The 248,960-nt window shown below is 50.0% G+C and overlaps 1 protein-coding gene across 5 annotated transcripts; it reads right to left on the bottom strand.

Moving 5' to 3' along the window:
- Positions 1–13,977: 13,977 nt before the first annotated feature.
- On the bottom strand, positions 13,978–142,515 carry LOC119965447 (synaptopodin). Of its 5 annotated transcripts, none has more exons than XM_038796237.1 (4): positions 142,501–142,515; positions 85,389–86,497; positions 34,668–36,601; positions 13,978–14,676 (listed from the first exon to the last, which is right to left on the bottom strand). In XM_038796237.1, exons 2-4 carry the CDS (start codon positions 85,783–85,785, stop codon positions 14,119–14,121), a joined length of 2,889 nt encoding a protein of 962 aa, XP_038652165.1. In that variant the 5' UTR covers positions 85,786–86,497; positions 142,501–142,515; the 3' UTR covers positions 13,978–14,118. The 5 variants fall into 5 exon arrangements, 4 of the variants coding, with proteins under 4 accessions (XP_038652165.1, XP_038652164.1, XP_038652167.1 ...); XM_038796236.1 differs by lacking the exon at positions 142,501–142,515 and adding an exon at positions 135,761–135,924; XM_038796239.1 differs by lacking the exon at positions 142,501–142,515 and adding an exon at positions 135,319–135,333.
- Between the last annotated feature and the right edge of the window lie 106,445 nt (positions 142,516–248,960).

Here is a 248,960-nt window from a genome sequence, read left to right as displayed (position 1 = left end):
CCCTTAGTGTTGGGTGGGGTTATTGGGTTATGGGGATAGGGTGGAGGTGTTGACCTTGGGTAGGGTGCTCTTTCCAAGAGCCGTTGCAGACTCGATGGGCCGAATGGCCTCCTTCTGCACTGTAAATTCTATGGTAAAAAAAAAATTTCAACCAGAGACTTAACTGAAGAGGAAAAGCAGAAAAAACGCAGGGAGATTTCACAATCAGCAGATATCAAAGTCACCACTAGCTTCCATGGAGTGCGTACAAAGTATATTGTAACTCCTTCTTAATTTAAGTCACATTTCCTGAGAGAGGCAATTAAGGACTGACAAAAGCATTTTTTTGAATATAATTTTATTCCTTTCTGAGGGTTACAAAGCCAAGGCGAAGAGGGGACGAGGCAAGCTCCTTAATCCATCTCCTTGCTTACTCCAAAAACCAATTCAATTTGAATCCAATTCATGATCCCCACAAAAGGGACATTCTAGATCCAAGCTGACAAGGACGGGCGTTACACCTCACCTCACACTTGATCCTATGCTTGATCTGAGCCAAAAGGCTGAGAAAGGGCAGCACAGTGGGTTAGCACTGCTGCCTCACAGCGCCAGGGTCCCAGGTTTGATTCCCGGCTTGGGTCACTGTCTGTGTGGAGTCCGCACGTTCTCCCAGTGTCTGCGTGGGTTTCCTCCGGGTGCTCCGGTTTCCTCCCACAGTCCAACGTTGTGCAGGTTAGGTGGATTGGCCATGATAAATTGCCTTCGGGTGGGGTTACGGGGATAGGGTGATGGGTTGGGCCTAGGTAGGGTGCGCTTTCAGACTCGGTGCAGACTCGATGGGCCGAATGGATTGCAGGAATTCTACGGTTCTAACTAACAAACAGATTTGAGAGATTAAAACTGACAGCTACTTCCAGAAACTGCTTGGCTTGTCCATCCTCATCCTTTTGGACCCCTCCCTAGTTACATAAGAACATAAGAACTAGGAGCAGGAGTAGGCCATCTGGCCCCTCGAGCCTGCTCCGCCATTCAATGAGATCATGGCTGATCTTTTGTGGACTCAGCTCCACTTTCCGGCCCGAACACCATAACCCTTAATCCCTTTATTCTTCAAAAAACTATCTATCTTTATCTTAAAAAGATTTCATGAAGGAGCCTCAACTGCTTCACTGGGCAAGGAATTCCATAGGTTCACAACCCTTTGGGTGAAGAATTTCCTCCTAAACTCAGTCCTAAATCTACTTCCCCTTATTTTGAGGCTATGCCCCCTAGTTCTGCTGTCACCCACCAGTGGAAACAACCTGCCCGCATCTATCCTATCTATTCCCTTCATAATTTTATATGTTTCTATAAGATCCCCCCTCATCCTTCTAAATTCTAACGAGTACAGTCCCAGTCTACTCAACCTCTCCTTGTAATCCAACACCACTACCTGGTCAGACTGTTATTCAGCTTGTTTTTCAAGGAATTCGATCCATATAGATTTACACAGCACTTAGAGCATAGAAACAGGCCATTCAGCCCATCAGCTGCATGCCGGTGTTCATGCTCCCCATGAGCCCCCTCTGCTCCACCCCTGAACTAACCCCAATCAGCAGAACTCCCTGACCTTTGCGAAGGAAGAAGATTTACACTTACATCGTACAAACACAGGGATGGCTCCAAAGCGTTTTAAAACCAATGAGCCTGTTTTTGAAGTGCGGTCACTGCCATGATGTAGGAAGCGTAGCAGGTAATTTGTGCACAGCAAGATCCCAAAATGTTAATGACCCAGATAATCTGTTTTAGTGACCTACTTTGTAGGAAATGCATGGCCCCAGGACACAGGGACCCCCCCCCCCCCCCCCCCCCAACCCCTGTTCTTCGAAACAGGGCCTTGGTATCTCTTACCTCCATCCGAGGAGGCAAATGAGGCTTTGCCGGAGAGATGCTTTTCATGCTCCCTCGTGTATCGATCTGGCTTCCTTCAATCAGTGATTTTCTACAGGGTGCAAACTTGGGATGTGAGGATGAGCAGAGAATTTTAGGGGTACAGGTACAGAGATCAGTGAAGGTTTATTACCAGACACAAAAGATACATTTAAAAAGGCTACTGCAATGTTAGGCTCTGTCTCGGATAGGCTAGAATACATTGGGGTGGAGTTGGGGGGGGATGCTACATTATAGCAGCAAAAGAAAACATCCTCTGGAGTAACTACATTCAGTTTGGGGTTTTGAAGGGTGTTGGATACTGGTCGGCACCTTTTAATGAAGTCTCCATAGCCTGAAGTAGATTGACTGTATGTATTTATTCACCACAGGGACTATCTACATTGAAGGGTTGAAGCTAGGAGCAGTCTCCGTGCTTGCTTGCGCACACGGCTCTGTCCAACACTAGACTGACCCTCGAGTTGAGGGTCATGTGTTCCCTTGCATCACAGTGTGGGTGACATAATGCTCAGTTCCACATTAAATAATCTTTAAATTTTGAATAATCTTTATTGTCACAGGTAGGCTTACATTAACATTGCAATGAAGTTACTGTCAAAAGCCCCTAGACGCCACACTCCGGTGCCTGTTCGGGTACACAGAGGGAGAATTCAGAATGTCCAAATTACCCAACAAGCACATCTTTCGGGACTTGTGAGAGGAAACCGGAGCACCCGGAGGAATCCCACGAAGACACGGGGAGAACGTGCAGGACTCCGCACAGACAGTGGCCCAAGCCGGGAATCGAACCTGGGACCCTGGTGCTGTGAAGCGACAGTGCTAACCACTGTGCTACCGTGTTGTGTGCCGGACCCTTCCACTAAACTGGCCGCTGTGTCTCAGGAAGGCTAACTGACCTTGGAGGGGGTGCCGCACGTCTTCACTGGAATGACATTGGAGCTGAAAGGGTTGAATTATGAGGACTGGTTGCATAGACTAAGCTAGTATTCCATTGACCACGGAAGATTCAGAAATGATTCAATTGAGGTGTTTCGGATGATGAAAGAAATTACTCCGGTAGATAGGGAGAAACTATTTTCTATGGTGGGTGAGGCCAAAACAAAGTGGGGAGTAACTTTTGTGATGTGAAATTCAAGCGCATGGGCTGAAACAAGATGATAAAACAAGAATGATGTATCCCGCTGGCATTAGATATTTATAAATATTCATGGAAAAGTTTAACTTTGGCGAATGGGTTGTTTTACAATGGGTATTCATGACCTGTGCTCCAGATCCACCAGGATATCATTGAACTCCTCTAAACAGTGGGGTAGCAGAGTTCAGTAGGTGGAACTCCTATTTAAAAAAAAATTTAGAGTACTCAATTCATTTTTTCCAATTATGGGGCAATTTAGCGTGGCCAATCAACCTCGCCTGCATATCTTTGGGTTGTGGGGGCGAAACCCACGCAGACACGGGGAGAATGTGCAAACTCCACACGGACAGTGACCCAGAGCCGGGATCGAACCTGGGACCTCGGCGCCGTGAGGCAGCACTGCTAACCCACTGCACGGTGGAACTCTTATTAACTACCCTGTGAGCATGTGACCCAGATTACCTTGTCTCCCAGACGTGAAGAGGATCTTCCCCATCTCTTGGCCTCTCAAGTTGAGGAGCACTTTCCAGGGATCTTAGCAGCTGTTTGTCTGCTCCGCTGCTACTTCCAGTGCTCCAGGCACCAGCAGAGGCTTTAACCTGGGCTCTAGGGAGCTGTGACTCATGAGCTTAGGACTTCCAATCCTGCTCCGAGCTTCTGCCTTGCTGTCCCTCTCTCTTTTCCAGGATTCTGGCCCCTGAGCTTCTCAAATCCGCCCCCTAGACTTCAGGTTCCAACCCCCAGCAAACCGAAAACACCCTCAGAGGAGGCCCACAGGGTCAACCGAGTTCCCAGCCTGGCGTCCTCCCAGGCCGATCACCTTTGCTGGCAGTATCTCTGGAGAGAATGCCTCATAGTGGGTGGGGTCTAGAATCCAGCCCCCCCCCCTCAGAATATTGAATTCAGGATGCCAAAGTCCTACTTGTCGTTCCCCCCCCACCCCACTGCGAGAGTTAAAATTCCATCCAGGGGTGAAATCAAGAAGTCCTTCTTCATGTAAAGGGTAGTGAAAATCTGGAACTCTGCCCCCCCCCCAAAAAAAATTGAGCATGTTTTAAGTCAATTAAGTAATTATAAAACTGGGATTAACAGATATTTGTTGGGTGAGGGTAGTAAGCATTTTCGAACCAAAGTGGGTAGATAGAGTTTAGATAGAGATGACATTCAAATTGAAAGTTTCATCGGGTTCAAGGGGCTGAATGGACTCTTCCTGCCCTCTTGGTAACTTGCATTTAGACACACCCTTAGATAGATAAACCTCCTAATGTGCTTCACAGGAGTGTAATCAAAGAAAATGTAAGTGTATTTGTAGCGATGTGAGTTTAAGAGATATCAGCATGACATCACAAGAAGATAAGTTTGTCATGTGATCTGTCTTAGTTTCACATTTACTTTGTGCAGAGCACACACGCACAGCTCTGATGTCTTCAAGCTTTCTACCTATTTTATACCTATGTATAACTGTGCCTCGTCTTAATAAATCAATCCGCAACATGTTTCCCCAATATCTTATGAGTGATTGATGCTGTATATCTCGTTGATTAAATCGAACAATGTTTTCCATATTATAGTAAGAAGTCTTACAACACCAGGTTAAAGTCCAACAGGTTTGTTTCAAACACGAGCTTTCAAAGCTCGTGTTTGAAACAAACCTGTTGGACTTTAACCTGGTGTTGTAAGACTTCTTACTGTGCTCACCCCAGTCCAACGCCGGCATCTCCACATCATGGCTTCCATATTATAATAACACACCAAACAACATGGTGTGAATGGCCTCAACCACTACCCGTGGTAATGAAATTCACATCATAACCACTTTTTGAAATTTTTTCTGAATTCCCGATTGGACTTTAAAAATTATTTGTTCGTGGGATGTGCGCTTCGTTGGCTAGGCCAGAATTTATGGTCCATTGTTAATTGCCCTTCAGATAATGGCGGAGTGCAGCCTTGCTGAATTGCTGCAGTCCATGGGCAGAAATCTGCGGCCTCCCGGCAGGCAGATTTGCAGGCGGGAGATGGTCTTCACACTGGGCCGCTGCCTGGGCTGACCTCTCCGCAATTATCCGCTGGGTCAGCTGGCCCTTGCCCCGTTTGTGGCCAGTTATTGACTACGTAAGGGTCCTTACCTGCCAAGGCCTCAATTTTTCAGGATAGCAGGAGGAGTCCCGGGCCGGAAAATAAACCAGGTTCATGCTAACCTACGAATGGGAGCAGGGGTAGGCCACTCGGCCCCTTGAGCATGCTCCACCATTTGGCGAGATCATGTCTGACCTGTTTGTGAAGGAACTGCGATGTATTTCGAAATCAGGATGGTGGGTGACTTAAAGTTGCCCTTAAAGTTGGGTTACCATAAGACATAGGAGCAGAATTAGGCCACTCGGCCATTCAATCGTGGCTGATATTTTTCTCATCCCCATTCTCCTGCCTTCTCCCCATAGCCCCTGATCCCCTTATTAATCAAGAACCTATCCGTCTCTGTCTTAAAAACACTCAGTGAATTGGCCTCCACAGCCTTCTGTGGCAAAGAGTTCCACAGATTCACCACCCTCTGGCTGAAGAAATTCCTCCTCATCTCTGTTTTAAAGGATTGCCCCTTTAGTCTGAGATTATGCCCTCTGCTTCAAGTTTATCCTACAAGTGGAAACATCCTCACCACGGTCACTCTATCCAGGCCACGCAGTATCCTGTAAGTTTCAATAAGACCCCCCTCATCCTTCGAAACTCCAATGAGTACAGACCCAGGGTTCCCAAGTGTCTGCTGCCCTTGTCCTTCTAGGTGGTCCCTCCTCACAAGTGGAAGCATCTTCTCTACATCTGTCATGTGCGCACGGTAGCATAGTGCTTAGCACAGTTGCTTCACAGCTCCAGGGTCCCAGGTTCGATTCCCGGCTTGGGTCACTGTCTGTGCGGAGTCTGCACATTCTCCCCGTGTGTGCGTGGGTTTCCTCCGGGTGCTCCGGTTTCCTCCCACAGTCCAAAGATGTGCAAGTTAGGTGGACTGGATTTGCTAAATTGCCCTTAGTGTCCAAAAAGTTTAAGTTGGGGTTACGAGAATAGAGTGGGCTTGAGTAGGGTGCTCTTTGTGAGGGCCAGTGCAGACTCAATGGGCTGAATAGCCTCCCTCTGCACTGTAAAGTCTATGATTCTATGTGTGTTGTAGCTGGAGGCAGGTCCTTAATTCATTGTCTACTGATGCTTCATTGTGTTTCCTTGACAGTTCCTTGTCAGTGTTGAGCTGCTATTGCCTCCCACTCTCAGGGAATGGGACAGGAATCAAACCCAGGCTGCTCTGAACCATACACGAACCAAATGAATTAATCGAAAGAATGAAAATAAATAAGAGAAAGGTCAAATAATTTAATTTAAATCCAAACATCTCATGGGTTTTGCCTTGCCTCAATACGAAGCATTGAGAGCATTTTTTTGTTATGTGTTCATGGGGGTGTGGGTGTCGCTGGCTAAGTCAGCATTTATTCCCCATCCCGAATTGCCCTTGACAAGGTGGTGGTGAGCCGCCTTCTTGAACTGCTGCAGTCCATGTAGGTGCAGCCACTGTGCTGTTAGGGAGGGAGTTCCAGGAGTTTGACCCAGCGACAGTGAAGGAACGGCCGATATATTTCCAAGTCAGGGTGGTGAGTGACACGGAATAGAATTTCCAGGTGGTGGTGTTTCCAGGTATCTGCTGCCCTTGTCAGTATGTTCTGCATTCTCAAAGAACGTGAAGTTGTAGCACATGGGGTTGAACGCAAATAACAACGCTGGTTTGTTGAATAGCTGTAAACTCTACAAGGGTTTGAGCTAGACTGAGGCGAATACTGCAATTTCTTTTATCTCCTATCAGCGTTCTGACCTACTAAAACTATTTTCCTCTTCTTATACAATTACTCCCGCACTGCAACCAAGCACTGTTTCGTCGCTGTACCATTCGTCAACGTTCTCTGTTGATTATTCTTGTGTCTACTATGTACGTGCTGTGTACGTTCCTCCGCCGCATAAAAATACTTTTCACTGTACTTCGGTACATGTGAAATGAAATGAAATGAAAATCGCTTATTGTCACGAGTAGGCTTCAAATGAAGTTACTGTGAAAAGCCCCTAGTCGCCACATTCCGCCGCCTGTTCGGAGAGGCTGGTACGGGAATTGAACCGTGCTGCTAGCCTGCCTTGGTCTGCTTTAGCAGGGGCTGGTTTCGCACAGGGGTGACCCCTTGCTCTGTGATTCTGCCCTCTGGTCCGCGACTCTCCCACAAGGGGAAACATCCTCTCAGCATCGACCCTGTCAAACCCCCTGAGAATCGGATATGTCTCAATAAGGGCGCCTCTCATTCTTCTAAACTCCAATGAGTACAGGCCCAATCTACTCAACCTTTCCTCATGGGAAAACCCCTCCACACCCGGGATCATCCTAGTGAACCTTCTCTGGGCTGCCCTCAATGCCAGTGTATCTGTTCCTAGATAAGGGGATCAAAGATGTTCCCAGTTTTACAGGTTTATTAACCCAGTGTCGGGGCTGTGGGGGGTGGAGGAGGAGGGGGGGGGAGGGGGCGGTGGGGGGCGGAGGGGCGGTGGGGGGCGGAGGGGGCGGGGGGGGGGGTGCTCCAAGCACAGAGGGGATTGTGGGTTAGGTGTTGAGGAGGAGGGGAAAGAGGTCGGCGTCAAAGGCAGGTGTTGGTTCTCTATGGGCTCCACCCCCTCTTACTGATGCTGGATCCCACGATCAGGTACTGAGCACCTTTGAATGGAGCCAACAAGTTAATAAGCATGATTTTGTTTGTCATGCAGCCACTCTCCCCCCCCCCCCCCCCCCCCCCCTCCCCGATCCCCCGCCACTGGGCTAATGCCGAGGACGATGGGATGAGGCCCTTAAGTGGGCATTAATTGCCCATTTCAGAGCCTTAGTTGGCAGTGGCGAAGACGTCCACGGGCCTTTGCCCGACAAAATCTAAAAACAAATTCCAATCAAGGGCCAATTTAGCGTGGCCAATCCCCCTACCCTGCATATCTTTGGGTTGTGGGGGTGAGACCCAAACTTGGGCAGACTCGGGGAGAATGTGCAAACTCCACACGGACAGTGATCCGGGGACGGGATCGAACCTGGAACCTCGGTGCTGTGAGGCAGCAGTGCTAACCACTGCGGCACCCTGCCCCCCATCGAACTGAAAAATTAATGGAGGTGGAGGTGGAAAAGTGGTGGAGACCCTACTCACCATCCTTTCACCTAATTAGAAAATGCCCCCATCACCATACCTGCCCCGGAGGGAGGGCACAGGATTCTGCCAATGTACCAAAGGATTCTGGAAGAACCTCTCTGATGTGTTAGGCAGGTTGGTTCGATGTGGACTGCACTTGATGCAGGGAAGTTAGAAACAGACGTCTAACACTAGAGAAGATGCAACACTGTTTCATTCAACTATAGAACTGCTATACATATTCAGCTGTGGGTCGACACTATACTGATGTGACTGGTGACCAGGCTTACTAGCTACCGCATGGTGTTTGCACTTGCTAGCTCGTGGACTCTGACTGTCTCAGTAGCTGGGTCCCTGAAGAGAGCAGGAAACCTGGTGCCCTCTGGCTTTATAGTGGTAGTGTCCTGTCTGGTGATTGGCTGCTGTGTTGCATGCTTACTGGTCATCCTATGTGTCAATCACTGCCTGTCTGCATCTCATTATATACATGAGTGGATATTATGACACTCTCCAGGAGATAAATGAAGGTCACATGGAAATGAAAAAAAAGGAAATGAAGAAATGGAAGCTAAAAGTCAGATCTACAGGTTTGCTGACGATACGACCATAGTGGGCCGGATCTCGAATAACGACGAGTCAGAATACAGGAGGGAGATAGAGAACCTAGTAGAGTGGTGCAGTGACAACAATCTCTCCTCAACACCAGCAAAACTAAAGAGCTGGTCATTGACTTCAGGAAGCAAAGTACTGTACACACCCCTGTCAGCATCAATGGGGCCGAGGTGGAGATGGTTAGCAGCTTCAAATTCCTAGGGGTGCACATCACCAAAAATCTATCCTGGTCCACCCACATTGACGCTACCACCAAGAAAGCACAACAGCGCCTATACTTCCTCAGGAAACTAAGGAAATTTGGCATGTCCACATTAACCCTTACCAACTTTTACAGATGCACCATAGAAAGCATCCTATCGGGCTGCATCACAGCCTGGTATGGCAACTGCTCGGCCCAGAACCGCAAGAAACTTCAGAGAGTCGTGAATACCGCCCAGTCCATCACACAAACCTGCCTCCCATCCATTGACTCCATTTACACCTCCCGCTGCCTGGGGAAAGTGGGCAGTATAATCAAAGATCCCTCCCACCTGGCTTACTCACTCTTCCAACTTCTTCCATCGGGCAGGAGATACAGAAGTCTGAGAACACGCACGAACAGACTCAAAAACAGCTTCTTCCCCACTGTTACCAGACTCCTAAATAACCCCGCTTATGGACTGACCTCATTAACACTACACCCTGTATGCTTCATCCGATACCGGTGCTTATGTAGTTACATTGCGTACCTTGTGTTGCCCTATTATGTATTTTCTTTTATTCCCTTTTCTTCCCCTGTACTTAACGGTCTGTTGAGCTGCTCGCAGAAAAATACTTTTCATTGTACCTCGGCACACGTGACAATGAAGAAATCCAATCCAATCCAAACCGATCAGCTGGGTATGGGATAGGCATCTACAAAGACACGTTGGGCCGAAAGGCCTCTTTTTCTGCTGTAAAACTCTATGACTCTATTTTTATACCACCTTTCACAATCACAGGATGTCCCAACGTTCTTTACAGCCAAGTATGGTCACTGTTGTGATGGAAGTAATTGGAGGGAGGTGCGTGCACGGTTGAGAATTAGGAGTTAGCACTTTGAAAATTGTGAGTCTTGTTGCACAGTGGATAGCATCCTTTCCTCTGAGCCAGCAGCTTTGGGTTTGAGTCCCACCCCAGAACTGGATGGCCGAGGAAAGTGCATTCATAACGCAGACAAACAGGCTGATTATCAACCTGCAAAATCCTTCCAACATGCACCAATGTCAGGCAGGGATTCTCTCCTCCCGCCATGTGTCATTGGGATTTCCCATTGCAACCATCCTGCGCTGCCGGGAAACCCGTGGGCGGGAGTGTGCTGTCGGCGGGAACAGGAAATCCCAACAACCGAAGAGTTCCGGCCTTCGACCTGCATCAGTTGACTTGTCACTGCCTTGCCAACCTTGGGATGGGCAATGACTCGAGCTGAGCAATTAATGCCAGCTGTGGCAATGACCCCCCCCCCCCCCCCACTTTCCAAGAGAAACTATTTATCTCCAGCTGAAGATCTCGAGGTTACTAGTTGGAGCTGGGCGTCTTCTTGAAGGCTTCATCACCTGACTGCCCACCTCCACCTGCTCCCTCCAATGGTTACTCGACACGCCCATCATCCCATTGACCTGCCTTCCCATGGCCATTCGGAAAGCCAACAGACTGTCCGATACCCCAGAGGATAATTTATTGACTGTCAACCAAATAGCTCTTTCTCTCGGCTTCGCTAATATTTAACAAATTGTTATTTCGTTTCATTCTTTCGCAGAATATGATCATCACTGACAAGGCCAACATTTGTCGCTCATTGCGGGCAGTTAGGGATGGGCAACAAATGCTGATCTTGTCAGCGGCCCACACCCCAGAGGGCGAAAAACTCGGGCTCACGCCGCCGGTCGTGGAGTTCCCGGTGAGGCAGAGAATCCAGCGGTAGTGAGGAAAACAGAATCGGCGCTGGGTGCCATTTCCGATGCTCCGTTTCCGTCCAGTCTCCCCACTTTTCAATCACCTCCCTTCACGCTTGAGCGATTTGGAAGTGGTCAGCTGGAAATTGACAGCACTTACCTCTGAAGTGCGCCAAGACCCGTCAATCAAAGCTTGGTGTTTATAAATATTGGGGTTAGAGCACTTCTGAGTTACTCTTCAGAGTTACTCAATCGTGAAGGGAGATGAAAGCTGACAGCTATGTGTGTGTGTGTGTGTGCGGAATCTGTCAATCACAACCGTGTAAAACCAATATCAAAGAGAAATGAATGAAAGGCTTGCAGATCAAAGATCTGAGGGGTTTAAACAGAGCTGACTGGTTTTCTCTCCCCGGGAATTGGCAGCTGCTGCTTCCTCTGTCTAAGCCAGTGTGTGTGTTGCCCAGGTGAGTTTCAAAGCAGTCATTTCTTCACTGCCTCTGTCTAGACTGCTCTGTAGCCTCTCTTCTGGGGGCTTCCTGACAGGGTCACTGATCTGGGTGGTGGGGTAGGTGTGGGTGGTACCTTTATTTAGGGGGTCTCTTTGGAGGAGGTGTGGGTCAGATCACCCCTGTACTTGGGGGGGGGGGGGGGGGGAGGGTGGGAACCCAGAGAATCTGGGGGTGGGGGGCTGAATGATGCTGTCTGTAGTGAGCGGGGAGGTTAATTAGTGATGCGCAGGGGATGGCCAGTTGCAAGACCTCGCTATCGGGCCACCCGCTCAAAATGGCAACCCGACAGCGGGATTCCCTGGGGAATCCCTCGCCATGCAAACATTTGCATGATGAAGGATTGGGAATTGCTTCCTCATTACAGGTGCAATTCAGCTCCGGGTGGAGAACATGGTCTCCCAAACGGGGACGTTTGCCCAAGATATTTATTTCAGAGCCCCTTTGATGTTTGAACCCCGCAGCCCGTTGGAAGAGTGATCCTCGATTGCCGAAGATTTTATACGACCCTGGAGTCACCAACAATCCCCCGATGAAGCTCGGCTGCTCGGAGGCAGCGGAAATGGGGATACGGCCCCAAGGCACAAAGTCTGGGGTGGGAAAGGCAAAACTGCAATGGATATTGGTGTTCTCGGGAGATACAATGAGACTACTCCCTGTATCTTGAAAACTACTTTGAAAGGGATTGAGCTGATAAAACATTCATGGAAGGCGACGGCATGGAAGGAGGCCATTCGGTCTATCGTGTGTGTGCTAGCTCTCTGAGTGGAAGAAACACAACAATGAAGCGTTTCACATCTGTATTGAGATTTTATATATACCATTAACAATTACATTCCATTTACATTCTTATATTTAAAAAAAGGATAGCAATCTTTTGTAATTCCAAAAACTGCTACAGAGCAAGTGTTTTGTGAAGGAATGTTTTTGATACAGGGCATTTGGTTGCTGTTGCTGATTAACTGAGGAAAGCGTTGTTAAGATGTGTCGCAATGAATTAAAGCACCCCCCGTTTCAGAATTGCTAAGGCGAAGGGTCGGGGGGCGCGAGATTGTTTCCTTTCCCCCAACATTGGCTCCTCGTGGATTTTGCCTGGCTCACCCCAGGGTGCAATCTCGTACTGGAAGACAGTGGCACTCGGAGATTGGACTAATGTCAGGAGTGTTTGGGAATGGGGTGTTGGTGGGGGTGGGAGGGGGTGAGAGTTGGGTAGTCATGTGACCAAGGAATAGACCCAACTAGAGTTGGCAAACCTTACTCAGTCCTTCCTTCAATGGAGCCAATAGAAACCCTTAAGGAGAAAGATTTTTCTTTCCCGAATGCTTCTGATGCAGACTCGCTCCGAACCGGAGTCTTCGCTTCTGGGCAGCATCCTGCTGATCTTTAGTCAAACTCACGGGCAGCGAGTGAGTCCATTCTCTCCAGTCCAAAACTCGGTGTTATTCCTCAGAAATGGTTGTCATGGTTTGTAAAGCGTGCAATGTGCAAAGAATAAACTGAACCAGCTGTGTGTTTCTCGGTAGCGCCATACGGCTGGTGGCGGGATTTTCCCTTCCCGCCGCGTGTCAGTGGGATTTCTCATTGAATCCAGCCCACACTGTCGGGAAATCCGCGGGAAGGGTGCGCTGTCAGCGGGAAAAGAGAATCCCAACGGTCGGAGAATTCCGGTCCATGTTTTGCAGAAGCCGTCTCTCCCCTAAACACACTCACTCACACAAATTCACACAGACTCACACTTACTCACATAATCTCACACAATCTCACACTCACTCACACTCTCTCACACAAACTCACACAAACTCACACTCACTCACACAAACTCACACTCACTCACACTCACTCACACTCACTCACACAAACTCACACTCACTCACACTCACTCACACTCACTCACACAAATTCACACGGACTCACACAATCTCACACAATCTCACACTCACTCACACTCTCTCACACAAACTCACACTCACTCACACAAATTCACACGGACTCACACAATCTCACACAACCTCACACTCACTCACACTCTCTCACACAAACTCACACTCACTCACACAAACTCACACTCACTCACACAAACTCACACTCACTCACACAAACTCACACTCACTCACACAAATTCACACTCACTCACACACACACACAAACTCACACACACTCACACTCACTTGGTCACACTTACACACAATCACACACATTCACACTCAGTCACACTCACTCGCACACACTCAGTCAGACTCATTCACACACACAGACTCACGCATTCATTCACTCAGTCACACTGACTCACAAACACAATCACACACTCACACAAACTCACTGACTCACACTTACGCACACTCACTCAGTCAGTCACAAATTGCTCACAGCTCCAGGGTCCCAGGTTCGATTCCCGGTTGGGGTCACTGTCTGTGCGGAGTCTGCACGTTCTCCCCGGGTGTGCGTGGGTTTCCTCCGGGTGCTCCGGTTTCCTCCCACAGTCCAAAGATGTGCGGGTTAGGTGGATTGGCCATGATAAATTGCCCTTAGTGTCCAAAATGGACCTTAGTGTTGGGTGGGGTTACTGGGTTACGGGGATAGGGTGGAGGTGTGAGCTTGGGTAGGGTGCTCTTTCCAAGAACCGGTGCAGACTCGATGGGCCGAATAGCCTCCTTCTACACTGTAAATTCTATATTCTATGATTCATTCACACTCACTCACACACAATCACAAATTCACACTCACACTCATTCACTCACACACACACACACACTCAGACATACCACGTGGACACACTCAGACACATTTACAGTCAAAAACACACATGGACTCATACACACACACACACACGACCCAGATCCCTCCGTGTGTGTTTATAACTGCTCACTCTGTTTCAGTTTGCTCCCAGTCCATCCCCTTGGGCAGAAGTTGTAGTAACTGGGAGACCTGGGCCCAGAATCATCAGATCCCAGTGAGAACTCTGAGTCGGTCAGTGACCTGCGGTAGATTCGGAGTGGTGAGCGGACAGACCTGGTCGGAGTGTCCGGAGCGGCAACGCTCGGCGACAGGGGTGAGAAGCAGCCGGTCTGGGGACTCAGTGCAGGTGGGAGGTCTCCTGGGCTGCAGGGGGAGGCAGTGGGACTCGACAGCTTTTTGCGACGGGCTGCATTGACCACGTTCTTGGCGAGCAGGTCCTTCAGGCGACGGTTGTCCGTGCCGTCCCCTCCAGGCCTGGCGGGTGAGCTGACTTTTGATACCCCCAGCGGAGACCAATTGTTGAAGAGAGCGGTGGCTGGCGGACTGATTGGGTAGAAGGGCGACTTGGGACTGCCGGGGCGATACTCGCTGGCTGCCTGGTTCTGGAAGGTGTCGGTGTAGAGTCGGGGGCTGCTCAACCTTCGGTCGAAACCGGGCCTCCAGGCTGGCATGCCCTGGGGGAAAAGAAAAGATGAATTTAATTCTTTAACACCTGTCACTAACACAGGACAACTTCACAGCCGACAAAGCCCAGTCTCTGACGTAATGCAGCAACGGATTTGTGCACAGCAAGCTCCCACAGGCAGCAGTGTGATAAATGACCTGATAATCTGTTATTGTGATCTGGTTCATAACTATTCCCCAGGACAGAGGGTAAGTCATACACTTTTCTAAAACCTAATAAACCCCTTCTCTGACATACAAACCACTAATAATTCCAAAGTCATTCAAATGTGATACTTTCATTCTCTCTCTCTCTCTCCACAGATGCTTCCAAACCTGCCGAGCTTTATCCAACACCATCAGTTTCTATCTCCTCTGATATTCTTCCCCTCTGACAGTGCAGCACTCCCTCAGTACTGCCCCTCTGACAGTGCAGCACTCCCTCAGTACTGACCCTCTGACAGTGCAGCACTCCCTCAGTACTGACCCTCTGACAGTGCAGCACTCCCTCAGTACTGACCCTCTGACAGTGCAGCACTCCCTCAGTACTGACCTTCTGACAGTGCGGCACTCCCTCAGTACTGACCCTCTGACAGTGCAGCACTGACCCTCTGACAGTGCAGCACTCCCTCAGTACTGGCCCTCTGACTGTGCAGCACTCCCTCAGTACTGACCCTCCGACAGTGCAGCACTCCCTCAGTACTGACCCTCTGACAGTGCAGCACCCCCTCAGTACTGACCCTCTGACAGTGCAGCAATCCCTCAGTACTGACCCTCTGACAGTGCAGCAATCCCTCAGTACTGACCCTCTGACAGTGCAGCACGCCCTCAGTACTGACCCTCTGACAGTGCAGCAATCCCTCATTACTGACCCTCCGACAGTGCAGCACACCCTCAGTACTGACCCTCCAACAGTGCAGCACTGCCTCAGTACTGACCCTCTGACAGTGCAGCAATCCCTCATTACTGACCCTCCGACAGTGCAGCACACCCTCAGTACTGACCCTCCAACAGTGCAGCACTGCCTCAGTACTGACCCTCTGACAGTGCAGCGCTCCCTCAGTACTGACCCTCTGACAGTGCAGCGCTCCCTCAGTACTGACCCTCTGACAGTGCAGCACCTCCTCAATATTGACCCTCTGACAGTGCAGCACTCCCTCAGTACTGACCCTCTGACAGTGCAGCGCTCCCTCAGTACTGACCCTCCGACAGTGCAGCACTCCCTAAATACTGACCCTCCAACAGTGCAGCACTGCCTCAGTACTGACCCTCTGACAGTGCAGCACTCCCTCAGTACTGACCCTCTGACAGGGCAGCATTCCCTCAGTACTGACCCTCTGACAGTGCAGCACTCCCTCAGTACTGACCCTCTGACAGTGCAGCACTCCCTCAGTACTGACCCTCTGACAGTGCAGCACTCCCTCAGTACTGACCCTCTGACAGTGCAGCACTCCCTCAGTACTGACCCTCTGACAGTGCAGCACTCCCTCAGTACTGACCCCCTGACAGTGCAGCACTCCCTCAGTACTGACCCTCTGACAGTGCAGCACTCCCTCAGTACTGACCCTCTGACAGTGCAGCACTCCCTCAGCACTGACCCTCTGACGGTGCAGCACTCCCTCAGTACTGACCCTCCAACAGTGCAGCCCTCCCTCAGTACTGACTCTCTGACAGTGCGGCACTCCCTCAGTACTGACCCTCTGACAGTGCAGCACTCCCTCAGTACTGACCCTCTGACAGTGCGGCACTCCCTCAGTACTGACCCTCTGACAGTGCAGCACTCCCTCAGTACTGACCCTCTGACAGTGCAGCTCTCCCTCAGTACTGACCCTCTGACAGTGCAGCGCTCCCTCAGTACTGATTCTCTGACAGTGCAGCACTCCCTCAGTACTGACCCTCTGACAGTGCGGCACTCCCTCAGTACTGACCCTCTGACAGTGCAGCACTCCCTCAGTACTGACCCTCTGACAGTGCAGCGCTCCCTCAGTACTGACCCTCTGACAGTGTGGCACTCCCCCACGGCAGCGCTGGATTGGATTGGATTGGATTTGTTTATTGTCACGTGTACCGAGGTACAGTGAAAAGTATTTCTCTGCGAGCAGCTCAACAGATCATTCAGTACATGGGAAGAAAAGGGAATTGAACAGAATTCAAGAAAATACATGAGAATACATAATAGGGCAACACAATATATATATACCGGCCTGTAATACCGCCCTGAATTTTGTGACTGTTTCTCTGGAGTGAGCCTGGAGTGGGAATATCTCTGAGCCCAGTGTATTACAGTATAGCAGCAGTGCTGGCGTTATCATGATTCACAATTGCAGTGTTAAACTGTGGAGGTTGTAGGAATGTAACATGGGTCTCTGCCGCCCTCTGCAGGATTCTTACTGTAAACTCTGTGATATTCCCCATGAAGCAGAAAAGTTATTTAGAATTCTATCAAAGAGGCCGTGCGTCCCAATTGATCCTGTACAAGTGGGCCTTATGCAATGGGCTGGATTCTCCTCCGGCGGGATGCCCAGTTTTGCCGGCAGCCCAGGGTTTTCTCGACGGTGTGGGGCCGCCCCACACTGGGAAACCCCATTGACCGGCTGGCGTAACGGAGCATCCCGTCGGCCGAGGTGAAACAGAAATGTGGAGCGGCGGGGCGCAGAATCCAGCCCCATTCTGCTTTGTCTAATGCTGCCAGCGCAATCTTCTAATCCTTCTTCTGTTTATTCGAGTTTACTTTACCCATCTCTCAAGCATTCCACGGGCTGAATTTTATGCTCAGCTGCCGGTGTGTTGTCAGGCTGGGTGGGCCGGTGTCTATTGCCTATCTGCTGCCCTCCTGCCCACTCACTGACCTGTCCATAATTTTACCAGAGGTGGATGGGGTCTAGGCCCATAAGTGGTCAATTCTTGGTCAAGTGGTCAATCCTGAGGCAGGGGGAATGAGTTAGGTGGTGGGGGGCCGGGGTGTGGGGGGGGGGGGGGGGATGTGGGGGGGGGGAAGAGCGGGGAATATTGCATTACTCCCCCCTCCAAGGTGCCCCCTTTCTGTGGTGACATGCATCACTGTAAATACACAAGGGATCAATGTAAATGCACTAAGACTAAGTAACCACTAGAGGGAGCACCGGAGATGTCATGACATGCAGACATACAGCTGACGAACACATAGAATAGGACACGACCAATGGGCAGTCAAGACACCCGGAGGTGACACTACCACAAGGGGGCAACCCATATAAAAGGACTTTCTCTTTCCACAGGTGACACTCAGAGAGACAGGGACAGATCAGAAGCATCACACCCACCGCATGGCTTAGAGCAGACTGGTTAGTTAGACTGAGTTACTATAGTAAGATTAGCAGGAGAGTCAAACTCAAGTAGGAGAATTGTTAACTGTTCAATAAATGTGTTAAACCTATCTCCAAGTCTGAACCTTCCTTTCTCAGAGCATACATCAAGGAAGCAGCTTATGCTACATGAAGAAACATAACACAACACTTTCCACAACAGGTGACCTCACCCCACCCCCATTGACCCCTGAACCTGCTCCCTCCCCACTTCCAGCCTCTCCATCAAGCGACCTGCCACTGTCTCTCCACACCCCACCGGGCCTTCCTTCCACTCCCCACCATGAGACACCCGCCCCAGGCCGCCGGGACACAGAATCTGAGGGTATACTTGTGGTTCCAGCCCTTGGCCACTGTTGCTGCTGGACCTACAGAGCCCCTGGCCAGTCAGATTGCCCGGGAGCTACCTGACGGGGCACCTCCATCCAAGCCAGGGGGACAGGCGAGTTCAACATTTTCCCCATTCTCGTAAGGACATAAGAAATAGAAGCAGGAGTAGACCCTTCAGCCCATCGAGCCTGTTCTCCCAGTCAATACAATCCGGGCTGACCTTGGGTTTCAACTCCACTTTCGATCGAGGTATTCAAAAGGGAATCAGATTGCTCTCCGGGATGAGAGAATGTGTAAGGCTACTGGGATAAGGCAGGGACTGGGTAGAACGCTCTTTCAGAGAGCCAGTACAGACTGGATGGAACAAATGGCCATCTTCTGCACTGCAAATATTCTGCGATTCTGTGGTCATCTGTGTCGGAGCTTTTTTTGCCTCTTCTTTAGTGTCCCTCTGTAATTATTAATCCCTTTCTCATCCACTTGCGGATCCTTGTCAGCACCATCTGAAAACACAGGGTTACTGATGTCACCCAGGTCTACCTCATCGTCACGTCTCTCGCCTTCTTCATTCACTCTTAAACCTCAGCTCAGCCAGAATTCTGCTGCCCATGTCCTCACAGAATCCCTACAGTGCAGAAGGGGGCCATTCAGCCCATCAGGTCCTTACCGACCCTCCTAAAGAGCACTCCACCCAGGCCCAGGCCTCCGCCCCATCCCCGCAACCCCACCCAACCTTTTTTAGACACCAAGGGGCAACCTACCATGGCCAATCCGCTGGAGGGACCCACGCAGCAACGGGGAGAATGCGCAAACCTCCACACAGACAGCCCTGACTCGCATCACAGTCCCTTCACCCGCTCGTGCCCGCTGACCAGCATCAGCTTCACGTCCAGCAATGCCTCGATTTGTAAATTCTCATCATCCCCCAGCCTCACCATTCTCTTCCTTGTTTTCAAACTCCACACCTCCCCCCCCCCCCCCCCCCCAACCTTGACCTTGACCCTCCCAATCTCTGTGATCTCCTCCAGTCCCACAATTCTTGACAATGGTGGTAATAGGAAAGAGGATCAAGGGTTACGGGGACATGGTAGGAGAATGGGGATGAGAAACATATCAGTCATGATTGAATGGCGGATCTGACTCGATGGGCCGAATGGCCTATTTCTGCTCCTATGTCTTATATTCTAATGGTGAAAGGTTATTGGAGGGAGGCGGGAATGTGGAGTAATCCAATCAGCCATGATCTTATTGAATGGTGGAGCAGGCCTGAGGGACCAAGTGGTCTAATCCTGCTCCTCCTACGATTGTACATAACTCTCTGACACTCAACACTATCCTAATTGTGATCTTTGGAGTATCCCCAATTACAGTCGCTCCACCATGGAATCCCCTCCCTAAACCTTATCACCTTCTATCCGCCTGTCTCTTTCAAACCAACCTCTTTGACCACACTTTTCATTATCTGTCCTCATACATCCCCTGTTTCTCAGTGTCCAAATATAAGTGATAGCACTCCTGTGAAACACCTTGGGATGAGTTTGCAGCAATAACGGCATTATAAATGTGCAAGTTTTTGTTGTTCTGTTGCAGATCAAAACTCTAAATGATACTCTGTGTGCGGCCCTCTGCAGATTGATCCTTCTGCTGATGGCAAACGATTTGCATCATTTTCCTGGTATGGATATATGTTACCTATACGTTATTTATATACGTTCTTATTCATTTATGGGATGTGGACGTCGCTGGTTAGGCCAGCATTTATTGCCCGTTCCTAGTTGCCCTTCAGAAGGTGGAGGTGAGCTGCCTTCTTGAGCAGCTGCAGTCCCTGAGGTGTAGGTACACCCACAGTGCTGTTAGGGAGGGAATTCCAGGATTTTGAACCAGTGAAGGAACGGCCGATATATTTCCAACTCAGGGTGGAGCGTGGTTTGGAGGGGAATGTCCAGGTGGCGGTGTTTCCATGTCTCTGCTGCCCTTGTCCTTCTGGATGGGAGTGGTCGTGAGTTTGGAAGGTGCTGCCCCAGGAACCTTAGTGAGTTCCTGCATTGCATCCTGCAGAGGGTACACACGGCTGCCACTGTTCGTCGGTGGTGGGGGGTTTGAATGTTTGTGGAAGGGGGAGCAATCAAGCGGGGCTGCTCTGTCCTGGGTGGTGTTGAGCTTCTTGAGTGTTGTTCCAATGTTAATGTAAGCCTACTTGTGACAATAAAGATTATTATTATAAAGCTGCTCTCATCCAGACAAGTGGAGAGGATTCCATCACACTCCTGACATGTGCCTTGTACGTGGTGACTGGGTTGGGGGGGGGGGGGGGGGGGGGGGGGGGGTCAGGGTGTGAGTTACTCACGGCAGAATTCCAAGTTTTCATAGAATTTACAGTGCAGAAGGAGGCCACCTGGCCCATCCAGGTCTTCACCGGCCCTTACAAAGAGCAGCCTACTCAAGCCCACATACCCACCCTATCCCCGTAACCCAGTAACCCCCACTTAACCCTTTTGGACAGTAAGGGCAATTTAGCGCGGCCAATCCACCTAACCCGCACATCTTTGGACTGTTAGGAGGAAACCGGAGCACCCGGAGGAAACCCACGCCGACACGGGGAGGACTTGCAGACTCCGCACAGACAGTGACCCAGCCGGGAATTGAACCTGGGACCCTGGAGCTGTGAAGCAACTGTGCTAACCACGGTGCTACCGTGCTGCCTGTTCTGGTAGCCACAGTATTAATCTGGCTAGTCCAGTTCAGTTCCTGGCCAATAGTAACCTCCAGGATGTTTATATATTATATATATATCCTTTAGGGGAGGAAATATGCCTATCCTTACCCGGTCTGGCCTACACGTGACTCCAAACCCACAGCAATGAGCTGAGTTTCCCTCTGAAATGGCCCAGCAAGCCACTCTGTTCAAGGGAAATTAAGGATGGGTAACAACTGCAACCTTGCGAGTAGTGACCACACCCCATGCAATAATAAAGAGAAGAAAGATTATATATATATAAAAGATCAAATTTGCTCACTCTTGCTGTCGATCTGGAGCTGTAATCTAGGCTATCACTTCAGTGTCAAAATGTTGGGGGCGCCACCTACTGGGCGAACCATTAAGTTGAGGCCCAAGTTGCTCACTCAAGGTAGGAGTAAATAGTCCCACAGGTCTTCCTCTTCCAAGAAGACGAGGGGGTGTTATACCCCACGTTCTGGCCCGCATCTACCCCTTAACCAACATCATATCACAGGCCTTTCCTTCCCACTTTCTGATGGTGGAACCTTGCAAAGTGGCCGCCTCACTTGTAGAAGTGAAGTACCTCTGAAGTGCGGTTGCACACTTTATTGCAGGTAACACACCAGTCGACATGTGCACAGCAAGATCCCACAGAGATCAGAAATGAACTTTGACAGGTAATTACTGACCCATGGCAGTGGGGAGAACACCCTATGCTCCTCCATGAACTAGTAGTCTTGGGATTTTTTACGTAAACCTGGGGTGAAGACGGGACTGGGTTAGAATCATAGCATTTACAGTGCAGAAGGAGGCCATTTGGTCAGTTGAGTCTACACCGGCCCTTTGGAAAGAGCACCCTACCTAAGCCCACACCTTCACCCCACACCCTCACCTCCACCCTGTCCCTGTAACCCCACCTAATCTTTTTTCGACACTAAGGGGCAATTAATCACGGCCAATCCAGCCAACTTGCACACCTTTGGACTGTGGGGGGAAACCGGAGCACCTGGAGGAAACCCACGCAGACACGGGGAGAAAGTGCAGACTCTGCACAGACAGTGACCCAGCCGGGAATCGAACATCGGACCCTGGCGCTGTGAAGCAACTGTGCTAACCATGTGCTGCCCCCATGGGGGGTACTGAAGGACAGTACCCCCCCCCCCCCCCCCCGGCCCCGACCATGCAGCTCTCCCTCAGTACCGCGGCAGCAATGTCGGCCCTGAATAAAAGCAGAAAATGCTGCAAATAACCCAGCCGATCAGGAGTGTCGGTGGGGAAAGGAGAAGGGGGTCACGTTTCTCCACCGATGAATATTTGCGGCATTTTCTGTTTTACTTCAGACTTCCAGCGTCTGCAGGACTTTGCTTTTGTAAGGCGTGTCGGACGGAATGTTGTGCTCAAATCTCTGTGATGGGACTTGACTGAGCCTGAGTAATGAATAATTTGGTCCAAGGCTAGGAGGGGGCAATTATCGAATGATTTGTGTTTGAAGCAATTAAAATAAATTAGTGGGGAGAGGGCGGTGCAGAGCTCTGGTGACTGGATTAACAATCTAGGCTCCCCGGCTAATGTTCCTGGTAACTGGCGGAATTTAAATTCAATTAATAAAATCTGGACGTTAAAAAAAAAAGGCTCGGTAATGGAAACCATTGGTGGGGGTACCCAGTCTCACCCACCCTGAGACCGGAAATTCCCAACTGGGGGGGGGGGTCAGCAGACCTTTCAACAGTCCGTCAAACTTTCCATCCCGCCTTTTCTCCTTTTCGATATTACTCCCCACTTGGTGCAATCTCTCAGAGGTGCAGAGGTCAGGAATAGGACTGTGAACAATGAATGAATGGCGGAGGCTTTTGGGAGAAGTAGGTTAAATCAGAGAACAGAATAAGGCAGCGTGGAGGCTGCCCCTCCTGCCCACGTGTTCGTGCCCGTTCCTTGAAAGAGCTCCCCAATTAAAGTCCGTGCAGCAAGTGATGAGGGAGGCAAATGGAATGTTGTTATTTATTGTGAGGGAAATGGAATCTAAAAGCAGGGATGTGTTGCTACAGCTGTACAGGGCATTAGTGAGAGCACATTTGGAGCACGTGTATGATTAAGGTCTCCTATTTAAGAAAGGCTATAAATGCATTCGAAGCAGTTGAAGGAAGGTTCTCTTGACTGGTATCTAGGATGAGGGGGTTATTTTAGGAGGAAAGGTTGTTCAGGCTGGGATTGTAGTCAATGACATTTCGAAGAATATCAGCTGATCTTATTGAAACATATAAGGTCCTGGCGACTTGAGAGGATAGATGCTGAAAGGGTGGGGGGAGGCTAGAACTAGGAAACAAAGTTGAAAAATAACTCCAAATCGCTTCCCCCATCTACTGGTACAATTTTATCTGTTTCCATAGCTACTGATTCCCGGAACAGGTGGCTAGTCTGTCGCCAGGGGCTTGACCAGGAGTCTGTCCTGCTCTTACCGCCAGCCATTGATGTGTTGGGAAGGAGTTGTTTGACCGCATTCTGATCGCATCTTCCTTGGTCATCAAGTCTTGGGGTGGGACTCGAACCCGGAACTGGGTCAGAGGCAGGGTTTAAAAATAGGAGGTTTACCATTAAAGACGGAGGTGAGGAGAACTTTTCTTCTCTCAGAGGATCGGGAGTCTTTGGAATTCTCTTCGCTGGAAAGCAGCGGAGGCAGAGTCAAGGAATATTCTTCAGATCGAGGTACATAGGGCGCGATTCTCCACAAATGCGGCGAGTCGTAAAGGCTGCCGTGAAACTGGCCATGTTTCACGGCAGCCTCCGCGCCCCCTCCCAGGACCCGATTCTCCCCCCTGGGCGGGGCTAGCAGCGGGGCCCCATGAAGCACGGCATCGCGGGCTTAGCGACCGTCGCTAAGTCCGCGCGCCAAACGTCACACCAGCTGACGTGAACGATGATGTCAGCCGCGCATGCGCGGGTTGGACGGCTCCAACCCGCGCATGCGCGGATGACGTCATCACGCAGACGCGTCAAACCCGCGCATGCGTGGGCCGTCATGCCCCTCAGCCGCCCCGCGGACTGATCCTGCGGGGCGGCGGAAGAACAAATAGTGCGCGGGTATTGGACCCGCTGCCCGCAATCGGTGCCCACCGATCGCAGGCCCATGCCACCCTTGGCACGGACGTGGTGCGACCGTGCCAATCGGTGCCATGGTTGTCCGGGACGGGCACTTTGCAGCCGTTTTCACGAACGCTGAAAGCAGGTGTGATCGCGGCCGTGAAAACGGTCGTAAACTCCGCGGTATTCGGCCCATCGGCCTGCGGAGAATTGCTGTTCGCCGTACAAAACGGCGAGCAGCGATCCGTGTCGGGGGGCGGCCGGAGGGGGGGGGGGGGGGGGGTGGGGGGGAAGAATAGCGGGAGGCCGTGAAAATTGTCGGGAAGGCCCTCCCGCTATTCTCCGACCCGTCATGGGCAGCGGAGAATCGCGCCCATAGATTCTCGGCTAACAGGGAAATCAAAGAGTGTCGGGGGTAGATGGGAATGTGGAATTGAGGCTATAATCTGATAGTCACAATCTTGTTGAATGGCGGAGCAGGCTCGAGGGGCTGTGGCCTAATCCTGCTCCTAATTCAATGCTTGCATTGTTAAATCTGCTTCCATCACCCTTTCAGGAGGAATATTTCAGATCATATTGATCTCCACCCACGCCCCGCAACCCCCCCCCCCCCCCCCCCCCCTACCCAACCAGCTCATGCCTCTCATGGTTTGCTTTGTACGTGACCTCAGTGTCCTTTGGTTACCAACCCTTCTACCACTCCCGATCCGCCATCAAATCCCCCTTTTGTCTTCACTGTCTGAGGAACATAGACACAGAAGGAGGCCATTCAGCCCTTCGAGGCTGGTCTACCATTCAATGAGAGCACAACTGATCTGCGACCTAACCCCATTCCCCGTATCCCATAACATCTATCGATCTCAAGTTTTAAAATCAACCCTTGACCCAGGATCAAATGCTGCGCACCAAAGGGAATTCCAAACTTCAATCAGCCTTCTTTTGTCGAAATGTTTCCTAACTCCACTCCTGAAAGGAGAGAGTCCGACCATCTCCTCTCGACATCCAACGGCATTACCATCACTGAATCCCCCAATGTCAACGTCGTGGGAGGTTACCACTGGCCAGAAATTGAGTTGGACGAGCCATATAAATACTGTGGCTGCGAGAGCAGGTCAGAGGCTAGGAACCCTGTGCTGAATAACGGAGTTCCTCACTCAACAAGGCTTGCCCACCATCTACAAGGCACAAGTCAGGAGTGTTATGGAATACTCTCCACTTGCCTGGATGAGTGCAGCCCCAACAACACTGGACACCATCCAGGGCAAAGCAGCCCACTTGGTTTGAACCCCATCCACAAACTTTCATTCCCTCCACCACCGATGAACAGTGGCAGCCGTGTGTACCATCCACAAGATGCACTGCAGGAACTCACCAAGACTCCAGAGGAATCACATTCCAAACCCACAACCATTACTGTCCAGAATGACGAGGACAGCAGATACCTGGGAACCCCACCACCTGGAGGTTCCCCTCCAAGTCACTCACCACCCTGACTTGGAAATATATCGGCCGTACCTTCACTGTCGCTGGGGGGGCAAAATCCTGGCACTCCCTCCCTAACAGCACTGCGGGTGTACCTACACCATATGGACTGCAGCGGTTCAAGAAGGCAGCTCACCACCACCTTCTGAAGGACAATTAGGGATGGGCAGCAAATACTGTTCTAGCCAGCGAAGCCCACACCCTGTAAAAGTGACTTTTTTTCTTTTAGACTTTTCCCCCTTAGTTCTCGGCCCCAATGGGCAGGTTTCTCCGTCCCGCCGTGCCAGATTTCTGGTTCAGCACGCAGCTGGGATTCTCCATTTCGCCGGCTGGTCAATGGGGTTTCCCATTGGGGGGTAGCCACACGCTGTCAGGAACCCCCCCCCCGGGCTGCCGGCAAAACGGATCACCCCGTGGTGGAGAATCCAGCCCAACTTCTCTTTATCAAACCTCTAAGGTAATATTCTGAAATCCTCAATCAAATCACCATTTAACTATCTAAATCCCAGTGAATATAATATTAGTCTGTTTAATCTCTCCTCGTAATTTGACCCTTGCTCCAGGTGAATCCTTCCAAGACCAATATATCTTTCCCTGGGTGCGGTGGGGTCCTGAACCGCACACAGTGACGCTCGGTCTAACCAGGGGTTTGTATGATTGGTACCCGAGATATAAAGGCCAACATCCTGAACGGGATTCTCTCAGCCCGGGGCCGGGCCGGAGAATCCCCGCGACCAGCGGGAATCGTGCCACGCCGCCCCAACGCGATTCTCCGCAGAGCGGAGTCATTGGCGGCAGCGTGGTTGGCGCGGCGCCGGTTGGGGGCCTCTCTACGCGGCCCCTACGCCTATTCTCGGCCCGGGATGGGCCGAGCGGCCGTCGTAAAAGACCCGAGTCCCGACGACGCCGTTCATACCTGCTCTGAGCAGGCGGGACCTCGGCGTTGCAGAGTCCAAAGGCGGCCTGTGGGGGAGGGGGGGGGGGGGGGGGGGGTCTGACCCCGGGGGGGGGGGCTCCGATGTGGCCTGGCCCGCGATCGGGGTCCACCGATCGACAGGCCGGCCTCTCTGGCTGGGGGCATCCTTTCTTCTGCGCCGGCTCCTGCGGCCCTGCGACCATGTTGCGTTGGGGCCGGCACGTTGCAGGAAGCCGCTCCACAGGCCCGGATCCCACGGCGCTCAGTTCACAACAGTGGAACCGCTCCAGTGCCGTGCTGGCCCCTGTAAGGGCCAGAATTGCTGATCCTGAGGCCGTGTTGACGCCGTCGGGATACGCAACGGCGTTTCCAACGTCGTCAACACTTAACCTCAGGATCACAGAATCCCGCCCCCTCTTTGCCTTTCTAATTATTTTCTGTACCTATCCAGGACATCTCAATGATCTGTGTACCTGGAATCCCTGCCTCCCTCCCCTGAATCACTTTGGACTGCCAAACTTTTTTCACTGTGTGTGGGGGGGGGGGGTTAAACACTAGACTGACCCACTTGGGTCAAATAAATACAGGGGTGGCACAGAGACGCAGCACAGACCATAAGGCAAAGCTGATATTCCAACTAAGGTTGCTTGGTGTTAAACACTAATGGCTAAGTTTGGAACCCGACCCGATCATGGACAATATGGATCAGGTTGTCCTCTGGAAATGGCTATAGAAGCTGGAGGTGAAGTGGGATACATGCTCCAAATCAGGTTCACATTGTGAAAAATAAAACCATAGCCTGGGAGTGTTTGATGGGGGCAATTGAGAGGGAGATTAACTCTGTATCTAACCCTGTGCTTTACCTGTCCTGGGAGAGTTAGATGGGGACAGTGTAGAGGGAGCTTTACTCTGTATCTGACCCCGTGCTGTACCTGTCCTGGGAGTGTTTGATGGGGACAGTGTAGAGGGAGCTTTACTCTGTATCTAAACCCATGCTGTACTTGTCCTGGGAGTGTTTGATGGAGACAGTGCAGAGGGAGCTTTACTCTGTATCTAACCCCGTGCTGTACCTGTCCTGGGAGTGTTTGATGGGGACAGTGTAGAAGGATCGTTACTCTGTAGTTAAACCCGTGTTGTACCTGTCCTGGGAGTGTTCAATGGGGACAGTGTAGAGGGAGCTTTGCTCTGAATCTAACCCCGTGCTGTACCTGTCCTGGGAGTGTTTGATGGGGACAGTGTAGTGGGAGATTTACTCTGTATCTAACCCCATGCTGTACCTGTCCTGGGAGTGTTTGATGGGGACAGTGTAGTGGGAGCTTTACTCTGTGTCTAACCCTGTGCTGTACCTGTCCTGGGAATGTTTGATGGGGACAGTGTAGAGGGAGCTTTACTCTGTACCTAACCCCGTGCTGTACCTGTCCTGGGAGTGTTTGATGGGGACAGTGTAGAGGGAGCTTTTACTCTGTACCTAATCCCCGTGCTGTACCTGTCCTGGGAGTGTTCAATGGGGACAGTGTAGAGGGAGCTTTAGCTCTGATCTAACCCGTGCTTGTACCTGTCCTGGGAGTGTTTGATGGGGACAGTGTAGCGTGAGATTTACTTGTATAACCCCGTGCTTACCTGTCCTGGGAGTGTTTGATGGGGACAGTGTAGTGGGAGCTTTACTCTGTGTCTAACCCCTGTGCTGTACCTGTCTGGGAGTGGTTTGATGGGGACAGTGTAGAGGGAGCTTTACTCTGTACCTACCCCGTGCTGTACCTGTCCTGGGAGTGTTTGATGGGACAGTGTAGAGGGAGCTTTACTCTGTATCTAAAGCCGTGCAGTACCTATCCTGGAATGTATATGGGGACAGTGTAGAGGGAGCTTTACTCTGTATCTCACCCCGTGCTGTACCTGTCCTGGGAGTGTTTGATGGGGACAGTGTAGAGGGAGCTTTACTCTGTATCTAACCCCGCTGCTGTACCTGTCCTGGGAGTGTTGATGGGGACAGTATAGAGGGAGCTTTACTCTGTATCTAACCCCGTGCTGTACCTGTCCTGGGAGTGTTTGATGGGGACAGTGTAGAGGGAGCTTTACTCTGTATCTAACCCCGTGCTGTACATGTCCTGGGAGTGTTTGATAGGGACAGTGTAGAGGGAGCTTTACTCTGTATCTAACCCCGTGCTGTACCTGTCCTGGGAGTGTTTGTTGGGGATAGTGTAGAGGGAGCTTTACTCTGTATCTAACCCGTGCTGTAAGATACACAGAATCAGGCCATGGGCAATCATGTCTATGCTGATATTTATGCTTCACACAAGCTCCTCCCACCTACGTCATTTAATCATATCAACATCAACTTATGTTCCTCATTGTTTATCCAACTTCCCCTGAAATCTATTTATATATTTACCTCAGCTACCCCGTGGTAGCAAGTTCCACATTCTCAACACTCTCTGAATAAAGAGGTGCCTCCTTGTTGATATCCTGGCGAGTCTCCTGCACTCAGGACCTTCCGTTTTGGAGTCTGGCACAAATGGAAAGGTGTCCATCTCACTACTAAACCCTTCTCTAATCTTCAGCCTGTTTAATCTTCCCTGCTTGGTATAATGGCTGGTATCCTTCCAGCAAGTGCATGTTTCACCTCTCCCGGTGCCTGTCCCATTCTGATTCAAATGGAAACCAGAACTGTTCACAGTATTTGAAAGTGTTGGCTGACCAACATTCTATATAACCTTAACATAACTTCTCTGCTTTTTAATTCAGCCTCTTTCAAAATTATCCCTAAATTTTGGTTTAGCCTTATTAGGGTCGCACTAACTTGCGCAGGTAACAACACCTGTGACCCTCTTTTCCCTGCTTCCCGAAGTCCTTTAAGCCTAATTTTCCCAGGAGCATGTGGCCTTGTTCTTCAGATTGTTCTTGGTTCTTTAGGGTTTTGGCCAAGGTTGGTATCATGACCGGTACAAGCTTGGGAGGCCGAAGGGCCTGTTCCTGCGCTGTGCCGTTCCTTGTTGTTGGGAATTATCGAGCAAATGTTTTGCGAACCAGATTAACAAGGTCTACAACAATCTGCTTCATTCAATCTCAGGATCAAACCTCTGAAACCTTTTTACGACTGAAGCAATATTCTCTGAACCAGCCAAAAGACACTCAGTGGGTGAAAATTGTGGGATTCGCCGAGCGTGTTGAGAGAGATTCAGAGGCTGCTGCGTGCTGCAATGGTTTCGGTTTCCACGTCCTTTTTTCGCTTATTCTGCTCAATATAAGATACACCGGTGACTAAGCATGTATTCAGATTATTCAGTGATGCCAGTGAGAATTCAACAGTGAATCTGATTTCTCACAAATGGCGACAGGGATGTTTTGGTTACTGCACCCACACACCCCGGTGGCCACCCTGGACTGCATCTCTTGTTGCTGCGGCAACGGGGGGCAACCCCGCAGCCCCGCTATTCTGGGGGGCTTCGGCCAGGCCTGTTATGTTAGCTGCACGGCTGAGTTCTGACCTTTCCCCCTCCCCAGTGAAGGTCCGAACGGGAGGCTATGAGCAGGTAGAGCCTCAGACAAACTGGACTATTTGTCCTTGAGCTCTTACAGCTCCTGCTGGCTGGGTCTCCACTGTGTCCGAACTTGACTGAATTCAGGAGCTCACTTCATGGGGCGAAAACTTCAGTCCCACACCTAACTTCTTACAATCACTGCAGTGCAGGAGGAGGCCATTCGGCCCCCTTCGCTTGTGCTGGCTCTTTGAAAGAGCGATGCACTTGGTCCAATTCCCTTGCCCTTTCCCCACTGCCTGTAAAGTTTTCCTTTTCAAGTATTTATCCAATTCACTTTTGTCATAACCCCCATGAGGAAACCACTGTCAATCCCCCCCCCCCCCCCCCCCCCCCCCCCCCCTCCCCCCGGTGGGACTCGTGCAGTATGATCTTCGAAGATAGGGGGCGGAGGCCAGCCAGCTGGAGCTTGTTGGACTTACACATAAAAGCCGGCCCGAGCAGGGCCTGGAGCTGTTGGCTGAACCAATGGGGATTGGATTGCGGAGAGTTACTGCTGTGGGCAGAGTATTGTACATGAGACCATTAGACAAAGGAGCAGATTGAGCCACTCTGCTCATCAAGTCTGCTCCACCATTCAATCATGGCCGATATTATTCTCATCCCCATTTTTCTGCCTTCTCCCCATAACTACTGATCCCCTAATTAATCAAGAACCTATCTATCTCTGTCTTAAAGACACTCAGTGAATTGGCCTCCACAGCCTTCTGCAGCAAAGAGTTCCACAGAGTCACCACCCTCTGGCTGAAGAAATTCCTCCTCATCTCTGTTTCAAAGGATCGTCCCTTTAGTCTGAGATGGTGTCCTCTGGTTCTAAATTTTCTTACAAGTGGAAACATCCTCTCCACGCCCAGGCCTTGCAGTAAATCCCTGTTCCATTAGAACATAGAACATTACAGCGCAGTACGGGCCCTTCGGCCCTCGATGTTGCGCCGACCCGTGAAACCATCTGAAGCCTATCTGACCTACACTATTCCATTTTCATCCATATGTCTATCCAGTGACCACTTAAATGCCCTTAAATTTGGCGAGTCTACTACTGTTACAGGCAGGGCGTTCCATACCCCTACTACTCTTTGAGTAAAGAAACTGCCTCTGACATCTGTCCTATATCTACCACCCCTCAATTTAAAGCTATGTCCCCCCGTGTTGGTCATCACCATCTGAGGAAAAAGACTCTCACTGTCCACCCTATCTAATCCTCTGACTATCTTATATGTCTCTATTAAGTCACCTCTCAGCCTTCTCCTCTCTAACGAAAACAACCTCAAGTCCCTGAGCCTTTCCTCGTAAGACCTTCCCTCCATACCAGGCAACATCCTAGTAAATCTCCTCTGAACCCTTTCCAAAGCTTCCACATCCTTCCTATAATGTGGTGACCAAAAATGCACGCAGTACTCCAGGTGCGGCCGCACCAGAGTTATGTACAGCTGCAGCATGACCTCGTGGCTCCGAAACTCAATCCCCTACTGATAAAGGCTAGCACACCATATGCCTTCTTAACAGGCCTATTAACCTGGGTGGCAACTTTCAGGGATTTATGTACCTGGATGCCGAGATCTCTCTGTTCATCTACACTACCAAGAATCTTGCCATTAGCCCAGTACTCTGCATTCCTGTTACTCCTTCCAAAGTGAACCACCTCACACTTTTCTGCTGGCTTGCTCAGTTCTAAGCCCTTTCAGAGTTAAAATTGAATCCCCTGGCCTTTCAAGTAGAACGTTCCAGATCATGGAAACTCCATTGAGGAAAAAAGGTTTTTCCTCATCTCCTCCTCTGCACCCTGCACCAATGACCTTAAATCCGAAACAGCTTTTCCTTATTCACTCTATCTTTAACCTTCTCTGTTCTCAGGAGGGCCTCTAGTCTCTCCACATGAAATGAATTTCCCCCCCCCCCCCCCCCATCCCCCCCCGCTCCTCCTGGATGCCATTCCGGTGGCTCGAGCAAGGCATGGTCCTAGGATTGCGGCCTGAACTCAGGGCTAGCTCATTAATGAGGGCCTTGGCTGACCCAAGAGCTGACTTAAAATGTGGAACCCCTCCATCGGGTGGCCTGTCAAAGCCAGTAAAAAAAAAACCAAACCATTGCACAAATGACACAGAGAAAGAGAGGGAGAGAAAGAGGGAGAGAGAGAGAGTGTGTGAGAGAGAGAGAGAGTGTTCAGAAAGGGGGAATAAAAGGAGCTTTATTAAAGTGCAGGACACAATCCAAGCGTTAATAAAACAGATCTCAACAGGCCGCAGGAGAAACGAGAGGAGAGTGAAGCATACAAATCTTCATTATCTTTGGCAATAAATTACGGAGGAAGAAAGAGCGAGAGAGAGGAAACACGAAGAACGTTAGTCCAGTCAACTCCCAGATCAATCAGTTGAGGAGAAATGTCCTTGTTCACATCCCAGTTGCAGCCGATTTGGGGACAGATCTACAAGTTCCTGAATCTCTCGAGTGCTTTCCGCTGATCTTCAAATGTGAGGCTGGTGAGGGGAAGATCAGGACGGAGGATCAGGGCTGAGGGGGAAAGTAGAGACTTCCTTTGGAACCTCTCAGCGTGATTCTTGCTTCTGCTGCACTCTGATGGCTGATAAGCGAACTGGGCTGCAGGCTGGTCTGAAATGGACAGCCCACCTCCCCTCCTTCCACCCCGCCCAACCTCCTCTCACTCCCCAATTCCCCCCCCCCCCCCCCCCCCCCCCCACAAGGCAGGGCTTAAAACAGGGTGGACAGCTTAGGGTGAGGGATGGGGGTTGGTAGGGAGATAGAAACTCCCGTGAGGACACTTGCCCCAGGACCAGGCGGCTTAACCAGTTGAACTACAGAAGATGCCTGGTGTTGTTTCTTTAATTGGACCTGTCGGACTCGAGGATCCACACTCACTGTGGTAACATCTGCCTCAACGGATCATCCAGAGTTAGACAGGGAAATATTCGGCAACAAGTGGTGCAGAAAATCCAGTTACATTAACGCATCCCGATTGAAAACTTGCTAAAATAGAATGAGATGTTCCAAAATGAGCATTGAGGAAAATATTAAATAAGAAAGGCAGCAAAATTATTAAGCGACAGGAAGACAGCACCTGGAGTTCAGAGGAGGGGAAAATCGTGTTGTAGATTTATGGAGGAGAGGGAAAGAAAGGGAGAGAGAGAGAGGAGGTGGTGGCCCTTCCCCCAATAGTGCAGCACTCCCTCAGTACTGACCCTCTGACAGTGCGGCACTCCCTCAGTACTAACCCTCTGACATTGCGCCGCTCCTTCGGTACTGCCCCTCTGACAGTGCAGCACTTCCTCAGGACTGACCCTCTGACAGTGCAGCACTCCCTCAGTACTAACCATCTGACATTGCGCCGCTCCTTCGGTACTGGCCCTCTGACAGTGCAGCATTTCCCAAGTACTGACCCTCTGACAGTGCAGCACTTCCTCAGGACTGACCCTCTGACAGTGCAGCACTCCCTCAGTACTGATCCTCTGACAGTGCAGCACTCCCTCAGTACTAACCCTCTGACAGTGCAGCACTCCCTCAGTACTGACCCTCTGACAGTGCAGCACTCCCTCAGTACTGCCCCTCTGACAGTGCAGCATTCCCTCAGTACTGACCCTCTGACAGTGCAGCACTCTCTCAGTACTGACCCTCTGACAGTGCAGCACTCCCTCAGTACTGACCCTCTGACAGTGCAGCACTCCCTCAGTACTGACCCTCTGACAGTGCGGCACTCTCTCGGTACTGACCCTCTGACAGTGCAGCACTCCCTCAGTACTGATCCTCTGACATTGCAGCACTCCCTCAGTACTGACCCTCTGACAGTGCAGCACTCCCTCAGTACTGACCCTCTGACAGTGCAGCACTCCCTCAGTACTGACCCTCTGACAGTGCGGCACTCCCTCAGTACTGACCCTCTGACAGTGCGGCACTCCCTCAGTACTGACCCTCTGACAATGCGGCAGTCCCTCAGTACTGACCCTCTGACAGTGCAGCACTCCCTCAGTACTGCCCCTCTGACAGTGCAGCACTCCCTCAGTACTGACCCTCTGACAGTGCGGCACTCCCTCAGTACTGACCCTCTGACAGTGTGGGTGTCCCTCAGTGCTGTACTAGGTGGGTGGCAGCCTGTGTTTTGTGCTCAGTTGCCTGGAGTGGGATTTGAACCAGAACCTTCTGTCTCAGAGGTGACAGTGCCACCTACTGGGCCAAGGCCTGATCTCAGCCAACTGGAGCTGAGAGGATTTGGTTGGACATTCCAACCGGAAGATGGTGTGATTGAGGGGGAGAGGTGGGATCTTTGTTGTGTCAGGAGAGGATCGTCCTGGAGCTTGGGGTAGAAAGAAGGTGCATTTGGCGAGTTAAATAAAAAAGGGAAAAAAAATAACTGGGAATACAATAAGTAACATCTTATAGCACAGGAACACGCCATTCAGCCCATCAATCCTGTTCTAGCAGTTATATTTGACAGGAAGACTCCTTCCGATTGATAACTGAGCTTCTAAGATATGCGCGGTGAGAGAGTTAATTTTACGAGCAGGAGTTTTTCCCAAAACGCGTTTTTCCAGAATTCCCGTTGTCCCATTTTCTTTTAGAAAAACAGACCAAAAGGCTTCCACACCTGAGCTTCGAGTCCTGCTTTCCGTGCGGAGAAGGAAGGTCTCGGAGCCTGCGTGGCGTCCCTGGATCTGGGCAATGGTGAGCTGCTGGTCGAGGCCGGGGCAGGCTGCAATCTCGGAGCTCCAGGATCCAGGCCGGGGCTGTGGTTAGCAAATCCGTTGAGGCCAGAGGGGGGCGGTGGTACCACTGGCGGCTTGGCGGACGTCGGAGGGCAGAAGGGGGGAGGCGCCGAGGTCTGCCTGACGTAGGGCGGGGTGCCGGGGATAATGAGTCTGGGTGGTGAGGGTGCGCCCCTGGGCAGAGAGGTCAGCGGGCTCTTGTCTGGCGAGATGATGAATAGCGAGGAGCTCAGCTGGTGAGGCTGGTGCCGCGCTGAGTCTGACGGAGCCCGGGGGTGACTGTTCACCTTGTCGACATGGGTGAAGGCTGACGGCGGCGTTCTGGAGCCAAGGTGAAGACCCCTGTGGTTGAATGCCGGTGGGCTACGTCGCTCATCCCCCCACTTCCAAGATGGCGGCAAGGACATGGTAGGGGAGGGGGGTCGGGGTTGGTTCTCTTTGGCTGGCGATGATTCAATGGTGTACCTCTCCATTCGCGACTGACGACGGGCAAACAGCTCCGCCCCTTTCCCTTTGACCTCTGCTAGTGTCTGCGTAGCACCCGACCTGCGGGGCGCCCTCAATTCTGGAGGCTTCAAGCAAGATGCCCACTCTGGAACTGGGGGGTCAGCTTGGCTGGAAACCACGGGCTTGGGGGCAACAGGGGGTGCGGTCTTCTGCTGGATAAAGGTGGCAGCCTCAGCCCCCAGACCCAGGTAGTCCTCCTCAGTTAGCGCCTCCCCTTGGCCACTCTTCTTTTTAACATCTATCCCTTGTACCAGTGAGAGGAGCTCGGGGTTGGGTGCTATCTTTGGCTTCTCATGGAAGGTGAACATCGGCTTCCTCCCAGCTCTGTGCATCCTTGATTCCTCCAGGATGCCAGTCTTATTGGACCACATCACTGGAGGCCTGGCCGCTTGCCCAGCAGCCGATGGATTAGAGGTGGCACACAATGGTGGAGATGTCATTCGGGATACTGGGGGAGGATGGGAGAAAACCAGAGAATTAGGAGAGTTCTCGGGAGATTCAATTAGTAGCTTGTTGGATTTTCGAGAGACACTCTCGGAGAAAAATGGTTTGGGTGTTCTATTCGCCACCAATGCCTGTTTTTCCTCAGGTACATACACCCCCAGACTCCCTCTGATTTTATCTCCATCAGTTTGATTATTGACCTCCCTTGGTAGATCCATGTGGACCTTGTTGTTTGTGTCACATAGAGGTTGAGAACACTTCAGGTGGACTTCCATTGTTGTTCTGGCTGGTTTCACCAGGTCATTGGTTTCCTGCAGATGTTTCTCTGTCGCATTCATCACTCCTTGTAGAACCTTGCGTCCTCCCACTGCTTCTGTCTCACCTCCATGCTCCCCTGCTGCCCCTTCGCTCCATTGCTCCTCCCGCACATCCTCAGACGCACAGTCCTCCGCCTCTTCTGACCCATCTTCCAGGGCTCCCGGGTTCTCATGGTTTCCAATGGTTAATGTCGGCTCCATGTTGTCCCGCTTGATCCTCTGCTCAAAGTACGGGATGCTGGCCTCCTCGGATGAAGACGAAGAGTTTGCCGAGCCTCGTGGCTCTTCGCTTGGTGTCCCAGCTAGACGGTCCCCAGGAGCCCTGCCCTCCCCATCAACAGGCCCACTGACCCTCAATCCAGAGCACGGGCCCTGCTGACCGTAGCTCGTTAAGGTGAACGCATTGACTCTCTTCTTGCGCTTGTTGAAGAGCAGTACCCCCTTGGAGTTGGCGCTTGGCGGAGTGGTCAACTGGGCAGCGATCCTCTGGCTCTGAATTCGTGCGTCCTTTGCTTCCTGCTCACTCACGCTTAGGCTGCGATGGAAACCTGCAGAGTGAAGGCAAAGATTGTTACCTGGAGCCCTACAGAATCATACAGAATAATACAGAATCACACAGAATCACACAGAATAATACAGCACAACATCCCCCCCAGAGCCTGGTAGGTGGCATATCTCATGATGCTTTGCTCTATTTCTGGGTGGAGCTGATTTTATGCCCTTCACCGTCAGTCACTTACACTTGGCTATGTCAGGACGTAGACAATATATAAATGTGTGGCATTGTTATGGCCTGGTGACGGAAGCAGATTAAATGCTAACTTTTAAAAAGAGAATTATCTAAATGCTTGTCGGAGAAAATAATTACATTGTAAAGAGACTGATTAATGGATAAATAGTCAGCACATGTATGATGGGCTGAATGGATTCCTTCTGCTCTCAAAGTTCCAATTCCCATTAAATTGATTTCCGCCATCCTTTCGGGCAGCGTTTAAAGTTACATCTCATGTTTTTTTTCTTCTTTGATGGGATGTGGTGTTACTGGCAAGGTCAGCGTTTGTTGACCATCTCTAATTGCCCTTGAGTGGGGGCTTGTTCAACCGATTTGGAGGGCAATTTACAGTCAAACACACTGTCGTGGGTCTGGAGTCACACGTGGGCCAGACTGGGTTAGGAAGGCAGATTTCCTTTGCTGAAGGACATGAGTGGACCAGACAAGTTTCAATGATTGTTTCACGCTCACCATTATCGAGATGAAGTCTTACAACACCAGGTTAAAGTCCAACAGGTTTGTTTTGAATCACTAGCTTTGGGAGCACTGCTCCTTCCTCAGGTGAATCCAGTGCTCCGAAAGTGAGTGATTCAAAACAAACCTGTTGGACTCTAACCTGGTGTTGTAAGAGTTCTTACTGTGCTCACCCCAGTCCAACGCCGGCATCTCCACATCTTGATTACCGAGATGAGCTTTGCTCCAGTTGCTATTGTGGGATTTGACCCCCTAACCCCCCATAGTATTAGCCTGGGCCGCTGGACTACTAGTTCAATGACATTCCCACTCTGCCATCAACTCCCCCATTTACAACAGAGGTTTTCACAGTGAGAGGCTTTGTGCAGAAAAATCTGCAGCGAGTGGTTCAATATCCAAGGATCATAGATTTAAAATTATCGACAAATGAACAAAGAACAATACAGCACAGGAACAGGCCCTTCGGCCCTCCAAGCCTGTACCGGTCATGATACCAGCCTTGGGCAAAACCCTCAGCACTTCCTATTGCCGTATCCCTCTGCACCCATCCTACCCATGTGTTTGTCAAGGTGGTTATGAGGAGAGGTGAGGAGATGATTTCTTTCCCTCAGAGTCATCGGGTTCAACCGGAAAAAGGTGGCGGGAGCTGATTTCATGAATTCTTTCAAAAGGCAGACAGACATGAATCGGGGAATTTAAGGAATTTGCAGGGCTGTGGGCTAGAAAAAGGAGATGTGTGATTAAACTGGACTGCTCTGCCAGAGGGACAGAACAGATTAGATTGGCCAAATGGCCTCCTTTGGTTCATTGACACAATAGTGCAGTAAAACTGTCCCCCGGCGCTTCAGTGATCATCCAGCAAAACTTGACACTGAAAGACACGAGGACGGCTCACCGGCTGTCAGGGCAACAGGGTGAACTTTACACAGCAACCTCAGGGAAGAGAGAGAAGCGGAGAGGTGTAAGGGGGGGTAATTCTGGGGGGGGGGGGGGGGGGGGCGGGTTCTGAGCGGAATCAGGGGCGTGCAAGACATCAGTATTTGTGGATTCCGGAGAGCTTGGAGGGTTGTGGGCTGGAGAAGGTAGGGAGGGATTTGGAAGATTTCCAATAGTTGGTGAAGTGCCCAAGAGATCTTAGCCTGGCTTCATGCTGCACTTAAATTCATTTAAAATTTAATTTCACTGGGTTTTGGATGTGGGGAAATCTCCAGCTTATTGCCCGAAGTACATCCTGACTCAAGCACATAGTCTGGAACGGGAGTGGCATGCAGATCCAACCAGGAAAGGTTGATAGATACCCCTCCCTGAAGGACACATGCAACCCAGTTACCATTTTATGACAATTCAATTGCTTTAATGATACATTTTTCTCAACTGCCAAACCCAATTACCAAGATAAATTTCACAACGCGGCCTGGCGACCTCATCATCTCGAGGGTAATTGCTACACCCAAATATTGGAAGGTATCTCCCTGACCCGGTTCTGCAGTTTCGTTGTCACTTTAACCCATCCACCATTTACAAGGCCCAAGTCAGGAGTGTAACGGAATACCCGTGGTGAGAGCCACTCCAACAACGCTCAAGAAACTCAACACCGTCCAGGACAAAGCAGCCCCGCTTGATTGGCACCTCTTCCACAAACATTCACACCCTCCACCACCGATGCACAGTAGCAGCCGTATCTGCCATCTACAAGATGCACTGCAGTCACTCACCAAGGCAACTACAACAGCACCTTCCAACCCACGACCACTACCATCTCGTAGGACAAGGGCAGCAGATAAATGGGAACCCCACCAGCTGGAAGTTTCCCCCCAAGTCACTCACCATAAACTGTATCACTGCCGTTGGGTCAAAATCCTGAAACCTCTCCCTAACAGCACTGTGGTTGTACCTACACCACATGGACTGCAGTGGTTCAGGAATGTTCCTCACCACCACCTTCTCAAGGGCAATTAGGGGTGGGTAAAACATGGTTTTGGCGTCAGGAGGTGGTGTGTTGCATTCACTGCTGTGAGTTGCCAACTATGCCTCAGTTAAGAACATTTTTGCCTCTATGTAGAGTTGTGCATTTTGAGTCCCAGTCGGGGGACAGTCTAGCGAGACGCCCCTACAGAGGGAGTGCTGCACTGCCAGGGGTGCCGTCCTTTGGGAACCCCTCTCAGCTGGAAGACAAAGTTCCCACAGCCAGTATATCGAAGAGCGGGGGAGTCTTCCCGAGTCCCGTGGCCAACCCCTCATCCAGCACCACCACAACAGATTTATCTGGTTATCAGGACATTGCTGTTTGCGGGATCATGCTGTGCTGCCTTTCCCACATCACAACAGTGACCAGACCATCAAAACAAAGCAATTAACTTCCACTGGCTGCAAAGCAACCTGGACGCACGGTGGCACAATGGTGCCTCACAGCGCCAGGGTCCCAGGTTCGATTCCCGGCTTGGGTCACTGTCTGTGCGGAGTCTGCATGTTCTCCCCGCGTCTGCGTGGGTTTCCTCCGGGTGCTCCGGTTTCCTCCCACAGTCCAAAAGATGTGCAGGTTGGGTGGATCGGCCGCGTTACATTGCTCCTCAGTGTCCCAAGATGTGCAGGTTGGGTGGGGGGCGTGTTATGGGGATGGACCCAGGTGGGGGGCTCTTTCAGAGGGTCGGTGCAGACTCGATGGGCCGAATGGCCTCCTCCTGCACCGTAGGAATTCTGCAGCAAGGCGCTACATGAAACCAGGGATAGTCACTGCACCTCGAGTCCAAATTGTGCTAACAGGAGGTGGCGCCAGACGATGGGGCAAAGGCAGCTGGACGGCGCCACCTTCTTCACACTGATCGGGACAATGCTTCTTAACCTGTGCAGACCCCCGAGGTTCCCTCTGCAGCATGGATAGCTACACCCAGGGTCCCGAGGAGAAGCACCAACAAACAACAGGATCAACATCCACTTGGCCACCTCCCTGCAGACATGCTCCAATTCCAGCCACAGTCCCCTTCAAGACTCCACAACGTGAATAATATTAAAGTTTAAATTCTGCTTCTCCAACACCTCCACAGGCTGGGAGCCCACACATTGTTTTGACTGGATCCAGCACGCCTAATCACAGTCCATCTATTTTCCCATCTGATGGTTTAAAAATCACTGATAAAATATATTTCACCCTCCAAATATTCACAGAAAGCTCAAATCTCAATTCAACTTGAATCATCTCCAAACTTACTTCTAACTCAAACAAAAAGTTTCAATATTCTCTTTTAGGGGGAGCACGTCTTATCGCTTCTAAATATTAACTTTTAAACACATCCCCAGTATTCGCTGCTTTTCCTTTTTCTAAAACAAAAAGAAACTATTGATTTTTGGGGGGGGAATAGTAAATACAAGATTAATTATTCACCCTCTCAACGCTTTGAATATTTGATCTTACCGTTTTCTCAATAGCTCTGAGACCAGACTGCAAAGTTACCGCCTGCTTTTTTGCAATTTAACTGTAACGTCCGCAACGCCCCTTCCTCTGCCAGTCCCGCTATCGGGTGTCCAGCAGCAAATGCTGACTGCCTGTCAAACTAACTTTAACTTTCTGCAACAGCGCAATGAAATCACCAGAGCGGATTAAATAGCAGCGTATTCTGCAGAGGGTTCAGGTCTGCTGTGACAGATTCCCCCACTGGGTCATAACGTCCACTGCCTCAAACTCACCTTCTTGAAGCAACAGCTGTTCGCACACTCATCGATGGATTTGTAACATTTCTTTCTTTCCCGAGGCATTGAAAAGTGATTTCTGCTCCTGCCCTGGTGTCTAACGCCTTTCCAGAGATATTTTCTTCAACAACACCGACTTGCATTACTGTGTACATTGACAATGTAACTGAGTGTACATTGACAATATGAGTGTACATTGACAATGTAACTGAGTGTACATTCATATTGTAACTGAGTGTACATTGTCATTGTAACTGAGTGTACTTTGACATTATAACTGAATGTACATTGACAATATGAGTGTACATTGACAATGTAACTGAGTGTACATTCATATTGTAACTGAGTGTACATTGACAATATGAGCGTACATTGACAATGTAACTGAGTGTACATTCATATTGTAACTGAGTGTACATTGACAATATGAGTGTACATTGACAATGTAACTGAGTGTACATTGACAATGTAACTGAGTGTACATTGACAATATGAGTGTACGTTGACAATGTAACTGAGTGTACATTGACATTGCAACTGTGTGTACATTGACATTATAACTGAGTGTACATTGACAATGTGAGTGTACATTGACAATGTAACTGAGTGTACATTGACATTGTAACTGAGTGTACATTGACAATATGAGTGTACATTGACAATGTGAGTAAATTGACAATGTGAGTGTACATTGACAATGTAACTGAGTGTACATTGTCATTGTAACTGAGTGTACATTGACATTGTAACTGAGTGTACATTGACAATGTAACTGTGTGTACATTGACATTGTAACTGAGTGTACATTGACAATGTGAGTGTACATTGACAATGTGAGTGTACATTGACAATGTAACTGTGTGTACATTGACAATGTAACTGAGTGTACATTGACAATGTGACTGAGTGTACATTTACATTGTAACTGAGTGTACATTGACACTGTAACTGAGTGTACATTGCCAATGTAACTGAGTGTACATTGACAATGTAACTGAGTGTACATTGACAATGTAACTGAGTGTACAGTCACATTGTAACTGAGTGTACATTGACACTGTAACTGAGTGTACAGTCACATTGTAACTGAGTGTACATTGACATTGTAACTGAGTGTACATTGACAATGTGAGTGTACATTGACAATGTGAGTAAATTGACAATGTGAGTGTACATTGACAATGTAACTGAGTGTACATTGTCATTGTAACTGAGTGTACATTGACATTGTAACTGAGTGTACATTGACAATGTAACTGTGTGTACATTGACATTGTAACTGAGTGTACATTGACAATGTGAGTGTACATTGACAATGTGAGTGTACATTGACAATGTAACTGTGTGTACATTGACAATGTAACTGAGTGTACATTGACAATGTGACTGAGTGTACATTTACATTGTAACTGAGTGTACATTGACACTGTAACTGAGTGTACATTGCCAATGTAACTGAGTGTACATTGACAATGTAACTGAGTGTACATTGACAATGTAACTGAGTGTACAGTCACATTGTAACTGAGTGTACATTGACACTGTAACTGAGTGTACAGTCACATTGTAACTGAGTGTACATTGACACTGTAACTGAGTGTGCAGTCACATTGTAACTGAGTGTACATTGACATTGTAACTGAGTGTACAGTCACATTGTAACTGAGTGTACAGTCACATTGTAACTGAGTGTACAGTCACATTGTAACTGAGTGTACATTGACACTGTAACTGAGTGTACATTGACAATGTAACTGGACTTCCGGTGGCGGCAATGCGGAGCTAAGCCGCACGTTCGGCAGCTCCCACTTTCGTAGGATTTGTTGTCTCTTCTAAGGGCCCCAAATGGCGCTGATTCGACGATTGACATGTGTAAAGGGGTCTGGAGCAATACCCCCCGGGATTTATGGTGCGGACCCGGAGTGGGGCGAGGAACAAAATGGCAGCAGCTCCCCTGGAAAAGCAGGGGAAGGTGGACAAAATGGCGGCCGGTGGAGCCCCCGAGGAGTGGAGGCAGTGGGCGGAGGAGCAGTAGGCGGCCCTTCTGCGCTACTTTACAGAGCTGAAAGTGGAGTTGCTGGACCCTCTGAAGGTTACGACTAGTAAGCTGCTGGAGACCCAGACAATTCAGGGTGCAGCGATCCTTGAGTTGCAGCAGCAGGCCTCTGAGCGCGAGGATGAGGTCTCGGCCCTCGTGGGGAAGGTGGAGATGCACGAAGCGCTCCACAATAAGTGGCAAGATCGTTTTGGGGAGATGGAGTTTCGGTCAAGGAGGAAGAACTTGCGGATCCTGGGCCTCGCGGAGGGGCTGGAGGGGTCGGACCTGCCGGCTTATATGGCCGTGATGCTGAACTCTATGGTGGGGGCAGGATCTTTCCATCTGTCCCTGGAGCTGGAGGGGGCCCACAGAGTACTGGCCAGGCAGCCTAAGGCGAATGAACCCCCGCGGGCGGTGCTGGTGCGGTTCCATCAGTTCAGTGACCGGGAGTGTGTTCTGCAATGGGCCAAGAAGGTGAGGAGCAGCAAGTGGGAGAATTCGGTAGTGCGTATCTACCAGGACTGGAGTGCGGAGGTGGCCAAGCGGAGGGCCGGGTTTAACCGGACGAAGGTGGTGCTCCACGGCAAGCAGGTGAAATTCGGCATGCTGCCGCCTGCGCGCTTGTGGGTCACCTACAAGGACCGGCATTACTATTTTGAGTCCCCCGGAGGAGGCGTGGGCCTTTGTGCAGGCTGAAAAGTTGGACTCGAACTAGGGATTGGGGACTGTGGGGGTTTTTTGTATCACTGCTTATGCAGTTTTTCTGTTTTTTTTCTGTATTCTGTTTTTTTTTTCCTGCTTTCGGATGGTGTTGGTTATGGTTTTGTGTTTTAAGGGGGGTGTTGGGGTCTATGGTTGATCTGTTTTTGTTTGTACGGGGTGGTGGATGGGGTGGGACTGCTGTTTGGGAGCTGCGTTGGGGGGGGTGGGGTGGGGCAGTGTGAAAGCGCGGGCTTTCCTCTGGTTTCCCGCGCTGCGGGATGAGGGGGGTGGAGCTGGAGGCAAGGGGCGTGGATATCAGATCCATTTTCCCGCGCTGGAGCGGTGCCAAGGAGCTGCTGCAGGGGGGGGGGGGTGACCCCCATATCGGGAGGGGTCGGAGTTAGGGCGGGAGCTGCCGGGGTCAGCAGAAGTCAGCTGGCTCATGGGAGTACTATGGAGGGAGCGTCATGGCTAGGAGGGGTCCTAGCCTTGGGAGGGGGGGGGGGGGGGGGGGAGATACCGGTTGCTGCTGGATTGGCCAGGGAGGAGCTGGTGCGGGTCGGGGGGGTCGGGGTGAGGTTCTATCGCCAATGGAAACGTGCCTATTGGGGGGTGCTGGCCAGGGGCGAGCAGTCGATGGGCTATGGCTAGTCGACGGGGGAGGGGGGGCGGGGTGCCCTCTGATCTGGCTGATCACGTGGAACGTGAGGGGTTTGAATGGGCCGGTTAAGCGGGCCCGGGTGTTTTCGCATCTGAAGGGGCTGAAGGCGGACGTGGCCATGCTTCAGGAGACTCACCTGAAGGTGGCGGACCAGTTTCGTCTGAGGAAGGGGTGGGTGGGGCAGGTTTTCCATTCAGGGCTCGACGCGAAGAACCGGGGGGTTACGATCCCGGTGGGGAAGAGGGTGGCGTTTGAGACGTCTGAGGTTGTGGCTGATAGTGGCGGCAGATATGTGATGGTGAGCAGGAAGCTGCAGGGGGAGAGGGTGGTGTTGGTAAATGTATATGCCCCAAATTGGGGTGATGCTGGTTTCATGAGGCGTATGTTGGGCCGCATTCCTGACCTGGAGGCGGGGGGCCTGATCATGGGGGGGTACTTCAATACGGTGCTGGATCCCCTACTGGATCGTTCTAGTTCTAGGACAGGCAGGAGGCCGGCGGCGGCCAAGGTGTTGAGGGGGTTTATGGACCAGATGGGAGGGGTGGATCCCTGGAGGTTCGGGAGGCCGAGGGCTCGGGAGTACTCTTTGTTCTCCCACGTGCACAGGGTTTATTCCCGTATTGATTTCTTTGTTCTGAGCAGGGGACTGGTCCCGAGGGTGGAGGATGCCGAATATTCGGCTATAGCGATTTCGGACCATGCTCCGCATTGGGTGGATCTGGAGATGGGGGAGGTGCTGGACCAGCGCCCGCTTTGGCATCTGGACGTGGGGTTGTTAGCTGATGAGGTGTGCAGGAGGGTCCGGGGATGTATTGAGAGGTACCTCGAGGCCAATGATACTGGTGAGGTCCGAGTGGGGATGGTGTGGGAGGCTCTGAAGGCAGTGATTAGGGGGGAGCTGATTTCCATCCGAGCCCATAGGGAGAGGCGGGTGAGGAGGGAGAGGGAGAGACTGGTGGGGGAGCTGCTGAGTGTAGATAGGAGGTATGCGGAGGCCCCGGAGGAGGGATTGCTGGGGGAGCGGCGTAGCCTGCCGGCCAAGTTTAATTTATTGACCACCAGAAAGGCGGAGACACAGTGGAGGAAGGCGCAGGGAGAGGCCTACGAATATGGAGCGAAGGCGAGCAGGATGCTGGCGCATCAGCTCCGCAAGCGGGACGTGGCTAGGGAGATTGGTGGAGTGAAGGATAGGGGTGGGAATGTGGTGCGGAAGGGGGTAGAGGTCAATGGGGTCTTTAGGGACTTCTACAGGGAACTGTACCGGTCGGAGCCGCTGGTTGGGGGGGGGGGGGGTTGGAGAGCTTTTTGAACTGGCTGCGATTTCCAAGGGTGCAGGGGGAGCAGGTGGAGGGACTGGGGGTGCCGATCGAGTTGGAGGAGCTGGTTAGAGGGATTGGCCACATGCAGTCGGGGAAGGCGCCGGGACCGGACGGGTCCCCGGTTGAATTTTATAAAAAGTATGCGGACCTGTTGGGCCCCCTGTTGGTTCGGACCTTTAACGAGGCATGGGTGGGGGGAGTTTTGCCCCCGACGATGTCACGGGCGCTGATTTCCCTGATCCTGAAGCGAGATAAGGACCCCTTGCAGTGCGGATCATACAGGCCAATTTCACTGTTGAATGTGGACGCCAAGTTGCTGGCGAAGATCTTGGCCACTAGAATAGAGGACTGTGTGCCGGGGGTGATACATGAAGATCAGACGGGTTTTGTGAAGGGGAGGCAGCTGAACACTAACGTGCGAAGGCTGCTAAATGTGATAATGATGCCGGCGGCAGAAAGAGAGGCGGAGATTGTGGTGGCATTGGATGCGGAGAAGGCCTTTGATAGGGTTGAGTGGGGGTACTTGTGGGAGGTGTTGGAGAGGTTCGGGTTTGGGAGGGGTTTATTAAATGGGTGAGGTTGCTGTACGAGGCCCCGATGGCGAGTGTAGCGACAAATGGGAGGAGGTTCGAGTACTTCAGGCTCTACCGTGGGACGAGGCAGGGGTGCACCCTGTTCCCCTTGCTTTTTGTGTTGGCAATTGAGCCCCTGGCCATGGCGCTAAGGGAGTCGAGGAGGTGGAGGGGTCTGGTGCGGGGTGGGAAGGAGCACCGAGTGTCGCTTTATGCAGATGATTGTTGCTGTATGAAGCAGACCCGGTGGGGGGAATGCCGGAGGTGATGGAGATTCTTGCTGAGTTTGGGAGTTTCTCGGGCTACAAGTTGAACCTGGGCAAGAGTGAGCTGTTTGTTGTACACCCGGGAGATCAGGAGGAGGGGATTGGTAGGCTCCCGCTAAAAAGGGCAGTGAGGAGTTTTATGTACCGGGGGTTCAGGTGGCTAGGAGTTGGGGGACTCTGCATAAGCTTAATTATACTAGGTTGGTGGAGCAGATGGAGGAGGAGTTTAAAAGGTGGGACATGCTGCCGCTGTCGTTGGCGGGTAGAGTACAGTCCGTAAAAATTACGGTGCTCTCGAGGTTTTTGTTTTTGTTTCAGTGCCTCCCCATTTTCATTCCAAGGGCCTTTTTTAGGAGGGTGAACAGCAGCATCATGGGATTTGTCTGGGCGCACGGGACTCCGAGGGTGAGGAGGGTCTTTTTGGAGCGGGGCAGGGATAGAGGGGGGCTGGCGCTGCCCAATCTCTCTGGGTACTATTGGGCCGCTAATGTCCCAATGGTACGTAAGTGGGTAATGGATGGGGAAGGGGCAGCATGGAAACGGATGGAGATGGCGTCCTGTAGAGGCACGAGCCTGAAGGCACTGGTAACGGCGCCGTTGCCGCTCCCTCCAACGAGGTACACTACGAGCCCGGTGGTGGCGGCTACTCTCAAGATTTGGGGGCAGTGGAGGCGACACAGGGGGGAAGTGGGGGGCTCGGTGGAGGCCCCGCTGCGGGGGAACCACCGGTTTGTCCCAGGGAACATTGATGGCGGGTTCCTGGGGTGGCACAGGGCGGGCATTAGGAAGTTGGGAGACCTGTTTATTAACGGGAGGTTCGCGAGCCTGGGTGAGCTGGAGGAGAAGTTGAGCTCCCCCCGGGGAATATGTTCAGATACCTTCAGGTCAAGGCGTTTGCTAGGCGGCAGGTGGAGGGGTTCCCTTTGCTGCCCCCGCGGGGGGTAAGGGATAGGGTGCTTTCGGGGGTGTGGGTCGGGGATGGGAAGGTGTCTGACATCTACCAGGTGATGCAGGAGGTGGAGGAGGCGTTGGTAGAGGAGCTGAAGGCTAAGTGGGAAGTGGAGCTGGGGGAGCAGATTGAGGAGGGGACATGGGCGAACGCCCTGGAGAGGATGAACTCCTCCTCTTCATATGCGAGGCTTAGTCTCATCCAGTTTAAGGTGCTACACCGGGCCCATATGTCCGGGACGAGGATGAGCAGGTTTTTTTGGGGTGAGGACAGGTGCATTAGGTGTTCGGGGAGCCCAGCGAACCATGCCCATATGTTCTGGGCATGCCCGGCACTGGGGGAATTCTGGCAGGGGGTGGCGAGGACGGTGTCGAGGGTGGTAGGGTCCAGGGTCAAGCCAGGCTGGGGACTCGCGATATTTGGGGTTGGGGTGGAGCCGCGAGTGCAGGAGGCGAAAGAGGCCGGTGTTTTGGCCTTTGCGTCCCTAGTAGCCCGGCGGAGGATCTTGTTGCAATGGAAAGATGTGAGACCCCCAAGTGTGGAGAGCTGGATCAATGACATGGCGGGATTCATTAAGCTGGAGAGGGTCAAATTCATCCTGAGGGGGTCGGTACAAGGGTTCTTTAGGCGGTGGCAGCCTTTCCTCGACTTTCTGGCTCAACGATAGGGAACGATAGGAAGCAGCAGCAGCAACCCGGGGGGGAGGGGGGAAGGGGGGGGGTTTCAGGGGGGCATTGTTTATTTAATTTAATTTATTTTCAATTTATTTTGTTGTTTATTGGGTTTGAGGGGGGTGGGGGGGGGGGGGTTCGTTATATGCGTTGTTATGGGTTCCGGGGGTGTTTATTATTGTTATTATTATTGTTCTGTTGTTATACATTTTTCAAAAATTGCAATAAAAATTATTTTTTAAAAAATGACAATGTAACTGAGTGTACATTGTCATTGTAACTGAGTCTACATTCATGTTGTGACTGAGTGTACATTGACAATGATGTGGAGATGCCGGCGTTGGACTGGGGTGAGCACAGTAAGAAGTCTTACAACACCAGGTTAAAGCCCAACTTGTTTGTTTCAAACACTAGCTTAAAGAGCACTGCTCCTTCCTCAGGTGAATGAAGAGGCATACCTCTTCATTCACCAGAGGAAGGAGCAGTGCTCCGAAAGCTAGTGTTTGAAACAATCATGTTGGACTTTAACCTGGTGTTGTAAGACTTCTTACTGTACATTGACAATGTAACTGAGTGTACATTGACAATGTAACTGAGTGTACATTCATATTGTAACTGAGTATACATTGACATTGTAACTGAGTATACATTGACATTGTAAATGATTATACATTGACATTGTAACTGAGTGTACACTGACAATGTAACTGAGTGTACATTGACATTGTAACTGAGTATACATTGACATTGTAACTGCGTGTACATTGACAATGTAACTGAGTATACATTGACATTGTAACTGAGTATAAATTGACATTGTAACTGAGTATACATTGACATTGTAAATGAGTATACATTGACATTGTACCTGAGTGTATATTGACGATATAACTGAGTATACATTGACAATGTAACTGAGTGTATATCAAAATTGTAACTGAGTATACTTTGATAATGTAACTGAGTGTATATCAAAATTGTAACTGAGTGTACATTGACATTGTAACTGAGTGTACATTGACATTGTAACTGAGTGTAAATTGACAATGTAACTGAATATACATTGACGTTGTAAATGAGGGTACACTGGTTTTGTAACTGAGTATACTTTGACAATGTAACTGAGTGTATATTGACAATTACTGAGTCTACATTCACATTGAAACTGAGTGTACGTTCACATTGTAACTGAGTGTATATTGACAATGTAACTGAGTGTACATTGACAATGTAACTGAGTGTACATTCATATTGTAATTGAGTGTATATTGACAATGTAACTGAGTATACATTGATGTTGTAAATGAGGGTACATTGAGTTTGTAACTGAGTATACATTGACAATGTAACTGAGTGTACATTGACAATGTAACTGAGTGTATATTGACAATTACTGAGTGTACATTCACATTGAAACTGAGTGTACGTTCACATTATAAATGAGTGTATATTGACAATGTAACTGAGTGTACATTGACAATGTAACTGAGTGTACATTGACAATGTAACTGAGTGTACATTCATATTGTAACTGAGTGTATATTGACAATGTAACTGAGTATACATTGATGTTGTAAATGAGGGTACATTGAGTTTGTAACTGAGTATACATTGACAATGTAACTGAGTGTACATTGACAATGTAACTGAGTGTATATTGACAATTACTGAGTGTACATTCACATTGAAACTGAGTGTATGTTCACATTATAACTGAGTGTACATTGACAATGTAACTGAGTGTACATTCATATTGTAACTGAGTGTATATTGACAATGTAACTGAGTGCACATTGACATTGTAACTGAGTGTACATTGACATTGTAACTGAGTGTACATTGACAATGTAACTGAGTGTACATTGACAATGTAACTGAGTGTACATTCACATTGAAGGTCTAAGAAGGTCGTGCTGTGCTGGTCCGAGGAAACAGAAGAGCTCCTACGTGACTGCTTGGAGACAGTGGACTGGTCCATATTTAAGAACTCAGCGACCAACTTAAATGAGTATGCCACCACCGTCACAGACTTCATCAGCAAATGTGTGGATGACTGCCTGCCAAAGAAAGCTGTACATACGTTCCCCAACCGGAAACCATGGCTCAATCGTGAGATTGATTCCCTACTGAAGGACAGGTCTGTCGCGTTCAAGTCAGGCGACCCTGACATATACACAAAATCCAGTTACGACCTCCGCAAAGCCATCCGAGATGCCAAGAGAGAATATCAAACCAAGCTAGAGTCACAGACTAGCGTTACAGACTCTCGGCGGTTGTGGCAAGGCCTTATCAATATAACGGGCTACAAAGCAGAGCCAATCAGTATCTCCAGCAGCTGCGCACCCCTCCCCGATGAACTCAATGCATTCTATGCTCGGTTCGAGCAGGAAACCAACGATCTGCTGTCAAGTGCCCCAGCAGCCCATAACACACCATACCCACCATCACAGCTTCCGAAGTCAGATCGGCCTTCCTGAAAGTGAACCCTTGGAAGGTGACGGGTCTGGACGAGATCCCTGGTCGTGCACTCAGAGCCTGCACAGACCTGTTGGCCGATGTGTTTGCGGACATATTTAACCTGTCCCTACTCTGCTGCAAGGTCCCCACCTGCTTCAAGAAGATCACCATCATACACCGATGTCAAAGAAAAACCAGGCAACGTGCCTCAACGACTACCGTCCGGTGGCCCTGACTTCAGTCGTAATGAAGTGCTTCGAGAGGTTGGTCATGAAGCGCATCACCTCCATACTCCCAGAACGCCTTGATCCACTGCAATTCACATACCGCCGCAACCGGTCCACAGCAGATGCCATCTCCCTGGCCCTACACTCAGCCCTAGAGCATCTCGACTACAAGGACTCCTACATCAGACTCCGATTTAGTCACTACAGCTCCGCCTTCAACACCATAATCCCAGCCAAGCTCATATCAAAGCTCCAAAACCTTGGATTTGGCTCCTCACTCTGCAACTGGATCCTCGACTTTTAACCCACAGATCACAATCAGTAAGAATAAACAACAAGACCTCCTCCACAATAGTACTCAATACCGGGGCCCTGCAAGGCTGTGTTCTTAGCCTCCTACTCTACTCCCTGTACACACACGACTGTGTGGCAAAATTTGGTTCCAACTCCATCTACATGTTTGCTGACGATACGACCATAGTGGGCCAGATCTCGAATAACAACGAGTCAGAATACAGGAGGGAGATTGAGAACCTAGTGGAGTGGTGCAGCGATAACAATCTCTCCCTCAATGCCAGCAAAACTAAAGAGCTGGTCATTGACTTCAGAAAGCAAAGTACTGTACACACCCCTGTCAGCATGAATGGGGCCAAGGTGCAGTTTCAAATTCCTAGGGGTGCACATCTCCAAAAATCTGTCTTGGTCCACCCACGTCGACGCTACCACCAAGAAAGCACAACAGCGCCTATAATTCCTCAGGAAACTAAGGAAATTCGGCATATCCACATTAACATTTACCTACTTTTACAGATGCACCACACGACCCTCTTATGGACTGACCTCATTAACACTACACCCTGTATACTTAGAACATAGAACATAGAACAGTACAGCACAGAACAGGCCCTTCGGCCCTCAATGTTGTGCCGAGCCATGATCACCCTACTCAAACCCACGTATCCACCCTATACCCGTAACCCAACAACCCCCCCTTAACCTTACTTTTATTAGGACACTACGGGCAATTTAGCATTGCCAATCCACCTAACCCGCACATCTTTGGACTGTGGGAGGAAACCGGAGCACCCGGAGGAAACCCACGCACACAGGGGGAGGACGTGCAGACTCCACACAGACAGTGACCCAGCCGGGAATCGAACCTGGGACCCTGGAGCTGTGAAGCATTTATGCTAACCACCATGCTACCCTGCTGCCCCAATGCCAGTGTTATGTAGTTACAGTGTGCAACCTTGTGTTGCCCTATTACATATTTTCTTTTATTTCCTTTTCTTTTCATGTACTTAATGGTCTGTCGAGCTGCTCGCAGAAAAATGCTTTTCACTGTACCTCGGTACACGTGACAATAAACAATATCCAATCCAACATTGTAACTGAGTGTACATTGCAATTGTAACTGAGTGTACATTGACATTGTAACTGAGTGTACATTGACAATTTAACTGGGTGGACATTGACATTATAACTGAGTGTACATTGGCAAAGTAACTGAGTGTACATTGACAAAGTAACTGAGTGGACATTGACAATGTAACTCAGTGTACATTGACATTGTAACTGAGTGTACATTAATATTGTAACTGAGTGTACATTAATATTGTAACTGAGTGTACAATGACAAGGTTATTGAGTGTACATTGACAATGTAACAATGTAACTGAGTGTACACTGACATTGTAACTGAGTGTACACTGACAAAGTAACTGAGTGTACATTGACAATGTAAGTGAGTGTACATTGACAATGTAACTGAGTGTACATTGGCAATGTAACTGAGTGTACATTGACAATGTAACTGAGTGTACATTGGCAATGTAACTGAGTGTACATTGACAATGTAACTGAGTGTACATTGGCAATGTAACTGAGTGTACATTGACAATGTAACTGAGTGTACATTGGCAATGTAACTGAGTGTACATTGACAATGTAAGTGAGTGTACATTGACAATGTAACTGAGTGTACATTGGCAATGTAACTCAGCGTACATTGACAATGTAACTGAGTGTACATTGACAATGTAAGTGAGTGTACATTGACAATGTAAGTGAGTGTACATTCGAACGGATGCTCAGTATACCTCCTGAAAAGCCCTTCATCAATGCACGCTCTTGCTTTCTAAATGGTATTCCTGAACCAGTTCAGCTGATATCAAAACCTATCAAATTTGCAGGTTATATCTTTTCAGTTGCCAGAGCACATAGTTGCCAATGTCTTGCCAATTTGCCGGGAGGAATTTGAACTCCCGTCCATGTGGCTTATTAAGACCATGGGCACACATGACAGATGACCATCATGCTCACGGGGGGTAACGGAGCAATAGGGACAAACTGGCCCTCAGGATTAAATGTGCAAAGTTTGCTGATCACAGTTGTTGGAGGCAAGTGAAAATTATCCACACAGGGAGCTGTTAAGATCTGGGAAGGATTCCCGAAAGAGTTCAGGAAGCTGGCAGAATCGTTCAAAAGGCAATTGGACATTTGTTTGAAGAGGACTGCTTTGCAGGGTGATGTGGGGGAGAGCTGGAATGTGGAACCTCTTGGACAGTTCTTTGTCTGTCTCAAGTCGCACTAGCTCCCATTCCCCTTTCACCCCTGTGCTCACTGACCTACGCTGGCTCGCGGTCAAGAAATGTGTGGGCTTTAAAATTCTCATCCGTGTTTTCAAGTCCTTCCATTGCCTCTCCCCTCCCGACCTTTGAAATCTCCCCGAGCCCTACAAACCTCTCAGATATCTGGACTTCTCTAGTCCTGACTGTGCCTTCAGTTATCTGGACTCCCAAGTTCAACAATTCCCTCCCGACCCTACCCTCCATCTCACCTTCCTCCTCTCGGACACCCAACTCAACCCTGTCTCAACTTGCCTGCGATCGAAATCCTAATTCAGGCCATCCTTACTTCTAGATTCAATTATTCCAATGTTCCCCTGGCTTGTCTCCCTCCAAAGCTCTGCTGTTTGTATCTGGCTCACTACATCCCACTCCCCTATCACCCCTGTACTTGTTCACCTACATAGTGGTTAGCATTGCTGCCTCTCAGTGCCAAGGACCCGGGTACAATTCTGGCCTCAGGTGACTGGCCATGTGGAGTTCTCCCTTTCTACCCGTGTCTGTGTGGGTTTCCTCCGGGTGCTCCGGTTTCCTCCCACAATCCAAAGATGTGGAGGTTGGGTGGGTGGATTGGCTAGGCTAAACTGCTCCTAGTGTCCAAAGATGTGCAGGTTAGGGGTGGAGTTAGGGGTTTAGGGCGGGGGTGTGGGTCTATGTAGGGTGCCCTTTCAGAGGATCAGTGCAGGCTCGACAGGCCGAATGGCCCCCTTCTGCACTGTCGGGATTCTGTGGATCTAATATATGGATTGGAGCTCAGTCTGGCTACACCTTGATTTCCAAATACTAATTCCTGGTCTGAAACCGCTCTCTGTTCAATGAAGAGCTCAGGAGGGCATGCCAGGAGCAACACCAGCCATACCATGGGCAGCACGGTTGCACAAGTGGATAGCACTGTGGCTTCACAGCGCCAGGGTCCCAGGTTTGATTCCCTGCTGGGTGACTGTGTGGAGTCTGCATGTTCTCCCCGTGTGTGCGTGGGTTTCCTCCGGGTGCTCCGATTTCCTCCCACAGTCCAAAGACGTGCAGGTTAGGAGGATTGGCCGTGATAAATTGCCCTTCGTGCCCAAAAAGGTTAGGAGGGGTTATTGGGTTACGGGGGTAGGGTAGAAGTGAGGGCATAAGTGGGTCGGTGCACACTTGATGGGCCGAATGGCCTCCTTCTGCACTGTATATATACCGAGAAATGAAGTGTTGACCTGGTGAAGCTACAACATAGCTACTTGTGCCAATAAGAAAGATTATTACTATTATACTTGTGTGCCAAAGAGCGTTAGCAGCAAGTGATATACAAAGCTATGCAATTTCACAACCAACGGATTAGGTCTAAGCTCTATCGTCCTGCCACATCCAGCTATGAATCGTGGCGGACGATTAAACAGCTTACAGTAGGAGGTGGGTCCACAAATATCCCTATCTTCAATGATAGACGAGCCCAGCACATCAGTGCAAAAGATAAGGCTGAAGGATTTGCAACAATCTTCAGCCTGAAGTGCCGAGTGGATGATCCAACTCGGTTGCCTCTGGAGGTCTCCAGTGCCACAGATGCCAATCGTCAGCCAATTCTATTCACCCCACATAATATCATGAAACGGCTGAAGGCACTGGATACTTCAAAGGCTCTGGGCCCTGACAATATTCCGGCAACAGTACTGAAGACTTATGTTCCAGAACTGGCCGCACCCCTAGCCAAGCTGTTCCAGTACAACTACAACGCTGCCTTCTACCCGGCCGTGTGGAGAATTGCCCAGGTGTGTCCTGTACATAAGAAACAGGTCAAATCCAACTCAGCAAATTAGCTCCCAATCAGTCTACTCCCGCTCATCAGCAAAGTGATGGAAGGAGTCATCAACAGTGCTATCAAGTGGCACTTACTCAGCAATAACCAGCTCACGGACGCTCAGTTTGGGTTCCGCCAGGGTCACCCAGTCCCTGACCTCATTACAGCCTTGGTTCAAAGATGGACAAAAGAGCTGAATGCCGAAGTGAGGTGAGAATGATTGCCCTTGACATCAAGGCAGCATTTTACAGAGTATGGCATCAAGGAGCCCGAGCTAAACTGGAGTCATTGGGAATCAGAAGGGAAACGCTCCATTGGTTGGAGTCATACCCGGCACAAAGGAAGATGGTTGTGGTTATTGGAGGTCAATCATCTCAGCTCCAAAACATCACTGCAGGAGTTCCTCAGCAGAGTGTCCTAGGCCCAACCACCTTCAGCTGCTTCATCAATGACCTTACTTTCATCATAACATCAGAAGTGGGGCTGTTCACTGATGACTGCACAATATTCAGCACCATTTGCGACTCCTCAGATATTGAAGTAGTCCATGTCCAATTACAGCAAGACCTGGACAATATCCAGGCTTGGGCTGAAGTTACATTTGCGTCACACAATGTCAGACCGCGACCATCTCCTACTAAAGGGAATACAACAATCGCCCCTTGACATTCAATGGCATTATCATCGCTGGATCTCCCACAACCAACATTCTAGGGGTTACCATTGATCAGAAACTAAACTGGACTAGTCATGTAAATACTGTGGATACCAGAGCAAGTTAGACGCTAGGAATCCTACAGCGAGTAACTCACCTCTTGACCCCCCAAAGCCTGTCCACCATCTCCAAGGCAGGAGTCTGGGGTGTGATGGAATACTCTCCACTTGCCTGGATGAGTGCAGCTCCACCTACACTCAAGAAGCTCAACACCATCCAGGACAAAACAGCCTGTTTGATTGCTCCTCCTTCCACAAACATTCACTCCCTCTACCACCAACTCATTGTGTGCAGCCGATAAACGGCAGGAACTCACCAATGTCATGTGAGAGTGCCTTTAAGAATTGGATGTTTAAGAAATGTACCTTTAAGAAATGAAGCTGATCATATTACTGAAGTGATGTCACAAGGGGGGAAGCTGAGCTCACTTCTGCTTTTTGGGAGTTTTAGTTTCAGTTTGAAGAAAGCTTGGGTGTGGCTGTGAGCTGCATTGCTGGTGATCTCTGCCATGAAGGACTATCTCTTAGTCCAGGGGTGGGCAAACTACGGCCCGCGGGCCGCATGCGGCCCGCCAAAGGTATTTCTGCGGCCCTCCAAGTCATTAAAAAAAATAAAAAAATAAAAAAATTTTTTTTTAATTTAAAAAAAAAAAAATTTTTTTTTTAAAGGTTAATGGGGGGGGGGGCTGTTGGGTTACTTACTGGTATAGGGTGGATACGTTGACTTGAGTAGGATGATCATTGCTCGGCACAACATCGAGGGCCGAAGGGCCTGTTCTGTGCTGTACTGTTCCATGTTCTATATGAGGCGCCCAGAATCATAACCGGGTGAAGTAATTATTTTACTTAATATACTATGCGGCCCTTTGTGAATTGTGAATTTCTGAATGTGGCCCTTGCACGGAAAAGTTTGCCCACCCCTGTCTTAGTCCTTTGGTGAAATCGGAATTGTAAAAAGGTCTCAGTATTGAATATAAATCTAATGTGCTTCTGTTTGAAGGATTTGTTAAGTCTTTTGGATGTGTAAAGGAACAGTTTGCAGGATTGGGTAGTGTATTATTTTCGGGGTTATCTTTGAAGTAAGGGGTGTTAAGCAATCCAATGTTTATTTAAAAGGTGAATTTGAGTTCATGGAATAAACATTGTTTTGTTTTAAAAACCACGTGTCCATAATTGTAATACACCTGGGGAACAAGCTGTCTGCTTCAAAAGCAACAATCCATTAAAGGTGGGGGTTGGTTGAACTCCATGATACATTTTGGGGTTCTGAAAACACCTCTGCCATAACACCAAGGTTCCTTGGACAGTACCTCCCAAACACATGACCACTACCATCTAGAAGGGCAAGGGTAGTAGATAGCCTGGGAACCCCACCACCTGGAGGTTCCCCTTCAAGTCACTCAGCACCCTGACTTGGAAATATATTGGCCGTTCCTTCACTGTCACTGGGTCAAAATCCTGGAACTCCCTCCCTGAAAGCACTGTGGGGGGGGGGGGGGTGATTATTTTGACCCTGAACACCATTTGGTGCACATAATTAAAGAGGATGCATAGATTGGACTTGATGGAGGAGGGAGAGAGAGAAACTACTTCCTCTGCTGGGATGGGGCGGGGGTCTGGAAAAAGGGGGCACGACCTAAAGGTGAGAGCCCAGACTGTTCCGGAATGATGGCGGGGCGGGAAGCACTTCCTCACACAAAGAGTAATCGAAATTTGGAAGCCTCTCCCCCAAAAAGCGATGATGCTGGTGCCAATCAAAAATGTCAAAAGTGAGATGGAAGTCGATGCAGGAAGGATGTTCCCGATGGTGGGGGTGTCCACAAACAGGGGTCACCGTCTGAGGATGCGCGGTAGACCATTTAGGACAGAGATGAGGAGAAATTTCTACACCCAAAGAGTGGTCGGGCCTGTGGAATTCGTTATCACGGGAAGTAGTTGAGGCCAAAATATTGCATGTTTTCAAGAAGCAGTTAGATGTAGCCACTTGGGGCGAAGGAGATCAAAGGTTATGGGGGGAAAGCGAGATTGAGTTATTGAGTTGGATGATCAGCCATGATCATAATGAATGATGGAGTGGGATTGAAGGGCCGAGTGGCCTCCACCTGAGCTTATTTTCTATGTTTCTATGATTGATTTTTGCTGGGTGGGGGTTTAGGGTTAAGTGTGACAGGGCGAAGACGGATACACGGATTTAAGGTACAGATCAGCCATGGTCCAATTGATTGGCAGAACAGGTTGGAAGGGCTGAGTGGCTTCTGTGTTCCGAACTGAGTTTCTGTAAAAATAGGACACCCAGCAGCAGTCAGCTCTTGGCTGACTCTGAATCACGTGTCAATGGACTGTTCCCATTCGATTAAATATAGGACATGTGACCCATTTGTTTAAACGTCAAAAATGTTGACATTTTGCTGACCTGTGCTCAACAGGAACAAATCCCCACAATTCTCAAACTGTCCCCTGTGATCGAGTGGTGGAGCCACCTGACCTGCTCCAGCATCGTCAGCTACTCAAAGCTCAGCTCTCAGGTTCAGCTGGTGAGCAGCGACTGGCCTGTTTATCACTGGTGTCACTCTAGGTGATGCATGAGTGCAAGTGGCTCACATTAGCAGCTGTGGCAATCTTTTCTTCCGCACTCTCTCTCTCGCTCTCTCTCCGCGTTTATCGCTCCCTCTCTAGCACCCCTTCCATCCTCCGATGATTTTGCCCTTCAAGCTGTCACTCGAGGAACCTGAGCACAAAGTCCAGGCTGAGAAATGAGACGTCAAAACGTAAGCACTGATGGAATAGGAGCAGGAGCCAGCCATTCGGCCCCTTGAACCTGCTCCGTGAGTAATTAAGATCATGGCTGATCTGATGAGGCTGTTGCGCCACATTCTTGCCTGCCTAACCACCCCCTTAACACTGGATTGCCTCGTCAGTCAAAAATCTGTCTAACTCGCCCTTGAACATACTCAATGACCCAGCTTTCAATGCTGATTGGGGAAGGGAATTCCAAACACGAGTGACATTCTGGCAGAAGCAATTCCTCCTCATCTCCAACTTGACCTGAATTTTACGCTCCCCCACCTCACCAGTTAGACCATGGGTAGGAAGGGTGGGGTTGAAGGCTCCTCTATCTTTTGACTGTGGGCACCACCCCTTGAGTCCCGGTCACCTCCAGACCTCCCCTTCCTCCCTCCACCCCCTGGTCACCCCCTTCGCAACCCCACCCCCCGAGGTCTTCCCTACCCCCCCCTGCCCTGAAACCTTTTCCTCCGGTTCCCGGACTTGGGCCTCCTGGTGAAGTCCCTCCTCGATCCAATGCAGCGTCGTTTCTGCTGGGACTGGAGATCTGCCAGCCTATCGGATTGACCAGCAACACTCGAAGGCGGGACTTCTCTCTGAGTGATGGGCACAAGCCCCTCCGACCTAATGCCAATCGGCATTCGTTCAAGCCCAAATTGGAGGTGGGGCAAAGGGAGTTGGCGAGGGTGTGTTCCCCACAGACACTTCGGATGGGAGGCGCTGAACCCCCACCATACTAAATATTTTGGCCCTCATTTTGATACTGTGTCCCCTAGTTCTGGATTCCCCCATGGTGGGGCGGGTGGGGGGGGGGGGGGGGAACGGGACATCCTCTCAACACCGACCTTGTCAAAACCCTTTCAGAATCTGAAAATGTTTCAATAAGATCACCTCTCCTTCTTGCAAACTCCAACGTGTAGAGCCCCGACCTGCGGAAATTTAGACATAGAATTTACAGTGCAGAAGGAGGCCATTCGGCCCATCGAGTCTGCACCCGCTCTTGGAAAGAGCACCCCACCCAAGGTCCACACTTCCACCCTATCCCCATAACCCAGTAACCCCACCCAACACTAAGGGCAATTTTGGACACTAAGGGCAATTTATCATGGCCAATCCACCTAACCTGCACATCTTTGGACTGTGGGAGGAAACCGGAGCACCCGGAGGAAACCCACGCACACACGGGGAGGATGTGCAGACTCCGCACAGACAGTGACCCAAGCCGGAATCGAACCTGGGACCCTGGAGCTGTGAAGCAATTGTGCTATCCACAATGCTACCGTGCATATTCCCTCATAAGTCTTTCACCCCAGGAATCAGCCCAGACCATGACAGCCATGATCTTATCAAATGGCACAGCAGGTTCAATGGCCTATCCCCGCTCCTAAATCCTATGCTCCTATGTTACTGTGTGTGTGGGATTTTGATGTACACAAATTGGCCGCCATGTTTTCTACTTGGCAACAGTGATCACGTTTGAAAGGTCATTGTGGGTGGAGCTTAGGAATAAGAAGGGTGAAATCACAATGTTGGGAGTGTACTATAGACCTTCCAACAGCCCGCAGGACACCGAGGAGCAGTTGTGTCGTCAGATACTGAAAAGGTGTGAAAAAAGCAGTTGTGATGGATGTATTCCCATATTTATTGGGAATCCCTTACAGCCAAGGGCTCGGATGGAGAGCAATTTGTTAGATGTGTCTAGGAGGGTTTTTTAGTGCAGTATAGACAATCCAACCAGGGAAGGTGCTTGGCCGTTCTAGACTTGGTACTGGGGATTGAGCCAGGCCAGGTGATTGATGCTTCAGTGGGGGAGCATTTTGGGCTTATTTCCATAAGATTTCAAATAGTCATGGATAAGGACAAGGGTGAGGGCGCTTAATTGGGCGAGGGCCAATTACATCCAAATTAGACAGGAACTGGGAAATGTGGATTGGGAGCAGCTATTTGAAGGCAAATCCACATCTGACCTGTGGGAGATTTTAAAGGGCAGCTGATTTAAACGCAGGACAGGCATATCCCCGCAAAAATGAAGGATAGAAATGGCAGGATTCGGCAACCGTGGATGACAAGGGAAGTTGTAAGCTTAGTCAAAAGGAAAAAGGGAGCATACAAAAGCCGACAAAGCCCTTGAGGAGTACTGTGAAAGTAGGAAGGAACTTAAACATGGAATTAGGAGGGGTGAAAGGGGCCATGAAATGTCTTTAGCAAACATGGTCAAGGAGAATCCCAAGGCTTTTTATCCATATATTAGGAGTAAGAGGGTAGCAAGATAAAGAGTAGGCCCACTCAAGGAGAATGGAGGGAAGTTATGCGTGGAACCACAAGAAGTGTGTGAAATCCTTAATGAGTACTTTGTATCAGCATTCACCAGGGAGAAGGACATGACGGATGTTGAGGTCAGGGATAGGTGTGTGAACAATCTTGAGAACGCCAATGTATCAAAGGAGGAAGTGTTGAGTATCCTGAATTGCATTAAGGTAGACAAGTCCCGAGGGCCAGATGGGATCTATCCCAGGTTATTGTGGGAGGCAAGGGGAGAAATAGCTGGGGCCCTAACAGGTATCTTCACATCCGCTTTGACTACAGGCAAGGTTCCAGAGCACTGGAGAATAGCCAATGTTATTCCCTTGTTTAAGAAAGGAAGCAGGGATAATCTAGCAAATTGTAGGCGGGTGAGCCTGAAATCAGCGGTGGGGAGGCTTTTGGAAAAGATACTGAGGGGCAGGATGTATGCACATTTGGAGAAAAATTGACGAGTTAGTGATAGGCAGCATGGTTTTGTTGAGACTTTATTGAGACTTTTTAAGAGGTGGCGGGCACGGTAGCACAGTGGTTAGCACAGTTGCTTCCGAGCTCCAGGATCCCAGATTCAATTCCTGGCTTGGGTCACTGTCTGTGCGGAGTCTGCACGTTCTTCCGTGGGTTTTCTGCGGATGCTCCGGTTTCCTCCCACAGACCAAAGATGTGCAGGTTAGTTGGATTGGCCATGGTAAATTGCCCCTTAGTGTCCAAAAAGGTTGGGCTGGGTTACGGGGATAGGGTGGAGGTGTGGGCTTAGGTGGGATGATCTTTCCAAGGGCCAGTGCAGACTTGATGGGCTGAATGGCCTCCTTCTGCACTGTACATTCTATGAAACTATGAAGATGACAAAGAAAATTGATGAGGGAAGGGATGTGGATGTAGTTTACATGGACTTTAGTAAGGTGTTTGACAAGTATCCACGTGGCAGACTGATATAAAAACTAAAATCACATTGGATTTGGGGTGGGCTGGATGGATACAGAACTGGCTTAGTTATAATAATAATAATAGTTTATTGTTGCAAATAGGCTTCAATTAAGTTACTGTGAAAAGCCCCTAGTCGCCTTATTCGGGCACCTGTTCAGGGAGGCCTGTACTGGAATTGCACCCGTGCTGCTGGTCTTGTTCTGCATTGCAAGCCAGTTGTTTAGCCCACTGAGCTAAACCAGCCCCTAGGTTATGGAAGATAAAGAGTAAGGGTGTTTTTTAGAATGGAGATATGTAGCTAGTGGTGTTCCGCAGGGATCAGTGCTGGGACTTCTGATGTTTGCAGCAAATAGAAATGATCTGAAGGAAAATGTGGGTGATCTGATTAGTAAGTTTGCAATTGACACAAAGATTGGCAGAGTTGCTGATAGTGCCGAGGATTGTCAGAGGATACAACAGGATATAGATAGATTGGAGACTTGGGCACAGAGATGGCAGATGGAGTTTAATCCGGACAAATGTGAGGTGATGCATTTTGGAGGATCAAATCTAGGTATGAGTTATACTGTAAATGGCAAAACCCTTTGGGAACATTAACATACAGAGGGATCTGGGCGTGCAGGTCCACAGTTTCCTAAAAGTGGCAACACAGGTGGCCAAGGTGATTAAGAAGGCAGAGATCATGCTTGCCTTCATCAGCCAGGGCATTGAGTACAGGAGTTGGGAAATCATGCTGCAGCTGTATAAAACCTTGGTTAGGCTGCATTTGGAGTATTGTGGGCAGTTCTGGTCACCACATTATCAGAAGGACGTGGATGCTTTGGAGAGAGTGGAAAGAAGGTTCACCAGGATGTTGCCTGGTCTCGAGGGTGTTAGCTTGAGGAGAGGTTGAACAAACTAGGATTGTTTTCAATGGAAAGACGGAGACCTGATAAGAGGTCTACAAAACTATGAGAGGCACAGACAGGGTGGATAGTCAGAGGTTTTTCCAAGTGTGAAGTGTCAATTACACAGGGGGCACAGGTTCAAGGTGAGAGGGGGAAAGTTTAAGGGAGATGTGCGGGGTAAGTTTTTCACACAGAGAGTGGTGGGAGTCTGGAATACGCTGCCAGAGGATGTGGTGGAAGCAGGCGCATTAGCAACATTTAAGAGGCATCTGGATGGATACATGAATAGGGAGGAAATCGAGGGATACTGACCGAGTAAGGGCAGAAGGTATTTGTTAGTTAGGGCATCATGATTGGCACAGGCTTAGAGGTCTAAAGGGCCAGTTCCTGTGCTGTACTTTTCTTTGTTCTTTGTTCTTCTTTGTTGGCTATGGAACGCATCCCAGGTTTCCGGGAGGCATGACATGAGTGCAAGTCTTCCCTTTCTCTGTATGGAGATGGGATCCATCCCAATCCTGTAACAATGGGTGACAGTGTGAGGCCAGATCCTGATCACACCCACGAGAGCAGGCCTGCAAGCAGTGACCTATCCTTGAGTCTTGTGGTAAAATCTGCGACATTTTGGAAATTTGCTTACTCATTCCACTAATGTTTAATCATGAGAGTTCTCCGGGAAACAAAAACAAAACCGCATTTTACCTGTGCATTCCCCCAAAAAACCTGTTCTCTGAGTGTTGAAGGATTTTCTCAAATAAGGTTATATTGAATCTCAAGACGAGACCGTGCAGATGGAAACCATTCAGCCTATCATTGGCTGTTCTGTTTGCCACAGGGAGGAGATAAGCCTTTTTATAAAATTCATCGACGGGATGTGGGCTTTGCTGGCTAGGCCAGTGTTTGCTGCCCATCCCTAATTGCCCTTGGGAAGGTGGTGGTGAGCTGCCTTCTTGTAACGCTGCAGTCCCTGAGGTGTGGGTACACCCTCTGTGCTGTTAGGGAGGGAGTTCCAGGGTTTTTACCAGCGACAGTGAAGGAACGGCCGATATATTTCCAAATCAGAATGGTGAGTCACTTGGAGGGGAATCTCCAGGTGGTGGGGTTCCCAGGTACCTGCTGCCCTTGTCCTTCTGGATGGTCATGGTTGTGGGTCTGGAAGCTGCTGTCTAACCTTGGAGAGTTGCTGCAGTACATCTTGGAGATGGTAAACACGCCTGCCTCTGTGCGTTGGCGGTGAAGGGAGTGAATGTTTGTGGAAGGGGGAGCAATCAAGCAGGGCTGCTTTGTCCTGGATGGTGTCAAACATCTTGAGTGTTGTTGGAGCTGCACTCATCCAGGCACGTGGAGGGTATTCCATCGCACTCCTCACTTAAAAACACAGAAAATAGAAGCTGGAGTAGGCCATTCAGCCCTTCAAGCCTGCTCTGCTATTCAATAAGATCGTGGTTGCTCCTTTACTCAACATCACATTCCAGTGCTCTCCCCATACCCCTTGACCTCTTAGAGTTTACTTATGCCTTGTAGATGGTGGACAGGCTTTGGGGAGTCAGGAGGTAAGTCACACGTTGTAGGATTAGGGTTAGGGTTAGGGTGGTACAGTTCAGTTTCTGGTCAATGGTAACTCCCCGGATATCGATACCCAATTACTCCCACTCCCCCTGCTGTCTGTCCAAAAGCCCGACAAATTTGTTTTCCTTCCTCGAGTATTTATCCAATTCCTTTCCCAAAGGAATTATCATTGAATCTGCTCCCACTGCCCTATCAGGCTGCATATTTTAATGAAACAAAGAGTTTTTCAACAATTATGCACGGCAATTGCGACCAGTCTTTCCCACCTTTCTGAACTATGACAGCGATACGCATGTATCTTCACTCCTCGCTTCTTCACAGGAACACAAGGAACAAGATGAGGCCATCCAGCCCTTCGAACCAGATCACTATTCAATTAGTTTAGTGACTCAGACTCCCAGACTCAGCAGCTCTTCATGAGGCAGAGAATTCCAGATTTCCACTCCCTGTGTGTGAAGAAGTACTTCTCGACCTCATTCCCACCCCCTGCTCAGAATTGCCTGTTTCATATTCTTCTGTTCTGGGCCTCACCCCCACCAGAGGAAATAGTTCCTCTCTATTTACCCGATTGAGTCCTTTAATCATCCTAAATCTCAATTAGATCACTCCTTAATCTTCTACACTCCAGGGAACGCAAGCCGTGATTAGGCAATCTCCTCTCGCTCTTCAAAACCTTGAAGGAAATCTGTCAGAAACTTTCCCTTCCTATAGGTGACTCATGGCTATGGTACAGAGATCCTCAAAGGGAAATTTTTGTGGTTTAAAAAAAAATGCCTGACGGAATTCATTTCCAAGAATATCAAACAATAATTGCCTTTGTTTTCATCTTTCACTTTCTTTAGTTTTGAACTTAGTCTGTTTTTTCGCTCCCCGCACCCCTCCCCCAAATAATTTTGAAGTTCTCCTCCTTGTTTGCAAATCCCCCCCCCCCGGTCTATCTCTGTCGCCTCCTCCAACCCGACAGGGTTCAGAGATGTCAGTATTCCTCTAATTCTGGCCTCTCGAACCGCCCCTGTCCCCCTCGTCACCCCTTCCCCTTCCAACCTCGCCCAACCCCCTCCCCCTCCACCAATGGGAAATGGCGGCCAATCCTTCAACTGGGCCCCCTGAGCTCCGGAGTCCCAGCCGATCGATATCTATCACTTCTGTTATGGTGCTCGTTCAAACCCACCACCTTGAGAAAGCTATCTGTCACCTTTTTTTAACATCTCACGCAACTCGGTGACAATCTTTCTTCAACGATCACAATTTTGTGAAGTACTTTGGGGACGTTGGACTGGGTAAGGGGCGCTATGTGAACGCAAGTTGCTGTTGTTGATGATGAAACGTTCCGCCCTGATCGACGCAGGTGAAAGCAAAGGTCAAGGTTCGCTGCGATGCCAACCAGGGTCAAATTGCCCCACAACCCCTGCATGCCAGCAAGCCGAGGGTCAGATGCTTGACCCCCTCACAGTGGCCTGAGGGAACCTGTACCCAGTCAGGAGGCACCAACTTCAGGAGAAAAAGAAGAACTATTTTTCAAAAAGCGAGGTATGCTTGGACATGCTACCACCATGAGGCTTCCCAGCAGCGAAACTAATTTGCTAAAATGTAAAAGACATATTGGTTGAAATTTTCTGCCCGTTCTTGCCGACAGGATCGTCCAGTCCTGCCGGCGGTGACTGCCCCCCCCCCCCCCTCCTGCGTCCCCCCTCCCCCCCGTCCCAGCCCAGCCCACGGTGGGTTCCTCGGTGGAGAAGGGTGTGAAGAATGTGAAAACACGTTGATAGCAGCGGGACTGGTAGATCTGGGCATTGGTAGACCATCGTCGTTGCCGCAAAATATTTCCTGGGGAGTGGGGGGGGGTGGGTGGAAACCCCTCCTCCTCCTCTCCCCCCCCCCCCCCCCCCAATATTACTCTCAGGATAGGAACAGGAGGTGGTAATTCAGCCTCTTAAAAAAAAATGGGCCTGTCATTTAAGACAGAATTGAGAAGAATTTATTTCTCCCAGAAAGTGGTAGAAGTGGGGTGTGGTGTGGGGGGGAGTGGGGGGGGGGGGGGGGGGGGGGGGTGACTGATTATTTTCGAGGCAGGCGTGGATAGATTCATGGCTAACAAGGGATTTAAAAGGTATCGGGGGTGGGCAGGAATGCAGTGTTGAGGCTACAATCAGAACGGCCGTGATCCGATGGGACGGTGGAGCAGGGTGGAAGGGCCGAACGGCGCATTAATTCCTATGTCTCCCGTTTCAACATTCTGTTGGATCGTTGGCTGATCGACTCCATTATCCCACCTCCACTCTTCATGCCCGTGGCTAATTAAACCCAACATTCTAAGGTTTGAACATTTCAATTGACATCAACAATCCCAACAGTGTTTTTTGGGGAGATACTGCCAGATTTTCAGCTTTGTGTGATAGAGCGCTTCTCAGCTACTCCCTGAATAGCCCAACTCAAATTCTAAAGCGGCTCTCCCTTGCTCAGCATTCTCCCAGCAGAGAGAATAGCTTCTTTCTATTTACCCTTTAATCAACTTGAACACTTCAGTTAGACCACCCTATTAATCTCTGGCCTCAAGAGAACCCAGGACTAGTTTATGGAACCGATCATCGTCGTTTAACCCTTTTTTTCAGTCCTGGCATAATTCTGATGAAACAGTGCTTCGTCCCAAGTCAAGAAAGCAGGAGGACAACTGAATAAAATGAAAGAAAGCCCCCATAGTCCCAGATGACTGTAGAATGCCTTCTCCTTTGAGGGGAAGAGCTGACGGGTGGTGATTTATCCTGCGAGTGACCACACCTCAGGCAAGGTTGAGAAGACTATTCTTCAAGAATAACCTCAGCCGGTACGGGAATTGAACCGTCGCTGTTGGCCTCGCTCTGCATCACGAGCCAGCTGTCCAGCCGACTGAGCTAACAGACCTTCCATCAGGGCATTGAAGCTGCGATGATCCTACCCCCGCAGTGTAATTTCAAGTGTGAAACCTTTGTGGTGAGTTGTTCAATTTTACCTATGTTCTGTCGCAGTCACAGAGTTCTTGACCAGTTCACTGTTCTCCTCCATCGATCTGGGGCTGGATTCTCCGCACCCCGACGCCGAAATCGCGCCCGGCACCGGGGCGGAGAATCCAGTTCCACGCATGCAATCGGGACCGGCGGCAGTTCCTCGATCCTTCGGCCCCCGACCTGGAAGTACCTGGGCCCATATCTGCAGCCAGAGCTACGAGCTCCACAACGGCTCCCTGCTCGCCCCCTGCTGGGCTGTGAACATGTGGCCCTTTCACGTCAGTTTTTCTGGCTGGAAAGGCCACAGTTTCCATGACGGCGTGGGGACAGACTCCCTGAAACAGAGAATCCAGCCCTTGGTGTCTCAAGGACGCCACCTCAGGGTGCACCAAAGTTTTTTTTATCGCCAATGAAGTACGATTTGAAGCGTAGAGGCTGTAGTAGGTTATTTGCACACAGCCAACTCCCACACACAGCACTGCGATAAATTAGGGTGGGACGGTGGCACAATGGTTAGCACCGCTCCAGGGTCCCAGGTTCGATTCGGGTGGCTGTCTGTGCGGAGTCTGCACATCCTCCTCGTGTCTGCGTGGGTTTCCTCCCGCAGTCCAAAGATGTGCAGGTTAGGTGGATTGGCCACGCTAAATTGTCCCTTAATGCCCAAAAAAGGTTAGGTGGGGTTACTGGGTTAATTGGTTACGGGGAAAGGGTAGAGGCGTGGGCTTAAGTGGGTGATCTTTCCAAGGGCCGGTGCAGACTCGATGGGCCTAATGGCCTTCTTCTGCACTGTAAATTCTATGATTCTATAAATGACTGAATGTATTCGCTGCGGGATAAATGTTGACCCCACCCCCCAGCCATCTGGGATGGCCACTTACAATAAGAAACATGGACGGTCGCAAAGCATAATGGGAAAAATGGACAATGTAAGGTTCAGGCAGGCTCAGAGCCTGAATGTATATTTGTGAGTGAAGGATCCAGACAGTTTCGAAACCCCCAACAGATTAGCATCTTGATGGCCCATCTCCGTAAGACAAACGACTGATACTTGAGCAACCAAAACAATCCCAGACATTTCGGTGCCACTCGCTGTACTCAGGAAGCGTAAACAACAGGGTCAAATCCAGTGATCAAGAATTACCCAATTAATGGGGTCCAAACCGAAGGACCGCCCAAAAGAGTGCAAAACTCCCCAAGGATAGAGAGAGAGACCGCCATGTGTTCGATCTCTCTTGGACCTGGCACTCCAGCAACGTCAACTTCCAATTGCAGCCCCACCAGAAGCAAGTTCAACGGCCGCTACCAGACGGATGGGCCCAGCTGAGCAGCAGTTACTTCTACAGACCCAATAGACCCAGAATCGAACAACGGCCACTTTTCCTCTGACCTAAGCCAGGAGTCTGAAGTTAAGTACAGGTTGTCATAGTTGATAGGTGTAGTTTAACTAGTAGTGTTTATATTGCATGATTAATTGTGTGTGTAAATAAAGTACCCTTGATCTTGAACTAACTAACTGGTGTTTGGCTCTTTGACCGGTATCTGGTCGAACTTTGTGGTGGTATCATTTGATACCTAGCGGTTTGGGGGCAGCACGGTAGCATAAGTGGATAGCACTGTGGCTTCACAGTGCCAGGGTCCCAGATTCAATTCCCCGCTGGGCCACTGTCTGTGCGGAGTCTGCACGTTCTCCCTGTCTCTGCGTGGGTTTCCTCCGGGTGCTCCGGTTTCCTCCCACAGTCCAAAGACGTGCAGGCTAGGTGGATTGGCCATGATAAATTGCCCTTAGTGTCCAAAAAGATTGGAGGGGTTATTGGGTTACGGGGGATAGGGTGGAAGTGAGGGCTTAAGTGGGTCGGTGCCGACTCGATGGGCCGAATGGCCTCCTACTGCACTCAATGTTCTATGACTCTGAGCAATATAATATTGATATCTAAAGAAAGAAGGGCGACCTATTGATTGCCATATTTACAGTAGGTAAAAAAGGCAACACTCCTCCCCCAGGACACCGAGGAGAATTCCTCTGTTCATCCTCCAAATAACGGCAGTGGGGGTCTTTCACCACTGTGAGGGGAGGGCAGATGGTTGAAAGTCTTGTCTGAACGGCACCTCCCAACGGTTCAGCACTCCCTCAGCTCTGCAGCGGGAGCGCCAGTCTGCCCTCTTCGTAGAATCATAGAATTTACAGTGCAGAGGGAGGCCATTCGGCCCGCCGAGTCTACACCGGCCCCTTGGAAAAGATCACCCTACTTCAGACCACGCCCCCACCCTTGTGCTCAGGCCTCAGAAGGTGGGTGGACCGAGGACTTTCTGGCAGAGGGCCGAGGGAGGCAACCCATCGAGCCAGGGCGGACCCTCAGACGGAGACAATCGCTGCCCAATCTGGGGCGCGAACATGCGGGAATGGGGTGGAGGCTGGGGGGCGGGGGCAGGGGGACGACTTGTGGTAAACACCACTGGTAACACATTGCATGTATTACAGTACTGCTACTGCATTACAGGTAAATCCCGGCCTTCTGGCTCCGCCCAGCAGGTGGAGTATAAAAGTGTGTGCTCTCCTGTGCTGCTCCCATTCTGGTTCCAGCTGCAGGAGGCACAACATCTCGTGCAATAAAGCCTCGATTGTTTCACCATTCTCGTCTCCTGGTCATCGACGGAACATCAACGGCTCAGGCAGAGATCCCATGGGCTTCCCGCGCTGCTGTTAATTAAAACCAGCCAACCCCTCAGAAACTGCAGCTGGCTCAACAAGAACAGAAAAAGGAAAGGAATGTTCCCCACCACATTATATCCCATCTGGTAAAGTCATTTTCTCAAGCTGTGCTGTTTGGTATCTCTCCAGCTTAAGCCTGTAGAAAAACATGCGTGGACTCTGTAAACTTGGATGGTTATAAAAAGTTTATAGCTTTTAAAGTGGCCTCGTTACCTTCACTATTAAAGGAAGAAAAGGGCAGGGGGGAGAAAAAAAAGGACTTGTGTTTGTCTAGCGCCTTTCACACCTCGGCAATAAGGGCTTCACAGCCAGTGGAAAAACCTTTTGAAGCGGAGTCGCTGTTATATGGAAGCCGTCGCAGTTTATTAAAACAAAAAGAACTCCTTAAAACGTGAAGGGACTAAATTATGTTTACCTTTACCGTCGTGGGGAGCGAGCGGGCCAGCAAAACAGCAGGTCAAACAAGAGATCAGACTGGTTGCAGGTGGGATGTGGTTCTCCACGCAGAAGCAGTGTAGGGACCAGGGGCTGTTCCCTGTTTACATTCATGGTAGGTTCCCGGGACTCAGTTACAGAATTTGCTGGCGTTAACCCTCGAGGAGTTACAGAGGCAGACAGCGACTGAGCACAGGAAGACATGAACAAACATGCAGAATGGGCGTGCAATCTTTCAATGAAAGTCGATAGAAATGAGGGCGAGGCAGTACAAACTGGGAGGATTGATAAGGGGATCACAAAGTCCTTGGAAAATAAAAGCCCAATAATAATAATCTAGTCTCAGTGGGGTGGAGCAGTAAAGAGTGAGCAGATACACAAATCGCTGAAATTAGAGACACAGGTTAATGAGGCCAGGAATAACCAAAGCAGATTGAGTGCCAGGATTCATTGCCATGGGGGAGGTCTTGTGGCAGAGAGGGGAGCACCCTTGCCTCTGGACCTGATGCTCTGGATTCGACTCCCACCCCAGGGCTTGGCACACCAAGGAAGGCGCATTCAGAACACGGCCACACAGGTTGATTGTCAACCTGCAAAATCCTCCCAACATGCCAATGGCAGGTGGTGAGAGTGGGAAAGATGGCCCTGCCTGATGCCTCTCAGGTTTTAGCCTCTGGCTTCAGGCAAGTGGCCTGTTCCAGGGAAAAACAAGCCCCAAGGACAGCGGTAAACCTATGCTTTGTCTGCCTCGCCCACAATGTGGGAAGTCTTCGAAATGTATTGATTTCTCGACAGCTGGAACTGAAAACTAGAGAGGCTAAGTTGAACTTGTGTAGCGTCTTAGTTAGATCACTGAGAACAAGTTTGTGCCTTGATATTGCACACATGCAAGGTGCTCCTTGCAAAAAAAAAATTCAAAAGAATAATATCAGAGCAATCAGGAAAACTGAACAGTCTGTGGTTCTTTACTGCAAAGAAGAGAAGGAATCATTTAATCGAGAAATGTAAGATTATTAAAGGACCTGGGGCATAGAGAAGATTTTTCACTGGTGGGAAATACCAAAACTGTAAGAGCATCAATATAAGACAGTTATTAATATATTTAATACAGGATTCAGGAGACAAATATTTGTCCAGTGGGTTGAAGCTCTACGTTAGAGACTTGAGCACACGCTCAGTGCAAAACCTACAGAGTGCTGCGCAGTCGGAGGTACTGGGAGAGACTCTCCTTTTGGGAGTCCATGTTCTCCCGCAGGAGGTGAATTGCAACTGATTTACGCACTCTCACTGACCTTCGCCATGCAAATTTAAGTGGTTAGAGCACTTCAGAGTTACTCAACTGTGAAGGAAGATGAATGGAGCAAGGCTGACAGCTGTGTGTGTATGTATGTGTGGAAGCTGTCAAGCACAGCCTAGTAAGAGAAATGAATGGATGGCTTGCAGCTGACTGGTTCCTCTTTCCAGGAATTGGCAGGTGGTGCTTCCTGTGTCTGAGCCAGCAGGTGTATTGCCCAGGTGAGTGCTACAACGGTAATTTTATTCACTGCCTCTGTCGGAGTGCTCTCTAACTTCCAGATAGGGATCTATTTTCTGGGGGGCCTGGAGCGAGGGTCTCCCTCTTTAGTGGCTCTCTGTGGGGGATCTCCCTTTCTAGGGGGGTTCGGGGGGGGGGGGGGACTGTGGGGGGGGGGAGGGTCTGGTGGTGGTGGGGTGAAGGGTGGCCCCGGATGCACTTTGGGCCAACTCCCTTAAGGAGTCACCCCCTTTTCCCACTGTGAGGCCCACCATATCAGGGCAATGCTGGGAAATACCTGCAGTAAATTCCCACCCGCTGGAGTGTAGGCGCCAACCTCGATCCCGCCGCTAGCGGAGGGCTGGAGCACCGGGCTGGTTTTCTTCACGGTGCCGAGTCGTTGCTGCATCGGGAACCTCGCTACCGACTGGGGGCGGAGGATGAATTTCGCCCGCTGTCTTTTCAGATTAGACATTAAACCAAGGACTCACTTGCCTGGATGAGTTCAGCTCTACTCAAGGAGCTCAAAACCATCCAGGTCAAAACAGCCCCCTTGATCGGCACCCCATCCACCACATTAAACATTCACTCCCTCCACCACGGACGCAGAGTGGCAGCTGTGTGTACCATCTACAAGATTGATGTCGCAACTCAGGGGGGTGGCGCAGTGGTTAGCGCTGCTGCCTCACGGTGCCGAGGTCCAAGGTTCGATCCCGGCCCTGGGTCACTGTCCGTGTGGAGTTTGCACATTCTCCCTGTCCTTACATGGGTCTCACCCCCACAACCCAAAGATGTGCAGGGTAGGTGGACTGGCCACGCTCGATTGCCCCTTACTTGGGAAAAAAAAGAATTGGGTCCTCTAAATTTATTTTAAAAAGACTTCAGAACTCGCCAAGGCTCCTTCGACAGCACGTTCCGAATCCATGATCTGTGCCACCGAGAAGGATGAGGGCAGCAGATTCATGGGAACCCCACCACCTAGACGTTCCCCTCCAAGGCCACTCACCATCCTGACTTGGAAATATATCGGGCGTTCCTTCGCTGTCGCTGGGTCAAAACCCTGGGACTACCTCCCTAACAGCACTGTGGGTGTACCTACACCACATGGACTGCAGCGGTTAAAGAAGGCAGCTCACCTCCACCTTGCCAAGGGCAATTAGGAATGGGCAATAAATCCTGACCTTTCTTGTAAAGGCCACATTCCAGAAATGAATAGAAAAAAAGAGAAAAAGATGAGAAGAACAGGTGAGTTCTTCTCTGTGTCCTGATGCGATATTTATTCCTTAACTAACAACATTAAAACAGATTATGTGGTCCCCTATCTCATTGTGGTTTGTGGATCTTGCTCTACACAAATAGGCTTCACATTTCCTACACGATGGCAGCGACTACACTTCAAACAAATTACTTCATTTATTGCAAAGTGCTTTGGGAAGCCTTGAGGTCGTGAACACAGCATTATGGAAATCCTAGCCCCTCTTTCACCAAATTGTTTTAAATTATTTAAAGAGTTTAATCTCACGATGGCTACTTTTGCTAATGGGTAACAGCAGGGCTTTGTCAGTTGTCCGGCTCCCTCAGCTCTGCTCGAAGAGGATTCCTTGAGCAGAGATCAGCTGGAATCCTCATTGAAGTGTTTTGTCCACAATTGGTTGCAGATGTCGACTTCAGCTGTAACGTTGGAGAAACACGCCGGAATAAATTTGTTCCCGTGAAGAATGTGTTCCTGTAGGAAAAGTATTTGAAAGCTCCTGACGACCCAGTGGATGAATTGACTTCCTCGCCTGTTGCCCGCCCACAGCCACGGGAATAGACGGCAAGTTCAAAGCTGACGCGTTTCTGGCATCAACCTATCCGGGATCAGTATCTATCAGACCCATGTGATCTGGGCTTCAGAGTCAGCAAAGGGAAGGGAAAGGCGCAAGACCAAGGCAATCCACCCGTCTTCCCCAACACCATGGCTGCTGGAAAGGAACGCGTGTAGAGAGATGCCATGATGTGGAGATGCCGGCGTTGGACTGGGGTGAGCACAGTAAGAAGTCTTACAACACCAGGTTAAAGTCCAACAGGTTTGTTTCAAACACGAGCTTTCGGAGCACGGCTCCTTCTTCAGGTGAATGGAAAGGCTTGTTCCAGAAATGTTTATATAGACACAGTCAGAGATGCCCCGGAATGCGAGCACCTGCAGGCAATCAAATCATCAAAGATGCAGAGAAGGAGCCGTGCTCCGAAAGCTCGTGTTTGAAACAAACCTGTTGGACTTTAACCTGGTGTTGTAAGACTTCTTACTGTAGAGAGATGAACATGGAGGAAATGTTAGTCACTGTGTGGTCCACAGCACATCTACAGGGTGTGGAATAGTCAGCTATGGTAACGAGAGAGCGATGTGTATCATCATGTAACAGTGGCATCACCGCTCATGTGCAAGAGGATGGCAAGAGACGATGGACAAGCCTGTACAAGCGAGAGATGTACTTACCTAGAAGCCTGGAATGTAGCATAGTGTGAATAAAGGAACTTTGAAGAAAGTTAGCCCTAAGTCACTCGTAAGAAATGGGAAACCTTTCCAATGTAGAACAGCCCACAAGTTACCTGAAGAGAGACCTAAAGAGGTTTCCAAGTGGAAACCAAACCACAGGGCAGCTTAAAAGCCCAGGAAACAAGAACAGGAATGGATCGTTCGGTCCCTCGAATCTGTTTCACCAATCACCAAGATGATGGCTGATGCTGCATTTTAGTTGCGCAATTCCGCCCACATCCCCTCCATTCCCTGCAACTCCCAAAATCTATTAGTCCTGAATATACTCAACACCAGAGCATCCACACAGCCCTCGGGGATAGAGAATTCCAAAGATTCACGACCATTTGAAATAAGAAATTTCTCCTCATCTCAGTCACCTTATCCCGAGTCTATGAGCCCCCTGCCTCCCCCAACTCTCTAGCCATGCAACTGCGCGGACTCAACACCTTCACTGTCAAGCCCAGTAAGACGTCTATGCGCTTCAATGAGATAACCTCTCTCGACAATTGCAGCTATGAGGAGAGATTGAACAGGCTCGGGTTTGATTTCCTTAGAACAGAGGAGGCTGTGGGGTGACCTAATTGAGGCGTATAACATTATGAGGGGCCTAGATAGGGGAAGGATTAGAGAGGCCATGAGGGAAAGCCTTTTCACCCGGAGGGTGGTGGGAATCGGGAATTCACTGTCTAAATTGGTGGTTGGGGGCCTGAAATGCTCAACTCTTTTTAAATGGTACCAGGATCTGCATCTGAAGTTTTGGAACCTGCAAGAGTACAGACGGGTGCTGGAAAGTGGGATTACAATGAGCGGCTAGTTTCTTTTTTCTTTTGTTTGCCCGCGCAGTTGCGACGGGCTGAATGGCCTCTTTCTGTACCGTAACTTTTCTACGATTCTTTCTTCTAGGTGTGAGTTGGTGCCTCCACTCCTGACTGGGGAGCGGTGTGTCGTGTTTGGTTGCTAGCTGGTTCTCTGCCAGGCCACTAGGTGGGGCATCCTGGGGAGGGCATTCATGAGGCAACCAAATGTTAAAAGTTACGGAGGGCTCGAGTCACTCCAGAGGCAAGAGACCGCGAGACAAAAATAGGCAAGAAAAGAGGGGGGGAAGGTTGTCTTGCAAACCATTTAGAACATTCCATGATAACACAATTAAGGAATGAGCTTGTTATCTAATCCTACTTTCAGCTCTATCCTCCTACTGATCTTCCGATATTGGAAGGTACCTTACTTGTCTCTACTTCATTGCTATCACTGTCTCATTTCTCCCCCAAACCTGTCTTTCTTGTTCCCGTCACTTGCTAATCGCCTGTTCTCCCTGAGAATTCTCACTGTATTGAATCAACATTTGCCATCTCATCCTATAACTTTGAGAAGGTGAAAAATGAAATGAAAATCGCTTATTGTCACGAGTAGGCTTCAATGAAGTCACTGTGAAAAGCCCCTAGTCGCCACATTCCGGCGCCTGTCCGGGGAGGCTGGTACGGGTGGTGGCGATCGGCCTGCTTGAGCCTCTGCAGCCCACCTAATAGACTTAACTGTCTAATTTAACTCACTCTTTCCACACTGGAACTCCTCAGCTCCCACAGTATCCTTGTCAAACCGTGGAACTCCTCTGCTCTTCAATCTACCCGTAAAAACTGTGAAAGCCTTTTCCCTCCCTCAATCTCCCCTCCAAACCTCCCTCAGTCTCCCCTCCAAACCTCCCTCAGTCTCCCCTCCAAACCTCCCTCAGTCTCCCCTCCAAACCTCCCTCAGTCTCCCCTCCAAACCTCCTTCAGTCTCCCCTCCAAACCTCCCTCAGTCTCCCCTCCAAACCTCCCTCAGTCTCCCCTCCAAACCTCAGTCTCAACCCTTCCTCCTGCAACCTTGCCAAAAGCCGCACTGGTTTGACAGACTTCACCTTTCCTCCTGTAGTGATCTTTACACGGGTATGTACAGAAGGGGCTGATGGGAAATGGAAAGACCACTAGGGGGCAGCACTGGTGGGTATAAAAGGGGAAGCAAGCAGCCCTCGAGGCTCTTTGGCTGATTAGACTGTGAGGAGAGCAGAAGCAGAGATTTAGCTCAGCGCTGCTAGTGTGGTCAGGCCTAGTTGTCGTGTACAGAAAAGTTGTAACCTTTCTACTCGTACAGTTCTTAAAGTGAGAGCTCACGCAGTTATTTAAGTTGTGTTACTCAATAAACTTTATGTAAAACTTCTGGACGACTTTGAGCCTTCTTCTGAAAGCCTTTGCTGTAAGTGAATTGAGTAGCACATTGATGCGACCATCAATTCACAAGAGATGGAGAGTGGAAGTGAACAGTGGTTTTAATCAGCTAGAACTGTGCCTGCCTGTGACTGCTCCGTACTGAGTGCCGCCTACAGGCTGCAGATCTATATACCTCCCCCGAGAAGGCGGAGCCAGAGGAGGAGCCCACAATGGCATCAACACAATACAATGTAATGTAATACAATGGTGAATGGTAGCAGTAATACATTCACCGCACACATGTTACCTGCCACACAGGTAACAAAACACCTCCTACCTTCCACTCCCTGTGGTATTGTCCGCGGTAAAACCAGGCTTCTTGCTTCTGGGAGGGAAGCATTCAGCCTAACCTCCTGCTGCCTGGGGATCCTGTAACCTTTAATCAGGTTTTGGCTGGGTTGGTCATGAATGGCTCTTGCAAAGCACAGTTATCTTCTCCAACCTTTTTGTTTATTTGACCAGTTTAATGATTAAAAGGCAGAAGGCGAGAGGCTGACCTTTGACCCCGCGCTTCACTCAAGGTCCTCCCGGAGCATGTCGCAAATTTGAGATCTCTTCCATCGCAGGAATCAGCAATCGGCTTGTCGTGCCTGTGCTCTCTGATAGATCTTTGGCCTCACCCCCCCCCCCTCGACATTTCTCTGTTGTAAATATTTATCCATTTCCCTTTTGAAAACTCGTTTGCATTTTGCTTCCCTATTGCTTCAGGAGTCCCCCTCTCCTGACAACCCACCCGGTTAAAAATACATTTTTCTCTCCCTCTTTCGCTCTGCTTAAATCGGTGTCCGTTGTTGCCTCACTGGTCCAAGAGAGGTTGTTTCGCCGAGATGATCTCATTAAAACCTATCATTATTTGTGAAGCCTTCAGTCCCCTTAACTTACTCTGCCTGAATCAAAAGATGCCCAAGTTCTCGAGTCCCTCCTTATAACTGTTAAAGAAACAAGTGTGGTGTGGTGGTAATGTTTACTGGACTAGCAGTTCCGAGAGCCAGACTAATACTCCTGGGATATGGATTCAAATCTCACCACGGCAGAGAATATAAAACTCAGTGACCATGACGACTATCATAGATTGTTTTTGCGTAGGGTAAATGGGACCTCTTCTTATGCAAGGATGAGTCTGATACAGTTTAAGGTGGTGCACAGGCTGCATATGACTCGGGCGAGAATGAGTGGGTTCTTTCAGGGGGTAGCAGATGAGTGTGAGAGGTGTGGGCGGGGGCCAGCGAATCACGCGCACATGCTTTGGGGTTGCGTAAAATTGGGAAGATTCTGGGCGGGTGTGTTCGCGGTCTTAGTCAGGATACTGGAGGAGGAGGTGGACACGGATCCTTTGGTGCCGATATTTGGGGTTTCAGAGAAGCCGGAGCTCATGGAGGAGGAGGAAGGCCGATGTCGTGGCCTTCGCCTCTCTGATTGCACGGCGGTGAATTCTACTGGCGTGGGGGTCGGCATCGCCACCGGGGGTAGCAGCATGGTTGGGTGACCTGCACGACTTCCTGCGGTTGGAGAAGATAAAGTATGAGTTAAGGGGCTCTGCAGGGGGAGTTTGAGAAAAGGTGGGGGATGAAAAATGAAAAATAAAATGAAAATCGCTTATTGTCACGAGTAGGCTTCAATGAAGTTACTGTGAAAAGCCCCTAGTAGCCACATTCCGGCGCCTGTTCAGGGAGGCTGTTACGGGAATTGAACCGTGCTGCTGGCCTGCCTTGGTCTGCTTTAAAATCCAGCAATTTAGCCCAGTGTGCTAAACCAGCCCCTCGTGTTTGAGGAACTGATCGTCACGGGGAGGGACGGGGGTGAAAAAGGGGGAAAAGACTATAGTTGATTGCTGGGAAGTGTGTTTCCAGGGGTGTTTATTTGCTGTAACCTGGTTTGATACATGTTTGCAATAAAATACATTAAAAAAATATATAGATTGTTGTAAAAGCACACCTGGTTCACTCATTCCCTTTAGGGAAGGAAATCTGCCGTCCTTACCTGGCCTGGCCTACACGGGAATCCAGGCCCAAAATATGTGGTTGGCTCTGAAATGGCCGAGCGAGCCACTCTGTTCGAGCGCAATTAGGGATGGGCAACAAATGCTGGCCCAGCCAGTGACACCCACATCCCATAATACAATAAAGGAGCCTGGGATTCCTGATGCTGCCACCGTGAATAACCTCTCCACTCTCTTAATGGCCTTGATATCCGACTCAATGTAGGCTCCCCCAAAATCTGGGCCTAATATTCTGCTTGTAGCCTGACCAATGACCAATTAGCGTTTCAGGCTAATTTTCACCGTCAAGCGAAAGGCCAACCTTTATGTTTTTTTCCCTGGTTTGTATCACCATGCATGCTTCCCACCAGCTGGTAATGTCAGCGATCCAACGCTCCCACCAGGAATTTCACCCAGTGGGAACGCAGGTTGCAAGCGAGCTACAACACAAAAGAAAACTCAGTCCATTCCAGCTCCGTTGCCTCCCAGGAGATACGTCCAGTTAGCTCGAGAGGCTCAGGCAGCTGGGATTCATCTCTTTGGAGCCGAGAGTGGGAAGGTAGGAGGAGATTTGACAGAAGTGTTCAGAACCACATGGGATTTTGATAGAGTTAATCAGGAAAAATGTTCCCAGTGGCAGCACAGAAGGGAACCAGAGGACAACGATGGCCTGCCCAAGGTGAGGAGTTTTTTTTTTAGCTGTGGGTTGGCATCTTAAAGCACTAAAGGAGGCCATTCGGCAACTTGTGCACACGTCAGTCCCGTTCTGCCTGATCTTACCCATAACCCTCTAATTTTTCTCCTTCCCACCAGGAACCCTGTGGTAAACCACTGTAGTATATAATATGTGTATTGTGGTAAACTGCCACTGTATTATATGTAATGTGGTAAACCACTGCCTGATGGCTCCGCCTCCTCTAGGGCTCGGTATAAAGGTGGCTGACCTCCAGCCCTGCCCCAGTTCGGGATCAGAGGCCAGGAGGCTTTCTGTTAGTTTACTAAAGCCTCAGTTACGTTCGCTACTCGTCTTGTGTTCATTGATGGCACATCTAACCCATTGCCTTTAGAAAGTAACAGTTGAATCTGCTTCCACCACCCTCGAGCTGTGATACGGAATGCGTTGCCTTAAAGACTTTGTGACAGCAGTTTTGACCTTCAGAAAGGAAATCTTGAAAAGGAAACATTTGCAAGGTTTTGTTGAATTGAAGCAAGGAAATTAACATTTGTCGGGTCTCACAGGCTTGGGGGTGTTGGGGGAGGGGGCTTGGCTGATAGTGGTGGGGGTGCCTCTCACTCTGGATCCCTGATTTTTAGCCAAGTTAATTGCGAGGTTCACTTGTTCTCTTGTGAGGCATCACTGCCTCAAACTCTCTTGCCTCTGCATCAGGAAGGGTACGGTTTCAATTCCCACTCAGCACAAGTCCCTGGTTGACACTGCCCATACAGTACTGCTGAGCATTTTGGTGATAGTGACCACAATTCGATTATGTTTACTTTAGCGATGGAAAGGGATAGGTATAAACCGCAGGGCAAGAGTTATTGCTGGGGGAAAGGCAATTATGATGCGATGAGGCAAGACTTAGGATGCATCGCCTGGAGAGGAAAACTGCAGGGGATGGACACAATGGAAATGTGGAGCATGTTCAAGGAACAGCTACTGCATGTCCTTGATACGTATGTACCTGTTAGGCAGGGAGGAAGTGGTCGAGTGAGGGAACCATGGGTTACTAAAGCAGTTGAATCACTTGTCAAGAGGAAGAAGGAGGCTTATGTGAAGATGAGACGTGATGGTTCAGTTGGGTCGCTTGAGAGTTACAAGTTAGCTAGGAAGGCTCTAAAGAGAGAGCTAAGAAGAGCCAAGCGAGGACATGAGAAGTCTTTGGCAGGTAGGATCAAGGATAACCCTAAAGCTTTCTATAGGTATGTCAGGAATAAAAGAATGACTCAGGTAAGAGTAGGGCCAGTCAAGGACAGTAGTGGGAAGTTGTGCGTAGAGTCCGAGGTGCTAAATGGGTATTTTTCATCAGTATTCACACAGGAAAAAGACAAAGTTGTCGAGGAGAATACTGAGATACAGACTACTAGACTAGAAGGGCTTGAGGTTCATAAGGAGGAGGTGTTAGCGATTCTGGAAAGTGTGAAAATAGATAAGTCCCCTGGACCGGAAGGGATTTATCCTAGGATTCTCTGGGAAGCTAGTGAGGAGATTGCTGAGCCTTTGGCTTTGATCTTTAAGTCCTCTTTGTCTACAGGAATAGTGCCAGAGGATTGGAGGATAGCAAATGTTGTCCCCTTGTACAAGAAAGGGAGTAGAGATAACCCCGGTAACTATAGACCAGTGAGCCTTACTTCTGTTGTGGGAAAAATCTTGGAAAGGTTTATAAGAGATAGGATGTATAATCATCTGGAAAGGAATAATTTGATTAGAGATAGTCAACATGGTTTTGTGAAGGGTAGGCCGTGCCTCACAAACCTCATTGAGTTCTTCGAGAAGGTGACCAAACAGGTGGATGAGGGTAAAGCAGTTGATGTGGTGTATATGGATTTCAGTAAAGCATTTGATAAGGTTCTCCACGATAGGCTATTGCAGAAAATACAGAGGCATGGAATTCAGGGTGATTTAGCAGTTTGGATCAGAAATTGGCTAGTTGATAGAAGACAAAGAGTGGTGGTTGATGGGAAATGCTCTGACTGGTGTCCAGTTACTAGTGATGTGCCACAAGGATCTGTTTTGGGGCCGTTGCTGTTTGTCATTTTTATAAATGACCTGGAGGAGGGCGTAGAAGGATGGGTGAGTAAATTTGCAGATGACACTAAAGTCGGTGGAGTTGTGGGCAGTGCGGAAGGATGTTACAAGTTACAGAGGGACATAGCTAAGCTGCAGAGCTGGGCTGACAGGTGGCAAATGGAGTTTAATGCAGAAAAATGTGAGGTGATTCATTTTGGAAGGAATAACAGAAAGGCAGAGTACTGGGCTAATGGTAAGATTCTTGGTAGTGTGGACGAGCAGAGAGATCTCAGTGTCCATAGATCCCTGAAAGTTGCCACCCAGGTTGAGAGGGTTGTTAAGAAGGCATACGGTGTGTTAGCTTTTATTGGTAGAGGAATTGAGTTTCGGAGCCATGAGGTCATGTTGCAGTTGTACAAAACTCTGGTGCGGCCGCATTTGGAGTATTGTGTGCAGTTCTGGTCGCCGCATTATAGGAAGGATGTGGAAGCATTGGAAAGGGTACAGAGGAGATTTACAAGAATGTTGCCCTGTATGGAGGGAAGATCCTATGAGGAAAGGCTGAAGTACTTGAGGCTGTTTTCGTTAGAGAGAAGAAGGTTAAGAGGGGACTTAATTAAGGCATACAAGATGATCAGAGGATTAGATAGGGTGGACATCGAGAGCCTTTTTCCTCGGATGGTGATGTCCAGCACGAGGGGACATAGCTTTAAATTGAGGGGAGAAAGATATAGGACAGATGTCAGAGGTAGGTTCTTTACTCAGAGAGTAGTAAGGGTGTGGAATGTCCTGCCTGCAACAGTAGTGGACTCGCCAACACTAAACGCATTCAAATGGTCATTGGATAGGCATATGGACGATAAGGGAATAGTGTAGATGGGCTTTAGAGGGGTTTCACAGGACGGCACAACATCGTAGGCCGAAGGGCCTGTACTGCGCTGTAATGTTCTATGTTCTATGTACTGAGGAGGCGCTAGACTGTCAGAGGTGTCATTTCTTCTGCTGATACATCAAATGGACTCGATCTGCCCTTTTCGATGGATGTAAAATAACCCATGGCAAGAAATTTGAAGATAAACAGCGGAGCTCTCCCAGGTATTCCGGAATCATCTTTGTTCCTCAACCCACATCGTGGAAGTCAGATTATCTGGTTATTATCACCTTGCTGTTAGTGGGAGCTTGCTGTGCATGAATAGGCTGCCACATTTCCGATGTTACAAAAGTGACTACACTTTAGAAAACATTTAACTGGCTGGGACAAGATCAGGGATGTACTTCTGAGGCTGTATAAGGTTCTGGTCAGATCCCATTTGAAGTATTGTGAGCAGTTTTGGACCCCATATCTAAGGAAGGATGGAAAGGGTCCAGAAGGGGTTCACAAGAATGATCCCTGGAATGAAGAACTTGTCGTATAAGGAACGGTTGAGGACTCTGGGTCTGTACTCGTTGGAGTTTAGAAGGATGAGGGGGGGATCTTATTGAAACTTACAGGATACTGCGAGGCCTGGATAGAGTGGACGTGAAGAGGATGTTTCCACTTGTGGGAAAAACTAGAACCCGAGGACACCATCTCAGACGAAAGAGACGATCCTTTGAAACAGAGATGAGGAGGAATTTCTTCAGCCAGAGGGTAGTGAATCTGTGGAACTCTTTACCACAGAAGGCTCTAGAGGCCAAATCACGAGTGTATTTAAGACAGAGATAGATAGGTTCCTGATCAATAAGGGGATCAGGGGTTATGGGGAGAAGGCAGGAGAATGGGGATGAGAAAATATCAGCCATGGTTGAATGGTGGAGCAGACTCGATGGGCCGAGTGGCCTAATTCAGCCCTTATGTCTTATGGTCTTATTTAATTTGGGATCAGCTAAGATGTTGAAAGTTGCCTCCTTTTCTTCCTTTTCTCAGTGAAAATGCATAGAGCGAGGTCCTGAGCTGCAAAGGGTTGAGCTGATGGAAAGCAACGCAGACTGAGTTCAAACTTCACTCCTGTTCCTTGTTACCCTTATCCACCCTCTCTATCTATGAATGGCTGTAACAGTTATTGCAGCATGTTCTGTAATGGAACAGAGCAGACTTTGAACTCGTTCACTCTCCTTCCTTGAGTTAAGCAGCTCCCTTGTCCTCTTTTGCTGCCTTTCATGTGGGAATGTTTCTTTTGAACACAATTTGAGGATTGGAAGCGGCACAGCATCTGGCAAAAAGAGGGAGGGGTGAGGAAACGCCTTCAGCGATGCTCCTCCAGACTGCAGCAATACCCTCTGACAGTGCAGCACTCCCTCAGTACTGACCCTCTGACAGTGCAGCAATCCCTCAGTACTGACCCTCTGATAGTGCAGCACTCCCTCAGTACTGACCCTCTGACAGTGCAGCAATCCCTCAGTACTGACCCTCTGACAGTGCAGCGCTCCCTCAGTACTGACCCTCTGACAGTGCAGCACTCCCTCAGTACTGACCCTCTGACAGTGCAGCACTCCCGCAGTACTGAACCTCTGACAGTGTCGCACTCCCTCAGTACCGACCCTCTGACAGTGCAGCACTCCCTCAGCACTGACCCTCTGACAGTGCAGCACTCCCTCAGTACTGACACTCTGACAGTGCCGCACTCCCTCAGTACTGACCCTCTGACAGTGCAGCACTCCCTCAGTACTGACACTCTGACAGTGCAGCACTCCCTCAGTACTGACCCTCTGACAGTGCAGCGCTCCCTCAGTACTGACCCTCTGACAGTGCTGCACTCCCTCAGTACTGACCCTCTGACTGTGCAGCACTCCCTCAGTACTGACACTCTGACAGTGCAGTGCTCCCTCAGCATTGATCCTCTGACAGTGCGGCACTCCCTCAGTACTGACACTCTGACAGTGCAGTGCTCCCTCAGCACTGATCCTCTGACAGTGTGGCACTCTCTCGGTACTGACCCTCTGACAGTGCAGCACTCCCTCAGTACTGACCCTCTGACAGTGCAGCACTCCCTCAGTACTGACCCTCTGACAGTGCGGCGCTCCCTCAGTACTGACCCTTTGACAGTGCAGTGCTCCCTCAGCACTGATCCTCTGACAGTGCGGCACTCCCTCAGTACTGACACTCTGACAGTGCAGTGCTCCCTCAGCACTGACACTCTGACAGTGCGGCACTCCCTCAGTACTGACCCTCTGACAGTGCGGCACTCCCTCAGTACTGACCCTCTGACAGTGCAGCGCTCCCTCAGTACTGACCCTCTGACAGTGCAGCACTCCCTCAGTACTGACCCTCTGACAGTGCAGCGCTCCCTCAGTACTGACCCTCTGACAGTGTGGCACTCCCTCAGTACTGACCCTCTGACAGTGCAGCACTCCCTCAGTACTGACCCTCTGACAATGCAGCACTCCCTCAGTACTGACCCTCTGACAGTGCAGCACTCCCTCAGTACTGACCCTCTGACAGTGCAGCACTCCCTCAGTACTGACCCCCTGACAGGCAGCATTCCCTCAGTACTGACCCTCTGACAGTGCAGCACTCCCTCAGTACTGACCCTCTGACAGTGCAGCGCTCCCTCAGTACTGACCCTCTGACAGTGCGGCACTCTCTCAGTACTGACCCTCTGACAGTGCAGCACTCCCTCAGTACTGACCCTCTGACAGTGCAGCACTCCCTCAGTACTGACCCTCTGACAGTGCGGCGCTCCCTTACTACTGCACTGTGAATGTTTGTCAGAAGCATGTGCCCAAATATTAACATGGACCTTCTGTTACAAACATATTTGATTGTCTAGCTGGCCGGTTGTATTTTATTGATGACACAAAATGATACCGCGAGCTTCTAAAGTTCAGCGTCAGCCATGAGAAAATAAAATAAGTTTCCTTACTTGCTGGTCTCTGACGTGGAGCGACAGCCGGCAGGACAGTTGGCACGACCTTCGGAGCTCTGCGTGTACCTTTACCCCTTGACTCAGCCTCGCCTGCTGTGCATTGCTCAGTTCGAATGTTAAACGAGCAGTCGCCTTCACCCAAGGTGGAGGGCTGCAGTCCGACAGCCACCTCGCCGTGGCTAACAGGTCCCAGAGCCTCGACGATGCCATTTTCTTTGTCCATGGTCGTGCATTCCTCCCTCTCGCCCCAATTCCCCAGGTGGGCCTCCTGCCCCGGGGGGCGGGCTGAGATGGGCGACGGTGAGCCCTTGTCTCCCGCGGTCCATCTTACCTTTTGCTCAGCTGGGGCCTGGATAAAATAGTCACGGGAATGCGCATCTGCCTCCACCTGCATCTGGCTGGATTCTGTGAGTCTGATATGGGTGGGGGGCAGAACGTTTCAGGAAGTTGATGGAACGTCGCCGCACTTCAAGGATGTTTAGTCTAACCTAAAACATTAATTAAATCCCCAACGTGTTGCTTGTTGTTTTGACTTTAATCTTTAAGCGTGTGTGCCTCTAATCAACCCCCAACTTTTGGAAGGTTTATTTAAAAAGTGTGTTGAGAGTTAAATCCACTTGTTCGAAAATTATTCAGGTAGCAGAGAAGCGGGATTCTGCTTTGAGCATCTTCAGAAGAGGCAAACCAAAAGGAGTGGGATTGAATAATATTCACTGTATGTTTTCAGAAAAACCTATTTGCATTTGTGTCTTTGTGTTTTCTCTTCCTTCGGCAACATTTGACTGATTTCCTCGACTCTGTTGCCTGCTGGCTCTGATTTGGTTACATTACGGAAAAGGTGCAGGGGTGTTTCAGGGTTCAATCAGCCTCGAGCCTCTCATGGACGTGTGAGTTTGGGGTGCTTCAAGTCCGGCAGGTGCTGTCCACTAAACGGCGTGCTAAAGGTGGCCTGGGATTCTTCATCGTGCAGCACCTTCCCTGGTGTTCCGAAGATCAGCTGCGGGCAGTGGGAAGGAAATTCCTCACATTCCCTCCCACGTCCAAGCCTCCAGTAGCCGCCCGGCCAAAGCCTTGCCCCTTCCTGCGAGACGTTCCTCTGTAACCACCTAAAGGAAAACATGAGAGAGATGGATTAATGAGAGCAAAGTGTGCGTCTCTCTCCGGCGTTCCCCCCCTACCCAAAGTGCTTATTATGAGGCTTACTATACCCCAGTTGAAGCTCTGGGCACCACGGCAGATGGTGAAATCTGAATTCAGTAAAAATCTGGAATTAAAGGGCTAATGACACCATTGCCGGTTGTCGTAAAAAAACATCTGCTCCACTGATGCCTGTTCGGAAAGGAAATCTGCCATCCTTAACGTGCAGGTTGAGTCGGCAGTTAGGAAGGCAAATGCAATGTTAGCATTCATGTCGAGAGGGCTGGAATACAAGAGCAGTGATGTACTTCTGAGGCTGTATACGGCTCTGGTCAGATCCCATTTGGAGTATTGTGAGCAGTTTTGGGCCCCCTTTCTAAGGAAGGATGTGCTGGCTTTGGAAATGGTCCAGAGAAGGTTCACAAGAATGATCCCTGGAATGCAGAGCTTGTCGTATGAGGAATGGTTGAGGACTCTGGGTCTGTACTCGTTGGATTTTTGAAGGATGCGGGATATTAAAACTTACAGGACATTATGAGGCCTGGATAGAGTAGATGTGGAGAGAATGTTTCCACTAGTAGGAAACACTACAACCAGAGGACATAATCTCAGTCTAAAGGGATGATCCCTAGTTGGCCTTGAACTAACTGGCTTTCCAGAGGCATCGAAGAGTCAGCCACATTGCCATGGGTCTGGAGTCACACGCAGGTCAGGGCATGATCCTTTAAAACTGATGTGGAGATGCCGGCGATGGACTGGGGTGAGCACAGTAAGAAGGTACAACACCACGTTAAAGTCCAACATGTTCGTTTCAAACACTAGCTTTGGGAGATGAAGAGGAAAACAGAGATGAAGAGGGATTTCTTCAGCCAGAGGGTGGCGAATCTGTGGAACTCTTTGCTGCAGAAGGCCGTGGAGGCCAAATCATTGAGTGTCTTAAGACAAAGATAGATTGGTTCTTGATTAATAAGGGGATCAGGGGTTATGGGGAGAAGGCAGGAGAATGGGGATGAGAAAAATATCAGCCATGATTGAATGGTGGAGTAGCCTGGATGGGCCGAGTGGCCTAATTCTTGTGGTCTTATGGTCTGATGGACCATAAGACCATGGCCTGACTTGCATGTGACTCCAGACCCATGGCAATGTGGTTCACTCTTTGATGCCTCTGAAATGCCATTCAGTCCAAGACCCACTGGAGATGGGCAATGGATGGGGCCAAGCCAGCGGCGCCCACATCCCACGAGTGAATTAAAAAACAAAAAATTCTCGTTTTACTTGTGGACGGATGGAGGAAATGAGGAGAGTTGAAGTGAACTGAACAAGGCCATTTTAAAAGGAAGAGCAGCTGGAACAGGGAGACCAGGAAGCTTGTGCCCCCAAATCCTCAAACATGACAGGACAAGTTGAGAAGCCTGTTAAAAAAAAAAATCATACAGAATCCTTAGATTTATAAGTCGGAGCACAAAGTACAAAATATAGAATGGTTACAGCACAGAAGGAGGCTGTTGGGCCCATTGCCCTCATACTCTCTCTCTGTGAGGGAACCTCAGTGAGCCCCACTCTCCTCTCCTTTCGCGCAGACCTGCAAATTCTCTCTCTTCGGGTTCTTACCCAGTTCCCTTTTGAAAGCCACGATTGAACCAGCCTCCAGCACACTCTCAAGCCGCGCACTCCGGATCCTAACCACTCGCTGCGTGTCACCCTGTCACCTTAAACCCAGACCCTCTGGTTCCCTGTCTCTCAGCCAATGGGAAACAATTTCTCCCGGTCTACTCTTTCCCGATCGCCCTTATCATTTTGAACACCTCCTCCTGGCTTTTCCTAGTCCTGATCTCCACCGAGCAGAGAAGGTTAGAGAGAAGATGTGATAGTCATGCTGGGCCTTTATAAGTCACCGGTTAGGCCTCATATTTTGTCCCATTCTCAGCACCACATCTCAGGAAGGTGGTTCAGCAAAGGAGATTTATTACCATGGCACCGGGGCTAAAGACATACTAAAGGCTACGTGGGGAGAACGAGACAAAAAGAGGATTCTTCTTCTCAGAATGGAGAATGTGAGGAGGAGAATTAGTTTTGATAGAGTAAATAAGGAGTAATTGCTTGATTAATAAGGGGATTTATTGATTAATAAGGTGATCAGCGGTTATGGGGAGAAGGCAGGAGGATTGGGATGAAGAACATATCAGCCATGATCGAATGGCAGAGCAGACTCGATGGGCCGAATGGCCTAATTCTGCTCCAGTACCTTACGGCCTCTTTCTCCATGCAGCCAGAGACCAGGATTCTATGCAAGGGAGCAATGGGGAAAAGGCGATCAAACGTTTAATATGATCCATATTTGTTACAGATTGTGTATGATGTGGTCTCCCAATGTCTCTGATCACATTTGCGTTGAAGAGGAAATTATACCATTTCGACTGGTGAATGTTGAAGAGTTTAATTGAGTCAGAAGGCGCAAAGGTAATTTTCCCATCTGCGTGACAGATTTGTTTTCTGATCACCCAGGCAAAGGCTGCTTGCATCCTTCGGCAATGATCCTTATATTCCGCAAACCATAGAATGACACCATTCGCCCCATCGTTCCCGTGACTGACCCACTCCACTTTCAGTTGTACTTTTCTCCATTTTTAAGTGTTAACCCCCATGGTGGCCAATGCAACAGGGCTTGAATCTGGACCGAGGGGTAGCATGTGCCGACATCACCCAGCAAGACAATTAATAAATTGTTTTTCACCTGCCGTTATTAGATAGGAGATTCATATTTCCACAAGAATTCGCTCTGAAATGGATGTAAGAGTGTGGTATCTTCTTGGTCTTGATTCCTCCACAAGAAATCATAGAAATAATAGAAATGTCCACAGAATGAGGCCATTCAGCCCCTCCTGCACATGCTGGCCGAATCCCACTTTTTGGTCTGCCTTGATGCTGACAGCGTCACCAATTACTTTGTAAACGTGATGACAATTTCTGTCCTGACCACTCTTTCAGGCAGTCAGTTTTAGATCCCCTCTACCCAATGGATGAAAAAAAAATCACCTAAACTCCCCCCCCCCCCCCCCCCCCCCCCCCGGCCCACCCCCAATTATTCAAAACATTCATTCATGGGATGTAGTCAGCATCAGTTGCCCACCCCTGATTGCCCTTGAACTGAGTTGTTTGCTCAGCCAATTCAGAGGGACTGTTCAGAGTTAACCAGATTGCTGTGGGTCTGGAGTCACATGTAGGCCAGGCTAGGCAAGGACATAGAACATAGAAAAATACAGCACGAACAGGCCCTTCGGCCCACGATGTTGTGCCGAACTTTTGTCCTAAATTAAGAACAAATTAACCTACACCCCATCATTCTACCATAATCCATGTTCCTATCCAATAGCCGCTTGAAGGTCCCTAATCTTTCCGACTCAATTACTTCCGCAGGCAGTGCATTCCATGTCCACACTATTCCCTGGGGAAAGAACCTACCTCTGACATCCCCCTATATCTTCCACCATTCACCTTAAATTTATATCCCCCTTGTAATGGTTTGTTCCACCCCGGGGAAAAAGTCTCTGACTGTCTACTCTATCTATTCCCCTGATCATCTTATAAACCTCTATCAAGTCATCCCTCATCCTTCTCCGTTCTAATGAGAAAAGGCCTAGCACCCTCAGCCTTTCCTCGTAAGACCCACTCTCCATTCCAGGCAACATCCTGGTAAATCTCCTTTGCACCTTTTCCAAAGCTTCCACATTCTTCCTAAAATGAGGTGACCAGAACTGCACACAGTACTCCAAATGTGGCCTTACTGAGGTTTTGTACAGCTGCATCATCACCTCACGGCTCTTAAATTCAATCCCTCTGCTAATGAACGCTAGCACACCATAGGCCTTCTTCACAGCTCTATCCACTTGAGTGGCAACTTTCAAAGATCTATGAACATAGACCCCAGATTTCACTGGCAGATTTCCTTCCCTAAAGAACATGAGTGAACAAGCTGGGTTTTTACAACAACCGATGTTCGTTTCATGGTCACCATTACTGAGACTAGTTTGTAATTCCAGATTTATGAATTGAATGTAATTTCCACCAGCCGCCATGGTGGGATTTGAACCCATGCCCCCTCGACATTAGCCCGGGTCTAATGGATTACTAATGTCTAGTGACATTACCGCTATGTCACCATATCCCCCATCAAATTGCTTTCAATTGTTATCCACTCTATCCAGACCGCTCATCATTTTATCCACCTCAATTAAATCTCCTTTCAGCCTCCTCTGTTCGACAGAGAACAATCCCAGCCTATCCAATCTTTCCTTCCGGTTGAAAATCTCAATATCTGGCAATATCCGAGTAAATCTCCTCCATACCATCTGCACCCATTGCGATCACATCCTCCCAGTAATGTAGTGATCCTGCACTCTGGCTTTGGTGTAACTAGTGTTTTATACAGTTCTAACATAACTGTTCTGCTCTTATATTCTGTGCCTCATCTAATAAAGGGAAATATTCCATATAACTCATTAACCACCTTACATACCTGTTCTTCTACCTTCCGGAACCTGTGGAAATGAACTCCAAGGTTCTTCTGTTCCTCTCAGAGTCTCCCCATTTATTCTATATTTTGTGTCCTCTCCAAATGTGTTACCTCACACATCTCTGGATTGAGCTCCATTTGCCACATTTCTGTCCACTTGACCAGTCCTTTGATATATTCCTGCAGCTATCCTCCTGACCATCAACCACATGGCCAGTTTTGGTATCATCTGCAAACTTCTGAATTATGTCCTCTATATTTAAGTTTAAATCATTGATATTTATTCCAAGAATAGTGCGTCAGATCTCCACTGGGAACAGCCCTCCAGTCACCAAATTGCCCATCATCCATTGCCCACTGCTTCGTCCCATTGAGCCAATTTTGAATCCTATTTGCCACTTTCCCATGGATCCCGCAGGTTTTTAGTTTACTGACCAGTCTGCCACCCAAAACCTTTTCAAAAGCCTTCCCCAAATCCAAGTAGACTACATTAAATGTGTTACCATATCGACCCTCCTTCTAACCTCCTCAAACGTTCAATCTGTTTTGCCAGAATTGACCTTTCATTGACAAGCCCATTCGACTTTCGTCATGGCAACAGATCATTGTCTGAATTACATACGGGCATATTAAACTTTTAAATAAGATGTGTGTTTTTTAAAAACTGACAGACAAGCCAAGATGGCCGAGACTATAAATACTGAAAATGTAATTGGCGACTGTTGTGTGGATTATACTCAATCCAGAGAGAGACCATGGGATGTCACACCTGGAGGGTGCCAAGGAACTTTAGACAGAGGCACTTCAAAGGAAGAAAAGCGATGCAAATATTTAACTGTCATCTCCTGTGGAGATAATGGAGGTTGATTACCATCAGAAGAAACTATCTCCTGTGAGATATATCTCAGACTGTGGACATAATGTGATTTGAAAGAAGGCAGCTCCTGGGCGATAGGCATGTTTGTGTTTTTCCCTTTTCAGGAATGGACAAGAAAAGGAGTTACAAACCAACTGCAATTTTGGTCTCTGTGTGGTAGTCAGTTTTCCAAGGTCTACTGTACTGCTGTGTCCTGTGAAGGTCGCAGCTGAAGAATATCCACTAGGCATCCCTATGTCTGTAGGTAAATAAATCTACCTCTCTGAGTGGTGGAAGCAAGTCACAAGTCAACAAAGCCACTGTCAAAAAGGAATCAGGACAACTATTTTTAGCTAACGGGCAGATCCAAGAAGCTCCAAACCAACTGCTCAGCAATACCAGAATCACCCAACTTAATGGCCACAACATTTCACCATCTACTTCTCGTAGATCAGCCTAAAACTGATAGTACATATTTTTTCACTTTTATTTTTGGACTCACTTCTCATTTGTAATCTGTGTCTATGTGTGTTGCGTGTTTCTTTCCCCTCACATTTTAGTAACTAATAAATTCGCTTTTTCCTTAACTCAAGAAAGATTGGTTAAATTGCCTCCTTTGATTATATTTGGACTGGGAAAAGGTATCCATGACGGAAGGGTACTATTTGAATTAACCTTGCAGCTCCCAGCTGAAGGGGGTTGAATAAAGAGGGGGCGTGCATAACCCGCACGAGACCTATGGGATAGAAGCGATTAACCTCCCCATAAGCCTCGTGGAGTACGAGCTCCCCTACTGAGGGTTGGGGAGCCCAGGGACAGTCTAATAATCTGTAATATAAAGACCGGCCAGTTTTGGTGGTGACCATAAGACTATAAGACATAGGAGTGGAAGTAAGGCCATTCGGCCCATCGACTCCACTCCACCATTCAATCATGGTTGATTTCAACTCCATTTACCCGCTCTCTCCCCATAGCCCTTAATTCCTCGAGGTGACACCTCAGACCTGACTGGGATCTGGACAGTATTATACACACTAAACTTTTTAATAAAACTAGCTTCCATTATCCACTCACCTTGGACTAATCCGTGGTCACTAAAGGGAACCAGTTCATCCCTCCCCATCCAGGGGCAGAACAATTTGGGGCATCTCGCTGGTGACAAGTCCAACACTTTCTTCAATCAATCAACACCATTCTAGTTGATGCTTAATACTGTCGCTCAGATATTTTCTCCAATAATCTTGAGAGTACTGAGAGTAGACAGACTCCCTGGAATTAATGAGTCTATCTCTTCCTCCATTTTTAAACATTAGCTTCTGGACCACGCCTCTCGCCACAGAGGATTTGAAAATGATGGCCAGCTTCATTTCCACCCTTTCCTTCATCCCGGGATACTTCTCATCTGGACCTGGTGGTTCATCCACCTGCAAAAATGTTGAATCTCTTAAAATGCTTATCCCGTCCGATATTTCACAGTCCTCTTCCTTAGTTACAAAGTCTGCCTTGCCCATTTCTTTTGTGAAGACAGATGCAAAGTATTCGTCAAGAACCATGCCCGTAGGGCAGCATGGCGGCGCAGTGGTTAGCACTGCTGCTTACGGCGCTGAGGACCCGGGTTCAAATCCCGGCTCTGGGTCACTGTCCATGACGAGTTTGCACATTCTCCCCGTGTCTGCGTGGGTCTCACCCCCACAACCCAAAGATGTGCAGACTCGGTGGATTGGCCACACTAAATTGGCCCTTAATTTGAAAAAATTATAGGGTACTCTAAATTTAAGTAAAAAAAGAACCATGACCATGCCATCTGCCTCCATATTCTAATTACCCTCTTAGTCCCTAATTAGTTCTACTCTTTCCTTAATTACCATCTTGCTCTTAATATATTTATAAAGAATGTTAAATGGAGGAAAACCAATTGATCAATCAATATCTTTTTATGCCTATCATTATTAATTTCCTTTATAATTTCACCCCTGCGCTTTCTGTACTCCTCTGGGGTTTCTGCAGTATCTGATCAGGCTTTTGATGTCTGACGTAGGTTTTCCTATTTTATATTATCCTACTTTCTAAGATCCTTCACATTAAAGGTGCTCCAGATTCGGCAGTCCCGCCTTTTTTCCTTTGTCGGAACCATTTGTTCTGTACCCTTTCTCATCTGTCAGAGGCGGACCCGTGGGATGGAGGATGACTCTGGTTTCGGTTCGATGGGTTCCGAGATGGGAGGTGAGTCCATTGCGTGATCCGCAGACTCTCTCACAAGGCCGGGCAGGTGGTGTTTGAGGGGTTGGGTAGATGAGTTGTTTGGAGGTTTACGCACTCCCTCCGACACCCCGACATCCCCTCTGCATAGTCCTGATGAGCTCTCTCGACGGGGATTGGTGCGTTCCCGAATGAACTTACTCCATTTTGATTGGTCGCACGCTAGGATCCACCATGTGTTGGCGGGGACCTCTTTGGAGATGACCTGAGGATGTACCTCAAGCATTTTAACTGTCCTCGTGGGAGTCCCATCCTGCTCCTGGGTTCAGGAGTCTGGTGTCAGGCATACGGATGAGAAGTTCCACCAAGCGACACTGGTTTTGAGTGATGAGAGTGTTGATGTTGGGCAAGTAGCCTTCGGAGAGGAGGTCGCTGTTGGACCATCTTTCTTGCCATCAGATCTTGTGGATCTTGTCAAGGAACCATTGCTGCTACTTCCTCAGTGCTTTGAGGTTGCTGCCCTAGGTTGGCGATGCCCCTGACGCTTATAGGTGGGCAGGAATCACTGCTGCTCGCTAAACCACGACCATAGTTTGAGCCTGGGCCCCAAATATTCTTTGCCACAGTCAGCTGAAAGCTGAGCTGGCAGGCTCGAGGCGGGAATGAGCCCTTTCCATTTCTCCGTCGCATACGTCCGACTATCCTGACACTGATTTACCTTCAAGTAACTGCTTCCGGTCCACTTTGGCCACAATACCATCAGGAGAAGTGGCCTTTCCCCAACTGAGAAGCCTCATTCCTGATCCTTTACCACAGGAATGCTAAACCTAACCCGAATTGTGATCACTAATCACAAGTGAGTTATGATCCACGTAACCAGATCTGATGCAGCTCAAACACAACTTCCTCAACTCGTTTTGTGATTTGGGGTGAGGCATGTTTGGAGAAATTTAAATCGACAGAAAACACTCGCCTCCCCTCCACAGCTCTGGGGGTGGGGGCAGGGAGAAAATGAAAATGAAAACAATTTGCGTCATCTGTCGCTGGTGACGGTGAAAATAAAACCCTTCCCTCCAGTGGTGTGGGGCCTAACTCTGGGGTTGGAATGTGCTGAATGGCCGATTGGTGTTGGCACTTTGCCTCCCGGATAATTGGTTCAACAAGCCGCACAAGACAGGGGATGGGTTTTGAGCCTTGCAGGGGAGCCCCTGGGATCTGCGAGCCTGAAGGATCCCTGCCCATTTGTGGTCCGAGAGACGGCACTCAGTACATTCTCCACACTGTATTTTTATAACATCATCCTCTCTTGCCTGAGAGACCCGTGCAAGTTAGTGCAAAGGGCTCACAGGTTCATTCCCACTCTGACAGGGTGGCGTTATCATAAAACAACAATAATTTGTATTTAAATAGACCCTTTAACATTAAGAAACAGACCAAGATGCTTCACAGGAGAATTAGAAAAGATAGAGGGCGGGATTCTCCGAGACTAAAGTGCCGCTGCCGGGGCAGAATTCGTGGACTTTCACGAAAGCAAAACTGGGGTTGAACCTAGGCTGATTCCGTTACTGTGGAGGGGGCTCGCACCGGCACCACGTGGAACACAATCGATTCCAATGGGAAACGGTGCCGGATTCGGCAGGTCCGTGATTAACACTCGGGAGGCTGACAAGCTGCAGCACTGGCTGTGTTAGAGCGCACCCATCCCGCTGATGTGTCGGCTGGGGCCAGAGGGCACTCAGAGGGGTGGTAGGGGTGGACACCTATACGACCCGTGTCCCTAATTTCACAATGGGCTGTCAGCGGTGTGCGCAGCTGCATTGCTGCCTTGCCGGCTGCGGCAATGCTGTACCATGCCCATCCACCCTGACCCCACAGCCCACCCCCCCTCTACTCTCCCCGGCACCTGGCAGAAACCGCCCCCCCCCAGCCAGCGGCACAACTGTCAGCTAACTCTGCGATGTTGGACACCTTCCGTACCCCCTCTCCCTGAGCAGCCGCCACACCGAATTCACGGTTTTTAAAAGCACAAGTGAATCACGCCATTGGGAACTCAGCCCATTGAAGGCGGAGCATCGCGGAGGCCCCGGAGAATACAGGGTCAGGCCCACTAACAATATGCAAATGGTATTTACTGTACGTCCTTTCTGGACCGCATTTACGCTGCTGTCGAGCTGACGGAGAGTTGCAATTTGGTGTCAAATGGGCGCCCGCCGCGATTTTGTCGTCAGAACCTATTCTCCGCCCAATTGCGTTTCGCGGATTTCGGCATCAGCCAACTGAGAATCCCAGCCAGAATAACGCTAAGGCACATCAGGAGGCATTGGATGATCAAAATCTTGGTCAAAGAGGTCGGTGTTAAGGAGTGTCGGAAAGGTGGAAAGCGAGGTAGAGAGGCAGAGAGGTTTGGGGAGGGAATTTCAGAACTTAGAGCCCGGGCAACTCAAGGCACCACCGCACCAATAGAAACTAAAAGCAAGAATGGGCCATTCGGTCCATCGAGCCATGCCTGGCATTCAGCTCCATACTCCAGCACATTCCCCATATCCCTGGCTGGAGACGTTAAAATTGAGGATGAGCGAGAGGCCAGAATTGGAGGAGCGCAGATATCTCGGAGGGTTGCGGGTTTGGAAGGTATTACAGATATCAGGAAGGGGAGTGGCCATGGAGGGATTTGAAAACAAGGATGAGAACTTTAAAGTCAATATATTACTTGACAGAGAATCAAAGTAGGTCAGCGAGCCCAGAGGTCATAGAATCATGGAATTTACAGTGCAGAAGGAGGCCATTTGGCCCATCGAGTCTGCACCGGCCCTTGGAAAGGCATTCTACCGAAGCCCCCACCTCCACCCTATCCCCGTACCCCAGTAACCCCCGCTTAACCTTTCTGGACACTAAGGGCAATTTATCATGGCCAATCGATCTAACCCGCACATCTTTAGACTGTGGGAGGAAACTGGAGCACCCGGAGGAAACCCACGCAGACACGGGGAGAACGTGCAGACTCCGCACAGACAGTGACCCAAGCTGGGAATCGAACCTGGGACCCTGGTGCTGTGAAGCAACTGTGCTAACCACTGTGCTACCGTGCCGGCCTAAGTCACATCGGGAGACATTGGATGATTAAAATCTTGGTTATCCATTGGCGAAAGGAACTTGTGAATTGAGACATGGGCAGCTGATGGCTCGATGGGGGGGGGGGGGGGCTATCATGGCAGCAATATCGCTGGGCTAGTAAGCCAGAGACGCAGGCTAATGTTCTGTAGACACAGGTTCAAATCTCACCACAGCAGGAATTTAAATTTACTTCAATAAAATCTGGAATTAATAACTAGCCTCAGTAATGGCGACCACAAAAGGACCCAGCTGGTCCTTTAGGGAAGGAAATCTGCCATCGTTGCCTGGCCTGGCCTACACGTGACTCCAGACCCACAGCAATGTGGTTGACTCTGAAATGGCCCAGCAAGCCGCTCAGTTGTATCAAACTTCCATGAAGTCTGCAAAGCTCCCCCTCGTCACGCGCCATCCTGACTTGGAAATCTATCACCATTACTTCACTGTCATTGGGCCAATGTCCTGCAACTCCCTCCCTAACAGCACTGTGGGTGTACCTACAATACATTGACTGCAGCGGGTTCAAGATGGCGGCTCACCACCACCTTCTCAAGGGCAATTAGGGATGGGCAATAAATGCTGGCCTAGCTAGAGATAGACGCTGAGCCACACAAAGAGATATTTGGGAAGTTTTCCAAATCCTTCGATGGTTTTAAGGAACATTTTGAAAGAGGAAAGAGAGTTTGAGAGATTTGGGAAGGGAACTCCAGAGCTGGGGATCCCTGCAGCCATGGCCTGGCCACCAAAGGTGGAGCGATCGGGATGCGCAAGATCCATAGAATTGGAGGAACGCGGATATCTCGGAAGATTGTAGGTCTGGGGGAAATTCCAGAGATAGGGAGGAGTGAAGTCATGCAGGGATTTAAGGACAACCTGACAATTTGCAGGATCCTTTTTGGCCCCTGTGTTCAAACCGCAATTTGCCGATTCATTGTAGTCAATGCTAACAATGCCAACTTGTATTTACATAGTGCCATTGATGCAGTAACATTTCCCCAAAATATTTTACAGGAGGTGTATTTTACAGGCTATTAATTGACATTCAGCCAAAGACGTTTGATATTCAGACCAGTGACCGGGAGCTTGAATCAGGGAGGCAGGCTTTCATATCTCAACCTAATGATGTAGTATCCTCATTCAGCCACTTGGGGCACTTGGCAAAGCAACAATGCTGAATTCCATCAGGCAATATGGTTGCCTCCTTCCCCTCCACCTGCTGCTGACCCTGCTGCCATCATTCTTTCATCACCTCTCGCTTCTCCTCTCCCCTCTTGCCATCTCTCTGGGTGGCAGCTGTTTGATTGCAATTTGCTTTGCCTTAATTGGTCACTCTCCCACACCTATTGACTCCAAATCCAGCTGCCAACCCCCTGCAGGGTCCAATGTATTGCAGCCCAGGCCCCCCTCTGCTTTCTAATTCCAACTAGGAGCTGAGTAGGGTAAAGGCACCCACTGGATTTTATTCCTCATTAAACACATTTTCAGATCTCAGTCCATTTATATGTCTAAACCAGAACCACAACAATCGAGTATCTGAAAATGAAATGAAATGAAAATCGCTTATTGTCACGAGTAGGCTTCAATTAAGTTACTGTGAAAAGCCCCTAGTCGCCACACGAGGCGGGATATAAGAACCCGTGCTCCCCGGCAGTCGGCTTTTCTTCTGTACGTCTGCTGCCGGGTACACTTCTTCTCCTTAAAGCCTATCGTTCGGACTTCACCTGCGTTTCGTGTCCATTGATTGTGCATCAGTCACCCCGCAGCCTCCCCTGTTCTCAGAAAAAACAACACCAGCCTATCTAACCTCTCCACTGGAAACTGCTTTCCATTTTAGGGGCTGGTTTAGCACACTGGGCTAAATCGCTGGCTTTTAAAGCAGACCATGGTAGGCTAGCAGCGCGGTTCAATTCCCGTAACAGGCGCCGGAATGTGGCGACTAGGGGCTTTTCACAGTAACTTAATTGAAGCCTACTCGTGACAATAAGCGATTTTCATTTCATTTCATTTCTTTCCTGAAGACATCCATCAACCATCACCCTTTGTTTCCTGTCACTGGGCTGATTTTGGATCTGACCGGGCACCTTCCTCTATATCCCATGGGATTTCACATTTCTGACCAGTCTGCCACGTGGGACCTTGTCAGATGCCTCACTGATATCCATGGACACTGCCCTCATCAATCCTCCTCGCTACTTCCTCAAACAACAATTTGATTAAGTTAGTAAGACAGGGGGCGGGATTCTCTGCCGCCGGGATGCTCTGTTTTGCCGGCAGCCTGGGGGGTTTCCCGATGGCGTGGGGCGGCCCCACAATGGGAAACCCCCATTGACCAGCTGGATAAACGGAGCATCCCGTCGGCGTGCTGAACCAGAAATCTGGCGCGGCGGGACGGAGAATCCAACCCATGATCTTCCCCCAACTAAACGACTATCCCTGATCAATCCGTGCCTTTCCAAGTGACAGTTTATCCTGTCTCTCAGAATCGATTTCAAGAATTTACCCACAACAAAAAGTCAGACTGATCGGCCTATAGTTTTCTGGCCCATCCCTTTCACCCTTTTTAAACAATGGCACGACGATCGTGAAGTTCCAAACCTCTTGGACCTTGCCTGTAGCTAGTGAGGATTGGAAAATGATCCTCCAGGCATCCGATATTTACTCCCTGGCTTCCTTTCATAGCCTGGGATACAATCCATCTGGCCCTGGTGATTTATCCACCTTCAAGGTACTTCCAGTATTTGCTTTCTCATTATGCTTATCGTATCTAATATTTCACACTCCTCCCCTTTTAGTAGATTGTTTGCATCTTCCCTCTCCTTCGCCAAGACAGAGACATTCACGGGATGCGGACATCATGGCAAGAGCAGAACATATCACCCATCCCTAATTGCCCTTCAGATGATGAGCAGCCTTCATCAACCGCCACAGTCTGTGTGCTCTCTGACCAGGGCTTCCCTCTTCTGTCTCGCCCACTCATTCCTCCTCCTGTCTTCGGATATGAGCGCCACTGGCGAGGCTATTATTTATTGCCATACCCTTGTTGCCACTTAAGAAGGTCTGTGCGGTTCTTCTCTTTGCAAAGCAGCAGTCCGTGTGGTGAAGGTTCTTCGTATATCGGTTCACCTGAGTGTGTGTTAGTGCCTTGGTTAGTCTGTTCTGACTTTCACTGTTGGGTAGGGTGGGGGAGTGGGGGTCACCTAACATAACGGGGAGACGGTGGCAAAGTGGTAGTGTGACTGGACTAGCAATCCAATGGCTCGGGTAAATGCTCTGGGAGACACGGGCTCAAATCCCACCACGACGGCTAGTGGAATTTAAATTCAGTTAATAAATCTGGAATTGAAAAGCGAGTGACCATGGTGACCATGGAAACAATTGTTGTAAAAACCTGGTTCACGAATGTCCTTTCGGGAAGGAAATCTGCCGTCCTTACCTGGTCTGGCCTACATGTGACTCCAGACCCACATAGCGATGTGGTTGGCTCTTAGCTGTCCCTCTGAAATAGCTGAGCAAACCTCTCCTTTGAGTAAAACTGCAAAGAAGCTTGAAAGGAATGAACTCCCTCCCTAACAGCACTGTGGGTGTGCCTGCACCACATGGACTGCAACGGCGCAAGAAGGAGGCTCACCACCACCTTCTCGAGGGCAATTAGGGATGGGTAATAAAGCCTGCGAGCAATTCACGAAAAGAAACATAACCTGCATTTCTGGATCTGAATCCAGCACAGCTCCCACATCTCAGAGAATGAGTTTGCCACTATCCGCAGGGCACCCTGAAGAATGTGACAATGTTTGAGTGAGGCTGGGGAGGCTGAAACAATAGGAAGATAAGACCATCAGACCATAAGATATAGGAGCAGAAGTAGGCCATTCGGCCCATTGAGTTTGCTCCACCATTCAAGGAGAACACGATTGACTGGATGTGACAATCAGAGTTCCGCTTTCCCACCTTATCCAATTGTTGCACATTGTTTTAATTACCTGGGAACTCTGGGGAGTCTATAGTTTCCCTAGCCTTCTCCATGACAACACCTTGGCCAATCAGAGTCAACTTGCCAACCAATCAGCTACTGCAGCATAATTTACTGTGACTGTTTGAAGTTTGGCATTCTTTTGTTTGTTCTGATGTGTGCAGGATGTAAAGCTTCAGCAGGATGTGTACAGGATGTAAAGCTTCAGCAGCACGTTTCTCTTCCCAGCGATATTCAAGTTCTGTATCGCCAAGCGACTGTTGGAAATGTCACAATGTCCGATGGAAACTATTGTGGAAAGTGCAGAAATAGTAGCTGGTGTCGGACATTCGGCCCCTCAAGCCTGTTCTGCCATTCAATAAGATCATGGCTGAACTTCCAGCTCAACACCACCTCCCCACCCTATTCCCAGACCTGTTGATTCTTCAAGTTCAAAAATCAATCAAACTCTACCTTGAATATACTCAATGACTCTTGGGGTAGAGAATTCCATGGATTTATAATCCTCTGAGTTACGAATTTTCTTCTCGTCTCTCAGTTCTAAATGGCTGGACCCTTTTCCTGAGGCGGTGGGCCTGTGTTCTTGACCCTCCAGCCAAGGGAACGAGTCGCTGCCACCATGTTGTGTTTTTATAATGATATAAAGGCACCAATTATCCAGCACGGTAGCATTGTGGATAGCACAATTGCTTCACAGCTCCAGGGTCCCAGGTTCGATTCCGGCTTGGGTCACTGTCTGTGCGGAGTCTGCACATTCTCCCCGTGTCTGCGTGGGTTTCCTCCGGGTGCTCCGGTTTCCTCCCACAGTCCAAAGATGTGCAGGTTAGATGGATTGGCCATGATAAATTGCCCTTAGTGTCCAAAATTGCCCTTAATGTTGGGTGGGGTTACTGGGTTATGGGGATAGGGTGGAGGTGTTAACCTTGGGTAGGGTGCTCTTTCCAAGAGCCGGTGCAGACTCGATGGGCCGAATGGCCTCCTTCTGCACTGTAAATTCTATGATAAGGGATTATGTAAACACGTTGTGGGTAGATTTATTTAAACCAGGCACATGAGAACTAGACATGTTTCAATGAGATCACCTCTGAACCATTTAAACGCCAGAGATTATTAGCTCACTTCTCATCAGGAATCTCATTGAGCCACCTTTCGGGAGCCAACCTCCCTGGACAGGAGCTCGGTGTGATGACATAATTCTGAGGTTCAGTGTCATGGCCTAATTTATTCATTCTGCCTTATTAAATTTAGAACAGAATTGCATTGAGATCTTATTACAGCTCATTAAGCTTTCTTAATGATCTCTGAAACCTCTGCTGTGACCGGCTGAAATCCAGATGACTCTGCTGGTTCAACTCCACTCCCCCACCAAAACCCCCCAACCTGACCCACAACTACCTCTAGTTCCCACCTGGCTATGTGCGAACAGACTGCAGGCCATCAGTGAAACCTGAGGATGATTTCCACCTTAAATATTTGATGGTAAAAGGCTTTTGTCTGTCGAACTGCAGACCGCAGACAATGACTGTCACTCATCCTCACAGATAGTGAATCCTGTCTTCAGTAACAACCTGCTGCTTTATACTGAGTGTCAGCTATCATTTGGGGCAGCAGGGTAGCATGGTGGTTAGCATAAATGCTTCACAGCTCCAGGGTCCCAGGTTCGATTCCCGGCTGGGTCACTGTCTGTGTGGAGTCTGCACGTCCTCCCCCTGTGTGCGTGGGTTTCCTCCGGGTGCTCCGGTTTCCTCCCACAGTCCAAAGATGTGCGGGTTAGGTGGATTGGCCATGCTAAATTGCCCGTAGTGTCCTAATAAAAGTAGGGTTAAGGGGGAGGTTGTTGCGTTACGGGTATAGGGTGGATACGTGGGTTTGGGTAGGGTGATCATGGCTTGGCACAACATTGAGGGCCGAAGGGCCTGTTCTGTGCTGTACTGTTCTATCTATCTAGGAACCCAGCGCATTTGTAACCTCTGCTACTGCCTTTCTCTGAACGATACCCAGGGATGAACAACTTCAGATCTGTGGAGAGGGTAGAGCAGAAGGATAAGGGAAGATGAAGCGGCCGGGGGGGGGGGGATCCAACTGAGGTCTTTATCATGGTTTAAGAGTAAGTCCCCATTTCAAGCAGTGCCTTCAGCTCTGAGTACTGGAACTCACCTTGCAGGATGGCAGTGGGGCTAAAAGGGTTAAATTATGAGGACTGGTCACATTACCTAGAGTTGTATTCTCTCGAATGGGCGGCACGGAGGCACAGCGGTTAGCATCAGGGACCAGGGTTCAATACCGGCCTTGGGTGACTGTGTAGAGTCTGCACGTTCTCCCCGTGTCTGCGTGGGTTTCCTCCGGGTGCTCCGGTTTCCTCCCACAGTCCAAAGATGTGCGGGATAGATGGGGTTATGAGAATAGAGTGGGGGAAGTGGGCCTTGATAGGCTGTTCTTTCAGAGGGCCAGGGCCGACTTGATAGGCCGAATGACCTTCTGTACTGTTGGAATTCTTGGGTGTGATTCTCCTGTACCCGGCGGGGCGGGGGGTCCCAGTGGGATGGAGTGGCGTGAACCACTCCGGCATTGGGCCGCCCCAAAGGTGCGGAATCCTCCGCACCTTCAAGGGCTAGGCTGGCGGCGGAGTGATTTGCGCCCCGCCGGCCGGCGTGGAAGGCCTTTGGCGCCGCGCCTGCCAGGGCCGAATGGACTCCGCCGGCTGGCGTGGGTCCGCGCATGCGTGGGAGCGTCAGTGGCTGCTGACGTCATCCCCGCGCATGAACAGGGGAGGGTTCACTGGCCGTGTAGGCCTCCGCAATGGCCGGCATGGAGGAATAGAGTGCCCCAATGGCACAGGCCCACCCGCGGATCGGTGGGCCCCGATCGCGGGCCAGGCCACCGTGGGGGCACCCCACGGGGCCAGTTCGCCCTGCGCCCCCCCCCCCCCCGGAGCCCGCCCGCGCCGCCAGGTCTGGCCGGTAAGGGACCTACTCCAATTTACGCTGGCGGGACCTGCATAGAACGGGCGGGACTACAGCCCATCGCGGGCCAGAGAATCGCCGGGCGGGGGAGCGCTGCCAGAGGCCTCTGACAGGCACGGCGCGATTCCCGCCCCCGCCAATTCTCCGGTACAGACAGGCAGTGACAGACACCCAGTACAGCCAATCAACACACAGGACAAAACACAACCAATCACCAGGCAGAACACTGGAAGATGGTCTTGCATTATAAAACACACGAGGCATCAACACCCTGCCTCTTTTCACTGGTGACAACTGTAGTGACAGTCAGGGTGTATATATCAGTTAGCACCTTCTACACGTGGCTCAGAGCTAGTCTGGGTCCAGTTAGTTATAGTTAGCACACTTAGATTAGTAGAGTGTCAAACCCACAGCGAACTGTGTGCACTGCTCAACAAGTTCAATAAAGCGTATTGAACTAACATCACAGTTTGGAGTCTACTTTCAAGTACAATTGCATTCAGTTGCAGTCCGTGTTACCCCAGGGTGAATAACACGACAACCTGTCCATTTCTCGAGTTTCTTTCCCATCTCCCCGCACACCATTTCTGATCTCATCTTGTCCACAAGAACCTTCGATCCAATTCCCATTAAAGCTGCTGATCACCCAACCTCCCCTCCTGGCCCCCAAGTCAGCTGATATTGTAAATGGTCCTCTCTCTTGTCAGAGGTTGTCCCTCTCTCCTTTACAGTTGCCATCATAACCCTTCCCCTCAAACAAACAGTACAGTCAAAGTCACAAATGACATCCTGCATCACCTTGACAAAGGTAAAACCTATCCCTCCTCATCCTTCTCCACCTGTCCGTAGTCCTTGACCACGCCATCCTCTTCCAATGCCTCTTCTCTGTCCCAGCTGGACACACTGCTGTCACCATGCTTCCGTGCTTATTGACTTAATTGTAGCCAGCGAATAATTGGTAATGGCTTCTCTTCCAGCTCCCACACTAAGTTCTGATATCAGGATGTATCCTCAGCCCTTTCTATATCTCATTGATGTACCATCAGTTGAACGCGAGACGAGTTGCTGTACAAAAGTATGGCTTTAATCAGCTAGATGTTAGCCCTGCGGTCGACTACAGTAAATGGACGACCGCCGGGAGCACTGGGTATTTATACCCTGCCCTGGAGGCGGGGTTAACTCAGCCTCTCGACCAATCAGGGAGCCGTCACATGACTGGTCTCAACCAATCGGTCGAGAGGCACATGACCGACCACGGGCCAATGGTAAGCCGGTGTTCTGCACCAATGGCAGGCAGCTATGTTAATCATACCACCACACGCATCTACACACTGCCCCTTGGCGACATCACCCAAAAACACATGTTCCTGAAGACACCCATGTCTACCTCCCCACCTGCTCCCTGGACCCCTACACTGTTGCTAAACGATCAGAGTCCGTATCAGACATCCAGTACCGGACAAGAAGAGGTTTCTTCCAATTAAATATTGGGAAGACTGGAATTATCGTTTTGATCCAAACTCCATTCCCGAGCCACCGACGGACACCGCCCCCTCTCCCTGGCAACAGTCTGAGATCAGGAATTGTAACCTTGGTGTCACAAAATATCTTTAGATGAGCTTCTGACTTCATGCTGGGGTGACAGTGATGCAGTGGTAATGTCACCTCACCACGGCCACAGTGGAAGCTAAGTTCAATGAATAAATTGACAATTTAAGCTGGTGTCAGTAATGCTGACTATCAATTGATTGTGGTAAAAACCCATCCCTTACTTCGCCCTGTCCCAGCTCATTCACACTCCTGGCTGCTCTCTCACATTCTACCCTCTGTAAACCTGAAGTCCTCCAAATCTCTGCTGTCCACACCTTAACTTGTAGCAAGTCATTGATTTCATAGAATTTACAGTGCAGAAGAAGGCCATTCAGCCCATCGAGTCTGCACCGGTCCTTAGAAAGAGCATCCAACTTAAGCCCCATGCCTCCACCCTATCCCCTTTATCCCTGTAGCCCAGTAACCTTTTTGGACACTAATGGCAATTTAGAATGCACGTCTTTGGACTGTGGGAGGAAACCGGAGCACCCAGGGGAAACCCACGCAGACACGGGAAGAACGTGAAAACTCCACACAGACAGTCACCCAAGCCGGGAATAGAACCTGGGATCCTGGAGCTGTGAGGCAACTGTGCTAACCACTATGCTACTGTGCTGCCCTATTCCCCCTATTAGCTCTGTGCTCCTTCACCTACCCTGGAGACCAGCTGAGCAACATCTTGATTTTATTGTCATCCTTGTTTTCACATACATCCCTCCCTATTTCTGTAATCTCCCCCAACCCCGGGACCGTCCGGAAAATCGGTGTTCCACTAATTCTGGCCATTTGAGCATCCCCAATTTTTATTTCTTCACCATTAGCGGCCGTACCTTCAGTGACCTGGGCCCAAGCTCTGGATTCTCTCCCTAAACGCCTCTGTCTCGACCCAGCTGGAAGACGCTCTTTTGAGAGCTACCTCTTTGACCAAGGTTTTGGACACCTGAGCTAAAATCTCCTAACCTGGCTCGGTGCCGCAGCTCCAGGGTCCCAGGTTCGATTCCGCCTTGGGTCACTGTCTGTGCGGAGTCTGCACATCCTCCTCGTGTGTGCGTGGGTTTCCTCCGGGTGCTCCGGTTTCCTCCCACGGTCCAAAGATGTGCAGGGTAGGTGGATTGGCCGCGCTAAATTGCCCATAGTGTTGGGTGGGGTTACTGGGTTATGGGGATAGGGTGGAGGTGTTGACCTTGGGTAGGGTGCTCTTTCCAAGAGCCGGTGCAGACTTGATGGGCCGAATGGCCTCCTTCTGCACTGTAAATTCTATGATAATCTATGATTAAAGGTGATGTAAGCTGTTGTTGTAAAGGACGGAAATGATGACTGCTGATATCATCAAAGGAAAGCTCCACACACATATTATAAAAAGGATGTAGGGGCAATGGAAAAAGATTTATGAGAATGAGACCAGAACTGAGGCGGGGGGTGGGACTGGACAGGTTGGGCAGTGAAAAAGACAAGAGAGGAGATCTGATTGAGGTTTTTAAAATTAAGAAGGAGTTTGAAAGGGTAGAAATAAGGAAAGCATTTCCACATCTGTAGGCAGACCATAATAATAAGACACTCACTAATAAGCCGGACTGGGAATCCAGGAGAAGCTTCGCTACCCAGAGAGTGACGAGAATGTGGTATTCACTATCACAGGGAGTGACGAGAATGTGGACCTTGCTATTACAGGGAGTGGTTAAGATGAATGGCCGTGATGCATTTAAGGGGAAGTTAGATAAATAAATGCTGGTGAAAGGTTAATTTTATGGGGTTAGATGAATAAGGGTGGGAGGAGACTTGTGTGCGGTGTAAACACCAGACTTTGGGTCGAAAGGTCAGTTTCTGTGCTCAGAATATAGTGCAATGCTCGGACAACAACATTCCCTGTCCACCTTTGACTTGAGAGTCATCGGACCTGAAACGTTAGCTCTTTTCCCTCCCTACAGATGCTGCCAGACTTGCTGAGAGTTTTCAGCATTTACTCTTTCATTCCCTGTCCACCTTTTGGTCAGAGGCAGTAACCTGAGCATTGCCTGAATGGGTTAAATATTTGCTGTCTGATACCACTAACCCTCGCTGGAATTCAATTAAACATCTTTATGTTGGTCAAATTACTGTGTGCACGGTAGCACAGTGGCTAGCACTGTGGCTCCACAGCACCAGGGTCCCAGGTTCGATTCCCTGCTGGGTCACTGTCTGTGCGGAGTCTGCACGTCCGCCCCGTGTCTGCGTGGGTTTCCTCCGGGTGCTCCGGTTTCCTCCCACAGTCCGAAGATGTGCAGGTTAGGTGGTGATAAGTTGCCCTTAGTGACCAAAAAGGTTAGGAGGGGTTATTGGGTTATGGGGATAGGGTGGAAGTGAGGGATTAAGTGGGTTGGTGCAGACTCGATGGGCCGAATGGCCTCCTTCTACACTGTATGTTCTATGTTCTATATCCCCGCAGAGGTGGAGGGTGGCCATGTGAAAAAGATTACATTTATATCGCACCTTTCACAATGTCCCAAAGTGCTTTGCTGATTTAATATGTCTTTAAGGGAAAGCAGCATGCCATCACGAGAAGGGAGGTGTGTCATGTGATCCAGTCTCAGTTTCGCATTGGCCTGTGGGCAGAACGCAGCACTGCTGCTGATGTCTCTTGTGACTTCCTGTATGGTCAGCACCTTGCTTTCTCAACACTCTCCGAGGCTGAAAGCCTGTTGTGGCTTGACCAAAATGTTGAGGGTCATTTCATGAATTATAGCACGATCCAAGACTGTTCACCATGTTGCACCTGTACCTAATCTTGCTGCTACACTATCATACCACCATTGCCACCATGTTGTGTTTTACAATGATATAAACCCCATGCAACCTCCTGTGGGTTACCATTGACCAAAGATTGAATTGGACTAGCCATATGAATGCTGTGTCTACAAGAGCAAGTTAGAGGCTAGGAATCCTGCTCCAAATAACTCACCTCCTCACTCCCCAAAGCCTGTCAACCATCTGCAAGGCACAAGTCGGGAATGTGATGGAATACTCACCACTTGCCTGGATGAGTGCAGCTCCAACAACACTCAAGAATCTCAACACCAAACGGGATAAAGCATCCCTCTTGATTGCTCTCCCTTCCACAAATATTCCCTCCCTCCACCACTGAAGTACAGTAGCAGCCGTGTGTATCACCTCCAAGATTGACTTCAACAACTGAGAAGGATCCTGAGACAGCACCTTCCAAACCCAGAACTCTACCATCTAGAAGGACAACGGCAACAGATGCCTAGGAACCCCACCACCTGGACGTTCCGCTCCAGGTCACTCACCATCTTGGCTTGGAAATATATCGGTGTTCTTTCACTGCTGTTGGGGGCAGCATGGTAGCATGGTGGTTAGCATAAATGCTTCACAGCTCCAGGGTCCCAGGTTCGATTCCCGGCTGGGTCACTGTCTGTGCGGAGTCTGCACGTCCTCCCCGTGTGTGCGTGGGTTTCCTCCGGGTGCTCCGGTTTCCTCCCACAGTCCAAAGATGTGCGGGTTAGGTGGATTGGCCATGATAAATTGCCCGTAGTGTCCTAAAAAGTAAGGTTAAGGGGGGGGTTGTTGGGTTACGGGTATAGGGTGGATACGTGGGTTTGAGTAGGGTGATCATTGCTCGGCACAACATCGAGGGCCGAAGGGCCTGTTCTGTGCTGTACTGTTCTATGTTCTATGTTCTAAAATCCTGGAATTCCCTCTCTAACAGCACTGTGGGTGTAGCTACACCACAGGGACGGCAGCGGTTCAAGAAGATATCTCAACGCCATCTTCTTGAGGGTAAACTAGAGACGGGCAATGAATGCTGGCCTAATCAGTGATGCCCTCATCCCTTGAATGAATAACAAAGGCACAACCTCTTATAAGGTAGTGTGTGAACACATTGTGGGTTGACATATTTAGACTATACACGTGTGGGCATATCTACATGGATAGACATCATGAAGATATCAGCAGCAGAGTTGTGGGTGCTGTGTTCTGATTTTAGGCTAGAGTGAAACTAAGAATGGATCACATGACACAATTCCCTTCTAGTGATGTCATGCTGCTGTCCATTAAAGGTCTTTACAGCATCTGCCACTAATGAAATTCCTTTTCGAGGCATGGGGCCCTATTGCATTGTAGGAAATGTGGCAGCCAATTGGTGGACAGCAGGCTCCAACAACTAGCAGCCAATTAATTGGCCAAATGATCAGTCATTTGCTATACGTTGAAGAATAAATATTAGCACAGAACATTCAGAGGAGCTCTCCTGCATTGAAATCATGGCCATCTGTCTGAGATGGAGACAGGGCCATGGCTCAATGCCTCATCTGAAAGGGGACACCTCTGCACCCCGCTGAGTGCTGACCCGGAGTGCCGACTGGTGAGATGTTGTCCTCAAGTCTCCAGAATGAGACTTGGACCCCCAGCCTTCTGGCTTAGGGAGGGGAGGGGGGGGGGGGGGGGGAGGGGGGTCGCTACCCACTGAATCACAGCTCATAGCTGAATCCACGGCAAGTGCTTTCACCAGAAAGGAGAGGGTTAAAACCAAGATACACAGCAAGGAATTTCATTTTTAGTAGGATTGGCAAGGAAATCGCTGCAACCCTGGACTGGCCCAGTTAGTGGAGGAACAACAGGGGGATAGTTTCTGGTGCTCGGAACACTTTCTGTGCAACAGACCCGCCGTAGGAGACTCAGCTAGAAAGATTGCTGTTGGGAAAGTTACATTTGCAGCTGTGCTCGCAGCCAGCCACTGTGTTGGCCGGTTTGTCGATCAGGAACATTCTCGTACTAATCCTGTCTCGTTTTAAACCTGTGAAGGGATCAAGCTGGGCTTGAGCTCGATGAAGTACAGCACCTACAAAGGCTTGTGACATGCACTAAATGCCTCATATTTACCCCAGATGTAGCCGTGTTAATCCGAGCTTGTTAATACACTCTAAACCATTCCACATGGGGCTGGAGCCATTCCTTTCAAATGAGGCTTGACAGTTGCTCCTCTCTCTCTCTCTCTCTCTCTCTCATTCTCTCCCTCAATCGTGTCTGATTGTTGTTCAATTAAATTACAACCTTGAAGCCCCCATCAGCGGAATCACATGCCCATTCTGCCCAGGATCTGAATGTCGCCGAAGCATCACAACCCTAGCATGGGCACGTCTGCTTTTGTCAATTTGTATCCTGGCTTGAGTTAGAGGGGTAGGCCCTATTTAAACTTTGAGCCACTTGGATTTCGGTTCCTGACTTCAGGGAAAGGCAACTCCCTCACGGCCAATATTCAAACCACAGATTGCAGGCGTGGCGCAGTTTAGGGTTTGTTATGGCTCCTCCCGGACGAGTGGGCAGAAGACAAAGACTTCAAACATACACTTGACCCCCCCCCCCCCCATTTAAAATCTCCAAGTGAAGGAAGAACTTGCATTTCCCTAGCACCTTTCACCACCTCAGGATGAGTCAGAGTGTTTTATAGCCAATGAGGCACTTCCTTGAAGTATGGTTACCGTGGTGATGCGGGGATCACAGCGGTCGACACGTGCACAAGATGATTCCACAAACCAGAATATGATGGGCCAGATAATCTGTTTGTTTTTACAGCTGTACTGTTTGAGGGTTAACTACTGGCCCCGGACACGAGGGAGAACCGCCCCTATTCCTCTTAATATTTCAGCTCCTTGTCATTGTAAACTGCAGCTTCGTGGCTGTCACTCACACATCAGAGGCGAGGAGAATTTATTTCTCTCAGAGGGTTGGCCCTCTCTGCCTCAGAAGGTGGTGGAGGCGGAGTCATTGAATCTATCGAAGGTGGAGGGAGGGAGATTCCTGTTGGGCAAGGGGGTCGAAGTTTATCATAGAATTGACAGTGCAGAAGGAGGCCATTCGGCCCATCGAGTCTGCACCGGCTCTTGGAAAGAGCGCCCCACCCAAGGTCAACACCTCCACCCTATCCCCATAACCCAGTAACCCCACCCAACACTCAGGGCAATTTTGGACACCAAGGGCAATTTATCATGGCCAGTCCACCTAACCTGCAAATCTTCGGACTGTGGGAGGAAACCGGAGCACCCGGAGGAAACCCACGCACCCAAGAGGCAAATCAGGTTTGAGAGGCCGAACGGCCTACTTCTGCTCCTATTTTGTATGTGTGTCTGTTCGTATGTAGAGTCAGGAAGCTATGAGTTTGCGATCCACCCCCCCCGGAGGCCCCAACACGTAATCCAGTCTGAACTGAACACGTAATCCAGTCTGAACTGAGCATGTAATCCAGGCTGATAATGGGCAGCAGCTGAGGGAACGCTGCACCGGCAGAGGTGTGCATCTTTCCAACCATGATGTGGAGATGCCGGCGTTGGACTGGGGTGAGCACAGTAAGAAGTCTTACAACACCAGGTTAAAGTCCAACAGGTTTGTTTCAAACACGAGCTTTCGGAGCACGGCTCCTTCTTCAGGTTCACCTGAAGAAGGAGCCGTGCTCCGAAAGCTCGTGTTTGAAACAAACCTGTTGGACTTTAACCTGGTGTTGTAAGACTTCTTACCATCTTTCCAACGACATAGAACATAAAACAGCACAGCACAGAACAGGCCCTTCGGCCCTCGATGTTGTGCCGAGCAATGATCACCCCACTCAAACCCACGTATCCACCCTATACCCGTAACCCAACAACTCCCCCCTTAACCTAACTTTTTATTACACTACGGGCAATTTAGCATGGCCAATCCACCTAACCCACACATCTTTGGACTGTGGGAGGAAACCGGAGCACCCGGAGGAAACCCACACGCAAACAGGGGGAGGACGTGCAGACTCCACACAGACAGTGACCCAGCCAGGAATCGAACCTGGGACCCTGGAGCTGTGAAGCATTTATGCTAACCACCATGCTACCCTGCTGCTAAATGCTAAATGCTAAATCGAGGAGGCCCCATCCCAAAGATCCCATGGAATGTTTTGGAAAAACAGCAGACTGGTGTTTCCCAGTTTCCCGGCCAAAGAGAATTGCTGTGGGAACATTGGCGGCTGATAGTCCTACATTCAGCAGTGAATACCCTTCACTTGCTCTTCATCAGATGTGACACGCTTTGCGACATCCTGACATCGTGCAAGATGCTGCAAAAATGAAAATTATTTTAACTACCCAGGGATCTGGGTCACTGTCCGTGTGGAGTTTGCACATTCTCCCCGTGTCTGCGTGGGTTTCACCCCCACAACCCAAAAATGTGCAGAGTAGGTAGATTGGCCATGCTAAATTGCCCCTTAATTGGGAAAAATAATTGGGTAATCTAAATTAAAAAAAAAACTACCCAGGGATCCTTCAAATTTCAGTTACCACCTGCTTTCTTTTGAGGCTAAGTGCAATGTGGTTGACTCTTAAATGCCCTCTGAAATGGCCTCAGAAGCCATTCAGTTGTATTCAACCGCTATGAAAAAACAACAAAAGAATGAAACCGAGCGGACCACCCGGAATCTGCCCAGGCATCGGAAACAACTACGGCAAACCCAGCCCTGTCGACCCTGCAAAGTCCTCCTTACTAACATCTGGGGGCTTGTGCCACAGCCTGACATAGTCATACTCACAGAATCATACCTTACAGACAATGTCCCAGACACCACTATCACCATCCTGGGTATGGCCTGTCTCACAGGCAGGAGGGACCCAGCAGATGTGGCGGCACAGTGGGATACAGTTGGGAGGGAGTTGCCCTGGGAGTCCTCAATAGCGACTCTGGAGCTCATCAAGTCTCCTGGCTTCAGGTTAAACATGGGCAAGGAAACCTCCTGCTGATTACCATGTATTGGCCACCATCAGCTGATGAATCAGTTACTCCTCCATGTTGAACACCACTTGGAGGAAGCACTGAGGGTGGCAAGGGCGCAGAATATACTCTGGGTGGGGGACCACAATGTCCATCACCAAAAATGGCTCGGTACCACCACAGACCGAGCTGGCCGGGTCCTAAAGGACATTGCTGCTAGGCTGGGACTTCAGCAGGTGGGGAGGGAACCAACAAGAGGGAAAAACATATCCGACCTCATCCTCACCAATCTGCCTGCTGCAGATACATCTGTCCATGACAGTATCAGTAGAAGTGACCACTGCACAGTCCTAGTGGAGACAAAGTCCTATCTTCACATTGAGGATACCCTCCATTGGCACCACCACAGTGCTAAACGGGATAGACTTCGAACAGATCCAGCAACTCCAAGATTTGGCATCCATGTGGCGCTGTGGGCCCTCAGCAGCAGCAGAATTGTTTTCAACCACAATCTGCAACCTCATGGCCCGGCATATCCCCCACTCTACCATTACCACCCAGCCAGGGGATCAACCCTGGTTCAATGAAGAGTGCATAAGAGCATGCCAAGAGCAACATCAGGCATAACTAAAAGTGAGAGATCAACCTGGTGAAGCTACAATACAGCACTTCTTGGGTACCAAACAGCATAAGCAGCAAGTAATAGACAGAGCTCAGCGATTCCACAATGAACGCATCAGATCTAAGCTCTGCAGCCCTGCCACATCCAGCCGTGAATAGTGGTGGACAGTTAAACAACTCACTGGAGGAGGAGGCTCCACAAATATCCCCATCCTCAATGATGGAGGAGCCTAGCATTTATGTGCAAAAGACAAGGCTGAAGCATTCACAACAATCTTCAGCCAGAAGTGCCGAGTGGATGATCCATCTCGGTCTCCTCCGGAGGTCCCCAGCATCACAGATGTCAGTCTTCAGCCAATACGATTCACTCCACGTGATATCAAGAAATGGCTGAAGGCACTGGATACTGCAAAGGCTTTGGGCCTTGACAATATTCTGGCAATAGTACTGAAGACTTGTGCTCCAGATCTGGCCGCCCCCCTAGCCAAGCTGTTCCAGTACACCTACTGCACTGGCATCTACCTGGCATTGTGGAAAATTGCCCAGGTGTGTACACAAGAAACAGGACAAGTCCAACCCAGCCAATTACCGCCCTATCAGTCTCCTCTCCATCATCAGCAAAGTGCTGGAAGGAGTCACCAACAGTGCTATCAAGTGGCACTTACTCAGCAATAACCGGCTCACGGACGCTCAGTTTGGGTGCCGCCAAGGTCACCCAGTCCCTGACTTCATCACAGCCCTGGTTCAAACATGGACAAAAGAGCTGAATGCCAGAGGTGAGGCAAGAGTGACTGCCCTTGACATCAAGGCAGCATTTGACCGAGTATGGCATCAAGGAGCCCGAGCTAAACTGGAGTCAATGGGAATCAGGGGGAAAACTCTCCACTGGTTGGAGTCATACCCGGCACAAAGGAGATGGTTGTGGTGGTTGGAGGTCAATCATCTCAGCTCCAGATATCACTGCAGGAGTTCTCAGGGTGGTGTCCGAGGCCCAACCATCTTTAGCTGCTACATCAATAATCTCCCTTCCATCATGAGATCGGAATTGGGGATGTTTGCGGATGACTGCACAACGTTCAGCACCATTCGCGACTCCTCAGATACTGAAGAAGTCCATGTCCAAATGCAGCAAGACCCAGAAAATATCCAGGCTTGGGGCCGACAAATGCCAAGTTACAATTGCCCCACACAAGTTCCAGGCAATGACCACCTCCTACAAGAGAGGATCTAACCATCACCGCTTGACATTCAATGGATAGTATCATCACTAAATCCCCCAGAATCAACATCCTGGGGTTATAATTGATCAGAAACTGAACTGGACTAGCCATATTAATAATGCGGCTACCAGGGCAGGTCAAAGGCTATGAATCCTATGGTGAATAACTCAGCTCCTGACCCCCGAAAGCCTGTCCAGTATCTACAAGACACAAGTCAGGAGTGTGATGGAATATTCCCCACTTGCCTGGATGAGTGCAGCTCCAACAACACTCAAGAAGCTCCATACCATCCAAGACAAAGCAGTTCACTTGATTGCCCCCTTCCACACATATTCAACCCTCCAGCACCGACGAACAGTGGCAGACTTGTGTACCATCTACAAGATGCCCTGCAGTAACTCGATAAGGTTCTTTCGGCAGCACCTTCCAAACCCAAGACCCCCACCATCTAGAGGGACAAGGGCAGCAGATACCTGGGAACCCCACCACCTGGAGGTTCCATCCAAGTCACTCACCACCCAGACTTGGAAATATATCACCGTTCCTTCACTGTCGCTGGGACAAAATCCTGATGCTCCCTCCCTAACAGCATGGTGGGTGTATCTACACCACAGGGACTGCAGCAGTTCAAGAATGCAGCTCACCACCACCTTCTGAAGGGCGTGCTAGGGATGAGCAGTCAATGCTGACCCAACCAGCGACACCCATGTCCCGTTCTAATGATTCACAACTCTCCGAGTGAAGGAATTTCTCCACATCCTGGTCCTAAAGCACTGACCCCTCACCCTGAGGCCATAGCCCCTAGTTTGTGCCTTTCTGCCTTGCGAAGATTGCCTCTTAGCATCTATCCTTCAAGCCCTCGAAGAATATGATACCTTTGAATAAGATCATTTCTCATTTTCTGATAGCTCAGAGAATATACCTCATTCAATAGCTGGACAGGGTAGATAGAGAGAAACTGTCCCCACTTGTTGAAGCATCAAGAACAAGAGGGCATAGGACCAGGAGGCCTAACAAAGGAGTCGACTCCTATATATAAAAGCACGTGTGAATCCCCAGTTAGTGTCCACACCCTGAAAATTCCCCTCCAAGCCACTCACCATCCTGACTTGGAAATATATCACCGTTCCTTCACTGTTGCCGGGTCACAATCCTCCCTAACAGCGTTATGGGTGTATCTACACCACATGGACTGCGATGGTTTAAGAAGGGACCGCAACCTTCTCATGGGCAATTAGGGATGGGCAATGAATGCTGACCTCGCCAGCGACGCCCACATCCCGTGATTGGAGGAAAAAATTAATAACTTCTCTGCGATTCAATAAGATCATGGCTGATATTCAACCTTAATCCACCGTCTCCTTATGTCATCTTGGTCATCAAAAATCTACTGACCTACGTCTTGAATATCTTCATTGGTTGACCATTCACTCCCCTCTGGACCATCGACAACAGTACCATTTGACACGGAGCCATATGAGGAGATTGTAGGATAGGTGATAAACTGCTTGGTTAGAGGTAGGTTCGAAGGAGACTCTTCAAGCAGGAGGGGAAGAGATGGAGAGGTTTAGAGGAGGAAATTCCAGAACTTACTGGACGAGTTAATGCATGGCCGGCCCCAGTCATGGAATGAGGTAACTCGGGGACTAGTTAGAAAACAGATTCCAAGCCGGTGCTGCAATGAGCAGGATTCTTTCAGAAGACCTTAAATTATTCAAGATGTATTTCATTGGAGTAAGAGAACACCAGATATATGCACAATAGAGCTTGGTTGCTTGTGTTGTTTTTCCGTATACGTCGTGCTGTGTTACTCGGAGCTACTGTACTTGGTCTCGGCCTTTGACCCTTCAGATGCTGAATTCTCCATGGGTAGTAGTGGTCACAGGGCAATCAAGCCCTTCTAGGAGATAGATGGCCAGACAATTGCGGGAACAAGCCAAGTGGAAAATCTAATTTGACATACACTCGGAAACACTCTTCACAAAGGACACCACGCTGTCCATGGCCTCCGCAGGAGATATGGATGCCATTTTGTTTAACTCTTCGATGATTACGTTCACCTTAGTTTTCCCGCACAGCAGTGTCCAGATGAATCTTCAATTTGTGGGAAGCTCCTGGACAAACCTGGGGGTTGGAAACCCAGATTCAGGGCATCACGGCACAGAAGGAGACCATCACGCCCGTGTGAGCTCTTTGAAAACCAATCCATGACTTTCGCCCCGTATCCTTGCAAATTATTCTCTTTCAGCGCAATCTCCTCCCATAACCCTTTCAGTTGGTGCAATCCAGACCATAACAACTCTCTGTGTGAAGACGTTCCACCACAATTCCCCTCTCATTTTCTAAAAATGTATTTAGAGTACCCATTCATTTTTTCCAATTAAGGGGCAATTTAGCACAGCCAATCCACCTACCCTGCACATCTTTGGGTTGTGGGGACGAAACCCACGCAGACCCGGGACGAATGTGTAAACTCCACACAGACAGTGACCCAGGGCCAGGATCAAACCTGGGACCTCGGCGCCATGAGGTAGCAGTGCTAACCACTGTGCCACCGTGCTGCCCTCCCTCTAATTTTTTGACAATTATTTTAAATCTATGGGGCGGAATTCTCCGACCCCCCCCCACCGGCCTCCTTTCCTCCGCGCCGACTCCTGTAGCCCTGCACCATTTGGCATCAGGGCCGGCGCCGGGAAGAAGTCCACTGCGCATGCGCTAGTTGGTGCCGGCCCAACTGCGCATGCGCAGATCCCACGGTGCTGGGTCCAGGCCGGGATCGGCAGCTGGAGCAGCGTAGGCCGCTCCAGCGCCGTCCTAGCCCCCTGTGGGCCGGAGAATTGGGTCTCGGAACAGGTGCCGACGCTGGAGTAAAACACTCCCGTTTTTACTCCGGCGTCGTCACTTAGTTGCCCGATGGGAGAATCCCGCCCAGGATCTCTGGTTGTCGGTGCAGCTGCCAGAGGAAATAATTTCTCCCTATCTTCTCTCTCAAAATAATAATAATTATACTAATACTCTTTATTATTGTCACATTAGCACTGCACTGAAGTTACTGTGAAAATCCCCTCGTCGCCACATTGAAATTAAATGAAAATTGCCTAATTGTCACAAGTAGGCTTCAATCCGGCACCTGTTCGGGTACACTGAGGGAGAATTCAGAATGCCCAAATTACCTAACAAGCACGCCTTTAGGGACTTGTGTGGGGAAACCGGAGCACCCGGAGGAAACCCACGCAGACACGGGGAGAACGCGCAGACTCCGCACAGACAGTGACCCAAGCAGTGAATCGAACTTGGGACTCTGCCGCTGTGAAGCAACAATGCTAACCACTGTGCCACCGTGCCACCTGAACCCTCCTAATTTAAATATTACTGTAAAGAGAGACAGGTTGCTGAAGATTTTGATTACAGTTGTCTTTCTCCATGACAATGCTTCGACCAATCAGAGTCGACTTGCCAGCCAATCAGCACCCCTTTCTCCTCTTGCATAAATTGTTTGAAATTTGGTATTCTTACATTTGTCCTAAAGAGTGCAAGATGGGGCAGCACGGTGGCGCAGTGGTTAGCACCGCTGACTCACGGCTCCGAGGTCCCAGGTTCAATCCTGGCCCCGGGTCAGTGTCCATGTGAAGTTTGCACATTCTCCCCGAGTTTGCGTGGGTCGCAGCCCCATGACCCAGAGATGAGCAGGGTAGATGGATTGGCCACGCTAAATTGCCCCTTAATTGGAAAAAATGAATTGAGTACTCTAAATTTATTTATTTTTTAAAAAAGAGTCCAAGATGAACAACATCAGCAAAGTGTCTCTATGTTCAGCCCTGTATTACCAAGCGATCCTCATAATTGTGAACACCTCTACTTGGTTTCCTCTGATCCCACTCGACGGAGAACAGGCCGAGCTTTTCCAAACCTTCCACATAATTGAGTTCCCTGAACCCTGGATTCATTCGGGTAAACTTCCTCTGTACCCGACCATCTCTCATCCAATAAGCAATCAGCCATTGTTAAAATCATGACGACACCCAATTGTTTAGACACAACTGCCCTAAAGGTAACCCATAACCACCAAAAATATATCTTATGCTTGCTAACCAAAGAGATTCAGGGATGTGGGATAAAGAAGGGTATATAGAGGCAGTAAGAAGTCTCACAACACCAGGTTAAAGCTCAACGGGTTTGTTTGAAATCACAAACTTTTGGAGCGCTGCTGCTTCATCAGGTTGTCGGCGGGACCCACCGCTTCGCCGGTAGTGTACCCAAGCCGGCGGGCTTGCCGATAGCATGGGGTGGCCACAACGGGAAACCCCATTGGCCGGCTGCGGGAATGGAGAATCCCGCTGCTGGCGGGGGCGCGTGTGCTAGAAAACAGGCCTGGCGGCACGTAGAACCCCGCCCTACATTAGGTAGCATTAACTACCTAACCACTGGTTGACATCCTACTCGGAGTTCTGCGTCGAGGATGGATATTAGCATTTGGCTTAGGGGGGCAGGGGAGTGGTACGTGCAGGTCTAATCCTTTCATCTGCTTCCTCGACAAGGCGACAATTGGATTGGATTGGATTTGTTTTATTGTCACGTGTACCAAGGTACAGTGAAAAGTATTGTTCTGCGTACAGTCTAGACAGATCATTGCATGCATCATGCATCTATAAAAATTGGTCAGAGTCAATGTGGACATGCCAAATTCCCTTAATTTCCTGAGGATGTATAGGTGCTGTGGTGCTTTCTTGATCGTAGCGTCGACGTGGGTGAACAGGGACAGATTGTTGGTAATGTGCACACCTTGGAATTTGAAGCTGTCAACCATCTCCACCTCGGCACCAGGGGTGTGTACGATACTTTGCTTCCTGAAGTCAATGACCAGCTCTTTAGTTTTGCTGACATTGAGGGAGAGATTGTCGTTACACCACTCCACTCAGTTCTCTATCTCCCTCCTGTACTCTGACTCGTCGTTGTTGGAGATCTGACCCACTCCAGTCGTGCCATCAGCAAACCTGCAGATGGAATTGGAGCCAAATTTTTACCATGCAGTCGTGTGTGTATCGGGAGTATAGTGGGGGCTATACTTGCAGCCTTGCCGGGACTGTACTCAGGGTGAACTTCGAAATGTAACGCACACATTGAGGTTATGGATATGTGTTCATGGTTGAGTGTGAAAGAACCAGATAGTCTTTTGTGTAAGTGAACTGGCACCTGAAGCTTGCCATCATTGCCGGGAAGTACTGTTTATTCTGCTCGACCAGAGTTTATGATAGAAGCATAACATCAAACATATCTTGGAACACCGCACAATTCTCCTCTCAGCAGTGTCCTGTTTCTGTCTGAGAATTATTTTGCTTATGCAAACTACTGATCCTGTGAACGTTAAGCAACCATTTACACTTAGACCATGATATGATAGCCTGTCCACAGACCTCCAACGTGATAGGAACTATTATTGTTTATAGTCTAGAACAGCGTCGCTGCATGCATTCGTGGTTCTCCTGGTAACGTATTTTCAGGATATTCAAATGAAGGTGATCTTTCATTTAATCTACTTCAGATATGATCCTCTGTTACCTCCCCCCCTCCTTCACCCCCCACTCCCCACCAAGGCTGGCAATGAGAGAATCAGCTTGCAGGATATGGTGAGATATCTGAAGCGGGACTTGAACCCACTGTCTTCTGAAGAGTGTCAGTATGTGAGTTTTTCCATTGCTGCTCAATTCCTTATCTGGCACTCAAATATATTCACCATCTAGATTAGGACAAGGACAGCAGACATATGGGAACAGCACAAAGTTCCTCTCCATGTTACATAGCATCCTGATTGGGACATATATCACCGTTCCTTCACTGTCCCTGGTGACGCCGGAGTGGTTCTTGCCACTCTGGTACGCTGGGACCCCCCGCCCCGCCGGGTAGGGGAGAATCCCGGCTGAGATGTCTGGTGCCAAATATTTCAGCAAACGTAATGCTTCGCAAGGATTCTGGCAGCTCAAGCTAGATTAAGAAAGTGCCAAGCACTGGGCGTTCAATACTGCGTTTGGCAGACATTGCTGTCATCGTATGCCCTTTTGCATAATCTCCGCATCAGAAATATTCCACAGAGAAATGAAACATATTATTGAAGGCATTCAGGGTGTGCAAGTGTATGTCGATGATGTCATAATTTGGGGTTCCACCCAAGAGGAACACAAAGACAGGTTAATTAGCATATTACAAAATATCAGAAGAAATGGGCTAAGACTCAAGAAGGCCGAATGTCAGTTTGGTGTAAAGGAAATAACGTTCCTAAGGGACAGATTATCTATTCAAGGAATAGAGCCTGATGATATGAAGATACAAGCCATTATAAATATGCCTCAACCTACAGATAAAAAGGGAGGACTGAGAGTACTGGTGCATGATCAACATCATTGCAAAGTTCATCCCAAATCTCTCAGCAAAAACAGCGGGCTGGATTCTCCGCCTCGCCCCGCCATATTTCTGCCCCGACCCGAGGCGGGATTCTCCGTTACGCCGGCCGGTCAATGGATTTTCCCATTGTGGGCCAGCCCCGCGCCGTCGGGAAATCCCCGGGCGCCGGCAAAATGGAGCATCCCGCCTGCGGAGAGTCCCGCCCCAGCATGTCTTCAACATATCCTGAAGAAAGTGAATGACTTCACTTGGACTGAGCAGCATGAACAAGAATGGATAAGACTAAAGAAAGCTCTCGTGACCACACCAGTATTAACATTTTTCCATCCGCCAAAAAATACCCAGACTTCAATAGATGGTCTAGGTGCAGCATTGCTACAACAGGAAAATGGCAGTGATTGGAAACCAGTAGCATATGCTTCAAGATCCATGACAGAATCTGAATGTCGTTATGCACAAATAGAAAAAGGGTGTCTGGGGCTACTGAATGATTTGGCGAAATTCCATAGCTATGGATATGGTCTACCTACGTTCATTGTCCAGACAGATCATAGACTGCCGGTTGCAATAATCAAGAAAAATCTCAATGAGATGTCTCCCTGTATTCAACGTCTGATGATGAAACTTCAGAGATATGACTTTGAATGAATCTGTACACCTGGCAAGCATATTGTGGTAGCGGATGTGTTGTCTAGAGCTACAACAGCACAAGATGGCAGCTCCACTGGAGAGAACCTGCAGGTTCATGTCGATATGATTACAGAAACATTACCTGCGTCGGATGCAAAGTCAAACCTGATTGTTGAAGAAACAGAGGAGGATAAAGTATTACAAATGAATGAAAATCGCTTATTGTCACGAGTAGGCTTCAATGAAGTTACTGTGAAAAGCCCCTAGTCGCCACGTTCCGGCGCCTGTTCGGGGAGGCTGTTATGGGAATTGAACCGTGCTGCTGGCCTGCCTTGGTCTGCTTTCAAAGCCAGCGATTTAGCCCAGTGTGCTAAACAGCTCCTATAATAATAATCACTTATTGTCACAAGTAGTCTTCAATAAAGTTACTGTGAAAAGCCCCTAGTCACCACATTCCGGCGCCTGTTCAGGGAGGTCGGTATGGGAATTGAACCCGCGCTGCTGCCTTGTTCTGCATTACAAGCCAGCTGTTTAGCCCATTGTGCTAAACCAGCCCCTATGGTGATACACAATCTCAACGACGGGTGGTCGAAAGGTTCATGTTCTGAATGTCATCACATACGATCGGAGCTCAGTGTCGCAGATGGTTTGTTACTGAGGAAAGAGAGAACCATAATTCCACAGTCTCTGCACAAAGAGTTGCTACAAAACATTCATGAGGATCACCTTGGAAACGAGTAATGCAAACAAAGAGCCTAAGATACTGTATATTGGCTGGGAATAAACAAAGGCATACAAAACATGGTGGAAAAGTGTGCCATTTGGCAACGATATCAATATCGACAAGCAAAGGAACCGATGAAAATAGGTGAAATTGGGTCAGTTCCTTGGCAAAAGGAACCTACAAAGGAATCTTCCTGTGATAACTGAGCAAGGACAGGTTTTAAGGAGGTATAGCCGAGCACTCCTAAAAGTGAAACAAGCTGTTGCTGAACAGCAAAGCGAAGATGTATATGAAAGTTTCCATTCATTGAAACTGACTCAAGCAGTGAACGAGTCAAATGTCAACGTACAGAATGATGTTCAGAAGAATGAGACAATCATAGTAGATTTACCTACAGAAGTTCAGAACTATCACACAGATTCATCAGTTTTACCAAAGTTGAGACGATCAACGAGACACAGAAAGAAACTGGAATGGTTGGATCTGTGAATGGACAATATAACTGTACATAATTTAAAATACATTGTTATGCATATCCTATATAATATTTACTGAAATCATGTATTATATATTTTCTTCAAAATCTCAAGGAAAGGGGATGTATTGATATGCATTAACAAGTGTATGTGTAAATAAGTATAGCCTCCGACCAGTAGGTGTCAGGCAAGTAGTAGCACATGACACTGTAACCTGGAGGGAGTCTTGAGGAGAAGCCATCGTGGTTAGTTGGGTTTGTATTAGTTCCAGTTTGTTAGCATTAGTTTCCCACCCAGTTTATTATACAATACTGAAATGAACTAATCTAGAAAATTAACTAGTGGGCAGCACGGTAGTATAGTGGTTAGCACAATCGCTTCACAGCTCCAGGGTTCCAGGTTCGATTCCCGGCTTGGGTCACTGTCTGTGCGGAGTCTGCACGTTCTCCCCGTGTGTGCGTGGGTTTCCTCCGGATGCTCCGGTTTCCTCCCACAGTCCAAAGATGTGCAGGCTAGGTGAATTGGCTACGCTAAATTGCCCTGAGTGTCCAAAATTGCCCTTAGTGTTGGGGGGGGGGGGGAGGGGGGGTTATTGGGTTATGGGGATAGGGTGGAGGTGTGGGCTTGGGTAGGGTGCTCTTTCCAAGAGCCGGTGCAGACTCGATGGGCCAAATGGCCTCCTTCTGCACTGTAAATTCTATGATTCTATGATATGATTCTAGAACTAGATATTCTTTAGTACGCTAACTCAGTAATTGTCTCTGTACAAGAACATAAACACCCAGGTCAAAATCCTGGAACCCTCTCCCTAACAGCACTGTGGGTGTACCTACACCACATCGACTGCAACAGTTTGCGAAGGCAGCCTGCCACCACCTTCTCAGGGCAATTAAGAATGGCCTGTGAATGAACAAATAATAGTATACAACCTTTTGGGTGAGAGGTGAAACAGTTGCCACCTCAGTAAAGGTGACACCGACTAAACGCCAGAGAGTGAGGGATAGGGAGAAAGTGAGCTGGTGCGTTCTAGAACCAAGTCCACATGGAAGCAACTAATTGCGTTCTCTCCCCTACAGTTCGAGAGAGGCAGATCGACATAAATGTCGAGGCTGGGGTTCAGTTGTAAATTTCCAAACTGGGATTAATGGATTTTTGTGGGGCAATGGTTATGGATCCAATGTGGGGAGGTGGAGTTAAGATACAGATTAGCCATGGTCAAATTGAATGGTGGGACACGTTCAAAGGGCTGAATGGCCTCCTCCTATTATGTTCTGAGGTGGAGATCATTCTCCCTCTTAACAAATCCACCAACCAATATGGCCAAGGGCATTCAGTATGTTTCTAATTCACCCATTAGAATAACATTGTTCAGTTATTCGTGACACGTGAGACAACCTATTCCTTATGTCATGTTACGATGAAATAAGCTTGGGTAAACATGTTGAGAGGGATTCTCTGATCCTAAGGCTAAGTGTTGACGCCGTCGTAAATGCCGTCGCGTTTCTCGACGGCGTCAACATGGCCTTTAACGTGGGATTCAATGGTGTTCAACGCGGCGCCGGTGCTAGCCCCTCACCGGTAGTGGAATTGGTGCAGGTGTGGCACCGATTTTTCTGACGTGAAAGTCAACACTTGACTCAGAAACGGAGAATCCGGCTCCTCATCTGTGCCTGGAGATTTAACCACTTTTCAGCCCGTTAAAACCATTCATACTGCCTCCCACTCAATGTTAATTTCATCACAGTCCCTCTCCCTGATATCTATCATGGACACAGATGCAAAGTACCCTGACGCACCATGGCCTAGGGGTACAGGGGCTGGCACGGAACAAAAGAGGCCCGCAGCCCGAGAGTCCGGCCTGCCGATCGGTAGGCCCCGATTGCGGGCCAGGCCACAGCGAAGCCCCCCCCCCGGGGTCGGAACCCCCTCCCCTCCCACCAGGCCACCCCCGGATGCATGAATGCCAAGGTCCTGCCGGGTAAGACCACACGTGGATGTCGCCGGCGGGACTCGGATTTTTTTGCGCGGCCATCACAGGCGGAGAATCACCGGGGCGGGGGGGGGGGTCTGCAGTGCACCGACTGCGCCAGTGCCAATTGCGGTGATTCTCGCCTCTCCAAAGAATCGGCAGACCGGCATTGGGGCGGCATTGCGCGTTTCGCGCCCGTCGCGTTGATTCTTCAGCTCGTCCTGGGCTGAGAGAATCCCATCCGTTGTTTGTTCATTCAATTGGACTAAGCATATGGGAACATTTATAGATAGGTAGAAAGCTTGAAGATTCCTTCATTCAGTGAAGTCATTAAATCCATGCGTAATGAGAAGAAGTAGTGCGATCAATATTCCACTTCTCTTACATATCCTAAAATGGTTTACGAATAATAGGTAAAATGTTATCAATAATGATCTTTCTGGACACACCAAATAAACTGAAAAAGCATTTATATCAAGGGTAAAAGGGTGATTAGGGAAAGAGTTGGGCTCACGTGCAATAACTGCTGGCCCAGCCAGCGACACAAACATCCCATGAACGAATAAAAAGAAAAATTAGGGACAAATGTGACAATCTGCGTATGGAGGCAGACGACATAGTTGAGGTTTTAAATTGGTACTTTGCATCTGCGCCCACGATAGATATCAGGGAGAGGGACTGTGATGAAATTAATATTGAGTGGGAGGCGGTATGAATGGTTTTAACGGGCTGAAAAGTGGTTAAATCCCCAGGTGCAGATGAGGAGCCGGATTCTCCGTTTCGGAGTCAAGTGTTGACTTTCGCGTCAGAAAAATCCGATTCCTGCACCGATTCCACTACCGGTGAGGGGCTAGCACCGGCGCCGCGTGGAACACCATCGAATCCCACGTTAAAGTTGCGGGGATTGGCGGGTCCATGATGAACATTCGCAGGGCTGGCAATTTGCAGCCGCTCTTAAAAAATACCCCCCCCACCGAGAAGATGGGACAGGTTGTGCTGGAGCGGCCATACGGCTGGGGCCAGAGGGCACTCAGGGGTGTGCCCCGGGGGGGTCACCTATAAGACCCAGGGTACCAGGTTTAAAGCGGCCTGTCAGCAGCATGCGCAGCTGCATGGCTGCCTTGCCAGCTGCGGCAATGGTGTTGCGTAGGCATCCACCCCGACCGCACAGCCCACCTCCTGGCCAGCCCCCACCGTTCTCTCTGGCACTGGCAGAAGCCCTCCGCCCAGCAGCAACAGAGGAAACCGGAGCACCCGTAGGAAACCTACTCAGACACGGGCAGAATCTGCACAGATAGTGGTCCAAGCCGGGAACAGAACCCAGGTCTCTCGCGCTGTGAAGCAACAGTGCTAACCACTCCAAAGGTGCCGTCCACTGTCAAGGAGCTTTACTCTGTATCTAACCCCGTGCTGTACCTGTCCCGGGAGTGTTTGATGGGGACAGTGTAGAGGGAGCTTTACTCTGTATCTAACCCCGTGCTGTACCTGTCCTGGGAGTGTTTGATGGAGACAGTGTAGAGGGAGCTTTACTCTGTATCTAACCCTGTGCTGTACCTATCCTGGGAGTGTTTGATGGGGACAGTGTAGAGGGAGCTTTACTCTGTATCTAACCCCGTGCTGTACCTGTCCTGGGAGTGTTTGATGGAGACAGTGTAGAGGGAGCTTTACTCTGTATCTAACCCCGTGCTGTACCTGTCCTGGGAGTGTTTGATGGGGACAGTGTAGAGGGAGCTTTACTCTGTATCTAACCCTGTGCTGTACCTGTCCTGAGAGTGTTTGATGGGGACAGTGCAGACGGCGTTTTACTCTGTATCTAACCCTGTGCTGTACCTGTCCTGGGAGTGTTTGATGGCGACAGTGTAGCAGGAGCTTTACTCTGTATCTAACCCCGTGCTGTACCTGTCCTGGGAGTGTTTGATGGGGACAGTGTAGAGGGAGCTTTACTCTGTATCTAACCCCGCGCTGTACCTGTCCTGGGAGTGTTTGATGGAGACAGTGTAGAGGGAGCTTTACTCTGTATCTAACCCTGTGCTGCACCTGTCCTGAGAGTGTTTGATGGGGACAGTGCAGACGGCGTTTTACTCTGTATCTAACCCCGTGCTGTACCTGTCCTGGGAGTGTTTGATGGCGACAGTGTAGCAGGAGCTTTACTCTGTATCTAACCCCGTGCTGTACCTGTCCTGGGAGTGTTTGATGGGGACGATGTAGAGGGAGCTTTACTCTGTATCTCACCCCATGCTGTACCTGTCCTGGGAGTGTTTGATGGGGACAGTGTAGACAGAGCTTTACTCTGTATCTAACCCTGTGCTGTACCAGTCCTGAGAGTGTTTGATGGGGACAGTGTCGAGGGAGCTTTACTCTGGATCTAAACCTGTGCTGTACCTGCCCTGGGAATGTTTGATAGGGACAACGTAGAGGGGATTTTACACTGTATCTAACCCCGGTATGTATCTGTCCTGGGAGTGTTTGATGGGGACAGTGTAGAGGGAGCTTTACTCTGTATCTAATCCCGGGCTGTACCTGTCCTGGGAGTGTTTGATGGGGCAGTGTAGAGGGAGCTTTACTCTGTATCTAACCCCGTGCTGTACCCGTCCTGGGAGTGTTCGATGGGGACAGTGTAGAGGGAGCTTTACTCTGTACCTAACCCCGTGCTGTACCAGTCCTGGGAGTGTTTGATGGGGACAGTGTAGAGGGAGCTTTACTCTGTATCTAACCCCGTGCTGTACCTGTCCTGGGAGTGTTGATGGGGACAGTGTAGAGGGAGCTTTACTCTGTATCTAACCCCGTGCTGTACCTGTCCTGGGAGTGTTTGATGGGGACAGTGTAGAGGGAGCTTTACTCTGTATCTAACCCCCGTGCTGTACCTGTCCTGGGAGTGTTTGATGGGGACAGTGTAGAGGGAGCTTTACTCTGTATCTAACCCCGTGCTAAACCTGTCCTGGGAGTGTTTGATGGGGACAGTGTAGAGGGAGCTTTACTCTGTATCTGACCCCGTGCTGTACCTGTCCTGGGAGTGTTTGATGGGGACAGTGTAGAGGGAGCTTTACTCTGTATCTAATCCCGTGCTGTACTTGTCCTGGGAGTGTTTAATGGGGACAGTGTTGCCAATTCGCACCGGAAATGCCAATAATGTTGCTCTTTTTAACTGGATACTGAGTTATTAATGATGATATTGCTTTCCAGAGTTGCCAGGTATCAAACGATACCACCACAAGGCTTTACCGGATATCGATCAAAGAAGTTAGTTCAAGTTCAGTGATAGTTTATTTACACACAAGAATTACTTTGACATGCAACATAAAACACTACAAGCTAAATTACACCTAACGCTACAACAACCTGTACTTAACTTCAGACACCCGGCTTAATGCAGAGGAACAAGGTCTGTGTTCGGATCTTGCGTGGTTGGGTCTGGGGAAGTGACTTTGTTTCTGTTGGGCTCGGCCGTCTGGTAGCGATCGTTGGTCTTGAACTTGTCTTCTGGTCGTGGTGCTGCACTTGATTTTAGGCGTAGGCCGGGCCAGAGGAGTGCCGGGGCCAAGAGAGACTGAACACATGGCTGTGTCTCTCTTTATCCTTCTGGGGTTTCGCGCTCTTTCGCGCGGCCCTTAGCTTTGGACCCAATAATTCACAGGCTTCGATTACTGCCTTTGATTTTGGCCAATAAAGGGGCGGGTGCCTTGATGGCTGGGCGTGTCCTGAGTGGTCATTGATCTTGGCTGTTTGGGCTCCCTGAGCAAAGGGAGTGGCACCGATGAGTCTGTTTCTGTATCTGTTACCTGAGTACAGGTCTTTTGTTCTGGGGAATTGGGCCATTAGAATGCAAAGTAGCTGGGGAATTCGATAGCGTCTAGTTATCTGAGTTGCCAATATACATAATCTCTAAGCGTCTGAGTCCTGGGTTGACCATATTTCCCATGGTCCTTTGCAGGTGGCCTTATTACCCGGGATCCTTTGTAAGTGGCCATCCCAAAGGGCTACAACAGTGTAGAGGGAGCTTTACTCTGTATCTAACCCCGTGCTGTACCTGTCCTGGGAGTGTTTGATGGGGACAGTGTAGAGGGAGCTTTACTCTGTATCTAACCCCATGCTGGACCTATTCTGGGAGAGTGTGATGGGGACAGTGTAGAGGGAGCTTTACTCTGTATCTAACCCCATGCTGTACCTGCCCTGGGAATGTTTGATGGGGACAGTGTAGAGGGAGCTTTACTCTGTATCTAACCCCGTGCTGTACCTGTCCTGAGAGTGTTTGATGGGGACAGCGTAGAGGGAGCTTTACTCTGTATCTAACCCCGTGCTGTACCTGCCCTGGGAGTGCAGTCAAGCAGAATAGAAAATGGAATGAAATGGCCACTCCTGGCTGCAGTAGATGTTTATAACCTGGCAAATTAAACTGTTTCTGCAGAGCTGGTTAAATGAATGGACCACAGCCTAGAGTATCAATCAGCGTCTTTCATCCACCCTGCGTTCCACAGAAAGCAGACCCCTGCCTCATTTTCAGTGAGGAGAGGCTATGGAAAACTATCCTTTTATTTTGAAATATATGTTCAAGCTGATCTTACCCAGTCTGGAATCTGATCTCCCAGTATTCCTTTGAGTGGTAATGTACACAGTTCCACAACGTCTAATTCTAAAGCTATTTTTGTTCGCAAAATTGCTCTTCCAGATGCCTGAATCTGGCATTAACACATTCAGTGCCAGAGTTTCAGGCAATAGGGGTCCAATCTGACCTTTCCACCAGTGCAGTCTTGGACATACAGTGCTTTTCTTAAAATATAAATTAACAGGGCAGCACGGTGGCGCAGTGGGTTAGCCCTGCAGCCTCACGGCGCCAAGGTCCCAGGTTTGATCCCGACTCTGGGTCACTGTCCATGTGCAGTTTGCACATTCTCCCCGTGTCTGCATGGGCTTCATCCCCACAACCCAAAGATGTGCAGGTTAGGTGGATTGACCACGCTAAATTGCCCCTTAATTGGAAAAAAAAGAATTGGGTACTTTAAATTTAAAAAGCCCCAAGAGGACAAGACCTTCATGTGTTTCTGAGAATTATAGAATTTACAGCACAGATGGAGGCCATTTGGCCCATCGTTCATGTTGGTGCTAGCCCTTTGACCAAGGACATCATCTTGAATCCTGGTCAACAACCCGAGCTCACGGATCTGAAATCATTGACAGAATATTTCAGGGGGAGGGGAGGTGATATTTTTTCATGCAGGGAACTGTCAAGATCCGGAATGTTCTGCATGAAAAGATGGCAGAAGCTTACTCCATAAATAGTTTTCAAAGGGAGTTGGACAGATATTTGAGAATAAGGCTAACAGCGGGGATGTGAAATGGAACATGGCTGCTCCATCAGAGAGAGGTAAGAAGAGGAACGATGGACTGATGGCCTCCTTCGTGCTGAAAGTGTCTATTTCCTTCCTTTTGCTTTTAATGAGCTTACTTTTAAAAACTTATCCCAATACCTGCTGGAAGGTGTTCCTGCCATCTGTTTCCAAGATGCCTTCTGGCAATGTTCTAATAACTCTCCATGTACAAAATATATTTCTTCTAACTTCTAATCGTGTCCGTGCCTGCACATTAATTGTTCACTAACCGATGGGAAGAACTACTTTACTCTCAAAAACTTTTTGTAGGTCTGTTCCAGTTTGCTTCTGGCTCATCTGCCGCTTTCCGCTCTCAGTAAACTTTAGCGAATCCAAACCTCCTGTCTCGCAGTGTCCTGCTGGTCGATGACCCCTCTCTTTGTTGACCCACATTGGCTTCCGGTCAAGCAACATCTGGTCTTGAAAATTTGCATCCTTGTTTCCAGGTCCTCCATGACCTCGCCTTTCCCTCTCTCTGTAATCTCCTCCAGGCCCACACCTTTCTCGGGTTCCTGCGCTGCTCCAGTACCAGTCCCTTGCCCATTCCCGATTTCCATCATCCACATCGGGTGGCTATGCCATTGGCCGTCCAAGCCCCGAGCTTGGGAGCTCCCTCGCTAAACCTCTCCTTTGATCCCTTGAGCTCACCTTCCTCTTTCGAAATGTTCCTCAAACTCCTTCTTTGACCAAGTATTCGATCATCATTTCTAATATCTCCTCCTGAGGTTCACTGGTGACACTTACTTGATAATCACTCATTCGCAGTAACTTCATTACAGTGTTAATGTAAGCCTACTTGTGCCATTAATAAAGATTATTATTATTAAGCACCTTGGGACATTTTACTACATTAAAGGTCCTGGATTCGCCCCCATCCAAATTTGTCCAAACTTTGATTGTACAAAGACTGGACCATCTTTTACCCGTTTGCTTTGGGTGGGGTAATTGACACCAGGATTCCAAGGATGACCAACTTGATGAACCTCAGCAGGCTGTTCAACTGTGAGAGGCGGAGTCTCGTTGCCTGGTCCGAATACAGTCTCGTTGGCTGTACAGCTGTTTGGGACATGCCAAGGGTGTGAAAGACATGATGGAAATCTTTCTTCCTTTCTTTGAATTTTATCGTAAAAGAATTCTGATCACTGGTGGATGGGTCAGCAGTGCTGTCGAACAGCCTCAGCCCCCTGTCACTGCAGCCCCGGTCATGTGATCACGTGGACAGGTGTTGGTCAAGAGGTCAGGTGATCTTGTGGCCAGATGGCCAATTTGCAACCCTGCAATTTGAGTTGATAACCTAGACCACCGGCCCCAGGACCAAGGGAGCTCTGCAAGATTTGGAGGTTGATTATTCTTTCATGGAATATGGGCATAGCTTTCGGACCAGCATCTGCTACCCATCCCTAATTGCCCGTAAACCGAGTGGCTTGCCAGGCCATTTCAGAGGGGCAGTTAACATAGAACATAGAACAGTACAGCACAGAACAGGCCCTTCGGCCCTCGATGTTGTGCCTAGCAATGATCACCCTACTCAAGCCAACGTATCCGTTAAGAGTGGGTCAGGCATCCCATGTAGGCCAGACCAGGTAAGGATGGCAGATTTAGAACATAGAACATAGAACATAGAACAGTACAGCACAGAACAGGCCCTTCGGCCCTCGATGTTGTGCCGAGCAATGATCACCCTACTCAAACCCACGTATCCACCCTATACCCATAACCCAACAACCCCCCCCCCCCCAACCTTACTTTTAAGGACACTACGGGCAATTTAGCATGGCCAATCCACCTAACCCGCACATCTTTGGACTGTGGGAGGAAACCGGAGCACCCGGAGGAAACCCACGCACACACGGGGAGGACGTGCAGACTCCGCACAGACAGTGACCCAGCCGGGAACCGAACCTGGGACCCTGGAGCTGTGAAGCATTTATGCTAACCACCATGCTACCGTGCTGCCCCTCTCCCTAAAGAGGCCAGTTAGGCTTTTACAGCAACTAATGATATTTTCGTAGCCACTATCATTCAAGCTAGTTTCCAATCCTAGAATTTATGAATTGAATTCAAATTCCATCAGCTTCCATGGTGGGATTTGAACTCATGTGCCCAGAGCATTAGCCTGAGTCTCCTGATTACTATTCCAATGGCACCACCGTCTCCCCCAAGTGAAACATTCAGCCAAGGCCCCATGTCCCTGTTCACATTTTCAAACGGGGAGCTGGACTGCTTCCAGTCTGGAGTGCAAATTGCATCGCAAAACGTTAACGTACAGGTTACTCTTGTGACCCCCTGGACTGGGTCTGACTGTCTGAGTGGGGATTGAGGAGGAATTTCCAGAAATTTCTTTAGCCCGGGCCATCACAGCAGGCTCAATGGACCAATTGGCTTTTACACATCCAATGTTTCCTGACATGCAAAGACCAGGGGGAGATGGTCGGTCCTACCTTCATCCCTCAGCCACCATCAGCAGCCAAACAGGTCGCGCACCTCATGGGAACCTGTTGTGCAACAACGGCTGCCGCATGCGCCTGCTCAAATTCTGTCAGGACAACCTGATCACGCTGCTTGTTCCTGAGTCGCAGGTGAAGGACCCACACAACCGAACCCACTCTTTATTAACCAAAGCAAAGTGTTGACACTGAAACAGCTGAAATCCTGGGAGCTCTCCAGATCCCTGTTTCTTCATGAACACTGAAATACTAACAAGGATATAGATGTTTCATCGCAGCATTGCCTACATGTGTACAAAGTACCCCACAAATTTTGACAGCATTCTTTTCCTGAGCAGGACCAGGTCTGAAATGGTAATAGGATTCACCACCCCCTCAAAGGGTATACACTCGTGCTATTAGTCCAGCTGGCATCTGCGTTACTATAAGATGCCCACAACACGGTCGTAACCCTTGAGGGTGTGGTGTGGTGGAGTAAATAAATACTCCATCCTCATGATCCTCTTATGATGGACTGCGCAGTAGCACAGTGGTTAGCACTGTTGTTTCACAGCTCCAGGGTCGCATGTTCGATTCCCGGCTTGGGTCACTGCCTGTGGGGAGTCTGCACGTTCTCCCCGTGTCTGCGTGGGTTTCCTCCGGGAGCTCCGGTTTCCCCCCCACAACTCCCGAAAGACGTGCAGGTTAGGAGGCTTGGCCGTACTAAATTGGCCTTAGTGTCCAAAAAAGGTGAGGTGGGGGTTACTGGGTTACGGGAATAGGATGGAGGCGTGGGCTTGGATAGTATGCTCTTTCCAAGGGCCGGTGCAGACTCGATGGGCCAAATGGCCTCCTTCTGCACTGTAAATTCTATGATTCTATGATAAATGCGCAATTCTGACTGGGACTCAGATCCAGGAATACATCTTAAAATGACCCGCACAGCAAATGTCAGAGGGAGACTCACCACGATAAAGTCCCACAGGCACAGACAAGGGCCCAATAGGGAAACAAATATCTTCACCAATCGGGCAGCAGCGGTTCAAGAATGCGGCTCACTAATTTCCCTTCTCAAGGGAAATTAGGGATTGGCAATAGATGGCAGCCTTGCCTGCAGCCCAACATCGAATTTAAGAAAAATCACTTGCTAATACCCCCATGATCTCCAACGTTCTGAGGCAAACTCTCAGCCCAGAGCAGTAATGGTTAATTAATCATTGAGGTAGGTCCTGATCCTGGGGGTGTTTGTCTGTATTAAGGGCTCAAGGCTCGATCATCAGGGCCGCCATTCTCTCATGTTTCCCATCCACCTCAGGGGCTGGAAGTGTTGGCGGGAGCTCAGGTGTGCGGGTGTGTTTTACACGGATGAGGGTGTTTTATTTTAAGGCACCAAACCCTCCAATGTTCTGATTTCTTCCAAACTAGACAGGTTCGAACGCAATCTCCGGGTAAGGACAACAAAGGCTGCGCTTTGTACAGCGAAGATGTCCCAGGCGTGGGTTTGCCTGGTTTTGGCTCCCTGCATTGGGCAGATGCGACACAACATGCCTATGCAGCCACCTCGATGAATCATTAGAGTTTACCTTTGCAGATGCTGCCAGCTGATTGACTCGGTACCGCTCTGCAGAATCTATATTGAAACCTGGTCCCGAGCAGTAGAGCTGTTTCACAATGTTTTTCTATATATACACACACACACATGTATTTATATATATATAAATAATGAAGAACAGGAGCAGTCTTTAATTCATCATTGCTTCCTCAGTAACTATTTATGTGTTAACCTAATTGCAGTGCAGGAAGCAATTTCAGACATTCATTTAAAATGCCCACCCACCAATATTCGGTGCCGCAGGACAGGAGGAGGCCATTCAGCCCCCAGAACCTGTTCCGCCGTTCAACGATACCGGCTGCAACTTAACTCCATTATTGATCTACCTCCGCGCCATGGACTTTTCCCGGCAAATACCCTATCAGCCCCAGTTTACAATTTTCCGATTCGCCCCCCCCCCCCCTCGCCCCCCCTCACCTCGACAGACTCCGAGGGCGACCCTTACTCGGTTTCCGCCGCGATTAGCGAACAGAAGCATTTTCGGTTCCGCTCAATTGTCAGTTCTGTAATTGCCTTTTCCTGTTCAGAAGCTGACTATCCTACCAGGAGAAAATTACCTGGGGAGAGGGGGAAGGAGGGGGGAGGCTGACGAACAAAGTCTCGCTCCCACACACTAACGATCTTCGCCCCCTCTCCAACTACGACCCCCTGTGTGCCCCTATGGGTCACTGCCGTTTGCCAATTCCCCTCATTTGCTTTCAACTGCAGGCTCCACCTCACCTATTTTCCATTTCTTTGCCACGCTTTAATTTTCACTGTTCCACCAATGTCTCTCACCAGCCCCTTTTACTATCTTCGCAAGGGGTGGGGGTGGGGGGGGGGGGGGAAGGGGTGGAAAAAAAGTCTTGCACATCCTTACCTGTGGGCTGAAGGGGCTTGTGGCTGTGCTGACCAGAGCTCGGTGAGCGAGAGAGAGAAAGAGAGAGAGGGGGGAGAGAGAATAACGTCTCACCCCCTCCTGTCAGAATTAAGATATCTTATTCACAATGCTCTCTACCTCACTGCGCTGTGGTTTCACTTACAGGCAGGGAGGAGACAGACTGGGGAGGGAGGGAGGGAGGGAGGTGGATTTAAAACTCTGCTGAAACACTATTTCTTTTGTTGACCCACATAAGCTGGACTCAAACTGAAGGAAAGAGACTAAACTAGTTACAGCTGCTGCGGAATTGCCACCACGTTGTTGCGATTTGATTTCCTGCACACATTTACTCATTGAAAAAGTGCCTCAGACCTCCTTGGAGGTCAGATTACAAGGTTTTAGAATTGACATCATTACAGGAGGGGGAAACCAGTGAAAACACGTTTTGATATTACTCATCGTGCTGTGGCTTGGCACAGCTTACTTTAACAAGCTTTTTCACTATCTCTTTCAACTGGTGAAGGAGTGATATTTCTACTTATTGCAAGAAAGTGGGCAGATTGAAACTTTCATTTGGAATAAATTAATTTAAAAAATCACATTTCCCCCCCGCCGTTTTATTTTGTTGGTCACCTCAAGGGGCGATGGATGAATCAATGGGGATATGTGGCCAGTTAAAGTAGTTGCCAATCCCTCCCGGATTAATCCCTTGGACAACGCTCCGAACAAGGACCTCAGAGAGAAGTCTTGGCACCATTGAAAATGAGTGTGAGGTTTAGTTTCGACAGTGAAGGATCATCCGCAAAACCATTTCCTTCTTTAATCTTTCACGGGGTGTGGGCGTCGCTGGATGGACCAGCGTTTATTTTCCCCCCATACGGAATTGCCCTCGGACTGAATGGTTGGTACGGACATGTTGGAGGGGAATCAAGAGTCAACCACATCGCTGTGGGTCTGGAGTCACATGTAGGCCAGGACGGGTAAGGACGGCAGATTTCCCTCCCCTAAAGGACATGAGTGAATCAGGAGAGGTTTTATGACAATGGCCTGGGAGACCCCTCAGGTGCCTGGTTCACGTTTGTGCGGATCAGTATTAAATGATGCAATGGCGAGGTCTTCCAGGCACTGCCGATAGTTCCCGGGCCTTGGGAAAATCTGGCCCTGATATATTGAAGTGAGCCTGACTGCTCACTTGAATTTGTAAATCAGGATCACGCCCAGTGAGGGCGAGATCCTCATCGCGATGTCTTATGAGATCTCACTCGATCTCCCGACACATTCCAAGCATCACACATCTCTCGAGAGGCCGCTCATGAGATTTAATGGCCTTGTTGCGTCACCGGGTCGGGGGCGACAAGGCCGTTCGATCAGGCCCAGAGAGTCATAGAGTTTTTACAGCCCGGAAAGAGGCCCTTCAGCCCATTGTGTCTGTGTGCGTGGGTTTCCGGGTGCTCTGGTTTCCTCCCACAGTCCAAAGATGTGCGGGTTAGGTGGATTGGCCATGCTAAATTGCCCGTAGTGTCCTAAAAAGTAAGGTTAAGGGGGGGGTTGTTGGGTTACGGGTATAGGGTGGATACGTGGGTTTGAGTAGGGTGATCATGGCTCGGCACAACATTGAGGGCCGAAGGGCTTGTTCTGTGCTGTACTGTTCTATGTTCTATGTATGTTCTATGTTCTAAAACCTGATGCCGTGGAAGATACTAGGAGGGGACGGCCCAAAGCTCAGCTTAAAGAAGTATGTTTTAAGGAGTATCTTAGGCAGGAAAGAAAATAGAGAGGTAGAGAGGTTTGGAGAGAGAATTGCAGAGTTGATGAGTTTGGCAGCTGAGGGCATGGCTGTCAATGGAAGAGCGATTAAACTCTGGGATGCTCATGTTTGAGAGGAGCACAGCGATCGTGGAGGTGGAAGAGATTTTGGAGGTAGAGAGAGGCGAGATCACGGAGGGATTTCAAGATGATGTTGAGAATTTTAACATTGAGCTGTTGCTTTATCGGTCGGTCCTTGAGCGCGGGGCTTTGCTAGATGAATGGGACTTGGTGCAAGTTAGGAATGGAGCAGATGGGTATTGGATGAGATCAGGTTGCACAGTAGCGCAGTGGTTAGCACTGTTGCTTCACAGCTCCAGGGTCCCAAGTTCTATTGCTGGCTTGGGTCACTGTCTGCGCAGGGTCTGCACGTTCTCCCTGTGTCTGTGTGGGTTTCCTCCGGCTCACCCACAGGTTGTCAGCCAACCGACCTTCAAAGCCGGTTCCTAAGATGCACTCAGTGCTGACGAGTCTGTTTCTCCTCTCCGCAACACAAAACCTGGGAACACAATGTCCTGACAAGCAGGCTGCTTTAGCTTGAGTCCTCTGCTTCAAGACACATTCCCAATGTTGGTCCACAGACCAAAACTAATAAAATAAAAGACATGGGAACAAAGGAAATAAACAGGTAGGATTCTTACAGTGTGAGAAAATGTCACCAATACCTCTGTGGCCGTCACTTCACATTGTTGATGGCCAATAAGCATTTAAAAACTATTCTTGGGCCACATAAGGATATTCGTTCATTGGCAGCTAGCAAACTTCTACGATGATCTTCAATATTATTTGCACATTCCTATGAGATCAAACGTCGTCAAGCAGAGAGCCAACGGCAAGGTAGCACAGTGGTTAGCATTGTTGCTTCACGGCGCCAGGGTCCCAGGTTTGATTCCCCGCTGGGTCACTGTCTGTGTGGAATCTGCACGTTCTCCCTGTGTCTGCGAGGGTTTCCTCCGGGAGCTCCGGTTTCCTCCCACAAGTCCCGAAAGACGTGCACGTTAGGTGAATTGGACATTCTGAATTATCCCTCCGTGTACCCGAACAGGCGCCAGAATGTGGCGACTAGGGGCTTTTCACAGTAACTTCATTGCAGTGTTAATGTAAGCCGACTTGAACATAGAACATAGAACATTACGGCGCAGTACAGGCCCCTCGGTCCTCGATGTTGTGCCGACCTGTGAAACCCCCCTAAAGCCCATCTACACTATTCCTTTATCGTCCATATGTCTATCCAATGACCATTCAAATGCGTTTAGTGTTGGCGAGTCCACTACTGTTGCAGGCAGGGCATTCCACGCCCTTACTACTCACTGAGTAAAGAACCTACCTCTGACATCTGTCCTATCTCTATCTCCCCTCAATTTAAAGCAATGTCCCCTCGTGCTAGACATCACCATCCGAGGAAAAAGGCTTTCACTGTCCACCCTATCTAATCCTCTGATCATCTTGACACTAATAAAGATTATTATTATTAGGTTCATGGAGGGTAGGCAGCCAAGCGTGCATTGGAATAGTCAGAAATAGATGGGATAAAGTTTGGAAAATCTGTGCAGAACACCTTACTTCCACCTGAGAGTGTAGCACTGGGCAGTGCATCTGCCTACAACACTGCAGATTTCCCTCAGCAATGGGGTCCTATCTCATCGTCACAGCTGACCCCAATCCAATCTTCACTTGTGAAGACATGCACCCATTTTCAGCAGGTGATTTGCTGGTGGAGGACAGATATCCTGCCTTCCCTTGCTGCGGGCGAGCTCCGTGTACCAGCGGCAGTCATTCAGTGAGATCCGCGAATGATGTGTCGAGCTGGGATCAAGTCCAGCATCCGCACTTAGACTGCTGTGTCTTTTGGCGGAAGTCCCAAATGGAGGAGTTTTTCCTATTTTTAATCAAGTTAAACATCTAATTTAGTCTTCTGCATGAGCAGGGCTGGTAAATTGGCTGAGAAATCCTGACTCAAAGCTCTGATTTATTGACGATTCTTGACACAATTCTTTCAACCAGGTTTTTGCTCCCAAGGCCTGATTAGAGGCCCCTAGAGGTATAGGTCTTAATGAGATGCCTGCTCCACATTCCCACACAGTGCAGTTGCCTGTCCAGGATGTTGAAACAAAAATATTCTATAAGCAAGGTTCTATTTTCTTTCTCTATCCTAATTAACTCGTTCCACTGAGCTATTTCCTCCTCTACATTTTCCATTTTGAGCCAATATCGGTTGACGTGGGTGTAATTTCTACCACAATTTGGACCTGTTTTTTTCCTCAGTCTCGCAGTGGTTGTGGGGTCAAGTCCAAATCCAGCGAGTTGGACTCGTAGTCACAGCCGACAGGCGCAAAGCCAGCGCTGCAGGAGTGCCGCATTGTCAGAGGTACGGACGTCTTTTGGATGAGATGCTAAACCCAGGCCCCGGCTGCCCTCTTAGGTGGGTGTAAAAGATCACAGGGCCAGCACGTGCGGAGGTTCTCCAAGGAGTCCTGGATTGATATGACACTAGGGAAGGTGGACCTCAATTCACGTGGAGGGACAGGAGAATCTGGCATTGTTCTCCTCAGAGCGGAGGAGGTCAGGGAAAGATTCGATGGAGGGTTTTATTTCGAGTAAACAAGACAAAACAGTTCCCTACGGCAACAAGGGTTGGCTCCACAGGAGACAGATTTGAGGCAATTCCGGTGGCAAATGAAGTTTGCTTCTTAATGCTGCGCGTTCTTGTGACCTGACCTACGTGAAAGGCTGATTCGATAGCAACTTTCGAAAGAGAATCGGAAATATTTGAATAGAAGAGTTTGCAGTGTTACGGGGAAGAGCAGGAGTCGTGGAACTAACTGGATAGAGCTCCCGTCTGGGCCATGTGGCATAATCGCGATGGGCCAAATGGCCTCCTTCTGCGCTGTGTGAATACATCCTCAACACGTGTAAGGCAGTTTGTCGAACGTGGTGTTGCGGGAGGAGATTGCAGCTCAGGTGCAACAATTACCTTGAAGAAAATGATTAAAAGAACAGGAAAAGAAGACGGACACGGGATAGGAGCCAATAACAGAGGTGGAGCTAGAACCGCCTTCGAAGGGCAGGATGGCCTCCTTCTGAGCTGGAAACTGTAAAAGTTTCTGAGCAACACTTCTATTCCTTAACTGCTCTCTGTGAAGAAGCAGGCGGAGAAGTTGAGCACATAGACTGTACGCATGGTAGGTTATATTCAGAAATTGTGAGCCTTTACTTGCGGAGACAGCAGCGGGACTGGGGTTAATTTGCTTGACTACAATCCTCCGTCAGAAGCACCAAGAACAAGGGAAGCATCTGTGTCGAGCCTGAACAAAATCAGAAACTCCTGGCAGATGAGATGCAGAGCTTCCTCTTCCTGCTTGAACTGTCAGATTCGCAAATTAAATCCATCTGACTAATCGGAGGCCTGGTCAGATTCAACACAGAGCACTGAATTAACCTCGGGTTTGATACAATTGACATCAAACTGTGGCCACACTATCCAGCGGCTTGTCCTCCTTACATTATGAACAAAGTAAATGTTGATAAGTCTATCATTCTGCAATCGTCATCCTGGGACAGCCATTTCCAGTAAAATAAATAGTTTGCATTTCTAAAGCACCTTCGGTAACCTCAGCACTTTCCGATCCATCAATGGCTTTTGAAATGTTGGAAGATTTCAAAATCTTGAAATTTGTACACAGCAGGATCGCAAAAGCGGCAATGATGTAATGGCCGGTTCTAGAGGTGAGGCACTCTCAATTATGACGTGAAAGTTAGGTCAGTAATCAAAGGCTTTAATAAGCAGTGAACAATGGCAGCATCCAAGAGAAGCATGCTCGCAAAATGGAGTCTCATCTTAAATACTGTTTCCCAGGGGGCGTAGCCAGAGGCGGAGTCCCCCAGGGTTCCAAGCCTCTTAAAGGGGCAATACCAAGCCTCTTAAAGGGGCAAGGTATTCCGATCATCACAAGAGGGGATGGATAACTATTGGGCCAGGAGACAGGGAGAACTCTCCTACTCTTCTTCAACATGGATCTCTCAGATCCGCACAGGCATGGGGCGGAACTCTCCGCTCCCACGCGGCATCGGGAAGGCTGTCGTTAACTCGGCCGAGTTTCACGACGGCCTCGGAGGCTGCTCCTTGCACCCTATTCACCCCCCCCCCAGGGGGCTAGGAGCGGCGCTCCGTAGATCTCGGCCGCCGGGCATGACGAGACAGCGGCGCCGTCGTGACGTCAGCCGCGCATGCGCAGGTTGGCCGGCTCCAACCCGCGCATGCGCGGCTGACGTCACGACGGCTGCCAGCTCCGACCCGCGCATGCGCGGTTGCCGTCTTCCCCTCCGCTGCCCCGCAAGACGTGGCGGCTTGATCTTGTGGAGCGGCGGAGGGGAAAGAGTGCGTCTCTTGGAGACGCCGGCCCGACGATCGGTGGGCACCGATCGCGGGCCAGTCCTCTCCTGAGCATGGCGTGGTGCTCAATCCCCTCTCCGCCCCCCACAAGCCACAAACAAAACTTTGGTGCCATGTTCACGACGGCAGCAACCAGGTATGGTTGCCGCCGTCGTGAACCAGTTGGGAACGTAAGGCTGCTCGGCTCATCCGGGCCGGAGAATCGCCAATCGTCATGAAAAACGGCGAGCGGCGATTCATCCGAGCGGGGGGTGGGAGAATCGCGGGGGGTGCCAGGGCGGCGTGTCATGAGTTGCCCGGCCCTCCTGCGATTCTCCCACCCGGCGTGGGGAGCGGAGAATCGCGCCCATAGTCTTCGTTAAACATCTCATTTGAAAGATACGGTTCTGCCAATAGTGCAGCACCCCCTCAGTACGGCACCCTGGGGTGTCGGATTTATGCTATTCAGTGGGACTTGAACCCACTACCTCTCTGACTCCGAGGTAAGAGTGTCACTCGAACTTATGTGTTTGAAGCAGGAATAGGCCACGGTGTCACTCACACAGCCACAAGCTGACATCTCTTCAGCGTCCATGTACATCCGATTCAAACAGTTAGTTCAAATGCGCCAATCTCCATTTCTTCACTCCTCAGCGAATCACGGTCCAGTTACTCCCCCCTCCTGTCACTTTGTCGTAACCCTTGAAGGTGTGGTGGAGAAAATAAATCCTCCATCATCATGATCCTCTTATGATGGGCGGCACGGTGGTTAGCACTGTTGCTTCACAGCTCCAGGGTCCCGGGTTCGATTCCCGGCTTGGGTCACTGTCTGTGACACAGACATGTGAACACGGACACATATTCAGACACACGAACATGCGTGCACACACACATTGACACACTGTCTGTGCGGAGTCTGCACGTTCTCCCCGTGTCTGCGTGGGTTTCCTCCGGGTGCAGCGGTTTCCTTCCACAAGTCCCGAAAGACGTGCTTGTTAGGTGAATTGGATGTTCTGAATTCTCCCTCCGTGTACCCAAACAGGCGCCAGAATGTGGCGACGAGGGGCTTTTCACAGTAACTTCACTGCAGTGTTAATGTAAGCCGACTTGTGACAATAATTATTATGATTACTATATATCTCTCAGCCTCCATTATTAATAAATCCGCATTATCTCGTGATGCTGGCCTTTTGTTTTACTGCACAATCCGACAGACTATTAAAGTAAGACAGGTGACAACGCAGGCTAACCCTGTGCCTGCCGGATATCCACGCCTGTCCAGCGGGTTTCCCTGGACACTGACCGCCAGGCAGCACTCCCGGCTGAACTTCTCCTCCTCCAACCCACAGATCAATTCACTCAGCGGAGGCGAGTAATTGCTCCTGTGGATCTGGCTGGATTATTCTGGCTTATTACCCACACTGCACGCTTCACCGACCAAATGAGCCCATTTTTTTTTTCTTAAAAACCCCGAACAAAAATCTTCTTTGTCTTTTGGAAGCCCAGTTTAGACTCAGCGCAAGTCACTCTTGTTTTTTTTTGGGAGAATATTTCCAGACCCCGGAATGCAAATGAAAACCAAATGAGAATTTGTGCTGGGACTATTGAATTTCAAAGTAAACGGGGTTTACCCTTGGAAAGGAACGGTCCGTGTGAAATGAATAACTTGCTCTGTGTATCCTGTATTTTTGCAAACTCTCCAGTGGGCCTGGGGAGCTCCCGTCAGTCTGACAGATAAAAGTAGCCAGGTAATTGAATCAACCTCAACTCCAGGGCTGCTCAAGAGTAGTTTTGTGCAGGAAATTTCTTCAAGTGCTTTTGTTCTGAAGTGTGCGTGCACATCTATTTGGGTGCACCTATGTGCACGAGGCTGTGTGTGTCTGTCCGTGTCCATGTGTGTGTGTGCATGCACGTTTGTGTGTCTGAATATGTGTCCGTGTTCACATGTCTGTGTCCACGTCTGTGTGTGCCTGAGCATGCATCTGTATGTGCGTCTGTGTGCCTGTGAATAGATATGTGTGTCTCTGTGCCTGTATTTCATGAGTCTGTATGTTGTCTATGAAGTGAAAATCGCTTATTGTCACGAGTAGGCTTCAATGAAGTTACTGTGAAAAGCCCCTAGTCGCCACATTCCGGCGCCTGTCCGGGGAGGCTGGTACGGGAATCGAACCGTGCTGCTGGCCTGCTTGGTCTGCTTTCAAAGCCAGCGATTTAGCTGAGTGAGCTAAACCAGCATGCATCTGTGAATGTGTTCGTACATTTGTAATAATCATAACCGTTATTATTGTCGCAAGTAGGCTTACATTAACACTGCAATGAAGTTACTGTGAAAACCCCCTAGCCGCCACATTCCGGCGTCTGTTCGGGTACACAGAGGGAGAATTCAGAATGTCCAATTCACCTAACAAGCACGTCTTTCAAGACTAGTGGGAGGAAACCGGAGCACCCGGAGGAAACCCACGCAGACACGAGGAGAACGTGCAGGCTCCGCACAGACAGTGACCCAAGCCGGGAATCGAACTTGGGACCCTGGCGCTGTGAAGCAACAGTGCTAACCACTGTATGTGCGTACCTGTGTGTGTGTGTCTGTGTCTTCCCGAGCGCTTGTGCGTGTGAATGTGAGTGTATCTGTGTGTCTGTGCCTATACATGTTTCCGTTTGTGAGTGTGATTGCATGTGCATCAATGCACATGTGTGCATGTTTATGCATGTGTGCGTGTGTGAAGCTTAGAGAGTGTGTCTGCTACATTATCAGTTGATTGGGTGTTACATGTTCTCCTGCCCATTCTCTTCTCGGTCCTCACATGTTTTATTTTGCAGCCTCTTTCTCTGTGATTTATATAAAATGAGGAGAGAGCAGTGAGGATGAGAGGAAGCAGGTGGAGAACCTTCCACTGCATTGAGTGGAAACTTTAACACAATCTGTCCCTCAGCCCCATTTATTATAGCACAGACTGGAAGGAACTGATTTAAAACACTGGGAGGGAAGCCAAGTCAAGTCATACCAGTTTCTGCATCATCTCCTCGGATATTTCCTCAGATTTCTTTTTAAATATATTTGTTCACGGGATGTGGGAGTCGCTGGCTAGGCCAGCATTTATTGCCCAACCCTAATTGCCTTTGAGAAGGTGGTGGTGAGCTGCCTTGTTGAATGACTGCAGTCCATGTGGTGTTAGTAAAGCTACAGTTCTGGTAGGTGTGTTGTTCCTTGTGTCTTAATAAAGCTCGTAGTCTCAAAGGTGGAGAAGATGCTTTATTGTGAATTTGTTCTGTCTTCAGAGCTTAACTTACAGCTACCTCAAATGCTGCCTGCTTGTCCTGCTCCCAGTTCTCCCTTCTGTGCAGTGTGTTCTCACTGTCCCTCTGTATTTATAGCTCTCCCGTGCTCCCTCTAGTGCTTGCTCAGTTGTATTGCATCTACACTGATACACAATCACCACATCCCCCCTTTTTTCTTTACATATTTTCTGTACATCGTTAAAGAAAATTGTACAAAACAGTTAGATTACTTATGATATGGGAATCTATACAAGTGGCAGTGCTATTGCATATTTTACACAGCCAATTTATACTTATGAGTCCAATCTTAATAAAAACATTTATGAGTCCAAACTTGATGAATTTGTTCACTGAGTTTTTTCTTTTTTTGTTGTTGACGAGGTGATATTGATATTGCAACTCCGTTGTGAATGTTGTCGGTGTTCTTGTTATTTTAAGTAACCAATACGTCATCTCATTGTGTTTGCATGGTCGAACCACTGATGTTGACTGACATGGACTTTTTTCTGTGCTTGTGGTATCGATTTAGTATGTCATCTGCCTTGAAAGCTGGTGTGCTTGCTTGTTCTGGAGCAGATGTGAGTTTGTGCTATTCGTTGTCATCCCATGGCATGTTTGTAGTCTTGTCATTGCTTTGCAGTGTGCTGTGGCATTGTCCTTCATGTGCAGAGTTGTACCATTTTGTACAAGTCGTTGTTTCATTACTGTTGTTTCTGTCGTTCCTGTCTTTGTTGTTTTCGTTGCCGTTCTTGTTGCTGTTTTTGTCGTTGTGCTTGTAGTTTCTGTTGTTGTGCTTGTAGTTTTTGTTGGTGCTGTTGTTGTTCTTGTTTCTGCAGTGCTTCTTGCGATTCATGTTGCTTTTGTTCTTGCTGTTGTTGTTCTCGTTTCTGCTGTGCTTCTTGTGGCTTTTGTTTTTCTTGTTATGCTCAATGAGTGTCCCGTGTGGATAATTTGAGTCATTGTCACAGTTATTGGTGCGAGTGTCCTTTGTGGAATCTGTTGCATTGAATGTTTCGTCTCGAGAATGGTGAGAATGATTTGATGTTGCATTGATGCTTGTGACATCAGTCATTTGTGGTGGATTTGATTCCTCGTCTTTGCTTTCTTGGTGCTCCTCTTCTGGAGTCAAAATCTTCATGATTTCATTTGATGCGGTCTCTCTGGACTCTTGGTGCTCCTCTTCCGGAGTCAAAATCTTCATGGATTCTGTTGATGTGGTCTCACTGGACTCTTGGTGCTCCTCTTCTGGAGTCAAAATCTGCATGGTTTCTATTGGTGTGGTCTCTCTGGACTCTTGGGTGGCCCTACTCTGTGCTTCTGTACAGACAAGCTGAGAACTGTCAGGCTCGCTGTGATCCTGTACCTCCTGTATGTCGAGTGTGATCACCTTGTCACTGTTTTCGCATGCAGTGGGTAGATGTACATTGTCTTCTTCTCGATCATGTGAGCTTGGTGGACTTTCATAGTCTGCTTGCGGTTGCTCAGATACGGCGGGTTGACCTTCAGGGTCTTGTTCATGCATGGTGTTCGCCAGGGAGTGTTTGCTTGCTTCCCTTTTGGAGTCTTTCATCACTCTCACTGTGGAGCCTGTCATCACTCTCTCTGTGGAGCCTTTCTGTGCTGTCTGTGGCATCATCTTCGTCTTGGGTATTGCTGTCATCCAATGTATCGACGATCTGCCATGGCACCATGGTGTTGGATTCATCTACCACGAGTAGATTTGTGTTGAGCTTTGCGACCGTGTCGCTGATGCTGTGATCAGCATTTCCGAATAACTCAGCCATGTCTGAGTAGTATTGTTCGAAAAACAAATCATCTTTTTTTGTTTCGGATTTTTATTGTTCTCTTCACTTTGGGTGGTGCAGACTGCTTTTTCCAGGGTATTGTGAGAGTTATTTTCAACTGCTGGTTTATGTTCAGATGTTTTTCTGTCTTCTGAGGCAAGAAAATTTGGTTTTACAGCTTTAAATATCTTGTTTTCAATTTTCGAGCATTTCCCTTTTTCGTAGGCGTGGTCCGGATCCTCAGACGTCATGACGCTTGTGACGTCATGCGTAGGAATCAATCGCGCATGCGCAAATCGGCCTGTGCGGTTTTGTGTCCACTGCGCATGCACGGCTTGCGCATGCGCATAACGATCAGCAAAAATAACTTTTTTTTAACTGCGCATGCGGGCTTGCGCATGCACAGAACGCAAAACAGATGATTGTAACTGCGCATGCGCGGCATCTGTTTCCTGCGCATGCGCAGACGCAGATTTTCGTTCTTTGTCTCCCGGGACTGTAAAATGTGCTCCGACGCCATTTTATCGCGGATTTCAGCGTTTTTTTTTCCTGAAAAGTGTAAGTAGTTACCTTTTCCTTTCGATCTGAACTGGACCTCAACGTTTTGTCTCTGTGAAAAATTAATTCTTCCTTTTGATTTGTACTTTTCACTCGCGATTTCTTGACTGAACCCTTTCTGTTCTGATAGTGATTGTTTGAGTTTTGCATCACTCAGTCTCTGTGCAGTTTGGCCTCTGAGCATACCGTGCTGTTCAAATTTTAGACAGTACTCTTCAAATTTTTTCAGTGTTATTTGTAAGTTGTTGCTGTCTTCAGCTTTTGAGTATTTAAATCCATTACATACTTTTCTAGCTTCATGTCCTGCGATGAGCATTGCTATTTTCATTTCGTCTGAGGCTGCTGCTAAATCATTAGCTATGACATAAAAATCAAACATTTGTTTAAATATTTTCCAGACATTTCTTACATTGCCGGTCATGTTCAGCTGAGGTGGCCGTCCAACCCACATCCTCGAATAAGCGAGGTCTTCCCAAGTCGAATGTCCAGTAGGAGGTTTCCATGCCATTTTGGTTTTTCTGTGTCTGCCGCTTTTCCTTGAGTAATCTTGTATTAAGCTTCTGAAGCCACCCCTGGTACCATGTGTTGTTCCTTGTGTCTTAATAAAGCTTGTAGTCTCAAAGTTGGAGAAGATGCTTTATTGTGAATTTGTTCTGTCTTCAGAGCTTAATTTATAGCTACCTCAAATGCTGCCTGCCTGTGTCTGTGTCCTGCTACCAGTACTCCCTTCCGTGAAGTGTGTCCTCACTTCCTGTCCCTCTGTATTTATAGCTCTCCCGTGCTCTCTCTAGTGCTTGCTCAGTTGTATTGCATCTACACTGATACACAATCACCACAGTAGGGAGGGAGTTCCAGAACTTTGACTCAGTGACAGTGAAGGAATGGCCGATATATTTCCAAGTGAGGATAGTGAGTGGTTGGAGGGAAATCTACAGGTGGAGGCGTTCTCTGATGGATTTGAGGGACTGGGAAATAACAGCTGATCCATCAGAGATTCCCAATGCATTACACAATGGTTGGAGGATCAGGCCAACACGTTCCCACCTACCCATGGCCCCTCTTCATCCTCTCTTTCACACCTTTCTTTCCTTTCCCCTCTCTCCACCCTCCCTTCCCATCCCCTCGCCCCTCGTATCTCCCCATCACTCCTCAACCATCTACTCTTCCTTCTCCCCCTTCTCCGCACACCCTTCTTTTGTCGCCCTCCCCTTCATCCCTCCCTCCTGCCATCCTGCCAAGCCTCCCCCCCTCACACCTCCTTCTCCCTTCTCGACCTTCCTCTCATTGTTCCTTTCACCTCCCATCCCCTGACCAGCCTCTCATCCCTCACCTGTCTTCCTCGCCCTCTCCTTTTCGTACGCTCGAACCAAACTAAGAATGAAAATAGACTAGCGATGTTCATGGCTTCAGGACATCCCCAAAGTGCTTCGAAAGAAACACTTTTTGAAGACTGTTGTACTGCAGGAAATGCGGCAGCCATTTTGCACACAGGAATCTCCCACAAACTGCAATGGGACTATGACCGGGCCATCTCTTTTAATTGACTGAGGGATATATATTGAGGGGCAAGTCTTCAAAATAGAGGCCGTGAGATCTTTCATGCCTACCTAAGAGAGCAGACCGGAGCTCAGTTTGACGTCACGTCCAAAGGACAACATCTCCAACAGTGCTGCACTCCCTCAGACCAGCACTGGTGTCAGCTTAGAAATAAGGCTCTAAGACATAGCAGCAGAATTAGGCCTCTCGGCCCGTTTAGCCTGCTCCGCCATTCAATCATGGCTGACATTTTCTCATCCCCATTCTCCTGCCTTCTCCCCATAACCCCAGATCCCCTTATTAATCAAGAACCTATCTATCTCTGTCTCAAAGACACTCAGTGATTTGGCCTCCACAGCCTTCTGCGGCAAAGAGTTCCACAGATTCACCACCCTCTGGCTGAAGAAATTCCTCCTCATCTCTGTTTTAAAGGATCGTCCCTTTAGTCTGAGATTATGTCCTCTGCTTCTAGTTTTTCCTACAAGTGGAAACATCCTCTCCACGTCCACTCTATCGAGGCCTCGCAGTATCCTGTAAGTTTCAATAAGATCCCCCCTCATCCTTCTAAACTCCAATGAGTACAGACCCAGAGTCCTCAACCATTCCTCACACGGCAAGCTATTTATTCCAGGGATCATTCTTGTGAACCTCCTCTGGATCCTTTCCAAGGCCAGCACATCCTACCGGGGCCCAAAACTGCTCACAATATTCCAAAGGCCAAATGGGGTCTGACCAGAGACATAGACAGCCTCAGAAGTACATCCCTGGTCCTGTATTCCAGCCCTCTCGACATGAATGCTAACATTCAAGTGTTGGACTCAAGCCTCTGAGCACTACGACCGAATTAGGAGTTGGATTTAGCCTTTGTGTGTTTGTTTTCACTCTTCTGACCTGAGTCAGCCTTATGTTTGGGCAGCACAGCACATACCCGTTGACAACAGTGGTGGAGTTAATTTAACTTGTCGTGATGCCGGTAAAGTGATTCTATTGATGATCAGTCATGTTGACGGCGCGAGGGAACTCCCTATTCTCACCCTTCTCTCATTGACATACCTGAAATATGGAATTTACTGGAGATTTATTCATGAACATGACTTGCATTTTTGCAACACCTTCAAGTCTCCCAGCAACGGTTTAAGTTATAGCACCCTTGTTCAATTACTCCACAGCACAGTGACTGTTGTTGTGTAAGATGGGGCACCATGCCCCAGCATTTGAGCCAACCAGCGTCACAAAGACAGATGGGCGGCGCGGTGGCCCAGCGGTTAGCACTGCTGCCTCACAGCTCCGGGGACCCAGGTTCGATTCCGGCCTCGGGCGACTGTCTGTGTGGAGTCTGCACGTTCTCCCCGTGTGTGTGTGCGGGTTTCCTCCGGGTGCTCCCGCTTCCTCCCATTGTCCAAAGAGGTGCAGGTCAGGTGGATTGGCCCTGCTTTGGGTTCAATTCCCACCCCAGGACTTCATGGCTACTTATGGAAATAGACAAAACCCTGCCTTAGTGCGTCACGAGAGAATTGGAATTGGAATTATTGGTGCTCGATATTTCTTCTTCTGCTTTTTCTTTGTCTGAAGGAGGGACTGACGTCCAGCGTCACAATCTCCACCCCCGGTAGGGTGAAGAGACGGGTCTTGAATACGCCATGTCCTGTTGGCACCAATCTGATTTACACTTGCTGTCCAGCCAACTGAGCTAATAAAGAAAGTGCCGGAATAATAAAAGCAAAACCCTGCAGATGCTGGAAATCTGAAATAAAACCAAAAATACGTTGGAGAACCTCAGCAGGTCCGGCAGCCTCTGTGGAGGGCGAAACAAAGTTGGGCTGAGTTTTATGGCCCCGTCACAGAGGTGGAGGGGCTGGAAAATGCATCGAGCCATTCAACGGTCCATTGACTTGGGAGGGAGGGGAAAATCCTGTCGGTGTAAAATTCCAGCTTCGGGACCGTGTGACCCTTCTTCAGAGCTGAAGGTACCACGTTGCCCCACATCAGTGAGTCCCCTTGACTGACTTAAATAAGATTATTTCCAACAACTTATCAGTACTTCATTGAACAAGCTCTTGCTTTCTCTAAAAAAGGGAAGACTGAGCGTTGACACGATAGAGATCTTTATTGGGAAATATATTGACCTGGATCTTCTACTCAAACTTTTCCCACTTTGGTCCGGCTCCGCATTTCCTTTTTCAAAAATATTTTTATTGGCATTTGGAATGAGAAAAATAAGATAATTGCTTCCTCTTCCTTGTCTGTTGGAAGCAGTGCTCTACCCCCCTTCCCACCCCTCTTATTCTCCCCCTGTACTCCCTTGCCCTCCGAGAATCCCGCTTCCTCCCTTGGATTTACCCCCTCCGGCTTCATCACCTCCCGGCTCCAGACATGCAGGGAGGAGCTGAAGAGAGGCCTCCTGGAAGCCTTTGACACAGTGCTGGAGGCTGTGACAGCCCCCATGAGGGCAGCTATGGCCAAGGTGGAGCGACGGCTTGAGGCCCAAGAGACGACGGCAAGAGACCTCGAGAAGGCCGCACGAGATGGCGAGCCTGCCGAAGACCCAGAAGGGGCTAGGAGACCAGAAGAACAGGCCACAACAGGGTCTGCGACCCTGGCACCCCTTTTTTTGCCCTTCAGTTCCCCTGAGTTTCAGTCATTCATCTCCCTTCTGCCAGGCGCTCCCTCCCTCCCTCCCTCCATCCCTCCCTCCTTCCCTCCCTCCCTCCCTCCCTCCCTCCCTCCTTCCCTCCCTCCCTTCCTCCCTCCCTCCCTCCCTCCCTCCCTCCCTCCCTCCCTCCCTCCCTCCCTCCCTCCCTCCCCACTCCCACCTGGGAGGTGCACCACGGCCTCTTCCTTCACTTATTCCCATGCACCAGATTATACGTTAGTGTAGTGGCTCCCCTCTTGATCAGGTTCCGTATTTAACCCCCGACTTCCACTCCCCCCCCTCGCCCATGCCATCTGCGCACCTCTGCCCGCATTCGGCCCTGCCCCTCCCAACCTTTGTATTTCACATTCTAGCTTGTTGGCTTCTTCTGATGCGTTGATATAGTGCCACATTCCCCTGTGTACTAGATCGTGACCCATAACTTGGCAGAGTAAAGCATGTCAGACCGCATCTTACTTCTGTGCAGGGCACTGTTAAATTCTGCCCGGCCCTTGGCCAGGTCTTCACCAATGTCTTGATCCAAGCGGATGGAAGGTCCTTCCCACTTGCCCCCTCTAACTCCTTTCGTCCACTCAGGATCCATTCTTTGCCCTGGTATTTCTGGAGCCTCATGATTATCGTCCTCAGAGGCTCCCCAGCTTTGGGCTGCTGCTGAAGCGACCTGTGGGTGCGGTTCACCTCCGGGAGCTTGGCGAAGCTTCCTTGCCGACCAGTTTGCCGAGCGTCACTGTAATATATTCTCTGGAGTTCCTCTCTTCTCTTCCCTTTGGTAACCCCACGATTCTTAAGTTTTGCTGTCGTGACCTGTTCTTCTGGTCTCTTAGCCCCTTCTGGGTCTTCGTCAGGCTCGCCATCTTGGCTGCGAGAGCTGCGATCCGGTCTCCTTGGTCTGTGGCGGCCTTCTCGAGGTCTCTTGCCGTCGTCTCTTGGGCCTCAAGCCGTCGCTCCATCTTGGCCATAACCACCCTCATGGGGGCCATCACACCTCCACCACTGTCTTGACGGCTTTCAGGAGGTCTCTCTTCAGCTCCTCCCTGCATCTCTGGAGCTCGGAGGTGATGAAGCCAGTGAGTGTGTCCATCAGCGCCTGGGTCTTCGCTGAAAACTCTGTGGGGTCAGCTCTTGCCGGCTCTGTGCCACCTTGTGTGGCTGCCGGCTCCAAGGCTGAGGTGTCCCTCCCTTTGTCCTTGCCGGCCCTTTGACTGGGCGGCTGACTTTTTCCCATTTATCTTTTCCTCTTTTCCTTGTCGATGCAGTTTGCTGGGAGTTAGGCCGGGGGTTAGGCCGCTTTTAGGCCAGGGTTTAGGCCAGGGGTTAGGCTGGGGATTAGGCCGGGGGTTAGGCCGAGGTTTAGGCCGGGGGTTAGGCTGGGGGTTAGGCCAGGGGTTAGGTCGGGGGTTAGGCCGGAGGTTAGCCTGGGGGTGAGGCCGGGGTTAGGCCGATGTTAGGCTGGGGGTTAGGCTGGAGATTAGGCCAGGGGTTAGGCCGGGGGTTAGGCTGGGGTTTAAACCGGGGTTAAACTGGGGATTAGGCCGAGGGTTAGGCTGGGGGTTAGGCTGGGGATTAGGCCGGTGGTTAGGCTGGGGGTTAGGCCGGGGTTAGGCTGGGGGTTAGGCCGGGGTTAGGCTGGGGGTTAGGCCGGGGTTAGGCTGGGGGTTAGGCCGGGGTTAGGCTGGGGGTTAGGCCGGGGGTTAGACCGGGTATTAGGCCGGTGGTTAGGCTGGGGATTAGGCCAGTGGTTAGGCCAGGGGTGAGGCCGGGTGTTAGGCTGGGGGTTAGGCCGGTGGTTAGGCCGGGGTTTAAACCGGCGGTTAGGCTGGGGTTTAGGCCGGGGGTTAGGCTGGAGATTAGGCCAGTGGTAAGGCCGGGGGTTAGGCCGGTGGTTAGGCCGGGGGTAAGGCCGGGGGTTAGGCTGGGGGTTAGGCTGGGGGTGAGGCCGGGGGTTAGGCTGGAGATTAGGCCGGTGGTTAGGCCGGGGGTTAGGCCGGGGGTTAGGCTGGGGGTTAGGCCGGTGCTTAGGCCGGGGGTTAGGCCGGTGGTTAGGCCAGTGGTAAGTTCGGGGGTTAGGCCGGGGGTTAGGCCGGGGGTTAGGCCGGTGGTTAGGCCGGGGGTTAGGCCGGTGGTTAGGCCGGGGGTTAGGCCGGTGGTTAGGCCGATGGTTAGGCCGGGGGTTAGGCCGGTGGTTAGGCCGGTGGTTAGGCCGGGGATTAGGCCGGTGGTTAGGGCGGTGGTTAGGCCGGGGATTAGGCCGGGGGTTAGGCCGGTGGTTAGGCCGGGGGTTAGGCTGGGGTTTAGTCCGGGGGTTAGGCTGGGGATTAGACCGGGGGTTAGGCCGGGGGTTAGGCCGGGGGTTAGGCCGGTGGTTAGGCCGGGGGTTAGGCCGGGGGTTAGGCCGGGGGTTAGGCCGGTGGTTAGGCCGGGGGTTAGACCGGGAGTTAGGCCGGTGGTTAGGCCGGGGGTTAGACCGGGGGTTAGACCGGGGGTTAGGCCGGTGGTTAGGCCGGGGGTTAGGCCGGTGGTAGGCTGGGGGTTAGACCGGGGGTTAGGCCGGTGGTTAGGCCGGGGGTTAGGCTGCGGGTGAGGCCGGGGGTTAGGCCGGGTATTAGGCCGGTGGTTAGGCCGGGGGTTAGGCCGGGGGTTAGACCGGGGGTTAGGCCGGTGGTTAGGCCGGGGGTTAGGCTGCGGGTGAGGCCGGAGGTTGTGGCTATTTTTGGTGCCCATTTATTGGAGCTAAAAGGTTGTTAACCGAGGATTTCATTCAGGAGTCACCTTTCGTGTGGCCGCTCAGCTCATGCCCACCACCAGACGTTCAACTCCGCATTTCATAACTGGGTTTTTGGAGCCCAGCTCAAATACAATTATCCCTCAGAGAATTCCAATGCAGTGCTGGAGAATGCTGTAGCGTTGGGGAATGACAGGACATTCCCCCTTTTTACAGAACTTAGCCGACCTATGTGTGGTGAATGTATTCACCTAGGTATGAACTCTCTGTATAGTGCTGTGACCTATGACCTGGAAATTATGATACGGTCTACTTCCAGGTACTGTACTAGAACCCTGGTGGGCTCCGCCTCTGGTTCCGCCCTCACCAGGGTGGTATATAGACCGGCCACCTGTGGGTCGCACTTATTTGTACAGCCGACTCCGGCTGGGCGAGTTCATGGATGATAAAGCCGAATGTTCACTTGTCCTCACGGTCTCACAGTGAATTGACAGTATGACAATTTCTTACCCATCAACAGCACCATGGACTCCGCTCTGAAGCCAGATAAGCACGAACTCGACGCGCGAGCGACAGAGGCCAAGGAGATCTTCGAACATTGGCTTCCCTACTTCGAGGCCTACCTCGACTCCGCCACAACGCCTCCCACTGAAACCCTGAAGCTGCGACTCCTCCACGCTCGGGTGAGCAATCGAATCTCGGTGATGATAGAGAAAGTTGCCACGTACGAGGCGGCAGTTGCAACCCTCAAGGCGCATTTTATGAAGCCCGTAAATGAGGTGTTTGTGCGACACCTCCTCACTACTCGCCGTCAACGCGCCGGGGAATCGCCGGACGAGTACCTGGAAACCCTGACCCTACTCGCGAGGAACTGCAGCTATCGGGATGTGACGGCGGAGGAGCACATGAAGCTGCAGATCCGGGACACCTACATGACTGGGGTCCGATCGAACTACATCAGCGCCTGCTGGAAAACGGGACCTCTGACCTGTGGGACACGGTAAAGCTAGTTACCTCGTTAAAGGTGGCCTCCCAGAGCCTCAGTGCGTTCCCCGCGGACCCGGTGAACCCCTCGTAGACACCATCGTCGCGGCCCCCACCGGACCCGACTACGTCACAGGCCTGTGCCGCTCGGTTGCCAGCCCAGCCCGGGGAACCGAGTGCTACTTCTGCGGCCAAGGTCAACACCCCCGGCAATGTTGCCCAGCCCACACAGCGACGTGCAGCGACTGTGGGAAAAAGGGGCACTTCGCCAGAGTCTGTCTGGGCCGACCTAAAGCCCAGAAATCGAACACTCACCAGGCCCGACCCGTGGACTCGCAGGCCTGCCGACCCCGCAATGTGGCTGCGTACCTGCCCGGAAAGCCCCCTTCAGACACGTCATCAGTCTCGTGGGACTCGTGGGGGCCGCCATCTTGGCCGTCGGCTCCGGCACTGACCGACACGTGCGACCGATGGGGGCGGCCATCTTGGTCGCCATCTTTGACCCAGCCCAACAAGTGCGAATCAGGGGAGCCGCCATTTTGTGACCCCGATACCGCCGACCACGCAGGCTACCCGCAGCTTGGCGCAGTCACCCTCGACCAGTCGCAGCCAAAGCACCTGAAAAACTCAATGATGGTCGTCCGGGTCAACGGGCACGAGACCCCCTGTCTTTTCGACTCTGGGAGCACGGAGAGCTTCGTTCACCCTGACACGGTAAAGCGCTGCTCCCTTCACATCTACCCCACATCCCAAACAATCTCCCTGGCCTCCGGCTCCCATTCGGTTCAGATCCGGGGGTACTGTATCGCTAATCTCGCGATGCAGGGTGCCGAGTTCGCTCGTTTTAAGCTGTACGTCCCCCCTCACCTCCGCGGACCCATACTGCTCGGATTAGACCTCCAATGCAGTCACTGAAGCCTGACCCTGCAGTTCGGAGAATCCTTGCCCCCCCCCTCACGGTGTGCAGCCTCGCGACCCTCAAGGTCTCCCTCCTCCTTCGCTCTTTGCGAAGCTCACTCCCGGCTGTAAGCCCATTGCCACCAGGAGCAGGCGCTACAGTTCCTAAGACAAGACCTTTATCAAGTCGGAGGACCAGCGACTGTTGAGTGAAGGGATCATCGAGGCCAGCAACAGCCCCTGGAGAGCCCCTGGTGGCCGTCTGGACCAGGGCAAAGAATCGGATGGTTGTGGATTACAGCCAGACTATTAACCGATTCACGCAACTGGATGCGTACCCCTCCCCCGCATAGCGGAGGTGATCAACCAGATCACGGAGTACCGTGTGTTCTCCATGGTCGATCTGAAGTCGGCCTACCACCAGCCCCCTATCCGCCCTGAAGAGCGCCACTACACTGCCTTTGAAACAGCCGGCCAACTCTTCCACTTCCTCAGGGCCCCCTTCGGCGTCACTAACGGGGTCTCGGTTTTTCAGAGAACGATGGACCGAATGGTGGACCAGTACGGTTTGTGGGCTACATGCCCGTACTTGGACAATGTTACCATCTGCGGCCATGATCAGCAGGACCATGACGCCAACCTTCAGAGGTTCCTCCAGGCCGCCTCGGCTACGTTGTGGAGAATGGAGTCTTAGGGCCCGACCCCGACCGTATGCGCCCCCTCACGGAACTTCCCCCTCCCCACAGCCTCAAGGCCCTCAAACGATGCCTCACTCCCGGCTGTAAGCCCATTGCCACGGGCTATTCTCGGGCTATTCTCCTACTATGCCCAGTGGGTCCCCAACTATGCGGACAAAGCCCGCCCACTTATTAAAACCACTACATTTCCCCTGATGGCTGAGGCCCACTCGGCCTTCAGCCGCATCAAGGCCGACATCACCAAGGCCGCAATGCACGCGGTGGACGAATCCGTCCCCTTCCAGGTAGAGAGCGATGCGTCAGACGTCGCACTGGCTGCCACACTCAACCAGGCGGGCAGGCCAGTAGCGTTCTTCTCTAGAACCCTCCACGCTTCCGAAATCCGACACTCCTTGGTTGAGAAGAAAGCACAAGCCATCGTGGAAACCGTGCGGTACTGGAGGCACTACCTAGCCGGTAGGAGGTTCACCCTCGTCACCGACCAGCGGTCGGTAGCCTTTATGTTTGACAACGCACAACGGGGCAAAATTAAAAATGACAAAATCTTGAGATGGAGGATCGAATTCTCCACCTACAATTACGATATCAAGTATCGTCCTGGGAAGCTCAATGAGCCCCAAGATGCCCTGTCCCGCGGCACATGCACCAGCGCGCAAGATGACCGACTTCGGGCTATCCACGATGACCTCTGTCACCCGGGGATCACCCAGCTTACCCACTTTATTAAGGCCCGCAATCTACCCTTCTCCACCGAGGAGGTCAAGGCCATCACCACGAACGGCCAGGTCTGCGCGGATTGCAAACCGCACTTCTACCGGCCAGACAAGGCCCACCTGGTAAAGGCCTTGCTGCCTTTTGAGCGCCTCAGTATTGACTTCAAAGGCCCCCCCCCCCCCTCCACCAACCTTAATATATACTTTCTAACCGTCGTCGATGAGTACTCCCTCTTCCCCTTCGCTGTCCCCTGCCCAGACATGACCTCGGCCACTATGATAAAGGCACTGCACAGCAACTTCACAGTGTTCGGTTTCCCGCGTACGTCCACAGCGACCGGGGCACATAGTTTATGAGCGATGAGCTACGTCGGTACCTGCTCAACAAAGGCATCGCCTCGAGCAGGACTACGAGCTATAACCCGCAGGGAAACGCGCAGACGGAGAGGGAGAATGCAACGGTATGGAAGGCTGTCCTTCTGGCCCTCTGGTCTAGAAGTCTCCTGACCCCCCGCTGGCAGGAGGTCCTCCCTGACGTGCTCCACTCCATCAGATCACTCCTCTGCATAGCCACGAACGAGACCCCTCACGATCGTTTGTTTATCTTCCCCAGGAAGTCCATCTCCGGTGTCTCACTTCCATCCTGGCTGACAACCCTAGGACCTGTCCTTTTCCGGAGGTATACGAGGAGCCATAAGACCGATCCCCTGGGCGAGAGGGTCCAGCTGCTGCATGCCAACCCCCAGTACGCCTACGTCACACACCAGGACGGACGGCAAGATACGGTCTCCCGACGAGACCTGGTGCCAGCTGGTTCCCCTGCCAACGCGGCCCCCCCCCCCCCACTGCCTAGGCCACCCCCAGCGCCCCTTACACCCCCCGGGTCTCCTGTATTGTCCCGCACTGGCACTGCCGCCACCCACCACCCCCCTGCCTACCCCCACCCCTCAACTGTCACTGACACGCCATACCAAAGCTCAAGCTCCAGACACAATGCCCCCGGAGTCACCACCTGCAACAACCGTGCCCGGCGCATCGCCAGAGCTGAGGAGGTCTAAAAGAACGATCCGGCCTCCTGACAGACTGAATATTTAATGACCCCACGTCACCCCCGCTGGACTTGATTTTTTAACAGTGGCTGAATGTGAACTAAGTATGAACTGTCTGTATAGTACTGTGACCCATGACCTGGAAATGATGATACGGTCTACTTCCAGGTACTGTATTGGAACGCCGGTGGGCTCCGCCTCTGGATCCGCCCTCACCGGGGTGGTATATAGACCGGCCACCTGTGGGTGGCACTCATTTGTACAGCCGACTCTGGCTGGGCAAGTTCATGGATAATAAAGCCTAATGTTCCCTCGTTCTCACGGTCTCACAGTGAATTGACGGTATAACAATTTCTTATCCATCGACAGCACCATGGAAGCTGCTCTGAAGGCAGATAAGCTCGAACGCGACGCGCGAGCGACAGAGGCCAAGGAGGTCTTCGAACATTGGCTTCGCTGCTGTGAGGCCTACCTCGACTCCTCCACGCTCGGGTGAGCCATCGAATCTCCGTGATGATAGAGAAAGCTGCCACGTACGAGGCGGCGGTCGCGACCCTCAAGGCGCATAACATGAAGCCCGTAAACAAGGTGTTTGCCCGACACCTTCTCACTACTCACCGTCCAGTGTGAATATTAATGAATGGGTGGATGAGTGGGTGGGTGTGTGGGATGGTTGGTGAGTGAGGTGGTAGGTGGATGAGTGGGTAGGTGGGTCGGTTCAGTTCAGGGGAGGGGAAGGGGGGGTTTAGTCAGGTTGAGTCAGTCAAGGGAATAGTCTGACATTTCCTTTGTAATTATTCAGTTGAGTATATCGGAGCAGTCTGAAATCTGCAGAGTAGGAGGCATTCTCTGAGAATCCTGGGACAGCAGAACTGTCTGCTGGAGGTTCCAGCTTCCCCAGCAATTCCCCTAGAGGTCAGTGGGTCAGGACGATAGCACAGTAGTTAGCACGGTTGCTTTACAGCGCCAGGGTCCCAGGTTCGATTCCCGGCTGGGTCACTGTCTGTGCGGAGTCTGCACGTCCTCCCCGTGTGTGCGTGGGTTTCCTCCGGGTGCTCCGGTTTCCTCCCACAGTCCAATGACGTGCAGGTTAGGCGGATTGGCCATGATAAATTGCCCTTAGTGACCAAAACAGGGTCGGTGGGGTTACGGGGATAGGGTGGATGTGTGGGCCTAGGTAGGGTGCTCTTCCCAAGGACCGGTACAGACTCGATGGGCTGAATGGCCTCCTTCTGCACTTTAAATTCGATGATTCTATGACTTACACTGGGCTCCAAATCGAGGGTCATTCAGACCCAGAGCAGAAGACCATTTTCTACATCCAATCCCAAATTCAGAGGAAGCATCTTTACCCAGACGTTGGTGGGAATATGGAATTCACAGGGAATGGTTGAAGTGAATATCACAGATAGTATTTAAGGGGAAACTGGATAAACACATGAGAATGAAAGGAACAGAAGGATATCATAGAATTCTTTTTTGCAGTGCAGAAGGAGGCCATTCGGCCCATCGAGTCTGCACCGGCTCCTGGAAAGAGCACCCTACCCAAGGTCAACACCTCCACCCTCTCCCCATAACCCAGTAATCCCACCCAACACTAAGGGCAATTTTGGTCACTAAGGGCAATTTATCATAGCCAATCCACCTAACCTGCACATCTTTGGACCGTGGGAGGAAACCGGAGCACCCGGAAGAAACCCACGCAGACACGGGGAGAACGTGCAGACTACGTGACCCAAGCCGGAATCGAACCTGGGACCCTGGAGCTGTGAAGCAATTGTGCTATCCACAATGCTACCATGCTGCCCTATATGCTGAGAGGGTGAGTTGAGGGAGGGTCCATGTGGAGCGTAAACACCAGCAGGCACTGGAGGAGAATATGCTCTAAACATGTGGCAATATTTTGTCTTAGGTCTCAGTCTTGGCAAAGGGCCTGACAGCTTTTCCCTTAATAAGCTGGCTGATTATATGTCTGACTCTCTCTCTTATCTCTCATTATTCACAGCCAGGAAGGAGCTAAAATACTTTCCAAAACAATGAATGCCAGGTTCTTTCTCCAGTCCCAAAGACAAAACAGCAAGTCACTCATTGGCCAAAGTATGTGGCGGAAACAATTCCTATTTTTATATGAACCAGCTATTGTTCCTGATTTGTTCCAGAACTTGTGAGAATGCAGTAATGTGAAAAAAGCGGTTAGAGCCTGGCTGTTGATCATCATCTTATCAATGACATAATGCTTGGTAAAACAAGCCTTGCATTTCAATGGGTTCTCTCACTCCTTCCAGGTTCCAAAGTGTCTCACAGCCAAAAAAAACATTTTGCCATTGTGGTAAACCACTGTTGAACCTCTATTAGGTGATGTATGGTAGGACCTGTACTACAGGTACGTTGGTAGTCCCTGCCTGCTGGCTCCGCCCAGTAGGTGGAGCATAAATATGTGTGTCCACCGTGCAGCAGCCATTTCGTCAGCTGCTGTGGGAGGCCACACATCTTAGAGCAATAAAGCCTCAGTTGTACCCAACTCAAGTCTTTGTGCAATTGATCGTGCATCAATTTATTGCTCTAAGATTTTCAAAAGATGGACCTCCGTATCAAACCGGATCGCCTGCAGCTGGATCCGCAATCAAGCGACGCCAAAAAGGACTTTCAGCACTGGCTAGCTTGTTTCGAGCGTACATCAACTCGGCGCCCAGCCCTGTCTCGGAGGCTCAGAAGTTACAGGTACTATACTCGAGGTTGAGCTGCACCGTCTTTCCGCTAATCCAGGATGCGCCCAACTACGCCGAAGCCATGACGCTTCTAAAAGAGAATTACGCTCAGAAGACGAACACGCTCTTTGCCAGGCACGTGCTCGCCACTCGCTCTCAACTCCCTGGTGAGTCCATAGAAGACTTCTGGCGGGCCCTAATCCCACTCGTCCTGGACTGTGACGGTCAGGCCGTTACGGTCACTGAACATTCAAACCTCCTCATGCGGGATGCGTTTGTTACGGGGATTGGGTCGGACCTCATAGGCCAGCGACTGTTAGAAGGGGCCACGCTCGATCCCGCAGAGACAAAGAAGCTAGCGCTCTCTATGACGGTCGCCTCGCGCAATGTTCAGGCCGACACCCCCAGCCACGCGGCCCACCCCTCCTACACATCATGGACCCCACAGACGGCCGCCCCAGCGGGGGCCTTACCCAGCCAATACGCCTGCGCCAAGCGCCATCCAGCAAATCCCGGGGGGTCCCCGATGTTACTTCTGCGGCCAGCAGAAACACCCCCGCCAATGCTGCCCGGCCTGCACTGCCCTTTGTAAGGCTTGCGGCAAGAAGGGGCACTTTGCCACGGTGTGCCAGGCCCGTGTAGTCGCCGCTGTCACCCCCACCCCCCTCGTTTATGGACAACGGGCGCCGCCATCTTCACCTCCCCGGACCACGCGCTGCCAGTGGGCGCCGCCATCATCTCCCCCTCAGACCAAGCGGGTGCCGCCATCTTGCTCAACCCCCCGCCACGTGCGGCCCATAGGTGCCGCCATTTTGTCCTCAAGATCTTCAGGCGCCGCCATCTTGTCTCCCCCACGGCACATGGGCACCGCCAGCGATCCAGCACCTGTGCCCACCGGGCTCTCCATCGTCCAACACCAGCGACGACCGACCACGACTCGCCTCAGTGACCATCGACCAATCTCGTCCGCATGACCTGGCCACCACATCGACCAGCGTTAAAATCAACGGACACATGACCTCTTGCCTGCTGGACTCCGGGAGCACCGAAAGCTTCATCCACCCGGACATGGTAAGGCGCTGCTCCCTCGCCTGAGTGACCCTCAGGTTAAACCACCACCAGTCAGCTCTCCCCCTTGATGTGTTAGGCAGGTTGCTTCGACGTGGACTGCACTTGATGCAGTGTGGCGAGAGACAGACCTCTAACACTGGAGAAGATCCAACACGATTTTATTCAATGACAGAACTAATATACATGCTCAGCTGTGGGCCGACACTATACTGAACTGACTGGAGACCTGGTACTGGCTTGACCAGACTTACTAGCTACCGCATGGTGTTGGCACTGGCTAGCTCATGGACTCTGACTGTCTCAGTGGCTGGGTCCCAAGACAGCGGGAAACCCAGTGCCCTCTGGCTTTATAGTGGTCGTGTCCTGTCTGGTGATTGGCTGCTGTGTTCTGTGTGCTTACTGGTCATCCTGTGTGCCAATCACTGCCTGTCTGCACTCCATTATATACAGGAGTGGATAATATGACACCCCTCAAAGGGGAAAGCACCCAAAGGTCATTTTTACCTTATCTTGCAGGCAATGTTGTGTATGTTGCGTTGCCCCTGGTATTATAGAATATCACTAATGTATCACTGATGGTGATGTTTGTTATATATGTGGGTTATTGTGTGTAATGTATCTTGAAGAATGGAGTCACATGACATGCGTGACACCATTGGCTGTTTCACAGGCTTTTGCCTAATCTACTACCAAACTTTGTACAGTGACAACCTATTCAATAAACCTCTGTTAATCTATTTCACAGAATCATAGAATCCCGATAATGCAGAAGGAGGCCATTCGCCCATCGAGTCTTCACCGACCGTCTGAAAGAGCCCCCCACCCAGGTCACTCCCCTGCCCCATCCCCGTAACCCCACCTAGCCTTTGGACACTCAGGGGAAATGTATCACGGCCAATCCACCTACCCCTGCACATTGTTGGACTGTGTGAGGGAACCGGAGCACCCGGAGGAAACCCACACAGACACGGGGAGAACGTGCAGACTCCGCACAGACAGTCACCCGAGGCCGGAATTGAACCCGGGTCTCTGTCGCCCGTGAGGCAGCAGTGCTAACCACTGCGCTGCCGTGCCACCCTTCCTCAGCCTTTTGGCTAAGATCAAGCTTAGGGTTCAGCATGGGGTCAGATGTAACGCCCGTCCTTGTCAGCTTGGATCTAAAATCTTTTGTACTGTTAGTCTAAAGACACAACAGTTAACAAAAAGAAAAATGGTGACGAGGTACGAATCAGAAGAAAAACATGGGCGGGATTCTGCACCCCCCTGCCGGGTCGGAGAATCCCGGGGGGGGGGGGGGGGGACGGTGTGAATCCCGCCCCGCCGCTCCGATGCCGGCAGCCGTATTCACCAGCTCCAGGCCCAATGGGCCGAGCGGCCGTCAGTTTCTGGCCAGTCCCGCCAGCGTGAAATGGACATGGTCCCACACGGTGGGACCTGGCTGGAAGACCATTGGGTGGAGTCCTTGGGGGCCGCGGGAGGATCTGGCCCCGTAGAGCTTTTCAATTCCATGATAGGTTCTTATGATGAGCATTCAGTGAACTGGAAACCATATGCACAGACATTCCATTATTACGTTTTAGCCAACTACATATCAAAAGAGATTAAGGTCCCTGCATTCTTAAGTACAATCGGAAGCAAAACTTTTGATTCGCTAACAAAGCTTAGTTCAGCGCGAGAGACCTGGGGATGAGGCAGGTCAAGAACTGGTGGAAATATTAGAGGGTCAGTATGCTCCAAAGCCATTGAATATCACGGAAAGGTTTCGATTTCATCGGAGGAATCAGTGAAATGGGGAAAATATTGTGCTAGATCATTTCAACTTGCGGAGATTTGTGAATTTGGTGATTTGTTAGACGAGACAGTTAGAGATTGCTTGGTGTGCGTTTGACAAATGAGGTCATTCAGAGAATATCATTGACTGAACGTAATGTACATTAAATATTGCTGTCTCAATGCAGCTCGCAGCTAAGGAGGACTCTCAGAGCGAGCATGAGGACCCATGAAATGGCTGCCGATGAGAAGAAGTCTACCCAGCAACAGGTCGTGTCATCGCTGTGTAAAAACGGGCCAGTCACAGGCTGATTGCTGGAGCGAGAACAGCCAATGTGAAAATTGTGGCAGAACTGGCCACACAGCAAGAGATTGCTGGAGTAAAGTAACTTCTCCAGAGAAGAATGCTCAAAGGAAGATCATTCAAAGGAAGAATCAGAACAAATTCAACAAAGACAATTCATAATGTGGAAGAAAATGTGGGGCAGCACGGTAGCATTGTGGATAGCACAATTGCTTCACAGCTCCAGGGTCCCAGATTCGATTCCGGCTTGGGTCACTGTCTGTGCGGAGTCTGCACATCCTCCCCGTGTGTGCGTGGGTTTCCTCCGGGCGCTCCGGTTTCCTCCCACAGTCCAAAGATGTGCAGGTTAGGTGGATTGGCCATGATAAATTGCCCTTAGTGTCCAAAAGTGCCCTTCGTGTTGGGTGGGGTTACTGGGTTATGGGGATAGGGTGGAGGTGTTGACCTTGGGTAGGGTGCTCATTCCAAGAGCCGATGCAGACTCGATGGGCCGAATGGCCTCCTGTTGCACTGTAAATTCTATCTATGAAAAGACAATGAAGCTAAAATAATTGATCTTGCTGAAGAATTAAAATCAAACCTGCTCTCCGGCTAGGGTGAGTCCCACCGTTTTTGGGTAATGCCAAAACTGAATGGCCAACCTATCAAAATGGAGGTCGATACGGGGGCTGCAGTCTCTCTAATTCCTGAGACCATCCACGTACGGAAGTCGAACCACCTGTCTTTAAAACCTGGAGGTATGGTCCTGAGGACCTACAGTGAAGAAATGGTGCCTCTAAGAGATCACATCACTGTGAAGGTTGAGCTCAGTGAACAAACCGCAGAGTTACCACTCCATGTGGTCCGAGGATGTTTTCAGCTCTCTTTGGCCGCTCTTGGCTGGAAAGGGTGAAACTAAACTGAAGCGCTTAGTTGATTCAAAGTTGGATTTACAGACATTAATGGAAAAACACAGCAGTATTTTTGATGACGCCGGGGCCCATGAAAGGTGTACAAGTGTCCCGAAGATTAAGGAAAATAGTCAAGTCTAAAAGCTAGAGCTGTGCCCTATGCAAACCATCCAAAGGTAGAAACTGAATTACCGAGACTTGTGGAAACAGGAGTCTTTGAACCTGTCACTATTAGTGACGGGCGACACCAATTGTACCTGTTATGAAACAGGATGGCACAATCATTTTTGCAGGGATTTTAAAACAACAATCAATCCTGTTCTTTGTGTGGATCAATACCCGTTACCATTGATTGAAGATTTGTTTACAGGCCGACAAGGTGGACAGAGTTCAGCAAGATTGACCTATCGCAGGTCTATCTGCAAATGAATGGAGCAGGTGAATCTCAACACCTGCTCACCATCATCACTCACAAAGGCCTATTCCGCTACAAAAGATTGCCTTTTGGAATAATGTCAGCACTGGCTCTATTTCAATGTTCTCTGGTCCACGTCCTTAGTGGCTTATCAGGGGTACAGTTACTGAGATGATGGGCGTGATTCTGTGCCCCCCCCCAGCCGCGTATTTCTTTGCGGTGCGCCGTTTGCTGGCGGTGGGATTCTATCTTCCTGCCACTTGTCAATGGGATTTCCCATTGTAACCACATCACGCTGCTGTGAAACCTACTGTTGGGGCTGCACTGCCACTGAGGACTTATCATAGTTGATGTACGGAAATTTCACCAGTCGTCACTGATGGGCTATGGGCCCTTGACAGCTATGGTTAGGCCACATAGAACCATAGAATCATAGAAAAGTTACAGCACAGACAGAGGCCATTTGGCCCATCCTGTCCATGCCAGCCCGTTCTAGTCCCACCTTCTGCATCCAGTCTATAATCCTGTAGCTTACAGCATTTAAGGTGCAGATCCAGGTACTTTTTAAAAGAGTTTAGGGTCTCTACCTCCACCACCAACTCGGGAAGTGAATTCCAGACTCCCACTACCCTCTGTGTTAAAAATTTCTCCATCATGTCTCCTTTCCACCTTCTACACTATCTTGAATCTATAACTCCTGGTTCTAGAATTCTCCACCATGGGAAACAATTTTACCCTGTCCGCTCTCCTTCCCCTCATCATTTGGTTCACCTCTATTAAGTCACCCCTCAGCCTTCTTTGTTCCAAGGAAAATAACCCCAATCTATCCAATCCCTCCTCACAGCTACACTTTTCCAGCCCTGGCCACATTCTTGTTTACCTCTTTAATACTCGCTCCAGGGCAATCACGTCCTTCATGTACAGCACGGTAGCACAGTGGTGAACACTATGGCTTCACGGTGCCAGGGTCCCAGGTTCAATTCCCGGCTGGGTCACTGTCTGTGCGGAGTCTGTATGTTCTCCCCGTGTCTGCGTGGGTTTCCTCTGGCTGCTCCGGTTTCCTCCCACAAGTCCCGAAAGACGTGCTTGTTAGGTGAATTGGACATTCTGAATTCTCCCTCTGTGTACCCGAACAGGTGCCAGAATGTGGCGACTAGGGGATTTTCACAGTAACCTCATTGCAGTGTTAATGTAAGCCTACTTGTGACAATTAAGATTATTATTATGTGATGACCAGACCTGCACACAGTACTCCAGTAGTGGCCTCACCAGTGTCAATTCAAACATTTATATCCTTACTTTTATATTCTATACCTCTGCCAAATGAAGGCGAGCATTCCATTTGCTTTCTTTACAACCTTGTCTACTTTTACACCAAGATCTCTCACTTCATCTACCCTTCTTAGTATATTCCCATTTATTGTGTGTCCCTGTAGCTGTTTGACCTCCATAAATGCGTGACCTCACACTTCTTGGTGTTAAATTCCATCTGCCACTTTATCGCCTACTCCACTGACCCACCTGTATCATTCTGGAGACTGTAGCTTATCCTCTACACTGCCCACCATTCGGCCAATCTTTGTGTCGTCTGCACTGACTGCTGGTTGGCTAAATGAGGGTGCTTTCAGAGTTGGGTGGAAACAGTGAGTTATCAGGAGGGAAGTAGTAATTAAACTTGCTTTCAGGGTTACTCTTTTGAGACTGGCCAAATAAAAGATGCGGGTTTTCCCTTCCCAGGAATTGGCAGGTGCTGCTTCCTGTGTCTGAGCCAGCAGGTGTATTGCCCAGGTGAGTTCTAATGAGTGATTTATTTCACTGTTTGTGTCAGGACTGCTCTGTAGCGTCGAGGCAGGGGTCTTTGTAATGGGGGCTGCTGGGGGTAAGGGGGGGGTTTGCGGTTTCTGGTGGGGATTTCTCTTACGGACGTTTCTGGTGGGGGTCTTTCTTACAGGGGTCTCGGGTGAGCATCTCTGTAATGTGGGTCTCTGGCAGAGGGGTCAGTGGGGATGGGGGGGGGGGGGTGGGGGCAGGTCACCATCGTACTGCGGGGAGGCGTAACCCAAACAGTCCTGTGGTGGGGTGAATCGTTGGGTTTAAACCCCCTCAGCCCATTAAAAGGATGCAAATGGGTCACTCAGCAGTGCTGATTTTTGGGCGACACTGGATTCTGCGTCGTGGGCGGCATGGTGGCACAGTGGTCAGCACCGCTGCCTCACAGCTCTAGGGTCCCAGGTTCAACTCCCCGCTGGGTCACTGTCTGTGCGGAGTCTGCACGTTCCCCCCGTGTCTGCGTGGGTTTCCCTCGGGTGCTCCGGTTTCCTCCCACAGTCCAAAGATGTGCAGGTTAGGTGGATCGGACAGACTAAATTGTCCCTTAGTGTCCAAATGGTCAGGTGGGTTTACGGTGCTCGGGCGGGGACTGGGTAGGGTGGTCTTTCAGAAAGTCGGTGCAGACTCGATGGGCCAAATGGCCTCCTTCAGCACTATAGGGGATTCTCTGATTCAATGATGATGAACTCCACTACTGCTGGCGGGCGGCTGAGAATCCAGCCCATTGATAAATGAAATAGGGAATTCAGGATAATCCCCATTATCCAGAGGCCAGTGAGAATGTTGGAGGCTGTCGAGGTGAATAGTGTAGAGACATTTAGACCCATAAAAGTTAAATGAAGTAAGGTGGGAGGAAGCTTGTGCGGAGCCAGCATGTACTAGTTGGGTGGAGTGGCCTGTTCCAATGCTACATATATGTGTATATATTTCTATTCACGCAGCCACAGGATGTGGGCATTTGCCTTTGAGAAGCGGTGGTGAGTTATCTTCATGAGCCATTGCAGTCCCTGTGGTCAAAGTGCTCCCACCGCTGTGCAGCCAGAGAGCCAGTTTTACAAACTTTTGCCATGAGTTAGTTGAACAGAGTATCACGCTCAACCACTCCATAGGGGTGTTAAGAGTCAACTACTTTGCTGCGGGTTGTCACATGGAGGCCAGACCATGAAAGGATGGCAGATTTCCCTCCCCTACAGGACATGAATAAACCAGATGGGTCTTTACCACAATCCGTCAGGGTCGCCGTTATTATTTTTTCCATCAAATTTCAGATTTATTTAATTAATTTGATACAAATTCACCAAACGCCGCAGTGGGATGTGAACCCATGTCACTGAATCCTTTGTACGGGTTTCTGGGACGGGCACAGTAACGCAGGGTGGGCATCCCTTATTCGAAATGCTTGGGGCCGGGAATGTCTCGGATTCTGGAATTTTCCGAATTTTGGAAATTCGTTCTGAAAATGTCGCACAGCTCGCAGATGTTGGGCGAACGCCGTGTTATTTTCCACTGGAAACATGACTTCGGCGCTGGGAGAAAAGTGCGGATTTCAGAGCTCTTTGAATTTCGGAATTCGAATAAGGGGTGTTTAACCTGTATTGCCCAGGAGGGTACGGCAAAGAGGTAAAGTTCAGAGCTGCAGCTAATGGTCATTGACAGAATGCAGACCAGAAAAAAACTGTGGACATGAAAAATGGGGCAAATGGTGAAACAGGCCCCCTGTGGTCATGGAGAAAATCCAGGACTGGACAAGCTAACGTACCGTCAATCTTTCACCTGAGTGCTCTCAACGCAGCGTGAAATTCCGACACCTGGGAATGAATTCACTGCTCTGTCGGTTGAGGAAATATGCTAATCCCCGCAGGAAGAAAAAGAAGCCTTTATTTTATTTTAAACAAAGACGGGAGACGCACACGTACAGGGCCTTAGATTCTGAATGGAAATAAGAAGGTTCTCACCGGTGGAGGACTTTACCCAGCCGCACTCCAATCTGATCACAGACTCAGGATGTGGAAATTCTTTTCCAACCCTGTCACAATGAAAGATTAATGCCGTGACACGGGTTCACAGCCTGAGAAGGAAAACAAGAAAAGTTTGTTTTCTGAGCCGCAACTGGAATATTCCCTGTCCGGGGAGAACTTTTCTCTCTCTCTCTTTCCCATTCGTTAGTTAGTCTGGACCCACTACACACTCCCGAAGCTTTGGGCGCGATCCAAAAGCCATGCTGTCCGGGAAAAGCAGCTCGCTACGGTGCAGCGTCGCCGATGAAAGTCGGGAGACCCTACTCCCGAGATCCAATGGGATCTCACGAGACGTTGCGATTTAAATCCTGCCCACAATGGCCAAGATGGCTTTTTGGCAAATCTGCATTTAAGAGCGCGGCCGTAAGCCTCACTCTGATGTGCAGATTCCCGAGGTCCCTGAGGATTTGGGATTTATCCCTCCTCCTTAGAGACCTCGGGCGAGCGATGTTCAGCACTGGTCCCCACAAACGGAACGGCACTCCTGGGGGCCTCCCAGGGGATCGAAGCCCCCCCCCCAGCTGCATGATCTTTGGGCAAGGTGGTGCCCTGCTGATGCCACCTGGGTACCTTGGCAGTGAGGCTTGTTTGCCAGCCTGGCATGGGCACTTCCATGGTGCCAGGATGGTGGTGCCAAACTGACATTTTCTGCACATGTGCGCGATCGGGCCGGAAGTTCCCAGCATGGGATTAGTAGTGGGGGGGGGAGGGGGTTTCCCTCCCATAGTGCGTTCAGGCTGTGGGGGGGGGGGGGGGGGGGGGGGGGTCAGGGATCGTTTTAGGGGCCTCAGAGATCGGGAGGCCATTTAAAAATGGCGTCCTGATCTGTTGCCACGGTGGGGTGTTCCAGCGAGCGGAGCTCCACACTGTGCAAAACGGGGCTATGTGCGACCTCGCCTGTGTGTTTCACAGCACGGCGAGGGCCGGGAAACACGCGCCTAACCGCGCTCGCTCACAGCCTTTGTTCTCTTTTGGGAGAATCGCGGCCATAATGTTTGTTGAGCAATACCAGTTCTGGCAGGGACATCATGGAATGACACCAGGGCCTGGTGAGTTGCCTGCAAAGTGTGGCCCATTCCAAAGTCCAGGGCTATGTGTTAAGAGCTGCGCTAACGCTTGGGAGCATTGCCACAGAGGCAGAGTGGGAAATAGGCCAGATTCTTCCTCCCAGCCAGTGGCTGGAAACTGTGTCAAACCCAATGGGCTAGAAGCTGCAGAGAATGTTTGACATCACACAGAATTGTAAAGGCACATCGTGTACTGGCTGGATAGAAAGTTATGTGCACGATGTCAAATTGGAACTGTTATGCTATTTTCTTTCATCTATTTATGGGATGTGGGTGTGGCTGGCTAGATCAGCATTTAGTACCCATCCCTAATTGCCCTTGGGCTGGCTTCCTCGGCCACTTCAGAGGGCATTTCAGAGTCAACCACATTGCTGTGTGCCAGACCAGGTAAGGATGGCCGATCGTGGCGGCATGTTAGCACTGTGGTTAGCACAGTTCCTTTACAGCTCCAGGTTCAATTCCCGGCTTGGGTCACTGTCTGTGCAGAGTCTGCACGTTCTCCCCGAAAAGGTCAGGTTGGGTTACTGGGTTACGGGGACTGGGTGGAGGTGTGGGCTTAGGTAGGACGATCTTTCTAAGGGCCGGTGCAGACTCGATGGGCTGAATGGCCTCCTTCTGCACTGTAAATTCTATAATTTGATAATTTCTTTCCCTAAAGGGTATGAGTGAGCCAGGCAGGTTCTTACAACAATTGTTAGTTTCATGGTCATCATTAGACTTAATTTCACGATTTTTATTGAATTCAAATTTCACCACCTGCCGTTGTGGGATTTGAACCCGTGTCCACCAGATCATTACCCTGGGCCTCTGAATTACCGGTCCAGTGACAATACCACTAACTCCCCTAAGTTTTATGAGGAAAGATCATTTTTGGGGCTAATAAACTCAGACACAGAACCAGACGACTTATTGATAAATAAACTGACAAGACATAGAAGGGACGGTTATTAACCAGAGATTTGGAGATGATTAGCAAACACTAATGGGACATCGCGAGACGACACGATCTGGACGAGATCCGGATTAACATCCTGAAATGAGCCATTCATCCATTAAAATGTGTCTGTGCAGTATTATCCCAGGGCCCGGGAGCTAACGGCCTCCCCAGTGATGAGGGGGCTATGGGTAGCCCCCGGGTGGTCGGGCTGTGGGCAGGGAGGTACCGTGGCACTCCCGCTGACACCCAAGTGGCACTGCGAATGTGCCAGGCTGGCAGTGCCACCATGGCACGTCCAGTCTGGCACCCTGCTACCCTGGCATTGTCTAGGTGCCAGGATGGCAGTGCCACCATGGCACGTCCAGCCTGGCACCCTGCTACCCTGGCATTGTCTAGGTGCCAGGATGGCAGTGCCAAGGTGCCCGGGTGTCAGCTTGCCCGTGCCACCGATTTGTCCTGGGCGTGTCCTGGCCTTAAGAGGTGGGGTGAGGCAGGGCTCATGAACCCCCTAAGAGGTAAATTGGGGGGGGGGGGGTGGAGGGGGAGGATTCGGGGGCCGTGGTCGGGGGAGGGGGGTCCAGAAATCGGGTGGCATTTAGAAATGGCAGTGAGGTAAGTGATGCCTTGGTAGGGCATTCCCGACCGAGGCTAAAGAAAAACAAAGTCCCCTTTAATCGTGGTGCCACCTTGTGGTGGTATGATTAGCATAACTGCCTGCCATTGGTGCAGAACACCGGCTTACCATTGGCCCTGGTCGGTCATGTGCCTCCCGACCGGTTGGTTGAGACCAGTCATGTGACGGCTCCCCGATTGGTCGAGAGGCTGAGTTAACCCTGCCTCCAGGGCAGGGTATAAATACCCAGCACTCCCGGCGGTCGTCCTTCTACTGTAATCGACCGCAGGGCTAACATCTAGCTGATTAAAGCCATACTTTTGTTCAGCAACTCGTCTCGCGTTCAATTGATGGTACATCACACCTCAGCGCTGCGGACTTCGAGAAACATCCCAATATCTGTGCCCAAAACGGAACTCTTTTTGCTTTGTTCGATCATGCCCTTGATCCTTTAGCAAACCTTGACAATTAAGCTTTAATTTGGCACAAGGGCACCAACTGGCCCATTGTGAAAGGTTTTCAATGACATTTTTATTTTTAATTAGGAACTGACTACTGTAATCCAATCTCACTGGAAAATAATTCTGTACATTTATGAAAGTAATTTTCAGTGCTTTAGAATTGGGTTACTTGCAGAACCACTTCTACATTTGTCGAAAACTCGTGGTTGAGCAACTTGTTGCTCTTAAATATAACGATATTTTTATCCAAAATTGTTTCCTTAACTTGTACTGCCCACTTTCCCGAGTTGGTGCAAGATATTGTATTCAACAATATGCAAATGTGTTTGAGAGGTGACCTATTTGTCTTTACCATCCCCCAGAACTTTGGTCAAGTAGATGAAAATGTTATTTTGATGTTTCCCTCTACACTGTCCCCATCAAACACTCCCAGGACAGAGACAGCATGGGGTTAGATACAGAGTAAAGCTCCTTCTACACTGTCCTCCTCAAACACCCCCAGGACAGGCACAGCACGGGGTTAGATACAGAGTAAAGCTCCCTCTACACTGTCCCCATCAAACACTCCCAGGACAGGTACAGCACGGGGTTAGACACAGAGTAAAGCTCCCTCTACACTGTCCCCATCAAACACTCCCAGGACAGAGACAGCATGGGGTTAGATACAGAGTAAAGCTCCCTCTACACTGTCCCCATCAAACACTCCCAGGACAGAGACAGCACAAAGTTAGATACAGAGTAAAGCTCCCTCTACACTGTCCCCATCAAACATTCCCAGGAAAGGTACAGCACCGGGTTAGATACAGAGTAAATCACCCTCTACACTGTCCCCATCAAACACTCCCAGGACAGGTACAGCACGGGGTTAGATACAGAGTAAAGCTCCCTCTGCACTGTCCCCATCAAACACTCCCAGGACAGGGACAGCACGGAGTTAGATACAGAGTAAAGCTCCCTCTACACTGTCCCCATCAAACACTCCCAGGACAGGTACAGCACAGGGTTAGATACAGAGTAAAGCTCCCTCTACACTGTCCCCATCAAACACTCCCAGGACAGGTACAGCACTGGGTTAGATACAGAGTAAAGCTCCCTCTACACTGTCCCCATCAAACACTCCCAGGACAGGTACAGCACGGGGTTAGATACAGAGTAAAGCTCCCTCTGCACTGTCCCCATCAAACACTCCCAGGAAAGGTACAGCACGGGGTTAGATACAGAGTAAAGCTCCCTCTGCACTGTCCCCATCAAACACTCCCAGGAAAGGTACAGCACGGGGTTAGATACAGAGTAAAGCTCCCTCTCCACTGTCCCCATCAAACACTCAAAGGACAGGTACAGCACGGGGTTAGATACAGAGTAAAGCTCCCTCTACACTGTCCCCATCAAACACTCCCAGGAAAGGTACAGCACGGGGTTAGATACAGAGTAAAGCTCCCTCTGCACTGTCCCCATCAAACACTCCCAGGAAAGGTACAGCACGGGGTTAGATACAGAGTAAAGCTCCCTCTGCACTGTCCCCATCAAACACTCCCAGGAAAGGTACAGCACGGGGTTAGATACAGAGTAAAGCTCCCTCTACACTGTCCCCATCAAACACTCCCAGGACAGGTACAGCACGGGGTTAGATACAGAGTAAAGCTCCCTCTACACTGTCCCCATCAAACACTCCCAGGACAGGTACAGCACGGGGTTAGATACAGAGTAAAGCTCCCTCTACACTGTCCCCATCAAACACTCCCAGGACAGGTACAGCACGGGATTAGATACAGAGTAAAGCTCCCTCTCCGCTGTACCCGTCAAGAATCCCAGGACAGGTACAGCACGGGGTTAGACAGAGTTAAGCTTCAAGACAAGTGGACTGTGCTTCAGTTGTCCAATAAGTTGCCCTTCGCTCTGTGCCACTCTGCCCTGTGCCTTTGCCTGGCCTTAAACAGGAAGTATTTAGAAATTATGGGCCGGCAGGAGAAGCACTTTGTCAACCTCCGGACGTCAGTTTTATTCATACAATAAAACACTGCACAACACGACACACCCATTTCCTGAAGATGTTAGAAATCTGAGGACCATGAAATCATTCCCACTGCTCCGGCGTTGAAAGACTGACCTGAGGTGAGCGGGAGCCCCAAGATGCTGCGTTCGACAATTGGAACCAGATCAGAATTCAACAGCAGAGTGGTGCAGCGCAGACAGCGAGCGTTCAGTTGTTTGAAGGAACTGTGCAATGTGGGCCCTCGTTCCAGCTCAGGAACTGTGGTTTCCACAATCAGTATAAATATGATGCAGTGGTTATTGTATTCATTGCCAAAGGAAATGTTCTGGGAGCTAAATCTGCAGATTGTTTTTGTGCAAAACCACTGCCATATTTAAGAGTCTTGAAAGTCAAACTAACTGCGAATCCAAATTGGAAACATTGGGCGCAATTTAACCACCGCATGGCGCCCGGCCTGGATCTGGGTAAATCACGAGAAATGCCTAAATCGAGATTCGTGCCAGGTGCGAACCATTTTACAATTGACCTGGCCCTCTCCCAATGGCGAGAATATTATGAACCCTCACTCGCATTCATTCCAATCTCATTAATGAGTTGAATGCAGTGGCCTCCCGGGAATTACCTGACTCCCCAGCGGGAAGTCATGTTGGTGTCGTTTAATACACATTCCGGCATTCCGGCGTCTGTCCGGGTACACAGAGGGAGAATTCAGAATGTCCAAATTACCCAACAGCACGTCTTTCGGGACTTGTGGGAGGAAACCGGAGCAGCCGGAGGAAACCCACTCAGACACGGGGAGAACATGCAGCCTCCGTGCAGACAGTGACCCTTGCAATTGATCCTGTTGAGTGCAAGATGAAAAGTTTCTACATATCTCTTTTTCAGTGATAATATGTCATATTTCATCAAACAAATCAAATTCTGGGCCAAATATCTGATTTAGTGATCTAGGAAATAAACCACCAGCCTATGTTTAATAACCAGGAGTTGGTTGGATTTATAAGTACAGCAAAACAATCTTATTTGGAGGGTCATGAGCAGAAAGTTTGTGTCTGCACCCAAATTGCACAGCACTTTCAAAGAGCCAGCACAGGAATGACTGGCCGAATGGTCTCCTCCCATGCTCTGATTCTATGATCCGAAGACTGAATCTGATGTCGGGTTTACCCAGTTGTTGAGCGCAGCACCTTGAGGCCAATCCAACTGCCAGGGGGTCCTGCTGACCTTGGACAAGGCCGATTACATTCCCAAGCTGAGTCTAACATTAACATTGTCATGTGACTGAAGCAATTTTGGATCAAATTGGCTACATGCCTGGAGAGACACATTGTGGTGAAGATTCCAGAGATTATGGCCACGATTCTCCGCTCCCACGCGGCATCGGGAAGGCCGTCGTGAACTCGGCCGAGTGTCACGATGGCCTCGGAGGCCGCTCCTCGCACCCTATTCACCCCCCCCCCCCCACAGGGGGCTAGGAGCGGAGCTCCATAAATCTTGGCCGCCGGGCCATGACGCTTGCGTCAAGGCGGCGCGCCGAGAATGACGCGACGGCGGCGCCTACGTGACATCTGCCGCGCATGCGCAGGTTGGCCGGCTCCAACCCGCACATGCGTGGTTGCCGTCTGCCCCTCCGCTGCCCCGCAAGACGTGGCGGCTTGATCTTGCGGGGCGGTGGAGGGGAAAGAGTGCGCCTCTTGGAGACGCTGGCCCGATGATCGGTGGGCACCGATCGTGGGCCAGTTCCCTCCCGAGCACGGCCGTGGTGCTCAGTCCCCTCTCCGCCCCCCCACAAGCCACAAACTAACCTTTGGCGCCATGTTCACAACGGCAGCGACCAGGTGTGGTTGCCGCCGGCGTGAACAGGTCGGGAACGTCAGGCCGTTCAGCCCATCCGGGCCGGAGAATCGCCAGTCGGCGTGAGAAACGGCGAGCGCCGATTCTCCGAGCGGGGGGGGGGTGGGAGAATCGCGGGGGGGTGCCAGGGCGGCGTGTCGTGAGTCACCCGGCCCTCCCGCGATTCTCCCACCCAGCGTGGGGAGCGGAGAATCGTTCCCTATCTTTTGTTACCGTGCATAGGTTCTGCGTTCAATATGTACTATTGAATGTAACCAAGAAAATGCCTTTATCTGTGAACAATCTTGTTATGAATAGTCACTTGGTCGCACAGAACTTGCATATTGCTGAAAAAAAGAGACATGGTGACGAAGCTTCTTGTCCTCCATCATCAGAACAAGATGCAAGAAATGAGCTTGCAATGTGGCTCACTCATGCTTGCTAAAAGCTGTATGTATTCATATGCAGGGCCCTGTTGCCCGAAGACAGAAAGGCTATGTTCAAGCATTGCTCCTCTGCCAATTTGTCAAAAGTTACTGTGCTCTGGTGCATTCTCCGTGGCAACATTCTGACCAATCAGAGTCCACTTGCCACCCACCACCCATTGGCACCTTTATGTTATGCAGTATAAATTGCTGTTCCCTTTGAAATTTGGTATTCTTGCACCTGTTCTGATGAGTACAAGATGAAAAGATTTGACAGCGTGTTGAATTTTTAAAATCAAAATTCAAATATGGTTATATTGACTTGTGTGAAACCTTGGTTCCATCCCACTCGGAGTTCTGCGGGCAGTTGTGGTCTTCATGCAATAAATAAGGTATAGCTGAACTGGAGCAGGTGCAAAATATAAGATTTACTAGAATGATACCAGGGCCGGTCGTCAGGATTCTCTGTTCCCACCATTAACGCAGCTCCGTCCGCAGAATTCCCAGCGGCCTGGGAAGGCATCAATGGGAAATCCCAGCGAACGGAGCGTGGCCGAGAAACATGCGGCTGGGGGACTGGAGAATCCATCTATCTATCCCACCTATCGACAATGATTTAACAGGTTGGGCCTTGAGTCTCTCGCTGCGGGATTCTTCGATCTCGCCGTCATCGCCCCACTGCAGGAGGGAATGGTGAATTTGGCATTCAGCTGGAGCAGGGAATCCCACGGACGAGGTCAGAGAATCCCAGCCCAGAAGAGAGAGAGACTGAGGACCTGATAGAGTTCTGTTTAAATTATGACGGTATAAGATAGGGCAAAGGTGGTAAGGTGTTTTCCACATGCCGAAAGAGCCCAGAATTAGGGGTCATTAAGAGAGGATAGTCACTTATAATCTTTTTTTAAGGAGTACAACAAATGGGTATCAGATAAGCAGAGAAAAGCTACAATGACATTGACCGATGTCTTAACCTCTGATGTACAATCTTGATCTCCTCACCGTTTGAAAAAAAAAACATTTCTCGGGACATGGGTGTCGTTGGCTGGGCCAACATTTATTGCCCTCCCTCATTGCCCTTGAACTGTGTGGCTTGCTGGGCCATTTCAGAGGGCAGTTAAGAGCAAACCACATTGCTGTGTGTCTGGAGTCACTTGGGGGCCAGACCGGGTCAAGACGACAGATTTCTTTCCCTAAATCGGACCAGATGAATTTTTACAATAATCAGTGATCATTCCATGATCAGCATTACTGAGACTAGATTTCAATTTCACATTTTATTAATTGAATTTAAATTCCACCAATTGCCATGGGTGTTAACTACTTTCTGCAGAGAAAAAATAGATGAAATGAGAGCACTTAACTGCCTTTGATGTGGCCCAAAAGCTGTCAATCATGGCTAGATGTTTATAAACATACACATGAAAGGAAATGAAATTAAATAATCCAGACAGCTGGCTGTGTGCAAGCTGTCAATCGCAGCCCAGTGCAAGCGATTTCCCATTGATGTGAATGAAAGCCTTGCAGATCTAAGATCTTGAAGGGGTTTAAACCCTAGAGATGGGGTTTTACCTTTCTAGGAATTTACAGGTGCTGCTTTCTGTCCCTGAGGAAGCAGGTGTAGGGGCACAAATGAGTTTTGAAGCAGTAAATTTTTCACTATCTCTGTCTGGACTGCTCTATAGATTCCAGGCTGGGTCTCTGGGGCGGAGTCTCCGGTGGGTGTCTCCCTTTTGGGGGATTTCTGTTGGGGTCTCTGTAATGGGGGATCGCTGGTGGAGGTCTCTGTAATGGGAGTTCTCTGGTGGGGGTCTCGTTAATGGGGGGGGGGGGGTTCAGGTGAGGGTCTTTCTTATGGGGGGGCGGTTTCTGATGAGGTTCTCTGAAATGGGGGCTTTCTGGTGGGGGGTCTCTCTTATGGGAGGTTTCTGGTGGGGTCTCTGTCATGGGGGAGTCTCTGGTGGGGGTCTCTCATCTGGGGTGGGTCTCTGCTGGGTGGTTTCTGGTGGTGGGTCTGGTGGGGGTACAGTTGGCAGGATGGATCTGCATTGAGGGGAGGGTGGGTGGTCCTCTGATGGTCTTGGGGATCAACTCCCTTAAAGAGTTACCCCCTTGTCCACCGCGAGGCCCATGGGGCTGGGGCCACGCTGGGAAATACCTGCACCAATTCTCACCCACGTGAATCCAGGCCCAGAGGGGAATCCGGTGCGCACTCTGTCAACAGGATGAAAATGGGTCAATCTGACGGGGTTACATCCTCCTGCTGGCACGGGCGCGAGCTTCCACCGCCAGCACGGGCCCAGCGCATTCTAACGGGATCGGAACCGGGCATCAGGAACACCGCTATCGGCGGTGAGCGATGGAGGATCCGGCCCTCGGGAATCATTTTTGGAAAATTTCTCCCTATCTGTTCAAGTCCCACTCCAAAGACGTGAGCACTAAGACCCAGGCTGATGCGGCTGTGCAGCACCGAGGCAGTGTTGCTCTGACAATGGTACCACATCTATCAGGTGTGACTTTAAACCGGGGCTCCCTGTCTGTCCTCCCAGGCGGACGTGAAAGTTGCCGTGATGTGGCTTTGAGGAAGATCAGGGGAGTGTGGGCCAATGTTTATTCCTTGATCCAACGTCGCTAAAAAACGGATGACGCGGTCATTGTAACATTGCTGTTTGTGGGAGCTCACTGAGCATAAATTAGTTATAACCTTGACAACGCGTCGGAAGCATTTCAATGGCTGAAAAGCACTTTGGGATATTCCCAGGACAAGGAAACCGTTCTTTCTTTCTGTTCCTGGAGTCCCAACAGGGTGACCTTCTGTAACCTGGCATCTAATATTCCGCTCTTGAGTTGTGCTTCGATTGGCTTTGCCGAGCGCTGCGCCCCGGTGATCAAGCAAGTCGGGTTGCCAAGTCCACTGGCACGGTGACCATTCTGGTCTGTAAATGTGATCAAATCAGGCCCAGTGCTGACAGGGATGGACCAGGAGTCAAGGGCTGTCACAAATATTCCAGCAGCGCGATGACAGAGAGAACGGCATTGGACTAGTTTGGACAGACTGGGGAAACAACGTGAATGTGTGTTAATCCCACACAAGGGAATGGAGTGGAGGTTACGCCTGGCGTTGATTAAAGCAGTATGAGAGACAGACAGGAGGACCCTGGAGATCTCAATGTCCAGACGCCAGCTATCAGGCGTTACATTTCTCACATTGCAGACTGCAGAAACATCCGCTTACTTTAGCAGCTTTTCATAATCTCTAAACTCTTCAAACACCACAAAATTCATATTTTCATCTTCTGCGTTGAATACAGCTAATGCTTAAAATGGTAAAATGGTTCCCTAGGTTCGAGAGAGGGGAAAATAATTTCTCTGGTGAAAGAACAAGGCAAAATCTTAAAATTAGAGCTCAGTTATTCAGGAATAGAGTAAGGGCTGCGTTCAGGATTGGAACCAGAGCTTTACTAAGGTTTTGGATCAGTAGTGGAGTCGGGACTGGAAGCAGGACAGGAATCGGTACTGGAATCAGGAGTGGAATCAGTGGAGGAATAAGGATTTTAATCAGGACAGGAACAGGAATTAGGATTGGAATCATGATCGAAGCCAGGATTTGAATCAGGAGTGAAATTGAGATTGGAACGAGAAGGGGAATCAGGATTGGAATCAGGATTGGGATCAGGACTGGAATCAGGATTGAGATCAAGAGGAAATCAAGATTAGAATCAGGATTGAAATCAGGTCATGAATCCTGATTGAATCAGGACTGAAATCAAGATTTAATCAGGACTTCAAACAGGACTGAGATAAGGATTGGAATCCAGACTCAAATCATAACTTAAATCAGAACCGGAATCAGGTATTAAATCAGGATTGGAATTAGGACTGGAATTGGGAGTGTGATCAAAACTAAAATCAGGTGAGGAATCAGGACTTGAATCAGGATTGGAATCAGGATTGGAATCAGGATTGGAATCCGAACATGAGTTAGGATTAGGGTGACACGTTGGCACAATGGTTAGCACTGCTGCCGCAACGCCAGGGACCCGGGGTCAATTCCGGCCTCAGGGGAATGTCTATGTGGAGTTTGCACTTCTCCCTGTCTCTGCGTGGGTTTCCTCCGGGTGCTCCGATTTCATCCCACAGTCCAAAGATTTGCAGGTTAGGTGGATTGACCACGATAAATTGCCCTCAGTGACCAAAACATTAGGTGGGGTCAAGGGGATAGGCTTGGGGCATGGTTCAAGGGTTGGTTCAGGCTCAATGGGCAGAATGGCCTCCTTCTGAAATGAAATGAAATGAAAATCACTTATTGTCACGAGTAGTCTTCAATGAAGTTATTGTGAAAAGCCCCTAGTCGCCACATTCCGGCACCTGTCCGGGGAGGCTGGTACGGGAATAGAACTGTGCTGCTGGCCTGCTTGGTCTGCTTTAAAAGCCAGCGATTTAGCCGAGTGAGCTAAACCAGCCCCTAAGCACTGGAATCAGACCTGGAATCAGAATTGAAATCAGGATTGAAATCGGGAGATGATTCCGGGTCGGACTCAGGAGTGGAATCAGGACTGGAATCATGAGTGGAATCATGATTGGAATAAGCACTTTAATCAGGAGTTGAATCAGGATTTGAATCTGGATGGATTCATGATTGAATCAGGACTGGAATCGAAACTGGAAACAGAGGTGGAATCAGAACTGGAATCATGATTAGAATCAGGATTGGAATTAGGCGGGGATCAGGACTGGAATCAAAACTGGAAACATGATTAGAATCAGGACTTGAATCAGGAGGGAATCAGGGCTTGAATAAACATTAGAATCAGGAGTGCAATCAGGAGTGGAATCAGGAATGGAATCAGGAATGGAATCCATTTGGAATTAGGAGTGGAATCGTCGATAGAATCAGGAGTGGAATCATAAATGGTATCAGGATCAGAATTGGGAGTGGACTAATGAAAGAATCAGGATTGGAATCACAAGAGGGATCAAGCGGGAATCAGTGCTGGAATCAGGGCTGGAATCATAATTGGAATCTGGACAGGAATCAGGAGTAGAATCGGGAGGAGAATGAGGAAGCATTGTTTCACTCTAGCGGTAGTGAAAGTCTGGAACACGCTTCATCCCCAAGGGAAAATGAAAATTAAGGATTAATTGGAGCATTCAAGGCTGAGATTGACAGATTTTTGTTGGATGAAGGTATTAAGGAATATGGAACCTGGGTGGATTTGAGATGCAGACTACCTGTGATTTGATTGAATGGCAGAGCAGGCTCGAAGGGCTGAATTGCCTCCTGTTCCTACATACTTATAGACTAATTATCATTCCCCAAGGAACACTCAATGTCTGACAAGAATGGAATGGGTGCTGGGAAGGAGGTGTGTAACTTCAGGAATGATTAATTTTGGGTTCCTTGAACTCCCACATCAGATACCGATAACCACTCACTCTCTCTCTGCACATGGGTATTTATCAGTCTGTATTCTGGGTCCAAAGTCCAGGTTAATGTCATTACATAGAAACATATAAAACAACAGCAGGAGCGGGACAGAGAATCCCACCCACAATGTTTTGGCCTCAACTACTTTCTGTGGTACAGAATTCCACAGGCCCACTACTCTCTGGGTGGAGAAAGTTTCCTCATCTCAGTATTAAGCGGTTTACCCCGTGTCCTCAGACTGTGAGCCCTGGTTCTGGACAACCCCGCCATCAGAAACATCCTTCCTGCATCTACCCTGTCTAGTCCTGTCAGGATTTTAGAGGATTCTATGAGACTCCCCCCCCTCAATCTTCTGAACTCCAGCAAATATAATCTCAACTGACTCAATCTCTCCTCATATATCAACGGCGCCATCCCAGGAACCAGTCTGGTAAACCTTCTCTGCACTCCCTCCATAGCAAGAACATCCTTCCTCAGATAAGGAGACCAAAACTGCACACAATATTCCAGGTGTGGCCTCACCAAGGCCCTGTATAATTACAGCAAGAAATCTCCTGTATCAAATCCTCTTGCTATGAAGGCCAATATGTCATTTGCCTCCTTTACCGCCCGCTGCACCTGCATGCTTACTTTCAGTGACTGGTGCATGTGGTTACCAAGGTCACCTTGCACACTCCCCTCTCTCAACCTATCATCATTCCGATAATAATTTGCCTTCCTGTTTTTGCGACCAAAGTGGACCATTTCGCATCTATCCATCTTGTACTGCATCCGCCATTCACTTGCCCACTCAATCAACTTGTCCAAATCAGAATGAAGCATCTCTGCACATGCTTCACAGCTCACCCTCCCACCCAGCTTTGTGTCATCTGAAAATTTGGAGATATTCTATTTAGTTCCCTCATCTAAATCATTAATATATATTGTGACCAGCTGGGGTCCCAACATCGATCCCTGTGGTACCCCAATAGTCACTGACTGCCATTTATAAAATTACCCAGTTATTCTCACTCTTTCTTTTCTGCCTGCCAACCAGTTTTCTAACCATCTCAATATATTACCTCGAATCCCATGTGCTTTAACTTTACCAATTTATTGTGGGACCTTGTAAAGTCTTCTGAAAGTCCAAATAGACCACATCCACTGGCTCCCCCCTCATTTACTCTACTAGTTACATCCTCAAGGAATTCCAGAAGATTTGTCAAGCATGATTTCCCTTTCGTAAATCCATGCTGACTCTGTCCGATCCTGCCACTGTTTTCCAAGTGCTCTGCTATTAAATCCTTGATAATGAGCTCTAGATTGTTCCCCACTACCGGCGTCAGGCTGACTGGTCTATAATTCCCTGTTTTCTCTCTACCTCCCTTTTTAAATAGTGGGGCTATATTAGTGACCATAATCTGTAGGAACTGTTACAGAGTCCACAGAATCCTGGAAGATGACCACCAATGCATCCATTATTTCCATTGCCCCTCCTTAAACTCTCTGGGATATAGATTATAATGTCTGGGGATTTATCAGCCTTCAATCCCATCAATTTCCCCAACACCATTTCCTTACTAATATTCATCTCCTTCAGTTCCTCCCTCTCACTAAACCCTGTGTTACCCAACATTTCGGCGACATTATTTGTGTCCTCCTTTTGTGAAGGCAGAACAAAAGAATGATTTAGTTGGTCAGCCATTTCTTTGTTCCCCATTATAAATTCGGACTCTCAGACATTTGCCTTCGCCAATCTTTTTCTCTTCACATACCTACAGAAACATTTACAGTTAGTTTTTATGTTCCCCACAAGCCTACTTCTGTACACTATTTTCCCCTTCTCAATAAATCCCATTATCCTCCTTCGCTGAATTCTAAATTGCTCCCAGTCCTCAGATCTGTTATTTGTTTCTGGCCGATTTGTATGCCTCTTCCTTGGGTCGAATACTATCTCTAATTTCCCTTGTAATCCACGGTTTGGCCATCTTTCCTGTTTTATTTTTGCACCGGACAGGAATGAACGGTTGTTGCAGTTCCCCCATGCGCTCCTTGAATGTTTGCCATTGCCTATCTACTGTCATCGCTTCCAGTAACATTCCCCAATCCATCATAACCAATTTGTGCCTCACATCATCATCGTTTCCTTTATTAAGATTCAGGACGCTAGTCTTAGAACCGACTACGTCACTCTCCATCTTGATGAAGAATGCTATCATATTCTGGTTGTTCATCCCCCAGGGGCTTTGCACAACGGGCTTGCCAATTATTCCTTCCTCATTACACAATATCCAGTCTAGGATGGTCTGTTCTATTGTTGCTTCCTGTTATGTATCTGGGAATACATTTTTGTTGCTTCTGCGTCAGGTGATGTGTAGTGACGTCAGCAGAGTGTTTGCTCAGGCTCTGGTTAGATCACCCTCTTGATTGCCTGAGAAACACCCTTGAGACACGTTTCATTTTTACAAAGAAATGGCTGACCAACTAAATCATTCTTTTGTTCTGCCTTCACAAAAGGAGGACACAAATAATGTAGCCAAAATTTTGGGTAACACAGGGTTTAGTGAGAGGGAAGAACTGAAGGAGATGAGTATTAGTAAGGAAATGGTGTTGGGGAAATTGATGGGATTGAAGAGATTGGAGAGGTTGAGTAGACTGGGACTGTACTCGTTGGAATTTAGAAGGATGAGGGGGGATCTTATAGAAACATTTAAAATTATGAAGGGAATAGATAGGATAGATGCGGGCAGGTTGTTTCCACTGGCGGGTGAAAGCAGAACTAGGGGACATAGCCTCAAAATAAGGGGAAGTAGATTTAGGACTGAGTTTAGGAGGAACTTCTTCACCCAAAGGGTTGTGAATCTATGGAATTCCTTGCCCAGTGAAGCAGTTGAGGCTCCTTCATTACATGTTTTTAAGGTAAAGATAGATAGTTTTTTGAAGAATAAAGGGATTAACGGTTATGGTGTTCGGGCCGGAAAGTGGAGCTGAGTCCACAAAAGATCAGCCATGATCTCATTGAATGGCGGAGCAGGCTCGAGGGGCCAGATAGCCTACACCTGCTCCTAGTTCTTATGTTCTTATGAAGGCTGATAAATCCCCAGTGTTTTACAAGAATCCAGAGTGTGGGTGTGGTGAATGTATTACTGCTGCCATTCACCATTGTATTACATTACATTGTATTATGTTGATGCCATTGTGGGCTCCGCCTCTGGCTCCACCCCCTCGGGGGAGGTATATAGATCTGCTGCCCTGCAGGCGGCTCTCAGTACCGAGCAGTCACAGGCAGGCACAGTTCTAGCTGATTAAGACCACTGTTCGCTTCAACTCTCTGTCTCGTGTGAATTGCTGGTCGCATCAGGGGGCACCTCCACACCTGTTCTCTGTGCGGCAACAAAGAAAGACAACAGGAGAGACAACGGGCGACGAGAGTTCCAACCGGGATCTAACGAGTTTCTTAACGGAGGAGAGAGAGGTGGAGAGGTTGATAACTCCCTGGGATCCCTGCATTCCCTCACACATCCCCCACTTCCTTTGCCTCACTATTATCAGCCGTTTCTTCAGCAGCCTGGTCCTTTAGCTGTGAGATTCTGTTCCCTCCCTGAACCACTCTGTCTCTCTTTCTCGCCTTCCATTAAACCTATGTCTGGGCCTTGCTGTACACAAATTGGTTGCTATTTCCCCTACATTACAACAGCAACCACACATCAACAGCAGTTTATAATAATAATAATAATCGCTTATTGTCACGAGCAGGCTTCAATGAAGTTACTGTGAAAAGCCGCCTAGTCGCCACATTCCGGCACCTGTTCGGGGAGGCCGGAACGGGAATTGAACCTGCGCTGCTGGCCTTGTTTCGCATTACAAGCCAGCTGTTTAGCCCACTGTGCTAAACCAGTCCCTTTGCTGTACAGAACTCTGAGTTCATAAAAGGAGCCCTATTAATGCAAGATCCTTCTAGTTTCACGCTACTGCATTCATAATCTATTTTTCATCCTTTAAGAAAATTACCTCTTTGCTCAATAAATGTTTGTTCATCTAACCTAATGTTCATCTAAATTTTTGTGTCTCGGTGTTATACTTTGTTTTATAACACTCCTGAGAAGCACATAGGGGTTGTTCATTGTATCAAAAGTGTGATATAGATATAATAATAATCTTTATTATTGTCACAAGTATTGTCTTACATTTACACTGCAATGAAATTACTGTGAAAAGCCCCTAGTTTCCACACTCTGCGCCTGTTCGGGTACACAGCGGGAGAATTCAGAATATAAAAATTACCTAACACAGGGGGTGGGATTCTCTCAGCCCAGGCCGGGCCGGAGAATCGGCAGGTAGGGCGCGAATCCCGCGATGCCGCCCTGACGCGGTCCACCGATTCTCTCCGGAGCGACATCGTGGACATTGGCGCCGGCGTGGTCGGTGTGGTGCTGGTCGGGGGTTGCTCTACGCTGCTCCCCCGGCAACCCCCCGCCCGGGATGGTCCGAGCGGCCGTGCAAAAAATGCGAGTCCCGCCGACGCCTTACCCGGCGAGACATCAGCGTGCATGCATCCAGGGAAGGCCTGGTGGGGGGGGAGGGGGTCCGACACCGAGGGGGGTCCGACCCCGAGGGGGACCTCCGCTGTGGCCTGGCTGGCGATCGGCGAGCCAGCTTCTCAGGCTGGGGGGGCCTCTTTTGCTCCGCGCCGGCCCCTGTAGCCCTAGGCCATGTTGTGTCGGGGCCGGCGCGGAAAAGGGAGCCACTGCGCATGCGTGCATTGGCGCCGGTCCCACCGCGCATTGGCGCAGGCCCCACTGCACATGCGCACACCTGCGGCGCCGATCTGATGCCGGGGATCGGCAGCTGGAGCGGCAAGGGTCGCTCCAGTGCCGTGTGGCCCCCTGTCAGGGTCAGAATCGCTGCTCCTGAGGCCATGTTGACGCCATTGAGAAACGCGACGGCGTTTACGACGGCGTCAACACTTAGCCTCAGGATCAGAGAATCCCGCCCCATTTTTTTCGGAACATGTGGGAGGAAACCGGAGCACCCGGAGGAAACCCACGCAGACATGGGGAGAAGGTGCAGTCTCCGCACAGTGATCCAAGCGGGAATTGAACCTGAGACACCGGTGCTGTGAAGCAACAGTGCTAGCCACTGTGCTACCGTGTCGCCCATAATTGATTGGTGCTGTAGTACTTGTAAGAATTTCATATGTTTTAATGAAAACACCTCTCATTCTCCCAAACCCCAGAGATTATGGGCCCAATCTCTCATCTCTGCTCCTGTACAACCCTCACATTCTTTGCCAGGGTGAGTTCTGGGAAAAGAATCCATGGATGAAGGGGTGAGGAGCGTTGGACGCCACTGAATGGTTTGAAAACATAGAGGAGCAGGAGGCAATGGAATCCTGCGGTCAACACTCATGTCGCTGGGCACGGCTGTCAAGGTGGCCGCCTATGGTGTAATGGAACATGCAACCACAATTGAGGGGGCAGCACAGTGGTTAGCACTGTGGCTTCACAGCGGCAAGGTCCCGGGTTTGATTCCCAGCTTGGGTCACTATCTGTGCAGATTCTACACATTCCCCCCGTGTCTGCGTGGGTTTCCTCCGGGTGCTCCGGTTTCCTCCCACAAGTCCCGAAATACACACTTGCTAGGTGAATGGGACTTTCTGAATTCTCCCTCTGTGTACCCGAACAGGCGCTGGAATGTGGCGACTAGGGGATTTTTACATTAACTTTATTGCGGTGTTAATGTAAGCCTACTTGTGACAATAATAAAGATTCTTATTTTTTTTTTAAAAGCCTACTTGTGACATTTAGAAAGATTATTACCTCTGCCTGGGTTGGGCTTAATAAAGGTTGAAGTTCACCAACCAGAGGCCACAGATTTAAGATGATTGCTTCGTGGGGGGCGGTAGGAGAGTTATTCTTTCCACAGCCAGTTGTTGTGATTTGGAATGCACTGCCTGAAAGGGCAATGGAAGCTGATTCACAGCAACTTAAGGAGGGCAACTGGAATAAATACTTGGAAAGAGCAGTGTCACAGGTGGGCAAGGTCTTGGACCCCAATCAGCCCGTCAAAGGCAACAACCCATTATCATTGCATTCTGAAATTCCATGCATTGCGAGGATTTGTGCCATTCACGGAATGCCTGTGACCCAGCAGTGAGGCGGTTAAGCAGCACTTTGCTAACAGGAAGCTAGTCAGAGCTTGATAAATGGCTACTATGTGCTATGGCATTTTGTCAGAGAGAGAGAGAGAGAGAGGGAGTGGGAAAGAGAGCAGGAACTGCGGCCTCTCCCTGTGCTGAAACTGGGGAGTGCGAGGAGGGGTGGGGTGGGGTGGGAATGCGCTTCCTGTGTCTGAAAGTCCGGCAAGATAAACACAAAAGAGCTTTTATGGCCAGAAGCAGCACTGATGTTGAAAAAAAACAGCCCTCCTCTGGCAAAGGCCGGGGACCATTCCTGGGCATGTAGCGTCCTCACAAAGGAAGTAGGGGCTGAAACCGCATCAAGGGACAGAAACTGCTTGGGTTGCCAACTCTAGTTGGCCACATTCCTGGAGAGCCACATGACTTTGTGTCTGCAAATTTCCCTCCTGATTGACCAGTTCCAATATTTTTAATGACTAACAAACTGATTTTAAAGCACTAAGGATATTTCTTTTCCCGCAGGAATTTTTGCTCGCAGCAGTGCCCAGGCAATTATTCTTTAACCCCTGCATGGAGACTCCTGGAGGACCTACACATATGAGGGTCAGTGCCAACAATTGGCTGGGCTGAGAATCTGCACTTGGCCGTCAGTGGAAGGCGGCTTGCCGTTTCCCGTCAGCGGAGTTGAAATGATCTCACTACTTTGTTCTTTCAGGCCATATCCTTCACTGAAACAAGTAGCGATTCACACGGTGTAGTCACTATTATACTGACATGACTCAGCCGTGTGTGTCAGAGGTCTTGTCCTGCCTTTATATTCCATGTTGTGTTTCAATGTTTTCAAATCTGATTGGGGGGGGTGTCACTGATGCACGAGGGCGAGGGGTGATTTGTGAATGCCTTAAGCATCCTGGACCCTGAGCACCAGGATTCCCTCCTTACACCACAACACCTCTCTATCTGTCTCTCTCTCTCACCTCCTTTAAGATGTCCTTAAAATCCACCCCTCCAACCAGGTTTTTGGTCACCTCTCCTCATATCCCGTTGTGTGCCTAAACGTTAAACTGCTTTGACCGAACGCACGTAACCAGGCAGACAGGATACAACTAGGTTTATTCTACTGCTCTTCAATACGCTCCACTCTCCCTCAGGATCCTCTTCCTCACCTGCTCCCAGGCTGTGTTTATATCCTGTGGGGGCTCCTCCAATTGGGAAGAAGCTTCACCCCCCTAATCTCCTGGGGAGTTTGTGTCCAAGGTGTAGGAGGTGTATCTAATACAATGCAGGTGCGAGCCCCCTTGAGGGTCGTAACATAAACTCATAGAATCATGGAATTTACAGTGCAGAAGGAGGCCATTCGGCCCATCGAGTCTGCACCGGCTCTTTTTGAAAGAGCACCCTACCCAAGCCCACATTTCCACCCTATCCCCATAACCCAATGACCCCACCCAGCAGTTTTGGACACTAAAGGCAATTTAGCACGGCCAATCCACCTAACCTGCACATCTTTGGACTGTGGGAGAACGCTGGAGCACCCGGAGGAAACCCACGCAGAAACGGGGAGAACGTGCAGACTCCACGCAGACAGTGAACCAAGCCGGGAACCGAACCTGGGACCCTGGAGCTGTGAAGCAATTGTGCTAACCACCATGCTACCGTGCTGCCCTTTTATGCTCAGGTGAAGAGACTCGGGTCGTTTGCGACATTAAGAGTGCTGTAGAAATTTAGGTCAGATGGCTGGACAGCTGGTTCGTGATGCAGAGCGAGGCTAAACAGCGTGGGTTCAACCCCCGAACCGGCTGAGGTTATTCACGAAGGCTCTGCCTTCTCAACCTTGCCCCTCGCCTGAGGTGTGGTGACCCTCAGGTTAAATCACCACCAATCGGCTCTCCCCCTCAAAGGGCACAGCAGCCAATGGTCATCTGGGACTATGGTGACTTTACTCACTTACTTTCCCACAGAAATGCAAGATGTTGTTACTGAAATAGTGGACGAAACTTCTCAAAAACCGAATCTGATTTCGGAAACATGCAACCATAGCTACAAGCCATGAAGCACAATTGCCAAAAAGAATAAAGAACTCACGTTTGTTGATTGCCTTTTACATTGCAAAGCACATCACATCCAATGGAGAATTATTGAAGTGTAGTCACCATTGTAATGGAAGAAATGGAGCAGCCAATTTACTTGCAGTAAACTCCCGAAGACAGAAATGGGACAATGACCAGATAGTTTGCTTCAATGATGTTGATTAGGTGAGGTTACTGGGTTATGGGGATAGGGTGGAGGTGTGGGCTTAATTAGGGTCCCTTTCCAAGGGCCGGTGCAGACTCGCTGGGCCGAATGGCCTCCTTCTGCACTGTAATATCTACGATTCTATGATTCTAGAATATAGAACATACAGTGCAGAAGGAGGCCATTCGGCCCTTCGAGTCTGCACCGACCCACTTTAAGCCCTCACTTCCACCCTATCCCCGTAACCCAATAACCCCTCCTAAACGTTTTGGACACTAAGGGCAATTTAGCATGGCCAACCCACCTAAGGTGCACATCTTTGGATGTGGGAGGAAACTGGAGCACACGGAGCAAACCCACGCAGACACAGGGGGAACGTGCAGACTCCGCACAGACAGTGACCCAGTGGGGAATCGAACCTGGGACCCTGGCGCTGTGAAGCCACCGTGCTACCCACTGTGCAACCGTGCTGCCCTGTGTGATTCTGTGTTTGAAGGATAGATATTGGCCCCAACACATTGGGGAGAACTCCCTCTGTTTTTTTGCAATAGTGCTGTGAGACAGAGCCTTGGTTTAACATCTCACCGAGAACACGGCACCGACGGCAGTGTGGCACTCCCCCAGAACCACAGCAGGTGGTGGATTGTGCACCAGCAGGTTGAAACATTGAGAGCAATTTCAGTCCAGTCTCCGACATGAATCCTCGCATTTCAAGTAAGTATGGGATTCCCAACGGGGATTCACCCGTTGGCTTCGTACTGTGGAAGGTGATGGCGGTATCGTGGTAAAGTCACTCGCCTAGTAATCCTCGTAACTCGGCTCTGAGATCATGGGTTCAAATCCTGCCACGGCAGCTGCTGAAACCTAAATTCAATTAATTTATGAAAGTCTGGAATTAAAAGGCTAGTTTCAGTAACGATGACCATGAAACCCATCTGGGTCACTAATGGCCTTTAGGAAAGGGAATCTGCCGTCCTTACCCGATCTGGTCGACATGTGATTCCAGACCCGCAGCAATGTGGTTGACTCTTAAATGCCCTCTGAAATGGCCGAGCCAGCCTTTCAGTTCAAGTCAACGGCACTTAGGGATGGGCAATAAATGCCGGCCCAGCCAACGATGCCCACATCCCACAGATGAATTTTTTTTAAAGTTAAAAAAAGGGAGGATCCAGAATGAAAAATATGTGTGTATTTTATGCTGCCAAACCTTCAACTTTAGCTAATTTGGAGATTTTGGACACCATTGTGAAGATGAACAAATGAATTCTCCCGAGTGTCCTGCCCCTATATTTATATTTCAGACAACATCATTAAAAACAGAACACACTCTCATTATTACCTTCCCTTTATTGAAGCAGCGATCACACTGCAACAATGGCCAGGATTCTCTGAGCTTCCGCACTGCAGCCACGGCCGGCGTGGGGGCGCAGAATGGGGCGTCGGTCCGCCACGCCTTCGCGTGATTCTCCGGCGACCCGTGAATCGCCGCCAGTCATCCGCGCGGTCCACACGGCGCCGGTCAGTGGCCGTTGAAAGAGGCCCCCGCGTCAATTCTCCGCGGATGACCGGCCGCGTTCCCGCTGGTGTGATTCACGTATGGTTCCACCCGGCAGGAGCTCGGAGTCGCGGCTGCGGTGGCTGTCCTGGTTGGGGGGGAGGGGGGGGGGGGGGGGGCGGAGGGTGCCTCCACGACATCAAGGGGCCGCGATCGGGGGCCACCGATTGGCTGTCGCACGCAGTCACTGGGGCAGGCCCTACTTCTTCAAAGGCGGTCCACTGTGTGGGCCCACCATGACGCGCGGGGCTGGTGCCGCCACGCATGCGCGGACCCGGGCCAGAGGTGCAGGGCCCCGTATCGGCAGCAGGAGCTGCGTGGAGCACTCCGGGGCCCTGCTAGCCCCCTTCAAAACGGAGAATCACCCCGGATTGTCCAGAAAAAAGTCCGCAGTGATTCGTGCCCGTTTTCTCGCGTGCGTGGTGGACATAGCCCCATTATCGGAGAATCCCGCCCAAAATCTTATTGGATAGAAAGTACATTGGGACGTCCAGATCTCATGAAAGTGCAATGGAAATGCATGTCTTTCTTTGCAGAGATTAAATGTGAATTAAATGTGAACTCACAGTCTATAACACTCAAGGTATATCCAGATATAACAATGGACTCAGGATTCAGTCATTGCAGGAAATTAACTTTCTATTTTTCTTGCCAGACCTTTAATATTTTTTATCAGCATTATTCCAGGCGGGAAAGAGACAAACCTTTGATTTAATTTCCCCTTGTAATACACTGGATAACATTAATATGCTTGTACATGTTTGACTGTGCAAGTCATAACACAAACCCAAAGACGCTTCCCCGCTTTGAAAACATACTTTCATAGGATGTGGGCGCTGGCAGTGAGGGGCCAGCATTTATTGCCCATCAACTCAACGGAGCATTTGAGAGCCACCAAGCACATTGCTGTGTGGGTCTGGAGTCAAATGGGGACAAGTAGGCCAGACGAGGTAAGGAAGGCAGAAAGGACATTAAGTGAACCAGAGACGTGTTTTTACAACAACAGTCATCATTCGGCTTTGCATTCTGGATTTCATTGAATTCAATTCTCCACCATCTGCCATGGTGGGATTTGAACCTGGGTTTCTAGAACATTAGTGGCCCAGTGATAATACCACTACACCAGCGGTACCTCCACCTGCACAATTTGGCTGAATCCACTTCAAAGAGGGCTCACAACAACTCAGAAATCCCTTCGTAGATAAAGGTTAGGAGGACTCTGAATGGCTCTGGAATCCGTACGCCTTAAAGAAGAGTGTTGCGGATCGAGACGTCAACTCTGTTTCTCTCTCCACCGGATGCTGCCAGACCCGCTGGGATTGTCCAACATTTAATTTAAACTGTAATGGCACTAGAGAGGGTGCGCGCAGAGGGGAATTTGGGAGGATGTTGGCAAGTTGGAAAAATGCAGCTTTGAGGAAAGATTGGATAGGCTGGGGTTGTCCTCCTTGGACCAGAGGAGGCTGAGGGAAGATTTGATCGAGAGGCAGAAAATTGCGAGCGGCCTGGGTAGAGTGGATGTGAAGGGCCTGTTCACTTTAGCAGAGAGCTCAGTGACTGGGGGTTACAGATTTGAAGTGATTGGTGGAAGGCCCATTAATTTATTCGGCTGGCACAAACATGATGGGCCAATTGGCATCTTTCTGTTCCTTAAGCCTTCTATGATTCTACTACTTAATGTGTTGATTTTGAATTCCTCAGCTGACGTGAATGAATTTGAATTCATGACTTCCAAGCATTTGTCCTGGCCTCTCAATTAATAGCGCAGTTACATAACAACTTGGAGTGGGCCTTGGTCAAGTGCTCGTTCAGAGGATTGGTGGAGACTCGATGGGCCAAATGGCCTCCTACTACACTGTAGGGATTCTATGGTTATGACATGATCAAACTGCAAATCCTTCCAACGAGCAAATGACAGGTGTTAAGAGTGGGAGAGATTCCTGGTCAGTCTTGTGGCAGAAAGAATGTCGGAGCCTCTACCATCACTGTCCATTGCTCCAGATTACAACATGCATGTAAAAGTGTGCGTAGCCACAGCAACGTGGACTCCCTCAGTGAAATGTAACACACTATCAACATGACAACCATGCTGCCTTTTCCAACACTGTGTTGAATGGTGCAGCCATTGAGGAGACAAGGAGCCTCCTGCATCTATTTGATATGTTTTGTTAGTAAATGCAAATTGTGGATTCAGTGACGTATGTCCCTCTCTCCCTGCCCATTCCCCAACAATATTGGACCTACTCCTGAGTGGAACATTGGCTCACAGGACACCAAACCCAGTACGAGAGACAAGCCTAACTCTCACTTGAACGGATTCAGTGAGTCCGAATCCATCGTTGAAACCCCGCACCCTGGTTCAGAGTTGCAGTAACATCTGGGAAATGAAACACCTCCTGATCTAGATCTCGCCTTATACAATTTTAGTTGCTGCAGGTTGACAATTTGGCATTTGGCATAGTGGTTAGCACGGCTGCCTAACAGCGCCAGGGACCCAGGTTCGATTCTGACCTCGGGTTACTGTCTGTGCGGAGTCTGCATGCTCTCCCCGAGCCTACGTGGGTTTCCTCCGGGTGCTCCGGTTTCCTCTCACAGTCCAAAGATGTTAGGTGGATTGGCCATGCTAAATTGCTCCTTATTGTCCAAAGATCTGCAGATTAGGTGGGGTTACGGCGATAGTGTGGGTGCTCTTTCAGAGGGTCGGTGCAGACCCTATGGGCCAAATGTCCTCCTTCTGCATTTAGGGATTCTATGGTTGTGACATGAGCAACTTACCATAAAACACAGGCAAATTTTCAGGTACTACCCTGGGTATAAAACTGGGGAGAGGAAGATCATCTCCATGGGTGGCATGGTGGCACAGTGGTTAGCATTGCTGCCTTACAGCTCCAGGGTCCCAGGTTCGATTCCCCGCTGGGTCACTGTCTGTGCGGAGTCTGCACGTTCTCCCAGTGTCTGCGTGGGTTTCCTCCGGGTGCTCCGGTTTCCTCCCACAGTCCAAAGGTGTGCAGGTTAGGTGGATTGGCCATGCTAAATTGTCCCTTAGTGTCCAAATGGTTGGGTGGGATACTGGGTTACGGGGTGGAGGTATGGGCTTAAGTAGGGTGCGCTTTCCAAGGGCCGGTGTGGACTCGATGGGCCGAATTAACTCCTTCAGCACTGTAAATTCTATGAAATCTATGAAATCATCCAGTGTCTAGGTTCACTTGACTGAATCCTGGGATGAATAGGGATGGCTGGACCCCATCCTATTGGAGATTAGAAGAATGAGAGGGGATCTTACTTCAACATATGAAATACCGAGGGGACTTCATAGAGGGCAGGCTGAGAAAACGTTTCCCCGTGTCGGAGGGTCAAGACTCGGGGACGCAGATTAAAAATTAGGCAGTCCCCCAGTTATGACAGAGAGGAAGAGAATTTTTGTTGTTGATAGTGTTTGGAATTCACGGCCTGGGAGGCCTGAGCTTGGGTCATTGAATGTACTCAAGGCTGAGTTAGGTAGATTATTTGATCAACAATGATTCTGGGGGAAGGGCAGCAAAGGCGTTGCGGCCACAATCAAATCAGCCATGATCTTGTCGAACGGTGGAGCAGGTTTGAGGGGTCAAATGGACGACTCTACCCGTAGTTCCTCTGTTCCATAACTGGTGGCAGTGTGCAATGCCAATATCAGGGTACTCTGGGGGGGCAAGTTGAAACTCTATCCCCCCTCCACTATTTCTGGATGTCTTCATTCATTAGACTTTTCGTGCAAGGACCGGTAAAGCTCAAAGTGAGACAAATGAGCAGTCTGGAATTCTGCACTGATTTATATTTCACCAACGACAACACAAAATAAACTTTCATAACAGCCTCATTCAGCAGCACAATGCAGCCCTTTATTGCAGAGAACGACCAACGTAAGGTCTAATTACTCGAGAAAATACCTGCAGGTTTATTCCCATCTCCGCAGAGAGTCGGAGTGAAACATTGAGCTTCTGTTTCATAAGAACATAAGGAGTCGGCCACTCGGCCCCTCGAGCCTGCTCTGCCATGCAATAGGATCATGGATGGATGGATTTGTTTATTGCCACATGTGCCGAGGTACGGTGAAAAGTATTTTTCTGTGAGCAGCTCAAACAGATCATTTAGTACATGAAAAAGGGGATCTGTAAGGGAGAGCTCGCAGAGAGTCACCATGCTCCTTGGACCATGGATGATCTTCCACCTCAACACCTCCTTCCTGCATCACTCCCACACTCTTGGATTCCTGGCGTACCTAAAGATCTATCGATCTCTGCCCTGAATGGACTCAATAGCTCAGCGTCCGCAGATAACCAGGGTGGAGAATTCCAAAGATTCACCACCCTCTGAGTGAAGACATTTCGCCTCATCTAGGGTGATCATGGCTCGGCACAACATCGAGGGCTGAAGGGCCTGTTCTGTGATGTACTGTTCTATGTTCTATCTCAGCTCTGAATGGCCGATCCCTTCTTTTGTGACGGAAGGACGCTGAGAGTCTGGCCTGGTTGGGGGGGCGGGGGGGGGGGGGGGGGGGGGGGGGGGGGGGTGCGAGGTTGGGATGGGTGTAGGAAGTTTAGCAGTTGGGTTGGGGAGATCAGCACTCGGGGCTTTGTTGGGGGATGGTTGGATGTTGGGAGTGGGACTGGGTCAAATGCTCATTCCGAGAGCCAGTGCAGACTCGGTATAATGAATGGCCTCCTTGTGCACTGTAAGGATTCTGTGACATTAGGAGTAATTAGCAAAAGCTGAATCAAAGTCGGAGGTTTTATGGAGCATCTAGATTTTGTTTATTCTCACATGTACCGAGGTACAGTGAAAAGCATATTTCTGCGAGCAGCTCAACAGATCTTTAAGCACATGAAAAGAAAAGGAAATAAAAGAAAATACATAATAAGGCAACACAAGGTACACAATGAATTTGATTTGATTTATTCTTGTCACATGTATTAGTATACAGTGAAAAGTATTGTTTCTTGCATGCTGTACAAACAATGCATACCGTACATAGGGAAGGAAGGAGAGACTGCAGAATATAATGTTACAGTGAGAGCTAGGGTGTGGAGAAAAGATCAACTTAATATGAAGTAGGTCCATTCAAAAGCCTGACGGCAGTAAGGAAGAAACTGTTCTTGAGTCGGTTGGTACGTGACCTCAAACTTTGGTATCTTTTTCCTAACGGAAGAAGGTGGAAGAGAGTATGTCCGGGGTGCGTGGGGTCCTTAATTATGCTGGCTGTCTTTCTGAGGCAGCGGGAATTATAGATAGAGTCAATGGATGGGAGGCTGGTTTGCGTGATGGACTGGGCTACATTCACGACCTTTTGTAGTTTCCTGCGGTCGTGGGCAGAGCAGGCTCCATACCAAGCTGTGATACAACCAGAAAGAATGTAACTACATAACACTGGTATCGGGTGAAGCATACAGGGGTGTAGTGTTAATGAGGTCAGTCCATAAGAGTATCGGTTAGGAGTCTGTTAAAGTAGGGTTGTCGACTGCAATTAAATGTATTCCTGGAAATCTAATCAGGCACCCCCCACGCCCCAGACATTCGTTACCCAACTCATCCATTCTTGTGATACACAACCTTCCTATACCAACTGTAAAAGCCAAAAGAGTCCAATTGGATGATGCTGAACTGTCACCAAAACTGCCTCTTCCCCCCCCCCCCCCCCCACCTTCCCCCCCCCCCCCCCCCCCGCCTATTTTCAATATTTCTATATCTGGTAAGATATGATGTTCAATGAAAATGACAAAAAAAAACCCAATCATTTATTGCCCAAATGATCTTTCTCCGGGGTCGCACACAGCACTGTCCTGGAGAATGACCTTCAATTACCGGAGACCCCAGGTCAATCCTGGAGGGATGGTAACCCTACCTCAAAGGAGGAGAGTGAGGTGGAGCAGTGGAGGGATTCAGTTCGGGAAATCTGGCGCTTAAAGCTCCCGATAACTGAAGGCACACCACTGGGTAAGCGCAGAGATCTCGGAGGGTTGTGGAGCTGAAGGAGGCCACAGAGTTAAGGGGGAAACATGGTGGAGAGGGGGAGGGGGGGTATTAAAAACAGGGCTGTCCTCATACTCTTCAATCTCAGTGTCCAATCGGGGACATTTCACCGAAAATAAGATCCTATTGGGTGTAAAAAAGCAACTGGTGAGTTGAAGCCTGTAAACTTCCTGTTGAAACCCGTGATAAGTCCAGTCTAAACAACTTGTATTGACAAAACAGGATTCTCACAAGTATGTGTGGTTCCCAGGAGACTCATATTATTAACATGTTGGTTTAGGTCTTGCTCACCCTGTGTAAACAGTCAGATATCTAAACATCACCAGCTCGGTTCTTGGCCAGTGCTTCTTGTTGTTTACAAATAATGACTTTCATCCTGTCACACTCCTAATAGAAGGTCAGTCTTATCACGCTGTCCATGTGGGAGACGTCCATGTACCTTCACACCTTTCCATCAAAACTACTCATTGTAGTTTGCAGGAAATCTTGGCGAATCTGTCCCGTTGGTGTAATTGTACTGTGTTCCTTGCTGGGATTGTAACTGGCTCCGTTTATCCATGAACTGTCGATGGAGGACACTCGACTCCTCAAACTGTCTTCCCATCTTCAACTTTCCTTCCCTCTACAAAACCTTGCGGTGCGTTGTCACCTCCCAAATCTGTGCCCATCTATCTGGGAACTCCATGTTTGAATCTCTCTGAATCAGATTTGAGCATCCCTACCTCTCTGGGGCAGAGAATTCCAAGGATTCATCTCAGTCCTGAATGGTCTTGAATCCTTACCCTGAGACGAGACGTTTATCATTGGGAGTTGGATCACTAGCATTGAAATGTCTCTTATCAAAGTCACAAGCAACATCCTCCATGACAATGGCAAATGATCCCTCCTCGTCAGGCCTGCAGCCTCTGGTACAGTTAACCACATCATCCAGCTCCAGTACTTCTCCATTGTTGTCCAGTTGGGTGGGGCTGATCTCCCCTGGTTCCATTCTTAATCAACCAAGAGAATCATTTACAATGGCTTCCCTCCCTGCTCCCGCACCACTCCTGCTGTCATTGAGGTCGGTTCCCAGATTTGCATATACAAGCGAGCAGTTGAATATGCCGGCTCCGGATCAACCCAGCTCCCGGGAACTAATGGCCTCACCTCCGAGATCGGAAGCAGGCGCCTTTTAGCACTGGTTTGACAGTGGGTGAAGATGTTGGCACGCAGTTACATCTGGTGGCCAGCCATTGAAGAACTTGTACAACAATGCCACAATTGCCAAATGCGGCACTCTTTACACCTTCCGCCACCCTTCGCCCCCTAGGAATGGCCAGGCCACCCGAGGACCAGGCACCAAATTGATTATCCCGGCCCGTTCCTGGTGCTGGTAGTTTCCCACTCAAAGTATCTATCAGCTCAAGAGATGGGGAACCACTATCCTGGCTGCCACAGTAGATGCCTTGCCACCAAGTGTTTGCCATTCGTAGGTTTCCCAATCGTTTTGGGCGATGGAACCTCTTTCACCGGCGATGATTTCCAGCATTTTGTGAGAGCAAATGGCATACGATGCACAAGGATGACCCCCGACCACCCAGGGTCAAACTGAGATGGCCATCCAGACTTTCAAGAATGCCCATGAAACAGCAGTCAGATAAACCACTTCACCAGGGGCTGGTTTAGCACACTGGGCTAAATAGCTGGCTTTTAAAGCAGACCAAGGCAGGCCAGCAGCGTAGGCCTCCCCAAACAGGCGCCGGAATGTGGCGACTAGGGGCTTTTCACAGTAACTTCATTTGAAGCCGACTTGTGACAATAAGCGATTTTCATTTCATTTCAGAGATTGGCTAATTTTGTGTTGCTGTACAACTTAACTCCTCATTCAACCAAGGGGGGGTCACACCAGTTGAGCTGCTCATGGGCCATTCGTTGACAACCGATTGGATCTTGTATTTCCAAATTTGACGGGTAGGGTGGATGCACGTCAGGCCTCCCAGAAGAGTCAGCGGTCAGAACAGAAAGGTGGCAGCTCCTTCCGGGTAGGAGTTTTGGTCAAAACTTTTGCTACCAGTTCGCCGTAGTTAGAAGGAGTGGTGTGGCCCAGTCAGGGCCGGTGTCTTATGAGGTCAATGTTAACAGGAAGACCATCATGAAGCACGTCAACCACCTGAAGAGTCGAGGGGTGACGACCCCCAACTTAGAGCCAAGAAATCCAGCGAACCTCGTGAATAGTCCTGTAACTCGGTCCAGTGAAGTGAAACCAGGAACTCCCATTTCGGTTCAACCTGCTGCAACTGTCGAGGCCAGTGAGGCTAGTTCACCTCTTGCCAAAGGGAGTCCTCCTGAGGTGGCACCAAATCTGGACCACCTAATTGCCCAAAAGAGTGCAGAGCCTATGGTTGGGCTACGGAGGCCCCAGAGGACCGGACATCTCTGGACCAATTGAGTTTGTGATGGACTCTCTTTCCTTCGATGTCCATGTTAACTACTGTAAGTTTTGTACATAGGGTTGGGGTAGCGTGTTATGGGATTGAAGAGGGGAGGAATGTGGTAACATGGCCCCTTTAAGGAGGCGGCTCCACGGACCACATGACTGGCTCAGGACCAATGGCACAGGAGCGCGTGAACCCCGGCCAATAGGGAGTTTGACTAATTCCAGAGGCCCTTCAAAAGGTTTGGAGCATCTGGAGAAGTCAGATTCCTAATCAGGTTATGGGTTGGGGCCCCGGCAGGGCTGTTAATAAAATCACCCGCTGCTTCTCTTCCCACCAATTTCATTGACCTTAAAGAAACAAGGCAGGCATTCGACATACAGCACCCACTGCTCTGGGTTAGGATCGAATTGCTCAAGTTTCGCTAACAGGGCATTTTGACCCTCAGACTGCTGAACAGGTTTGCTTCAAAGGAAAGGCTTCCACACGAGGTCAGCCCTCCCGATTTCTGTAGCAGCAGGAAGGCACTCCGATTGATCCTCGTCGCCAAATGCAGTATCTTGCAAGATTGGTGACAACCAAATAGATTAATGAATAAATGGTTTATTGAGGTAAGTAACTATTCACAGAGAGTGAGATAAAGGCGACCGTGCTCCACGACTCCAAACACCTAAATAACAGCCCCAGGATTTGCGCACTCTGACCTGATTGGCCGAACGGGTCACATGATGCCCTGAGACCATGACCCTTTAAGGGACAGGCTACCACAACTACGATAAAGCAATTTTATCAAATATTGATAACCCGCTTATCAGGGAGAAAATGTTTTCCCCTGGCGAGTGAATCAATAACCAGAGGTGGTGGATTCAAAATCATTGGAGAAAAGATCAACACTCAGTGAGTTGCTGGATCTGGAATACTCAAACTGAGGTTTTATTTTAGCATGTCTTCACACACACACTGTTTCTCCATTTAGGGCAATAGTGGGGGGTGATGCGACCATCAATTCACACGAGACAGAGAGTTGAAGTGAACTGTGGCTTTAATCGACTAGAACAGTGCCTGCCTGCGACTGCTCTGCAATGAGAGCCGCCTACAGGGCATCTGCTCTTTATACCTCTCCTCAAGGGGGTGGAGCCAGGGGCGGAGCCGCAAGGGCACCAACATGATACAATCAGTGTAGTACAGTACAATGGCCCATAGGTGGAGCCCTCATGGGCGACAGCGTGGTACAATGTAGTACAGTGGTGAATGGTTACTATAATACGTTCACCACAGGGGGAACGATGCCCGAGCTGATTGACAGTTCATCGAACCTCGTTTTGAATCCTCCTGTGGCCGACAAATCCTGGCGTCGGACTCTAACCCAGAGCTTCTGATCCAGAGACAGGGATGCTACCCAGTGTGACACTGGACCTCCTGGTGGTCACGCGCTGTGACACTGGATCTCCTGGTGATCACCTCCTCGGGACCTGAGGTGAAGCTGATTGAGACAATCATTTAAAAAGAGGGCGAGACGGGTATTTGAGGAGAAGGAATTTACAATGCCACGGGCAAACCGCAGAGACGTGAGGCTGCTCTTTCAAAGAGCCAGCACGGCATAAATGGACTGAATATCCTCCTTCTGTGCTGTAAATTTCAATGATCCTGTGATTCTAATTACACAGTACACCGCTGATTGGTAAACATAGATCTGCTGCAATGATAATTTGCTATAATCATCTTCCACTTGGACTGTGCAGAAACCCCACATTCAAAATAGCTCACAAACAGGAAATGCTGAAAAGACGCACCAAATCAGCTCGATCACCAGCAGGAAGAGATGCAGATTAGAACGACTTGTGCATTCCTCCTAAAACATTCGCCCACCTTTCACTTTGCTGATACTGACTCAGTCTGCTGAGCTTTTCTAGAATTTTCTGGTTCTAAGGTTTTCACCCTCACGTTCAAGTTCTCACCCTCACCCCCTCCTTGTCTCCGTAACCTCTCCCAGACGCACGAGCCTGCCCAAGAACCCTGTGTTCTTCCATCACCCGGCCTATATGCCTCGCTTCCCATTTTCGCCACCTCGCTTTCCACCATTTGGTTGCCGAACTGTGTCCGCTGATTTCCTCCGTAAATGTCTCTGTCTTGCTCCTAAATGTTCCTTAAAACCCACCCCTCCTCACATCTCCCTATCTGGCTCAGGGTCTATTCTGCTTCTCTGAAGCACCTTGGGTGATTTGACGAGGCTCTCGCTGCTTTATAAATGCAAAGCTACTGTTGTAGGTTTTATTTTACATTTCCAGCATTCACATCTTGACTTTTCATCTTCTGAGAAGACTTCGCAGCCATTATTAGATTGTTGGGATTTTGGTGAAAACCCTTTAGAGTTAAAACTATGGCATACCCTCATTTGGCAAAGGGATGTCGGGTGGAATGCAGAGCGGCCGGTTGCTTCACTGTTGCCCATTTCTCTATGCCTCCCAAGAGCAAGTCCGCCAGAGTCTTTCCCAGATTTGGCCTCAGCCCCTCCCAGGAGTCTGCTTGCTCAGGCTGGGGAGGCCAACTGGATGATGTCGGTTTAATTATTAAGATGGACAATCTCCCCACTTCCTTGTATCCAATCATTAAATTCCTCAGATAATTCAACAAACAGGAATAGGCCCTCGGCCCCTCAAGCCTGCTCCACCATTCAATCAGTAAACGGTGATCCATCTAACAGCTTCTGATTCATTTCCCTTGATGTCCTTACTTAACAAGAATCTATCTATCCTACACTTGAATATTCCCCTCAGCTTCCACAGCCTTTATGGGAGAAAGAGCCTCCAAATTTACACTATTTGAATGAAGGAGTGTTTCCTGATTTTGCTGATTCTAAGGCCATGCTCCCTGATTCTGCTAGCAGAGGAAATCTACCCCATCAGATCCTTTTTTGGCACTTTAAACATTGACCATATTTGGCGCGGAAGAGATGCCAAGGTTAAAATGTCAATTTTGTGTGTTTATTTTTGAAGAGTTTGGGGATTGTGAAAAGTTGCCAGAGGTCAGGGCAGGAGAGGTAGTGAAGTCAGGAATGTGAGAGATGTAATGCTTGATAGCGTGTGTCCTCACAGCAAGCTGTGCAGGCCTATCAGCGGTGAATTAACGCATTCAGCATTCTGAATGCTCAAAGGCTGGACAAGAGAAGACGAGAGATGATCTGATTACGATCTTCAAGGGTTTAATAGTGTAGATATAAAGATGTTTCCACTTGTTAGTGACCAGGCTAGGAGCCATAAATATAAAATAAACACCAATAAATTCAAAAGGGAATTCCAGAGAATCTTCCATACTCACAAAATGATTAGAATTTGGAACAAAATACCACAAAGAGTGGAGAAGACAATTTTAAAATTCAATTATGGCCGTCGCTGGCTATGTTGCCCATCCGTAATTGTTCTGGAGAAGATGTGAGGAGCTGCCATCTTGAACCGCTGCAGTCGATATGGTGTAGGTACACCCACTGTGCTGTTAGGGAGGGAGTTCCAGGATTTTGCCCCAGCGACAGTGAAGGAACGTCCGATATATTTCCAAGTCAGGGTGCTGAGTGGTTTGGAGGGGAAATTGCAGGCGGCGGTGTTCCCAGGCATCTGCAGCCCTTGTCCTCCTGGATGGTAGAGGTTGTGGGTTTGGAAGGTGCTGCTGAAGGAGTCTTGGTGAGTTGCCGCAGTGTACCTTTTGCACACGGCTGCCACTGTTCGTCAATGGTGGAGTGAGTGAACTTTAAAGGTGGTGGATCGGGTGCTGATCAAGCGGGGCTGCTTTGCCCTGGATGGTGTTGAGCTTCTCGAGTGTTACTGAAAGAGCATTTACCCAGGTAAGTGAAGCGTATTCCATTACACTGCTGACTTGTGCCTGATATGGCTGTTCCAGTTCAATTTATGGCCATTGAAACATCCAGGGTGTTGGCAATGGGTCTTACCAATCCTAACTCTGATCTTAAGACTATTTTAAAAGCCTCAGTTAGGCTATCCCTCATTTTACTGGTTTCCTCCCACAAGTCACAGTAACTTCATTGCAGTGTTAAACTAAGCCTACTTGTGACACTAATTCGTTGCCCATCTCTAAATGCCTTTGAACAGTGTGGCTTGGTGGGCCATTTAAGAAGACATTGAAGGGTCACATGTGGGTTATCCTGGTTAAGGAAGGCTGAATTCTATCCCAAAATGATATCTGTGTACCAGGTGGGTGGAAAGGTCCAACAATCCGTATCTTGTCCGTCTAAATTCCAAGTAGTACACCCTAGTTTTTGTGTGAGATTGTTTTTTTTCAAAGAGACAGCGTAGGGAAGATGGGTTGAGTGGCCTCCACCCATGCTGTGTCAATGACCCCCATGAAGACAGAGAGAGAGCATTCTGTCCGAGCGTATGTGGGCCTGGCCAGCCAACTGCAGCCGGCTCTTTGTAGTCACTCGCTGATGCTGCCTACTCAACTGAATCCATTCATGAGTAAATCCATCCTGACAGGGCATGGGTGACATCATCCGTGTCCACAAAGCTGCCAGGAAGTCCAGCGTTCAAAGATAAACAATGCAGGCATGAACCCAGACAAGAGCTCCGGGCAGCCATGGAGCCCCCAACATGACCAGGAAAGTCTGCACAGCTGTTTATAGCTCATTGCAACAACACATGACTTCATCCGTGCTTCCATATTCTGTCAGTGTACTGAGAGAAGGAGACAGTCTATATGTGCTTAACTTGGCATGCTTCTCATGGTGCAGACTGTGTGCAAACAAGCGTGCACCGTCCGGCAGAGCTATTCAAGAACCTTGCTCCGCCGCCTGGAATTCTCTCTCCTCGCTGCCCAGTTCCCTCCCCCCCCCCCCCCTCCCCCCACCTACCTCCAACCCTAGTGATCCCCTTCACCTCATTGACTCTCTCCCCATCTTCAGAATCCTCCTCAAAGCCTCCCCTTTTCAAAATGTGTGTTGTGGCCACCTCCTCAAATAGCCTCCTTTTCCTGTGTCCCCATTATTGCTCAGCCCTGCCACCCAACTGAGAAGCACGTTAAGACATGTCACCCAGTGTTAAGGCGCAGAATAAATGGATGTGGTAGCGTGGCCCCTTTAAGGGGGCAACCTCCATGGGACATGTGACCAGCTCAGGGCCAATCGCACGGGAGCGCGCAAACCCTGGCCAAAGGGACTTGCTGAACTCCTTTTGTACCTGTGCTACAGGATTGAGCCTGTATGGATGTTGTCTAATGAGAATAGCATTTCCTATATATGATTTTCCTCCAGAAGGTAACACAATAATTCTATGAAGCGAACCATTCTTTCCGCACAGTCTTACAAATAAATTTAAATATTGGGGTTTTGTTCCAGTGTCCGAGCCACTGTTTGGGTCTGGTCTCCTAGAAGGAGGCCATTCAGCCCATCGAGTCTGCACCAGCCCTTGGAAAGAGCACCCTACCCAAGCCCACACCATCACTCCATCCCCATAACCCAGTAATCCCACCCAGCATTTTTGGACACTAAGGGCAATTTAGCATGGCCAATCCACCTAACCTGCACATCTTTGGACTTGTGGGAGGAAACCGGAGCACCCGGAGGAAACCCACGCAGACACCGGGAGAACGTGCAGACTGCACACACACAGTGACCCAAGCTGGTCAGGGATCATAATACCTGTTTCTGACTGTAATGGACCTACAGTTGCCTTCACCAATCTTTTTCTCTTCACATACCTATAGAAGCTTTTACAGTCAGTTTAGGTGGTCCCTCCAATCTTAATCCCATTCTCCATTTTCCCCTTCTTAATCAACCTCTTCTCCTTTGCTGAATTCTATACTGCTCGCATTCCGCAGGTCTGTTGTTTTTCTGGCCAATTTGTATGCCTCCTCCTTGGGCCTAATACTACCTCTAATCTCCCTTGTAACCCATGGTTTGACCACCTTTCCAGACAGGAACGGACAATTGTTGCAGTCCACCCATATGTCCTTTGAATGTTTGCCATTGCCTATTCAATGTCATCCCTTTAACTGATGTTCCCCGATCTATCATTGTCAACGTGCACCTCATACTATCGTAGTTTCATTTTATTAAGAGTCAGGACCCTAGTCTCAGAATCTACCAGGTCACTCTCCAACTTGAAGATTTCTATCAGATTATGATCGCTCAACCCCGAGGGATTTTGCACAACTAGATTGCCAATAATTAATTTCTCATTACACAATACCCAGTCTAGGATGACCTGATATCTAGTGGGTTCCTCAACACCATGGTCCAGAAAACCATGCAGTATACGCTCCAGGAATAGCTCCTTTACAGTATTGTTACTAATTTCATTTGCCCAATCTAAAGGCAGATTAAAGTCACCCATGATTACAGATGCTCCTTTACCGCATGTTTCTCTAATGTCCAGTTTAATGTCATTCCCAAAATTACCGCCACAGTTTGGGAATCCATATACAACCCCTACTAATGTTTTCTGCTCCTTGGTTTTTCCTCAACTCTGCCCATACAGATTCCACATTGTTGGAGCTAATATCTTCTTCACTATTTCCTCTTTAACCAGCAATGCAACCCCACCGCCTTTTCCTTTCAAATACTGAATATCCCTGGATGTTCAGTTCCCATCCCTGGTCACTCTGCAGCCATGTCTTCATAATCCCAATTATACCATACGCATTCACATCTATTAACAGGATTAATTGATCCACTTTATTGCGAATGCTCTGCGGGTTATATTCCTTGTCCCATTCAATATATTTTTCACAGTGGCCCTGTTTGATCCTGGCCCTTGATTTCTCTGCCTATCACTTTTCTTGTTCCTCTTTCTGTTCTTTGTTCTTATCCGTGTTTTCCTCTCCTCTGACTCCTTTCTTAGGTTTCCACACCCCCCCTGCCATTTTAGTTTAAACCCTCCCCAGCCACTCTAGCAAATCCTCCCCCTCGTACATCAGTCCCAGTCGTGTCCTAGTGTAACTCGTTAAGTTTGTACTGGTCCCACCTCCCCCGGAACCGGTCCCAGTCTCCCAGGAATCTGAAACCCTGCCCCTCGCACCATCTCGACAGTCACATAATCGTCTGATATATCCTGTTATTTCTGCTCTAACTTGCAAATGGCACTGGTAGCAATCCTGAGATCACTACATTTGAGGTCTGACTTCTTAACTTTCTTCCTAACTCCCTATATTCTGTTTTCAGGACCTCCTCCCGTTTTTTACCTATGTCGTTGGTACCGATGTGGACCACGATCACTGGCTGTTCCCCCTCCCCCTTCAGAATGTCCAGGAGCTACTCCGGGGCATCCTTGACCCTAACAGCAGGGAGGCAACATACCATCCTGGAGTCTCGTTTCCAGCCACAGAAACGCCTATCAATTCCCCTTACAATTGAATCCTCTATAACTATTGCACTGGCACACTTACTCTCCCTCTCCTCTGCAGCAGAACCAACCATGGTGCCACGAGTTTGGCTGCTGCTGCTTTCCCCCGAGAGACCATTTCCCCCAACAGTATCCAAAGTGGTATATCTGTTTGGCATGGGGAATGGTCACAGGAGATTCCTGTGCTGCCAGCCTAGTCTTCCTGCCCTGCCTTGTGGTCACCCATTCCCTTTCTGCCAGTGGAGTCTTAGCCTGCGGTCTGAAGGTGTTATCCACAATACTCCCACCTTGTGGAAGCTTCAAAGTGTCCCCAGCTTCTGCTCCAGCTTGAAAACCCAGACTTCCAGGAGCAGTAGCTGGAGACACTTACTGCACACATGCTGGCCCCGTTCACTAGAAATGTTCCAGGCTTCCCACATAGAGCAGGAGGGGCACACCACGGCTTTCAGCTCTCCTGCTATGACTTGCCCCTTTAAATTAAACCTTTCAGAATATACTTAAAATCAAATAATATCAATTACTCTAGGGCCCTTCTTTCGTGGTCCTTTTACTATACCATATAGCCTTTACAGACGAAAGACCGCAAAATATAGACATTGCAAACTATTAGCAATAAAAGTAGCAATTACTTACCCAACTGTACTCGCCCAATCCACTCAAGTCACTTATAATTACTGATGTCACCTCAGGAGCTCCGAGCTCGCACTAAGATTTCTCTCTATGCTGTTTTCAATCCCCTGACAATCATCTCTCTCTCTTGTAGCCACTACTCTAGCTCTGGCTCAGAGATAACAGGCGTGGGGACGGAATGTTTGTTTGTTTGTTCGTTGTGTGTTTGGACGGTGACTGATCACAGAGTGACCCCAGCCACGAAATGAGATTCAGAAACCATCTGAGCTTCACCTGTTGACCTTGACCTTGACCTTGATCCAGGTATAAAAAATGAAAATCGCTTATTGTCACAAGTCGGCTTCAAATTAAGTTACTGTGAAAAGCCCCTAGTCGCCATATTGCGGCGCCTGTTCGGGGAGGCTGATACGGGAATTGAACCGTGCTGCTGGCCTGCCTTGCTCTGCTTTAAAAGCCAGCTCTTTAGCCCAGTGCGCTGGTATGTGTCCACATTTTGTGGTGTAACATTCAGGAGCTGATGGGGTAACGAGGAAATAGTCATCTTGAAGCGATTTAGACAATGGCAGACCAAGAATGTCTCCCACTCTTACCACCAGCCAACGGTGTGCATTGGAAAGATGCAATGAAAAATGAATATGAAAATCACTTATTGTCACAAGTAGGCTTCAATCAAGTTACTGTGAAAAGCCCCTAGTCGCCACATTCCGGCACCTATTCGGGGAGGCTGGTACAGGAATTGAACCGTGCTGCTGGCCTGCTTTAAAAGCCAGCTATTTAGCCCCAGTGTGCTAAACCAGATTTGCGGGTGTTTGGTCCTCGGGCAGGACTCGAACCTGGAACTTTGGGCTTCGGGGCAGGGACACCACTCACTGCACCACAAGGCAGCATCTGGCATAATGGCTGTGGCACAAATGGATGTTGTCCTCCACACTGAGGTGAAATTGTTGAATTCTAGATATAGATTGCTCTGCTTAAGCTCTTGTGGGATGTTGCTTACACCCTGGCTAGAGGTCTGAAGTGGAGAAGAGGTAATCCAGGAGGGAAAGCAAAGATTTAAAAGCTACCCCCCCCTCCCCCACCCTCCGGCTTTTACCGTCCCACCCTCTACCCAAACATACGCAAGATAGGGGCAGCACGGTAGCATGGTGGTTAGCATAAATGCTTCACAGCTCCAGGGTCCCAGGTTTGATTCCCGGCTGGGTCACTGTCTGTGTGGAGTCTGCACGTCCTCCCCGTGTGTGCGTGGGTTTCCTCCGGGTGCTCCGGTTTCCTCCCACAGTCCAAAGATGTGCGGGTTAGGTGGATTGGCCATGCTAAATTGCCCGTAGTGTAAGGTTAATGGGGGGATTGTTGGGTTACGGGTATAGGGTGGATACGTGGGTTTGAGCAGGGTGATCATTGGTCGGCACAACATCGAAGGCCGAAGGGCCTGTTCTGTGCTGTACTGTTCTATGTTCTATGTTCTATAGACACACGCGTTGGGAGGGGAGGATGCTTAGGGATCGAAGCCACTGGTGGGCTGCTAGTGGCGATCCTCTGGGATGAACATTCAGACGGAACTCCCAGGCTGTAGGATTCCCTGCAGGGAGTCACTTTAACTTTTATTAACCTGGGCCTTCAATCAATGCATCCACCTCAGGACTGTTTAATTCTTACATGTGTCCAACTCCACCAGAATGATCAACAGCATCACTGAGAAAAGAAGAGTGTTCCCCGCACAAGATTTTAAACAACTGACTATGCCTGCAGCTAATGGCTGGACTGGATTTCCTGGCAGTTCAATCTGGCTGTGGAGAGAGAAAGGCCTATACTTTGGATATTCAGAAATAATCCATTATATGCGAGAGAGGTCAGTGCTGTGACTCTCCAGTGTCTGACCAAAATGCAAGGAAAAGGAAAAACAATCACACAGAGGAAGGAACAGTCTAGAGAAAACCCCGACCAACCGGCAAGGGCCATTGATGAGGTCCGGCCATTCGAAACAATCCATTGGCCGACAGCCAAGTCCTTCGCGATGTGTCAGCACTGGTCTCCCTTGGATCTGCTGATCTAAAATATAAACAGCTCTTTGCAACCTGCCTTCCCTGAGGTCATAAGGCAATGTTCAGTTTACCAGCCACTCAAATTGAAGGTAAAGTCCATCTTAAACGTGTAGGCACATTAATTGTCTAGGTACAAAAATTGAAACAGCAGAATAACAGAAATTAAAAGGTAAAAAAAAACAAGGGGCAGACAGGGATTAACAGGAGGATCCTTACAGTATGTACAGAGGTAGAGGAGGGTGAGGCCACAAAGGGATTTAAAAACAAGGAGAATTTGAAGATTGAGAAGGTGCTGATCTGGGAGCCAGTTGGTCAGCAGGGTAGGACAACATCTCGTTTATACTTGGCAATCTGTTCTCGGAAGAACTCCTAACCCAACGATTGGAGAATTGATTCCCACTGTGTCAAGCGACGAGCCTTGTCACAGTTCTAGAAATTGCTGGGTGTAACATTAGCTTCAAAGTAGAATTTGCAATTTTATTGCACTTTGCACAACCTCAGAAGCACTGTACACCCAATGAAGTGCTTTTGAGTAGTCACTGTTGTAATGTAGGGAAACGCCGCAGCCAATTTGAACGCAGCAAGATCCCATAACCAGTAGTGCGCTAACGAGCAGATAATTTGACTCATGAAATATTGAGTGGGGGCTAACTATTGGGGAGGAAGAACACCTCAACTCTTCTTTGAAATATTACTATGGGATCTTCTCAACTGGTTTGAGAGGGCAGAAAGGGCATCAGACTAAGAATCATTTGAAAAGCGACACCTCCAGCCATCAATACAGCAAGCAGAGCGCATCAGCCGAGACATCACGCTCAGGTTTCTGGGAGAGGAATTTGAATACGAGCTGCCAACTCATAGTTGGCAGAGCCACAGCCAATAGTTTACATTTTGAATGTCTGCTATTTTAACAGAGGCATTAAGTGCAAATAGAATAATGTGATTTGGGCGCTTCACATGTTTGTGCAATGATACCCCGTGCGGGATTTGTAAACTTAAGTTGGCAAAGCTCTAAGAAATGCCACAGGAATGTCCGCAGTGGAATGTTCTCCTCGAAGGTCAGGGTCAGGGCACACAACGGGGCAGTGTGGAGAAATCGTTTCCCTGCGACTAAACCAGTCCCTTCATGTGGACACCAAGTGCAGTAAATGAAGAGAAAAACATTGCTTTCCTCAGCACTGATCCCTGCCAGGGAACGCAAAAGAAAAATAAAATGACGAACAGTCTGAGGGATCCGTTCTCCCCAGTGCCATGCGTGAAGTTTGCTAATTATTTCTCACCGTGGAACACAGGCAGGAAGGAACATTGGAACAGGAGGACCTCGAGTCTGTTCCGCCATTCAATTAGATCATGGCTGATCTGTATCTTAACCGTGGTGTGGCTGTGTTTTTCTTTCAAATCTATTCATTCTCAGGATGTGGCCGTTCCTGGTGAGGTCAGCATTTATTGCTCATTTCTAATGGAATCACACAGCACAGATGGAGGCCATTCCTCCCATCCTCCCTGTACTGTTTCATTGAAAGAACCAGCCAATTAGTCTCACTCACTCTCGCCCTTTCTCCAAAGCCTCACGACTGTTTTCATTTCCTTCTCCAGCCTTTATCAAATTCCCTTCGGGATGTCACCAACAGGCGGGATTCTCCGGCTATTCCCAATAGGCGGGATCTTCCAATCCTGCTGATGGCGACCTCTCACATTGGGTTGGGGAAACAGGGTTGACCAATGGTCAAATGGCGGGCGCCTCCGCAGAATACGCCAAGGACCGGGGGGGCAGGAAATCCCACCCACCGAATCTGCTCCCAATGCCCATTTCAAGCAGCACATTATCGGGCGGGTGTAGCTGTTACAAGGGGGCATAACTATAAGGTTCAGGGTGGGAGATATAGGAGGGATGTCCGAGGTAGGTTCTTTACTCAGAGAGTGGTTAGGGTGTGGAATGGACTGCCTGCTGTGATAGTGGAGTCGGACACTTTAGGAACTTTCAAGCGGTTATTGGATAGGCACATGGAGCACACCAGAATGACAGGGAGTGGGATAGTTTGATCTTGGTTTTGGACAATGCTCGGCACAACATCGAGGGCCGAAGGGCCTGTTCTGTGCTGTACTGTTCTATGTCCTATTCCAGATCACAACAACTCACAACACCAAAAGTATTTTCTCAACTCCTATCTGGTCTATTTGCAAATGACCTCAAATCTGTGTCATGTAGTTGCTGATGTGGTGATATGCCTGGAGATAATATTACATGTTCTCGGCAGCATGACCTCCCACCAGCAGGTGGCCATGTATACAGCAGTGTGACCTCCCACCAGCAGGTGGCCATGTATACAGCAGTGTGACCTCCCACCAGCAGGTGGCCATGTATGCAGCAGTGTGACCTCCCACCAGCAGGTGGCCATGTATACAGCAGTGTGACCTCCCACCAGCAGGTGGCCATGTATGCAGCAGTGTGACCTCCCACCAGCAGGTGGCCATGTATGCAGCAGTGTGACCTCCCACCAGCAGGTGGCCATGTATGCAGCAGTGTGACCTCCCACCAGCAGGTGGCCATGTATGCAGCAGTGTGACCTCCCACCAGCAGGTGGCCATGTATACAGCAGTGTGACCTCCCACCAGCAGGTGGCCATGTACTCAGCAGTGTGGCCTCCCACCAGCAGGTGGCCATGTATGCAGCAGCGTGACCTCCCACCAGCAGGTGGCCATGTATGCAGCAGTGTGACCTCCCACCAGCAGGTGGCCATGTACTCAGCAGTGTGGCCTCCCACCAGCAGGTGGCCATGTATGCAGCAGTGTGACTTCCCACCAGCAGGTGGCCATGTACACAGCAGTGTGACCTCCCACCAGCAGGTGGCCATGTATGCAGCAGTGTGACCTCCCACCAGCAGGTGGCCATGTATGCAGCAGTGTGACCTCCCACCAGCAGGTGGCCATGTATGCAGCAGTGTGACCTCCCACCAGCAGGTGGCCATGTACACAGCAGTGTGGCCTCCCACCAGCAGGTGGCCATGTGCTCAGCAGTGTGACCTCCCACCAGCAGGTGGCCATTTATGCAGCAGTGTGACCTCCCACCAGCAGGTGGCCATGTATGCAGCAGTGTGACCTCCCACCAACAGGTGGCCATGTATGCAGCAGTGTGACCTCCCACCAGCAGGTGGCCATGTATGCAGCAGTGTGACCTCCCACCAGCAGGTGGCCATGTATGCAGCAGTGTGGCCTCCCACCAGCAGGTGGCCATGTATGCAGCAGTGTGACCTCCCACCAGCAGGTGGCCATGTACTCAGCAGTGTGACCTCCCACCAGCAGGTGGCCATGTATGTAGCAGTGTGGCCTCCCACCAGCAGGTGGCCATGTGCTCAGCAGTGTGACCTCCCACCAGCAGGTGGCCATGTATGCAGCAGTGTGACCTCCCACCAGCAGGTGGCCATGTATACAGCAGTGTGACCTCCCACCAGCAGGTGGCCATGTATGCAGCAGTGTGACCTCCCACCAGCAGGTGGCCATGCATGCAGCAATGTGACCTCCCACCAGCAGGTGGCGCCAGTTATAAGTCAGGGCACATCCGGCTATCCTCAGAAGGTTGTAAGACGTAGATGAGGATAGTCGTGCATAGGGGTAGTTCCAGGGGAGTATAAAGAAACTCCATGATAACTTGCTATGTGTATGATCGTTACCTTATCATGTGTACATTAATAAATCCTGGGTTGGCCAAGTCACCAGCAGTTCAGTAGATTCCTTGCTAGACAAAGAACACGGAACACAACAACTAACTCTCCTGTTACCGGATGCAGTTGCTCCTTATTTACTCTGTTAAAACCCTTCGTGATTTTGAACGCCTCGATTAAGTCTCCCTTGAATGATTTTTTGCTCAGCGAGCAGCTTCACGCTCGCCAAATGCTCCCCCAAATTCTCATGCTTGGACCTCTGATTTAGGCTATATCCACCAATAAGACACTGACACTCGAAATAAAACCTGTGCTTTCCTCACGTGGGAACCCATGAGTTTCAGTAAGTCAGGAATGAAGGCCAGTTTCTAAATACATGAGTCAACCACAAGAACAAAGTACAGCGGATGCTGGAAATCTGGGCCGGGATTCTCCGCTAACCGGCGGGGCGGGCCGTATCGGCGTCAAGGAGTGGCTTGAACCACTCCGGCGTTGGGCTGCCCAGATGGTGCGGAATCCTCCGCACTTTCGGGGGCTATGCCGGCGCTGGAGGTGTCGGTGCCGTGCCAATCGGCACCGAAGGGCCTCCGTCAGTTGGCCCGAGTTGGCGCATGTGCAGGAGCGTCGGCGTGTTCTGGCGCATGCACAAAACCGCTGATGTATTTCTTGCGCATGCGCAGTGGGTTTCTTCTCCGTGCCGGCCGGTCGGCGCGGACGGGAGAGAGTGCCCCCATAGCACAGGCCCGCCAGCAGACCGGTGGGCCCCGATCGCGGGCCAGGCCACCGTGAGGGCCCACCCCGGGGCCGGATCCCTCTGTGCCCCCCCCCCCCCCGCGGAGGACTCCGCAGGCCGCCCGCAGAGCCAGGTCCCACCAGTACAGACCTGGTGTAATATGCGCCGGCGGGACTGGCCGAAAACGGGCGGCCACTCGGCCCATCGCGTCGTGGAGAATCGCCGGGGGGGGGGGGGCGTGCGCTGCCAACGGCCCCCGACCAACGCGGCGCGATTCCCTCCCCCGCCAAAAACCCTTTGGAGAATCCCACCCCTGAAGTCAAACAGAAAACGTCGGGAATGCTCAGCAGATCAGGCAGATGGAGTGACTCAGGTCGACTCTTTTTGAGGAGGCCCCTCACATCTTGTGCCACTCCGGCACTTTGTAGGCCAAAGGTGGACCTTGTCCCGGGATCCAGGCCAATCAGAGGCATCCGGCTCTTCTGTCATTCAGCAGCGCCACTGGGAGGGCAGTGGTCGCTGGCCATATAGCACCCACCTGAGGCCTCGGATCCAGGATGTGCCCAGGCATGGGTAGGAATGATATTGAGCACTTCTTGGATTGGATTGGATTGGATTGGATTTGTTTATTGTCACGTGTACCGAGGTACAGTGAAAAGTATTTTTCTGCAAGCAGCTCAACAGATCATTCAGTACATGGAAGAAAAGGGAATTAAACAAAATTCAAGAAAATACATGAGAATACATAATAGGGCAACACAAGGTATACAATGTAACTACATAAGCATTGGCATCGGTTGAAGAATACAGGGTGTAGTGTTAATGAGGTCAGTCAATAAGAGGGTCATTTAGGAGTCTGGTGACAGTGGGGAAGAAGCTGTTTTTGAGTCTGTTCGTGCGTGTTCTCAGACTTCTGAATCTCCTGCCCGATGGAAGAAGTTGGAAAAGTGAGTAAGCCGGGTGGGAGGGATCCTTGATTATGCTGCCCGCTTTCCCCCAGCAGCGGGAGGTGTAGATGGAATCAATGGATGGGAGGCAGGTTCGTGTGATGGACTGGGTGGTATTCATGACTCTCTGAAGTTCCTTGCGGTCCTGGGCCGAGCAGTTGCCATACCAGGCTGTGATACAGCCCGATAGGATGCTTTCTATAGTGCATCTGTAAAAGATGGTGAGGGTTAATGTGGACATGCTGAATTTCCTTAGTTTCCTGAGGAAGTATAGGCGCTGTTGTGCTTTCTTGGTGATAGCGTCGACGTGAGTGGACCAGGATAGATTTTTGGTGATGTGCACCCCTAGGAATTTGAAACTGCTAACCATCTCTACCTCGTCTCCGTTGATACTGACAGGGGTGTGTACAGTACTTTGCTTCCTGAAGTCGATGACCAGCTCTTTAGTTTTGCTGGCATTGAGGGAGAGATTGTTGTCGTTACACCACTCCACTAGGTTCTCTATCTCCCTCCTGTATTCGGACTCGTCGCTATTCGAGATCCGGCCCACTATGGTCATATCGTCAGCAAACTTGTAGATGGAGTTGGAACCAAGTTTTGCCACGCAGTCGTGTGTGTCTTAATATTCAAAAAGCTTTTGATTCTATCGGCCTGTTGCAACCTTCTAAATTGGGTTCACTGACCACAGACGAGTCCGTGGCGAGTGGACAGGAAGAAATAGTTTTATTACAAAGTAATGGCACGTACAATACTCTTCAGATCCCAGCCGGGATTGAGATGTCGGTTCCAAACCTGGTCGACCTTTATATTAGGGGTTATCAGAGTCCCATGGGCTCCCCGCCCTCAGCGGATGAGCTCGTACTTAACGAGGCACACGGGGAGGCTAGTTGCTTCTACCCAGCAAGGTCTCGTGCGGGTTACGACATTGAGTTTGCTGGAGTTATTTTGTGGTGAGAGTGCTATGAGTTATGGAAACAATGGTGTTGGCGTTAGATTGACTATGATTTAATTGAATGGCAGAATAGACTCAAGGGGCTGAATGGCCTTTTTCTGGTCTTATAGATGGGAATGAGGTGCTGCCTGTCTAAACTTCACTGGTTCCATTTGTCTGTGTACATTGTAAATGAAGTAAAATTTCTCAGAGTCTGATTTACAAGCGAGAGAGTCACAAGCAGTCATGAACAACATTTCAAATCCAATCCGTATGATACTGGGGTTTATTTATGGTGGGGGGGGGATGTTTTCTTACAGTATTTGCCAACTGAGAAGATAAAAGGAAGAGAATTCTTTAAATAGCGTCAAATATAAACAGGCCGAGGGCCAGTTCTTATCTCTCTTTCTCCCACACTCGTGTTGTTTTATTTCATTCCTCAAGCCACCCAGAGCTTCAAGTCTCTCAGACGGACGATTATTTTTCTCCTGACAAATGATTTCCGGGCTCTGTTTATACTCTTGTCGGTTTGGGACCGTCTTCCTTGCTGGCTGCCCGAAACGGCCTGCTTGTAAATCAGGCCGAAATAGGGAAAACGTCCCAGCTGTGACTGAGAGACGTAAGGTGGCCACAGCTTTGAATATTTCAATGTTTAAATCTCGCTCCGTACACTCTTAGAATCAAAGAATACCGCAGCACAGAAAGAGGTCATTCGGCCCGTCGAGGCTATGCATGTTCTTTTGAAGAGTTGGTTGCACGCCCCTGCATTTTCTTCATTTCCCTGTACAATTTTTCATCCTTAAATTAGTTATCCAAATTCCCTTTTGAAGGTTGAATCTGCATCCCCCGCCCCATGCTTTCCAACCTGAACCGTTTGTTGCGTAATAAGGTTTCCCCTCATGCCATCCTTGTTTTTTTTATCACTTTGGGGTGAATTCTCCGCCGCCCCCAGCCTCATGTTACTCAGCGGCGCGCCGTTGCTGCCGGTGGGATTCGGCGTTCTCGCCGCTGGCCAAATGAGATTTGCCGTGCTGGCCACCCCCTGTGCCATCCGGAAACCCACACGGGAACGCAGAGTCCCGCCGGCGGAGAATTCACCCCCTTAAGTCCGTCTCTCTCTGGTTATCGACCCTTCAGCTGTTGGCAAGGGCTTGTCTTTATTTACTTTGTCTTAACCCTTCGTGTTTTTAAACGCCTCCATAAAATTTCCATTTTCGCTTTCACCACTCCAAGAAGATGAACTTTAGTTTTCTTCTTCCTCTCTTCAAAGAACTAATTCACGTTGGAGAACAGCCCCATGAGTGACCAACACTCTCTGGTGCAGAGGACCAGAGGGACCTTGTGTGCATGTCCATAGATCGCTGAAGGCAACAGGTCAGATAAATAAGGTGGTTAAGAAGGCCGATGGGATACTTACCTTTACTAGCCAATGCACGGAATATAAGAGCAGGGAGGTTATGATGGAACTGTATAAAATGCTCATTAGGGCACATCGAGAGTACTGTAAGCAGTTCTGGTCACCACACTACAGGAAGGATGTGATTGAGCTAGATTACATTAACAGTGCAATGAAGTTACTGTGAAAAGCCCAGAGTGGCCACATCCCGCTGCCTGTTCGGGTAGACGGAGGGAGAATTCAGAATGTCCAATTCCCCAAATGACGAGAGGCTGGTCGGGCTGGGGTTGTTCCCCTTGGAGCAGAGAAGGCTGAGGGGGTGGCCAGATCGAGGTGGATACAAATATGAGGGACATAGATAGCAGACAGGAAGAACCTTTCCCCTCAGCAGGGGGTCACTAGCCAGGGGGCATAGATTTAAGGTGAGGGGCAGGAGATTTAGAGGAGATTTGAGAAACAACATTTTCAGCTAGAGGGTGGTGGGAATCTGGAACACATTGCCTGAAAGGGTGGTAGAGGCGGGAATGTTTAAGAAACGTATAAATGAGCATTTGAAATGCCGTGGCATTCAAGGCTCCAGACAAAATGCTGGAAAATTGGATTCGAATAGATATTTGTTTGATGGCCAGCGCAGACAAACATGGACTGAAGGACCTCCTTCTGCTCTGGAAAACTCCATTACTCTTATCACTCTCTGGCTGCAGTAACTCACCCAAGTGTGCTTGACCAGTTTTTATTACCCATCTCCAGCCACCCTGATAAAAGTTGGGTATTGGTCACTGCGTCGAACAAGCTGGTGTGAAACTGGAGCCATGTACTGGGTGGTTCCCATCCCGAAAGGCACCTTCATGAACCAGATGGGGGTTTAACATCAGTTCAACAACTCCACGGTGACTTTTACTGATAACCATCCTTTCAAATTCCACATACTTAAAACTAGATTCCGTTTCTCAAAGTAGCCATTCTCAGGATTATCCGTCCATCCTGCTGGATTACCCGTCCAATGACATAACCGTCACACCGCCTCACCTGGGGGTAAACGAGGCAGCGAGAGGTGACGGGCTGTTTCAGCATAAAGGCTATTGGGTTCTATTCTCACTCCACAGCCGGCTTCCAGCGGACGTCACTGGGCAATGTTTGAGGTCTGGCGAAGGGCCTGATATTCATCATACTGCACCTCGTGCAGCATCCATCAGCCAGTTCAAGGCCGTCTATTTAGAGGAGAGGAATGCATCACTATTAACCAGGTTACATGGCTCAATGGCCAGAAGGTTGTGAGTTTGCATTTCACTCCAGAGACACCGAACGCTCCTGCATAGTAGGAGGCCATTCAGCCTGTTATGTCTGTGCTGGCCTGTTTGAAAGGAACAGTTCAATTAGTCCCACACCACAGTTTGATCCAAACGATCCTGCAAATTCATTCTATTCTAGTGCATGTCAGATTATCATAGAACTTACAGTGCAGAAGGAGACCATTCGGCCCATCGAATCTGCACCGGCTCTTGGAAAGAGCACCCTATCCAAGGTCAAAACCTCCACCCTATCCCCATGGCCCCACCCAACACTAAGGGCAATTTTGGACACTAAGGGCAATTTATCAAGGCCAATCCACCTAACCCGCACATCTTTGGACTGTGGGAGGAAACCGGAACACCCGGAGGAAACCCACGCACACACAGGGAGGATGTGCAGACTCCGCACAGACAGTGACCCAAGCTGGGAATCGAACCTGGGACCCTGGAGCTGTGAAGCAATTATGCTATCCACAATGCTACCGTGCTGCCCCAATGCCTTTAGAAAGATACCACGGGATCGGAGTAATTTCCACTGCAAACGCTTTTTGCTATTTTAAATACAATAAACTCTGGTCAGTCACCCACTTGACATTAAAAACAGTTTCTCCCAACTTGCTTTATTGAAAGCCCTCAAAAGTTTTGAACGCTTCTATTCAACCGCCTCTGCCCCCCAAGAGGAGCAATCCCAGATTGTCCAATCTCTGCACATAACTGAACTCCCTCATCCCTGGGAGCATCCTAGTAACTTTCCTCTGTAACAACACCAGTGTCTCATCATTCTTCCTAAATTGAATTATACAAAATACGCCAGCTGAGGCCGAGCAGTGATTTGTAAAGGTTTCAGTGTGACTACCCTCAGCACGGCACAGTAGCACAGTGGTTAGCACTGCTGCCTCACAGCTGCAGGGTCCCAGGTTCGATTCCCGGCTTGGGTCACTGTCTGTGCGGGGTCTGCACTTTCTCCCCGTGTCTGCGTGGGTTTCCTCCGGGTGCTCCGGTTTCCTCCCACAGTCCAAAAGATGTGCAGGTTGGGTGGATTGGCCATGAGCAATGGCCTGTTGGTGTCCAAAAGATTCATTGGGGTTGGAGGGTTACGGGGATAGGGTGGGGAAATGGGCCTGGGTGGGGTCCTCTTTCAGAGGGTCGGTGCAGACTCAATGGGCCGAATGGCCTCCTTCTGCACTGTTGGGCTTCTATGATTCTAAAATCCCGGCTGACGCTCCGAGTGCGATGCTGATGGAGTGCTGTGCTGTCACAGTTGCCAACTTTCAGAAGAAGCATTGAAGTGAGGCTCTATTTGCTCGCTCAGTTCAATGTTAAAAAAGTCCTGTGACACTATTTGAAGTTCTGTCTCAGTTGCAGTTACCATCTGATCACTGGGATTGTAACTTGGGCTGGACTCAGGGTATTTCATCAAATCTCTCACCAGTGCCTCTCAACACTTCAATTCTTTGTTGGGTTGTAAGATTAACTGGGGATGAAGAAACCCCATGAACTCTACCTGACCTCATTTTTCCAGAATATTAGCCTTGCTTTCTTTTCCCGTTATAGCCCTGTGATGTGAGAGTACCTTTAAGAAATGGGTGTTTATAAAATAGCTGTAGTGGATGTACCTTTAAGAAATGGGTGTTTATCAGTGATGGCAGAGTGTGGGTGGAGCTGGGCTGCCTGTCTGCTTTTACTTTCGCTTTGGGCTCGCAGCTACAGGGTGTGTTTAGTTTTGTTTTTGATTTGGTGAAGCTGCAGTCACAGCAGGATGTGTGTGAATGTCTTCAATCTAAAGACTGTCTCCAGACCCTTTGGTGACTTTTTTAAAATGCCTGTCTCGGTCGAGAATTTAAACCTGCTGTCCTTCTGTAAAAAGGGTTATGGATGTTAAAAGGAAAGATTAAGGGTTACTTATAGAGTACTGTATTCTTTAGGGGGGGTGTATTTGAATTGATGGTTGCTAAGATGTTCACAGATGGGCTTTAGAGTGGTTTCACAGGTAGGCTCAACATCGAGGGCCGAAGGGCCTGTACTGCGCTGTTATGTTCTATGTATGTTTAGAAAATGTTAACTGGGTTCATAGAATAAACATTGTTTTTGTTTAAAAATACTCTTAGTTCTCTGTTGCATCACACCTGTAGAATGGGCCCTTGTGCTCACCGTAACCAAAATCTATTTTACGTTGTGGGTCAGGTGAACTCCATGATACACTTTGGGGTTCTCTAACCCCTGGCCCATAACAGCCCCTTAACTGTTTACTCAACAAAAGAACCTAAGAAATGGGAGCAGGAATTGGCCTGTTTGTCCATCGAGCCCGCTATGACATTCGACATGATCAGGGTGGATTATCTGCCTTCACTTCACTTTCCTGTCCGCTTCCAAATTCCTTAATTCCCGGAGAAACCAAAGAATCTCTCTATTCCAACCTCGACTGTGTTCAACAATGGATCATCCACAGCCCTCTGGGATGGAGAATTACAAACCTTCCCAAGTCTCTGAGTGAAGACATTTTTCCTCATCCCAGTCCTCAATTGGCAACTCCATGATCTTTTCCTTGCGATTCACTTTTCCCATTGGCAGCGCCTCCACCCCGCCCCCGGCTGCGTGGAGTGGCTACAATGGGAAATCCCATTGACAAGCGACGGGAAGATAGAATCCCGGGAACGGCGCGCGGCCAAGAAACACGCGGCTGGGGGGGGGGGGAATCGGTGAATCCCGCCCAGTGTCTTTGTGTTTTCGATTCCCCAGCACAGGGAAAAAAACCTCTCAGAATCGACCCTGTCAAAGGCCTCCAGAATCTTGTGCAGCTTCACTGAAATTCCATCTTATCCTCTAAATTCCAGAGATTACAGGCCCCATTTACCCAGCCTCTCATCACAGGCACCCATCTAGTGAATCCGCACTCCACTACCTCCAGTGTAAGTAAATAAATACATGTTGTAGTGAGCAGGGGTGTCTGTCACACCATTGCTGGTTTGTGCTCGATTCTGCATCATTCTGTCACTGTTCCGCATGCCCAATATCAACCCGGAACCAAACAGAAGTCATTTCACCATTGCCCAGTGATAAACCTTGACATTGGATTGCCTCTGGCAGCTCCCTCTAGCTCACTCGGTGCTTCCTTCTCCATCCTGACCTAAACTTGGACATCATCGGTTCGGCTCCCAGCTTGGGTCACTGTCTGTGCGGTGTCTGCACATTCTCCCCGTGTCTGCGTGGGTTTCCTCCGGGTGCTCCGGTTTCCTCCCACAAGTCCCGAAAGACGTGCTTGTTGGGTGGATTGGACATTCTGAATTCTCCCTCAGTGTCCCCGAACAGGCGCCGGAATGTGGCGACGAGGGGATTTTCACAGTAACTTCATTGCAGTGTAAGACTACTTGTGACACTAAAGATTATTATTATTATTATATTTAGATCAAAAGCCGGCCTCACCCAATACTCCCGGCCGTAACCGCGTAACAATTTGTAACCCGGGGTGTGGGCCAGCCTGAAACCTTGCTCTGTCGATCCACTTGCTTTCCCACTCCAGAGGCTTGAGGCCCATACTCCCACATAGGCTGACAGTGAGGTTAACGAGGGAATGCTGTGCTATCAGATTCAATGACATTTTTTAAAAAAGTCTTGCATTTACCTCAGGACTCCTAACCATTGTCGCAATATAAGAAATGCGACAGTCAATTTACACACAGCAAGCTCCAACCCCCAGCGGCTCTCCCTAAGTTCCCAGAATCCCTCCCTGAGCGGCCACCCACCATCATGGGCCTTGCTGCACGCCAGCCTCTCAATCTGTCCCTGAAGGGCAGTACTGAGCCAGGTGAGTATTTACAACAAATGGTGATCGTTGCCATGGTTAAGTGTCCCTTAGTGTCCAAAAAGGTTGGGTGGGGTTGCTGGGTTATGGGAATGGGTGGAGGTGTGGGCTTAGATAAGTGCTCTTTCAAAGGCCGCTGCAGACTTGATGAATTGAATTTGAATCCCAGCAGCTGCTGAGGTTTGCCCCCAGCAAATGAGCCTGGTCCTCTGGATTACTGGCCCGCCACACCACTCTCAGCCCTCAATGAGTGGTTCGAGCAGGGTTGCCAACTGTGATTCAATGTAGTCCTGGAGGCCTCGTCACATGACTTTCCTCCCTCCCCCCACGCTCCAGCCATTAGTCAACCACCACATCCACCCCTGTGATGCATTTTCCTCCTCCGCCAATCGGATGATGCCTGTCTGTCCGTTTCCCTCTCATTTTCAATACTTTAATATCTGGGAAAGAGAAATGTTCAAAGAAAATTTGTTTTAAAAAAACACTTAATCTTTTTTTATAACCCTGAGTGGTTAGCACAGTTGCTTCACAGCTCCAGGGTCCCAGGTTCGATTCCCGGCTTGGGTCACCATCTGTGCGGAGCCTGCACTTTCTCCCCATGTCTGCGTGGGTTTCCTCCGGGTGCTCCGGTTTCCTCCCACAGTCCAAAGATGTGCGGGTTACAATGTACATTGGCCGTGCTAAATTGCCCCTCAGTGTCCAAAAAGGTTGGGTGGGGCTGCTGGGTTATGGGGATGGGTGGAGGTGTGGGCTTAGATAGAGTGCTCTTTTCAAAGGCCGGTGCAGACTTGATGGGCCGAACGGCCTCCTTCTGCACTGTACGTTCTATGATTCTCTGATTCTTCAGGGCCGCACACTGCAGTGGGCTGGAGATTGATCTTCATTCAGTTCCTGGGGACTCCAGGCCGATCCTGGAGGGTTGGCAACCTCAGGCTCGAGTCCACGATAGGGCGGACTGCACCTGGGCCGTGGATGGGAGCACTGTCTGGGCATGGGTTGCAGCTTTTTGTTCCTTTCTCTCTTGCTCTTCGCACTCCATAATGTTGCTCATGGCTGTTGTCTCCTTGGGGGGAATGAACTTCAGCCAGAAAACAGCTGAAGCCGATTTGATGCAATGTGGATGTTCATGGGGTATAAGGGTCGAACTAATTGAGCAGTACTTTGGAACCAGGCATCCAAAGTCTGCTTTTAACATGGAGGCTGGAAGCATGGCCGTTTATAATCTAGTTAAACAGCAGATTAAATGCTCTGCTGCAGCATTGAAACATCTGGGCACACTTTATGGAAAGTACATAATGAAACACATAAATTTAAAACCAAAGCCAAATGGCAGGATTGGAATGTTATTTTTAAGAAGTAATTTCCTTCCCTTGATAAACTTCTTGTCCTTAATTCGGTCTTGAGCTGCAGTGGCTGTCGTCTAACCTGCAGGTATACGACCCATCGCTTTCCCTCAACTCAACTGCGATCCTGTAAAGGCTCCGGGTAGTGGCACTCTTTAAAAACTAAACTATGCTCGCAAATAAATCTGACAAATATAATGACTGGCGCCAAAGCAAACCCATTCCAATAACACCATCAATCAGGGGAGAAGAGAGGATTGAGAGCTGAGGGGTGAAGGTGGAAGAATGCTTAATTCACGTTGATCTGGGCAAAAAATTAAACTCAATTAAAATTCTTTCACTTATACAGAGTTAAAATGGGGATCAGAGAATCATGAGAGCATTGGGGTACTTTCCCACAAGTAGCTACCGGAGTAGAGGCTGCAACATTTCTTTGAAATGACGCCCGGGCAGATATTCAAAATAGAAGAATGTGGAGGGGTAGGAAAATTAAGAAAGATTGAAACAGACTATCAACATCCTGGGGGTTACCATTGGCCAGTAACTGAACTGCACAGATAAATACTGTGGCTACAAGAGCAGATCAGAGGCTGAAAATTCTGTGTCCACCTCCTGACTCCCCAAAGCCTGTCCACCACCACCAAGGCACAAGTCCGGAGTGAGATGGAATACTCTCCACTTGCCTGGGTGAGTGCAGCTCCAACAACACTCGAAGCTCCGCACCATCCAGGACAAAGCTTGATTGGCACCCCTTCACAAACATTCCCCCCCTTCACCACCGACACACGGCAGCAGCTGTGTGCGCCATCTACAAGATGCGCTGCAGGAACTCACCAAGGTTCCTCAGACAGCGCCTTCCAAACCCATGATTGCTACCATCCAGAAGGGGCTGGTTTAGCACAATGGGCTAAATCGCTGGCTTTGAAAGCAGCCCAAGGCAGGCCAGCAGCACGGTTCAATTCCCGTACCAGCCTCCCCGAACAGGCGCCGGAATGTGGTGACTAGGGGCTTTTCACAGCAACTTCATTTGAAGCCTACTTGTGACAATAAGTGATTTTCATTTCATTTCATCTAGAAGGCCAAGGGCAGCAGATATATGGGAACCCCACCGCCTGCAAGTTCCCCTCACTCACTCTCCTGACTTGGAAATATTTTGCCTCCCCTTCACTGTCGCTGGGTTAAAGTCCTGCAACTCTCCCCCCTAACAGCACGGTGGGCGCACCTACACCACATGGACTGCAACAGTTCGAGAAGGCATTTAAGGGTCAACCAAGAGTTCAAGAAGGAGGCTCACCACCACCTTCTCAAGGCCAATTAGGGACGGGCAATGAATTCTGGCCAAACCACTGATGCCGACACCCCATAAATGAATGAATAGAACCAGCGGAAATACCAAGATTGGGACAGATAGGGGGCGCTGGAGGACCCCCGTCTGTGCTCTGTTAATGTTCATATTTTGGATGGACGCCTTAGCTCTGCTTCTGAAGAGAAACTAATTGTTTTCTCGAAGGATTGGCCAGATGCGGTGGACTCAATTTGTGTGAGGTTGTCCTCCGCGGCGGAGCTGGGGGGTGTAGAGACACAGCACATCGGGATGGTCGGAAGTTGAACAAAGGGGGCGGGATTGTCCGTTGCCCGACGCCGATATCGTAATTGGCCATCAGGCGGAGAATCCCTGTTTCAGACCGAATTGGGGCGGTGCCTGCTTTCGGAGTCTCCGCCCCTCCATCATCGAGGAGTATGCCACATACCACTGGGATGGCCTCAGGGAGTTACCTGAAGGCCCCCCCCCCCCCCCCCCCCCCCCCCCCCGATGGGCCAAGTTCCCGACGGCATGGGGCACGTGCGCTCTCAGTTTTCATGAACCCGGCGTAGCGATTGCAGACTGCGCCCAGTGGCGCCACAGTTGGGGGGGGGGGGGGAGCTGTGCTGCTGGCTGGGGGACTGGTGGGGGAGTGGCCCTGGGGTGGCGAGGGGGTGTCCGGAGGGCCACTATCTGGCAGGTTAGGGTCCGCACGCGGCCAGCGGCATGTTGTACGGTGCGGCCGCTGCAGGTCGTCGTCATGCGCATGTGCAGTCTCGGACCCGGCAATTCTCCGGCCGTTTATATCGGGAAGGACGTGCGTTTTACGTGGTGCGACTGCTGGCCCCTCACTGGTCAGAGGATCGGTGCTGGCCCCTCACTGGTCAGAGGATCGGTGCTGGCCCCTCACTGGTCAGAGGATCGGTGCTGGAGCCTCGCCGATTTTCTCGACGTAAAACTAGACACTTCCTCAGGACATAACCTCAAAATCAGTGAATCCAGCCCAGGATCCCTCCTAGGGGATGTCCCAGGTGCCATAAATTGATGATATCTCATCTAAAATGACCAAAGGAGAGATGATTTTGATTCCCTCACGTGAAAGGTTACAGGTGCCGGTACAGAGCTTGGAGGAGGAGGCCACCTGTAATGCTACTTGAAGGAAACCTCCTGAATGATCGCTTTTCAACATTTCCATAAATGTCTTAGGCTCCGAAATCAGAATTTCCAACTTGGCCAACGGCGTAACATTTGGGAAGGGGGCTGCTATTATTAATGCAGAGGAGGCCGGTGGTAGAGTTCAGAAAAATAACTTGCAGATTGGGTGTGCAATTGGTCGAGTGAAGCAGTGAACTTTGACAGGAAGAATATGGACATCGCGCACACGCTGGGGGTATGATGGTATTGTGGTAAACAATAGGCAAGTACTCCAGAGGACCAGGTTAATCCTTTGGGGGCATGGGTTCAAACGGCAGCTGGTGGAATTTAAAATCAATTAATAAATTTGGAATCGAGTTTCTGATAAACTGCTGTCAGTTGTTGTAAAAACCCATCGGGTTCACTAATGTCCTTTAGGGAAGGAAATCTGCCGTCCTTACCTGGTCTGGGGGTGACTCTTATCTGCAATCTGAAATGGTCTCGCAAGCCACTCAAATTCAGGCGTACTTAGGGATGGACGACAATTGCTGGCCTTGCCAGTGACTCTCACACCGCATTAAAAAAACACCGGTGGGGTAATAAGGGTGCAATAACCCTCTCAAGGTCCACGGGGATGAACCAATTGATCTCCCCATGGGGCACGTGGAATACCAGCCCCCCCCCCCCATCCGATGGATATAACCCCTCAGTTCTGGTATCACCCTTTCGTTTACCATCTCTAGTGCCGCTACATCTTTTTTCCAATGTGGAGTGAACTGTGACAGTGTACAGTGAGGAACGTGGAGATACAACACGAGGTCACAGGAAGCGCTGCCAAATTAAACCGAGTTTAAGTGGGCGAATGTACAAGATCCTCAGAAACGTCCCGTTTGGAGTTAGCTCCGGTGCTGTCCTGGCTGTTCTTGACAGTTAAATGAGTGTCATTGTCGACAGAAACCTAACGAACTTCATCCATTTGTTTATTCAGACAGCAAGACTGGGGGAAAGAACAGAGAATGTGTTGTTTGTGCTGAGTTGCACTTCAAGCTGCTTTTAAACCCTGACATGGAGGGAAATGGTAACAGTTTGAAATACTTGACAACGTGTCGAAAAAATCCGAATGACTCAGGGGACGAAACCCCATTGTCTTTTCCAACTGTATTTCGATATTTAACCGTTTCACCGCTGGCCGCGCTGATTGGGAGTATCAGGAAGGTTGCTATGGTGGTTTTGTGTAATAAGACCTTGTGACGCAGTGGGGAGCTTCCCAGGCTCTGAGCCGAAAGCTCTGCGTTCGAATCCCACCTCAGGACCTGATGGCCAAGGAAGGTGCGTTCATAATGTGGCCAAACAGGTTGAGTATCAACCTTCCAGTATGCCAATGGCTGCCGTTAAGAGCAGGAGGGACTCCTGGTCAGACACGCTTGATGAGGAGTGGTGCCTCTTCAGCTACAAGCCCCTGGTGACAGACTAGCCACCTGTTCCAGGAACTAATAATAATCACTTATTCTCATGAGCAGTCTTCAATTACGTTCCTGTGAAAAGCCCCTAGTCGCCACATTCCGGCGCCTGTTCGGGGAGGCCGAATTGAAACCGCGCTGCTGGCTTTGTTCTGCATTACAAGTCAGCTGTTTAGCCCACTGTGCTAAACCAGCCCCAAATACTAGCTATGGAAACAGATAAAAGTCTGCCACAAGGTGTGGTAGAGAATTGGAATCTTGTTTTGAACCGAATTGGATGATCAGCCATGATCATAATGAATAGCAGGCCAAGTTTGAAAGGCCTACTCCTACTGGCAACACATCTGGCAACTGGGTACGGAAGGGCCTGGCTATTATGTGGTTTCCCTAAAGTCAAGCAGCTGGCTGACAGCGATTCAAGCCTTGCGTGCCTGACAATGATTAGCCGTGGTATTGAGGGTACATTTCCTGCATTTCCTCAATGTTCCGGTGCATGGCCCCAGAAAACGAGGTCCCAGGCCAGGATTACACATCCGGGAAAATCAGAGCTATCATCTGATCTCACATCTTTAAAATTCAATCTTGGGATACGTGTGCCACCGGAAGGCTGGCGTTTATTGGGCTGTGTCGAGTGACAGTGCTATTCCCAGTCCGAGTGAAGATGATGTCGCGAATCTCATCGCTGTCAGTGAGGGGCATTGATTTTACTGAAATAGTTTGTATCATGTAACTATCTTCCGCTCACTGAATTTCACTAGCAAAATCGCCCTGCGTTTCTTGGGAGATTTTGCTGTGGTTTTGGCCGCAAGTTCTTTTTGCTGTAGTTCATAGGGACTCTTCTCAAATAGACTCTGTTTGCTGTCGTAGGTCATGTCCTCTCCGTTCATTGCCTGAGGTAATGGTATCGATAGACACATCACATTTGAACCAAGGCCCCATCTGCACTCCCAGGTGGATGTAGAAGATCCCTCAGCCATTATTTTGAAGATGTGCAGGAGAGTTCGTTTCCGTGGCCTGGTCAATATTCATCTCTCAACCAACATCAATAAAAAAAGATGAGCTAGCCTTTATCGCTTTCATGTTTTTGGGAGCTTGCTGTGTGCTCGTTGGCTAACGGGCTACCTACACCTCGATAAGGACTCAAGTAACAATACTTGTGGTAGTAACCACTGCTGTATATATTAGGGTATGTATGGTAAGGCCCTGTACTACAGGAACGGGGGTAGTCCCTGCCTGCTGGCTCCGCCCAGTAGGCGGAGTATAAATATGTGTGCTCCCCATACAGCAGCCATTTCGCCAGCTGCTGTAGGAGGCCACACATCTCAGTGTAATAAAGCCTCAGTTGTATTCAACTCTCGTCTTTGTGAAATTGATCGTGCATCAATTTATTACACTAAAGTTTTCAGAAGATGGACCTCCGCATCAAGCCGGATCGCCTGCAGCTAGATGCGCAATCAAGCAACTCCAAAAAGGACTTTGAACACTGGCTAGCTTGTTTCGAAGCTTACATCAGGTCTGCACCAGACCCAATTCCGGAAGCTCGGAAGATCCAGATCCTCTACACGCGGCTGAGCTCCAGCGCTTTTCCACTTATCCAGGATGCGCCAACCTACGATGAAGCCATGGCACTACTGAAAGAGAATTAAGCTCAGCGGACTAACACTTTATGCCAGGCACGACCTCTCAACTCATAGTCAACTCCCTGGTGAGTCAATAGAAGATTTTTGGCGTGCCCTAATTCCCCTGGTCAGAGACTGTGACTGTCACGCTGGTCAGAGACTGTGACTGTCCGGCCGTCACGCTGGTCAGAGACTGTGACTGTCAGGCTGGTCAGAGACTGTGACTGTCCGGCCGTCAGGCTGGTCAGAGACTGTGACTGTCCGGCCGTCACGCTGGTCAGAGACTGTGACTGTCCGGCCGTCACTCGGGTCAGAGACTGTGACTGTCAGGCCGTCACGCTGGTCAGAGACTGTGACTGTCCGGCCGTCACGCTGGTCAGAGACTGTGACTGTCCGGCCGTCACGCTGGTCAGAGACTGTGACTGTCCGGCCGTCACGCTGGTCAGAGACTGTGACTGTCCGGCTGTCAGGCTGGTCAGAGACTGTGACTGTCCGGCCGTCACGCTGGTCAGAGACTGTGACTGTCCGGCCGTCACGCTGGTCAGAGACTGTGACTGTCCGGCCGTCAGGCTGGTCAGAGACTGTGACTGTCCGGCCGTCACGCTGGTCAGAGACTGTGACTGTCCGGCCGTCACGCTGGTCAGAGACTGTGACTGTCCGGCCGTCACGCTGGTCAGAGACTGTGACTGTCCGGCCGTCACGCTGGTCAGAGACTGTGACTGTCCGGCCGTCACGGCCACGGAACACTCGGATTTACTCATGCAGACGCTTTCGTTACGGGGATTGGGTCAGATCCCATCCGTCAGCGACTTTTCGAGGGGGCCACGCTCGACCTCGCGGCAACCAAAGAGCTGGCGCTATTGACGACAGTCGCCTCGCGCAATATCCAGGCCCACAACCCCGGCCGCGCGGCCCACCCCTCGTACACATCGTGGACCCCGCAGACAGCCGCCCCATCGGGAACCCCACTCAGCCAACCCTACGCCTGTGCCACGCACCAACCAGCCAACCCCAGGGGCCCCAGATGTTACTTCTGTGGGCAGCCAAAACACCCCCGCCAACGCTGCCCGGCCCGGAGCGCCCTTTGCAAGGCCTGCGGCAAAAAGGGGCACTTCGCTGTGGTGTGCCAGGCTCGCTCATTTGCCGCTATCACTCCGACCCCCCCGCGTACGGACAGTGGGCACCGACATCTTCCCCCCTGCGGGCCACGCATGGCCAGTGGGTGTCGCCATCTTCCCCTCCCAGGCCACATGTGGCCCATGGGCGCCGCCATCTTGTTCAACCCCCGCCACATGTGGCCCATGGGCGCCGCCATATTGTCCTCCTCAGGATCATCAGGTGCCGCTATCTTGTGTCCCCCACACCATGTGGGCGCCACCATCGTTCCAGGACCCGTGCCCCCCGGGCACCCCATTGTCTGACACCAGCGACGACCAGCCGCGGCTCGCACAATCTAGCAACGGCCTCCACAAGCGTGAAGATCGATGGGCACGAGATCTCCTGTCTGCTGGACTCCGGGAGCACCGAGAGCTTCATACATCCCGATACGGTAAGGCGCTGCTCCCTCGCGGTACACCCCGCCAATCAGAGAATCTCCCCAGCCTCCGGGTCCAACTCCGTGGAGATCGGGGGGTACTGCATAGCCACGCTCACTATCCAGGGCATAGCGTTCAGCGACTTCCGCCTCTACGTCCTCCCCAACCTCTGCACTGCCCTGGCAGCACGGTAGCATTGTGGATAGCACAATGGCTTCACAGCTCCAGGGTCCCAGGTTCGATTCTGGCTTGGGTCACTGTCTGTGCGGAGTCTGCACCTCCTCCCCGTGTGTGCGTGGGTTTCCTCCGGGTGCTCCGGTTTCCTCCCACAGTCCAAAGATTAGGTGGATTGGCCATGCTAGATTGCCCTTAGTGTCCAAAATTGCCCTTAGTGTTGGGTGGGGTTACTGGGTTATGGGGATAGGGTGGAGGTGTTGACCTTGGGTAGGATGCTCTTTCCAAGAGTCGGTGCAGACTCGATGGGCCGAATAGCCTCCTTCTGCACTGTAAATTCTATGTAAAATCTATGTACTCGGCCTGGACTTCCAGTGTAACCTCCAGAGCCTAACATTGAAATTCGACGGGCCCCTACTACCCCTTACTGTGTGCGGCCTCGCGACCCTAAAGGTCGACTCACCTTCCCTATTCGCAAACCTAACCCCGGATTGCAAACCCGTCGCCACCAGGAGCAGACGGTACAGCACCCAGGACAGGACCTTCATCAGGTCCGAGGTCCAGTGGCTGCTTCGGGAAGGCACCATCGAGGCCAGCAACAGCCCCTGGAGAGCCCAGGTGGTAGTGGTGAAAACGGGGGAGAAACACAGAATGGTCGTGGACTACAGCCAGACCATCAATCGGTACACGCAGCTCGACGCATACCCCCTCCCACGCATATCTGATATGGTCAATTAGATTGCACAGTACTGGGTCTTCTCAACTGTAGACCTAAAATCCGCCTACCACCAGCTCCCCATCCGTAAGGTGGACCGCCCATACACTGCCTTCGAGGCAGATGGCCGCCTCTACCACTTTCTCAGGGTTCCCTTCGACGTCACCAACGGGGTCTCAGTCTTCCAAAGGGAGATGGACCGAATGGCCAACCGGTACGGGCTGCGGGCCACTTTCCCGTACCTAGACAATGTCACCATCTGCGGCCACGACCAGCAGGACTACGATGCCAACCTTGCCAAATTTCTCCGCACTGCCACTCTCCTAAACCCCACTGATAACAAGGGGAAGTGCGTATTCAGCACGAACCGCTTAGCCATCCTCGGCTATTTGTTCCAGAACGGAGTTCTGGGGACCGACCCTGCATGCGCCCCCTCATGGAACCCCAAGGCCCTCAAGCGCTACCCGGGCTTCTTATCTTACTACTCCCAGTGGGTTCCAAATTATGCGGACAAGGCCTGCCCACTCATCCAGTCCACCCTTGTTCCCCTGACGGCCGAGGCTCAACAGGCCTTCAACCGTATTAGGGCTGACATTGCCAAGGCTGCGATGCACGCAGTCAACGAGACGTTACCCTTTCAAGTGGAGAGCGACGCATCAGATGTCGCTCTAGCCGCCACCCTCAACCATGCAGGCAGGCCCGTGGCATTCTTTTCACGATCCCTTCTTGCCTCCGAAATTCGGCACTCCTCCGTCGAAAAAGAGGCCCAGGCCATCGTTGAAGCTGTGCGGCATTGGAGGCATTACCTGGCCGGCAGGAGATTCACTCTCCTCACTGACCAACGGTCAGTAGCCTTCATGTTTAACAACACACAGCGGGGCAAGATCAAAAATGATAAAGTCTTGAGGTTGAGGATCGAGCTCTCCACTTACAACTACGAGATTTTGTATTGCCCCGGTAAGCTCAACGAGCCCCCCCGATGCCCTATCCCGAGGTACATCAGCCAGCGCACAGATGGACCGACTCCGGACTCTACACGACAACCTTTGTCACCCGGGAGTCACACGGTTGTACCACTTCATTAAGGCCTACAATCTGCCCTACTCCTTCGAGGAAGTCAGGGCCATCACCAGAGACTGCCAGGTCTGTGCGGAGTGCAGACCGCACTTCTACCGGCCGGACCGTGCGCGCCTGGTGTAGGCCTCCTGCCCCTTTGAACGCTTCAGCGTGGACTTCAAAGGATCCCTCCCCTCCGACCGCAACACGTATTTCCTCAGTGTGGTCGGTGAGTACTCCAGATTCCCCTTCACCATCCCATGCCCCGACATGACGGCTGTCACCGTCATCAACGCCCTCAACACCATCTTCGCTCTGTTCGGCTTCCCTGCCTACATCCACAGTGTGGAGATGCCGGCGTTGGACTGGGGTGAGCACAGTAAGAAGTCTTACAACACCAGGTTAAAGTCCAACAGGTTTGTTTCAAACACGAGCTTTCGGAGCACGGCTCCTTCTTCAGGTGAATGGAAAGGCTTGTTCCAGAAATGTTTATATAGACACAGTCAGAGATGCCCCGGAATGCGAAACTGAATGTCGGTGTCTATATGCGCGATCTTCCTGGAGATCCTCTCCACTTTGAGCCGGCAGTTTGCGGTGTCAATGGTAGCCATGATGTGGAGATCCACATCCACAGTGACAGAGGATCCTTATTCATGAGCGATGCGCTGTGTCAGTTCCTGCTCCTCAAGGGTAGCGCCTCGAGCAGGACGACCAGCTATAACCCCCGGGGAAACGGACAGGTGGAGCGGGAGAATGGGACGGTCTGGAGGGTCGTCCAGCTGGCCCTACAGTCCAGAAATCTCTCGGCCTCCCGCTGGCAGGAGGTCCTCCCCGATGCCCTGCACTCCATTCGGCCGCTCCTATGCACTGCGACTAACGACACACCCCATGAACGTCTCTTTGCCTTCCCCAGGAAGTCCATCTCCGGGGTGTCGCTCCTGACTTGGCTCGCAGCTCCAGGACCCATACACCTCTGAAAGCATGTACAACTTCACAAGGCAGACCCGTTGGTGGAAAGGGTGCAGTTACTCCACCGCCAACCCCCAGTATGCCTACGTGGCGTACCCCGACGGCCGCCAGGGACCTGGTACCAGCAGGTTCCACACACACACAGCCCCCCCCACCCCACCCCAGCCAGGCGCCACCCTCCCCTCCCCGGTGCACCCAGCAGCAACCCCCCCCAGGACCATCCTTTCTCCCCCTGCCCACGCCCGAGGATGAAGAGGATCTCGGCACTCTCCCGGAGTCACCAAGGACCCGGCCGACGCCAGAATCGCCGCCACCACTGCGTTGCTCCCAACGTCAGATCAAGGTGTGCGGGTTAGGTGGATTGGCCATGCTAAATTGCCCGTAGTGTCCTAAAATGTAAGGTTAAAGGGGGGGGGGGGGTTGTTGGGTTACGGGTATAGGGTGGATACGTGGGTTACGTAGGGTGATCATGGCTCGGCACAACATCGAGGGCCGAAGGGCCTGTTCTGTGCTGTACTGTTCTATGTTCTATGTTCTGTGCTGTACTGTTCTATGTTCTATGTTCTATGTTCTATGTTCTATGTTCTATGTTCTATGTTCTATGTTCTATGTTCTATGTTCTATGTTCTATGTTCTATGTTCTAAGGCTCCGGACCAGCTAAACCTGGAATTGGTTCTGGGCTCAAATTTATTTTTCTCTGTATATTAAACTTGTGCAGTATATAGTTCTCCACCACCCCCGCCGGACTCAATTTTAACAGGGGGTGAATGTGGTAGTAACCACTGCTGTATATATTAGGGTATGTATGGTAAGGCCCTGTACTACAGGTACGGGGGTAGTCCCTGCCTGCTGGCTCCGCCCAGTAGGCGGAGTATAAATATGTGTGCTCCCCGTACAGCAGCCATTTTGCCAGCTGCTGTAGGAGGCCACACATCTTAGTGTAATAAAGCCTCAGTTGTATTCAACTCTCGTTTTTGTGCAACTGATTGTGCCTCAATACTAATCTTCATTAGTGTCACAAGCAGGCTTACATTAACACTGCAATGAAGTTACTGTGAAAATTCCCTAGTCGCCACTCACCGGCGCCTGTTCGGGTACACAGAGGGAGAATTCAGAATGTCCAATTCACCTAACAGCACGTCTTTCGGGACTTGTGGGAGGAAACCGGAGCACCTGGAGGAAACCCACCCAGACACTGGGAGAACATGCAGACTCCGCACAGACAGTGACCCAAGCCGGGAATCGAACCTGGGGCCCTGGCGCCGTGAAGCGACAGTGCTAACCACTGTGCTACCGTGCCGCTCCAAGGGCCGTAGGTTGCTCACCACTTTCTGAGAGAGAGAGAGCTGACTGGTGGTGATTTAGCCTGAGGACTTCGGAAGGATTTAATTGACTGTAACAAAGCTTTGGGATTTCCTGGGGTCATAAAAGGTGCTACATAAATGCAAGATTTTTCTTTCTGTGGAAAGACTTCAATTCTGACTGGCTCACTGGCACCCTGGAGCGCGTCCTAATTTAAAAAGGGAGTTTCATTCAATGTGCCTTTTGCACTTTAGGGGAAGAGCGATGTAGGATTCTTCTATTAGAATAATAGAATTTCAATCCCTACGGAGAGATTAGCAATTGTACAGTAACCATCTGCATGTGAAAAATCAGAGCTCTAACTGGGTCTGCCAATGATAGTTTGGCTGCCTTAGGGGTCTGACACTGAAGTAGATGTGAACTTCCACCACCACCATAACTTTTTAACTGTGTTAGTACCTCATGCAGAGTCTGGAACAATCCGCCCACAGCCTTAACATGAAACATTCTCACATTTCCTTCTGTAACTTTTCCCATTGACCATCAACGTTTAATCGAGGTTTAAATTTAGTATCGTTGCTACCTTGCCATGAGCTTAGAATGGGTGCAGCGTTAACCCATTTAGCGGGCAGCAAACCCCCATGGTCAATTTGCTAAAATCGGCCAGGGCATGTTTCCAGGATGCCCCCTGGGGTCGATATCCAACATCCTTCAGCACTGTTCAAGGACCAAGGTGGGTAGATGGAATAGGCCACAAGGCGCAGATACAAATCAGCTACTTTGAATAGTGGATCTTGCTAAAGGGGTGGAATAGCTTCGTCCTGTCCCTATTCCGGAGGCAGTAGCTCCCGTCACAGGAGCTGCTCTGAAGCCTGAGAGAAATATCTGGCAAGGCCCTCGACTGTAACCGTGGTTTTAACTTCCAGTTGACGATGCGTTTGAACAGGTAACTCAACCCAGTGCTTCCATCCAATGTTGCGCAAAAAGATGTTCTGCAAAACCTGCTGGGTGAATGGCAGGAGTCGGAGCGTTTCTGACCTATTATTATCCTTTGAAACTTTAGCTTGGGCGTGTTTCAGCACCTTGAGATAAATTGAAGGTGAAACAATTGAATGTTTCAGAGGAGACTCGGGAAGAGGAATCGGACAATAAGAGAGAAAAGGGCATTCAGAGAGGGAGAGAGAGAAAACCGCCGGGGGACACCATAAAGTGTAAGAGAGTGAGAGAGAGAAAGCGTGAGTGTGACAGGGGGAGGAATAACTGAGGAATGGAATTTGACTCAGAGGGAAGTGGAACTTTCAGTCGGTTACAGAGGCAGAGCAACAGCAGTAGGGAAATAAACAGTATGGTCGGGATTCTCCTGATCCCGGGGCTAAGTGTTGACGCCGCTGTAAACGCCGGAGCGTTTTACGACTCCATCAACAGGCCCCTAGGAGCAGTGACCCTGTGCCTCACAGGGGGCCAGCACGGCACTGCAGCGCCTCACGCTGTTCCAGCTGCCGATCCGGGCGTCAGAATGGGCATCGCTAAGGCCAGTGCGAGTTCGTGCATGCGCCTGGGTTGCCTTCTCCGCACCGGCCCCGATGCAACATGGCGGAGACCTGCAGGGGCCCGGCGCGGAGGAACATAGGCCCCAACCAGGAAAAGCCCGCCCGCCGATTGGTAGGCCCTAATCGTGGCCAGGCCACCGTGGAGGCCATTCCCAGGATCGGATCCCCCACTGCCCCCCCCCCCCCCCCCTCCCCCCAAACCAGGCCGCCCCAGCAACATGAATGCCGAAGCCCCGCTGGGTAGGACCATACGAGAACGCCGGTGGGACTCGGCCTATCTCGGCGGGAACACGGCCCATCGCACGGGGAGAATCGGCGGGGCGGCCACGTTGTTTGGCCCCCGACCGGTGGCGCGGAGAATCGGTGGACCGGCGTCGGAGCGGCGCTACATGAATCCACCCCCCCCCCCCCCTCCCCGCCGCCGCCCCTCCGGCGATTCTCCGACCCGGCGTGGGGTCGGAGAATCCCGCCTTGATGTTCCCCCTCCAGGTACCATGCCCCCAGAGGGTGTCGGCAAACACACTGTGGGATTCTCCATCGGCGGGATCCTTCATTTCACCGGCAGCGCACTCACCCCCGCGGATTTCCCGACGGCGTGGTGGTGGCCACAATGGGTAAGTCCATTGGTCGGAGAATCGCGCTGCCGGTGGGGGCGTGCCGCTTCGCAACAGAAAACGGGGCTGGTGGGATGGAGAATCCCGCCCACTTTGTGATAACCCCCATGAGAACCATGGGGACGACCTGATTTCTTTTTTATAAATTTAGAGTACCCAATTATTTTTTTCCAATTAAGGGGCAATTTAACGTGGCCAATCCACCTAATCTGCACATCTTTGGGTTGTGGGGGCGAAACCCACGTAGACACGGGGAGAATGTGCAAACTCCACACGGACAGTAACCCAGGGCCGGGATTCGAACCCAGGTCCTCAGCGCCATAGGCAGCAATGCTAACCACTGTGCCACCGTGCTGCCCTGGGGACGACCTGATTAATCTCCCCGTGAGTCTGATGGAGCATCAGCTCCCCCACTGAGGGGCTGAAGGGCCTATTAACGGGATAGTTAACATTAAAAACTAGCCCAGGGAGGAGAGAGCTGCAGAGTAGTCCCGGCTGGGGCTGGACTGTTATGTGTATATACTTTACTCTGGCAATAAATCTTTTGTTTTAACTCCTCTTCCCGTACTCCGCGGTGGCGACTAAAGGCTTCCATTGGATTGGTCCATGATTATTACCTTTTGCAGTTTGGCTGACCAGGAATTTCCCCCACTCTTAATTATCACCTGTCAGCAGCTGTATTGGATGGATTTACAGATAATCAACCTGTGTGGCCACATTGCGGACACACCCTTGGGGGTCAGTAATTCCCGCAGTGGGACTTGAACCCAGAGCTTCCGTCACCGAGATGGTGAAACTGCCAACTGCACGGAGCCCGGAGCCGGAGTATGATAGGTCTGTGGGGATTCTCCGCCCCCCCCCTTCAAAAACGCCGTCGTCGCTGAATACGCCGCACGCCGTTGGAACGGCCACAGGACATTACCTGAGGCCCTCCCACAATGCTCCACCCCTGATGGGCTGACTTCCCGATGGCGTCAGACACGTGTGCTCACAGTTTTCACCATTGCGGACTGTGTTCAGCGCCGCCACTGTCGGGTGGGGAGCTGTTCCACTGCCCAGGGGAGCTTCGGCAGGGGCTGGGAGGACTGGTGGCAGGTGGTCCGGGGGTGGCAAGGGGGCTTACAGGTGGGCACTATCGGGCTGGTCGAGTCCGCGCGCGGCCGGCCCCAATTTTCAGGCGCGACTGCTGCAGATCGCCGTTGTGCGCATGCGCGAACACGGACCCAGCCATTCTGCGACCACATCTGCAGGGAATGCCGGGAGAATTACGTGGCATAGTTGCTAGCCCCCCCCCCCTCCCCCCACCCCACCGGGCAGAGCATCGGTGCGGGGGCCGCCGTCGGCATTTTGGTTTTAAGAATAGACACAAAATCGGAGAATCCAGCCGGCCTGAATTCTCCAGTTTTCAAAAGGACACAGATCCTGAAGGTGATTGAGAACGTGCTGCTAGGCACAGGCAGGAATGGATACAGGGTGTTTCAGAAAGGAACAAAGGAACCTCTCCCTATGGTTCCAGAAAAGGTAATTCAAAGAATCCAAAGACTGGTTACCATCTCTGGTAAAGACAAAGGCCCATCATGGCTTTCTCGTCTGAACACTCTGCATATAATCGCCTAGACCAGTTAGCGGATTCCAGTAAAAAAGATGGGAGTTAAAAGCTAGAGGTGAGCCTGGCCCAGTGTCATGTCTGTCTGTCGGTCAGTGTGTGTGTGCTGTGAGAAAAAGCAGTGAGAGGTTTGCCACACAGAAGGTGATACTGTTACTGAGGCAGGGCCCCTGCAACAATTGCAAACTTTTGCACGAACATCTCAAACTCCCTCTGACTGTGAAAGTCGATTAAGCAGCCGGAGCATCACAGTTGGAAAATTGCAAGAAGTCTCTCTACCGTACCACAGATCACCTGAACTGAAGATTCAACTACTGGAATCAACTTACAACAGCCACAACACATCATCATCACCTACTCCTCACAGCTGAAGAACTGTTCTGTATAACTTTTTCATTTAGACTTACTTACTAATCAACTCAATTCTTACTTCTAATCAATATGAATCTACATCCCAATTCTTTACCTGCATATACTGGGGTGGTAAGGCAGACGTTTGTCTGTTTTCGTTGCTAGTTATTCCAGGAATAAATTGTCGCCAACTGATGGAGATGCATTTGTTTTACCATTTCTCCTGAGCATTTTAGTAGTTAATAAACATACTCTGTCTTTAATGCAATAAAGTCTGGTTAAATTGGCTCCTTTTTAAACATACCTATTGGAACAGGTACCCGAGGGAAAGGGACCTTGTTAGACTAAACTGTTACTGCTTCCAGCAGAGAGTGGGTTGAATAAAGACACAGAGCCAGTGACCCATCCTCACCCGGTTTGTACAACCTGGGGGGTACCCCAGCCGGATGATGATCGAGCTGTCTTGCCCAGATCAACAGCTGGGAACCTCAACTGGGGCTCGTTGTAATAGGGGGTGCATAGAACATAGAACAGTACAGCACAGAACAGGCCCTTCGGCCTCAATGTTGTGCCGAGCCATGATCACCCTACTCAAACCCACGTAACCCGCAACCCAACAATCCCCCCATTAACCTTACACTACGGGCAATTTAGCATGGCCAATCCACCTAACCCGCACATCTTTGGACTGTGGGAGGAAACCGGAGCACCCGGAGGAAACCCACGCACACACGGGGAGGACGTGCAGACTCCACACAGACAGTGACCCAGCCGGGAATCGAACCTGGGACCCTGGAGCTGTGAAGCATTGATGCTAACCACCATGCTACCGTGAGGCATGTGTTTGCATGTGTGTGCGTGTTTGCCTGTCTGTGCATGTTTGTGTCTGTGTGAGAGTGTGCTTTGTATGTGCCCATGTGTGTGTGTGTGTGTGTGTGCATGTCTGTGTTTGTGTCTCTGTATGTGCGTGCCTGTGTGTGTTTGGGACTGCATGTATATCTGTCTATGTGTGTTGGGCTGTGTCTGTTTGTGCCTGTGTTTGTGTGCGCGTCTGTCTGTGTCTGACTCTGTGTTTGTGTTTCTTTATTTGCATGTGTCTCTGTGTCTGTGTGTATGTGAATCAGTGTGTGCATGTGTGAGAGAGTGTGTGTGTATGAGTGTGTGTGGAGTGCTTGAGTGCATGTGTCAGAGGGTGTGAGTGTGAGCATGTGAGTGTATGTGTGAGTGTGTGCGTGTGAGTGTATGTGTGAGTATGTGTGAATGTGTGTGTGTGAGTGCATGTGTTTGTGCATGTGAGTGTGTGCACGTGTGCGTCTATGTGCATATGTGTGAGAGAGTGTGCATGTGACGTCCGGTGGCGGTCATGGAGGGGTAGGTCGCACATTTGATAGCTCCTGACTGTGACGAACTTTTGGACCTTTGTCCCCCATTTTTTGGGGGTATTTTATGGTATAAAGCAGTGAAGAGTGAGACAGTGAGGAGAAATCCCCCTCCGGTATATGGAGAATTGGACCAGAAGTGGCCGTGTGAGAAGACAAAGTCCGATAAGGGAGACGCAAGTAGAGCTGGTTAAAGCGGGGGACAGCATGGCGGAGAGCAAGGGCCGTTGGGAGATGGTACGGTGGTTGACGGAGCAGCTGGTGAAGTTTTTCGAGGATTGCTTCGCCAAGCTGAAGAAGGACACACTGGACCCGATGAAGCCTTCGATTGATCAAATGGTTCAGAATGAGGAAACCCATGGGAGAACGATCCAAGAGGTGGAATAAAAGTTGTCCGAGCCCAAGGGGTATGTAACCATGCTGGAAAGCAAGGTTCGGATGATGAACGACCGCCAGAACAGAATGCAGGAGAAGCTGGAGGATCTGGAGAATAGGTCCAGGAGGCAGAATCTCAGAATTGTCGGCCTCGAGGAAGCGGAGGGCGCGAGCTCGAGGCTGATCTAAAAAGGGTGATGGCTAGTCGGCAGGGGAGGAGGGGGGTGGGGGGGCTGATCACGTGGAGCGTGAGAGGACTGAATGGGCCAGTCAAGAGGGCACGCGTGTCCACGCATTTGAGGGAACTGAAGGCGGACATGGCAATGCTACAAGAGACACGCCTAACGGTTACAGACCAGATGGGATTGAGGAAGGGGTGGGTGTGGTGAAGGGTTAGCCAAGTATTCCACTCAAGACTGGACATAAAAGACCAGGGGGTAGCAACGAGTGACATTCGAGGCAGGGAGAATCGTGTCAGACAAGGGGGGGTTGGTACATAATGGTGAGCGGGAATCTGGAGGGAGTGCAAGTGGTACTTGTGAACATGTATGCTCTGAATTGGGACGATGTGGAATTTATGAGGCAGGTGTTAGGTAAGATCCTATGTGTGAGTGTGAGTATGTGTGGGTGTGGGTGAGTGTGTGTGCGTATGTGTGTGGGTGAGTGTGTATGTGTATGTGTGAGTGTGTGTGTGAGTGGGTGTGAGTGTGTGGGTGTGTGTGTGGGTGTGAGTTTGTGGGTGTGAGTGTGTGGGTGTGAGTTTGTGGGTGTAAGTGTTTATGTTTATGTGTCAGTGTGAATGTGTGTGGGTGTGAGTGTGTGTGCATATGTGTGGTGTGAGTGTGGGTGTGGGTGAGTGTGAGTGTGTGTGGGTGTGAGTGTGGGTGTGGGTGGGTGTGAGTGTGTGTGTGTATGTGTATGTGAGTGTGGGTGTGGGTGGGAGTGTATGTATGTGTATGTGTGTGTGTAGGTGTGAGTATGAGTGTGTGTGTATGTGTGAGTGTGTGTGTGTGTGTGGGGTGTGAGTGTGTGTGAGTGTGAGTGTGTGCAAGTGTGACTGTGAGTGGGTGTGCGTGTGAGTGTGCGTGAGAGTGTGTGTGTGGGTATGTGTCTGTATGTGTATGTGTGAGTGTGTGTGTGTGTGTGAGTGTGTGTGAGTTTGAGTGTGAGTGAGTGAGTGTGTGTGTGTGAGTGAGTGTGGGCGTGGGTGGGTATGGGTGAGTGTGGGTGTGGGCGTGAGTGAGTGTGAGTGTGTGCGACTGTGAGTGTGCGTGGGTGTGAGTGGGTGTGCATGCGAGTGCGTGAGTGTGTGTGTGGGTGTGTGTGTGTCTGTGTATGTGTATGTGTGTGTGAGTGTGAGTGTGTGTGTATGTGTGAGTGTGGGTGTGGGTGTGTGTGTGTCTGTGTATGTGTATGTGAGTGTGAGTGTGTGTGTATGTGTGAGTGTGGGTGTGGGTGTGTGTGTGTATGTGTATGTGTATGTGTGAGTGTGGGTGTGTGGGTGTGGGTGTATGTGGGTGTGAGTGTGTTTGTGTATGTGTATGTCTGTATGAGTGTGGGTGTGTGTGTGGGTGTGAGTGTGTGTGAGTTTGAGTGTGAGTGAGTGTGGGTGTGTGTGAGTGAGTGTGGGTGTGGGCGTGGTGAGTGTGAGTGTGTGTGGGTATGAGTGAGTGTGGGGTGTGGGCGTGGGTGGCTGAGTGTGAGTGGGTGTGAATGAGTGTGGGTGTGGGTGTGTGTGAGTGAGTGTGTGTGGGGTGTGAGTGTGAGTGTGTTTGTGTATGTGTATGTGTGAGTGTGGGTGTGTGGGTGTGGGTGTATGTGGGTGTGAGTGTGAGTGTGTTTGTGTATGTGTATGTCTGTGTGGGTGAGGGTGTGTGTGTGGATGTGAGTGTGTGCGAGTTTGAGTGTGAGTGAGTGTGGTTGTGTGTTGAGTGAGTGTGGGTGTGGGCGTGGGTGAGTGTGAGTGTGTGTGGGTATGAGTGAGTGTGGGTGTGGGCATGGGTGAGTGTGAGTGAGTGAGTGTGGGTGTGGGTGTAAGTGAGTGTGGGTTGTGGGCGTGGGTGGGTGTGAGTGTGGGTGTGTGTGAGTGTGTGGTGGGTGTGAGTGTGTGTGGGTGTGAGTGTGGTGTGGGTGAGGGCGTGGGTGGGTGTGAGTGTGTGTGGTTGTGTGTGTGGGTGTGAGTGAGTGTGTGTGTGAGTGAGTGTGGGTGTGGGCGTGGGTGGTGTGTGCGCTTGTGGGCCTGTGTGAGTGAGTGTGGGTGTGGGCGTGGGTGGGAGTGAGTGTGTGTGTATGTGTATGTGTGTGTGGGTGAGGGTGTGTGTGTGGGTGAGTGTGGGTGTGGGCATGGGTGAGTGTGAGTGAGTGAGTGTGGGTGTGGGTGAGTGAGTGTGTGGTTGTGAGTGTGTGTGGGTGTGAGTGAGTGTGGCTGTGTGTGAGTGAATGTGGGTGTGGGCTGTGGGTGTGAGTGTGCTTGTGGGTCTGTGTGTGAGTGTGGGTGTGGGCGTGGGGGGAGTGAGTGTGTGTGTGTGTGTATGTGTGTGTGGTGAGGGTGTGTGTGTGGGTGAGTGTGGGTGTGGGCCTATGTGAGTGAGTGTGGGTGTGGGCGTGGGTGGGTGAGTGTGAGTGGGTGTGAGTGAGTGTGGGCGTGGGTGTGTGTGTGAGTGAGTGTGTGGGTGTGAGTGAGAGTGGGTGTGGGTGTGGTGTGTTTGTGTATGTGTATGTGTGAGTGTGGGTGTGTGGGTGTGGTGTATGTGGGTGTGAGTGTGTTTGTGTATGTGTATGTATGTGTGAGTGTGGGGTGTGTGTGAGTGAGTGTGGGTGTGGGCGTGGGTGAGTGTGAGTGAGTGTGGGTGTGGGTGTGAGTGAGTGTGGGTGTGGGCGTGGGTGGGTGTGAGTGTGTGTGGTGTGAGTGGGTGTGGGTATGTGTGAGTGAGTGTGGGTGAGGGCGTGGGTGGGTGTGAGTGTGTGGTTGTGAGTGTGTGTGGGTGTGAGTGAGTGTGGGTGAGGGCGTGGGTGTGAGTGTGTGTGGGTGTGAGTGAGTGTGGGTGTGTGAGTGAGTGTGGGTGTGGGTGGGTGTGAGTGTGAGTGGGTGTGAGTGTGTGTGTGTGTGAGTGTGTGTGGGTGTGAGTGAGTGTGGGTGTGTGTGTGAGTGTGGGTGAGGGCGTGGGTGGGTGTGTGTGTGTGGTTGTGAGTGTGTGGTGGAGTGAGTGTGTGTGAGGGTGGGTGGGTGTGAGTGTTGTGGGTGTGAGTGAGTGTGGGTGTGTGTGTGAGTGAGTGTGGGTGTGGGCGTGGGTGGGTGTGAGTGTGTGTGTGTATGTGTATGTGTGTGTGGGTGATGTGGGTGTGGGTGTGTGTGAGTGAGTGGGGTGTGGGCGTGGGGGTGTGAGTGTGTGGGTGTGAGTGTGTGTGGGTGTGGGTGAGTGGGTGTGGGTGGGTGTGGGTGGTGTGAGTGAGTGTGGGTGTGGGCGTGAGTGGGTGTGTGTGGGTGTGTGTGAGTGTGAGTGTGTGTGGGAGGGTGTGTGTTGGGTGTGGGTGAGTGTGGGTGTGGGTCTGTGTGAGTGAGTGTGGGTGTGGGCGTGAGTGTGAGTGTGTGGGTGAGGTGTGTGTTGGGTGTGGGTGAGTGAGGGTGTGGGTCTGTGTGTGAGTGTGTGTGGTGGGGCGTGGGTGGGTGGTGTGTGTGGGTGAGTGTGAGTGTGTGTGGGAGGGTGAGGGTGTGTGCGTGAGTGTGGTGTGGGTCTGTGTGAGTGAGTGTGGGTGTGGGTGTGAGTGTGGGTGTGGGTGGGTGTGAGTGTGGGTGTGGGTGTGTGTGGGTGTGAGTGTGGGTGAGGGCGTGGGTGTGTTTGAGTGTGTGTGGTTGTGAGTGTGTGTGGTGAGTGAGTGTGGGTGTGTGTGAGTGAGTGTGGGTGAGGGCGTGGTGGGTGTGAGTGTGTGTGGTTGTGAGGTGTGTGGGTGTGAGTGCGTGTGGGTGTGTGTGAGTGTGGGTGTGGGCGTGGGTGGGTGTGAGTGTGTGTGTGTATGTGTGTGTGTGGGTGAGGGTGTGTGTGTGGGTGTGGGTGAGTGTGGGTGCGGGTCTGTGAGTGAGTGTGGGTGTGGGCGTGGGTGGGTGTGAGTGTGGGTGTGAGTGTGTGTGGGTGTGAGTGAGTGTGAGTGTGGGTGGGCGTGAGTGAGTGTGGGTGTGGGTGTGAGTGGGTTTGAGTGTGAGGAGTGTGAGTGTGTGTGGGTGAGGGTGTTGGTGTGGGTGAGTGTGGGTGTGGGTCTGTGTGAGTGAGTGTAGGTGTGGGTGTGTGTGGGTGTGAGTGTGTGTGGGTGTGTGTGATATGTGAGTGAGTGTGGGTGTGGGTCTGTGTGAGTGAGTGTGGGTGTGGGTGTGGGTGTGAGTGTGAGGAGTGTGAGTGTGTGTGGGTGAGGGTGTGGGTGTGGGTGAGTGTGGGTGTGGGTCTGTGTGAGTGAGTGTAGGTGTGGGTGTGTGTGGGTGTGAGTGTGTGTGGGTGTGTGTGTATGTGAGTGAGTGTGGGTGTGTGGGTGTGAGTGAGTGTGGGTGTGGGCGTGGGTGGGTGTGAGTGTGAGTGTGTTTTACAGATGAAGGGAATGGGAAAGGTGCTGTCTATGTGCTCGTCTGCTGGGATTAGTCCGTCTCTCTCTCAATGAACCACGATGATAGACGGCTGCTTTGGAAGTTGGCAGCAAGATGCTGAAAGGAAGCAATTTTAAAAATATTTTGACGTGGGGTAATTTGTAGTGTTTTCTCCTGGTAACCGATTTGTTTGAAAAATGTTGTGGTCTGATCTGAGCCTTACATCTGGCACAGCTGTGGCAGGGCAGACAAACACCTCACTGTGTGAGGGATTCATAATGAAACGGTGAAACTTCTTTCAATGCCTTTGTTTTCTTATTTAACCAAAGATTGAAATGGCAAACTAAACTGAGGGGACACGTCCAACACCGTCCAAAAACACTGTCCAAACACAACCCAGAGATACTGTCCAAACACCGTCCAAAAACACTGTCAAACACCGTCCAAAAACACAGTCCAAACACAACCCAGAGACACTGTCCAAACACCGTCCAAAAACACTGTCCAAACACAACCCAGAGATACTGTCCAAACACTGTCCAAAAACACTGTCCAAACACAGTCCAGAGACACTGCCCAAAAACAGCCCAGAGACACTGTCCAAACACAGTCCAGAGACACTGCCCAAAAACAGCCCAGAGACACTGTCCAAACACAGTCCAGAGACACTGCTCAAACACAACCCAGAGACACTGTCCAAACGCAGCCCAGAGACACTGCCCAAACACCGTCCAAAACACCGTCCCAAACACAACCCAGAGACACTGTCCAACACCATCCAAAAACACAGTCCAAACGCAACCCAGAGACACTGTCCAAACACCGTCCAAAAACACTGTCCAAACACAGCTCAGAGATACTGTCCAAACACAGTCCAGAGACACTGCCCAAAAACAGCCCAGAGACAGTATCCAAACACCGTCAAAAACACTGTCCAAACACAACCCAGAAGAGACACTGTCCAAACACAGACAAGAGACTCTGTCCAAATACCGTCCAAAAACACTGTCCAAACACAGCCCAGAGATACTGTCCAAACACCGTCCAAAAACACTGTCCAAACACAACCCAGAGACAGTATCCAAACACCGTCCAAAAACACTGTCCAAACAACAACCCAGAGATACTGTCCAAACACCATCCAAAAACACTGTCCAAACACAACCCAGAGACACTGTCAAACACTGTCCAAAAACACTGTCCAAACACAGTCCAGAGACACTGCCCAAACACAACCAGACACACTGTCCAAACACTGTCCAAAAACACTGTCAAACACAGTCCAGAGACACTGCCCAAACACACCCAGACACACTGTCCAAACACAGCCAGAGACACTGTCCAAACACAGTCCAGAGACACTGCTCAAACACAACCCAGAGACACTGCCCAAATACATCCCAGAAACATCGTTCAACATAACACAGAGACACTGCCCAAACACAACCAAGAGACACTGTCCAAACACAGTCCAGAGACACTGCCCAACACAGCCCAGAGACGCTGTCCAAACACAACCCAGAGGACACTGTCCAAACACAACCCAGAAACATCGTCCAAACACAGTCCAGAGACACTGCCCAAACACAACCCAGAGACACTGTCCAAACACTGTCCAAAAACACTGTCCAAACACAGTCCAGAGACACTGCCCAAACACAGCCCAGAGACACTGTCCAAACACAACCAGAGACACTGTCCAAACACAGCCCAGAGACACTGTCCAAACACAGTCCAGAGACACTGCCCAAACACAACCCAGAGACACTGCCCAAACACAACCCAGAAAACATCATCCAAACATAACACAGAGACACTTCCCAAACACAACCCAGAGACACTGCCCAAACACAACCCAGAGACACTGTCCAAACACAACCCAGAGACACTGTCCAAACACAACCCAGAGACACTGTCCAAACACAACCCAGAGACACTGTCCAAGCACAGCCAAGAGACAATGTTCAAACACAATTCAGAAATACTGTCCAAACACAACCCAGAAACGCAGTACAAACACAACCCATTAACACAGTCCAAACACAACCCAGAAACTCTGTTCAAACACAACCCAGAAACACAGTCCAACACAAACCAGAAACACTGTTCAAACTCAACGCCGCGTGACACTTTTCAAACACAACCCAGGACACTGTTCAAACGCAACCCAAAGTACTGTCCAACCACAACCCAGAAACACTGTTCAAACTCAACACAG

This window comes from Scyliorhinus canicula, chromosome 4, assembly GCF_902713615.1.
Source record: "Scyliorhinus canicula chromosome 4, sScyCan1.1, whole genome shotgun sequence".
In the NCBI taxonomy this organism is placed as follows: domain Eukaryota; kingdom Metazoa; phylum Chordata; class Chondrichthyes; order Carcharhiniformes; family Scyliorhinidae; genus Scyliorhinus; species Scyliorhinus canicula.
This window is presented reverse-complemented; position numbering and strand designations above follow the sequence as displayed.

Bases quoted from the DNA above. Each gene is read 5' to 3' on its own strand.
- LOC119965447 (XM_038796237.1), bottom strand. From the start codon at position 85,785: ATGCAGGTGGAGGCAGATGCGCATTCCCGTGACTATTTTATCCAGGCC. The intron at 36,602-85,388 runs GTAAGGAAACTT...TTCACTCTGCAG, and splicing joins TCCACGTCAGAGACCAGCAA to GTTTCCATCGCAGCCTAAGC. The intron at 14,677-34,667 runs GTGTGGAAGCCT...CTTTTCCCCCAG, and splicing joins AAGCAGGACTCGAAGCTCAG to GGCATGCCAGCCTGGAGGCC.